Below are 288358 nucleotides of genomic sequence, written 5' to 3'. Positions count from 1 at the left end.
CAGCTGCTGAGCACTTTTGAAAACCTTGCCCTAACGGCCTGTACAACACAATGGGCCTTCCCAATATTGCTTGTGGCCTCTAGGCACTCGTGTAATACAAATATATTTAAAACACACACACACACACACACCCTACAAGAACCTCTACCACCCCCATCAAGGACCCACTGGCCTCCCAAACCCATATGGGAAAGGCAAGCGAGAGCCAGGAATGTCTTAGGTAGAGGTGCCCCTCCCCCATCTGACTAATACTAAGTAGAAACGTGATTGGGGGTAGTCTATATAGAAGGAAGGAAAACAAGATGACTAAATATAACAAGTGAACCAAAGGTTTCCCAGAAGAATCAAAGGGAGGGAGGGGAGCACACAGGCTTCTCTCTGCCCATGCTATTGATCCGTCTGTCAGCATTTCTAATGTGTGCTGCCCACTCATGATTTTAACTACAAATTTCATGACATTTGGTGCATTTCTTAAAGCCCCTGCTCCAGGAGTCATGTGAGAATCTCAACTTTTTTTTTTAAAGTACGTTTCTAGCCCACATGGTTGCAGAGAAAAGTTTGAGATTATGACCCAAAGTGCACCCTAAAGGTTAAAAAAAAAATCAGCTTAATAAATAGAACCTCAATTTTTTTTTTAATGTCATGATTTTTTGGCAGTCTGATTCATGATGTTTTAATACTTGGGGTTTTCATTATTGGCATCATCAAAGCAGGTACAGTATATGCAACATGGTCATTTTTCAGAACTATTTTCCTTTACTTATTTGGCTAAAATGAATACATTTACAGATGCAGAAGTGGATGGGATAGGAGGATATGAAAAACAAAAACACAGTTTTATACCATCTCTCATACTCAGATTGTAAACTCTTTGTGACAGGGACCGTCTTCTTCTTATGTGTGTGTGCACAGCACAATGGGGTGCTGAGCGGGGCATCTAGGCACGAATGTGGCAAGAATTGATAATGACTACAACACACACAAGGGAGTCCGACCACTTTAGAAATGTTAATTAAGTTTCACAACTCTCCTGTGAGGGACAGAGGTAAGTATGACTTTCCCTGTATTACAGATGGGGAAACTGAGGCACAGAGCAGTTCAATGACTTGGTCAAGGTGAAACAAGACAGGGATAGATTTTACTTCAGTGATTTAGAACACACCAGCATAACTTACATTATTTTTGTAGAGGGAAAAGCAGCGTCATGCTGCTAATGTTCATTTGGGAAAATATCTGCAAATGGTTCACCATGAGCATGAGTGAATGCATCATCATTCATATGGTAGTTCAGCTGAGTCTATGGCTGTGACTACACTGCTGGTTAGTGTCAGGTGTAAAAATTTTCAGGAAACACTGAAAAACAACATCAACAATTGCCAAGGCCACTGGGTTGGCTTTGAATGAAAGTCTTAAAGACAGAGTCATTCTGGAGGGGCAAATACATTTATGAGCATGACTTTCTAGTGAACTAGTTACGACAGAAGATGACTTGGGTGAAATGACTTTGCATCCTGGGACCAAAAATAGAATGCAGAAAAGAAGTGCTGCTGCTATAGATGCTGTCAAACTGTGGGATGCAACTCCACCGAGACAATAGCAGTTGTCACCCGTGAAGAAGTGCTGGCTATGATTGGGAAGACAAATGGTGCAGTTATCTGGCAGAGGACAGTATTGCTGACAGAAAAAAATGTCTCTACCGGATATTTTTTTAATTACCATTTTCATGAACAGGCCTTGGAATCAAAAGGGCATATTTTAAGAATCGAGGTCAGACTTTTTAAGCAGCACTATGAAGGTCTATTGTGGAACTATATTATGGGCCATATCCTCAGCTGGCAATTTATGTGAAGCAGCCCAGTCTACGCCGGCTGAGCATCTGGCCCATAATGTTCATCAATGAATAGTTTCCTCTTCAGTGCAGTGCTGTATGCATTAAATGTGATTGACTTTAAAAGCTGATGACTTTACCCAGAAAAGCAATATATTTTCTCACACCTATATTTCAACAAATGGTTTCACTGGATTCCTGAGTTACTGCACACCAGATTTCTGCCAGTAAGTAGAAATCATCTTTTGCTGTGATCTTGGCCCTGGGATGGAAGACTTTCAAAGAATCCCCAGATGCTACAAAAACAGGGGTGTTATTTATAGCTGGACAAGCAATGGGCTTTTCAGTTCACTGGCAATTAAAGTCATTTCAGACTGAACCTAAAATGGAATTTTTCAAAATATTTGGCAAATTGAAAAGCTGGAAAACCTTTTTAGTGAGGTCAAGTGAATCGTTTTGTTTGCCAAGACTTGAATTTTTGTTTCAATTTCAGGCATTTTAACAAAAGCTAAGGAGGACTAGATTCACAGAACCGAGGGGAAGGGCAGGAACTCCCTTATAACTTTTAGCCCAGTGGTTCGGATACTAACCTGGCAGGTGAGAGACAGATTCAATTCCCCACTCGGCGATTTGAACTAGCATCTCACACACAGCAGGCCAGTGCCATAGCCACGGGGCTATGGAATAGAATAGGATATGAGTTGCTCTCAATCTCTTCTGCTGAAGCTGTTCAAGTTTGCATAAATCATTAAATAGTCATTAGAAAAGGGACCTGAACTTGGGTCTCTCACATCCTAAGTGAGTGTCCTAGCTACAAGGTGAAGTCATTCTCACTCTTTCCCTAGCCCAGGGACCATTCACGGTCATTCATTCACAAATTTGCACAAATTTGCAAACAGTTTTGAGATGAAGGTTTGCCAAAATTGCATTTTTTGACAAAAAAAAACTACACAACACAAAATTTTTGCCCAACTCTAGTGTTAATGAACATGTGATATTCTTCCCTCTGAGTCAGCGATGAATCAACATCTCTCGGTAAAGGGACTGAAATTTGGACTTGTCCAAATTCTGGGATATTGTACATTCAGTCCTAAATCAATGTCAAGAATAACACTATTAGACTGAGCAACCAGTGACAGTTTTAAGGTCTGATGTTTGATGAAACATCAGCACTGGGGAAAGAACAGGCTTACTGCAAAATTGAACCACCAACCTTCCCCAATGGTACAAAGAATTCTTCCATAACTGTCAGACTGACTGAGACATATTAGACCTTAACAACGTGTCATTCTGATTATCACCATGATTTTCCTCACCTGCTTTTCAAATCTGACATGATTGTAGCAGCCACTGTTTTGAGAATTCCTAAACCTAGAAAATTAATGCCTTTATATTATGTGAAAACAAATGGAATGCCAGCTTTCAAGCAGTGTACAGGATTAATCTCCAGCTCCAGCAGTCAATGCTAAAAAAAAAAAAATCAGGTGGCTGCATGTATGAGTGATGCAAAGCTGCTTAGAGTTGACAGACCAGTACACAGGCTTTCAAAAACAGCCAACATTTCCAAGAACTGGTCTTGGATCAATGATCATAAAGAAAATAATCCCTGTGGTGCTAAAGGGCACTGGTGCTAGAGGTGTGGTTTTTAGAGACAGAAAACCAAGATCCTGACCACTTGTGGTCATTAAAGATCCCAGGAGAATTGTTGTAAAGGTAGCAGTGTCCAGCATCCTGGCTAAATTCTAATTTGAATAGCTCCCATCTCTTCTGCCTACCCAACCCCCCGCCCCCGCTTCGCTCTCTGTTCCAAATTTTATGTTGCATAGCTGTTTGTGCTTCTCAAGAGTGGCCACATAGCCTGTCTGTTCAATAGTGCACGAAAAGATCTTTATACAATTTGTTCAACTGTTAGGATCTTTTGGATCCTTAGGGAAGAAAGGTACTAAAAAACCCTATAAGATTATCATAGCAAGTTAAACTCTGGGTTTCAGTCTGTTAAGAAAACAGTGCAATTTGTGAAAAGCAACAGAGTCCTTATAGACGAATAGATGTATTAGATCCTCAGCTGGCATAAATTGTCAGAGTTCCATGATCATTGACTTCAGTGATGTTATAACAATTTACACTAGATGAGGATCTGTCCCGCATTATATCTAGTGTAAACACACAAGCTCTTTTTTAAAAAAAGGTAATGCTTTCTATATGTATCATAATGAAGCAATAATGAGCAAAAACAATTGGTTTTGTGCTTGGTAATTCATCTCTACAGTTGCAGAAATTTACAAAGAACTCTATTACACGTTGCTGTAGTCTCACACTACAGTTCTACATTTTCCCACTCCTATTCTTCATTCTCTTCCTTTAAATCTAGTGTCTTTGGGCCAGTTTCTACTGTGCAATGTTTCCATGCTCCATTGACTCCAATAGAGCTTTGCCAAGTTATACAAGCAGAAAATTTAACCCTTCGTAAAGACATAAAAGAGTTGCTGGTAATTGTTTAGTAATTAAGTCTACATCCTAATGAATCATATTTGCATGACAAAATGCTATACCGTTCATTTGCTCTATCCTTGCCGTTTTATAAAACTTCTATGTCAATCTATAAAACCCTTCTACAACAGTATTACTAGAGTGCGAAAACCAACAACGATAATGAATTACCAAGAACACCACATTTCTAACGGAAATTCAGGCCTTCACCAACAATGATGCAATTATTTATGTGAACAAAGACAAAACGCATTAGAAAGCCAGTCCTGAGGAACTGGTCAGATATGTAGTGAATTATCACTGGGTCACCTAGAGCTGGGGTACACGTCTTTTGGTCAGCTGCCCTAATTGCCTATGAGATGTTCCCATTGATGTACCCTCAGTTCCCATTAGAGTAAATGGAAAGCAAAAGTGCTCTGTATCACCCCCAGGAGACAGCACTTCACAGGAGTGGGCCCTAAGTCCTGGAGTACTCATCAGTTAGCACATGCTCCCTGCCATTCAGCTGTACATATTCTAACACACACTGGTAGCATAGGCTGATCTTTCAATATGGGGTCTGGAGCAGCCCTCGCTCCATGGTAGTTGATAATGTTCACAATACTGGCAAGCAGTCACCAGCAATGCACTGGGCCCTAATACAGGGATTCAACAGTAGGGTAAAGTATGGGGAGCCTGAGTATTGGTTACAAAAGCCTAGGTTACCGAGAGAGAGAGAGAGAGAGAGTGTGTAGGACTAAAGAATACAGTGAAAACCTTTGAGTGGGCAGACTCCATTCTGAATGCTTAGTAGGGAGAAAAGTAATAAAATTGATGCTAGAGATGTATTTGCTGTTTTAATTAAATCAAGTTCTGAGAGAGCTCTCTGTAAAAAATTAGCTCTACAGGTGTCTACCACATAACTAGCTGAATTGACATAAGCTGAATTGAAATAAGTGCATAAATCCAATTTGTAAATAGCACTTCATACCATAGGCAATAGAAGTCTAATTTTTCTTGTAGAATAATTCAGCTAATAAGTGTGCTGAAAATATTATACAATTGAAGATAAATCCCAAGCTGCCCTTTCTGACTGACTGCCTTCTGCGTGGAATATCCCTACAGAGACACGTTCCAGCCACACCCAGCTCCCAGAAAATATAGTCTGGGCTGTAACTCAGTAGCAAGATAACTCTTGGACTCTGCAAGGGCATAGGTGCAAAGCAGCAATTTAAAACTTTTGAAACAAGAATGACCTTACATCTTTAATAATACATTTTAATCTTGCTGCAAATGTAAGACTACAAAATGATTTGTAATTTATCAATCTTTTGAGGTAACTGTGTTTACCCACAGCTATGTAAAGTATTACCCTGAACTGCGGGATTTTAGAGATGAGGTAGTTAAGTCCCTATTACAGTACACGAACTTTCAAAAAAAAAAAAAAAAAAAAAAAAAGTGTGAACATTGATATGTTTTCACATCAATTCCCCCATTACTGAGAATAAAGGAAGATGACAAAATAAAACATACATTCCCCCCAAAAAGGTCTGTGACGGACTACATCAGCACATGGCAGACACTAGTAACAGTTACTACAAGTATCAGAGGGGTAGCCATGTTTGTTGCTTTTTACAGATCCAGACTAAGGCTACGGCTTCACTACAGGGAGGGGTCGATTTAAGATACGCAAATTCAGCTACACGAATAGCGTAGCTGAATTCGACGTATCGCAGCCGACTTACCCCGCTGTAAGGACGGTGGCAAAATCGACCTCCGCGGCTTCCTGTCGACGGCTCTTACTCCCACCTTCGCTGGTGGAGTAAGAGCGTCGATTCGGGGATCGACTGTCGCGTCCAGATGGGACGCGATAAATCGATCCCCGAGAGGTCGATTTCTACCCGCCGATTCAGGCGGGTAGTGTAGACCTAGCCTAAGAGTCCTGTGGCACCTTATAGACTAACAGATGTATTGGAGCATAAATTTTCGTGGGTGAATACGCACTTCGAAGGTTATTCACTTTGTGGGTATTCACCCATGAAAGCTTATGCTCCAATACATCTGTTAGTCTATAAGGTGCCACAGGACTCTTTGTTGCTAGTTACTACAAGTGAATTTTAATAGCAAGAAAGAGACTGGCAGAGCATGAGGCTCAAATGGGCCATAACTACATTCAGGTTTTTTTCTCTACTCTCCAGATGTGTCCTCACCTCCTAGTGATGATATTCAGGTTGTGTGGATCTCTCATTAAGATAAATTCCAATTCCTCAAAAATTGTCATTTGGTCCAATAACTGTAACAGGATCACTAAGTAGCAGTATCATGAGATGACTAATCTTTCACAAAAAGATTCTAAAGACTCCTGCACAGTCATCTAGGTAAGTTTTATCTAATCAAGAAAAAAAAAAAAAAAGTGTGGCCACTGAAGTGGTCAGAGTTGAACTTCATAGGATTGCTCTCAGGTTTAATTAACTATACAAATTGCTTTGAGTTCCTTAGGTGAGATGTGCTAGAACAGTTTAAAATATTATTTATTGATAATCTTAGTAGAGGAAAATTATAGGGTATTTTTTAAAACATCTTGGTATGTCAGTAAAAACAGCCCTTTCCTGGGATTTATGGCACTTACTAAAACAATTTCTAATTTATAACACCCACCCACAAACCTGGAGATGTTCCCAAAGGGGAAACCAAGAAATGGTGTAAAGTTCCTGGCCAGAGCATTATAAACATATGAAGTAATGTAGTTGGTTGAAAAATGGAATTTGTCCCATGGGAAATGCCAACATTTGGAAATCTGGTTTTGTTCCAAATTGGAATAAAAAGTCAATGTCAGAATTTTTGCAAAACAAAATATTTCATTTTGATAAAGATCAAAACATCTGATTTTGACTTTCGCTTCAACTTTTATGTAGAATATTCAACTATGGTATGCTATGGTAAAATAGTTGAAATTATAACATTGACAAAAACATTTTTATAAGGTCAAAACCAAACAAAATGTTTCAGTGATGTCCTGTTGAAATCTTTGACAAAAAATACATACATATATACACACACAAACACACACACACACTCTGTTGGGAAAAAAATTGACCAGCTCTATTAAGCAGCAATGTAAAAAGTTCAAGTCACTGTATTTTTTGGAAGAGATCTTTAACTGGTTTAAATTGGCATATCTCCATTGACTTCAGGTAAGGGATCTATTCCTTTCTTCCTATCCACACACACCCAATATGCATTTATTGGCAAAAAGTTAGAACATCATTTCAGCAGCTTTCCCTCATAAGAGCATAAGAACAGCCATACTTGGCCAGACAAAAGGTCCATCTTGCCCAGTATCCTGTCTTTCGATAGTGGCCAATGCCAGGTGCCCCAGAGGGAATGAACAGAACAGTAACCATCAAGTGATCCATCCCATCGCCCATTCCCAGCTTCTGGCAAACAAAGGCTAGGAACACTATCCCTGTCCATCCTGGCTAACAGCCATTGATGGACCTATCCTTCATGAACTTATCTAGTTCTTTTTTGAACCCTGTTATAGTCTTGGCCTTCACAACATCCTCTGGCAAGGAGTTCCACAGGTTGATTGTGCGTTGTGTGAAAAAAAAATACTTCCTTTTTTTTGTTTTAAATCTGCTGCCTATTAATTTCATTTGGTGACCCCTAGTTCTTGTGTTATGCAAAGGAGTAAATAACACTTCCTTATTTACTTTCTCCACACCAGTCATGATTTTACCTCTTCCCATTCTGAAAACTGACCATTTATTCCTACTCTTTGTTTCCTATCTTTTAACCAGTTAACAGTCCATAAGACAGAGGCGGGCAAACTTTTTGGCCTGAGGGCCGCATCGGGTTTCGTAAATTGTATGGAGGGCCGGTGAGGGGAGGGGGTTGTGGCCCAGCCCCCACCTCCTATCTGCCGCCCCAACCCTCCCTGTTCCCTGTCCCCTAATTGCCCTCGGACCTCTGCCGCCCATCCAACGCCTCCTCTCATTCCTGACGGCCCCATCCAACCACCCCTTCTCCCTGTCCTCTGATGCCCCTGGAACCCCTGCCCCTGACTGTCCCCTGACGCCCCATCCAACTCCCCCTCCTTCCTGACTGCCCCCCAAGACCCCTGCCCCCATTCAACCCCATTTCCCCCACCACTATCCACACCCCCGTCCCCTGACCACCACCCCGAACTCCCCTGCTCTCTATCCAACCCCCCCTGCTCCCTGCCCCCTTACTATGCTGCCTGGCGCACCGGTGGCTGACAGCGCTACAGCTGCACCGCCCGGCTGGAGCCGGGCCACGCTGCTGCCGCCACCACCACGCAGCACAGAGCACCGGGTAAGGCCGCGCTCTGCAGCTGCGCTGCCCCAGGAGCTCATAGCCCTGCCACCCAGAGCATTGCGCCAGCGGTGGGGCGAGCTGAGGCTGCAGGGGAGGGGGGACAGCAGGGGAGGGGCTGGGGGCTAGCCTCCCGGGCCAGGAGCTCGGGGGCCAGGCAGGACAGTCCCACGGGCTGGATGTGGCCCGCGGGCTGTAGTTTGCCCTCCCCTGCCATAAGAGGACCTTCACTTTTATCCCATGACAGCTTACTTTGCTTAAGAGCCTTTTGGTGAGGGACCTTGTCAAAGGCTTTCTGAAAATCTAAATACACTATATCCACTGGATCCACCTTGTCCACATGCTTGTTGACCCTCTCAAAGAATTCTAAGTAGATTGGTTAGACAATTTCCCTTTACAAAAAAACATGTTGACTCTTCCCCAACAAATTATGTTCACCTATGTGTCTGACAATTTTGTTCTTTACTATCATTTCAACCAGTTTGCCCGGTACTGAAGTCAGGCTTACCTGCCTGTAATTTCCGGGATCACCTCTGAAGCCCTTTTTAAGAATTGGTATCACATTAGCTATCCTCCAGTCATTTGGTACAGAAACGGATTTAAATGATAGGTTACAGACTACAGTTAGTAGTTCTGCAATTTCACATTTGAGTTCCTTCAGAACTCTTGGGTGAATATCATCTGGTCCTGGTGACTTATTACTCTTTAGTTTATCAATTTATTCCAAAACTTCCTCTAAATACACCTCAATCAGGGACAGTTCCTCAGATTTGTCACCTTTTATTGGCAAAAAGTTAGGACATCATTTCAGCAGCTTTCCCTCAAATATGGATTTAAAAGTGATAAAATATTTGTGTAATCAAAATAAGGCAGATGCTTACTGTAGGATTTTCTCTCTCTATTCCCATGAGTTACTATATAAAAAAAAAAGTCTAATGACTTCATGCAATTGCCCACGTACGCACAACATTTATCAGCAACATTTTCATTACTTGAATTTCAATCTAATCAATAAAAACACAGATGGTTCTTAAAAGCAGCATCTTCGCTACGATGCTGTCCTATCCATCTTCATCATGTGCTCTGCAGACACTTAACAGCACTATTCTTTCTGTGCCAACTTAATAGGAGCTGGATTGCTTTCTAGTGCAATGCTGAGCATTTTTAAATATACGTTGTCACTTTATTAACAGCAGGGCTATTGTGTAGGAGGTTTTTTTTAACACTTACATGGTCATTATCACTAGTGGTAAGTGTATCTAAAGCTATTAGTGACTTTTATAGGTCAATTCATTCGAAGCATCTATTAGAGTCTGTAATAGTCCGGTGAGGGGGGGGGGGTCGTGCCCTCTCAGGGGCCGTCGGGAGCCGGGCCGCCTCACTACACGGCCCCAAATCAGTCCTCGGGTTCGGGAGGTCTGGGGGTTCCGCCCCTCAGGCAGGGGCTAAACAAACGGCAGCCTGCCGCTGCCAGGAGCTCCAGTCCTCTGTCAGGGCTGGGCAGCAAACCAGTCCTAAGCTCCGGTTCTTGCAGCCGGAGCTGGGCACTAACAATGTCAGGAAGCCCAGGCCCTTAGTCAGGGCGGGGCAACAAACAATAGTCCAGGGGGCTCAGGTCCTTGCAGCGGGAGCTGAGCACTAACAAAGTCAGAGAGCCCAGGCCCTTAGTCAGGGCGGGGCAACAAACAATAGTTCAGGGGGCTCAGGTCCTTGCAGCAGGAGCTGAGCACTAACAACAGTTCAAAGACTCAGGCCCTTAGGGAGGGGCTGAGCACACAAGTAATAGTTCAGAGCTCAGGCCCTGTGGCGGGGGGTGAGCACACAAGTAGTGGCAGCCCAGGCCCCAGATCAGGGCGGGGCAGCAAACACCAGTCTCTCAGAGGCCCAGGCCCTTAACCAGGGGCTGGGTCAGTTTGTGGCAGCCCAGGCCCTAGGTCAGGGCCGGGCAGCAAGCGATCAGTCTCTCAGAGGCCCAGGTTAGGGAGGAGGAGAGACTGCCACCCGGCGTGGGGTGGCAGGGGGGAACACAGGCCCACCCACTCCACTGTGTTCCAGCCCGGGGCCCTATCCGTAGCAGTCCGTCTGCCACGGGGGTCAGTGGGGATCCTGACCCCAAGACATAGGCTCGGGGTCTGCTATCCCCGGGCCACTTCCCATCTCCTCCTCCATAGGTACCTGCTCATCGCTGGGCTCGGCAGCGGGGTCCCACACCATAGGCTCCTCGGTTTGTTGAGGGCTGTCTAGGTCGGGCCGCTCCTCCGGTCTCGGGTCCGGCTGATGCTCGGGCCGCTCCTCGGGGTACCGCGCTCGGGGCAGGCTCGGCCAGTCCACCTCGGGGTACCGGGCTCGAGGGAGGCTCGGGTAGCCCACGTCAGGATACCTGGCTCTGGGGAGGCTCGGGTAGCCCACGTCAGGATACCTGGCTCTGGGGAGGCTCGGTCCATCAGCGTCAGGGTTCCTGGCTCTGGGGAGGCTCGGTCTGGCAGGAGCCCGAGCAGGAGCGTCTGTCCTCTCCGGCCGCTCGGCCCCAACTGAGTGCTGGGGCTTGGCTTTTATACTTCCGGTCCCGCCCCTTGACTTCCGGGGGGCGGGAACAGGTGGGGGTGGCTCCGCCCACTTGGGTGGCTGTTCTGGTTCCTCTCTCTCAGGGGCACTCGGGAGCCAGGCCACCTCACTAGAGTCTATGAATATGTAGTGGAAACCCAATGGCTGGCTCAGGCTGCTAACACTGAATTATTATTAAATCTCATTATAAGCCTTGAAGTACAATGGTTCTAATGGACTGAGCCAGCAAGGGAAGGAAAGTTCTGCACTCTGCGATAGCTCTTTCCACTGCAGGCTGAATTTAGTGCGATACAGGCAAGATGTAGAAGGGGGTGCCTCTCAAGTGTCTTAGGCTGTATGAGTGCTGCATAGGACCTGTGTGCAGGGTTTTTAAATGAGGCTCCCAGGCCCCCTATAGCAGTAAGCCAGTGAGGGGGATCCTCAGGACCCAGTCATGGCAGCAAATTCATACAAGCAGAGAGCGTCTACTGTTTAGCAGGTTACACACAATGTGTTTTTGCCGTTACAGGTAGCATATGGTTCCATGCATGTTGACATTACAAATCTTAGCCAGAAAACAATATGAACTTTGTAGAACATTTGAAATATAAATGTACACAACATGAATCCTGAAATTTATAAGGGCTCTTTCTTCTAACAATCTAATAGCTAATATGAGTGATCAGAAGTATTCCTGTTGTACCTCAGACAAGTTCAGAAACATTCCAGTTTTAGTCATAGGTTTCACACATCCCAAACTGCCCACACAGAGGCTTTTTAAAGATGTCTCTGCATGCTTGTATTTGTACCACCAGCCATTTTTGAGAGGTAGAGAGGCCCCTCAGCGCCCACTTTGATAACACCAAGCACGTCAGCTAGAAAATGCACTTTAAGAAATATAAGTGACATACGATGCAAACTGGGCTCTTTTCCCAGCTCTGACACAGACTCACTGTACCTCCTTGGGCAAGTCAGTGTTTCTGTGCCTCGCTCCTCCCCACATGTCAAATGGGGGCTGAAGATACTCACCCGGCTTTGTGAAGCACTGCAAGGTTCTTGGATGGAAAGTGATATCTAAGTGCCAAGTTGTTGGTTTTTAATATGCAACTTGCCTAGCATGACAGTTCTGTGATCCACACACTTTGGGGGCTCTATTTCAAACAAATACTGTGCTGTTCTGAGGATGGATGGTAGTGCCTTGAGGCCTCAGAACACTGTAGCCTGGTGACTGGGAGCAAAGCAGAACAAATACAAATGAAACAGTTGGTCTTCTGATTACCCTTACAAAACCAAAGAAAATTAATCTGATAAACTGACACCCAAACAGTCACACACCATATATATGCTAATGGATCAGCATTATATATATATATAATATTAGAGAGAGAGAAAGAGAGAGATTGCTGATCCATCTGTACAACGTGCTACATGCCAGCTGCTTTAATAAAGATGAGATGGGAATTGGAGAATCTTTAGCTACAAGATCAATTTTCTTTTTCTTAACACATTCTCTCACTCTCTGAAGTATTCCTTTCACTTCAGCAACATTCCTTTAGCTCCTCATTCTTTTCATTTTTTCTTAAACAACTCTAGCTATAAAACATCAGATTAGTAAGTGGTGAAAGTGACTGAAAACTATGCACTGACACCAACCCTCTTCATTAGCATCCAATTTAGCATCAGACTGATAGATTGCATCAGGAGATCTGTACTGGAGTCAGTCAAGTGTGGGTAGTAAAAAGGTCTTAATTTGACATCAACAATCAAATCGCTGGCATGTTGCTTGTCATATCAGCAACAAAACAGCCAAATTGCTATTAGCTGTTAAAGAAAAGAAAGGATTCTACACCCATTAGATGCAAAAGGCAGAGAAATAGACATTGAATTTTACTTCGTCTTTTAGCAATACTGTAATCCAGAAAGCAGAGGGAGAGAGAGAAAATTCTCAAGAATATTCAGTGCTTCTAGTAATGTTTAATGCATGAAAAAATATTTCAACAAAATCCCCGAATCCCAGAGCCAGGGATAAAGGGAAATTTAATTGTTAAACTTATTAGTGAAAGTGTGTTAGTCTCCCCCACACACACACACACCAGTTTGATCCACTGAGGATTTTAGTAACAGAACAGACTTCTAGCAGGTATCCTTATGGAGAGGACCAGATTCTATCTGCCTTCCTTTTCCTTCAGCTGGATGCACAGTATAAATCATTGGACATGTTGCAAACAAATTTTTCTATATCTTCTTGTCAGTCATGAAGAAGTCTTTCCACATACAATTGCACCATTAAGCTGCATGCGTCTGACGAAGTGGGTATTCACCCACGAAAGCTTATGCTCCAATACGTCTGTTAGTCTATAAGGTGCTACAGGACTCTCTGTTGCTTTTTACAGATCCAGACTAACACAGCTACCCCTCTGATATTAAGCTGCATGTTAGTCTATCAAGCATAGCATAGATACAGCCTGAGTCATTATGGGCTATATCTGGATCTGGTGTAAGAGGCTACCCCACCATTGACTTCAAGTGAGTTGCACATGCTTACACCAGCTCTGAATTTGGGTTTTTGTCCTTGGAGCCCAAAGGGAAATAGTGTGCTACAGTTTCTCGCTTGGTTGTGAAAAGTAACACAGGGCCAGATTTGTAAAGGTATTTAGGCACCTAACTCGAATCCGATGTGGCACCTACGTGCCTAGTATGATTTTCAAAAGCACCTATCAGCATCTTTAGCTGCCTAAATACCTTTATAAATCTGAACCAAATTCCACTGGAACTTCAAAATTGGAAGGGCATGTGCTTATCCTTCCCCACAATCCCCAATTCCCTTTAATGGCACAGCAATGTGCTGTTATATGGGAACTGCAGAGTTTGGGTGCTCAGGAGAGCTGAAAATTGCAGTGAAATTCAATAAATTTAGCCTCTCTTCCTGTTCATGTTATTCTAAAACAGCCTTAGACTTTTACAAATACATTTGCTATTCAAAAGCTTTTGAAAATGGCAAACATTTCAGCCTATGGACTGGTTCGTGAACTATTCACCATGATGCTTATACTGAGTCATCTCTATGCATCATTCACAATTCGTGCTGTATGGCTGCTCGCCTAAGTCACTAGGCATTATTTCTGCTCCCAAATCCACACAGAGCTTTCAAAATGGCTTAGCGAGCACTTCTGGTGTGAATACCCTTCAAAATAATTATTTGCACATATATCTGCCTGTGAATATATTTTTGCACAAGTGAGGGCCACACACACACTTCCTGCAAACCTTCTTACAAACAAAATCTCCCCTGGCACAAATATTCACAAAAAGTGAATGGAAGTTCTGAGGCAAAAGCATAAGGGGGTCATAAACAAACAGGACTCGGTAATACATTTTTGTAATATTTGCCCAGTTCTAGTGGCAAGATCCATTCTCTGTCCATCAGGACAGCATGGAACTAGAGTGGTGCACAGGAATCATGGTCAATCCCAGAAGCAGGGACTGGAAATGCGTCTAGCAAATCTCTTGTCTGTAGGTGACCCATGAAAGACATCAATACGCTCATCTAGAAGATTGGATTACTCTGCCTCTGCCTGTGTCATTAGGGGGAAAGCAGAGGAAAATTTCAGTCAAAGCAAAGTGTATTTCCAAATCCAATAGCTCATTGCACCTTCACACTTCTTGGAATAATAATGCATTGTTGCAGCTATTAACACTATTTATAACTATGACAAGCATTTTAGATGTTAAAAGTCAACTGGATGGTCAGAGAGAAAATGGGCAGAGATGAATGCAGTAAAACTAATTCTTCACAAACTGTTTTTTCCCCTTTACCATTTTTGGTGGATTTGTTCGTTTAAATTCTTTTAGATGTAAAATAATCAACGTGATAAGACTCTCTGTTATTCCTCATTTTTCCTTTTCAACTACCTGTCCACAAATGATTCCTCTCCCCCCTCCCCAGCGCCTTTTTTGGGGGGGGGAACATTTCATTCTGTCTTAACCAATGATAATAAAAAAGAATTACATTTCATTGTGCTCCAGGAACACAGAGAAGAAACTCATTAAAGATTAAATTCTGTTTGCAATCCATCAAACTGCGTTTTACACAATGTTGGATTAAGATTATAGATATTTGGGATAGGTATCACTAATTAATTTACAAAATGCCACTTTTTCATTTTCTTTCAAAAGCAGTTAGTCGGTCCCAATTCAGTTCCTACGGGAAGAGATTGCAGACAAAGCCAATGGTAGGGTCTGATCCAGTACTTAAGAGACCCCAAGTTCAATTTTCTGCTGCAACACAGACTTCCTGTGTTACTGTGGGCAGGTCACAAAGCCCGTCTACACGAACAGTGAGTTCGTGGCAAGATGGGGTTTGAATCTACTCCAGACTGGCCTGAAGCAGACCAAACTGTTTGTGTGGACTCTGCTGAGGCACGTTAGCAGTTCATTATTGCATTTTGATCTAGTCCCATTTCAAAGAGGACTAGATCAAAGTGAATTAAACAGCTAATGTTCCTCAGAAGAGTCCATGTGGACAGTTATTCCTTGGCAGATTCACCCCTCTGCTTGCCATCAACTAATTATTCATGTAGACAAGCCCTTAGTCTCTCTCTACCTCAGTTCCCCATCTGTAAAATGGGGATAACAACACTGCCCTATCACACACGTGTGTTGGGAGGATAAATACAGTAAAGATTACGATTTGCTCAGATACTACAATATTGGGTGTCACAGAAGTACATAAGAGAAGATAGAGGTTTACATCATAAAAGTCACCACAACCACCATCTTTGTTGGCATCCTCAGCACTGAATCCTGTCACAGCACCACCTACCTTCTCTGGCTTTCACTAGCCACTGCCGCAATTTCCTCCTGTTTGGCCCTCCAATAGCTTCAACATAGGCTTTTGTGGGACAAGTAACACCCCTCCATGGGGTCTGGATTTATTAACAAAGTTCCAAAGGAAACAAGAACTCCCACCCAGCCTTCCTAGCTGGCTCTCAACCTTTCATGCTCTTAGTCCTATTATCTGCTTAGACTTCCCTCTCTCTCTCCAGCCTTCCTAGCTGGCTCCTGCTCCCTGCAGGCTTGCAATCCCCAGGCTCTCTGCCTGGGAACTAGGGACAGCCCCCCCATGTAGAGCAGCTCATTCAGCTCTCCTGCCCCTTTGAGTTTTTTGCTCTCTACCAAGCAGCAACTCCCAGGGCTTCCTACGTGGAGTCTGCCCTGTCCCCTTTGACTCTCCACCAGCTTCTATTTTATCTATACCCCAGAACAACTGATTTTAGCCACTTAACTTACCTGCTGTGTGATATTCTTCATTTTCTCCACCTGGGGAGGTGAGCTAAGTGGGACACGGCTGAAGGTGGACCCACCTCCCTTGAAATTGCCAGTCCTCACCCTGGGAGGATGTCAAAGAACGAATGGATATGGAAACTGAACCAGATTCTCACCCCTTCAAAAAGAAAATATATGGCACATTGTGTGAAAGTTTGCATTGCTGCTACCCCTGCTAACCTTGCTGTTTTGGAAAGCAAGATTCCAGTCTACAGTATAGTATCAGAGGGGTAGCCGTGTTAGTCTGGATCTGTAAAAAGCAACAGAGAGTCCTGTGGCACCTTATAGACTAACAGATGTATTGGAGCATAAGCTTTCGTGGGTGAATACCCACTTCGTCAGATGCATGACATGCATCTGACGAAGTGGGTATTCACCCACGAAAGCTTATGCTCCAATACATGTTAGTCTTAAAGGTGCCACAGGACTCTCTGTTGCAGTCTACAGTATAGTTTTTATTGCAGTAGGACATACAGGGACCAGCTAAGATCAGATCTCCCTTGTGCCGAACTGTCTGTGTCTGAACAGCTGGCAAACAGACATGCAAAAATGGTGGGAGAAAGGAAGTAACAACATCCTCATTTTACAGATGGGAAAAGTGAGGCACAGAGAGATAGGGTATTTGCCCAAATTCCTCCAGGCAATCTGTGGCACAGTTGGGAACTGAACCCAGAGTTACCGAGGGCCTTAATTGCAAGACTATCTTTCACCAGCACTAAATCCACCCCCAATAAATAAATAAAAATCAAAGAAAAGCAGCTGTTCAGCTGCTGATAAAAACAAACAAACCTCACACTCCACTGTGAACAAGCTGATGAGGCTGCAGCACAATCAGAAGCAGGGTGGACAGTGAGAAGGGGGGTATCAATCTTAATGTTTCAATAGCCCTTGAAGAACTTGAGGGGGGAAAGTGTTTTCTTTCCACTTAATGAATCTCTCCCCAAAAGACTAGCTTTACCCAGTAGCCAAAGTAATAGCCTAAAATCCAGGGCCGGCTCCAGGCACCAGCCTGGCAAGGAGGTGCTTGGGGCGGCCGCTCCGGAGAAGGGCGGCATGTCCAGCTATTCGGCGGCAATTCGGCGGATGGTCCCTCACTCCCGCTAGGAGCGAAGGACCTCCCGCCGAATTGCCGCCGCAGATTGCGATCGCGGCTTTTTTTTTTTTTTTTTGGCTGCTTGGGGCGGCCAAAACCCGGGAGCCGGCCCTGCTAAAATCCCTAAAGGAACTGGAAGGGGGAGTCTGGGTCTGGCCAACAGGGAAAGGTTTAGCTTCAACAATAACACAAAAGCCTCCACCTGATGTAGTGGAACTACAGAAGCCCTGTGTAATCATTATAAAACAGAAGAGAAGGTTTGCCAAAAAACCAACCTTTGGTTTAAAAAAAAAAAATTAACTAGAAAGCCAATATTCACAATCTGTTTAAGACTCTCTTATTTTCTGATGAGATTAGAGTCCACCAAGTAGTTTAAAGCAGCAAAAATCCCAGCCATGATGACTTAAAAAAAAAACAAAAAACCACCAACTTCTTTTATGTTTCAACAGAATTATTATAACAAGCAGCTGAGGACAGCAGGATTTTCAGATAAAAGGCTTACCATCCTAGAATCAAAAAACACAATGAAGTATATAGTCTCTCTTTATTTGCATCTGAAAGGTACAGTATATTACACAAGAGACCATCTCACATGTATTTACATGCTACTGTTTACGACTGCTATTGAGAGCAGCCCAACCAATGAGTGTATTCTCAAATACCCCCAAATTTCTAACCTGCCTGCGTAAACCAAGGATGAGGTGGGTGAGGAAGAACAACCCATTTTTACATCACTGGCATTGATTGGCTAATACTTTGACATGTTTTCCAAATATATTTCTTTAAGAGAAGAAGGCTTCTAAAAGTTACTAACAGCCATTGGTTTAAAAGTAGGGCAGTTATGCAGAATACTCCCTTCTTCCCAGAGGTCTCCAAATTTCATTGGTTGAAATTAATGGCACTCCACTACGGATAGATGTGGGGGTCTCTGATTCTATAGAATAAAGGGCAGGTGGAAGAGATGGAAAGAAGGAGTATAAATAAAATCAAGAAGCATTATTTCCATCAAAATAGAGGTAAGAAGTGAAGGTGATGAACATGATAACAAGGGGCCCTTTAGATCAACTAGTCCAGCTTCATGCCAGTATAGGACTCTTCCCTATTATGTATTTACTAGTTTTCTGTCTAGACTAGTTTCACAGGTGATGGTGTTTCCACCACTTCCATTGGCAGCCTATTCCACACCCAAAAACATCTCACTGTCAGAATAGGTTTTCCTGATATTAAATATTTGATTTTTTTTCTACATTTTTAGAACCATCTGCAAATGTGGAGGTAGTTCCCCAACTCTATTTCTATATCCTTTGTGACTCTGTAAAAAATTATCTACCTGCTCTTCAGCTTTGATGCATTTTATAAACGGTCTGTAATCCATTGATTTAGTTCCCACTGATTATAATTTTCCCACTATGCTTCAAGTTAACCACAGTTTAGATGGAAATATTTCATGGTAGAAAGATAGCTATGAATGGGTCACAAACAGAGGAGGGTTTTAAAGTTCCCTGGCACTAATATATTGTGAACTATTACACATATAGGCTCAGATTTTCAAAGGGGTCACGAGGATTAAGGCACCCATTAAGGTACTGCAATTGAAAGTCAATGGGATTTGGGTGCCTAGCCTTTGAAAATTCCAGGCATACTACATACGATCACTATCTAGCAGTGACACTCCAAGCACGATATAGCCACATTTGCAGATGATAATAAAAATTTTCTTTCTCCTCCAGTTTTAGTATCTATGTAGAGCAACAGGTGTATAGATCTGGTTGGAGGTTGCTTCCTTACACAGCATGGAAAAAGAAAGTATTCAGCTTGGTTCTTCTCTGCAATACAGCTGATGTGACTAGATGTGAAAGTGAAGACAGCATCTAACAAATAGTGAGCCTGGCCTAATTAGGTTTGTAATGAGTAGCTGCTCTATACCAAAAGAGGCCTTTCTTCAGAAAGGACTTTGAATTTTTAACAGAATACATTTTGAAAGAATGACAGAACCTCTGGAAAGGATCTGATAGAAGCGATAAGAAAATGCAAAGTGTTCAAACATGTATTTCATGGCATTGTGTCTGCCATCTGCTTTTCTACTGCTAACTTTTAATGAATACAGTCAGGAGTAGAAAACTGCCAAATTGGAGGAACAAGGAAATGCAAAAATTAATCAACGTTAAGGGCAAAAAAAAGCCCTCAGAGAGGAACAAAATGCCAGGATACCTTGTAGGAGGTGGATGGGAACATTTACAGAGAAGTGAAGGTGAATGCAATACAGATAGAGCTAAAGCAAAGAACAGAACGAAGGCTGCACTGCGCACAATGAGGGATAATAAGATGTTATTTCAAGTATAGAAGATGAAAGAGGTCAACTGAAAGAGTCAGTAAGGGCTCAGAGATAAAGGCAATTCAGTGACAGCAGAGGCAGAGATAACAGAAAATGTAAATGAATTTCTTGCTTCAGTGGTCACATGGGAGGAGGGGATTGATGCCACGAAACAGAAGGATTTTTTTTTATTTTTTATTTTTTTAAAGAAAGGCTTGACGGAAATAGGATAAGCCAGAACCGGTAACAAAGTCAGAATTACTGAAGACATCAGGGCTATTCAAACTTCAGCACAAATTCGTAGAGGCTGGGATGGAGGTATTTATATCTGGGGAATAATCTGAGAACTCAAAATATATACTATGTGTGATGGGCTGGGTCACAGAGACCCCCTTAGGACTGTCACCTGATGTGCACAGACTACCTCTGAGCCCATTTTCTCTGCCAGTTTGGGACTCCAGAACCTTGCTTTATTGAGGCAGACATGCAAGCCTGCAGCAACACAGACCCAGGGTCTGAACTACACCCCCAAAGCTGGAGACTTAACTGAAAATAGCTTAAGAAGTGCTCCTGTCTCCAGCACCCAGACACCCAGCTCCCAATGGGATCCAAACCCCAAATAAATCTGTTTTACTCTGTATAAAGCTTATACGGGGCAAATTCATAAATTGTCCACCCTCTATAACACTGATAGAGAGATATGCACAGCTGTTTGCTCCCCCCAGGTATTAATCACTTACTCTGGGTTAATTAATAAACAAAAGTGATTTTATTAAGTATAAAAAGTAGGATTTGAGTAATAACAGACAGAACAAGGTAAGTTACTGTGGTGTTTAGATGCTGCTTGTAATTATTAGAACTGGGAGCACTGGCTATTGGGAGTCTGAAAGGACAGGAAACAGGAAGGAGGGGGAGGAGTTGAGGAGGCTGGGAGAGTTACAGAGTGTGCAGCTACAGCTTGGAGAAGAGACTTGCACTGTCAATAAAGTTCTGTTGAAGTTGTTAATACTTTGCCTGGTGGATACAACATTTTGGCGACGAGGATGGATCTTCTGCCTCTGAACCCACCTGCACCATTTCTGCAAAGCCCAGGTGAGCCTCCAATTGCTTTTACTGCCTGGATCTGTATGTTTGAGACTTATCTGCTTGCAATCAGTGCTACAGAGATTTCTAAAGTAAGAAAGCGTGCTCTGCTAATCCACTGCCTTGAAGCAGAAGGGCAGTGTATATTTTACACTTTTCCCCTTGCAGATGATAAATATGAGACTGCACTCACTGCATTAAAGAACTTTTTTGTGCCAAAAGTGAATGTAGTAGCTAATCGCTACAGATTTCGCCAGCGTGAGCAGAAACCAGGGGAGACTATAAAGCAGTATATATGGCTTCCCTGAGGAGTCTGATTGTAACTTGTGACTTTGGGAATATGGCAGATGAGATGATTAGATACCAGCTCATTGAGAAAACAACAATGCTTCATGTAAGAGAACGCTTACTTCTAGAACCACAACTTACACTAGAAAAAGCAATAACCATTGCTACTCAGATTGAGTCAGCTACAGCTGAAGCCAAAATAATGAGCCAGGGTACAAGAGGCCCAGTCCAGGCTGTGACTCCTTTGCAGAAAAGTTCACTATCACTGCAGACAAACAATTGCAAAAGGAAAACTAATGAAAAGCCACTGAATCAGCAAATGCAAAATACGGTAAAAGTATGCTTTCGCTGTGCATCCCCACAACATCTTGCAAGCTACACAGGATGTCCAGCAGAAGTAGCTCAGTGCAATCATTGCAAAAAGATTGGGCATTTTGCTAAAGTATGTCGCAGTAGCCAGTTCAATCAACAGGTGCATGCAGTTACAATACCAGATGTTACTGTGCTGAGTGTGGACAAAATCACTACTGCACATATTCCAGAACAGATAAAGTGCACTGTAAATGTTTCTGCCATACCCTCAGGCAAATCACACTCTATTCAGCTAATGTTGGACACTGGCTCAGCAATATCTATACTACCTGATTCCATCTATTTGCATTACTTTAAAGATGTGCCTCTTACTGAACCCAAAGTTCACTTGGTGTGCTATTTGAAAAACCATATTCCAGTACATGGCTGCCTGCCAGCAATAGTTACTTTTGGTGATCGCTGTATAACTGCGTAGTTCTACATTGTCCACAAAGGCACTGCTATCCTTGGCAGAGATTTATTAGCTGCCTTAAATCTCAGGGTAGTTAATGGACGAATTGATCTTCCTCAGCAAAGCACTCTTGCGGTACACACAGCAGTTTCAGCTGGGACCCAACTCCAGGTTGAGGAGAAACTCGGCTGTGCTTATGGGTTTCTGCATAAAGTTAAAATGCGGAATAATGTGTTGCCTGTATGACAGAAATTATGGCGCTTACCATTTTCAGTCAGGGAAGCTGTTTCAGAGGAACTTAGAAAACTTGTTCAAAAGGACATTATTGAAGAGATTAACTCCTCGGAATGGGTTTCACCTATAGTAGTGACGCAGAAGAAGGGTGGAGACATTCGCCTTTGTGTGGACTTAAGGGAGCCAAATAAAGCTATTGTGATTGACAGCCATCCTCTTCCTCACATAGAGGAAGTATTTGCAGAACTCCGTGGAGCAAAGATGTTTTCTACTCTTGATTTGCAGAGCGCATACCACCAGGTTATGTTGCATGAAGATAGCAGAGACCTCACAGCATTTATTACACGAGGGACTATTTCGTTTTAAACTTGTTCCATACGGTCTCGCATCAGCCCCAAGTGCCTTTCAAAAAATGATGTCATTGATTCTGAAGAATCAACATGGAGTTCAGTGCTATTTGGATGATATTATTGTGTTTGGAAATACTACTGAGGAGCATGACAATAACCTGCAGTCTGTACTAAACTGCATCAGCAAAGCAGGCCTGAAGCTCAATAGGTCCAAATGCAAATTTAGACAAACTGAACTCTCCTTTCTGGGGCATGCAATTTCACAGGCTGGACTAAAACCTGATCCAGATCATATCCTGGCAATTGCAAATGCTCCTCCTCCAACAGATTTGCAAACCTTACGTTCCTTCTTGGGTCTTACCTCCTGGTATGCAAAATTCATTCCCAATTATGCTTCTGTCATTGAACCGTTACGAGAATTACTACGGAGAAGTTCAACCTTAGTGTGGACAACGGATGCACAAGTTAGTTTCGAAAGGGTGAAAGACTTGATTGTACATAATCCAGTACTTGCATTATTCAGTCCCGCATTGCCCACAATTGTAACTACTGATGCTTCTGATTATGGACTTGGGGCTGTCCTCACACAACTTCATGAGGACAACACTGAGAGGACTGTTGCATTTGCTTCAAGGATACTAAGTAATGCTGAGAGAAAATATTCTACAGTTGAAAAAGAAGCACTTGCTTGTGTCTGGGCTACTGAAAAATGGAGAACTTACCTGTGGGGCTGCACGTTCAAGTTGCGCACAGACCACAGCCCTTTGACGACGTTGCTCACCACAAAAGGACTGGGAAGAGCAGGATATCGTATTGCTAGATGGTCTGCAAGACTACTCGCTTTCAATTATGAACTGGAATATAAGCCTGGAAATGAAAATGTGGTAGCGGATTGCCTTTCTCGCCTGCCGTTGCCTTCACCAGATGGTCCACCAGAGGATGAGGATGTAGTAGTTGCGCTTATTACAAGCGCTCTTACTGCAGTTACAAGAGAACAATTTCAAGCTGCTTGTTCAGCGTGTCCAATTCAACAAAAACTACGGGAATTTCTGACAAAGAGATGGTCCAGTAACCCTAAAAACCTTGACCCAGTTTTGCTGCCTTATTTTAGAGTTCGGGATGAACTTTCTTTGCTCGATGGCTGTGTGCTACGAGGTACACACCGGCTACTTGTGCCAGAAGAATTACAGTCAAAACTCATACACCTGGCACATGATACTCATCAAGGAATTGTCAGAACCAAACAACGACTATGGGATCTGTATTGGTGGCCAGGGATGGACTCTCAAACTGAAGCACTCATAAAATCCTGTGTCACTTGCCAAATGCATGATAAGACAGCAGTGACATGTAACCCTCTATTACAGCCTGTTCCTCTTCCTGAATCTGCATGGGAAAAAGTGGCGATTGACATTGTAGGACCCTTTGACACTGCTCCAATTGACTGTCGTTATGCCATCACTTTAATAGACTATTTCAGCAAATGGCCTGAGGTAGGGTTTACATCGCAAATTTCTTCTGCTACAGTAACTAAGTTTCTCTCTTCAGTTTTTAGCCGGGAAGGTAACCCCAAAGAACTGGTTTCAGATAATGGTAGTCAATTTACTTCCCTGGAGTTTGAAACTTTTCTAGCAGAGAGGAACATTTTACACAGGAGGTCATCCCTATATTACTCTCAAGCCAATGGAGAAATCGAACGGTTTAACAGAAGTTTGACAGAGAGTTTGCAAACAGCTAAACTGGAAGGGCGATTGTGGATACCCTTCACTACTGATTTCTTGCAAGCATGCCGGGCTACACGACATGCCACAACGCAAAGATCACCCGCAGAGTTACTTCATGGGAAACAGATGACTACTAAACTGAACATTGCTGGATTGTTAAAGGCACGACCTGATGCCCCAAACAAGGATGATGTGAGAAAGACAGTTGAACAGAACCAAGCAAAGTCTAAGGCTTTCACAGACAAACGGCGGGGTGCTAAGGAACCAAAGTTTGAGTGTGGTTCCTTTGTTAGAATACGAAAACCTGGAATCTTACGCAAAGGGGACCATAAATTCACAGCTCCTCCTAAAATCATAGAGAAGAAGGGACCTTACACCTATCGACTTTCTGATGGGCGGGTATGGAATGCTTCTTATCTTTCACCTGCCTATGCACCAAGAGGAGATTATGCCAATACCCAGTCTGCATTGGATGACTTCACTGTAGAACCAACACAACAAGACATTGCACTGGAACCGGGGCTTGAGAGATGGCCTGTCAGACTCAGATGACCACCTGCCTGGACTAAAGACTATGTTATGTAGTATCTACAGTGTTTTCAGTGTAATATTCCTGCCAACAGTACAGTGTCTTGTTTCATATTTGTTCCTGGGGTTAGAACAATAATGTTTATTTTAATTTGGAAAGTTTCTTAAGAGAGGAGGGAATGTGGTGTTTAGATGCTGCTTGTAATTATTAGAACTGGGAGCACTGGCTGTTGGGAGTCTGAAAGGACAGGAAACAGGAAGGACGGGGGAGGAGTTGAGGAGGCTGGGAGAGTCACAGAGTGTGCAGCTACAGCTTGGAGAAGAGACTTGCACTGTAAATAAAGTTCTGTTGAAGTTGTTAATACTTTGCCTAGTGGATACAACAGTTACTAAGTAAACTAAATCAAAATAGGCACAGCTAACTTAATACACTAAGGATCTAGTTACAAATACTAACTTCTCACCCTAGATGTTATCTCAGGTACAATCCTTTTCAGACCAATGTTGTAGTTTATGGCCTGGGTCCAGCAATCACTCACACCCCTGCAGTTACAGTCCTTTGTTCCAGTTTCTTTCAGGCATCTCTTTGGGGTGGAGAGGCCATCTCTTGAGCCAGCTGAAGACAAAATGGAGGGGCTTCCAGGGCCTTTTATATTCTCTCTTGTGGGCAGAATCCCCTTTGTTGCTGTGATTTTGCACGGAAGAACAAGATGGAGTCTGTAGCCACCTGAGCAAGTCACATCTCCATGAATGATTCAGCTTTTTGCAGGCCGACGCCATGGTTTACATGTTAGTTTGAATGTTCCCAGGAAAGCTCAGTTGTGAACTGGCGTCTCCCAAAGTCCATTGTTAGTTAAGTACTCCCAATTTACTTGAATAGCCCCTTCACAATATATTGGCCAAACCTCCCTTATGTGTTTCCTACAGCAAACACTTCAAATACAAGTATAGAGCCAATGCTCATAACTTCAGATATAAAAATGATACATGCATACGAATAGGATGAATATATTTAGTAGATTATAACCTTTACAAAGATATGTCACATGGCATATTTAGCATAAACCATATTCCAGTTGTGTTATATTTACACTTATAAGCATATTTCCATAAACATATAGAGTGCAAGTCACACTATGTATATAATAAAGTCATAAAGAACAGACAGAAGGATCCAGGGACTACTAAGGAAATACAGATCGGAAAGGCTGACTCCATCAGAAAGGAAAATATTGATTAGAGAGACTAGATATACCTGACTGGAACACGTCAAATCAAAATCACGTCACAATAAAGCTGATAGAATTTCTGAGGCAACAATACAGAGAGTAACCAAGAGAATTTGAGATGTGTAGTTTAATACATAGTGCACTGGACTAGAAACCAGGAAATCTGGGTTCTCTTCCCAGTTTGGCCCCTGACCTGCTATGTGACCTTAGGCAAGTCACTTCACCTTGCTGAAGACTCCAACTTCCCTCCCACCCTTTGGCTTGTTTTATCTATTTAGACTGTAACCTCCTTGGGACAGGAAGTGTCACACACAGTAGTGTCTAGCATCCTATTGGAATACCAATAATAATTACCTAATTTACCTCTATGTTAAGAAAGACCTCAATAGGGTATCACACACAAATGATAAAATGCAAAAGGTCAGCAGGAATGAAATAGGGATTTGGTGGCCAATTAAATGTCCTAGAGGAATAAACTGAATAGCATTAGGGGAAACACTTCTGTATGAAAAAAGGTAACAAGAAGAGTGTGACTATAAACATTACTACATCTAATAGAGAGGTCATTTCATGTATCAATGACCATGAAGAAAAAACATGCAATAAGGGACAAAGGCTGTAGATCCTACAAAAGGACATACTGTGTCTAATATATCTCACTGTCTGTACAGCAATCAGCACTGCATAATAGAAGAGGGAAATCAAATTCAGAATAGCATGGGCAGACTAGGAGCCCTGACAGATGTTGGCTTTGTAATGTAGAGGCTAATGTGTATGTGTATTAACTACTCTCTGCTGGATGGAATGTCAGGCCTGCTTGAGTGTGTGCAATACCTAGAGCAAAGCAAATAATGTGGAGCATGTAATTTACTCATAATTGATTTAAACCTTTCTGTTTCTGAACTGTCCCATAAGACATTATAAGTTTGCTTTAATTTATGTGTTATTCAAAATTAATTCACGGATTACTTCTTGTTCAGGAGATTTTGCATGAGCAGTTCATAGTGAGTATTCTAGGTGTATTGGTTAGTTTTGATTGGACACAAAGATAACACAGTATGTTTGTCTTCCCTAACTGGATGTGCATGGCCGTTAGAACCATATTTCCAGTGTAAATACTAGTCACATTTAGGGAATTCAATATTCACTGTCTGCAAATATTTTCCAATATTTGTTAAAAAATTGCTGTTTTTGTTACCATTCCTGCCAGTAATCTTGTTCACTGGATATTCAAGGAAAGGAGGACACAAAATGCATGCAAACATGGCAAAACAAATTCATTTTAAATCATGTGATTGTAAACAGATTATTTTCAGTTGAGGCAGCTGGGGGGGGGAGAAAGAAGGGGGGAAACCCCAAACATTTTGTCAACATTTTACTCAGTTTTTCATTCTGCAATATTATCAGATTTTGAAAACTTTAAACCAGCTCTGGCTTGCAGTATTTGTCCACCTCTAACTTTAACTTAGTAGATTATTCTTTAGTTCAAATAGCAGAAGCATCAGCTTTTGAAGCAGAAGTATGATTGATAAGTCTATCAAATCAGATACTTAAAAACAAATCAAGAGAAGGATCAGTGTGGGACAAAATTCAGACTCTTTTTGGAACAATACTTAGAAGCACCAAAAAAAAAAAAAAAAAGCAAACAAAATATTAGAATATAAAGAGAGAGGTATTGAACACAGAGTAAAATTACTATCAAATGGAGATGGCACTCACAAATTTTGATTTGATCATGGCAGTATATCTGCTGCATGTGATGTGTACATCACAAGCAAAATAATGGTGCTAATTCTGCATGATCTATGGTGCAAACAGGTGGAATGCTACCTATTAGAGCTGATAGCAAATTGTCCATCAAAACTATTTTAATCAGGAAATTGGATTTTCAACTAAACAAAATTTTAAGCAAAAAGTACATGCTTTCTGCCAAAAAAACCCTCAATATTTCAAATTGAAAAAAGCTGAACATCTGAAAACTGAATAAGTTTTTGGTTTTAGATTGCAAACTGGATTATTTCAGCAAACAACTTAAATATTTTGATTCTGAAATACTGCCACAGTGCCTCATGCAATTATAGATTGGGAGCATGAGGCATCCATTCTCCTCTATGTGCTGGGCTCCCCACTTGGACTTCATCTTCCATTATGCACCATGTGACTGCCACGATGTACCACCTCTCCTCACCAAGAGGGGAGAATGTGCTGTATTAAGGGAGAGGTAATCTGACCATGGAGCTTGGCCTACAGAGGAGAGTGGGTGCATGAGGCACCCAGGCTTCATCTCCCATAAGACAATGCAGCAGCATGTCTTATTTAGAGTATTTTGGTTTTGGGCAGAATTACTTCTGTTTTCTATTATTTGCCAGAAACTTAACGTTTTTCACCAGGAAAGGGGAGGGGAACAAAAACAAAACCCTTTTTTGGATCAACTCTGCACCTGGTCTTCTCAATTGGAGGCTGAACTGCACTTGGGTGCACTCTAGCCTAGTTTAAACCCACAGATCCATGTGGTCAAGACTCTCACCCTTCAGTGTGCCCCCTCGTGGCCAAGCCCTTGATAACAATAGCCTCACCTCAGTTTCCCTTTTTGTCCCAGTTCAGAAGCATGGCCTGTGGGGCTTGGAATCTCTTTACAGCTCCAGCCCTTTGGATGAGTCATTTGAGTCTGTGCCCTTTCGGAGTAGTAAGGGGGTCCCACCCCAAGGTGCTAAGAGCCCTGTGATGGCCTCCAGTAGCTAGTCACAGGGCCCAAACTCTCCTTCTCCCATCTTCACCAGGGAAGGAACAAAAGTAAGTCAAAACAGGGACAAAAATAAAGTCCAATGTGTTTTTGTGCAAGGTCAGAAAAATGCTAGGACCACCACCCCAAATCTGGGCTTCAGCAGTCTCTTCCCCACTTTGGGATGGGTGCTGGTAGGGGGACCCAGCCCCACCTGGTTCCCAGCCCCAGTGCCCTCTGATTGGCAGTCAAGGACTGGGTGATTAAGTCTCCTGTTGCCCACTCCGGGCTGCTTCCTACCTGTGTCCTTTGCAGGCATCTGCTGTATAGTAGCCTTCCCTGAACCCTTCTACCAAGAAATTGTCTGTCTCTCTCTCTCTCTCAGGAGCTTTTCTCAGTCCAATGCTATAGAGCTCTTTTACAATGGTTCTCAGCTTCTCCAGTAGCCAGCCTGCTCTGCCTGCCTTGCAGCTTTTTATCCCAGCTGTTGCTAACCAGCCATTCAGCCACAGGTGAGGGAGTGATTCCCCTCTTCATTAACATCTTAGTGTTTGCTAGCCATGTCTGGTCTATTGGCTATTTGAACTTGTGTCAAATAGGGGAAGCAGGAGACATGAACTGAAACAAGGGTCAGACCTTAAAGGAATTTAAGCAGAATTGCTTTCTACATAGATCAGTTGACCTACTGTGTAGATTTCAGAGTGGCAGTCATGTTAGTCTATATCAGCAAAAAGAATGAGGAGTACTTGTGGCACCTTAGAAACTAACAAATTTATTTGGGCATAAGCTTTTAGCCCACGAAAGCTTATGCCCAAATAAATTTGTTAGTCTCTAAGGTGCCACAAGTACTCCTCATTTTTTTCCCTACTGTGTAGAACAGTTTGCTGCAGTGGAAGCAGCTAGTTTAAGTTTTGAAAGGCAGTTAGGTAAATATAGAGGGTAGGGCAAACAATACGCAACTGCTGAACTAATACTCAAGGGATTAATGGATATTTGGCTCTCTTCTGTCTTTATTCATTACTATGATTTTAGATCTGGCCTCTATGGTTCAGAGATTCTGGGGCATTAGTCTCATTATTTTTCTATTTCTACTTTAGTTGCAATCAGTTTTAAAAGCATAGTCAGATATTAAATCCTTCAGGGGAAGCCTCTGTACTAAACAAGCTATTCCAATATTGAAATGAGGGAGTACTGAAAGGCAAATTTTAGGTAACAGCATGTAGAAGAATTAATAATGATGGACTAAGCTCTGTGTTTCTAGTGATTGTACATCACCTTCAACATGCTGTCTGTTAAAAAGGCATTAGGTTGAAGCCTTCAAGGTCTTGCACATATCACTTTCCTTTCTGAGAAAACAATTTGCTTTCCATGCTGACAGCATGAGAATTCTATATTATTGCTCCCTTTAACGTGATCATAATGCATTATTGTTCAACATATGACATTATTGATTTATTATTATTAGGTATTGTACTACTGTAGCACCCAGAAATCCCCATCAAGGTCTGGGCCTCGCTTTGGCACAAAGATAGTCTCTGCCCTGAAGAATCTACAGTCTAACTAGACAAAAAAGGAGGAGGAAGAATCTTATTTTACAGAAGATAAATCGGGACACTGACCAATTCAGTGTCAGGCCTACAGCCGGTTGAAACTTTCTATGTTTTCAACAAAATCTTTCTCTGAAGATTCTGTTTTCTACTAGAGGTTGCCCAATATCACACAGAAAGTCACTGGAGGAGACAGAAATTGAACCCATTTTCCTAAATGCCCATCTAATGCCTTAACCTCAAGATCATTTTCTCTATCTGCTCTTACTCACAGAAGTAAACACTGCAAGATTGGGCCCATACATTGCAATAACCTCTGCATATGATGCTATGTTATGAGAAATAAATAATATATAAAAAATAATAACTGATCAGATTTCTCAAAAGTCTGACTTTATATTTCTTTTCCTGCAGCTTAGATAACATTCAACACTCTTCAAATTTACTAATTCACTCGGGCTCATACCAATGTATAATATTTATTATTACATACATTTAGCTGTTGAAAGCTTAATCTTTTGATCCTGAATTCAGTAAAGCATTTAAGTATGTTCTTAAATCCATCCCTATGCAGCAAAGCCTTTAGAAGTGCATGATTCACCTTGTGCTTGCATCCCATTGAAGTCATTGATACCTGAAAATGTGTCTAAAGTTAAGCACATGCTTAAATGATTTTCTTAACGGGGCTAGCTAGCTGAATCAGCGTCTTTGATGTTAAATGAATTCTTAACCAAAATTTTACTTCATATTATAGGTGGCACAGGTGATGACACCTTTACTTACAGTTGCCCAACTCTTTCCATTATAAGATCCATTTACTTATAAATTTGCCAAACTGTAAGCATTTGGACTGAAATTACCCATGCTGGGTGTTTGCCTCAGGCAAAATGTTTTTGGAAAATGTTAGCCAAAACAGTTCAACCATTTCTCAGAATGCTTCAAAGGGAAAGGATGTTGTTTTGCCCATGTTAAAAAATTCCTCACAATCATGTTGTTGAGAAGGTCTAGAGCCTCCATGCTCTGGAGCAGGGACTTGAAAATTGGTGGGGGTCAGCTTGGAATCAGGGATGGAGATGGGCCTTTTGCCACCCTGGTGGGAAATCTGGCCAAGTTATAAGCCTCTGAAAATCTCAGTTTGTACATGCTCAGCAAAGACTTGTTAGGGTTTCACTGCTAAATTCTTCAAAGATTCTGTCTACACTCAGCATGCGCCATTCTGGGACTGCAGGGCTGTGAGTCGCACTTTCCCAGCAACTGCTGCTTCTGACAGCCAGGGGCTGCTGTGGTGCCGGTCACTGGAGCTGACAGCAGCAAGACCATCTCTTATGTGCTCTCGATGCTCCTGCTGCTGGGGGCCCAGGCAGCATGGAGGAGGAAAGAGGCAGCAGCCTGGCTGGAATGTAGGAGTGAGTAGTCAAGCCTGGAGGGGTGCTGACTGGGGAGACTGGGTGGGAAAACGGGGATGCAGAACTTAAAGGGCACTTGGGGAGACTGGGATGAGGAGGCGAGGGGTGGGTGAGCTGGCTGAGGGGAGGAGAGTGGGACATGGCGCTGAAGGGGGTGGAAGGGAAAACGGGGATTTGGATGAGGAGCCAGTGGGGTCTTGGACATGTAATCAAGATGCAGGGATTGGGATGAGAAGATTGTGGAGGGAGTAGACCAGGACACGGACAGGCTGAAGGGGCTGGGCACAGAAGGTAGAGAACACTACCCTCACTACCAGGATTCCTGAGTCTTAACATCCCTCTGCTCTCAGCAAATATCTGTAAACCCCCTGGCAGTGTACGCCTCATCCTCCTGTACTAGCTGGCCCACTCACTAGCTGGGTGACTACCTACCTTTGCTTTCATTTCCTCTCTTAGCTCAAGTTGCAGCCAATTGTTCTGTGGATCTAAAGGTTCCAGTTCTGCTGGATGGAGAAGCCATGTGTAGGAGGGCAGAGGAAGAATCCTGGACAGAGGAAGGACCCTGGACTTCTTAGAGGACTTTGTCCTATGCCCAAAGAATTGTCCAGAGTTGGGAGAAAACTGAGGCAGGGAAAGTGCATAGAATTGTGTTATTATTTTGTCTAAATCTGTGCATTTCTCATGCTAAATGAATAGTAAATTGCATTTTAGAAACCCATGCAAGGTCTGGGTATCTATTTGTCTTCACTATCGCATACACCTGCAGAGGTAAACAGTAAAGCAGAAGGCCCACACATTCAGTGAGATGCTAGGGAACGTGCAAGAGCTGCTGAGGAGGCTTGAGGGGGACAGCACTAGTTTTAGGGCCTAGGCAATTGGATCACGACATCCCCATTGCCAAGAGGGATGTCAGACACGAGGTCCCAAACCCAGGGACAGTGCCTAAGCTCTGCCCCGTCCCAGCAAGCTAAGGGCACGCAAGATGCAGCATTTGGATGCCCTCACAGAAGTCAGGAGAGCTCAACTAGATCTATTACAACTGACTCAGGTTCTCAGGTATTCTGAGCACTCAGAGGCTTTTGCGCACTTCATTGCTTATATAAAAGGGTAAGATTTTGTCGGTTATTTTTAGTAAAAGTCACGGACAGTTCGGAGGCAATAAACAGAAATTCACGGCAGCCTGTGACCTGTCTGTGATTTTTACTGAAAATAAAAGGGGAGCGGAGGGGGTGACAGCTGGCGCCCCACCGCGGAGGGTCGGGGGGACTGACAGCCAGAGCCTCACTGCCCATGGAACGGGGCACAGCTCCGGCTTCAGCTCCAGCCAAAGCCCCACCCCCGGCCAAAGCAGCGGGGGGCAGGGTGCACAGCCCCCACAGCCAGAAGGGCATGTAGCCCTGGCTTTAACCGCAGCCCCAGCGTCACACAGCCCCAACTCCAGCCCAGGTCGAAGGGCTGGGGGTGGGGTCCACACAGCTCCTGCCCTGACTACAGCCATGGGGGTGGGGGTCGCACAGCCCCAGCCCAAGCTATGGGCAGGAGGAATGCACAACCCCCACCCTGGCCAAAGCTACAAGCTACCTGCCCCAGCCGAAGCCACTGGGCGGGGGAGGGGGCGCACTGCTCCAGCCCCAGCCCCTCGGGGGGAGGAGGGGAAGAAGGACAAATCCGTTTCTTCCCTGACCTCCATGACTAAATCGTATCCTTACTTATAATTAGCCTCGCTCTCAAGAGATTTATTCTTTCTATAGCACCTATATATCCAATAATATCAACTGCTTGCTTGACCACCCACTGTGGTAATTACAGGGCTAGATTATTGTGCTAATCAGTCACCCAGACAATTAATCCCAATTAGCTATTTACCTGATTTCTTCATTCCTAAACCTCCTGTTTCCAGGGAGCCCTGAACCCCTCTCACATTCGTAGCTGTCCAACACCCCATTTCCCAGCCAGCTAACACATATGCTCCTTGATTCCACAGAGATTTTACTTTCAGGTCTCCAAAGAGAGGACTATAAAATGTGTGATTTTTGAACCAATTTGAAGCAAATGAAGATGGGAGGGGCTACTGGGGCTTCCACTGACTGCACTAGGTATGATTTGATCTTTTTCCTGGCCACTATTGGAGCCTGCCCATGGGTTAGCTTCTCCAACTGAGCTGCCAATACGGCCCATAATTACAAAGAAAGGTAACAGCAGAGGAGCTTGCAGAGCCCCATTGACAGCATCAGGAATTAAAAGTACAAAGGACAAACAGAAGTAGGTGGAAAGGGATGCAATTTGCAGGTGACTTGATCGAGGAAATGACAGGTACCTGGCCTTCTTGTTTCCAAATTTTGTATTAGATTTTTGTATATAGGTGCCCTCAATCCCAATGTTAGTTTCTTATTTTCATGATATAGTGAGTGAACAAAACAACACAACCTTTCCCTGAGAGAGGGTCTTGGGCAAGAAGACTTCATAGGTCTTTTCTGTCTCTCTCCAACTAGATCAGACAGACAGTCATGGATGGAACAGATCTAGTGTTAGCTAGTGGTGGTCTACGATAACTGCGCATGGTCTGAGCTGGTGTCGCTGAATAGCATGCGTGTGACCTGCAGGCTTTGGGCCATATTTACAATCTGACCATTTTCAAAAAAACCTCACTCTCTCCTTTATATATATAAATAAAATTTAGCTTAATAATCCAAGTTTTCCAAACTGTGCCTTTAAAAACAAAATCTGTTTGAACCTTATTTATTTGCACTTTTCTTGTCCTCGCGGGCAGAAGTAACAGTTTCAGGAGATAACACTTCAAAGACACAATAGATGACTAAAAGAGGCAATGATGACAGGGTGGTATTAAAAAAGTCAATATTCATTGTCCTCTTTTTTATAGAGAAACCACCCGTTTCAAACTTCTTTGCTTGAAAATATGCATCGTCACACTCTGCATGGTGTAGTAAATTACCACCAAAAGAATACAGACAGCTTCCACAATCAAAATGCCATGGTCACCTCAATTCCCTCTGTAACTTCTAAGGCACCATAAATGAGAGCTCAAGTATAGCAAAGATTCAGTTTAGGTTCATATCTATAAAAAAAATTAACACTAAAAGAATATTAGTGAATTCATGCATTGTATACAGCAAGTATCTCTTTAGAGCCATAGGCCATCCAGAGGCTACATACTAATTCTAGGCTGCAGGGGATTCAGTTCTCAATGTTTCAGGGAAAGCTATCAGGCTGTCAATTTGTTTTAAAAATGGAGCAGGTTTTGGACTAGCCACTGTGAACAACACAGAAATTGTAGAGGTAAACAACGCATAGATCATTGCATAGATGATTTTGTCTACTCAAAGACAAATTGCAACCTGGCACAGGAAAGACAAGGGATGGTATGCAGATAGCCTGACACCCCAGACATGCCCTCTGGAGATGCACATTAATTGGGCTGAGATTGCTAAACTCGAAGGGCTGGATTATGGACCCCTTATTCACAATGGCAATCAGTAACTCATACAAATAGTTCCATTGAGGAACATCAATATTGAAGTCAATCAGTCATTTTAAGGTGGAAGCAGAGAGGTTCACTGATTTGAATTCACTGAAGAATCTGAGAATTTAGCTGCCAAACTCTAACAAGCATGTGTGACCTGCAATTTTTCAGAGGCTTACAACTTGGTGAAATGTGGGTGGTTTTACAGAGAAACAGCAAAAGGCACCAAGGCAATTCCCCAGCCAAAGGTCAAGTCCCAGTTCCAAAACATGGAAGTGCTAGATCTTCTCAACTAAACAATTGTTAAAAAAAAAAAATTAAACATGGAATAAACAGTATTTTCCCTAACGTCATTTTCAGAAATGCTTGACATGTTTTTGCTGAAACTTTCAAAAACAAGCTCCGCATGAGGCACATACCTGGCATCAGAAATTTCAGCCCAAATGGTTGCAGTGTGGCAAAGTTATAAGCAACTGAAAACAGTCTTATAATGGCAAACTTAAATATAGGCAGAGCTACCAACTCTTAAATTTACATAGTTTAGAATAAAAGAAACAGACTGTGCAAAAAACTATGGTAGTGCAGGATTGATGATGGGAGAATGTAAGGACCCTTTCATTTCTAGGCCTCATTTATTTAAATTGTGCCCAGGTCAGGTGTGACACCAGCCTGTTCATCGGTCTTTGTGACGTTAGGAAGAGGACTGACACCTTCAGCTAACAGTCAAGTTGCCACCACCATAATTTGGAAGTCTCATCAGAGAGGTCAAAGATTGAATGGGGGGAGACGGGGGGTGAAGGATGAACTTGAGTAAGACACCAGCACAGAAGTGAAGCAATGTGGGGAACAGGGAAAGCTTGCACAACCTACTACCTGTGCTGTCCCTGTTCTGTGGGGAAATAGAAAAGTTCAATTTCCACAGCTGTCAATATAGCATTTCTCACCAGCAAGACATACATACATATATGTGGAGGGTTTTTTTTGTTTTTTTTTTAAAGGACATCTTAAACAGATTCCATTGGTAAGTATGTTTTACTGCATTAATACAAGACATTTTAACAGAGCAACACACATGCATTAGTCACAAAATAGTATCCTACAGCTGCACCCACTCTTAAGGACATCAGCAAAAGGCTCTGCACTTCTAACACACACGCTTTCTGTACAATGCACTTATGAGAACTAAGGACTTGTTTCTGCAAGAGGCTGACAGGCAGCAGTTCTGAAGTGAATAAGAGGTGAGGGGTCAACACACCTCACAGCATTGAGCCCTATCTTATTAGCTGCATATTGGTTCTTCTCTTATCTGGTCCTAACATTTTAAGGCCTAGCAAAGTCCTTATTGTACACATACTGTATAAAAGTATTAACTGCCCTCTGTACCAAATTCCAATATATCCGACTATAACTAGTACCACTGTATTTTAAGTTATATGACATGTAATACTATTGATTTTTAAAACAAATTGACGCATATGGTCAATGTTTACAGATGTTTCACTATCTCTAGCATGCAAAAAAAAAGGAAGATTTATTTGCAATTTTGAAATAACACTTTTAGGACCAATGTACACTGGGTCCACTCCTTCAAATAGTTGCAGTGTTTGCACTGCAAGAAATAAATAAAAGGGTATTCAGTTTTAAAAGGGTCTGCCAAATGACCCTGAAAGAAATTACTTACTCTGAGAAAACTAAAATATCATAAGACTTCTTCCTAGATGTCAAATGAGACTGAGGGCTTTTTTCATGAAAAAAGAGTAGCCTTCAGTCAGCAGGTTCAGCTATACAATAGTTTTAACCATGCGGGTTGGTTTAGTGCTATAGTTACAAACAGCATGTATCAGTTCATGCAGTCAGAAAACTAAGCTGGGACATCAGATTCATATATCTGATATCCCAGCTTAGTTTTCTGTCTGCGTGAACTGATACATGATGTTTGTAACTATAGCACATTTATATATATATAAAACCATGTTCCTCAGAATGCTTATTTATTGCACCAGGTAGGAGGGGAAAGTGTTTTTCTCCCTGCTTGTGAAACAGTCCCCGTTTTCCCTCAAGGAGACATTCAGTAGCTGTGTTTTTAAAAAGTTTGTGTAAGGAGAGATTCACTCCTTTTTCTCTCTACTGTCAGATTATTAAAGTCTCATTAAACTACTTGTCTCCGTCTTTTACCTCATTCCCCCATCCCTGTTAGCTCCAACCCATACACCTCTCAGCATCAGCCTTCAGCTTTAAATTATATAGGAGGTCTGATCCTGAGCAGATCAGAGCCCCTTTGAAGAGCTCTGAATGCCTTCATCTCCCACGCAAATCACTCCACAAGTCTATCCCAAACTCATGGTAAATCCTGCCTGCCATCTTCTCATAATTTTACCTTAGGATGGTCCAGCCATCCAAGCACCCCTCCATCTGAGATGCCATGAGTGTATGCAATAGGAAGCCCATCTAGAAGGCTTATCATATATCTGAGACATTTCACTTTTTTCTAATCTTAAACTGTAATGTTTGTAGAGTGTTTTGAGGTCTAATTCAGCAAAGGCTTAAACTGGTGCAACTCAATTTGAATCAGCCTGAGCAGGTTGCTCAGGCAGTTAATAAAATCTCACCAACCAATTTACCTTACGGTTTGGTTCCATAAAGTGCTTTATAAACGCTAACTATTATTTATTACTGGAAAGCACTAATATATACTCTCTTACCTCTCCCTAGTAGGCAGAACCACAGCTTCAAGTGCTCATTGGCTGCACAGTGCATGTAGAAACCTCTCTAAGCAGGAAGACATCACATACAGATCTGCAACCTTGTGAACCCACTAAAAGCGGGGAAGAAAGGAATCATGTGATAAAAGTCTTTTCTGAGCTGGCTGTCAATTAAATTTACATGGGCATTTCAGAGAGACAATTTCATGAAACAAAATTCCTGCAGGATTGTGGGAGTACTCAGAGCACAGCAACTGCACCCTTGACATAATTTAGAAAAACATATGCTACGATTTAGGAATCGGTTTTCTCCTGGTAATATTTTGACACTCATATGATATGAAGGATTTAAAACTACAGTATTTGTGTTTGGCTGCTTCATCCTGTGCATTGGCTGAATGTATGCTGCATTACTTTGGATACATTAATTAGTGCTAATTAGTGTGAGGTGAAAGTGCTGTTTGCATGAAAGAAATGGTGCAAGTTGGAATCTGCTTATGTGAGTGATTTTTAAATACATCCAGATTACAATGTCACTATGCAGTAAGTAAATGTGGTGTACAAGGACACTGATCCTGAGACCTATTATTAACCTCCTTCAGTCTGAAATATTGAGTCAGATTTGCCAGTGTTAAATGTCAATGCAAAAATGCATCTGATATAGAAGCAAAGCTCCCTGCTGCTAAGCATCAAGAGTTTAAAAGAAGCAGTTAATCCTTCAAGTGTTACTCTACTCTGAACAGTGACCCTTCGAAAATGGCACTGTAAGGTTCCATTTTTATTCTCTTACAGTGCCATCCAGATCAAAATGTGTTCGTTTTGCCAACAGAAACATGTCCTCTTCTAATGGCCATCCCTGCAGATTCAACCTGGAACCTGAAATTCAACCTAAGCTCTTTCCTTCTTGTGCATCACCACTTAAAATAGAGGTTCTATAGACTGAATTATATCTTCTTATTCACCTGTGCAATCACCATTCAAAATCTGCATATAGTGAACCCCAGTTAAATCAGTGCAATCTTCTTCATTGGGATTGCACAGCTGGTAAAACTGAGCTCCTGCCAGTCCTTGTGGTCACGTGACCCTTACTTATTGCAGCCAGTATTAGGCATGGTACTAGAGGCGGCACTACTTAGGGAGTTGCTTCAGTTAATTCCTCCAGGCTGTTTTCTCCCTCGCTGCCTTAAGGGGTCAGAAGGTTGTAACCCATTCAAGGACTTATTGCAGGGTCTTTACCTCAACACAAGTCAAGCCTTATATGGCCTCATTAAAAACAAGACTGATTATGAAGAGAAAAACCAGAATAAAACAAAATAAACAGTCTCCATAATATATCTATCATGTATTACAGGGCCAGATCCAATTGCCACTGTAGTCTTATAGAAATACCCCCCCACACTGATTTCAATGGGAGCTTGCTCAGAGCCACAATCAGCAAAAGTTAATTCATATAATTATAGCAAAGAAATCTCAAGTATACACCTTTCTCCACTCTGACCCATTTGGCTTCTCAGGTGTCCTCCCTCTTTCTTCAGCAGTTTGTGTTCTCTCAGTTATAGATCCTTTGGATCTGACAGGTGTTAGCCTGCCCCTTACAATACCATTCATCTCCCACATGGGAATTTACACAGGAGTCCTGTCTATGGAGGTTATTGCCATTTCTATTGCCAATTTGGATTTATTTCTTGCTTTGGACAAACCATCTTGTTTCTCTTTTTTTCTACACAATTTTGAAAGTTATTGTAAAGGCAGATCAACACAATCCACAGCTCTCTAGCAGGATGTTAGCAAATGACCTGATGAAAAATTAAACAAGTCTGCCAGTCATCATAGGAAATGTTGCTGCCGGGAATTAAAAACAATAAGCCATGGCATATGCTTGCCTATGCTCATGTCCCTCATACGGCAGCTCATCAATTTTGTAATTTTAAAGACTAAATAACTATGGTAGTGCCTGGACTAGAAAAATAGGTCATGTTTAAATATCCACCTATGGATTTTATCATCCAGATAAACCTCCCCAATACCAAATGCTATCTGCTCTTTATTCTTAATCAATAATCATGATTTTGCTTGTTAATACTTTTGGCTGGAAGTGACAACCTAAAGCTTGGTCAGTCTCCTTTTAAAGATGATATAATTCTTAGAATTAATTCTACCCTATATCAAATACGAATTATGTACACATTCAAAGTAATCTGGCACACAACTCGCTCCCTCTTACCAGCTTGGCTCTACAGGGCTCACAGGAATAAAAAGTTGCAAGAATTTATTTTTGCCACTACCAAACAGATGTAGATCTGAAAACACCAAGGGTGTAGATTAGTTAAGTAGGAATGTGCCTTTTTTTTAAAAAAAAAAATGAATTTTTCAACTGATGCCAGTTTAAACTTGAAGACACAGCAGAAACTAAATTGGATAACAATTTAATTTTGTCTCTCTTGGTTTTCAGCCAGCTGTTGCCTATTTTGAGATTAATACGCAATATGTTAATGGATAGCTGTAAATGCAGAGGAGGGGAAACCCAAAAGGAAACAAATTAGCAACTTGTCCAGTAAAACATGCTTCACTGGATTACAAGGAGTTTGCCAGTTGTTATTTTTAATTAATTTTCTGCAGATAATTTAAAGATGTGGCACCCTTCATTCCTGAATTTCTGAGAACATAAAAAGAATTCTACATTTTCAGCCATCATCCCAAACCTATTTATCATGTTGTAACAACACCAGTAGCATATTCTGTGGCCATTTAGGTCACGTCTAGATTGGGGATATAGAGACTCGGTTTAAAACATGTAAGCTAATGCATTGAAACTAACATGGTATCAAACAAGACAAGACAAGGCATATTTAAAAATGTTTTACATTGTTGTGATCCTTCTAGCTAATGCATTTTAAACTGTGATTTGGCCTGTATAGACTAGGTGCAAAATCCTGTTTAGAATCATGTTACAATGTGTTAGCTAACACAATTTAAAACATGATCTCTTTTCCTAGTCCAGGCATGACCCTAGTTATTTAGTTTTAAAATTACAAATTGACCGAACTGCCATACGAGGGCATGGGTGTAGGAAGGCATATGCCATGGCTTATTGTTTTAAATTCCTGGCAGCAACATTTCCTGTGGCGACAGGCAAACTTGTTTAATTTTTCATCAGGTCATTTGCTAACATCCTGCTAGAGAACTGTCTCTATACCAAGAATATCAGTGTTAAAATGGGACAAATTTATCCCTAGTGCAACCCATTGGCTTCAACAGAGTTAACAGCGGGGATTAATTTGGACCAGGCAGGGCTCTGAAAAATGAGCATTAGCACACAGTCATGAGTAGTTCCTCCCAGGTAAATTGTGTACAATCTGAAATTCCTAAATTAGCTTTTTAATGGTGTTTCACATAATTGTGTTTCTAGTTTTTTTTTCCATTGCAAGAATAGCCTTCAAAATGTAAGCTATCACACGGCTGCCTTTTTAAAATAGCCTTGTAGAAAAACCTGCCTCTAATGAATAGCAGTAGCAAGGCTTTTTGAGTTAGCCCCCCAAAAACATGAGAGTTATGTAATTAATAAGTGTTGGGTTCTTTTATTGGCCTTCTAGTTTCTGAGCCTTTACAGTTTACTTTTTCATGCTTTTCTTCACCACAATGAGGGCTAGGAACTTTCTACTTTTAAATGAGAACTGAGATTATCATGTAAACACATGGCTCCAGAAGCTGAGCATCTAAGAGAAATAGAGCTGGGAGAAAATTTTGGCTGAATAGTTTATTCATTGAAAGAGCCATTTCAGTCAACCTGAAAGTATTCACGAATTTGATCCCATTAGTTTTGGCTGGGAAGAAGTTTTTTGGCTGGGATGTAGGAAACTCATGTTTGAATCCCCACTCTGGAGCAAGGACTTAAACTCAAATTGTCTGTTTATTAGGTATGGGGGCCTAGCCACCAGGCTATAGGCTGGTCTTCCCTCAGGTGCTTCTGCTGAAGTTGTTCCATGTTGTAAACAGAGAGAGAGAGAGAGAGAGCGCATAACTCTATAGCATGCTGATTAAGTTCCTCACCTGCCTGATAGGAGATGTGGATTGAAATCTTCTCTCTGCCTGATTCAAAGGAGTGATTTTAATCCACATCTCCTACCCCGCAGATGAAAGCCTCAGTCACCAGCCTAACAAATTGTTCTCATTCTCCTTGGCCAAATGAATATTTATATAGTTATAAAAAGTGGAACAGCTTCAGCAGGAGAGATGCAGGCTCAGAGCAGTAGTGCCAATAGCCTGGGGGTTAGAGCACTCACTTGGCAGAGGGGACACCTGGGTTCTAGCTCCTCCTCCAATGAATAGTTAAGTAATTATGAAAAGAAGTAGCACAACTTCAGTAAAAGCTATTGAGAGCAACCCACCTCAGAGGCAGAAGATCTGAGCTCAAGTCTCTGCTCCAGAGTGGGGTCCCCTACATCCCAGGCAAGTGCCCTAACCACTGGGCTAAAGGCTCCAAGAGGATGGATGGATACACATGATTTTCTGGAATGGACTAGGCTTTTCCAATTTGCTCAAAAAATTCCAAACATTTTCAGAAACAAAGTTTTTTTTTTTTCTTTCTGATTTTTCAATTTTCTGGCCAAACTGAACAATCAACTATTTGCCCAGCTGTAAAGAGAAACACAAAATACTGTGAGACTCATGATAAAAATCATGAAAGTTGTTTCTTCTTCTTAGCCTATGAGCAACATGCCTCGGGTGGCACGTGACCAGGATTCATCACCACATTTGGTCTGCTGGTCGGATCATTAGCTTCCCTAGCCAGGGCCGAGTACTGACAGGGAGTGAAACATTAACTCTGATCCGTGCCCTTCTGCCCCCCGCCCCCAAGAGTTGTTAACCCAAAGAGGGATCAAACAGAACAGCAAAGCAGTGAGGCGGAGCTCCTTGGAAGTACAAGGACTAAAGAAACAAACTGATTTCAAATGGAAGATATCAAAAAATGTTTGTGCTAAAATTGTTTCCTTTAAACTAGTTACCGGAGTACAATGCATTGGCATTCAAAGAAAATAGTATAGCTAAGGAAAGGCTACAGAAAGCTAAAGTATAACTTGTTTCATATTTTGGGTATAAAAAAATAGTATAATGCCAACTTTATTATATGTTTAAAAACTAATAATTATTAAGGGCCAGATGTTGCCACTCTTACGTTGAGTAGCATTTTACTCCAATGAATAGTATCGCCGGTTTTAATGGGACTACACAAGGAGTAAGGTACTACTCAACTTGATTAATGGTAGTAGAATCTGGCTCTTAATAATTTTCCAGTTACTAAATGCAGACATACTACTTGTGTTAGGATTAGAAACATACCTAGCAAAGAAATTAGTGGAAAAGATGTTTGCTATAAATAACACCATCATGGCAAGAGGGAGAAGGAGAGAGCAGACATACAGAGAGAACACTGGAGGCAATTATCAGAAATGTTCCAAGATCAAAGATGCTTGCTAGGAAAAGACCATATTCTGATGGACAAAGCAGTAACCCTGATGATTAAGGCTACGTTTCAGTCACAGGTATTTTTAGTAAAAGTCATGGACAGGTCACGGGCAGTTAAAAAATATTCACGGCCTGTGACCTGTCCATGACTTGTACTATATACCCCTCACTAAATCTTGGGTGCTCTGGGTGGGGGGGTGGCGAGTGGCCCAGAACCCCACTGCTGATGGGGGCGGGGGACAGGCCAGGACCTCCCCTGCTCTTGGGGGAGTGAGGGGGTGGCGGCCCGAGACCCCCACTGCTGCTGGGGGGGCACCCCGAAACTGCCCCAGCAGCGGCCGGTGCATCTGGCCCAGGGACTGCCCAAGCTGCTCGGGCAGCCTCCGGGCCAGCTGCACCAGCCGCTGCAGAAGTCATGGAAGTCCCAGAAAGTCCCAGAATCCACGACTTCCATGACCTCCATGACAGACTCGCAGCCTTACTGATGATCCATTCACCAAGAAAAAAACCATTTGACTTAAGCAATGAAGCGATGAAACTGATAATAAGTTAAAGCTGAGAATAGGTGGAACAACTTACAAAGAGACTTAATAGTTCTGTGGCTCTAACTGAAAAGCCAAACAAAGCATGGATATGCATTAATCACTATAATTTAAATAAAGCCATAGACGGTGAACATTATCTGATGGAAACTGCTGAAGAAGTGGCATCTGAGCTCTCCGAAGCAAAATCATTCTCAGTATTACAAGTAGGACATGCATTTTAGCAAATAAACTTAGATGAGTCAATTTCTAACTTATTTTTAATACACCATTTGGACATTATAAATGTAAATGAATGTTGGCATTATAAGATGATAGCAGCAGATGAAAGTAAAAATTATTTATAGTAGAACCTTGCTCATTTGCACTTCACTAATCTTCATGCCCTATAATTCAAATACACAAAAACAGATGTCTCTCCCCATGTCACAGCAAAGACTGAATAGCAGAGTGTGGTAGAGTGTTCTCATTTCATTAATTCTATTCTATTTGATATAGGTTCTTATATTGTCCTCAACACTGTTGTACCTAAGGGTATGTCTACACTGGCAGAGTTAGATCGCTGGCAATTACATCGCCACTCAGAGAGTGCTGAAGGGAAACTGCTGTTGTGTGTTCCCACTGTTAGCTGACTGTGCAATAGCGTGTTCACACTTGCAGCACTTGCATCGGTATTCGGAACGGTGCACTCTGAACAGCTATCCCACAGAGCATCTCTTCCTCTTCTGCCGCTAAGAGTTGTGGGAAGGCAGAGGGGATTGTGGGGCATCCTGGGGCCTGTCCCAAAGCCCTGTGATGCATTGCTTTGCATCCCAGCAATCCCTGTGCTTCTGTCTGCATTTGGCGCCCATCTTTCAACGGTTTGTGTACTGCGCATCCTGCCTTTTTGGTCTGCAGGAATGGATCCCACACTGCTAACCAATATGCTGCTCGCTCTCACTATCACGTCAGGAGTGGCAATGGAGTTATTTCTTAAACTACAAAGGCAAGAGGAGTGCGACATTGATTGCTTGTGGCATTCACGGAGGTGCTGACCACAGTGGAATGTCGCTTTTGGGCTTGGGAAACAAGCACTGAGTGGTGGGATCACATCGTCATGCACGTCTGGGATGATGAGCAGTGGCTGCAAAACTTTTGGATGAGGAAAGCCACATTCATGGGACTCGTGATGAGCTCGCCCCAGCCTTGCAGCACAAGGAAACGAGAATGAGAGCTGCCCTGCTATTGGAGAAGCTCGGCAGGGGGCGGGGGTTTGGGCGGCCCGGCGAGGCACTGTGGGGGGGGTTCAGCGGCCCGGCACTCCGGGGGTTTGGGCGGCACGGCACTGGGAGGGGGGCAGGGGTTTGGGCGGCCCGGCACAGTGCTCCGGGGGTTTGGGAGGCCCGGCGAGGCGCTCGGGGGGGGCGGGGGTTTGGGCGGCCCGGCGAGGCGCTCGGGGCAGGCATTTCGGCAGCGAGGCACTGGGGAGGGGTTCGGCGGCCCAGCGCGGGGGGGGGGGGCAGGGGTTTGAGCGGCGTGGCGCTCGGGGGGGGCGGGGGTTTGAGTGGCGCTCGGGGGGAGGTTGGGCGGCCTGGCGCAGCGCTGGGGGGGGTGTTACGGCGGGGCAGCGCTCTTCTTTTTTGCCTGGGGCGGCAAAAAAGTTAGAGCTGGCCATACTTGTGGTAGGCGTTCCACAGCTCCTTCACTTTGACCCTGCACTGCAGTGTCCCCCGGTCATGGCCCCTTTCTATCATGCATTGTGAAATCTGTCTGTAGATATCGTAATTCCTACGGCTAGAGTGTAGCTGGGACTGGACAGTCTCCTCTCCCCAAATGCCGATGAGCTCCAGCAACTCGGCATTGCTCCAAGCAGGGGATCGCCTGGTGCATGGAGCAGGCCTGGTCACCTGGAAAGATGTGCTGAGACCACTGCACGCGTCACTGAGCAGACAGGAAGGGGACTTCCAAAATTCCCAAGGAATGTAAGGGGTGGGGCTCATGGCTGGTCACCTGAGGGCAGGGCAGTAGAGTTCAAACCGATGACCAGCGAGGTGAGAACAGGCATTCTGGGACACCTCCCAGAGGCCAATCGCAGTTCTGTAATCTACCATGGTGTCTTCACTGGCACCGCGGAGCTGTAGCCCCGGCGCAGAAAGCTGTACACCTCTCATTGGGGTGGGTTTTTTGCAACTGCGCAATTTCTGTGCACTAAGTGGCTTGGCAGTGTGTACACCTCGGGAGTTACAGCACAGAAAGTTGCTTTACTGCGCAGAAACTAGCCAGTGTAGACAAAGCCTAAGCACTTTCCAGTAGTGCATTAAGCCATGTGACTAACATCTGCCACATATATTACCACATGTGACAGATTTTACTAAGACTTCTGTGTTCTCACAAAATATCCAAATATTTACTAGAATGCAATAGAAGTAGTCCTATAAATAATTAAAATTCAACTGATCAAGTAGAAGAACGAAGTGTTGCATTATCCTTGTGGGGTTTTAAATGATGACTATTCTCTTATTTACTAATTTGCAAAATTCAGTAAGACAGGTCAAGTCATTAATGTCAACTGCTTATTTTTAAAATCTCTCTAATGCATAGCTGGTAGGAACCTCTCTTTTGAAATGTATTTTCAATGAAAATTGTCTTTAGCCAACAAATTTTGGGGGGTAGGGTTAAATGAAAAACTGAAATATTTCAGTTAGTGAGGTGCGATTTTGCAGAAAAACCAAAATGTTTTGTCCAACCGACTCGCTGCAGAAAACCAAACACTTTTTGAAAATACTCTGTGTTTTGATTAAATCCCTCCAAAAATAGTAAACAAATGTCAACAAAAATGAAAAAAAAAATTGTTGAACTTTTTCAACACAAAAAAACATTTCCCAACCAGCTCTAATTCTGGGTTATATGATACATCAAAAAGTGCCTATACAGATCAACAGAGGCCTTTAAACATACAATCACATTCATTCTGATACCAACAAGAGTGAAATCCAACCGATTTCACACCACCAGAAAATTACCAGCTGGTATGAAAAAAACAAAATACCAACTTCACCTACAAAGACCAGCTCTCAGTGCACCCCTGCCTCCCAAAAGCCTGGGGGAAGAGATGGACTCTGCAGCATCCCCTAAGGGCAACAAATTTAAGTTATTTTGGACCAAGGGAGAGGAGAAATACATTTCCCCTGTGGAATGCTCTAGCACTAACATCTCTCTTAAATTGAGAGGGCTCCAAAGCAAGCACTTCTGCAGACCATACCTGTGGTAGGAAGGCATGGGGGAAAAGGTAGCTTTTCAAGTAGGGCAGTCCCAAGTCATTTAGGATTTTTTAGGTAGAGCTGGAGAAACTGTCATAACTTTTTTGGGGGGGGAGGGGAAGGTCCACAAAATGCTGATTTGTTGAAACCAAAGCTTTTTAGAGGGAAGGGTCATTTATGATAAATTTCTCAACTAAAAAAAAAAAATTGAGAAAAAAGATTTGAAATAGTTGAAATTAAATATTTTGACATTTCCAAAACAAACAATTCTGGTTTTCCAGTTGAAACTATTCTGTTTAAAAATTCAAGCTAATTATAGTAAAAAATATATAAAATTAAAAATTGTCAACATCAAAATGAAACATTTTGAAATTATACAAACAAAAAGTTTTGATTGAACTGAACTGATTTTTTTTTCAAATTTTTAGTTTGCAAAATTTTTGGTGATTTTTTATCTTTTTTTTTTTTTGGTGGGGGGGGGGGAGGGGGAAGAGTCCTGATTCAGGATAGGAAAAAATTTTGAAATCTCAAAAATGTTTGGGAATCAGGAAAATGATTTCCTGTCCAGCTCTATTTATAGGTTAAAATTTACCTTTTGAAGTCTTGAGACTTAGCTGACACTACAGTGGAGGTAAAAGAAATCATTCTTTGCTTCCTGTGGCATAAGAATGCAACATATCTTTGTCTCTGCCAGTTTCAGCACAGAATTCCAATTCCAGTTTTTAGCCATCCTTCCTCCTGTTTCAACTGAAGATGGTCATTCAGAAGGCAATGGATAAAGCCAGGGAAGAGGGCATGTAGGGGTAACTATTAAAAGGACAAAAGACCCCAATAAATGTGTATCAAAGCATAGTTAGCATGATTTGCAAGAGAAAGAATATTCTCCCTCTGAGCCCCACAGCAACACTCCGTTCCAATTAACTTTTGAGGATGGACCATCTGAACAAGAGAGGTGTGCCCCAACTTCAAATCTCATAAGTCCATGACATGGGTAAAATTTCCTATTGTCCAACCTACCAAAAACTAGCTCAACAATGTAGCCAAGCTGTACAAGCTGAGCCAGAAACCATGTAGGATAGTAACGTGGTATCCATGAGCTGCCCAAAAGCATGGTCATTGACACTACACTGTCAGCGACATGGTTATTACAGTCACTGAGCACTCTTTGCCTTGGTGTTGCCAAGGCCACCACACACTGAGGAACCTCAACAACCCATGCCGTCTTTGTGTAAGGCCCCATGGAACTAGAACCCAGGTGCCTGGGACAGCTGATGTTCCCACATTGCCACCAGGAGGCCATGCAGAACCACATCCAAGAAGCACCGTGATTAGACGCCACAGGAAGAACCACCTGAAGGGTTCAGAGCAACAGCGTCCTGTAACCCTCTGATTGGCCAAGTGCACTATTTAAACCTGGAGGGTGCCCCCAAGATATTGTCTGAGCAACCACACAGACTTCTGGTTTGCTGTGACTCCAGACGTCATCTTTCTCCAGTCTCCAACCCTGGCCTGACTCTTGTCTAATGATCATGGCATAGTGATTACTCTGATCCCTGTTCACTGACTACTACCTTGACGTATAGACAGCAGCCCAGCTGTGACCACTAGACCACACCACCTACTCCCCTGTCCCTTACACTGTGCGGAGAAGTGGGTGATCTGTACACCAGCACTAGTTCCATATTTAATTCCATCCCAGGACACAGGTACAAGGATACACTGTATTGAGTATTGACCGCCTCTGTTTCAGGTTGGATGAATAGCACAGACATTCCTCCTCCTCTACAATTCCACTTAGGTTCATGTTGTATTCAATGCCCTACCAAAACCAATAAGGTAAAAATACTCCCTGAAGCATCATCCAGCCAACTGTTAGGAATGCAAAGTCAGGACCCTTATGCTTTATTAAATAACGATTGCTGATAATTTGCTAATCACCAGTCTTGTATTACATAGCATGAACCAATGACTGGGATCCTTATCCACTGATAGCTCTTTAAAGGTTATGGGGTAACAATGCAAAACCAATGGATCCCATACTAAACCTCTTCATTTTAGTTTACACCAAACTTTTTCCTATTTTGCTCAATACTACTGGAATTGAGAGTCTCAAATTCTCACAGCCAAATCCCCTTCCGGTGTCCGTATACCCAGCATGCAATAGCATTGCCCCACCTTCTTGGCCACATTAACCACTCCCACTAAAAATATAACAAAAACTAAAACAGAAGGGCAGTTCTCCCTCTCCCTCAAACCCCCTGTCATAACTATAAAGGGAAGGGTAACAGCCCTCCTGTGTACAATACTATAAAATCCCTCCTGGCCAAAGACTCCAAAATCCTTTTACCTGTAAAGGGTTAAGAAGCTCAGGTAACCTGTTTGACACCTGACCCAAAGGACCAATAAGGGGACAAGATACTTTCAAATATCTTGGTGGGGGGTGAGGCTTTTGTTTGTGCTCTTTGTTTTGGGGGAGTTCACTCTTGGGACTAAGAGGGACCAGACATCAATCCATGCTCTCCAAATCTTTCTGAACAAGTCTCTCAGATTTCAAACTTGTAAGTACAGCCAGGCAAGGCGTGTTAGTTTTATCTTTGTTTTCTCAACTTGTAAATGTACCTTTTGCTAGGGTGTTTACCTCTGTTTGCTGTAACTTTGAACCTAAGGCTAGAGGGGATTCCTCTGGGCTCTTTAAGTTTGATTACCCTGTAAAGTTATTTTCCATCCTGATTTTACAGAGATGATTTTTACCTTTTTCTTTAATTAAAAGCCTTCTTTTTAAGAACCTGATTGATTTTTCCTTGTTTTTAGATCCAAGGGGGTTGGATCTGGATCCACCCGGAGTTGGTGGGAGAAAGGAGGGGGGATGGTTAATTTCTCCTTGTTTTAAGATCCAAGGGGTTGGATCTGTGTTCACCAGGGAGTTGGTGGAAGAGTCTCTCAAGGCTACCCAGGGAAGGGAGTTAGCCCATTTGGGAGTGGTGGCAGCGGACCAGATCTAAGCTGGTAGTTAAGCTTAGAAGTTTTCATGCAGGCCCCCACATCTGTACTCTAAAGTTCAGAGTGGGGAAGGAGCCTTGACACCCCCATTCACACAATTGAGTTTCTCACCCCAAAGCAGAGCAGGAAGAAACCACTGAACAACCACCCAACCAACTTTTTCCACTTCCTGGCCTCTGAGTTTGGGAATCTGAGCATGACCCATATTTCACCCTCATCTCACCCGCAGACAAACGGTAAAAAGATTGCACACACAGAGGGCTTTGCCAGAGACCTCCAGCACATCCTACCTAGTACAAGGGGGTTCTGGTCCATAACTAGGGCTCCTTCGCACCACAGTAATAGAAATTATACAGAATAATAATGTACCACAAAGTACTCACCCCCTTCCTTCAAGTATCAGTCTTTCATTCCCATACATAAGGTAGGTGTCAAACCCAGTTATGCCACTCAGGTTGGAAAGGTGAGTCCAACCCAAATAAAAGTGTAAGAAAAACCCAGTCTTAATTTTGCCCAATCCCAGGAGAGTCTCCCCTTTATAGAAAAGGGAGCTGGGAGAGGAGTTGGAGACGATGGGTTGAATCCACACTGTACACAAAGCTAGAGGGGGGCAAGCCACACCATAATACTACTACGTAGCTCCTATATAGCACTTTTCATCTGTAGATCTCAAAGCGCTTTATGAAGACAGGTAAGGTTCATCTCCATTTTACAAATGGGGAAACTGAGGCACGGGAGCAGTGAAATGACATGCCCAGGGTCACACAGCAGCCCAGTGGTAGAGCTGACAATAGAACCCAAGTCTCCTGAATCCCAGGCCTGTGCTCTACCCCCTAGACCATATTGCCCGGAGTGTTTCCTGGCCATGGCTCCAGATAGTGATGGTACTGTTGTTGCTGGTGCCAAAAGGTCCTTTATAAAGGGGCTAACCCGTCCCCCAGATGCAGTCAAGATTGAACGGGGGGAGGCCAAGTAAGAGCTCTGGGGCCAGGGCCGGCTCTAACTTTTTTGCCGCCCCAGGCAAAAAAGAAGAGTGCCGCCCCGCCGTAACACACCCCCCCCAGCGCCGCGCCGCCGACCCCCCCCCCGCAGCGCCGCGCCGCCCAAACCCCCGCCCCCTCAGCGCCGCATCAGGCCGCCGAACCCCCACAGCGCCACGCCGCGCCGGGCTGCCGAAACTCCCGTCCCCTCCCCCCGAGCGCCGCGCCTCGCCGGGCCGGCCAAGCGCTGCGCCTCCCCCCCCAAGCGCCTCGCCGGGCCGGCCAAACCCCCGGAGCGCCGGGCTGCGACGCCGAATCCCCCGCTCCCCCCAGCGCTGAAACACCCCCCGCGCTGCCCAGCCGAAACAAACAAAGTAAACCAATCCTCGAGCGCTGCTCCGCCGAACAAAAAAAAAAAAAAAAAACCACCGCGAGCACCCCCCGCCACCCCAACATTGGTCGCCCCTTCTAAGGTGCCGCCCCAAGCACGTGTTTGGTCAGCTGGTGCCTGGAGCCAGCCCTGTCTGGGGCAGTGGCAGCTCTTTAAAAACCAGCTCCAGCTGGTGGTTCTAGGGGGTCCTTCAGCCTAAAGTTGTCAAGGTTCTATCTATCCATAGTTTTTTCACAGCTTTGAAAATGTTACACCAGCTATTCCTTTCAAGCCATTTGTACAAAAAAATTGAGCTTGGAATAGAGCAGGCCTGCACAACATACGGCCCGCAGGCCGCATGCGGCCCGCGGGGGCTCACTGTGCGGCCCGCGGGGGCTCACTCTCAAGCCTGGGAGGAAGGGGGAGCAGCGGCGCGCGAATCAGCTGTTTCGCGCGCCGCGGCCGCTCGGGGTCTCCCCGTCCCTCCCAGGCTCTCAAACCCGGGAGGGAGGGAGAGATCCCGAGCGGCCGCGGCGCGCGAAACAGCTGTTTCGCGCGCCGCTACTCCCCCTCCCTCAGAGCCTGGGAGGGAGGGGGAGAAGCTGCGCCCGCGCCGCGGCCACTCGGAGTCTCCCCCTCCCTCCCAGGCTCTCAAACCCGGGATGGGGGGAGAGATCCCGAGCGGCCGCGGCGTGCGAAACCGGCCCCCCTGCCCCAAGCGGGACACGGGCAGGGAGCCCTCGCGCGCCGCCGCGCCTCCCCCCCCGCCCCAAGCGGGACACGGGCAGGGAGCCCTCGCGCGCCGCCGCGCCTCCCCCCCCGCCCCAAGCGGGACACGGGCAGGGAGCCCTCGCGCGCCGCCGCGCCTCCCCTCCTCGCCCCAAGCGGGACACGGGCAGGGAGCCCTCGCGCGCTGCCGCCCCCCCCCCCCCAAGCGGGACACGGGGATGGAGCCCTCGTGCACTGCCGCGCCTCCACCTCCCGCCCCAAGCGGGACACAGAGCCCGCGCACGGCGCCGCACCCCCCAGGCCTCAAGCAGGACACGGAGCCCTCGCGCGCCGCTGCCCCTCCCCACTGCCCCAAGCGGGACACGGGCACGGTGCCCTCGCCCCCCCCCCCCCAGCAGGGACATGGGGCTCAGCCACCGCCCCCGTCCTGAGCGCTTTCCCCCCCCCCCCGGGACCCCTGCCCCATCCACCCCCTTCCCTGTCCCCTGACTGCCCTCCGCCGCCCCATCCAACTCCTCTCCTGATTCCCTATCCAACCACCCCTTCTCCCTGTCCCCTGACCACCCTTGGAACCCCTGCCCCTGACTGCCTCCCACCGCCCCATCCAACCTCTGCTCCTTCCTGACTGCCCCCCGGGAGCCTTGCCCCCATTCAATCCCCCTGTTCCCTGCCATCTGACCGCCCCGACCCCTATCCGCCCCCCCCCACCCCCCTGAACTCCCCTGCCCTCTATCCAACACCCCCTCCCTGCTCCCTTACCGCGCTGCCTGGAGGTGGCTGGCGGCGCTACAGCACGCCGCTCGGCTGGAGCCGGGCCACACCGCCACCGTGCAGTGCCTGGAGCACCGGGTCAGGCTGAGCTTGCAGCCCCCCTGCTTCCCGCAAATCAGCTGTTTGCGCAGGAAGCCTGGGAGGGCTGAGAAGCAAGCGGCGGCTTCGCGCTCAGGCCCAGGGAGGCGGAGCAGAGGTGAGCTGGGGCGGGGAGCGGTTCCCCTCCACGCCCCTCCCCCCGGGTTACCTGCTGTGGCGCGGGTGGCTCCCCCCACCCCAGCTCACCTCCGCTCCGTCTCCGCCTCCCTGGGCTTGAGCGCGAAGCCACCGCTTGCTTCTCTGCCCTCCCAGGCTTCCCGCGCGAACAGCTGATTCGCGGGAAGCGGGGGGGGGGGGGATGGGGAGAAGCGGGGCAGAGTGTTCAGAGGCGGAGGCGGAGCGGAGGTGAGCTGGGGCCGGGGAGCGGGGCGGAGAGCTGAAGCACCCATGGGGTCGGCTCCTAAGGCGCCACTTTTGGATAATCTGCTCCGGGGGAGCAGCCGCTCCCTCTGCTCCCCCCCAGCTACGGTCCTGGTCACTTCAACTTACCGGTTGTTAAATTTAGAAGCCCTTTTAGAACCGGTTGTCCCGCGCAGGACAACTGGTTCTAAAAGGGCTTCTAAATTTAACAACTGGTTCCCGCGAACCGGTGCGAACCGGCTCCCGCTCACCACTGGAGACTCCCCTTGCCGCTCTCACCCTAGGAGACAGAGACCTCCCAGCAGGGCTGGTGAGTGCGGCCAGGGAAGGGGGAAGGGTGTGGTGGAGTGAGTGTCTGGGAGATGTGCGGGTGGTGCTGGGCTTTGAGGGTGTGGAGGGCGCTGGGCAGTGGGGGAGGTTTGTGTGTTTTGGGGTGCTAGGCAGTGGGGGCCTGTTGGGGGGTGCTGGGCAGTGAGGGAGATCTGTGTGTGTCAGGGCACTGGGGGGTCTGTGTGGGGCATTGTTTAGTTGTGGTGGTGGGGCTGTGGGGAAGGGCACTGGGAGGGAGGGAGGAGAAATCTGTGTGTATTGGGAAACTAGCGAGTGGGGGGAACCCGCGGGGCCGGGAGGTTTCGGCCCTCAGCTGTTTTCTTTGGAGTAATATGGCCCTCGCCGCTTTACGAGTTGTGCAGGCCTGGAATAGAGAGTTGAGCTGCAGCATTATTACTACTGAGAATTTATAAATACTTAATTTCACAAGACAACATATTCCGAAAACATTCTAAGGCTAGCCCTCATTGAGGCATGATACAGAGCATCAAGTTGAAAATTTGCCTTTTGCTGCTGAAGTGATTTCCCTGGACTATGATTAAGTAAATGCAAACTTGTTGGAAATGTTCTTATAATATCGGATGGAAATGTTTGAAAATTCAATATGCAAAGTTTTGCTTTTGTTGTATATGTTCTTATCTAAATATACACAAAAAGGAGAAATAAAAATGCTGAAGATTATTATTTTTATTCAGTATTTGTTGAGCACCTATGACGCCATTCAATATTGTCTAGAGTGTTGGGAAAAAACGCTGTTCGGATATGCACAAATTATGGGCTGGGAAGATCAGTGAGATGCAAGAGCACAGTCCTATTGTAAATAATTTGCACTGTTACCCCCAGGGCCGCAAAGAAATTTACAAACATTAAGTAAAGTAAGCCTCTCAAAACCAGTGTGAAGAAGGTGTTCGTACATTCATTTCACAGAAGGGCAAACTGAGATAAATGAGGGGCTGAGACTTTTACAGCAATTTAGCAACAAATCTAGGAACAACTCAGACCTTGGTCTGATCTAATGTCTGATGAAGTCAATGGAAGGACCCTATTAACTTCAGTGGGCTTTGGACCAGGTTTTACATTACATCTTCTTAACAGAATGGGGCAAATATTCCGAGGAGAGAGAATTGAATATATGGTCAGATTCCTAAATGAATTGGCTTTGTCTGTATTTGGGCTCTTTTTATGTTCCCTGTCTGTGAATACTTTAGTCTAGGAATGTTTGTGGAAACAGTGAATTTTAAACAAATGTTGGAAGATGTGATTAAAGGGTTCAGCCATTTTGAGGCCTGCTCTCTCTCTCTCTCTTTCACGATGCTTCAAAAGGGTAATATTTATAGCAACTCACTCCAAACTCGGGCTTTCAGAAAACATAGACTCTAATTTGATCATTAAATATTCAATCGCAGAATTGCATTAAAGTGAAACACTTTCTCTCCTTTTAACACTCCTACACTATTTCATTTTCTTAAACATTTCCCATGTTTGTCCAGCATAACTTCAAAATAGCTTTCTAGAGCTGTATTTTACATCATTAGCACTTCTCAACTGGTAGGCAGGTGGTGGTAGCACATGGGGAAATTAATTTCTTTCCAGCTGGATATTTCACACAGCGTCATCTCAGCATACAGAGCCTATTTACCTATCAGCTTGTGTACTAAGGGGTCTGTTCTCTCCTCATTACTCACCTGCATCACTCTCCTGAGCAACAGTGGGCATTACACATGAATATCAGTAAAGTAACTTACAGCTCCATCAGACCTACATGGCAATAAGCTACAGAGGACTTTCCCTATCTGCTAATTCTAGCTATTCTTGTTGGCTGTAATTTAGAATTCTCATCTATCCTTCATTATCAGGATATTCTCAAGGTACAAATTTGATATCTTCTTGTTGCTTCAAAATGTCACTGAACTAAGTTGGAATGAAAATGAGGCAACCAAATGGCCCAAGTTTAATAAGTCAAGTTGGAGGGAATTCAGAGAAGAGCAACAAAAAATGATGAAGGGCCTGGAGGGACTGATTTATGAGGAAAGATTAAAAGAGCTACATATGTTAAGCTTATGTGGTAGCTGTGCACAAGAAGTATCTAAGCATCAAGGAGGGAAATTGCTTATGGTATTTGTCCAATGGGACTATAACTTGGGGTAATGGGATGAAATTGAGCAAAGGAAAATTTGCCTAAATATCGGGTTTAAAATGTATTTGATAGCAGAATACCCTTCCCAAGGGATGCTGCAGAAGTCAAGCTGCTTGAGACATTTAGAACGAGGTGCTACAAAGGGAAAAATTTTGTGCAAAACTATCATCAAATCAGCCTTTTAAATAGGCCAACGTGAGAAGTGACAAGCAGTGGAAAAAACTACAATTTGTGTAAGTTGGTCAAAAAATGAAGGGTGGGTGTAAGTGGTAAGTGAAATTAAGTAGTGCAAGTACACTGAGAGGGCAGAAGCTGAGGTAAACAAATATATAGCATTTAAGTCACTTCCGTATGTGCAGGTTACTCATATGAGTGATGGATATAATACTACTTACTTCCTCACAGGGGAACTGTGAAGCTCAGTTAATTCATGTTTGTAAAGTACTTTGGGATCCTCACAGGACATGTTTTGTCATTTATAATATTTGTATTTGAGAACTACTGAACAAGTATGGATGAAAATATAGAGCTGGGCACTGGTTAGCCATGCTAAGGAATCCTCTGGTTTCAAATATTCCCTGTTCATAGACTGGGTACCAAGAACAAGAATCAAAAAAGGAGGTAAATGAGCACACTTGAAACAGAAGAGGAAAATGTATACGCAGACAAGCAGCTCATTAAAGCAAAATGCCACAGGGCTTTGCAGCTGTCAATTTCCATCATGTGGGCAGAAGGATAACATATATTATGACTGTGTTGAAGGTTAGGTCTTGGAGTGAAGGTAGGTGCCTTGCTTACCACATACATCATTCCTGGGTGACCTCTGTCCTGTGGTCTGATCTTGGGCTATGAGGTATAACATTGTGGCTATACTTCTTAGCAACTCCATGCCTTTCAGGGGCAGCGGGGGTGCATGCACACACACAGGTAATAGAGTTCAAACCAAAAGGAAAATAGCCCCAAGGCCCAGGAGGAGCCAGGTCCCCTTCCTCACACAAAGCAGGGGAGGCAGTCTTTCAGGCTCTGCAGGAAGTCTTGCTTCCCACCCTTCTTTCTGCTTGGTTGAAGGCCAAGAGTTAGTCTTGGGTCTTTCAACAAAAGAAACAAAACTGGTCCATCTTCCTTCCGAAAAGGGCTCAGGCTGGCAGTACTCTTTAGCAGTTTATCAGGTGGGCTCTAGTTCTGCTTGTTTCAGAATGCCATGGCTCCTGGGCTGAGTGCCTCCCCCACCCCCAGGCCGGACAAACTGCACAGGTGTGGTGGGTTGGGGCTAATTGTGACCACAGAAGTTCCTTAAACCCGTCTTGACTGATGGGAGTGTTATGTGTCTCACCCTAGGCTGTATTAAGTTTCCATGGGGAACTCTGCATTGGGTGCAGGGAGGATAATGTGCACCATCCTTGGACTTGCAGAAAGCTCTGTGCTGGGTCCAGAAAGAGGAAAGATGATGCCATGCAGGTGGGAGATACCTCCCCACTTTCCAGGTGAGAGAGGAGTGAAGGTCTAGTAGGGATGGGCTGCACCGGTTCAGCAGCCCCTCAGGAATTTAAGTATGCCCACAGCATCTTTTTTTTTAAAAAACAAGCAGAACTGGTTATGTTATTTTCTGGTGGGGATCGCTTACCCTCCCTTGCTCTTTATTTTCTTCAAATTAATGAGCCACTTGCAATCTCAAGTGGATTTGCAGTGTGATTATCAGTTCAGGACCCAGTTTCAATTTGAATTTTCTGCTGCACTTTAAGGCACTAAACTAAGCAAACATGGGAGAAGCTAATGCAAATAAACAGGGATATCAGAAGTCAGCCTACACTTCCTTGGACTGCACTATCACCTTGTTTACATAAAGCTATCACTCTAGTCCATGTCAACCACCATCCTCAGCCTAAGTTGAGCAGCTGCCAATTTTTGTTATGGCATTTTTGTCCGGTGTGGACTGCCCTGATTAATTATTCCCTGCACCAGCCTCTTGCTTTGAAACAACAAGTGGGCCAGTACTCCAATTTTAACATTTTTCTATGAGGTTCATGATTTTCTGGTAGTTCACTTGTATCCCTTGCTAATAAAAGCAAATTCCCTCAAGCTATTCTGCACCTTAAAGTTAGGCTTTAATAAAAATAAATAAAAAATAAAAGTATTGCAAGTAAGAATTATCATTTTCAGACAAAGATTATTTACCTTGTAATACAGCAGGTCTTAAGCAGATCTCATACACTTCCCTGGCTGCTATATACACACAGATTCAATGTTTCTGACACTGCCGGCTTGATACAGCTGTCACACTGGTGTAAATCAAGAGTAACTCCACTGAAAGCCATAGAGTTACAATAATGTAAAACCGGTGCAATAGAGATCAGGAGGTGGCTCTGAGTTTCAGGATAAGATCAGTCTCACATGGGGATCAGGTAGTAAGAGAGTCATTAGTAGGAGAGAGAGTGTGGAGCTACCCTCCATCCCGTGCAGGTGAAGATGAAGAACTAGCTACAGTATATCCCTTTGTCAATCAGGAGTATAGAGTCTTCTAGAAAATAAATAGAAATCAAATACTGCTGCTGTATTTGATTTCCTTATCATGGATGAGGGCACAGCACCAATGCCCCAGCCATACCCAGTCTCCATCTTCAAAATGGCCCTTTGGGGATCCTGGCACCAGTGGAGGAGGGGATACCTCACCATGCCAAGCAGATTCTCTATACTGTGCAGTTGCTGCAAATGTGTCTCTCGTGTATGCATCACCCTCCCACCACCACCCCCCACACACATACCACCTAAGAACTTGCAGCAGGTTCAAGCTCGTGGGCGGCAGGTGTAAGAGGCTAGGGGAGGCTAAGACTCCCCAAACAGGATGCGCACACCTCCTTCTTGGAGGCGTGCTGGCCCGCCGCCTTGGGAACTCCACCGCCAAAAGGGCGTCTGGGCCATAGCCCCGCCCACACTCTGGCGCGAGGCCCCCCTCCCACTCATCCTCTTCCCCCATGGCCCCACCCACACTGCTCCTCTTCCACCCTTGCTCCACCTCTTCCTCCCAAGGATCCTCTGCCCACCACTCGGGGTGGAGAGATGCGAGCAGCGGGCGGGGGTGGCTTGGGGGAGGGGACAAAGATAGGGTTACCATTCGTCTGGATTTTCCCAGACATGTCCGGCTTTTTGGATTAAAAATAGCATCCAGGGGGAATTTGTAAATAGCTACAAATGTCTGGGATTTCCCCCCATGCAGAGCGCGGCAGGGCTGCAGGAAATTCAGCCACTCACATGGGATTCCGGCAGCTAGAGCCCTTCCCCCATAGCTTCAGATCAGCTGCCGGAGTCCAGCCTGGCCAATGTAGAGCTACTCCCCTCGCCTCCCTCCCTGCATTCTCAGATCAGCGGCCGGGCCGTTCGCATCCGGCCTTGGCAGCTCCTCCTCCTCCTCCCCCCCTTCTCCTCCTCCCCTGCTGCCCAGCGCCCCGCTCCGGCAGCACTGTGCGGGGGCAGGGACCGGGTTGTGTGTTGCGCTGGGGAGCACAGCCATGTGTCGGGCATGCTGTTCTGAGAGGCAGGGTAAGGGGGCCAGGGGGCTGGAGAAGGGGCAGGGGGTTTCTGGAGGGGGCAGTCAAGGGACAGAGAGTAGGGGGGATTGGATGAGTCAGGGGTTCTGGGGGGGGCTGTCGGGGCAGGGATGTGGAGAGGGGTCAAGGCAGGCAGGGAGCAGAGGGGGTTGGATGGGTCGGGAGTTCTGGGGGTCCTGTTGGGGGCGGGGAGCGGTTGCATAGGGCATGGGAGTCCCGGGGGTCTGTCTGGGGGCAGGGGTGTGAATATGGGGTGGGGGTGTGGATAAGGGTCGGGGCAGTCAGGGGACAGGTAGGGTTCTAGGGGGGCAGTTAGGGTGGGGGGTTCTCAGGAGGGGGAAGTCAGGGGACAAGAAGCAGGGAGGCTTAGATAGGGGGTGGAGTCCTAGGGGGCAGCTAGTGGCAGGGGTCCCAGGAGGGGGCAGTCAGGGGACAAGGAGCGGGGGGAGTTGGGGGTTCTGAGGGGGGCATTCAGGGGGTGGGAAGTGGGAAGGAGTGGGACTCCCGCCCCCCCCCCCCCCGTGTCCTCTTTTTTGATTTTGGAAATATGGTAACCCTAGACAAAGAGGCAAGAGCGGCAGGCAGGGGGGCCTCGGAGGAGGGGGTGAAGAGGCGCAAGCAGTGGGTGGGCGGGGCCAGGCCAGGGGTGGAGTCGGGACAGAGCGTGGACAGGGCCTCAGGAGGAGGACGACGAGCAGGGGTGGGCCTCAGGCAGACCAGGGGGCAAGGCCATGGTCCAGGCGCCGGTGCCCCAACACACACTTCTAGGGAGCTTCCAGAGCTCATGCCCAGCCTCCCCAAAGACAGGAGTCACATGTCACCCATGCTTAAGCTCCAGTTTCCTCAATGGCAAATGAGGACACAATACAGCCCATGTCTACCCAATTTACCTGCCACTTATTTTCCTAGAATCCTTCAATTCCTGAGTACCACAAGTTCTTCCCAATGCCAAACCATGAATACTTTTTAATCTTCTTTGAACATTAGGGCTTACTTCATTCAGTGGTGTATACAGCCACTACCTCAGTTTACACACACACCTCCGTGCCACAGTTTCCTTATATAGGTAGGTAGTTATAGTTCATCCTTTCAGCCAAACGAATCAGAAGTCCTTCCCTCTGGGACAACGAAAGTCCAATACAAACAAAGAATTCATACAAGCCAAATCCTCCAGTTCTTATTCTCTGAGGTACCATGCTACAGTGCAATGATCCACCAGATTGGACTGGTCAGTTCACAAATACAAATCCAAACAAAGCTCTTCCTTCAATCTTCTCTAGAAGGTCTACCCATCTTCACTCCGCCCAGCTCCTTTCACAGCCCTTACCAGAAATCACGGGTGTTCTTGTCTTTCTCACCAGAGTCACCAGCAGCCCTTCCTCTCCCAGATCTGATCAGAGGAGAGGCCTAAAAACATCTACTTGCTCCCTGAAGGTCTCTCACTTCACATTAGAGCTGATCAGAAATCCCACATAAAAATTTCCTTTCAACATTTTTACCCCAAATTTGGGGGTTTTCTGAGAGTTTTTTCCCCAACAAAATGAAAAATTTTGTTTATTTTTTACTTAAAATGACATTTTGTTTTTTGGAAACACTTTTCACACTGTTTTCCATCTGGAAAAATTTAGAAAACAATAAGAAAGTGAGTGAAAATAGGTATATTTCCCCCAGCTGGCCTTTAAAGAGCCAGGACCTCTTTGTGACACACCTCTGTATACAAATATTGTTTCCACTTTTGTAATAATTTGTGGCCCCTTTATTTATTTGTGATGACAGTTTAATTTGTTATGTTCAACTAAGTTGGTTAAGCCTTTCAGTTTTTGTAGCTGAAACGTTACTGACTTAGAGGGCATTTTTGTGCAATTTGAGGGAAAAGTAACACAGAGTGGACTGAAAACATGACTTGCAAGAACTGTTTAACATGCAATCAGAATCACCGGATGGATAGTCTCTTTATCGCTAATCCAAAACAAAACTGTTCTTCAGTACCATCTAGAGCCAATGAGAGAGGCATTTTAGGTCCACACATCCAGAGTTTTCAAATTACTAAGTGACATAGCAACTTCCTTTTTTTCCTGATACATACACTTCTACTCCAAACCCCCAGCAAAGCATTCATTTTATAATTCAGAAACCTCAGATCAATCTCAAGAATGATACTTTGGCACAATTATGAGATATTCTCCACTAGGGAACTATCTATGGACCATCTGCAGATACAGATGTGTTGGCTCCTTTATGTGTAAACAACCTTGATAATAAAAATTCTACTGATTAATGGTCTTGAGGCCAGCCACTCTGAAATCTACTGTATAGAAACCACATACAGGTCTGTCGCATCTTACGCGCATTTAATATGCGCGATTTCAACTTTACGCGGTCGGCAAAAACAAAAACAAAGAGAGAAAAACAATAGTTTTAATATTATACCTGTAGTGCGGGCGATTTCGCCCGCCATTGAACTCAATGGGGTTTTGACTATACGTGGTTTTCGCTTTACGCGCTAACCGCAGAACGGAACCCCCGCGTAAGATGAGACAGACCTGTAATCCTTTTAACGGGGGGGGGGGGGAGAGAGAGAGAGCTTTCATAAGTGAGCAAATCTGGAGGAAAAAAACAGAATATTTATGCATATACTTAACCACTATCTTTCCATATTCTTTTTGTCATATACTTAGCCAGTATTTTTCCATATTCTTTTTGTCACTGTTGAAGTGTGTATGAAGTGTCTCTCTCTCTCTAAGAGTCTTCAGCATTTCCTCATGGTTGATTCTGCAGTGAAGCCAGAATCATGTGTTTATTCATTCATCTGTCTCTCTCAGGGTTTTTATTCTGCTACCAATCACTATAGTACCTGAGCACCCTTCATATAAAGTCAATAGCAAAGATCTTAGTGGACTTCCTGGAGTCTTTGGCACTTCTCCGTTTTCAGGACTTTATTTTGTTAAGGTTGATCAGTTTCAAGATTTATTTTTTTTTGTCGGTTGATTGGTATTTTTGGGGGGTGTCAATATTGTGAATGTCATTCCTGTGATGAAAGGGATTTTCTGAAGAAGACAGGAGTGGGATATCACATTTCCGTCAAGCATTCTCACTTATTTGCAAAGATTGAAGAGGCCAGGAGAAGTGACAGGCTGGGAAGTACTCGCAAGGCATGCTCTAAGGGCCTAGTTTAATTTCCATTGATATCAATGGAAAGACTCCCATTGACTTCAAGTCCCTAGAGGCATAATGCTTTCGCAATAATTAGCTAACATGGGAAGATCCATTTTTAAAGAAATGTATACATTTTATTGTTTGTTTCAAAAGAGCTATTGAAAAGAGTGTCCCACTCCCCCAGGCTCCGGGTGCCTCTGACAATCTTTAAATAGAGAAAAGAACTGGAGTACTTGTGGCACCTCAGAGACTAACAAATTTATTTGGGCATGAGCTTTTGTGGGCTATAACCCACTTCATCAGATTCATGGAGTGGAAAATACAGTAGGAAGATATAGATATAGATATATAGATATATAGATAGATATATATATACACACACACACACACAGAGAACATGAAAAGATGGGGGTTGCCATACCAACTCTAATGAGACAAATCAATTAAGGTGGGCTATTATCAGTAGGAGGAAAAAAAACTTTTGTAGTGATAATCAGGATGGCCCATTTCAAACAGCTGACAAGAAGGTGTGAGTAACAGTAGGGGGAAAAATTAGCCTGGGGAAATAGTTTTTAGTTTGTGTAATGACCCATCCACTCCCAGTCTTTATTCAAGCCTAATTTAATGGTGTCCAGTTTGCAAATTAATTCCAGCTCTGCAGTTTCTCATTGTAGTCTGTTTTTGACATTTTTTTGTTGAAGAAATGCGACTTTTAGGTCTGTAATTGAGTGTCCAGGGAGGTTGAAGTGTGAAACCTTTAAATAGAGAACAACCCCATTACGTTAACACACCCTCTCAATAACTCTTTGGATAACACGAAGATTAAACCCTTTCCAACAGACCCCCTCATAAATCCCACAAATCTCCCTCCTCCCTCGAAGCCAAGGTGGAAGAGCTGGGTGTTCTCTATTGGTCAGAAAACGCAAATTATTTTGGACCATCACGGGAGCAAATTCCAAAGGCTGGGAATGGGCCCTATATGAAGACACCCTGCCAGTAGTCCCCTCTTTTATATTAATGGGACTCCAGTTCTAGTATCTCTGCTGACCACAACCATGGCAGCATGGAAGCGGATGAGAGAAACTTTTTAGGGTATGTCTACACTTCAAGCTGAAGGTGTAATTTCCAGCATGGGTAGACATACCCACACTAGCACTGAACAAACTAGCGCATTAAAAACAGTGTGGCAGAGTGAGCAGCAGGAGGAGTTAGCCTCCCAAGTACATACCTAGCCTTTCTGATGGGAATTTGCTCCAAAATATGGCACAACTGGAAGTGTAGACATATCCTTATACACGAAGGTCCTAGGGCATTTAGGGCTAGTACCAATATTTTAAATTCTACCAATTAGCCCACAAGCAGCCATTACAGAGCACCGTGCTTATGGAGAGACCCTTTGCTTAACACACGGGCTGGCCCATTCTGCACTAACTTCCATTTCCAGATTAATTTTAGACATAACTCCCAGATAAAGTATGTTACATTCCTCCATGGTGACGGATGACAGTCTCAAGATCTGCATCCTGGATGATATACTATGAAAGTATCTCTTTAAGGGAACAGGGCAGCAGCAGCCCAAGAGGTGTGAATGGCTCAGGCCCACATTAAGAGCCTGAGACTGCATACTTTGTCTAGCACAGATATCACTACCACTCAATTGGTGCCATCACATTCTTTTATGTAGTGTAGGTTGAGGAGTGTCACTTTATTTTCAAGCCAGAAAATCCCAGGCAGTTTTTTCCTCACCTTTTGCAGGTCACTTCTTATCCCCACTCCGCCATCTGTAGCACTCTGTGGTGTCCTGTGTTACTGGAAACTTTGAATTACTACGCTGAGACTCGGTACCAAAGTAAAACCTAGCAGTTGTCCATTTCATTGAATATATCAAGCTGGGCTGTTAGCTTACAAAGAACTAACTAAACACTCTTTAGTATGTGTCATGGTTTAAGAATTATTTTTATGTTACTTTGCTCCCCAAAGCCAGAGCTATGACTTGGCATTCTATTTCACAGTCTAAGGCTTAATTTCTCAATAACTACACACCATGTTAACCTCCTGCCCTTTATCTAGGTGTTCAGAGAAAAACGGCCAATTACAAAACCATATTTTCTTTTAACCCTTTTCTCAAGTGACTGAAATGTTAACTGTGCAATGATTAAAATGTTCTTAGATTATTTATAAAGCCTTCTGTATTATCAAGTCAATTTCTCAACCAAACACTGGTAGAACAAAGAGAAAGGGAGCGGGGGAGGAAAAAGAAGAGGCACTCCATTCTATTGTCTGTTGACATATTCAAGATAAATGTTGTCAGCTTCAGACTAAAGTTATGTACCAGTGGACCCTTTCCTTGGGCAAACAGAGTCCCTATCTCAGGCACTTATATGACCCCATATTACTATAGTATCTGAGCACCTCACAATGTTTAGTGTATTTATCCTCACAATTCACCTCTAAGGAAGTGCTATTATCCACATTTTACAAATGGGGACACTGAGGCACAGAGAATCTAAGTGACTTATCCAAGGTCATACAGGACGTCTGTAGCAGAGCAGGGCCTTGACTTCAGGTCTCCATAGTGCCCTAACCACTAGGCCATCATTCCTTTTGATTTTTTGGTCCATCTGAGGTCAAGTTACAAGCCTGGAAGGGTTGTGAGGGCCAGTGGGCAGACAGAGCTTCCTCTTCTCTTCAAGTGGAAGGAACCAGCTGAGACAGCACTGGATGAATAGGCAAAGACCAGATTCAGGTAAAACCAAATAAAATCCAAGACTAGTATCTGCGATTTAGAAGAGATACACAACTTGGAGCAAAAAATGAAGAAAAGCAAAGAAAAAGGCACTGCCAACATCATTTTTTGAGGGTATGTAATTTTTCAACAGCACTCCAGATTGTTTTTTTTACAAAGGTACTAAAATCAATTAAAATAATATTTGACGCATAATGAACCTGGAAATTTCTCTTAGGAATAACTAGGAATAATTTGCTGCTGCTGCTATTTTCCTAGACCCATATCTGATATTTTTCTTATATACTTAGGCAATCCTAAAAAAGTTTTAGTTTTATAGTCACTATCATTTCAAAGATTTCTTCTGTTTTTTTTCCAGATGATACCAATTCCAGTGGTATTCCCTATTTTAAGTGTAGAGAATATATCTCAAAACACTGGAATCTTTGAAAACAGAACAAAATTGGGAAGTGTGCTCAATGTACCTTTAAAAAAAATCCTAATAATATCTTGACTATATCAATCAGCTTGTTTAGACTTGATAATGTTTCCACCTTATGAATCCACCCAGGTTCAGAACATTTATCTCAGCAGGCTGCAGAACTTTCCATTTGTCTTTATTACATGAAGCTGGATCATTCTAATTTCTTGTTTACAGGCAACTTAGGTCATTTCTGTATGCAGTTTGATTGAATCCAGTGATGGGAATGCTCATTAGTATTAGCATATCCAGCAGAGCTGAGGCCCTGCTGCTAAGTTTTGTAAAGTTCTTATCAAGGGGCTTTCTCTTTGAGTTCATCTCTAATAGACAAGCAATAGAAGCATACATCAGTGTAACTTCCTGCAGGACTTTGAAAAGTTATCCATGGTTTGTCCAATACCGCCTTAGGAAATTGGGGGACTGAACGGTACAGACTGATGATAATAGGCTATGAAGAAGTGGCAGCAAAGAACTTATAACACAAAGTTACTTAAGACATAAAAGGCATTTAGATAGCTTCTACTTTCCAAACTGACATGACTGAAAAGAAGCCTGGTCTCAGACGACAAAATGCACAATTAGCCTGTGGAACTCACTACCACTAAATGAGGCTATGATCTCAGCAGAAGTTTTAAAAATAGACATTTATATGGATAACAAGAATATCCAGAGTTAAAATAATATATTAAAAATGAACAAGAGTTCTGAAAGCTACATAGCAACCCTCAAGCTTCAGGGCACAAGCCAACCTGTAATTGTTGGGGGTTAGGAGGGAATTTTCTCTGGGGGCAGTTATCCCATAAATGCCTGCTGTAGGGTTTCTTGCACCATCCTCTAAATTATCTAGTATTAAGCCACTGTTGGCAGCAGGGTACAAGACTGTAGAAACCACTGGTCGGATACGATATGAAAAGTCCTATGACTGTCTGACTGAATAGCCTAGGGGATATCAAGAGATCAGGCCCTGTGCATTAAAGCAGTTTAACCTACTTTAACAGGCTTTTCAGCAAGCATAAGGATATGCATGTGAGCCCTGCAGAGAGCACCTCTAGCTATTTAAAGTACTTATATAGCCCAGATTATCTCAGAATCTAAGCACCCATAAAATATATGGCAGAAACCGGCTATTTATAAATAAGGCTATTTGTCGCACCCCAGCAGCTGTGTCCAAAAAACTAAACCTGTGGTAGCCAGAAAGAGAGCAGGTACTCTAAGCTAGGGAGGGATGGTTCTAAACGAGTGTCCTTATAGCGCTCAGTGTTCATTGGCTTGAGTGGGGGGAGATCAGATAAACTGTAAACATGCAAATTTCTTTGAAAAAATATTGTTTCAACTGAGCTTGTAAACTTTTATTTTAACTTTGGGAAACAGTTTACATATTCCTCTGGTGTAGGAAGATGTCACAACATGCTGGGATGAGTGTGACATTTTCTATACAAGCAGACCCAACACAGATTAATCACACTCCTCCATAAACAAACATTCCTGCTTAGAAACAAATCTGTTTACATGGCGAAACCTGCGATGGGACTAGAATTTGGATCTCCAGGTGCTCAGGCTAGTTGTTCCTGCAACGAGCTGTAGCAGCCTCAATAGTCCAGACAGCTAAGGCTCTGGGGGGCAGGGACCATTTTTTGTTCAGTGTTTATACAGCGCCTAGAGAGCAATGGGGTCCTGGCCCCTGACTGGGGTTTCTAGGCACTACTGCCATACAAGTGATAATACACTGGATCAGGAACCTCTGCCACAGCACCATGTTTAGATTTTATTTCATTATGCTTCCAGATCAAGAAAGGTTTCGAATATGGCTTGCTTACCCGGTACAGAAAGGACAAAACTTTGTTCGAACTGCATTTCAATATGTGCTCTAGCCTAACCCCTTCGCCTTGTGCTACCTTTAACAAAAAAAACAAGCCTTCTGAATGCACCTGTAATTTCTGTTTTTCAACAGGTGTCTCAAAATGGCAGTGGGGTGCGGTGGATAAGATTGGAGTTTGTCGTTTTAGAGACCTGAGTTCGGTGATGGAAGTGACTTTGCATAAGCTCTCTGCTAACTTACATTAAAAATGGAGGATGGTAGAGGGAAGTTTTCGGCAGCTCTTTCCTGACCGTCTTCTAGCTTGAGGTTCATGGCCTCAGTCAAAAATAAGGGTGGTAAATTGCATGGAAATGTAGACAGCAATGAGAAGAGTTAAGATGTGAAGTCCTAGTCCCCTCTTTCCCAGCTCAAGTAACTTCCCCCTAGGCTATAGAGTTGGGGGAGGGGGTCAGTCAATCACTCTCCATTTTCTTTCCTAATGGTGTTTGCATCACTGCAGATTTGTCATCAAATTTTTTAACTAACATTATTCTCACTCTATCAATTCATTTTTCATCAGCCCACAATGAAAATTCAAGTCATGCTCAAAGTTTGTATTCTGTGTTTTGGTTTTTGTCATTTCAATGAGATTTTTACAAAATAAAGGTTTAAAGTTCCTATTAATCTGAAAACTTCTGACACAACTTTAACCAGGGAGTCGACTCAAGCTTTGCTAATAATGGCTTTTTTGGTTTGCCAGCAAGTCCAAAAAAATTGTAAACAATTTTTTACTTTGGGTTGAACCAAAAACAATTTTTTAAATTTAGATTTTTTTAAAATATTTTTTGGCAAATGGAAAAGTCAAAAAAAGTCAAGTCTAAACCTTCAGGCACTTTGACAGAAGTAAAGAATGACTAGAGGAGGAGAAGGCCCTTCCTTATCATCTTTAGCCCCATGGTTACAGTCCTAGGAAACCAGTGTTCAGTTCCCCCCTGCTCTTTATGTGAGAAGGAATTTGAACATGGGTTACTGTAGTGAGGTGGACTGACCCTCCCCAAACACAGAGGAAGAGGGTGGCTCCACACCCTCGTGGGTGGAGCCCTACCTCCTACCTCTGCCCCCAGAAACCAAGGGGTGGGGCCAGAAGTATAAAGGTGGGACCCGGAAGCTCAGTAGGGGCCCAGCTACTGGATGGGACAGACGCGTCCCCTGAGCACTCATGCTGGGAGGTGGCAGCAGGCCCGCAGAGTGCAGACGACTGGCTCAGACCACGTGGACCCTGGACTGACCTGACCCCGGGGGAAGCAGACGAGTGGCCCGGACCACCCGGACTCCTGGACGACCTGACCCCACAGGAAGCAGACAACTGGCCCGGACCACCCGGACGACCCGACCCCGCAGGAGACAGACGACTGGCCCGGATCACCGGCTGGCCCAACCCCGGCAGAGCTTCTGCTGGCAACTGTGGCCCCCGCCGATAACCTTACCTCACTGGACCAGCAGGTACCCTTGAGTGGGGAGAGTGCAAGTGGCCATGGGGTAGTAGACCGCTGTCTGGCTGCAACGCTGGCAGAGGGTGAGTCAGCGTGTTGCGGCTTGGATACCCGCTGACGTGGTGGCAGACCCCTCCGCCACCCTTAGGGCCCTGGGCCGGGACGCAGTTGAGTGGGAGGGCCTGCATCCCCCCTGTCACCCAAGTGGTGGGTGGCAGTCTCCCCCTCCCTCAGGCTAGCTGAAGGAAAGCCTGAGTTAACTGACTTTGTTTGCAGCCCCACCTGAGTGCAGGTTGGAACTGAGAGACTTTATTTCACACCCTGCTCTGAACCAGAGCCTAGGCTGATTGACTATTTGCAGCGCCACCTGAGTGAAGGCTTGAGGAGGTACTAGGGCTGCAGGGAGGCAGTGAGGGCAAGAAAAGGCAGCAGGTCCAACCCCCTTGCCAGTGATGAGTGGCCATTTCAGACTGCAGTTTGCCCCTGAGAGAAGGGGCTCGATGACGACTGGCAGTAGCCACTGAGGCAAGGTGGGTATAGGGGGGTTGGGGTTCCCCTGGGAGGGGAGACCCAGAGTGTGGGGACAAGCACCCCAAGGTAAGGGGCACTGTGGTCTGGGAGGGATGCAGCCGGGGCCTGAACTGGTGGAGATAAAGGGACTGCAGAGGGGCAGGTAAGGGCAGGGGAGAAACCGGCCAGAGGAGGGCATTCCTGAGGTGGAAGAGCTAATTCCCAGACTGATCAGCAGGAGGCGCTGTGGTGGTGAGTGCCCCGCCTGGCTACAGTCACCTACATTGCAAGAGAGTTGGTTAGCTACCGGACTAGGGAATATTCTGGCGTGGGGCTCTCTCAGTCTCTCCTGTTGAAGCTTTTCCACTTTTTATATATAAATACATAGTCACTGCAGCAGGGTCTTGAACTTAGGGCATTCACCTAGGATTAGGGAGACCAACTACCAGGCTCACTCTCTTTCCCCAGTGCCTCCATAAGAGTCACTTAACAGATAATGTGACAGTAGATGGTGCTCAAGAGTATTAGCACACTTCCTAGGTTATGTAAGATCAATACAACTTGTTGCGCACAGCAACTCGCTTCTTGCTATTGTAGATCTTTACAGAAAGCTCTTAAAAAGCTAAACATGCCAGCATAGACATGGCTAAAGACTTAATTGCACTTACCTAGCTATCCTTCAAGAATCAAAATTGCTATTGTGACAGAGAATTAATATACATGACCCAACTTTTAATACATTTAAAAGCTCAGTTTTCTCATATGCAATATTGGAAACAAAGCATGGTTTTACAAACTTTTGAAATATGACACACTAGGCGTAAGAGGTTTCCAGTATACTTTAAAAAAAAAAAATGTCTGGCAAGTAAATTAATCCCAAACATACAAAAATGTCTTTTCTACTCACAATACCACAAGTCTTCTCCAAAGGGGGTACACACATATACACCCAACAGGTGGCCAAATCATTTAACATGAATCAACTTCCAACATCTAATCTCTCTTTTAGTTTAAGGAGCTTTCAGTAAAGCCAATGACAAAAATTTCACTGGCTGCCCACTTCTGCTGAAATGTATAATAAGCTTAAGCAACATGCTGCACTCTAGATTCAATTGTCTGCCAAGAGTGAACAAACTTTTCTAGACAATCTGTTATTTTACTGACTGCAGTCAGTAAAGCCTGTTGCACCATCTGCTCTGTGGAAAGTACAAGGTATGTGTTTTACATGGGTTCTCAATGAGAGATGGGCCACAGTCAAAATTCCTGCTGTGGGGATCTGCTGAAAGGAGTTTCAACAGCAATTTCCGACCTTCTAGCTTCATGGCAAAGCATCCTAGACAAAGCCCTTCCATAACAACGTTTTTCTTTTCTATACCCTTGAAAGCAATCTGTTACAACACACCCGGTCGGCAATCTTATCAGAACCTGAAGGACTAAGGGAGCATCGAGCCAGAACTGCTTTCTTACCATTCCAACTAGTCCATTACTGGGGCTATTCCTGTAGGTAAATAAATAGTTGGATTCTCCAATACTGGTTTGAGGTACATTCATTTTCTATGGCATCAGGAAGGGAGTTTACACTGCCATTACCTGAGCTGTAAGTGTCCTGGTAGCAAAGTGGGGGCTTCAGTCTCAAGGGGTGTTCAGCCAGCTACATTCACCACCATTAAAGTAACATGAAGTCCATCATAAAAGCTGACAAATACAGAGAAAAAATGTTTGAGACCAGAGGTATTAATTACATTGAATCATGAGGTAAAACCAAAATGGAATCTATTCGCTTTCTCATGTGATCCACAAGCACCCCATCCCATCCCCACCATATGTCATATGAAAGACATGACTTAGATCTACTATGTTGGGGCATGGACAGATAAAATTCTATTTTGATAACCCTGACATTAGCCTGGGCTAATGCATAATGGTTTGGGCAACAGGTAGTCCTTTGAGACATCCAAAACCAGGAATACATTTGCATCCATTGGAGTGCAATGGCACACAAGTCATGTTGAAGACACAGAATAGGGCTCATGTAAATTTTCTATCAAAACAGGTTTTTGATGGAAGGTAAGGTTTGTAACTAAACAAAGTTTTCACAAAAAGTGGCCACAGAAAATTTTTATTTTTTGTCAAAGAAATGAATACCCAGAACCGGAAATATTTTTTTTTCCTGAAATGCCACTGCAGTGCCTCACAGGAGTTGCGGTTCAGTTGCTTCATGCTCCCATTCTTCTCTATGGATCAGGCTCCTATGCCAGACTTCATCTCCCATAATGCACTGCAGCCATATGACTTTCCATGATGTACCCCTCACCAAGAGGGAGACCATGGTGCATCATGGGAGATGTAGTGTGACCAGGAATCCCAGCCTATAGAGCCAAAGGAGAGCATGAAGCATGGGTACCCATAAGGCACTCTTTTATTTTTAATTTTTCACCAAAAATTCCAAATTTTCCATTGAGAAAAAAATCATTTTCTGGCCTACTCTACCAATACTTACCTTGTTTTATATAATTTCAGAGGCTATGGGTCTTTTCCACCTGGGTGGGTGAGATTTCATAGATTTAAATTTGAGAAAAGCACCCTAGAAACGTCTCTGGATGAAATCCTTAAAGCCTTCCATTTTGCTTAGGTTGCTGAAGTTGAGGGGCTCAGGACACACTTGTTTTAATAGGGTGAGAGAAAACCCAAGTTTGGGAGCCTGGAGTCACTGGGCTGTGGACAAAAACAATCAATGGGAAAAAAGGTGTTCTGATGTTTTTTAAACCAAAGTTCAAAAGGGGGGAAAAAGGAGATTTTTATTTTCAATTTCAGATTCAACAACCTGCTGGCTGAAAAAGACCTCCCTGGGTTTTAACCTTCAGTGATGCTCCTGAATTATGATTCACTTTAATCCCCAATCTAGTCTCTCTCTCTCTCTCTCTTTTGTGTTCCCCCTGGAAATTTGAGCTTCTATGTGAGATCCACCAGCCTCTGCATCAATAGAGGGGATGATGTAGCATGGCCTTTCTTCTGCTTTGTTTTCTGCAGCCTCCCTACTAATATCACCAGTTATTTCTAATTCCGAAATAAATTCCTTGAAAAATAAAGCATGCAAAAACTCAGAACAGCTGTTAGACCTTAGAGCAATGAAGTTGTACCTTTCTTCTGAATTCAGGGGGAGGGGAAACTTTGATTAACTGATGTCTAAGGTTTAAAACCTAGTTGCTAACAAGGTGGTGGCAGGTAACTCTGGGGACAAACCATCTCTTCAAGAATTAGAAAAGGAGAAAAAAAAATACTTACCTCCGGAAGGAAAAGAGGTGTTCGCCTTCAGCAGTCAAACATATAATGGTCATTTTAGGACTACAGCTGCTTGTTGCTCCCAAATTTAAAGGGCCAGCTACCTGGAAAGCATGCTGGGAGAGGTTCCTATTGCAGTTTGGCCCCACACTGGGGAGTTCAAAAGTGATTAAGGAATCCCATAGGAAGTAGCTCTTAGGAAAGATGATTGAATTCCTGTCTTGTAGAGGGCCAGGAATCCCGATCTTATGAGTTTTACAGAGCCTGCTGTATTCAAATTAGTTATGTCTTTTGATTCTATAACAAATCTAGATGCTTTTGGACATCCACTGTATCCTGTGCTTTAAGCTTACAATCAGTGCATCACAGTAACTCCACCCTTCCATCGGCCCTTCTTTCCACAGGCCTCCTGCCAGCCAGCGCCCGGATTAAAGAGTTTTGGGGCCCTATGCACAATGGAAATTGGGCCTCTGCACACCTTCCTTGCCCCTGGGGAGACAGTAAGGTCCTGCCCCACAGGGTGGGGGCCCCTGAGGTGTTGGAAAGTGAGCCTGCCTGGCTGCAATCACCCACAGGCTCCTGTCCCATGGGTCTGGTCTGGTTCCCTGCTTCAGCCTGTGGGCTTTGCCACACGAGGCAGAGGGAGCCCTCCTCTGCCCCTCACCTCCTATGATGCCCCGCCCCTTTCCTGGCCCACGATGGGGCCTTGTGCAAGTGCACTGAGTGCACATTGAGTAACCGGGCCTGCTGCCAACATTCCTGTCCTCAGAGATTCTCTTCTCAGTGCTGCTCTTCTCTTCCACTGTCTGCTAGACAGTATATCTGCTTGAGAGACAGTACAACCTAAACGAATAAGGATGGGAGCGAGGCTTAGGACCCTGTCAGTACTGCTCAAGTCTTCACTGGTGGCTCACTGTGTAGCTACTTACAAGTCACTTCTCTGCCTCAGTGTACCCATCTTTAAAATGAGGGCAATATAACAAGCTGATAACACCCTGCATGGGGTGAATCGTTTAGCATTCACCCTACTAGCAGCATCTTGGACCACCTGTTGAATATTTAATAGAACAGTGCAATATTTTTTCTGTCTTCTAAAATTATTTGATACACTCAGAGCCATTGGCTCCTTAGAAATACTTGCCAGTCTTCAACCCATCAGAATTCAATTTATATGCCTACTTATATGGTGTAATGAAAACAGAATAGATTAGAATTCTAGTAGCACACCCAGTTCTCCCTTTGGGGAATGCTTAATTTCTAGGATTTAAAAATTACAGGACAGTTTCATTTGTATATTTAATTATATGGCAAGGCAACTGAATGCCCCAATATGGACATGTCATGGTATACTTAAAATGTCATGATAGATTTGCCAGTTAATACAGAACAAGCAGGCTTGTTTTTCTTTTATTGACTGATAATCATAAGAGAAAAAAGGGAACAAGTCTGTCACTGGTTGTGCCAGGCACAAATAACATCTTAGAATAATAATAAATAATTCTTCTTTCCACAGTTCCATGCTGACGGAGTATGTGCTTTAGCACTGTCACTCTGTATTTACTAATCAACCCATGACAAATCTATGACTGTGTCCCATACATAAGTAGTGCACTTGTACATATTTCTATAGGAAATTATGGAGTGGGTGGCTGTCTGATGGATTACTATGCTTTACAAATCAGACATAGGTTTTTTATAATCAGACACATGCTTATCAAAGTATTCCAAGACATCATGCACATTATGAATTGGCTCAAAGTGTGAAAGACACATTAAAATATTCACTTTCAGCCTCTATTTTAAAGTTACTGATTCAAGCACATTAGTTGTCATCCTTTTGAAAACATACAGCAAAAATAAAAAGATTACTCGTTACAAAAGGGCTTACGAGAACTTGAGGTGAAAAGGAGAGCGTAGTCCACCCACCTATTCAGGAGCTAGATAGTTATCTGGCATAAATCGATCCATTGTCCTCAAAAGAGCTGTATTTATTTACACCAGCTGAGGATCAGACCACAAGATTTTAAATGCTATGAGATGAAATCTAAATATTTGCCTTCCCTCCACCCCCACCTTCCATTCCATTCCATTATTTATTGGAACTTCCCTTTTATGAAAAGAGTGCAAAATGTTCCAAAATCAGGACCATCTCCAATTTTCAAGACAGGTAGCATTCTTCATTCATTTCAGAATAACACATTTGAAGAGCTTTTATGTGATCAGCTGCGGGAATTGCACTCTTGATCTGGTGATGGAGGGGGCATGGTTAATGGACAGACATGTTTTGGAGAAAGGAAAAGGGAAAATTTGAAGGTGTGGTTTCTGGAGGAAGGAATTGTGAGCCAGCACTTATGGGTCATATTCTTGGTCTCTGCACTAACTTGCTAACCTTTCTGTGCCTCATTTTTTCCATCTGTAAAATAGGGATGTTAAAAGTAGGAAAGGGTCTGCAAAAAGTAGGAAAGGGTCATTTGTGTGATACAGACTACTGCCTAGCTAGGAACTGGACTGAGATCACCAACTCATTTCACATAGGCCACTAAAAATACATCATCTAGTAATGACTTCCAGTCACTAGCAACATGGGCTGGATTCTAACCAATTACCTAATGGCAAAAGGCTGTACCTATATCATAGTACCAGTCCCCAGAGTCATTAAATCCCTCTGTGATGGACATTCTGTTTCTTTATCCTCAGTAATCTATCTGTGTTCTAATCTTCATGTAATGTTCTGATAAAAGTACCAGTGAATAAAGAACACAAACTTTTAAGGTCTTCCCCCATCAGATGTTTGGAGCCCATCAGGAGAATAAAACAAGATACCTACAGAGATTCATACATGAGATAACCCTAAGAATGTATGTCAGATATAAATCTTTTGGAATAGCTGATTTAATTAACTATTGAAGCAGGATGCTCTTTTCTGGTAACTTGTTGGCGCCAGACATTGGATTTTCCTTTGTAAAATGTATCTTGATAATTATTGTCAATGCAAATGGGATTATGATGTTCATGGCAGTTTGTGGAACTCTCTCCTTTAGTAGTTTTGCATAATTATAACTTTTCAAAGCCAGAACGTGAAGATTTATCAATATTGCCATCTAAGGATCTCTTTTAGACTGCACAATCAAGAACTAGACACAACAAATTCTTAAATGTCAGCACTGAAATTTGGAGTGCCGTGGTTTCCCATATTAATACACAGACTGAGGGATCTGGTCAGGGATCAAATGTCAGAGTGACTGACTACAGGAAATTAAATTGGTTAAAAGGGATGCCAAAATAAAATCACAACAACTCACTTTTTCCCATCTTAGAAATCTTTACACATCGTACAAATATACATGAAATACAAATTTAAAATAACTTTAAGGTCAAAAGAAGCTGAAGAAAGCCTCAAAGGGCCTAGGACTTAAACACAAGGGTGGCAATTAAAGGAGAGGAGTGTGGCTTTTGCAGCCACAGCTACATTAGGGTGGGGATTGCGGGGGTGCACTGCCTTAGTGGCAGCTGCTGGAGGTGTCGTATAGTATAGGTATCCTGTATAGTCCCAATACAGGTTGTGTGCCCCACGGGAGCAAACTCAGAAGTGGCAGCTACAAAAAGGTTTCAGTATAAACTCCCGTCACAGTGCTGGACTCTGAGGCCTGGTCTACACTGAGTTTAATATCGAATTTAGCAGCGTTAAATCAAATTAACCCTGCACGCGTCCACACAACGAAGCCATTTATTTCGAAATAAAGGGCTCTTAAAATCGATTTCTGTACTCCTCCCCGACGAGGGGAGTAGCGCCAAAATCGATATTGCTATTTTGAATTAGGGTTAGTGTGGCCGCAATTCAACGGTATTGACCTCCGGGAGCTATCCCACAGTGCACCATTGTGACCGCTCTGGACAGCAATCTGAACTCGGATGCACTGGCCAGGTAGACAGGAAAAGCCCCGCGAACTTTTGAATTTTATTTCCTGTTTGCCCAGCGTGGAGAGCACAGGTGACCACAGAGAGCTCATCAGCACAGGTAACCATGCAATCCGAGAATCGAAAAAGAGCACCAGCATGGTCCGTACGGGAGGTACTGGCTCTGATCGCTACATGGGGAGAGGATTCAGTGCTAGCAGAACTACGTTCTAAAAGACGAAATGCCAAAACTTTTGAAAAAATCTCCAAGGGCATGATGGAGAGAGGCCACAATAGGGACTCAGATCAGTGCTGCGTGAAAGTTAAGGAGCTCAGACAAGCCTATCAAAAAACAAAGGAGGCAAACGGTCGCTCTGGGTCAGAGCCGCAGACATGCCGTTTCTACGCTGAGCTGTATGCAATTCTGGGGGGGCCGCCACCACTACCCCACCTCTGACCGTGGATTCTGAGGTGGGGGTAATCTCAGCCACACCTGAGGATTCTGCGGACGGGGAAGAGGAGGAAGAGGAGGACAAGGACGAGCTTGCGGAGAGCACACAGCACTCGGTTCTCCCCAACAGCCAGGATCTTTTTCTCAGCCTGAGTGAAGTACCCTCCCAACCCTCCCAAGGCAGTATCCAAGACCATGACCCCATGGAAGGAACCTCAGGTGAGTTTACCTTTTAAAATATAAAACATGGTTTAAAATCAAGCGTTTTTTAAAGATTAATTTGCCCTGAGGACTTGGGATGCATTCACGGCCAGTACAGCTACTGGAAAAGTCTGTTAAAGTGTCTGGGGGTGGAGCGGAAATCCTCCAGGGACATCTCCATGAAGCTCTCCTGGAGGTACTCCAAAAGCCTTTCCACAAGGTTTCTGGGCAGTGCAGCCTTATTCCGTCCTCCATGATAGGACACTTGACCACGCCATGCTAGTAGCAAATAATCTGGTATCATTGCATGACAAAGCCTGGCAGCGTATGGTCCCGGTGTTTGCTGGCATTCAAGCAACATCCGTTCTTTATCTCGCTGTGTAATCCTCAGGAGAGTTATATCGCTCATGGTAACCTGGTTGAAATACGGGAATTTAATTAAGGGGACAGAGGTGGCCCTTCCTACTGGGCTGTTTGCCTGTGGCTGAAAAGAAATCCTTCTCTGTAGTTAGCCAAGCGGGGGGGGGTGAGGTAATTGGCGCTGAGCTTTTCGCGTTTGGCTAGCAGGGATCTTCCCTGATACCAGCCACGTGATGGAGGGAGGGGTAAAGTGATCATCCCAGATAATTGATGGCAGGGTGGGTTAGTTTCGTTTCTGCAGGGATCTTCCCTGATACCAGCCATGCGGTGGGGGGAGGGATAAAGCGATCATCCCAGAGAATTGGATGGGGAGGGGGGGTGTTAGTTTGTTTTCTGCTGCTGCAGGTTAACAGGAAAACCGCAGCACTCAACGGGCTTTGCTTGGTATGTGGGAAAGGAGGGTGCAGAAGCCGAAAGACAATGGCTTACCATGGCCGCATGCAAGCCGAATTCTGTTGCCCGGACCTGCGTCTGTGATCTCTAACACCAAAGCCACAGGCACTCAATATTAAGATGCAAAATGCGACCTTGCAGTGAAATCACATGTGCTATGTAATGTGAATAGTGTTGTTCACCGTGAAAGAGTATAAGCATTGTTCTGTAAAATGTATCTTTTTAAAAACTTCTCTCCTTTTTTCCCTCCCTCCAGCAGCTGCAAATTTTTCAAGCCTCCCTCCTCCGTCCCGAAGGCTATCTCAGATAAGGCGGCGGAAAAAGAGGATGCGAGACGAGATGTTCTCGGAAATCATGGAATCCACCCGCAATGAAAGAGCTCATTTGAATGAGTGGAAGGACACAGTCTCAAAGTACAGGAAAGATGCCAGTGAATGTGAGGTCATGAGGGACACTCGAGATGAGAGGTGGCAGGCTGCAACACTGGGGCTGCTGCGTGATCAAACGGACATGCTCCGGTGTCTGGTGGAGCTTCAGGAACAGCAGCAGGATCACAGAGTGCCGCTGCAGCCGCTGTATAACCTCCTTCCCCCCTCACCATGTTCCATAGCCTCCTCACCCAGACGTGTAAGAACGCAGGGGGAGGCTCCGTGCACCCTCCCATTCCACCCCAGTGGACAGCCCAACCAAAAGGCTATCATTATACTGAATTTTTTTTAGTGGCCTTTTCCTTCCCTCCTATCCTCCTCCCAAACCCCACCCGGGCTACCTTGTCAGTTCTCTCCCTATGTTTATAATCAATTAATAAAGAATACATGATTTTTAAACAATAGTGACTTTATTTCCTTTGAAAGCAAGCTGTGATCGAAGGGGGAGGGTGGTTTGCTTACAGGGAATGAGTCAATCAAGGGGGCGGGTTTTCAACAAACAGAACTTTCACACCGTAGCCTGGCCAGTCATGAAACTGGTTTTCAAAGCTTCTCTGATGTGCAGCGCTTCCTGGTGTGATCTTCTAATCGCCCTGGTGTCTGGCTGCGCATAATCAGCAGCCAGGCGATTTGCCTCAGCCTCCCACCCCGCCATAAATGTCTCCCCCTTACCCTCCCAGAGATTGTGGAGCACACAGAAAGCAGCAATAACAATGGGGATATTGGTTTGGCTGAGGTCTGAGCGAGTCACTAACGTGCGCCAGTGACCTTTTAAATGTCCAAATGCACATTCTACCACCATTCTGCACTTGCTCAGCCTGTAGTTGAACAGCTCCTGACTGCTGTCCAGGCTGCCTGTGTATGGCTTCATGAGCCATGGCATTAAGGGGTAGGCTGGGTCCCCAAGGATAACTATAGGCATTTCAACATCCCCAACGGTTATTTTCTGGTCTGGGAAGTAAGTCCCTTGCTGCAGTCGTTTAAACAGAGTAGCGTTCCTGAAGACGCGAGCGTCATGAACCCTTCCTGGCCAGCCCAAGTTGATGTTGGTGAAACGTCCCTTGTGATCCACCAGTGCTTGCAGCACCATTGAAAAGTACCCCTTGCGGTTTATGTACTGGGTACCCTGGTGCTCCGGTGTCAAGATAGGGATATGGGTTCCATCTATCGCCCCACCACAGTTAGGGAATCCCATTGCAGCAAAGCCATCCACTATGACCTGCACATTTCCCAGAGTCACTACCTTTCGTAGCAGCAGCTCAGTGATTGCTTTGGCTACTTGCATCACAGCAGCCCCCACAGTAGATTTGCCCACTCCAAATTGATTCCCGACTGACCGGTAGCTGTCTGGCGTTGCAAGCTTCCACAGGGCTATCGCCACTCGCTTCTCAACTGTGAGGGCTGCTCTCATCTCAGTATTCTGGCGCTTCAGAGCAGGGGAAAGCAAGTCACAAAGTTCCATGAAAGTGCCCTTACGCATGCGAAAGTTTCGCAGCCACTGGGAATCGTCCCACACCTGCAACACTATGTGGTCCCACCAGTCTGTGCTTGTTTCCCGGGCCCAGAATCGGCGTTCCACGGCTATAACTTGTCCCATTAACAGCATGATCTCCAAAGCGCCAGGGCCCGCGGTTTGATAGAATTCCATGTCCATGTCCTCATCATTCTCGTCGCCGCGCTGCCATAGCCTACTCCTCGTCGCCTGGTTTTGCAGGTTCTGGTTCAGCATAAACTGCACGATAACGCGCAAGGTGTTTACAATGTTCATGACTGCTGTCTTGAGCTGAGCGGGCTCCATGCTTGCCGCGATATGGTGTCTGCAGTGTTCACCCAGGAAAAAGGCGCGAAACGGTGGTCTGCCGTTGCTTTCCCGGAGGGAGGGGGAGGATGTACCCAGAACCACCCGCGATAATGTTTTTGGCCCCATCAGGCTTTGGGATCTCAACCCAGAATTCCAATGGGCGGAGGAGACTGCGGGAACTATGGGATAGCTATGGGATAGGTACCCACAGTGCAATGCTCCGGAAATCGACGCTAGCCCCGGTACATGGACGCACACTGCCGAATTAATGTGTTTAGTGTGGCCGCATACATTCGACTTTATACAATCTGTTGCCAAAAATCGAATTCTGTAAATTTGGATTAATCCCGTAGTGTAGACATACCCTGAGTGTTACAAGGATAGAATGAGCCACACCCCAACCCACCCTCCCGTGCACCCTTGTAAGGGGGAAGGTGGAGTCATGTTAGCCTCTCCCCTTGCACTTAGGTAGTGCAGAGACTAGTATTCAGGATGGCCATGTGTAGGTGCACAAGAGTTGCAGGGAGAAGAGGGGTGCAGTAGGCCACAATCTTGTGCTAGATTAAAGGGCAAATAAGGGGGCTCTTTCATGGTTTTGTAGGAGGTGCCGAGGACCGGGGGAAATCCACAATACTGTACAGTGGAAGGCCTGCATAGGGTTCTCAATCCCTTCAATGTAAATGTATTTTAAGAGGCAAGCAAGCAAGCAGATTTTTTCAAACATTTCACGTCTTGCCAAGTTTCATATCACTAGCCACTTTTAAAAATTATTATCCTCATCATCCTGCCTGAAAATGTAGTACAGAAGTTATTAGACTATGGGCTTCAAGCCCCCTTGGAATCTATCCATGGACTCCAACTCCATCATGGTGCTGCAGCCACCTCAGTGCAAGTACAGGTGCGAAGTTCTAAAAATGACTTCCAGCTCCCTCTCTGATAAAAGGGCAAGGGGTTGAAGCCAGGGGCTGGGGTAAGCACATTGACTAGTCTTTACAGCTTTTGGGGGCCTTGACCTCCTGAGGTCCCTTCCAACTCTGATATTCTATGATTCTATGAAGCAAGGGGTGGATTCTGTTTCTGTGGCAAAATTCACAGCCAGGGAACAGCAGAAAACACTGGTCCCTGAATACGCACACACACTTATATTATAGATAGCGCAAGTTATATAACTATAAAACTTTGCATGCATACACACTTTTCAAAGCATATTAATGCAACAAGTGTCATATAGGGTGTGTGCATGTGCAAAGTGGCAAACATACAGCTAGGGACTGAAAATTAAACCCAGAATACGGTAGCAAGAAAATCTAGTTCTTGGTTTCACTCTTCATGTTTCTTTGGTCTTGTATTTGGAATACAAGCAGTACAAAACCTGCAATGTAGTCTTCATATCTCTGTTCACGATATCTGTGGATACACAAGAAAGAAAGAAGCCTGCTGGGAAACATTAGAAATCCTTGAGATAGAGAGACTGCAAATGTCAAAGCATTGAAGGTAATCTTTCAATTTCTCCAAATTACAATCTAACTAAAGCAAGAACCAAAACAGGAAATGTAAAGCTATCAGATTTTCTTGATTTCTTAAATGACTTAGGAGAAGAAAAAGGGTCCTTTACCACTTTACCACATTGGAATAAGGATCAGTAACATACAATAAGAAACAATTCTTCACTGACAGACAGCAGAGCAGATAATTTAATAAGACTCGATAACTGTATTTTTTGTGATTCTATTATAATGTGACTAGTAGCAGACATTGCCTTAACTCTTCATTTCCTGGCTTTGTAGTGTTTGCATTTTGTTCTGTGGCGTGTATTGCCTGCTTTTTGAAGGTTGCAGTTTTCAGCTGCTAACTGCCATATTCTGAAAGTACATGAGGTACTGCTAAGCTACCTCAGCTCATGTTTGAAAAAGGTTTTTGCTAGTTAATACATCAATGTGTATGCAAACTACTACTGCTTCCAAACGATGAGAGACGGGCTTGCTGCTCCTCTTAAAGTAATGTAAATGTATGGCTTTGTACGGAACATAGACCTGCAGTAGAACCAGTAGGCCAGATCTTCAGCTGGTGTAAACAGTGTAGTTCCATTAAGCACCAACACTCATCAGCTGAGGATCTTTCCTACGTAGCTGTACATAAATGATACACAGATGTTGGAGTTTATATTTCCCACACTAATGAACTGTAGACATTATTTGAGGCAATCCTCCACATTTAGAGAAATGGATGTCCAATGCTTTTAACCTGCTCACAGAAAAGGTACACCCAGAGGCTTTCACAGATTTGGTTTTCCCAGTTTAACTAGAACGGTTCACTGAAATCCAAGTTCCATATATAGGGCATGAAGGCTCCAATTTTTCTCTGCATTCTCACAAATCACTCGCATTGACATTAATGACAGCTACCCATGAGTAGAGCTGGTTGGAAAAAAACATCCAAAACAAAATGTTAATGAAAAAAATAACCAAAAATTTTAATAATTCCCACACCTTCCATTTTTTGATCGGCTCTACCCAACAATGTAGGTACAGATAGATGACCTCTCCATATGCTGATATATACACATACCCCAATCTTGTTCATGAGTGGACTACCCAACTGGGAAAAGATGCCATTGTTAACACTGGAACAGCTTTCTGGGGAACATGGTAAAATGCCCATCACTTAACATCTTTAAATAAAGACTTGAGGTCTCTCTAAAATATATGCTCTAGTTCAACCAAACGTTATTGGGCTTGATTCAGGAATGATTGGGTGAAATTGAATGGTCTATGTGGTTTAGGAGCTTGGACTAGATGTCTTCTGTCTCTAAAAATCTACTAATCCATTCACATCCTGATTTTGGCAACGAGGTCAACACACTTACTCCTATGTGGTAATTTCAGCAACTACTGATGTATCTTACATCATGTAATTCTTGGTTTAAATGGTGTTAACTTACCAAACAGTGGGTATTGTAACAACAGCACTTCTTTTTCTTTAGTGGAGACTAGATTGTTAAAATATGAGATATATACAGGAGATGTGTAGCAAAGGAAATGTTATGAAATATGCGGTTGTCCTGTTGGAGGAGATTCTCTAGCTGATTATCTCAGCTTTTCATGAGCCAGAGCAAGAATCATTCTCTTCCAGAACAATTACTATGTTATGACTCACCTTCAGCATTGACAGGAAAATCTAGAAGACCTCCATCTGTCAGCAAAGCCACTGCAAGGTTAACATTGTGAAGCTGTTGATCAGAAGAGATTAATGAAACAGAAAGTGAACTCTGGCCAAATATAGATAGTGCATGCTTTATTCCTTTGGTAGTTGAAATGGGAGTTAGCATTGCTGCACCAACATTTTTTTCATACTCTCTTTAGTTCTAGTGGAAAGCTTATAATCACTTCTATCAATTACCAAATCAGAAAAATAGAAACCAAATTTCCTTTAAAAATTATATGAGAAGGGACGCAGAAAGATCAATTCATTTAAAATTTTTCTGAAAATCTTGCATTAATGAGAGCCCCCAAAATTAAAAGTTTGATAAAACATAGGGAAATTTTTAACATAAAATGAAATTTGCAGAAAGTATTCTATTTTTCATTTAAAATCCTAAAGGTTTGAATTTTTCTGAGCAGCTGTAAATGTGAACATTAGGGTAATGTTTTAACATACAAAGGTCTACATGCATACTAAATATTATTGATGATATCATCATGGATATCACACTTGAGATATTAAGGATCAAGTATTTTTCAATTCTTTTGTACTTCCTTTCTTGGCTGACTGCTTCTTCCCATCAGGAAAACAGCATTGCAAATGCATGAATTCATTCATAAGTGACTTTACAAAATGACAACAAAGCTGTTGATTTTTATTTATTTCCAGTTAAAATCCAGATCCCATTCCCCTCTCGATTTTAACATACTAAAGGCAAGTTGTCTATTTAGGTTCTGTCACAAGACTATTCCTTTAATGAAGTAAGAACCAAAAAAAAAAAAAAAAATTGCTTCCTTAGCCATTCTACTTGCTACTGATCAGTTTTTCCTTCAGGAGGTACTGTGTACAGTGCAGGCATGCTTTTTTACCTCCCCATGTTACACTTACGTCCTACCATGCATAAGCTGAGCAAGAGCTGTATTTTATTCTGAACTAAAGTGATACCTTTATGTTCCACCTGGTTTTGTGATTTACAGACAACAATGACCAAGAGTTTGAAAGTAGGTTTAGATTCTTCTTCAAACCCATGGCAGACAAGGAAAATGCGAGGATTATATAGAGCTACAAACTGTTTACCCTGGGATTAATAAATAAAATGATTGTTTAATGAAGTCACCGAGTGAGGCGGGTCAGATGTTCCCCACAGCAAGTTCATGAGACTTCCACATAAAGGTAGAATGCTGATCTTTTATATAAATCTTAAGACACAGTACTGACATTTACTACTCATAGGCAAACTGATTTGGATAAAGGGAGTATATTCATCTTTCTGCACTTCTAGATGGAACCAGAACCACTGGAATACTGTTCAGTATTTCCAGCCTGATAGGAAGTTGGAAATATGAGAAGTCTTGGATAAAAATCTACGCTAGTGGTTATAGACTCTTCTGCCCTATGCCACTAGCTTGTCTTTGTCCCCATCTCTTCCTCTCTATCATCTGACATGTCCTCTTTCCTGCCTGAACACAGAAGGGAGTTCATGTGCATGAAGTGCAAGCTGGTGGCTGTGCTGGAAGAAAAGATTCTTGGATTGGAGGGGCAAGTAGAGATACTACTGAGAATCAGAGAAGCTGAGGAGGTCCTAAACAGCCCAGGTTCAAGGAAGAAGGGAGCTGGCCACCAAGGAATCAAAAAGAGAGGAAGTCAGAGAGGAAGCCTGGCAGTTTGTAACCACCAGAGGCAGAAGGTCATGGTGAAACTTCCTTGCAAAGAGGTCTCCAACTGTCCAAGGTAGATAGATTATTCTTGTTGGAGATTCATACTCAGAAGAATCAAAAGAACGTTCTACAAGGGACAGGCAGACAACAGGACAGTGTGATGATTTCCTAAAGCCAAGAAATGAGACACCACTATAAGACTGAATCGGCTTCTGAAGTTGACTATTGGTGATGATGCCTTTTGGAACAAATGACGCTGCATTGTGGGATATTTTGCAGATAGTAGATGACTTCGGGGAACTTGGGAGTGTTCTGAAGAAGAAGAAGAAGAAGAATGTCCAACTGATCTCTGAGATCCTTCCTGTCCCATGAGTGAAAGAAGACAAACGGCAGAAGATTCTGGAAGTGAATTGCTGGCTAGGTAAGTGCTATAGGGTTTTGTGGAATATTGATCCACTTTCTATGAGGAGTGGGGATTATATAGTTTGCATGTCCTCCAACTCAGTAGTAGGGGAACCAATCACTTCAGGGATAGGCTGGCTAGAGTAATCAGGAGGGAGCTAAACTAATAGGGTAAAAAGAAGAAAGATATGAGCACTCAGCACAAAATTGAGATGTTGAAAACAAAATTAATCAAGGACACAAAGAGAAGAAATTATTGAATTGCCTATACACTAATGTTAGGAGCCTGAATAATAAAGAAGAGGAATTGGAATTGTACATTTATGAGCATAAATTTGATCTAGTTAGCATTACTGAAACATGGTGAGATGATTCTCACATTTGGAATATTAAAATCAATGGTTATAACCTATTTAGGAAGGATCAAGTAGGGAAAAGGGGAGGGAGAGTGGCACTGTTTGTCAACAGTGGCATTACCTGTTTCCGAATCACTGATAACTTAGGAGAAAATTATCTTCAATGCTTACGGAGTAATGTCCTAACAGATAAAACACACAGATGGAATAACAGTTGGTGTCTGCTATAGACCACCAAATCAGTGTTAGGAACAGGATAACCACCTCCTTTGCACTTATCTATAACGTGTAGGAAAATAAGCTGCATGATCATGAGGGACTTCAATCTGCGTGACATATGCTGGAGATCTCATGCTGCCAGTACTAAAACATCCCTGGAATTTCTAAACATTATAGATGACAATTTCCTAAAAAAAAAAAAGTGTTGCAGCCTACATAGGAAAATTCTTTATTAGACCTTCTCCTAACAGATAAAGAGGAACTGATCACAGAACTAAAAATTAGTGGTAGCTTAGGTACAAGCGATCATATACAGCTGGTTCTTTAATGGGGCCAATTTCACAAAGCTGAAAACAATTATGAGCCAAATCAGCTAGAAGGAAAAATTTAATCAGAAAAATGTGAATGATAATTGGGAATCATTTAAGAAAATCTTACTAGATTCCCCAGAAGCCACAATCAAGGGACAATCCTGTGCTGGTTAAAACAATGGCTTGGTTTAGAAGGGGCGGGGGGAGGAGGGGGAGAGAGAGAGTGTAAGTAAAAACAAATGGAATAATGGGGAATCTGATAGTAATGAATATAAATCAGAAGTTGGGAATTGTAGAAAAATGATAACAGAAGCAAAGGGACACAGGAAAAAATATGGCCAGCAGAGTTAAGGACAATTAGAAGGGTTTTTTAAAATATATTAGAAACAAAAGAATCCTGACAATAGCATTGGTCCATTGCTAGATGGAACTGGTAGAATTATCAATAACAATGTAGAAAAGGCAGAAGTGGTCAATAAATATTTCTAGTCTGTATTTGAGGGGGAAAACAGATGATATAGTCTCTTCATATGGTGAAGATAACACTCTTTCCATTCCACTAATTTCTCTGGAGGATGTTAAACAGAAGCTACTAAAGTTAGACATTTTAAATCAGCAGGTCCAAATAACTTCCATCCAAGGATTTTAAAAGAGCTGGCTGAGTAGCTCGCTGGACCATTAATGTTGATTTTCAATAAGTCTTGGAGCACTGGGGAAGTTTTCAAAAAACTGGAAGAAAGCTAATGTTGTGCCAATTTTTAAAAAGGGTAAACAGAATGACCCTGGTAATTATAGGCCTGTCAGCCTGACATGGATCTCAGTCAATATAATGGAGCAGCTGATATAGGACTCAATTAATAAAGAATTAAAGGAGGGTAAAGTAAGTAATGCAAATCAACATGGGTTTATGGAAAATAGATTAAATCAAACTAACTTGATATCTTTTTTAGCTGAGGTTACAAGTTGGGTTGTTAAAGGTAATGAGGTTGACATAAGCCTTGGCTACACTTGCGAGTTGCAGTGCTGTAAAGCCGCCCCCAGCGCTGTAACTCACTCCCCGTCCACACTGGCAAGGCATTTGCAGTGCTGTATCTCCGTGGTTGCAGCGCTGCATGTACTCCACCTCTCCGAGAGGAATAGCAAGTGCAGTGCTGCCGCTGCAGCGCTGCAGCGCCAGTGTGGCCGCCCAATGCGCTGTGAATGGCCTCCAGAATTATTTGGCAGTATCCCACAATGCCTGTTCTAGCCACTCTGGTCATCAGTTCAAACTCTACTGCCCTGGCCTCAGGTAATCAACCTCCACTCCGAGCACCACCATGGACACTTCAGAGCCAGTGTGGGAGGGGGGAGAGGAGAAGGAGGAAAACGGGAGTGATGGTGGTGGACCTGATGGAGACACCCCGGAATCCCTGGAGCCATGCAGCCAGGAGCTCTTCTCGAGCCAGGAGGAAGGTAGCCAGTCGCAGCGGTCGGTACTTGGTGGAGGACAAACGGAAGAGCAGGTTCCCGGTAAGCAGTTTTTTTTTTCGGGAAGGAATTTTTTCGGTGCGGGCTCTTTGGGAGAGGAGGGTTAGGCATGCATGCCTAGATGCGGAATGGTGCATTGATGTGGTTTATCACATCGCGGTAATCGGCCTCGGTAATCTCCTGGAATGTCTCATCCAGAACATGTGCAATGCGCTTGCGCAGGTTTATCGGGAGAGCCGCCATGGTCCTTGTCCCAGCCAGGCTAACGTGTCCGCGCCACTGTGCTGCGAGGGGCGGGAGGACCATTGCTGCACACAGGCAAGCTGCATATGGGCCAGGGCAGAAGCTGCATTGCAGTAGAAGACCCTCCCTTGCTTCCCAGGTCACCCTCAGCAGCGAGATATCATCCAGGACGAACTCCTGTGGAAAATGTTGGGACAGTGTTCAGTGTAGGTGCCCCCTGAAGCTGTTGGCTCTCCCCAAGGCACAGAAACCCAGAGGACAGTGCAGCCCTGAAACAATCAGTCCCCCTTACTCACCATTGTGAGGCTCCCGTGAGATATGTGTGCTCTGTTTCGGACGGGAAAATTATGCTATTGTGTAGACCCTGTGTGTTTTCTACTCCTTAAGTGCGGGGGGAATCATTACTCTGTCTGGTATGAACAATGCTGCCTCTGTTAAATGTTGCATTTTGCCTATACAGCTGCATCAACCTTGAGACCTCAGCCGTCCCTCTTATCGCCTGCTCAGAGACTGCAAAGACTCAGGAAGAGACCACGAAAAAGCAAAGGAGACATGCTGCAAGAAGTGATGCGGCAATCTATTAAAGAGAATGAGAAAGCACAGGACTGGAGGGAGAGAGAAAGCAGGATCTGCCAGGAAAACGCAGCGCAACGGCGGCAAAGCACCGCGCACCGGCAGCAAAGCACTGATAGGCTCATAAGCATCCTGGAGCGCCAAGCAGATGCTATCCAGGAGCTGGTAGCCATGCACAAAGAGGAGCAGTACCGCAAACGCAAATGCCACCCCCCCCTACAGCCCTTGTCCCAAAACTCTTTCCGTTGTGCCCCACTGTCACCTCCAACCCACTTTCCCCAACTTCCGTGTTCTTCACGCCACCCGCTGCCTCCAACACCAGTATCTTCACCACCCAGCCCTGAAAACCACGACCCTTACCCTCTGCACTCAACCCCCATCACCATGCAGTATAGCTATCCTGAAGTGCAGCACTCACTGCACAGCACACCAGACAGGACATACGCGAATCTGTGATTGTACTGTTCCCCACTCCACCCCCTTGTTTCTTTTCAATAAATAAATTTTTTTTCTTTTCAATAAATGGATTCTTTGGCTTTGAAAACATTCTTTATTATTGCATAAAGTAAAAAACTCCTTAGCCCAGGAACTAAACAGGCACTGCAAATCTGCTTGTCTGCTAAGCAGACACTGATTCCTAAAGATTGAAACTACTGCACTTCACTCCCGTGCCGGGCACCAGATATCACTGCTGGTTTTCAGCCTCAAATTGCTCCCTCAAGGCATCCCTAATTCTTGCAGCCCCGCACTGGGCCCCTGTAATAGCCCTGCTCTCTGGCTGTGCAAATTCAGCCTCCAGGTGTTGAACCTCGGAGGTCCATGCCTGAGTGAAGCTTTCACCCTTCCCTTCACAAATATTATGGAGGGCACAGCACGCGGATATAACCGCGGGGATGCTGTTTTCGGCCAAGTCCAGCTTCCCATACAGAGATCGCCAGCGGCCCTTTAAACGGCCAAAGGCACACTCCACAGTCATTCGGCACCGGCTCAGCCTGTAGTTGAACCGTTCCTTGCTGCTGTCAAGTCTCGCTGTGTAGGGTTTCATGAGCCACGGCATTAACGGGTAAGCGGGATCTCCAAGGATCACAATGGGCATTTCAACTTCCCCTACCGTGATCTTCCGCTCTGGGAAAAAAGTCCCGGCCTGCATCTTCCTGAACAGCCAAGTGTTCCGAAAGATGCGTGCGTCATGCACCTTTCCGGGCCAGCCTGTGTTAATGTCAATGAAATGCCCACGGTGATCCACAAGCGCCTGGAGAACCATAGAGAAATACTCCTTCCGATTAACGTACTCGGATCCTAGGTGGGGTGGTGCCAGAATAGGAATGTGCGTCCCATCTATCGCCCCTCCACAGTTAGGGAACCCCATTTGTGCAAAGCCATCCACTATTTCCTCCACGTTACCCAGAGTCACGGTTCTTCTGAGTAGGATGCGATTAATGGCCTTGCAAACTTGCATCAACACGATTCCAACGGTCAACTTTCCCACTCCAAACTGGTTTGCGACCGACCGATAGCTGTCTGGAGTTGCCAGCTTCCAGATTGCAATAGCCACCCGCTTCTCCACTGGCAGGGCAGCTCTCAATCTTGTGTCCTTGCGCCGCAGGGTGGGGGCGCGCTCCTCACACAGTCCCATGAAAGTGCCTTTTCTCATCCGAAAGTTCTGCAGCCACTGCTCGTCATCCCAGACTTCCATGACGATGTGATCCCACCACTCAGTGCTTGTTTCCCGAGCCCAAAAGCGGCGTTCCACGGTGCTGAGCATGTCCGTGAATGCCACAAGCAATTTTGTGTCGTACGCGTTACGCGTCTCGATAGCATCGTCGGACTCCTCACCCTCACTCTCACTGTCACTTTGGATCTTAAGGAATAGTTCGACAGCCAAACGTGACGTGCTGGCGAGACTCGTCAGCATACGCCTCAGCAGTTCGGACTCCATTTCCCGCAGACAGATCGCGCTGCACAGAAACCGTTGAAAGATGGCACCAAAGGTGGACGGAAACAAAGGGATTTCTGGGATGCGAAGCGATGCAATGCATCACGGGGCATTGGGACAGGACCCAGAATCCCCCGCACCCACGCCCCCTTCCCACAACCCACGGCGCCAGAATGGGAAAAGGTGCTCTGTGGGATAGCTGCCCATAATGCACCGCTCCCAACAGCGCTGCAATTGCCGCAAATGTGGCCACGACAGTGCGCTGGGCAGCTGTCAGTGTGGACAGAGTGCAGCGCTTTCCCTACTCAGCTGCACGAAGTCAGGTTTAACTCACAGCGCTGTACATCTGCAAGTGTAGCCCAGGCCATAGTATACTTAGACTTCTGTAAGGCATTTGACTTGGTATTGCATGACATTTTGATTAAAAAACTAGAATGATATAAAATTAACATAGCACACATTAAATGGATTAAAAACTGGCTAACCAATAGACCAGACCCCTAAAAAATGTTGAATGGAGGTGCAGACCCCTTTGGAAATCTTAGACCTAGTCTGCAGAATCCCAGGGGTCCGTGGACCACAGATTGAAAACCATTGTTCTAAAAGATATACTCTAGGAATTATTTTGGGGAAGTTCTACGGCCTGCGTTATACAGGAGGTCAGACTAGATGATCAAAATGGTCCTTTCTGGCCTTGGAATCTACAAACCGCCCCTCATCCCAATTCCTGCTCCCTTTTCCCCTCCTCCTCTGCTCCTGCTCATCCTCTGGTCCCTGAATCCCTCCCCTTCTTCATCCCTCTGCATTCCCACTAGAGTGACCAGATGTCCCAATATTAGGGGCTTTGGCTTATATACACAGCTATACCCCCCACCCCCTGAATTTTTTTTTTCACATTTACTATCTGGTCACCCTAATTCCCACTGTGGCTTCTTCCTCCTTTTCCTCCACACTACCTAGGCCCAGAAACTGAGAACATTGAGAGAACAAGATAGTCTCCCTGCTCTCAGTTCCAGTGCCCAAGCCCATAATGCCCCCAACTACTGGAGAAGCAATTGAAGGGAAAGTCTTGTGCAGCCTTGCAGCTCAGGGCTTGGAGCATGCTTGGTTGCTTTGAGGGGATGGTACATATGCAGTCCTGTCACACAGAGGAGCAGCGAGAGGATGGAGCACGCTCAGTGCAGACAATCTTCAGGGAATTTAGCTGCCAAACTCAAACAACTCTCTATTGACCACGTGCCAACTGAAAGGCTTATAATTTGGCCAAATGTGGGCAGTTTTTCACAGAGATGGCAAAAATCCCCACAAAAATCACCTCCTGCTTCAAAGAATGGAGGAGCTAGAACTTCTCAACAAATGGGTTGTGAAAATGTTTTTAGCAAAACAACAAAGTTCCCCCTAACCTCGTTCTCAGAAATAGGTGAACTGTTTTAGCTGGGGGGGAAATTTCAGCCTGAGGCAGGTACCTTGCCTGGAAAAGTATAGCCCAAATAGTTGAAGTTTAGCAAAGTTATGATCAACTGAGAACAAGGTCTTATAATGGTATTTATGGGAAGTATCAAGGCAACCTTAACTATAGGTGGCCCTTCCAGTTCCACCTATAATAAAGGAAAGGGGGGAAGGAATAGTGCCATCCTCTGACATCAAAGGGAGGGCGGTGAAGCAAGAGATCAGAGAGTGCACCACCCACTGATGCCACAGGATGAGCAGGAGGTAAGTGATAACTCCATCCACTGATGCCCTGCTGAGGAGATCTCTAAAGGTAAAGGATAGTTCCATCCTATGTTGAGCAGGGTTCTGCCACCACCACATTTGGTTTCTTTTGAGTTTACGTACATTCTAGATATATCCTAATATCGATTTTCCTTTATTTTTCAGTGTTTTTCCCCCTCACTAGCATCCACTCCAATTCCCTCTGCCCAAGATACACAGACTGTATCTACTGGCTTTGAACTATCAGCTTTCAACTTGAGTGAAAGACGATACACAATAATGATCCTGACGGTATGGCTGGTTGTCACCGCTTTCATAACAGGAATGTCATGTTTTAAATCTCAGAGGAGTTCTGCAGTGAAGGTTACATTGTCATGTTCTACTGTACCAATTAATGTCTAAAATGTGGGGGAGTTAGAGTACACAAGGGATTTGGGGGAAGTGTTTTAAATTGAAATAAAGTCTCTGAGCTACAGTAGTTAGATTTTTATATCACTCAGGATATAAGACAGGAAAAAAACTAAGTAAACAATGCTTTGACCGAAAGTAGTACCTGGGGTTAACTTTGCTAAAATGAAAGTTCTTGAGATACAATCACAGCGGAGTGCTTCACACCCCCAATGGATTCCTCTCTGAGGGCAGTGTCCAATGGTTAGAGGCTAGGACTGGGAGTCAGTAGTTCTGAATTCTAATACCAACTCTGGCACTGTCTTACTCTGCAATTTACCTCTGAAAAATGGAGATATCTACGTTCCTCACAAGAAAGTCGTTTAGACGTCATTAACTAATAGGGCTGGTCAAAAGAATAGGAATTCTTTTCTACAAAACTTTTTGAACAAACCAAAAACATGTTTGTTTTGTTCAAACTTCTTCATGGGTTTTACTGATTTTTTTTTCTTCTAGAGTGATTTGAAAATAAAATGTTTTGTTTCCAATTTAATGGAATCAGAGCAAAAAAAAATAGTGGAGAAAGAAAAGGGGGAGGGCGACTGAAGATGGAACACTTTCATTTTGATTCAATTCAAATTTATTTTTTTCCCCAAATCTAATTAGCAGAGTTTTAAAACAGGGTCAGTATTTGACAGGCTGTGTGCACGAGGGCTCTCAGCTTTGCTAACAGAGGGTCAGGTGAATTGATGCTAGCAATAGGAGGAAACTTTTAGAAAAGTGACCTTGCCTACATGGGGCCTTAGCGATGGTTCCATCAAGTTAGGGTTGAGGTACATTTGTGGGACAATGTGAGGGAATCTTTGTGGCCCCTACCCTTGCTGTGTCACCTGTGTGGCTAAATGGAAGAAGCTGTTGGTCTAATATTGCATTCACATTCCAACCCATGCAACACAGAGATGTTTATTTAAAGCACTTGGAATTCAGTGCATTTGTCTGGTTAACAAATGCAAATAATGATCGCTTTCATTTTGTAGGATCATGGTAGATTTCAGTACAGACTTTGGGGCGGGGACTTTTTTTTTTTTAAATTAGATTATAACATGCTTAGAGCACTCTTGTGTGTTGTCTAAAACTGCTATCCTGCAAATGCTTGTTCAGGCGATTAACTTTACACATTGAAATCGCAGAGACTACTAACAATGGGGCTAATCATGTGCAGAAAGTACATGGAAGGTGTTTGCAGGACCAGGGCTTAAGTAAATAAATAACCACCTACCATTTCCGTAGCACAATTTGGGTTCAGGAAGAACTCCCTTAAATTCAGGAAATACCCCCCAAGTTGTCCAATTAACAAAAGCAAGATAACTCCATCTGCAAACTATAAGAAGAATCACCTGAGTATTATTTATTAAATTGGCTTTTACCAAAGCCAGGAAAAAAAAGATTCAAAGAGTTTTACTCAAAGAGATAAATGTTGTTCTATGGAAAGAAGAATTGAGAATATACAGTATAAATTATACAATCTAGTGACTTATTTCCTTAACCCCAATTTATACACAGAATGTCATTTCTATCTATCTAAGGCTCATAAATTCCTATTACTGTAGTAGGAATGTACCACTGTGTGGAGGATAGCAATACAAATGAGCTTTTTGAAATGTCCCATGTTTGAACAGATTTCAAACAAAAATAAATATGCATCACTACATAAAAGGAAATTCCATCTAGGATTCCTGATAGCAATCCCTTCAAAAGCTCCATTCTCGGTAATTAATACTCCAGTCCCCAGCCATACAATGCAAGCCACTGGAATTATTATTGCGTCAAAGGTTTTAATGGTTGCAGTGAAGTGCCAGTTGTAGTCTAGATTTTCCCCACCCTTTCATATGCATGCCAAGAAGGAAAAGAGCACAAGGAACTTCCCCATCCCAATCTGTTTCCACTTGGTTCACCCTACTCAGAGGCATGGGAGAATCACAATCCCCGCACTCTCACAAGCACAAGGACTGTTTCCCTCCCACTCATGTGCCCCAAGAGGTGCCAGTTGCACCAAAGGGAGGTGGGAGGAGACAGAGCTATAGTTCCACACCTCCTCACTGGAGTGAGCAGGCTGCACCCATCCTCACAGATGGTGCAGTGTGAACTCTTCCCTGGGCTCTGTGAGGGATGTGTCTGATGAGGTGAAACCCTTTTGGAACTCCTCCAGTGGTGGTGGCTCCACATTGTCCCCAGAGCAGGGCTGTGCCTCTGGAACAATCATGCCCTATAAATAAGGCTACGATTTTGTCACAGAGGTCGCGGAACTCACAGGATCCGTGACTTCCAAAGACCTCCGTGACTTCAGCCCTGGTGGCTGGGAGCTGCAGGGTCTTGCCACCTCCCACAGCAGCAGGGAGCTGTGATGTACCCTCACACCCTGAGGCAGCAGACCCCCAAGCTCCCAGCTGCCGTGGGCAGGGGGATCCCCGCAGTTCCCTGCCAACCGGGGCAGAGCAGGGGGACCCCCTCAGCTCCCCACGGCGGTAGCAGCAGGGGGATCCCCACAGCTCCCCGCCGCTGTGGCTCGGAGCCCCCACAGGTGGTGGGGTCCCCGGAACTCCCAGCCACTCCGCAGTTGCCCAGCTCCTTCCCATTTTATCATGGATATTTTTAGTAAGAGTCACAGACAGGTCACAGCTTCTGTGAACTTTTCTTTATTGCCCGTGACCTGTCTGTGACTTTTACTAAAAATACCCATGAAAAAATCTTAGCCTTACCTATAAATTATGGCCTAGATTTTCAGAAGTGTCTAGTAATTTGGGTGCCCACCTTCAGGCACTTTAAACGGGGCTGATTTTCAGAGGGCTGGAGATCAGCACTTTGTGAAAACCAGGCCTCTCGACCATGTCTTAAGTTAGGCACTCAAAAATCACTAGTCACTTTGACAATTTAGGCCTATTTTTTAAAGATGCTGAGCAACCACATTTCCAACTTAAGTCAATGGAAGCTGTAGGGCAGTGGTTCTCAAAGCCGGTCCGCCGCTTGTTCAGGGAAAGCCCATGGCGGGCCGGGCTGGTTTGTTTACCTGCCACGTCCGCAGGTTCAGCCGACTGCAGCTCCCACTGGCCGCAGTTTGCCGCTCCAGGCCAATGGGGGCTGTGGGAAGTGGCACGGGCCAAGGGATGTGCTGGCAGCCCTTCCCGCAGCCCCCATTGGCCTGGAGCAGCGAACCGTGGCCAGTGGGTGCCGCAATCAGCTGAACCTGCGGACGTGGCAGGTAAACAAACCGGCCCGGCCCGCCAGGGGCTTTCTCTGAACAAGCGGCAGACCAGCTTTGAGAACCACTGCTGTAGGGGTTCAAGAGCCTCTGAAAATCAGGACCTATATGACAACAACCTTGGGATGATGTTCCATACAAACCCGTTATTTTCAATTACTTATCATATTGGCATTAAAAATCCTCCCAAATTGACACTTGATATGCCTGAACTCAGGCTATGAACGAATGTGTATATTTGCCAAGTTTAAAAGAGAAATATAGGAATTTTGGAGGTGACAGACATTAACATAACCGACAGACATTTTAAAATACAGCTCAGAGAGTGCTACCTGAGAGTCAGCATCATTCACATTTAATCCTAATTTTCCAACATGCTTGTTGACAAATTGCAAAAGCACCTAAAGAATGGGAGGGGGGAAAATGGAATTTTTAGAGAATTCATTAATAACATCTTATAATGCAAATGTCAATGTCTGTTTAACATTTAAAAGTTACCTTTTTCACAGCATCCAGTTTGTCCGGTGCATGTGTGAATAATTCATCAAAGGCGTCAGCTTCTATGGCAAAATATTCAATAAATGTTAATTAGGATTACCTGGAGTAACTACTAGACTGGTGGTTAAAATAAATTGAACTGGGAGGGGGGATCCCTCCCTGTATAAGCCCAGGAGAAGTCGAGTTGTGGGAGAGTACTGCTCCCCAATATTCTCTTCTCCACTTCATATAAGAGAGAAGAGGGAGCTGTGCTTCCCCTGACTTTAACTCCTGTGTCAGACAAAATAGTTTTGTTTTTTTTAATCAGCTTCCCTAATTTTCACAGGCATGGGTTCTCTTAGTTTGTGCTGCCATTAGCATGAGCCCTAGGCAAGCTGAAGTTCCATGGGTCCTATAGTTCATCTCTTTTCATTTGCGCACCATAACCCTGAACATCTGCAATAAAAATCAGTAGAAAATAAGGGGCATATATTACCATTCTTCAGTACCTGAAATTCCCATTGATATCAGTGGGAGTTTTGCACAAAAACTGAGGGTGGAGAATGGCCATACATTCTGTGATAGAAATATTTGCCCATAATTCTAAATCCATAGATTTGAAGGTCAGAAGGGACCATTAGAGTCTGACGTCCTGCATAACACATACCATAAAACCTCACACAGTAATTTCGAGTAGCATTACACATTAGAATTAGGGCTGGAAATTGGAAAGAAATTTGGACATTTTCAGTGAAAAATGGAAATGAAATTTTTGTGAATTCCCACCCCTATTTTCTGACCTGCTCTAATGAGAATTGTGTACATCTCCTCACAGTAACCCGTGAACAAAATTGCTTTTGCCTGAGATGAACAAAGTTCTCCAACCTGATTAAAATCAAGGGCATTATGCCAGCGTAATTAAGAAGAGACTTTGGCTTCTATGGTGTGGGATGTGAATTGAGCTTTGTTTAGGAGAGAGACTACTCATCAAAATTAGCAGCTATACTACATAAAAAGGCTCCAGTGTTGAGAGCACGCCACTGGGTCTCATTCTCCCTATTCAATTGTTGGTTCAGTATTGTTAGGAAACAAAGAATAACAAATCAATAGCAGGAATGTGTGTAAATCCTACAGCATTGTCACAAACTAGAGAGCCGCCTTCTGGAGCTAAACTTTCTGTTTTTCTTCCTTTCTTTAAGCAAGATATATTTTTTAAAAATAGATAAAGACTGAAGAGTGAATTAAGGTTTCTTCCTTTAACAGATTAATCTGCATGTTTTCTGCATTGTCTCAGTTTATAAATGAAGACCACTTAATAGAATAGCTGATAAAAAATAAATACATGTTCAATTAAATACTTTGTCTCTGCACTAGCTGTAACTGATCATATGAATTGCACAGAAGAGAATTAAAGCAGCCCCATTTATTCATTGAGGGTGAAATTTGCCCCTTTGCAGATAGCAAGGCTCCAACAGGCCTTGTAAGTCCTCAAAATGGAGCATAAGTGGAATATAAGCCTTTTGCTGGCCCTCTTCACCCAGGTGAATTTCACAATGAAATGTTTTACTTCCCTCAGTAGTTCTGATGGTGCATTCTGCTTTGGATTAACCTGGTTGTTAAGGTCTGTTATCAAGTGATAATAAAGTTTCAAAACATTATTTTGCAAACTAAAGAAAACAGACCTGAATGCAACTGCCAGCAAGTCAGAAGCCCAATTCTGCAGCTATTACACACATGAATAGTTCAACTGAAGTAAATGGGATTCATCTCACGTCACCCCTCCATCATTTTGCCTCCCTCGATTTTACTTCTCATTGCCAGTATGCCTTTAGGTTCTCCTGTGGGGTGATCAATTGGAACCGTGAGGGGCCCAGTTCTGATCTCCTCCCAGTATTATACCATTGTAACTCCACTGACTCTCATGGGGTTAGCCCTGATTTATCATGATGTCAGTGAGATCAGAATTGGATACATACAACTTTTGAAAACAGTATGCAGTAAAGAAACACTGAATTTGGCCTTCAAAGTACTTACTTGACTGGCCTTCTAAATTCTCTCTAAAGATTCAACAACAACAACAACAACAAAAAGAGAATTAGCAAAAACATACAGCAGAACTAATCCAATTTCTAAGCAAAGCATATCTGTGCCATAAGGATCCCTATGAAGTAGGAGACAGAGTACAGAACCTCACTAGTTATTTGCCAGAAGTAGCTTTCCAACAGACAGTTTTATAGTGCACTGTATTTATGTGTTCTTGGAAGAATATAATATTTAATTAGCACACAGACTAATGCACATTTATTTTATAAGCACAGTCTTCCAACGAGCTGCTCATAATACTAGAATTTTAAGTTGTGTTAACATATAAAATATAATAGTTGATGATGGAACTGTAGCAAGGAAAAACTGTTTCCAGTTCATGGCGCAACCTCCATATTTTCATTGTGTCCCATTGCTGAGCTCATGTAATAATTAGAGAATCTCACAAACTGAGCAAGATCAGATTGTTCTTTCTTTAGCACCAAAATAAGGAAAAATTGCTGAACTCTGGTAATGTATTAATACAATAGCTATAAATTAGTAATATGTAAACTGGTTTTGTTTTTATACAATTGAACTTTTAACCTCAGATATATAAACCTAACATGCTTGGTTTACTAATTATGTCATTTATCAGGTCTTGCAAAGACCAATGAAAACCAGTAACGGCTCTGCAAGATGAGTAAACGCCTTTACTTCATGCAATAATTCTGTGGCAGTAGCGTTTACTAAGCCCTGAAAAAGCTTAAATTACAGAACAGATTGTAACTAAACGGCAACCAGACATGATGTATAACTGTACTTTTTGGTAATAGCAATTTAAAAAAAAAATTCTGATCAGGTCACTGTGTTGGTGTGACATATTGTTAATACGTCAGTATGAACTTATGACTTTCAGTTTGATTTTTATGAACTCTTTGTATGATTACATGCTTATTGATTCTTTCACTGTATGCTGTCATGTTAAAATTACATCTTCCCTCTTTTGCAAAGGGTCTGACACCTAAGGGGTTGACTCTCAATAAGGACAATCAATAGTTTAATAACCATGCCCTAGGAGGACAGTGGAGACTACTGGCCAGAGATTACTGACTTACTAATAGCTCTTATCCATGGTAACAAATATAGAGAATGTTGAAGGCCACAGCTAGAGTTAGTTGAACACGGATTCGTTGAAATCAAAATGTTTTGATGAAAATTTTGTCAGGAAGGTTTCTAAAGTCCAGGATGGAGTTTTATGAGTGAGTGAGACACACCAACCCACCTCAGAATAGCCAATACCCTAGGGCCACCTAGGATGTGGGTGACCCAGGTTCAAATCCCTGCTCCAAACCAGTGACTTAACCAGGGTGAGTGCCCTAACCTCTGGACTATTGGCTATTATTGGGGTGGTGTATCTTTTTTCTGCCTCTCTTGTATTCATTCATAAAATATTTTGAAAAGTTGCACTTTTGATCTGGTGCAGAACGAAAACAAATTTTGAAATCTGGAAATTTTTCATAAAATGAAATTGTTGCTTTCCAACCACCCCTAGCTACAGCCCATAGAGGACTAGAGGCTGGAATAACCCCAGGGGAAGGCCAGGAAGAGACAAGGTGTAAGAAACGGCTGCTAAAAGGAGACTTACTTTAGCAAGGGGGGCCAGAACCAGAAGACAAGACTGAACAGAGAAGGGTGTCAGAGGATCCTGGACTCCCTGAAGGACATTGATTAATACCGAAAGAGCTCTCAGGAAGGATGAGGAAATTGAGGGAAGGTCTTGTGTTCAGGCATTTGCTGTTTTAGATCTGAATATCTCTTGTGCTTTGTCTATGAGTAAAGTGTGTCTGGTTTAGAAGTTCCTTTGCAGAATGTGTGTGTGTTCCCTTGTTTTAAGTCTCACAATGTCCCAGAAAAGGGAAACTGTAAACCAGGGTATCAACGTGGGTGGAATTCTGGGAAGCACATGCTTAACTTATTGGAAAAACCAGGGTAGCTAGACCATGGGATCCCACATCCCAGCAGGGGTACTAGATAAGGGGTCTGTACCCCAGGAATGTGCCAGAGAATGAACCCAGGAGGCTTAAAAACATGTGGGAACCAAAGGTTGAATCCAGTACAGCAGCCTGGTGTCTGGCCACAAACAAAAATTTAACCAGGGCTGTAACATTTGGTTGCTTGGGATATTTTTTTAAATAGCCACAGCCACACAATTATTTTAATAAATGAAGTGATCATTTCAATCCTCCTTTGTTATACAATGTATAAAAAAATGTTTCTTCTCTTACCTGTTCTCTGTGATATATTCCACTGCATTTTCTGTCCTTAATCCTGTTAAGGTACGCTGTTAAAAGGAAAGCCGATATAGAATAATGATGTTTAACTGCAAGGGCTATACAAAGAAATCTGTAGTAGTAAAGGCAACTTTTATTAACAGTTTGCTGCTATAAACTTTAAGTTTAAAATATTCACAAGTGCTTAAGTGACTTAGGAACCTAAGCACAACTGTCAAAAATGACTTTAGTGACATTGGCGTCTTGTATGGTCAAGATCTAGATCTTCCTGTCAGAGGCTATCCATACAATAAAGCATTTAAAATCCAGACTCTCCTAGATTTAAATGTGTAGAGAGCAAGCCCAAGGCATATGCATCACTTAAGTCCCATGTGCAGTTCTCCAAATAGGGATTAAGCGAGCTTTAAGGGGGATATAGGCCTCGTGCTGTGTTCTATATGCAAGTGAACTTCACCCACAGTTAGAAAACTGACTCAGTGTTCCCAACTTTCACAATTATATCACAAGTTGTGGGATATGTGATGTTTTTCTTAAAGCCCCAGATCCTAGTTTCATGTAACTATGTGAAAATCTGTTTTCACTTCATTACCTAAATAAATAAAATTCTAAAAGGTAAGTTCCTAGCCCTCATAGGCGTGGAGAAAAGCTTGAAAATGTGACCCAAGTGCACCCTAAAGTCACAAAAATCAGAAAGTAAATAAAAACCCCAAATTTTAAAAGAAAATCTCATGATTTTTAGGCCAATCTCAGGATTTTGGGACAAATGAATTTTGAATAGTTGGGGTTATAATCAGTTACAATTTTCCATCCACCAAGAGCAACTCTGCTTTCAGTCTGAATGCCTTTTATTTTACATTAAGTGGAAACAGCAAAAGCATATCAGGAAAGTCTCCATGACAAAGCATTGTGTTTGTAGCCTCTGTAGAATGCTACCTCTGAACTGAACACAAAATGGCTGGTTACTCCTGCAAACAACAGATTTCTAGAAATTAAAAGGTGAATTACACAGAAAACAAAAGCATAACAGTTATACAGTGATATACACCACACTTTTCTTCCACTGTATTTTTTAGTTTCTTGTGAGATCTCTGTAACCCCATGGCAGCAAAGGAAAGAGCCATAATTACCTCAATGATTATTACTTCCACACTAATATTTGAAGGGATAGGCAGATCAGGTTGGAAGTGCTTTGCTATTGCAATCAGAAGATATAATGTGCTCAGTAAGTCCTTCTGGAAGATGGCTGTTTCATGTAAAGAAAGCAAATTATAAGTAATGTGCAAACTCATTACAGCCTAATAGCAATACTTTGCATTCCCATTGTGCCTTCCTGAGAAAGTTCTAGTGCTTTACAACCAAAACATGAAATATGCCTCCAAATACGCTTGTGAGGAAGGGCAGATTAGTCCCATTTTATAGCTGTGGGAATGAGGCACAGAAAGATTAAAGAGACCTGTTCAGGGTCAAATAGGAAGTCTGTAGTTAGACACAGGAGAACTGGGTTCAGTTCCTGGCTATATTTCAGTGCCTTAACCCCAAGATCATCCTTCCTTTAGCAGCATCTTCTTAGCCCACTAAAACCCCAGAACAATATATTTTTATGAGGTAATTTTCTTGCATTTTACTTCTGCACATACAATCAATATTCCATTTCAGCTGGCTCTCTTCTAGTTGTAAACACTGGGCCACAGCTTCCAGAATAACGGCAAGTTTACGTTTCTGTTTTTTTTCCGTCAGTGCAATCTTCTCAACATCCAGCCTGAGAGATCCTAGTTTTTCTGAGATGGAGCATAGTTAAAACAAAACAAAGCAAGATGGATGTGTTTTAACAGCACTGTAGAGACAATACAAAATCATAGCAGAAATACCAAAAAAGTCTTGATATAAGTGATCAGTATAATTTAATAAATTATATAATGCAGACCCGAAGCCCGCAATTGGATGTGCACAGGTACTCCCTTGGGTTCATGCAGAATCTCAATGACATCAATAAGGCTCCGCACATGGTTCTGATTGCAGGATTGGGGCCACGGGCTACAGGTTAATTTTTAGCCACAAGTGCTCTACACCCTGGGTTTTACCAGTGGGAACTGCAGGAATCCACTGAGTGAATTTGCCCTGTAGATTGGTATGTGTGCTAAGCACATAGCAGTTCATATAAAAAGAAAAATCTTAGTTTATAGTTGTGACACCACAGCCCCAAAGTATAAAAGAAAACCAATCCTATTCACGAGCCTGGTGGCATCACTATGATTTACGAGATTTGATCAGAAGATTAGGAGGTGAGGGCCAATCCAGTTGCAGTCAAAGCAGAATGGAGAAGAGGGTAAAGACCGCAGTAATTAGAGGGATGGTGGGAATGGTAGACCATAACTTTAGGCTGGGCATTGATTCAAGAGGCCAAACCTTCAACTAGTGTAAAATTGATGTTGCTCCATTGAAGTGAACATAGCCACTTTGATTTACAGCAGCTGAAGTTCTGGCCTGAGGTCTCAGACTATGGCTTTTAAAAAATATACATATTTATAATTGTAGAGGTGATTCCAGCTGGTGTTTATGGTAATATCATAAATCATATTCACTGTCATGGTTTATGATGTCATTGGCACCTCTTGGAGGTGTTATAACCTCAGACTTCAAAGTTAACCTTTTTACTCTCTATATAAACAACGGAATAAAAAGACTTTCCAAAGGGTGGCAGGGAAGTGTCAAGCACTTGTTCAGGATTGCAATTACCACATATGGTTCACAGTGCAGTGCTCATCTCTATTTGAGTGCAAGAGGCATTAATAATTAGTAAGATACCAGCAAGCAAAGCTGTTCTTACAATTTAATGTGTTAGGTTTTTATTTTATCTGTGAGCTTCTGCACTGAAGAGCATGCGAGATTTATTAGGGAGCAGAGCTCAAAGAAGCAACTTACCCAAGAGATGATGAAGTATCAGCCCATCAAACAGGTCTTCTTCCAGGCTTTTTACTACTATGTGTTCCTGTTTCAGGGTTGTGTTAATCCAATCTATCAAGAGCTGCAGGAAAAAAATCAAACAGTCAACAATGATATCATAGAATCATAGAATATCAGGGTTGGAAGGGACCTCAGGAGGTCATCTAGTCCAACCCCCTGCTCAAAGCAGGACCAATTCCCAACTAAATCATCCCAGCCAGGGCTTTGTCAAGCCGGGCCTTAAAAACCTCCAAGGAAGGAGATTCCACCACCTCCCTAGGTAACACATTCCAGTGCTTCACCACCCTCCTAGTGAAATAGTGTTTCCTAATATCCAACCTAGACCTCCCCCACTGCAACTTGAGACCATTGCTCCTTGTTCTGTCATCTGCCACCACTGAGAACAGCCGAGCTCCATCCTCTTTGGAACCCCCCTTCAGGTAGTTGAAAGCAGCTATCAAATCCCCCCTCATTCTTCTCTTCTGGAGACTAAACAATCCCAGTTCCCTCAGCCTCTCCTCATAAGTCATGTGCTCCAGACCCCTAATCATTTTTGTTGCCCTCCGCTGGACTCTTTCCAATTTTTCCACATCCTTCTTGTAGTGTGGGGCCCAAAACTGGACACAGTACTCCAGATGAGGCCTCACCAATGTCGAATAAAGGGGAACGATCACGTTCCTCGATCTGCTGGCAGATATATCTTTTGTTGGAACAGAAAGTGGGAAAATAAATGGTAATACTTTACCATCACAAGAGTGCACCTTCCTCCTTTGTCTTTTGTTTTGTTTTCATCCTCCATTGAGTCTCTCCTTGTCTTTATTTTAGTCTTCTCTCTCTCTCAACACCATGCTCCTATTTTCTCTTTCCAACTCTCTTCTCTCTCCCCCTTTTCATTTTCTCTGCTCCTCCCCCACATCCGCTTTATTTTCAATTCATCTCACTAAGTGGCATATACACAGTATGAAATGTAACACCTCTTTGTGTGGTAAAAGGAGGTGCTCAGATTATTTGTGTCCCCTCTGCTGTGGTTGATAGAATGTGTTTCAGCACTTCAAAATATTAAAGGCCTAACGGGTAGAATTAATTCTGTGCAGAAAGCCAGTGAAACCCCCAGGTGAATGTGTGTTACGGGTCCTCTTCTGTGCCTGATCCGCAGAGAATATTAGTCTGTTACAGCCCAGCTACAGAGATTTGGCTCTAGCTCAAGCTATGACAGCTCATGCTTTAATTCTGAAGGCCCTCAGGTCTATGGTCATGTCTGTCCCAATTAAACCTTACTTGGAGGGCTTAATTGGTGTATCAGTTTTGTGCTGCTTCTCTGTGCAGGGGTGTATGGAATCCTGAATAAGACTATTTTCCCCTCATTAGACTGTTCTGCAGGCTGAAACATTCCAGTCCATATTGTTATTCTGAAGACATGCTTCTCAAAGAAAAATATATAAAAGAAAACTTAAAAACCTATGTTTGAAAATTCACAAGACATTAAAAAACCTCTCTGCTCTATATTGATGAGCTCTCAAAGTGTGTGTAATGCACATTCAAAGCCAAGAGATAGCAGGATTCCACTCAGTGAACTGTGGTTATCTTCACCTAATGCCTAGAGTTCAAGTTCTGACGATCCATTGGATTAGCGTAGTTTGAACTGGCAAGCTGAGGGCAGTGACATAAGCTGATGAACTGCACTGCTGAAAATAGAGTCACAAGCTTCCTGGTTCACCTGTTTTATCTTTTAACAGCCATCTCCCTAGCCTACAGCTTAGGCAACATTGCCTTACCTCTAGCTACCAGGGTCTCCCCAGGCAGCAATACAAAGAAATGTATCTGAAAACCCAGGAGAAAAGAACAGGTAGGGAAAGCAAAAAAGAATAATTGAAGCAGAAGTTTGCTACTAACTTCTTCTTGCTTTAAGCACTTCACATTTTACCTGTAGTTTAATATTCTTGGCAACTGAGGTGGCCCATCTCGCAGCTTATATTTCCTTGCCCCCAAAGCCACCCTGATGAGAACACCCAATTGAATCAGGAAACTAATTTAATATTTTCCACAAGTGAGTTTCTTTGCTTCTCTAAGGCAGCCCTTGAAGAGACCCTCCAAGTCTCCCATTATAATCGCCTCCTTAAAGTCTCTGTGTCAGAGCTATGAACTCTCCAGACAAGGAAGACAATGCCTGCCACTCCCTGATATGCCAGAAGGCATTACTGATGGTGAGCAACATAAAGCATTCTCTCTCTTCCCCTGGCCAGTGAGGAAACAGGTTAGTCAGTCAAACCCAGGTTGCACGCGCTGTAACCATGAACGGGGTCAACAGCAGAGCTCACAGGAATCTTCACAAAAACAGACTAAAGAAATCCTTTATTTTGGCAATTTGTGAAGAATGAATTCAGTGTCTTTAGTGATTCCTTCTTGCTATACCACCTCTCAAATTCTCTCGTTTATTAAAATATGGTAATGGTAAAAACCTGTTGCAAAAATTAAACCCTTCATGAACTGATTGAGAGCTCATTAGGTTTTAGGGAACATATAATATAGAAACACACAAACGTACGTTTAGGGCCTTGTGAATATGAGCTATACATACACACCAACACTCAAAATACCTGTCACAGTTTTAATATCTCTGTAACTGTGAAAGGTACTGGTGTGCCGCCCAACGAGATCTGCCATTTTACTGATCCTTCCAAACAGCAAGTTCAGTGTGATGATATCCAGGAGGCTATCACATGAGAAAAGCATCTTGAATTAGGTTTGAATATATAACAAAGAAGGGGATTTTCAAAGTCTCTGTGAAGTAAGTGCTGCTGTTTAAAAACTGGGTTCATTTTACTCAATTACATTAACTAGAACCTAGTGGAATTTACTGTACAATTTTGAAAGCTTTTGTTATGAATGTGAATGGTGACTTGCATGACCAGTGTCCTCTACAGTGATCTTCATTGCTCCCTTCGAGATGGCTTGTACTGATGGTACTGGCCACTGGTGGAGAAAGGATACTAGACTACACAGACCACTGCTCTGAGCAGTGTGGCAATTCCTATATTCCTATCACACGGTCAGGGCAGCAAACCCAAGTTGCTTTAAGGGTTAGCCTTTACTAGTAGCAAATGTTAACATTTTATTTATTTTTTGTTTGTTAGAATCCTCTTTGATATTACACTGTCGTTTTCTTTATGATGAAACTCTTGGATATTTTGGGCTCAGAAGTTATCAAGCTGGACACTTTGGACATGGACTAGGAGAAAAAAAACCCTCTCAAATGCTAGAACCCCTTCACACAACACAGCAAAAGTCTTGCTTTGTCTGAGTTAAGCATCTGAGATTTGATTCTGCCAAGTGCTAAGCTCTTGGTCACAGATCCAGCAAAGCACCTTTATGCCTGTGCGTAGTCCAATTGATGTCATTGGGATTACTAACCTGCTTACGTTTTTTGCTGGTCTGGGGCTAGAGTGCTCAGTACCTTACATGATGGAGCCTGATTACACAACATTTAAAAACAAGGGTCTACGTGTAAATAATAATTTAGTAAAAGAAATGATACCATTTGTAGTTCTTCCAATTTGGGGTTATTGTAGGACGTAGGATTTATGAATTTCCTCTTTTCTCCTATAAACAGAAGTGAACAATATCCATTACAAGTCTCTGATGTGACTAATGCAAGTTTTCTATAACAACTGCCCTCAGTTCAATATCGCCCCATTTTGCTAATTGCAGCATGAAAAAGTGTACTCATTTGTAATTTTATAGATTTCCTATGAGGGAGAAAATGGCATATCAGATCATTACAATTGCCTATTAGAAATTATCTTTCCAGGGAATTCAAATTGATAAGACCAAAGGGACACTTTCTAAAAATAAACAAAAACACAGTTTGGTTTGGTTCTTTTGTGTGAAACGTAAACCTCATTTAGAGGATTAGCTGGAACTTGCATTCAATCTTCATAACCCGCCTATGGAGAGTTGGAGACTAAATTCCATGCAATAGGGTTACTTACTTACACTTGATTGAACCTGGAAATAATGCTGTAAAACAAGTGAGATTCATTTGTGCTGAGAACTTCCATTTTTTTGGTTCTTTGGGTCCCTCCTCTCCCTTTCTTCATTGCTGGTTTATAAAACACATACCTTGAAAAACGTCATTCTTAAGTGGTGAATGATGAAGCGCACCGGGCTGTGCAAAAGCAGTGAAAAAGTCTGGTTCCATTGTATTATTTTTTGCTCCTAGAAAATTGAAAAAAAAAAAATTTCAAAATGTGCTAGAGCCAAAATGAGTACTAATGAGGGAATATGCACCAAATGAAATTATTTCTTTCAGCAATTTTTGAAGTGTTTGTGGGTGACCTACTTTTAAACATGCAGCAACATATATTTAAGCAACATTAAAATTAAAATGAAGTTAATCCGTTTTTTCCTGGAGACGAAAAGCACTACAGTATTAAAAAAATGTTTTAACTCCAGTCAGTTCTGCTTAATCTGAATTAGATCATCAAAGTCCTATTTCAGTTCAGATGATAAATGCTTCAGCAGGAGACATCGGGGTGCAAATTATAAAAATGGTCAGCACTTAACTGTTTGAGATGAATAAACCAAGAATATAGCTGATCTAGAAGACTGTATGTATTTTAGAAGGAAGTTCAAAAAAGCTCAGGCTTTGACATTTCCCTTCCCAACCACTGCTGTCCTGAAATAAAATGGGAATGACAACACACAAAGGAGAACAGACCATAGTATCTTGTCAACATATAGAAGACTATGGAAGGGATTTTCAAAACTGGATAGGAACAGTGGGAGAGGGTAGCAGATGCCAAAGTGGGGGTGAATTGGATAGAAGCAAAGAGGGACAAAAACAGGTTAGGGGCACAGAGGCAGAAGGGTCTATAACCACTAGAGAACATTCCCCTACATCAGGGGTGGCCAACCTGTGGCTCCGGAGCCACATGCAGCTCTTCAGAAGTTAATATGCGGCTCCTTGTATAGGCACCAACTCCGGGGCTGGAGCTACAGGCGCCAACTTTCCAATATGCCCGGGGGTGCTCACTGCTCAACCCCTGGCTCTGCCACAAGCCCTGCTCCCACTCCACCCCTCCCTGAACCCTCCCCTGAGCCTGCCATGCCCTCACTCCTCCCTCTCCCCTCCCTTCCCCCTGGAGCCTCCTGCACGCCAAAAAACAGCTGATCGTGAGGTGCGGGGAGGGAGGGGGAGACACTGATTGGTGGGGCTGCCGGTGGGCGGGAGGCGCTGGGAGTGGGGGCGGGGAGCTGATGGGGGGCTGCTGACGTATTACTGTGGCTCTTTGGCAATGTCCATTGGTAAATTCTGGCTCCTTCTCCGGCTCAGGTTGGCCACCCCTGCCCTACATCACCTGGAATTGTATCTTTCAAAAATTTAAACATATCAGGGAGAGCAGAATAAGTTTGTACACACAACCTTAATCCTAGAATTTCTTAACATTAGAATGCTTGACTTTGCAACCTTAACATTCTTTTAATGTAGGATTTTTTATATGTAATATAAAAGGCTGAGAAAGCTAGGCTTGCTGAGTCAGGAATGGTAAAGAGCTAAAGGAGACTAATATTTTGAAGAGCATAGTTAAAAACTGAGCAGTCTCTATTTACTTTGTCCTATAATATAAGAACAAGAGTTTAACTTATTACACTAATGGTAAGTAAATTTAAATTCACTACAGCAGGAAATCACGTCATATACTGTAACTGGATTTTAAGGGGTTGGATAATAACATTTGTAATTGTAGTATGCAAGCTAAAAATAGGGATATTAAAATCTTATACATCAGTGTACAAAATGATCATCTGCAGGGGTCAGAAAGGACTACAACTTGCATCACCACCAGACATGTATAATTATTATTGCTCATTATTTGTATTGCAATAGACTGCGATTTGGGCTACATCATGCTAGACTCTGTACATACACAGAGTAAGAGTCAGTTTCTGCCCCTTACAATCTAAATAGACAAAGGGCAGGAAGGGAAACAGCATTGTATAGCTAATCAGGTGCATTCTGGAAGTGAGGGCCACAGTTCACCTTCCTTGGAAGCATCAAATCTTAGCTATTTCTGGAGGCAGAATATCACATAACATGGATAAATAATCTGTCCAGTATTATTAATGCTATGTTCCTATGGCCTAATGGATAGAGCACTGCATAGGGACTCAGCACTGCCATGGACCTGCTGGGTGACCTTGAGCAAGTCACTACCCTTCCTGTGCCTCAGTTTTCCCATCTGTAAAATGGGGATAATGATACTGACCTCCTTTGTAAAGCATTTTGAGACCTATGGATGAACAGTGCTGTATAAGAGCTAGGTATTATTACGAAGAGGAAACACATTTCCCCTCTTATTAAAAAAAGTTCCAAGTCTCAAAAATATAGGGGAAGAAGTACATTTAAAGGAAAGTGGGGCACCCTTTGTTAAACATTCACATTGTGAGAACAGGAAAGCAGAATAATCAATAGGTGAGAGATCCACTGCAAATAGTATTGCACATCTGACATGGAAGACCTCTGAGATCTCTTGCTTTGATAGCTTAAAACTCCAAACCCCTTAGAATCTCTCTCACATTTTTATCAGGGCTCCATTATAAGGAAAGTGAATGTTGCACAACACAATAGACACAAAATGCACAAAACTGCTGGAGAGAATGTATTTCATCACTATGGTTGCAAAACCAAATGCCAGCTCTGGAAATGGAGTTGGCAAGAATGAAATAATTATAAGAAATGGAGCCTTCTACTGCCTACATAAGAGTAACAACTGAACTATTTGAGGAATGCTGGACCAAGGGAAATGAAAAATATAATTAATATAGTGGAAGATTTTCATATGCACTAGTGGAAATTAGATACCTAACTTGAAAGTCAATGGGGGTTAGGTGTCCAACTGCCACTTTTCCCTTTAAAAATCTTTCTCACAACTCTTAGACGTGTGTACACTTCCTGTAATTCATACCCTATATTGCCTCAGTGGTGCTGTTCCCCCTACCTTTTATATCGGTCACTCTTCCTTTAATACTTATGGTTGAAAATAACTTGGACGGTCAACAATTCTGCTTCTCTCTAATAAAAAGTTAATAACTAAAAACACACATGGGATATTGGGGAGGCCCCCAAAATCAGACACCACTTTTGAGACCTTGGCATCTCAGTTTCCCCATCTGTGACTTGAAGAGAGTAACACCTACCGCTGAGTGGTTGTGTGGGGATTCATTTGATAAGGACTAGAGAGAGGTTTCCTCTCAGCCCATAGTAAGGAGCATCAGGTAACTGTGCCAGTCCAGACTCGGACTAGAGCCTGAATAGTGACTCAGTAACAGTCACCATTCGATTTCTACTTCCCCAGCCTTGTTCCTGTGAGGGAAGTAACCTGCTCTAATCTGATACCAGGTGTCAGTTACTCCCCGCTCTGCACTAGCTCAGCAATGCTGACTGTCAACTACAGTCAAGGCTCTGCCCTTGCCTGTCCATCTGCACAGGAAGGCGGAAAGTGGAGGGGCCCAATGGAGGTTGCTCTCCCTGCTGAGTTGGGACCCACCATATTGACTAAACCACCCAGAGGAGTGATGATGTGCCCGACACCCCTTTACTCCACTGCATGAGCATGTAGGGTGAGCCACAATTGTGCCCTAATTATTCGTGAAGCACTTTAAGGCTATAAAGGGACTACACTCAGTAGGTATGACATTGTAATATTAAATCAATAGATTGACGGTGGCCATCTTGGCCGATACAGTCTGTACACTGAGAAATCTCCTGTTACTTCCAGGGAGAATATTGATGTGGGGTTGTTTCAAGCCCTTATTTTACAATAAAAGTAGGTTGTTGTGCAGTGTCAGGCAAGTGACCCAGCACTGCATGTCTAGCCCAGTGGAAACCTAGATTCTAGATCAGAATTTGCTGCAACCTTCTCCCTCACAGACTCTTCACCTCAGCTTCACCCCACATCTGCCCTTCTTACCTTCATCTTCACCCCTGCCCCGTCTCCCTCGCCTCCTTCACGACAGTGTCCCCTCCTTCTTCACTTTTCTTTCCATTTAGCATACTTCCTTCCTCCTAAACCCACAAAAAGGGGTGCGGGGGGAGAACACAGCACTAAGATGACATTTGCCATTTTCATACTGTTCACTCTGCTTGTGTGTTCTACCCTCTTCCCCTCCCTGCGTCTGCCTTGTCTTTTAGATTGTAAGCTTTTAAAGTCAGGGACTATCTGCTACTCTGTACAGTGCCTATTTTTGCCACTCTCTCACTTCCCAAGCCAACCTGGGTTCAGAATGCTGGGGGGCCTGGCTCCTGGGAACGTTGGCTCCTCTCATGTATTAAGGAGCTGTTTTGGCAAGCTGAAAAACCTTGGGGATCTCGCACACATTTATGATTTACGCTGGCAAGATGCTGAGCACCTACTGCTACAGGAGTTGGAGATCTCAGCATGTCACAGGAAGTACTTAGAACCACGCCAGAACAGGCCTTAAATTAAAAATTGGTGGCAGCGTACATAAATATACCCTTAGGGCTCAATCCAATGACCTGCCTAGCAGCTGAGGACGGAGGGCCTCAGCATTTCATAGGATCATTAGTTATTATCATTAAGGTGGATTCTGGATCAGGCTCCAAGTTACACTCTAGGGCAGGTGTGGCCAAACTGCGGCTCGCAAGCCACATGTGGCTCTTTGATGATTAAAGTGCAGCTCGCAAAGCCGACCACTCCCCCCATTCGGCTTCTGTCCCGTGGAGAGGTGCTGGGGTTAGGGGCTTCTGTCTAACAGCTAGGGCGGGTTTCAGGGCTTCTGCCCCATGGGAGGTGCCTGCCGTGGGGCAGAATTCCCTAGCCCTCCCAGTCCCACCCCGCTGCAGGGCAGGAACCCCGGCAGGCACGCCCCACAGGGCTTAAACCCTGAGCCCCAGCAGGCACTCCCCCCTCTCGAATTTCTGAAGATTATAGTATGTGGCCCAGCGTGTCAGTAAGTTTGGCCATCCCTGGTCTAGTGAAATGCTCAAAAACTTGATACAGTAAGTTTCAGTTCCAAACAACCCCCCAGGATGTCTGTAGACATCCCAGAAAACTGCCTGCTAAAGGTTTACATATTGCACTAATATCATGGGGGAACGTGAATGGGTTTGGAATCCTTTTTCTATTTCAGTTCCTTAAATGCGCTGGGAGAAGTATTAAGATTGGAGTTGGTCATGCAGGCCTGCCGCAATGGGGCTCTGCAGACTCTCTTTTCTATTTTTCTTTTTACTTCTTTTGCTATCAGGCTATTTTCTCTGGCCTTGCATCCATGCATGCATGCATTTACTGGTACATGGAGAACAATACTTGTTTTAGTCCAGTTGCTAGAATACTGATTGCAACAATATTGTGTACTGGAATTTTAAAATTATATTGGCCTTACTCTTGACTCTTCTTGCAAAATGGCATCATTTGGTTCTGAGTTCTCAGTTATTGAGACAATATCCTAAATTTTCTTAGATCTTGAGAAAGGCAGAAGCTATTTATTTTTCTGCGTTCTGCTAGGGGTAGTCAATACGTTTTCAGGTATGTCAAGCGTTGCTAGAATATTATAAGCTGCAATGCAACAGTTCCTTAATTGCTGAAAATAGCAGATAAGATTGTTCTGATGGCAAAATAATAATTTTGTATTAATAGTTCAAATCACCTAACTTTTTGTCTACTATCCCTTCACAATCTTGTTCCCCAAATTTCATTGAGCTATTACATATGTTTTACTGCTCATAATGCTACCATAATTATAATCTACCATAGAATATACATGAAACACTTACTTTTGCAGATGAGGACACCAAGAAGTTTGAATTGATTTATTTCCTGTTGGAAAAAGCCAAAAGCGGTATTCCAAATAAGCTCAAAATTAGTACCAGAGAAAAGGCTTTCTAGTCTGAAAAAATAAAAACTGCATGTGTCAGGATTCAATCAATCCACCTAATTTTACACTGCTGCCATTAGAACACCACAATGAGAAAAGTAGGCAAGAAACAAAAAGAAAGACTAGTTCTTTGCACTCAGTTTAGAACAGTCCCTTACTTCCTCATTTTGCACTGTGGTTTTCAAGAGAAAAGGTTGGCTTGTTAGCAACAGGAAAGAGATGACGTTATGCCATGTTTAGCCAATATAATCAATTTGCATATGAACATTTTGCATAAAAGAACTGACACCATGTTGCCTTTAATAATTCTCTAAGTGTTCCTCAAGGGGTCTAACCAAGGCAAGGTCATGGGAAAGGAGTATGAAACCTATCATAGGATAAAGTTTTGGGCAGCTTTGTGTTGAAATTGCTGCCTTCCATTCAAAGCAGCTTGAAGATTATCAAGAGGCAAGTTACACACAGTTCTTATGTTACATTTTAAAAATGAAACCACGATTCTGTTCAGAGCCCTAATGTCAGCACGTATGGTCTCTGCTAGCGTCTAGAACTACTGCAGTAAACGTGCATCTAAACCAGGGGTTCTCGCAACAAATTTTGGTGGCCTAAGAGTGCAGCCACCAACTCTTGCTGGTGGCCGCATTGACACTTTTTTCCTAAAATTATTTATTTTTTCTAAAGTTAATAAAGTAATATGCACATATATACATCCACATCTTTGTAATTTATTTATGGAGGGGTTTTTTTTGCAAACTCAATAATAAAAATAATGCACAATTATCCCTATTCTTTACTGGACCTAACAGAATAGAAACACAAATAAGGTGCTTTGCGCGTTCTTGCCTTTTTATTATTGTTTCTTTTGCTTTTTTGGTAAAAGTTGTTGTCTGTACAACAATAGTCCAAATAATAATGAAAAACATATCTGGACGGCTTGGGTCTGGGGAGGGGTGGGCTTCGGCCAGCCCGGGGCTCCTCTGGCTGAGGAGGGGGGGATGCTCGGGGCTTCTCCGGGCTAGGGGCTTGTGGCTCCAGCCGCAGGGGGTCTCAGGGCTCCAGCTGCTGGGGGGTGGGGGAGGGTGCGGGCGGAAGGGGTGTAGTCAGGGGCTAGCCTCCCCAAAGGGGGGAATCCACCTGCTGGCCATGCGCCCGCCGCTCACCTCCTCACCCCACCCTGCCCACCGCTTGCTTCCTACATCCCTCCTCAGTCCCCCACCCGCCACTCGCCTCCTCTGACCCCTCGCCCACATCTGCCCCTCGCCTCCTCACTCCCCTGCCAGACACCCCCCTGCCTGCCGCGAGAACCCCCTAGTATTTTACTGACAGGGAAATTTGTGGTCATACTGCACATAACATTGCATCTCTCTCTTAAGAAGTATACAGTAGCACCTACCATTCAGGTGATTAAATACTTTTCTTTCTGAAGACAGAAAAGGCAAAACTGCTCTTCAGATTTAGATTTTCCCCTAGTCTAATTAACATTTTAAAATATTGTAATGGTCTTACCAATGGGGAAAGCCTACTAGGTCGTATCCATCCAGTTACTAATGCATGATAATTCCCTGAAGTAAATTCAAGTGGTTAGTCCAATTTGCATCATAAGCAGTAAGGCTTCCCCCACTTCCCTTGGGAGATTATTTCACAGCCTAATGCGGCTCACTCTGATATCATATACCACCATATTTAGGCTAAATTTTCCCTTTTTAAAAAATTTCACATTCTTACTCCAAGTTATAGCCCCCAAGCACTACTCAATTCCTCTCCTTCTTCACCATACATCCCCATCAGATAAAGGTAGATGATTGCCATACCCTTCCCACATATACTCATTCATTATTCAACCACACTAACTGGGGTTTGTTGTCTAAAGCCTTCCCATCATTAACTGATGCATTCACAGTCATTTTTGCTGTTCTCCAATTCCCCCCAATCTCTTTCTACTGATAAGATGCCCCGATCTAAGTACAATAGTCTAAGTGGCATGTAATGGTGTGTCCACCCCACACAAGTCCTGAGCTGGTTAACATGGATCAGAAGGAGTCAATTAACCTTAGATTCTGCACCTGGAGGGGGCCAAGGGCTTGATAGGGCCTAATGGCAGATGAAGCAGAGCTGGGAGGCGGGGATTGGGATAGCATTATAAAGCCAGGAAGTAAGCACAGGAAAGAGTTTCAGACAGTAGATCTGCAGTTGCTGCCTAGACTGAAAAGGTGTTGGCCAGGGACAAGGAAGAGCTCCAGGGGGCAAGTAAGCCATGGTGTCCTGCCCTGGACTAGGGAGTCTTACAAGAGGCCTAGGAGGTGAAGCGGCCATGGGGAGTGGAGGAAGCTCTGGGGGTAAACCCAGAGAAAGGCAAGGAGATGGAGAGGTGGGTAGGAAGGAGTCAAGAACTGCAACAGCAGTCACAGGGTCCCTGGGCTGGAACCTAGAGTAGCAGGCAGGCCTGGGTTCCACTACCAGCCACTGGCAAAGTGGCACAGAGCTGGAGTTGGAATAGAAGACTGCCTGAGAGGACATATGGACAGCTTGTCTGGTGGGATGTTATTGCCCTGGAAAGGTGGGGGAAAGACTATATAGTGACTGGCCAAAGGACTGAATCATCCAAGAGGAAGCACTCCAAGTCATGGAGGTGGGCGGGGGGATGGAGAGAAAGCAACTGATGGCAGGAGCCACCGCATAGGGCAAAAGCTAATTCCCAGAGCCAGGCAGAGAGAGGCACACCTGCAGTGAGTGGACCCCTTCATATGCTGTTCTACCAGTTTCAGAGACAGACTGCTCTGTTTTCTAAGGCCTATGCAGACCAATATCTCGTTGGCCTCTTGGTCTTCATTAAATGCATTCTTCATTCATGTCCTTCCTTTTATTAGAACTTCATCCATTAAGCAGGCCAAATAAGAGCAAGAAAGCTATGTAATCATCATTTGTTTATTAGAATAAATACAGTTATCACAAACCATGCATTAAGTTCCACAACACTCCTGCTGTGATTTTAGAAAACATAGGATTGCATTGTAATTTGCTTACAGTACACTACTTTTACATTCTCACTAAGCCAGTCTTGTCCATGGTATGACAAGTGCAGTATCTCATCTGCAAGGTTGTTTTTTTGTGTGGTGGTTTTTTTTTGATTTTTTTTAGTAACAGAAATCCAGAGTGAACATTGTTAAAAAATAGTAGAAAAGATTCTTAAAATACATTAATACACAAAGCATTGGGTTTCTATTAGTGGGGAAAATAAAGTTGTGTAAGTTTTTACATTGATGTAAACACTGTTTTTGTTGCTTTGCAGTCTTGTGAAATGTTAGGACATAGCTGACCATAGCTCAGGCCTCTTCTGAGCCGTAGAGCAAGTTGAACGACAACTGGCTGGAACTGAATCCGCAGTTCTGATGGTGAATCTACAAGGCACATTACATAGGCTGTATAGGCAGCCAATCTCATTAACCATATGTAAATGTGGAAGTTTGAATGTTGGGCATGCAGTGTTCACAAACTATGCAACAAGCCTCAGAATTCCCTGGCCTTTTCTACACAACTCTACACTAAGAGGCAGAATTCAAAATTTCCAATCACACGAACAAAATATTAGCCATCCTGTTCTTTAGCACGGATGGAGGGAGACCTATATTTTTAAGCTTTAAACCCACAACATATTAGCCCATTACAACCCACACATTAGGAATGAAATAAACAATATTAGTTGGTGGGGAGCTATATCAAGATGATTGTGTTTTAAAACTGATTGCTTTTGGGGAAGCCCTTCTTAAGTTAAAAGCATCCTGTTGGCAATTTGCCCATGGCATACAAACTAAAGGTCCCAGATCTGCAGTCCCCTGCTCACAGGAGTACTCATATAAGGACTATCAAATAGCCCAGTGGTTAGAGCACTCGCATGGGATGTGCAAAACCAACTTCAGTTCAAATCACTACTCTGCCTGACTTGGAGTGGGGACTCGAACTCAGGTCTCCCAACTCCTAGGTGTAGCCCTAACTGCTGGCTTATGGGGTTTTCTGGGGTGGGGCTCTGACTCTCTCCTATTGAAGCTCTTCCACTTCATATCCAATATTTGAGTTTAAGTAGGAGTTTAGGGATCTAGAGGACTAGTCAGCAGCTGAGCAGGGGAGTTGAGGAGCTAAATTTTGGACTTAGGTGCCCAGTTACGCACCTAAATTCCTTTGTGAATCTAGTCCTTACAATCTAACTCACTAGTTCTTCAGTCACCATAGCATCTTCCATGGTAGATGCAAGCTGAATTTCTAACAGAAACAAGCAGAAACCTCCTCCCACTTTTTTGTTTTTGTTTTTTTGGACACTAGCCCCCTTAGGCCACTTTTATACCTCATAAAGAAACAAAAAATAAGTGTTTTTCTCCTTTTGCAAGTCACTGTTAAAGTGTCAAGCTGAGACAAAAATGTTAATGAAGAGAAGACTCTTCTGTACAATTACACCACAGTTCACATAGCACAGTAAGGGGACACGCGTTTCCTCTTGGTCTTTAACGCTGAAGGGTAAGTTCAGTCCTGGTGTAAGCAGATGCATTTCATTTGTAGTCAATGAGAGATGAGTCTCTGCTTACAACAGGACTGAACTTGGCCCAGATAATGCAGTAACACTGTCTTCCTTGATAGGCCGCTCTGTTAAATGCTTTACATAAAACCTGGCAGCCCATAAAATGTGACTAATGTGATAAATAGAAAGCAATAATATAGTGGTTTTGAATCTCTCCTCCACATTCTGAGGGAAGGAATGCTATAAAATACATAGCCTACAAATAACTTACTTTGGTAGTATAATACTATTTCTTTTAATAGCCCTGGCCATAACCTGCTCACACAAACCACATCCTAGCCTTGCCTTCTTTGTTCATTTAACTATCTATCGCATCATTAGACACGCAGATATGTCTGCACAATCAGGTGAAATCCATCTACTGCTGTAAAGGTGTCTTGTGACAAGGTAGATACATTCAAAGGGTCTAGTCTTTTCTCAAGCAAACTCCCACTGACTTCAATGGGAGTTTTGCCTAAGGATTATACCACTGAGTCCAGAGTTCATAGCAGTAGCAAAGTATCACTGGGGATGATGGGATGAAGTCAACTCATCACAGCATCACTGAAAGGAAACTTATGTTATTTTCAGCCCTGGGATCCCACCTCTAAACTGTTGCAAATTCAGTGCAGTCCAGTGTGTTCGATACTGGTGTACATTATATGGCGTAGTCCAGAATAACCCAGGAAGCAGAGGCAAAATCTTATTGAAAAATGACCTTGCTCCATTTAATTTTCAAAACAAAAACTGTAGTTCTGTTTACAGACTTTGGGCTCTGTAATGCTGTAACTGCCATTGACTTCAATGAGAGCAGGAGCAGGCGCTTTAGCTTTTCCACATGAATGTAAAGGTCAACCTTGCACCTCTAAGCAATCAAACGGTTATTCCCCCTGCTCATTCCACAAAGGGTTAGAAAGAATGCATAAATCCAGCCCGTCCATCCTTGACCAGCTCCTGACCGAGCTGATCCGGACTGCACATTTCAAGTGTGGCTACAGCTCCCTCCTCAGCACAAAAGGAGGGAGAGAAAAGCAGCTATGACCGGATTAGGCAATAATTCCATTTCTAGGCTAATTGTGTGTAAACATCAAGTGGAAATAATACTGGGTAGTATGAGGTTAACACGAAAGATAGAAAAAGCCCTCATGGTACAGTTTCAGGTGGTGTCCTTGGAAACAAATACAGAAACACACACAAACCTTATTCAATGGAAACTGTGCAGTTTCTAAATACATTACAATGCAGGGGTCTGCTTTTGTATTTATAACATTCAAGCCTAGCGTATCTTCCACCACCAATGGTAACCAAGTAGTTTACAAAAGAAAGTATATATAGGCATTGCCCCATCAAGAAGGGTTCAAGTTTTTCCTGTTTATCAAAGTAACTAGTAGTAGATTTCTTTATCAACATAACAAGAAAGCTTGTTGACCTTAGCAAACAGACCCGCCAGGATCTCAGAGCAAAGATGTAAAAATGATATTTCAAAAGGGAGCTAACATAAAATACACAAAGTATTTTCAGTGGGCATGTCATGCAAAGAGTTACATGGAGATAATGTGAACAGAAGAAGGAATGCCATCATGCAGCATGGAATATAGTGTAAGGCACAAAGGGAACATAGAGGGTGTTTTGTTTTTCCTTTTTTTTTTTTTCCTAAGAAGGTTGTGAGGATTAACATCTCAGCAGCTTCCAGGATCACTCAACATTCTTGTACTTTGTGAACAGGTTGTACAAAACCCTGAGGGTAGACTTCAGATCCAAGTTAACAACATCTGTGGAAGAAAAGGAGAGATTCTTAGGTTGCTTTAGTGCTACCTCCCAGTTTCCTATTAATGGAAGAAAGTGTCTTCTGATCTGCGAACTCAAAAGAATAAAAAATAAAATAAAATTTAAAAAAAACCAGGTCCAGTTCCCTTGGATAGCATCATATGATAGACTTCAAGAAACTTTAGCCATTTCTTTAATCACTGATATTTTTAAACTTCTCTCTGGAGGGAGGGGAAAAAAAAGAAGAACCCCTATCCCTCCCTGATCTACAATTGATCATAGACTGATGGGTTCTTCTGTCTCAGACCGGATATCTCACAAATAACTGGAAAATACTCCATGTTAGATACCATGTCACAGCTTTAACAATTTCTAGTGAGCTTCTACCAGGGACACTGCTAACCAGGGGTCCAGAGTGGGGATTTAAGTCCAAATTGTATATTTCATGTGAGGTTCTGGACCCACCATATCTAGAACCTCTGCGATGACTTGCTATGCAGTGAGCAGGACTTAAACTCCTGCTTTGTGTGCCAAACCTTCCTGCGTCCCCTCTCACTGTGCTGGAGCGTGGGTACATTTTCATCAGAGCAAGGAAGGGAAGAGTGCATGAACAGTTACAGTCCACCAGAATGACAGGCCGTCTTCCACCCTCCCCATTCTTCCCCTTTGCAAACTTCAAGCTTATTGCTCATGGGCTTGGTATTCCCCCACCTCAGATGCACAACAGAGAGAGCTTCTCTCTTTGCTCTTCCTGTCCTGTTGCTACGATAACATAGAGGAAGTGCCGCAGAGAAGTACATTCCAAAGGCTGCCAGGGGAAAGTACAGCACAGAGTGCCCTTGCAAGACTGAAGAGAGGATCTCCCAACGTCGGCAGTGCAGGAGAGGGGAAAAGCAGCAGGTAAAGATGTCGGAAAGGGAGAGGATAGGAGGGAAAAGTAGGGGGAACAGGAAGAGGGGAATAATTGAGGAGACACAGTGAGGGTGGAAGAAGAGGAAGGAAGAGAGGTAAAAACAAAAACAAAAAATCCCACAAACCCCATTCTCAAAAAAGCAACATGTGAGAGAAGAACAATAAGGAGCAAAGAAGAGAGAAAAAACACAGTTCTTTGAGCTGGGGAAACCAATCTGAAGTACAATAAAACATCCACAGCCTGCTTGGAAAAATCATTTCCATGACACTCTCTCACACCTGTTTCACTCTTGGATGTGTGCATAAGCAGCAGGAGCAGGGGAACTCCTAAGAAAGATCTTGCTTGCATGAAAATGACCACAGAAAGAAAAGTCCTAGTTTTAGCAGAATTATTTCTGTATATCCAAGTTTTCCAGAAGGCGTAGGAAGCTGTATAATACCACAGCACCCCCAGCAGCAAAACACTCCCAAATGGCCTGGGAATGTGTTAGTACATTCTGTGCAACAGATCGAGTTGCCTCAGAGACAGATTTAAAAGGGAATTTAGCCCTAAGGAGCAAAGTTTCTTACCAGCCACATCCTCCACAATCAGCAAGCCAAGGGGAATCTTTGGTGTGGGCCAGGGAAACCTACAGGCAGATTCAACCTAATGGTGTTGGCAGCCAACTTGAAGTTCCAATACCAAATGTATAGTTCTGGTAGTGCAGAGCACCCTTAAAGCTGGCCTATGAGGCTAGCTGAGGATACTGTGGCATAGGGCCTGCATAGCCAACTTTACACCATCCAGCCAACACATAGAGTATTCCAAAGGAGGGAAGGGTGGCCAGAAAGCACTGCGCTCCACCAATCCTCCTTGAGCCCACTGCAGGCAGCTAGAAATTAGAGCAGCTCTGAGGCTGCTCTGATCTCTGCCTGAGACCAAAAGGCATTGGGGGAGCATGAAGGTGACATAAAGCCCCCTTCTTCTGCTGCACTAAGCACAGCTCTGTTAGAGCCAAGGATCAAGGACTACATCTCAAGGTGCCCAGTACTGAGATTCATTGTCTCTGTTCTTTGTTATAGTACCGGGTCTGCAAGTTAAGTGAACAGTGCAGTTTAATTGCAATCATCACTTTACAGGTATGATAAAATGGGATTTTTTTTTTATTTTTTTTTAAGGTGACAGGTGGTCCTCTGCCTTCAGGGATTCTTAGGGTATCTGCACCATCTCCCATTACTCCACTGGTTTACTTCTTCCCTTCCCTCCTATTCTCAAGGTCCTGCATCCTAGAGACCTCCCTTGAAGACTGTGTGGGTCTCCTTTCTGAGCCACTGTCACCACTTCTACCTCAGCTGGTGGGAGGCGATGGGGAGGGAATTATGACGTGTTGCTCACTCCTCCTGCTGCAAAGGAATAAACCCAAGTCTTTTACTTGCTAATGTAATGTAATGATTCATAGAATTTAAGGTCAGAAGGGTCTATAATCTTCTAGTCTGACCTCCTTCATAACACAGGCCAGAGAACTTTACCATGTAATTCCTGCATTGAATTTAATAACTTGTGCCAGAATAGAACATATCTTTTAGAAATACATCAACTTTTAATTTAATGAGTTCAAGTGATGGAGAATTTGTTCTATTAGTTAATTACTCTCACTTATAAAATGTATGCCTTATTTCCAGTTTAATTTTTCTTTCCAAGGAACTTCTAGCCATCGGAGCTTGTTAAACCTTTGTCTGCTAGATTAAAAAGTAATGTGATATCAGATATAGCCTCACTGCATGCGTAATTATAGGTCATGAGATGAGAAGCACTGACAAGAAGGACACCAGACATGCCCCCCAAAAAGCATGATCTCAATCTTCCGCTCCTTGTAAGAGGAAGTTTGTGTGGCCAAAGCCCAGCCAGTGCTAACTGACAGAATGCCGACAAAAGGTGCCAATAAATCATAAAAATAGCCTAAAATAGAGTTTAAATGAATAATACCTCTACAGCCTATCAAAATCCCTTAGGAAAATAATAAAGCAGCCCACTAAAATTCACTGTACTTTAATGACTTAGGGCAAAATTTTGCCTTCAGATGTGTCTATTATATTTAATGGATGTAACGAAGGCCAGAATTTGGCCTGTAATTTGGGCAGTGTTGTATACACCACACAAGATGACTTATGATATTTTATTGGGGTGGGAGTGAGTGGAGCAGGATATACTAAAATATTAAATTGAACACTAGACCTGTCTCTGGCGAGTACCGCAGAAAGCACTTACACTGCAAAGTGGGGTGCTTTCCGGTCTATTCAGGCACAAAGTGACACCAGTACAGCAGGGCATACACAGCGAATCCCACACATAAAACATTCTGAGGAGCGTGAGAAACTGCACCACTGCAAATTGTTATTCAAAGGGACACTAATGTTTGCAAGTGCCAGGATTCCACAGCAAGATGAAATGAAATTACTGGCAACAAACACAGCCTCCGATGCTACTTTCCCTTCCACAGAAATCCCAGCTCTGGGCACCCTCACTCAACCCAGTGTAGCAAATGTGAACCGGGAGATAAGTAGACCAAGACGACTGCCATATTAACTAACCTTGCCCTCCTACTTTTATTAATAAATTTAATCTCTAAAGGGTACAATAATGAGCTGATTTAAAGCCTATGTCGACACCAAAATCTGTCCCAGTTCTCACTATGACATCCACTGCTGTACACTGAATCAGAGGGCAAACCACATGGAGTCTGGAGCAAGGACTAAAGTAACACTGTTTTGAATGGCTTTCCTGCAGTAATGATCAGTAATGGTCAGGCTAAGCTACCTGTCACTTCTGGGGTAGTCATAATGAAAATGAAGATTGCTCGATTGACAGTCAAGATGACATAATTCCTCTCGTTAGCCAAATAGCAAACAGTGCAGAGGTAGTGCAAGCTTCTTGACACTGCTCCATTAATTAGCTTTGGTACTCAGAGGTACAACCTTTAAAAAGTCAAAAGCATAATTCAGTCTTCATACTCGTTCAGTACTTAGCCCTGCACCATAGGAGCAAATGGGAGTTTTTGTCACTGATTTCCATAGGAACAAAATTAGCCCCTCAGTTATTTGTCTCTGTGATCAGGCTGCTAGCAAATTAGTGCTAATTTTTTATGTAAACTTTCCACTAGGAAAAGAACTGAGAGCGCCAACTGATCTAACATAGGCTACTGAACAGCTATCATATAGCACTATCATTTACTAAAATCATGGGCCTGACTTGAACCTGTTAATAGTTGAGTCTACTCCTGTTATGATGCATATTAAGGGAGATAACGCAGATATGCATAAGGAGTCTTTTGGATAAAAGGGAGTCAGATAAACAAAGTTTTACCATGTGTGCATATATAATACATACAGCCACAACATTATTTCCTGATGTAACCCTGTTGACTTTAATGGAGTCGTCACACTAGAGATGTAATTGCCACTATGTCTGTATAAATAGTTTATGCCTCTATAGTGTATATATTACCTTCAGGACGAGCCTTTGGTTTCTTGAGCCCTCCATCTTGCATCAACTCAAAAGCGAAGGAAACATTATGGACCTGCAAAGAAGCAATTTAAATAAATTCCCAAATTCTAACAAATCAATAAAAAAGCAGTTACTTTCTTCTCCCTTCTCTTGACATCAGTAATAATGATCCTGGGATTTATTTTGTTGGTTTTAAAATCAACAACATTTGTTGATCTGAATCCCAGGTGTTTTCCTCCCAGGAGTAAAGGCAGCAGAAATCAAATCTACTGAGGGACTCATTTAAGAAGAAAGTTTCCAAATTTAAAGAGTCAAAAATTTAATATGAGTACAGTCTGAATTAGGAAACCCCATGAAAGCTTGGCAGAACAATCAAGTCTCTGTGTTGGAGACTGGTGTGCTACAGAGATCAATAAATCATACAAATGTAGGGCAGGAAGGGACGTGGAGAAGTCAAGATGTCACAGCCTTTCTATGAGGGCAGAAACATCTGCATTTCTGGTGAGCTCTTCCTGTCTGTACACTCAAGGTAAGTTATAGTGTTTCAGACTCCAAGGAACAGATCATCTGCCATCAATGCAGTAAGGAACTTACCAGTAGTTACTCAACAGAAAGCAGGTGACAATTAGAGAGAGAGAGATTAGAAGTAAGGTCAGGATTAACATTTTCAAATGATTTTCACTAGATCATTACAAACCAATTACCATTACCAAGCAGCAACAGTAATCCACAAAAAGTACTCTTAGAATTAAGGCGAAGTCAGAGAACAGAACAGGGAGACACACAGGAAAGAAAATATGAAGAGGATCAATTAGGGCTAGTCTACACTGGCAATGCTAAAGCGCAGCCACAGCAGTGCTTTAATGTGCCTTGTGTGGTTGCAGCACAGTGCTGGGAGAGAGCTCTCCCAGCGCTCTAAAAAAACCCACCTCCATGAGGGACGTGGCTCCCAGCGCCGGTGCACTGTCTACACTGGCGCTTTACAGCGCTGAAACTTGCTGCGCTCAGGGGGGTGTTTTTTCACACCCCTGAGCCAGAAAGTTGCAGTGCTGTAAATTGCCAGTGTAGACAAGCCCTTAGAAGAGAAACCTGTTGGGGAGAGAATGTTAGTCTGAAAGGATTTAACGTGAGCAATCAGCTTTTCTTCTGGATGCCTATTGAAGTTTAAGAAATTCTTCCTCTCTGCATGTGGAAAGGTAATTTGAATAAAGATATCTTTGTATTTTTGTCCCCGTGACTGACTGACTCTGGAGATATGTGGCATGAGGGGGGGAGATTTAATTAAAACTACTCATCTCAGTGAGTGAGGGAGTTATGCATACAAAACCCCTTTGCATTAGGATGAGAAAAAGCTCCCTTTGTTGGGTTAATTGATGAGAATTGTAATCTTTCCTCCTACTCCTGTTTTTCCTTGATTTATTTAGGCAAAACCAATTTCAGAGGTAGAAAGAGATGCACAGTTCACAAATAAAAGCTAACTAATCCCTCCCCCATGCTCACAGACACACTTTCTTCTTCTGTGTCTGGTTCAAAACAATATCTAATAACTTTAGTTCAGCATGAATCTCATGCAGCTAGACATAAACGAGCAACAACACAATCACAGCTGAGTAGCTATAGCACTATAGATAGGCATTGTACAATTTTATACTCAAAAAAATTCAACCCATAAGAGAGAGAGAAAGAAAGAAAGTCTGAAGAAAAAGCTAAGTAGTATCCATGGAGGGTTTTTTTAATGAAGTAATAAAATATTCATCTTTCCCAACCTGCTCTATAAACACAGTCCACGCAGAATATGAAGTCCATCATCACCCACTCCCTTGGCATTTCTTTATTAGGAAAAGAAAACTCTAAGATAACAAAGATCTACTCAGATCTTATCCTCAGGCTCGGTTACTCCTAGGCATTTCTCTCATAGGATTTCTCAGACCACATCCTGGATTCTCTTCTCTCCAGGAAGCCACTCCTACCTCCCATACATCCACATCTGGCAACTAATCACCTGCCTTGGGAAGTGAGCAATTTTGCTGTTTCTCAGCGGGATCAACACTGGTTAACAGGGCAGGGAGTTTCAGCAAACTCTTCAGCCAGTTACAATACTTTCCTAATTTGGTACAATATAGTTTTTGCCCCACAGTACAGTATGATCCCTTCTGATGAGGATGAGCTATATCCATCAAAGGTGAGTTGGGCAGTGAAGACCAAGTCCTTTAAGGTTTTGGGCTCCTCCTGGTAGACGTTGGGTCTCAACCACCTCCACTAAAGTCAGCAGGAATTGAAGGTGCTCAGCATTTTGCAGGATCGTGCCCTTAAAGAATACTAAGTTCCTGCAACTTTACTAACATGTCAATCCCTGATGCAGCCAGCTTCACTCCTATTCATAACCCCGGAATGCACTATGCGCTCAGACTAGAGCTACCACAGAACCCCACCAGAACAAGGAGCCAGCCTTGCAGGGGACAGATACATTGTTTGTATTCCAGAAGCATCTAAGGGCTGCAACCAGGGCAGAGCCCCACTGTGCTTGGCACTGAACTCACTGAGAGATTACTTAGCATCAGTGGTGCAAGTAGAAATCATTTCTTGCTGGTACACTGCACTCATGGGAAGGACACAAAGGGGGGGCATGTGACCTCCCCATGTGACTCCTCCCCGCTCCGTCCTCAGCCTGGGGCCCCCACGCTCTCCCCATCCCCTCCCCATGATCCACATCCATTCCACATTACATGGGGGGTGGGAGGGGGGCTGCTGTACAGACCCCAGGCAGGAGAACTCAGGAGACACAGCTGCTTGGAGGAGCTGCTGGTGTGGGGCTGCCTGGCAGCCCCATGTTCTGCTCCTTTCACCGCTGAAGTTTCCAGGAGATCAAGGCTCTCTGGAACCGCAGCAGTGAAAGGAGCAGAAGAACGTGGGGCAGAAGCAGCTGCTGTATCCCACCCCCACAAGCCCTGTCCTCCGGCAGGGCTGCTCAGGGCTCTCCCGGGAACCGCAGCAGGGAAAGGAGCAGCATGTGGGCTGCTGTTCCACCCCCAACCCCATCTCCCCCAGCCCTGTCCTCCGGCACGGCTGCTGTACAGACCCCAGGCAGGAGGACTTAGGAGATGCAGCTACATGGAAGGGCTGGGGGTGGAGCAGGCTCCTCCTGTGTCTTTCCGGTACACCATACCAGCTATATATATAATTACTGGTATGGTGTACCAGACCGTACCACCGTACTTGTACCACTGCATAGCATGGAGGAGGATTACATAGCATGGAAGCTAACAGTAAACCAGGATATCTACATTTTTCAAATGGTACACTCCAGGGCTCCCTGCTGCCCCTCTCCCAGACAGCTACCCCGTACAGGCACGCCCTGCAGTTCCTCCTACTTGTAGCAGGTCTTGAGGCTGTCGCTCAGCAAGTCCTGTGGGCAGAGCAGAGGGAAAATGAGCTGCTGGAAGTGGGACGAGGGCGGGCAAGCCCTGGTGTAGGAGCCAGCCCCCCAGCAGCAGTGAGGAGGAGCAGAGCTGGCTGCCCCTCTGCCACTCAGGTTTGGCCCTGCCACCCCTCCACCATGATGGGGGAATGGCGGGGCCAAACCTCAGCGGCGCTGCGGCCCCCCGTGCATCAGGTCGCAATGCCCCTCACTCAATTTCAGCCCTGCAGCACCCCCATCGTGAGGGAGGGCCCATGGGGCCCAACCCGAGTGGGCAGTCGGCAGCCAGCACTGGCCCTCCTCTCCATGGCTGTTGGGAAGGCCCAACACAGATGACCTGTCGCCCCTCCCAATGGCACGCAACATTCACAACCTGCTTATCGTTCTAGGCACCACTGGTCTACGCCGCCCAATGGAACAACCTCCCTGCAACAGCCTGGCAAATCCTTACCCTCTCCTCATAGCTCACTTCGTCTGCAATGCCCATCCACAATAACCCACTTTAGCTCAGACGCCATCATTCATATCTTACCAAATAGAAAGTAATAGACCGCTACCTCGATATAACGCGACCTCATATAACATGAATTTGGATACAACGCGGTAAAGCAGTGCTCCGGGGGACGGGGCTGTGCACTCCGGTGGATCAAAGCAAGTTCAATATAACGCGGTTTCACCTATAACACGGTAAGATTTTTTGGCTCCCGAGGACAGCGTTATATCGAGGTAGAGGTGTATATGAAAATGCTTAGCTAGAGTTTTCCTCTGGGTCTCCCAGTGTGCTGTCTATGCACCTAGAGTATAAACCCTTTGGGGCAGGAACAATGGCCCCCCCAATTCTGAAGTGACTTGTGCACAAGCAGATCCCTGAGCCGGTATAGATTCCTATTGACTTCAGTGGGGCTTTGTGTTGCATGCTGCCTACGGGACGCTCATTGGCGGATCAGAGCCTACGTCTGACTGTGTGTCTGGTACAGAGTCAATCCCACTATCGGTGCTCAGCAAACGAGTTCTAATCCCAGTACTCTCAGAGACCGGCTGTGTAGCCTTGGCCAAGTCACCACTGCTCTGCCTCAGTTCCTCGTGTACACAAGAGGTAATATTACTTATTTCCCTATTTTACAGGGAAGTGACAAAAATTAGGAAAGATAAAGATGGCTTTGTGGTGAAGGCACTGGACTGAGACTCAGGACATCTGGGTTCAATTCCTGGCACTGTGGTACTGACTGCCTGTGCTAGCTTGGGCAAGTCACTTAGTCTCTTTGTGTCTCAGTTTCCCACTTGTAAAATGGGGACAAGACTTCCTGTCTCCCACCTTTTGCATTTCTTGGATTGTAAGCAGCTCAGGGCAGGGATTGTCTCTTATTGTGACTATATACAATGCCTAGCAAAATGGGGCCCTGGTCTCAGAGTGGCCTCTAAGCATTGCTGTAATAATAATTAAATAAGTAATTCAATTGGAACATGTAAAAGTTCTATGTAAGTGCAAACTATTTATTATTTTATACCCTTTGGGTTTATAATCATCATCTGACCACAACTGTGCTGGACATCGCAGGATCTAGCTTTTCTTCTCTTAACTATGTTTATAGGTATTCATGTGCTGAATGCCTCTCTTAGCCTAGCTGCTGGAGTCATTCAGGAAGTACTGGTAAAGTCACTGGGATTTACACCTTTGTTTCACGGTCAACCTTTAAAGTACAGATTCTAGTAACTGCCAAATGTGACAACAAATGCCTCTTTGCTACAGCCTTTGAAAGAAAGGATATGCTATACTCTGGCTTAATTGGGCATGAAGAGAATTCAGCCAATGGATGGGAAATTGCATGTGTGATATGGTAGTGAGAGGAGCACAAACTGGAATTTCTACTCACCTTCTGATCAAAACTTTCAGGCGTTAAATAAAAGTTGTGGAGTGGAACAAAATAGTCTTCAAGCAGACCCATGAGCAATACCAAATAGACGCCATCTGCAAACTGAGGAGAGATACTGGTGAAATTCCCAGATGGCAGGCAGGAGGCATTTGGTTTCATGCAAGGCTTTGCAACAATGAGAAAAATCAGCCCTAAGTGGCTAGACAGGTTGCTGCAGAGGGCCACAGGGATGTCTCCCCACATCTGAGAGCACTGTTTTCACACACACACCCCCCACTATGAATAACTACGTGCTACATTGACAATGGGAAACTATATCTTTAAAACACGACCCAGAAGACGACCACACAATTCTTTTGCATGCCTTTTCCTTGTTTTACACCATACGTAGGTTCACGTGACTTGGGATGAGGTGCTCCAACCCAAGAGGAGAGCCACACCAAGCCTATGAAGAGAACCACCAGTAGAGTATCACTGCTCTAAACCGATACAGTTCCTTTTAAATGGTGGTAGGTACTGTATATTTCAAACAGAATTCCCTATATTGGTTCCAATATGACCTGTATGACATCCCCTGGATTTTTTATCAGAGATAAGGTGGCACATGCAAAGAGTTCTCTGGGGCAGGGGCTGTCTTTGTTCTGTGTTTGTACAACATCCAGAACCATGGGGTCCTGGCCCATGACTAGGGCTCTTATGCTCTACAGTAATACAAATAATAAAGCAGTGCAACAATCCACAGAGACCTACACTTCCGAAACCAGACCCACATAAATGTGGCATGGGATAAGGCACTACCACTTTAGCAGAAGCAGAACCTCCTGTTAGCTGTCAGTAGACTTAAGGGGGAGATTTTCAAAGGCACAAATGGCAGGCAAATTGGAAATGAATAGGACTTAGGGTCTTTGTTGCCATTTGTTCCTTTGAAAAATCTTCATCTACATCTGCTTTGTAGGCCAGCCACTAGAGGACGAAGTTATCTCAAACACTTGACCGGGTCTCATTCCATCTAGTTAGGGACAGTCGTACAGATAACCCAGCCAGCACGTTAATGTACTACTGCACTATCTGACCAAGGTAAGCAATAGTTCAGTGATCAAAATTCTGTGTGATCTAGTAACTTGTCAGACATGATAGTCTCTCAACCTACTTTCCAAAGCATAAAAATCCTTGTTAATTCTGACCACTTTGCACTGCAGTTTAGCAATTGCTTCCACAGTAAGTGCAATGGTGGAGTTCCAAGATTCTGATTAATTCCTAAAATAGAAGGGTATCTCATATAACCAATATTTTCATATAACCTTCCCTGGCCCATTTTCTTGTACTTTTTACATTCTTTATACATTTCAGCCCTGGTGAATGGTGCTGGACTGACAGCCCTTGGAGATCAAAGACCTGTACCCATAAATCAGATACCGCACTGACAGCAATCATACAAAACTCTTGGGGCAAGAGGGTTGATCAAATCTCCATAGCCAATTAATCACGGGTGTCTCAGCAGAGAACTCAAGAGTATTTTTGTGATACAGATAGTCAGGCCCCAGAACTGGACTGAAACCTCCTATTCACTAAGGCCCCAGAACATCAATCAGTGGATGATCAATTTAATCCATATCAGCCTAGGCCAGATTCAGACCAATTACCTAAATGAAATGCTCAGTAGTCCATAACCAATTCCCTAGGCTACCCAGTGCCCACACTTACTCTCCTGGGCAAACAGCAAAGAATAAGTTAACCACTTAGTCCCATTTTAAAGCAGTCTTTATCTTTAATGAACTCTCTTCCATTACACAGTGTAATTGTTTCTATTACAGCAGTTAGAGCTATGCAAGCTTCTGATATACTTGCAGCTGAGTGAAAGCAACACGCCCCTGTGTCTCCAGAACTCACACTGGATTGGGTTATAGTGTTTTGAAGGATATCCAATATGTAATCTGAGTTAAACACAGACAGACCTATGCCACAACAATTACTGAATCAACTGAGGATTTATCCTGGTTCAGATCAACAGCCTGAATTCACACAATTGGGAAAGACATGTCGTGACCTGCTCTCATCCATAATGTAATTAATACAGCTAGTGCTTTGCAAATGTTTTCTTTGTGTGTGTTAGAAACATTGGTCTGAAACTCAGCCATATATTACAGTCAATAACACAAACAAATATTAAATATTCTAAAACTTCCCTGGTTATCTGAAGCCAGGCGAGGTTACAAATGACCAGCAGTATCTGCTATAAGTCATGTGTGCAATAAGTGGGCAAGAGAAGCAGCCAGAGGCAAACATTACTGCAAATTACAATCACCTACAAAATAAGGAGAACACATATGAGTATCCCTCTAACGGAACTACTCACATGTATAAAGATAAGCACATGCAAAAGAGTTTGCACAACTGGGGCCTAAATTAGTCATTTATACCTTGAGATTTATTTTCTTGTATAAAGCTCCTACCTGTGTTTCTAATTCTGTCACTTCCAAATTCAGCTTATTTAGGTGTTTGTTCACAAAGGTGATCAGAGACTGTAAAGGAAGATGACAAGGATTAATGAGTTTAGAAACAAGAACCGATGCCCATATGGTAGGGTTAATACAGCATTAGACTAAAAAGATTGGTAAACAATTGTCACAATACCCTCTTTGCCAGTGCACAAAAATTAAAAAATATAAGAATTAAAGTGATATAGCCGTGTAAATTACTATCTCCATTGCAATAGTATTATGGCAGGAGTCACCTCTTACAAGTTATTTTTCTTAGCATGCAAGCACATTTTTAGTCCTGGAGGAAATGCTATGGTGGCTTTGGTTCAGTTGTTGGTTCTTTGGGGGAGCCATGGTAAGCAGCAGGAGTGTGCGCTGCCTGCCTTAATTCTCTGAACAGAGCCAATTCTTGCACCAGAATTGTTCTGTGGGAACTGGGCATTGGTACTGGGCTGAGATTCTTGAATGAAGGGATGGTCTGTGTGCTGTTTGTGGCCCCTTTGTTCCAGAACTGGGGTGCGTGTGTATATAAATAAACAAGTTACAACAAGAATATACCCAGGCTCTGTAGGTCTGATTTCCATCCCAATAGGAACCTGGCCTGCGAGGCCCTAGACATCTGCTACCATTCAGTAGAGGGACAACAACAGCGTGAATATATACTAAGGTATTTATTCCAACAACCTAGCCATCTGCTTAAAATATTTTTAGAGGGGATGTGGAGTCAGATTTTAAAGTTTATATTAAATGGACAGCATTCACTTAACATTCAATCAACTTTTTAAAAATGCTTTAGCAGCAGTTTCAGAATGGAAAAATAAAAACTTGTCCATGCTACAAGCCTAAACATGTTAGTTTAAATGTATCCTGGAAAATACCTCTTCTGTCCTGGTCCATGACTAGGGCTCCTAGGTGCTTTAGTAATTAGGGCTGTCAAGCGATTAAAAAAATTAATCACGATTAATCGAGCTGTTAAACAACAATAGAATACCATTTGTTTTAAATATTTTTGGATGTTTACTACATTTTCAAATATATTAATTTCAATTACAACACAGAATACAAAGTGTACAGTGCTCACTTTATATTTATTTTCAATTACAAATATTTGCACTGTAAAAAACAAAAAAAAATTATTTTTCAATTCACCTCATAAGTACTGTAGTGCAATCTCTTTATCATGAAAACTGAACTTACAAATGTAGAATTATGTACAAAAAAAACTGCATTCAGAAAGAAAACAATGTAAGACTTTAGAGCCTACAAGTCCACTCAGTACTACTTCTTGGTCAGCCAATCACTCAAACAAGGTTGGTTACAATTTGCAGGAGATAACGCTGCCCGCTTCTTGTTTACAATGTCACCTGAAAGTGAGAACAGGCGTTTGCATGGCACTGTTATAGCTGGCGTTGCAAGATATTTACATGCCAGATGCACTAAAGATTCATATGTCCCTTCATGCTTCAATCATCATTCCAGAGGACATGTGTCCATGCTGCTGATGGGTTCCCCTTGATAATGATCCAAAGCAGTGCAGACCGACACATGTTCATTTTTATTATCTGAGACAGATGCCACAAGCAGTAGGTTGATTTTCTTTTTTGGTGATTCGGGTTCTGTAGTTTCCGCATCAGAATGTTGCTCTTTTAAGACTTCTAAAAGCATGCGCCACACGTTGTGCCTCTCAGATTCTGGATGGCTCTTCAGATTGTTAAACCTTGGGTTGAGTACGGTAGCTATTTTTAAAAATCTCACATCAGTATCTTCTTTGCATTTTGTCAAATCTGGTGTGAAAGTGTACTTAAAACGAACATGTGCTGAGTCATCATCTGAGACTACTATAACATGAAATATATGCAGAATGCAGGTAAAACAGAGCAGGAGACATACAATTCTCCCCCAAGAAGTACAGTCACAAATTTAATTGATGCATTATTTTTTTAACGAGCATCATCAGCATGGAAGCATGTCCTCTGGAATGGTGGCTGAATCATGAAGCAGCATTTCTGGCACGTAAATACCTTGCAAAGCCAGCTACAAAAGTGCCATGTGAACGCCTGTTCTCACTTTCAGGTGACATCGTAAATAAGAAGCAGGCAGCAGTATCTGCCGTCAATGTAAACAAATTTGTTTGTCTTAGCAATTGGCAGAATAAGAAGTAGGACTGAGTGGACTTGTAGGCTCTCAAGTTTTACACTGTTTTGTTTTTGAGTGCAGTTATGTAACCAAAAAAAATCTGCATTTGTAAGTTACACTTTCATGATAAAGAGATTGCACTTCAGTACTTGTATGAGGTGAACTGAAAAATACTATTTCTTTTGTTTATCATTTTTACAGTGCATACATTTGCAATCAAAAATAATAATATAAAGTGAGCACTGTGCACATTGTATTCTGTGTTGTAATTGAAATCAATATTGAAAATGTAGAAAAACATTCAAAAATATTTAATAAATTTCAATTGGTATTCTATTGTTATAAGGGAGATTAATCGCAATTCATTTTTTTAATCACGATTCATTTTTTTGAGTTAATCGCATGAGTTAACTGCGATTAATTGACAGCCCTACTAGTAATACAAATAACAACAACAATCAGATAATGCAAAGAAGCAAATTTCAGTTCCAATCTCTATGTAAAATAGTTACTCAGTTTTATGCTCAACAATTTAATATTGGTATTTGCACACCCTAATGGAATAATGCAAAGTCTTTGTCTGTTCCCTTCCAGATGGATATATTAACAAAAGCTGGCACAGATTAATGGCTATTCTTCCTTTTCCCTCTGCCCCCAAAAAGAAGGTGTTGAAGGTGGAACAGACAGTGGCCTGTGATCTGTATCAGGAGAACAGACCCACGGGACTGTTCCAGTTGTCGTAAGTGAGCATCCCTTTGGACGTGTTAATGAAAGTGAAATTTAAGAGTGAAAGTTAAACACGTGTGTGTGTGTGTGTGTGTGTGTGTGTGTGTGTGTGTGTGTGTATTACAACTTCTTGCAGCCATAATTGGTGAATCACAACCTATATATCTACCCCTCTGACAGCCATAGTACACTAGTGAGATTCTCCAGCTGTGGAAGGGCACCCCTCGTACAAAGCAATTGCTCAGATCAGACACTGGGTGCTTCTTTTGGATATTAATACCTGGAGTTTCTCTCAAAGTGCTGTATGGAAGAGTGCTGACATAAACACCAAGAATGACCCAAAACCCACTTGAAATTATGGGAGTCTTAACTGATTCTAAGGCTGATCTAAAGGCAGAGGAGGCCTGGAATTACTTCAAGTCAAAGTTGCAGAAACTATCAGAAGCCTGCATCCCAAGAAAGGGGGGAAAAGTCATAGGCAGGAGGTGTAGACCAAGCTGGATGAGCAAGCATCTCGGAGAGATGATTAAGAAAAAGCAGAAAGCCTACAAGGAGTGGAAGATGGGAAGGATTAGCAAGGAAAGCTACCTTATTGAGGTCAGAACATGTAGGGATAAAGTGAGAAAAGCTAAAAGCCATGTAGAGTTGGACCTTGCAAAGGGAATTAAAACCAATAGTAAAAGGTTCTATAATCATATAAATAAGAAGAAAACAAAGAAAGAAGTGGGACCGCTAAACACTGAGGATGGAGTGGAGGTTAAGGATAATCTAGGCATGGCCCAATATACTTTGCCTCAGTCTTTAATGAGGCTAATGTGGAGCTTAGGGATAATGGTAGGATGACAAATGGGAATGAGGATATGGAGGTAGATATTACCACATCCGAGGTAGAAGCCAAACTCGAACAGTTTAATGGGACTAAATGGGGGGGCCCAGATAATCTTCATCCAAGAATATTAAAGGAACTGACACATGAAATTGCAAGCCCATTAGCAAGAATTTTTAATGAATCTGTAAACTCAGGGGTTGTACCGTATGACTGGAAAATAACTAACATAGTTCCTATTTTTAAGAAAGGGGAAAAAAGTGATACGGGTAACTATAGGCCTGTTAGTTTGACATCTGTAGTATGCAAGGTCTTGGAAAAAATTTTGAAGGAGAAAGTAGTTAAGGACATTGAGGTTAGTGGTAATTGGGACAAAATACAACATGGTTTTACAAAAGGTAGATCGTGCCAAACCAACTTGATCTCCTTCTTTGAGAAGGTAACAGATTTTTTAGACAAAGGAAACGCAGTGGATCTAATTTACCTAGATTTCAGTAAGGCATTTGATATGGTTCCACATCAGGAATTATTAGCTAAATTGGAAAAGATGGGGATCAATATGAAAATTGAAAGGTGGATAAGGAACTGGTTAAAGGGGAGACTACAACGGGTCATACTGAAAGGTGAACTGTCAGGCTGGAAGGAGGTTACTAGTGGAGTTCCTCAGGGATCAGTTTGGGGACCAATCTTGCTTAATCTTTTTATTACTGACCTTGGCACAAAAAGTGGGAATGTGCTAATAAAGTTTGCAGATGACACAAAGCTGGGAGGTATTGCTAATACTGAGAAGGACCGGGATATCATGCAGGAAGATCTGGATGACCTTGTAAACTGGAGTAATAGTAATAGGATGAAATTTAATAGTGAAAAGTGCAAGGTCATGCATTTAGGGATTAATAACAAGAATTTTTGTTATAAATTGGGGACGCATCAGTTGGAAGTAACAGAGGAGGAGAAGGACCTCGGAGTATTGGTTGATCACAGGATGACTATGAGCCACCAATGTGATATGACCGTTAAAAAAGCTAATGAGGTCTTGGGATGCATCAGGCGAGGTATTTCCAGTAAAGATAAGGAGGTGTTAGTACCATTATACAAGGCACTGGTGAGACCTCATCTGGAATATTGTGTGCAGGTCTGGTCTCCCATGTTTAAGAAGGATGAATTCAAACTGGAACAGGTACAGAGAAGGGCTACTAGGATGATCCGAGGAATGGAAAACCTGTCTTATGAAAGGAGACTCAAAGAGCTTGGCTTGTTTAGCCTAACCAAAAGAAGGCTGAGGGGAGATATGATTGCTCTTTATAAATATATCAGAGGGATAAATATCAGGGAGGGAGAGGAATTATTTAAGCTCAGTACCAATGTGGACACAAGAACAAATGGATATAAACTGGACATTAGGAAATTTAGACTTGAAATTAGACGAAGATTTCTAACCATTAGAGGAGTGAAGTTCTGGAACAGCCTTCCAAGGGGAGTAGTGGGGGCAAAAGACATATCTGGCTTCAAGACTAAGCTTGATAAGTTTATAGAGGGGATGGTATGATGGGATAGCCTAAATGTTGGCAATTAATTGATCTTTGATTATTAGTGGTAAATATGCTCAATGGCCTGTGATGGGATGTTAGATGGGGTGGGATCTGAGTTACTACAGAGAATTCTTTCCTGGTGAGTCTTGCCCACATGCTCAGGGTTTAGCTGATCGCCGTATTTGGGGTCGGGAAGGAATTTTCCTCCAGGGCAGATTGGCAGAGGCCCTGGAGGTTTTTCGCCTTCCTCTGCAGCATGGGGTACGGGTCACTTGCTGGAGGATTCTCTGCACCTTGAGGTCTCTAAACCACGATTTGAGGACTTTGATAACTCAGACATAGGTTAGGGATTTGTTACAGGAGTGGGTGGGTGAGATTCTGTGGCCTGCGTTGTGCAGGTCAGACTAGATGATCATAATGGTCCCTTCTGACCTTAAAGTCTATGAGTCTATGATTCCAATAAGCACTGGGCCAAGCCACAAAGCTTCAAGATAAGCACTTCAGTTGTAACTTTGGAGTGAAATTTGTATGATTCTGATGGGCATATTTTTTCCACTGATACCACAAATATTTTCTACAGGTTTCCAGACTTCTAGGACCCCTTTCTGCTTAAAAATCCACTACTGACCACAGTAGGAAACAAAATTTTAAAATATTTTACCTTTTTCACTACGCTGAGTTTATCTGGTGCGTGGTCAAAGAGGGTGTCAAAGGCATCTCGTTCTGATTCATAAACAGACGAAAGCAATGTTAGATAAATCAATTCTGCTGTAACAGTCATATGTGGAAGCAAGTTATGCATGTTAATTTTCTTTGTTCCCTGTCTTAGGAAACACACAATAGAGATTCAAACAAAAATCAGTCAGCCAATATAGATGTCTAAAGGCCAGAGCAAACTGCATTGGGAACCTTGGGAGTAGTTGAAAATGGTGTCTTAAATCGGGGGTTCCCTACTGCATTTCACATTCAGGACAGAAAACAGACACATGAAAACAAAAAACATCAGTTACAAACAGAAAGAAAAGTTGCCCTATGGCCTATTTTTCTATATATCAAATGGTCAATGAATATCACTTGATGTTTGTGTTTTTCAGGATTTGTATATGCCCGTTGCTGAGTGATACAGCAATCAGGCCCAGATTAAAGCTAGGTACTTACTCGCAAGCTTAACTTTAAGCATGCTAGGAGTACCATTGACTTCAATGAAGCTACTCACATGCTTGAAGTTAGTCACGCAAGTAAGTGCCTTGCTGAATTAAGGCCTGAACGCAGACCTGATCTCCCCCCATCCTCCACCCCAGTATTCAATGTAAAGAATAAGCATTTAGCACTTCCATAGCGCTTTACACTTTCAAAGGTCTGCACAAACACTAATTAATCTTATCTAAATTGATTTAAACTAATTAAATATGAGTGCATTACTTCTGTTGGAATTGTAATGGCAAATCCACTGCATTTGATGAAGGTTGTATTCATGCTGAAATCAACTAAAGTCATTTTCCTTCTGTATGAAGGGAGACTGTGCATTCTCCAGCGGCTCCAGATCCACAGGCCCCAAAGAGGTTGCCCAACTCTTTTTTTTTTTTTTTGGTCTTGGTCCCACACAATGCTTAATTTGTAATAAAAGAGGTGTCAGGGCTCCAGCAATTTTTTTACATTCATAACTGATGCAGCAAGCCCAGAGGTGCCGGGGCTCTGAACTGCCAAGCCCAGAGGTGCCAGGGCTCTGAACTGCCAAGCCCAGAGGTGCCGGGGATCAGCCTTGGCACACGCTGGCACAAATTAAGCACTGGTGCCACATCACTTTCTCAAATCACTTTAGACACAATCTATGCTCTGGATTCGTATCATGCTATGGTGGTTTCAGCCTTTAGCTCATTATTGGAGCGGACAGAAATTTCCCAAATGTTGAGGTTTTGGATGAAATTTTCCATTGCAAACTGGATTTTCAGTATTAAAAAAAAAACTGAAAATTTTCAAACAAAAATATTTAATTGAAAAACATTCAGTGTTTTGTTCAGCTATGGACTTGGCTGAAATTTTTTGATTGTTGAAAAATTTCAACAAAATTTTGACATTTTGAAGATCCAGTAAAATAATTTCCATGTTTGTTTGTTTAAAAACAGATCTACTTATTATCCAAGTTCATCACTCTCTACCTAGGGTATTTATATGCCCACTCCCCCCCCCAATCACCATAGTATCTCAGCATCTCAGAATCTTTAATGTATTTAACTTCACAACACTCCTATGAGAGAGGGGAGTGCTACTATTCTCATTTCACAGAAGGGAAATAGAGGCACAGTGAAGCTGCGTGACTTGCCCAAGGTCGCAGAGTTTGTGGCGGAGGAGGGATTTAAATCTAGGCCTCCTAAGTCCTTCATGGACCACATGCCTTGAAGATTATTTCTCATTATTTTAAATAACAATGAGATGATGCACCTAGTCCCAAACAAACAGTGTGAGAGACGCTATGAAGAAAGAAAAACAAGGCTCTCACAGAGGCAATACCAAAATGCTTGCTTTTCATTCTAAAGACACGGAACTACTGCACAATATGGCACATGCTGTAGCAGAATCTGCACCACAGGAGAACAGGGTAAGGAGGGAAACAAAAGGGAAGCTATTCCATGCTACCATATAGGAATGAGAAATGGGGTTGGTTGGCTATTGGAGGCAGCTACCTAGTACACAGATAAAGCTTTCTCAGAGCTTATCTCTGCAGCTTTCCCACATTCTATAGCCTGCTGGTTAGGGCACTAGCCTAGAATGTGGGAGACCCAGATTCAAGTACCTGCTCTGCCTGATTGAGAGTAATCTAGCATGGAAAACTCTGTTCTCAACCAGGGACTTGAATCTGGGTCTCCCAGATTAGTGCCTAATCACCTGCTCTTCCCCACGCCTTTCTGAAGCAAAAATCAATCTGAAAATAGACATTTTGGATGTGGAACAAAACCAAATTTCAAAATCTTGAAAGCTGCTGTAAAACGGAATTGTTGTCCTCCTATCAGCTCTACTTATACCTACTACTCCTGAGGGCATTCTGTGCCAAAAAATTAAAAATTCTGCTCACAATATTTTAAAATTCTGGATATTCCGTTTGTCAAATAAATGTGGAGGCTCCAGCATGGCATTGGGGAGCACAGGCCACTGGCTGCACAGAGGTGGGAGATCACTATGCAGCTCCTCCCCAGGACACGGACTCAACAATGAGGCTGCACCCAACCCTGACACAGCACAAGGACTGGGCCTGCCCCAGAAACACCCCAGGGGCCTGCCCCTTTAGACCAGGTGCGAGCAGACAGGCTCAGCAAGGCAGGATCCAAATGTGGAAGGGCTTAGTGTGGGTGGATCAGGTTCTGAGTGGGGCAATCTGGGTGCGGGTGGCTCAGTGGGAGATCTGGGTGCGGGGGGATCTGGATGCACAGGGGCTTGTTGGGGGGTTCTGGGTGCAACAGTAATGGGACTTTTCAGGACTGTACAGGTGAAGGTGGTTGGGTCTCAACAGGGGGGCAGTCTGGGTGTGTGGGGGAAATAGAGCTCGGCAGGGGAGTCTGGGTGTGGGGGCTCAGTGGGGGAGTCCAGATGCTGGGGGAGTGGGGCTCATCGGGGGGGTTCTGGGTGCAGGGGGAGGTGAGGTGAGGCGGGAGGGTCTGGGTATGAGGGGGTCTGGATGCATGGGGGTTGGGCAGATGGGGGAGCAGCTCCCTGTACAGTGATCCCTCCCCCTGCAGCTGAGGAACAATGGGTGCAGGAAGCATGGGGGGGGGGGGGGAAAGGGAGTTCGCAGAGCTTCCTGCAGCTGGGGGAGGGTCTGACCCGGCTCCGGATGCCGTGCAGGGGAAGAGGAAGTCCCATCCTCCCCAGCCCAGCCAGGACTAGCAGCTGAGCCCGGCGCAGAGTAGGAGCCACTCAGTTCCAGGAGGGTGACGTGTAAGGTGGACTCAGTGGGCATCCATCTGCCCTGTACAGTGTGCTTGCATAGATTCACTCCCCAGTGAGTATCACGGCAGGTTGAGGTTGAAGAAAAGGGACCCGAGCACAGACATTGTCAGGGCATGTCTACCACAGCAGTGAGTCCTTGACCCGGGTTGACATGGACAGGAGTTTTTGTATGCTGTGCTTGTGAGGAAGATATACTGTATGGAACCAGCCCTGAAGACACCGCATGTTCAGCCTTGTGTGTTTGACCACAAATGTAGCGGCAGCCACAGGTCCCAGAAGTTGGAGGCATGTATGTGCTGGGATTTGGGGGCATGCTCGGGTGGTTGAAAGTAGTTGTGTTATCGCTGTGAACCTGTGAGGCAGGAAAAACGCTCTTGCCCACTTGGCATCAAATAGAGCACCAATGAATTCCAGCGTTTGCACTGGGGTTAGTGTGGACTTTTTGAAATTAATAAGGAGGCCCAGTTTTGTAAAGAGGGTCATTGTAGCGTGGACTGCTAGGAGCGCTTCGCTCTCAGATGGCACTTTGAGGAGGCAGTCATCTAGATACGGGGAAATGGTGATGCCTTTTTTGCAGAGGATGGCCATGACCACTGCGAGTAGTTTGGAAAAAAGTCACGAGCTGTGGATAGTCCGAAGGGTAGAACCCTATACCGGTAGTGACCATGGCTGACGATGAATTGTAGGAAACGTCTGTGAGCAGGGTGTACTGCAATATGAAAGTACGCGTCCTGTAGGTCGAAGGCCAAGAACCAATCCCCCTGTTCCAGTGCTGGGATGAAGGTGGATAGGGTGACCATCTTGAAATGTTGTAATTTGACAAACTTGTTGAGATTGAGAAGGTCTAGGATGGAGCGCCAACCACCAGACTTCTTTTGTACCAGGAAGTTGGGAGAGTAGAAACCGCATCCTCTGTCTTATGGAGGGACCAGTTCTATGGCTCCCAGTTGAAGATGTCATCTCATCTCCCACGCCAGAATGGGCTTGTGAGAGGGGTCCCTGAAGGGGGAGGGGAGTTGGCAGGATGGTATAGCTAGGAAAGGATGGAGTAACCTTCCTTTATTATTTCCAGGACCCATCTGTCCAAGGTAATGAGCATCCAAGATGGTAAAAATTGAGCTAGGCGGTTGCCAAACTGTTGGTGTGTAGATGGCGGTACAGATAGTAGGGGCAACTGGAGCAGGCAGGAGGTTCTCTGGACCTCAACAACACCTTCAAATTTCCTGCTTATTAGAGGGTGTTTGGGACAATGTCCCCCATGCAGGCGATTGTCTGCACCCGTTGGTTGTCAAACTGCGGCTGTGGGTAGTATGGCTGAGGGCGAGATTGGGGAGGGAGCTGATATTTTCCCGATCTTTGTTCTGGCTGTGGCGTGTATATATCGAGGGATTTTAGAGTGGCTCGGGATCTTTCAATGAGTGTAAGCAGTTCGTGCGCTCAGAAAATAGTTTTTGTCCCTCGAATGGGAGATCCTTGACTGTATTTTGCACCTCCTTAGAAAATTCTGAAAGGTGCAACCATGATGCACGTCGCATTACTACCGCAGTAGCAATGGATTGGGCAGCTGTATCAGCTGAGTCCAGGGAGGCCTGCAGGGTCGTGCGGGCTATTAAGTGAGGGGCAGGAATTGTTCCCTTTTTTCCTCTGGCAGATCCTGGCAAAGTTCCTCCAGCTTAGAATAAATTTTATAATGACATTTGGCCATAAGGCCTTGTAGTTGGAAATTCGAAATTGGAGGGTAGCAGATTAATAGGACTTTCTGCCCAAGAGATCTAAATGTTTCCAGTCTCGGTCAGGATGACCGGATCGGGATTTGCATTGATGGCCCTTCTCCTGCACCGCATTCACCACGAGAGAATTCAGGGCAGGATGTGAAAATAAAAACTCCACATTTTTTGCAGGTACATAATATTTCCTATCTGCCCATTTGCAGGTAGCGGGGATAGAGGTTGGAGTCTGCTAAAGAAGGTTTGCAGGTTCAAGTAGTGCACCATTAATAGGTAGGGCAATTTTTGTTGTTGAGAAGGTATAGAGAATGTCAATTGGTTCATGTTGTTGTTCCTTGACCTCCTCAAGTGGGATGTTTAGGGAGTCAGCCACTCTACGAAACAGCTCCTGAAAGTGACGAAAATCATCCACCGCTATGGGAGGTGGTGGCATGACGGCTTCATCAGGTGAAGATGAAGAAAATGGGAGGACCAGAGGTACCGCCTCATCCTGCTCTCCTTCCAGTTCCTCCTCCAGTGGTGGCATTGTGGAGAATGTGGTTCTGGAGGTAAAGAGATCGTTAAGGAGGGGATGGATGGAGGTCAGCATGTTTGCAGCGGTGGGGGATTACTGAATTGTGCCCAGGGGTCTCAATATGGCCAATTAGGGGGAAAGGGAATATATGGTTGCATCCATGGAGGCCCCTGAAAAGGCTGGGTGCCCTGAATTGCGGCAGGGTAAGGCTGATAAGTTGATGTCAATTGCCCTGATGTTGATGGGACGAGAGTCTTGATTATCACCCACGTCCTCCTCGACATCAGGAGATGCTATCCTTGTGGGAGAGCGCGAAGAGTGTGTCACTTAAGAAGTGGGTGAGACTTGGGACACCTCCTGTCTGAGGAGTGGAGAATCTGGAGTGTCAGATATAGTGAGGCTTGACAGCTGTATGAACTCCTGAGGGTGATCTCTGGTCAGTGCCTGTGTTGAGCATGGTGCTGAGGTGTGATATGGAAAAGAGTCAGCAGATGGCGCCAGAGAGCTTTTTGGAGCCATAAGCTTTATTATGGGGGTTCTCAAACTGGGGGTCGGGAGGTTATTACATGGGGGCTCGCGAGCTGTCAGCCTCTACCCCAAACCCCACTTTGCCTCCAACATTTATAATGGTGTTGAATATATTAAAAAGTGTTTTGAATTTATAAGGGGGGGGTTGCATTCAGAGACTTGCGATGTGAAAGGTATCAGGGGGTAGCCGTGTTAGTCTGTATCTACAAAAACAACAAGGAGTCTGGTGGCACCTTAAAGACTAACGGATTTATTTGGGCATAAGCTTTCGTGGGTAAAAACCTCACTTCTTCAGATGCATAGAGTGAAAGTTTCAGATGCAGGCATTATATACTGACACATGGAGAGCAGGGAGTTACTTCGCAAGTGGAGAACCAGTGTTGACAGGGCCAATTCAATCAGGGTGGATGTAGTCCATTCCCAATAATAGATGAGGAGGTGTCAATTCCAGGAGAGGAAAAGCTGCTTCTGTAATGAGCCAGCCACTCCCAGTCCCTATTCAAGCCCAGATTAATGGTGTTAAATTTGCAAATGAATTTTAGTTCTGCTGTTTCTCTTTGAAGTCTGTTTCTGAAGTTTTTTTGTTCAATGATAGTGACTTTTAAATCTGTAATAGAATGACCAGGGAGATTGAAGTGTTCACTTACTGGCTTTTGTATGTTACCATTCCTGATGTCCGATTTGTGTCCATTTATTCTTTTGCAGAGGGACTGTCCGGTTTGGCCAATGTACATGGCAGAGGGGCATTGCTGGCACATGATGGCATATATAACATTAATGGATGTGCAGGTGAATGAGCCCTTGATGGTGTGGCTGATGTGGTTGGGTCCTCTGATGGTGTCGCCAGAGTAGATATGGGGACAGAGTAGGCAACGAGGTTTGCTACAGGGATTGGTTCCTGGGTTGGTGTTTCTGTGGTGTGGTGTGTAGTTGCTGGTGAGTATTTGCTTCAGGTTGGGGGGTTGTCTGTAAGCGAGGACTGGCCTGCCTCCCAAGGTCTGTGAGAGTGAGGGATCATTTTCCAGGATAGGTTGTAGATCGTGGATAATGCGCTGGAGTGGTTTTAGCTGGGGGCTGTATGTGATGGCCAGTGGTGTTCTGTTATTGTCCTTGTTGGGCCTGTCCTGTAGTAGGTGATTTCTGGGTACCCGTCTTGCTCTGTCAATCTGTTTCCTCACTTCCCCAGGTGGGTATTGTAGTTTTACGAATGCTTGATAAAGATCTTGTAGGTGTTTGTCTCTGTCTGAGGGGTTGGAGCAAATTCGGTTGTATCTTAGGGCTTGGCTGTAGACAATGGATTGTGTGATGTGTCTTGGATGGAAGCTGGAGGCACGTAGGTACGTATAGCGGTCAGTAGGTTTCCGGTATAGGGTGGTGTTTATGTGACCATCACTTATTTGCACTGTAGTGTCCAGGAAGTGGATCTCTTGTGTGGACTGGTCCAGGCTGAGGTTGATGGTGGGGTGGAAATTGTTGAAGTCCAGGTGGAATTCTTCAAGGGCCTCCTTTCAGTGGATCCATATGATGAAGATGTCATCAATGTAGCGCAAGTAGAGGAGGGGCACTAGGGGACGAGAGCTGAGGAAGCGTTGTTCTAAGTCAGCCATAAAAATGTTGGCATACTGTGGGGCCATGCGGGTACCCATAGCAGTGCCGCTGACTTGAAGGTATAATTTGTCCCCAAATCTGAAGTGGTTGTGGGTGAGGACAAAGTCACAAAGCTCAGCCACCAGGCGTGCTGTGGCCTCATCAGGGATACTGTTCCTGACAGCTTGTAGTCCATCCTCATGTGGAATATTGGTGTAAAGTGCTTCTACATCCATGGTGGCCAGGATGGTGTTTTCAGGAAGAACACCAATGCATTGTAGTTTCCTCAGGAAGTCGGTGGTGTCTCGAAGATAGCTGGGAGTGCTGGTAGCGTAGGGTCTGAGGAGATAGTCCAAATAGCCAGATAATCCCGCTGTAAGAGTGCCAATGCCTGAGCTGATGGGGCGTCCAGGGTTTCCGGGTTTATGGATCTTGGGTAGCAGATAGAATACCCCTGGTCGGGGTTCTGGGGGTGTATCCATGTAGATTTGTTCCCGTACTGTAGCTGGGAATTTCTTGAGCAGATGGTGTAGTTTCTTTTGGTATTCCTCAGTGGGATCAGAGGATAGTGGCCTGTAGAATGTGGTCTTGAAGAGTTGCCTGGCAGCCTCCTGTTCATAATCCGACCTGTTCATTATGACAACAGCACCTCCTTTGTCAGCCCCTTTGATGATAATGTCAGAGTTGTTTCTGAGGCTGTGGATGGCATTGCGTTCTGTACGGCTGAGGTTATGGGACAAGTGATGTTGTTTGTCCACAATTTCAGCCTGTGCACGTCTGCGGAAGCACTCTATGTAGAGGTCCAGTCTGTCATTTCGACCGTCAGGAGGAGTCCATGCAGAGTTCTTCTTCTTGTAGTGTTGGTAGGAGGGTTCCTGTGGGTCAGTGCACTGTTCAGTGGTGCGTTGAAAATATTCCTTGAGTCGGAGACAACGAAAGTAGGCTTCCAGATCACCGCAGAACTGTATTGTGTTCGTGGGGATGGTGGGACAGAAAGAGAGTCCCCGAGATAGGACAGACTCTTCTGCTGGGCTAAGTGTGTGGTTGGAAAGATTGACAATGTTGTTAGATGAGTTGAGGGTACCACTGTTGTAGCCCCCTGTGGCAGGTAGGAGTTTAGATAGCTTACTGTCCTTTTTCCTCTGTAGAGAAGTGAAGTGTGCATTGTAAATGGCTTGTCTCATTTTTGTAAAGTCCAGCCACGTGGAAGTTTGTGTGGAAGGTTGGTATTGTATGAGAGTCTCCAGTTCTGAGAGCTCATTCTTGATCTTCTCCTGTCTGCTGTACAGGATGCTGATCAGGTGGTTCCTCAGTTTCTTTGACAGTGTGTGGCACAGTCTCTCACCATAGTCAGTGTAGTATGTTGATTGCAATGGATTTTTTACCTTCAGTCCATTTGGTATGATGTCCATCTGTTTGCAGATGTGAAAGGGGTCACCAGTACAAAAGTTTGAGAATCACTGCTTTAGTAGGAGTTTGCAACCCTGCCAGAGTCTCTCTCAGAGCCGAGAGCTTCGGTGCCGTGCGCAGCGTCAGAGCCAAGCGCTTCCCTGGAGCTAGCTGTTTTGCCGGTGCCAATGGTGGTGCCAACAGCGTCATCGACACCAGAAACGGACCCAGAGCCGCGGTGGAGGTAAAGGGCTCTCTTCAGTCGCCCACAACCGGAGGTGGCGCTGATAGCTGATATTTCGTCCTGGCCCGGTCATTAGACTTACTCTCAGGGGCTGAGGTATGTCTACACTGCCGTGGTAAGTCGACCTATGCTATGCAACTCCAGCTACGTGAATAACATGGCTGGAGTTGACATACCTTAGGTCGAGTTACCGGGGGGGTGGGGGGCGGGCGGGGTCTACACCATGGGGGGTCGACAGGAGAAATTCTCCCATCAACTTACCTTACTCTTCTCGTCTACTGTCGATTTGGTGGGTCTTCACTAGACCTGCTAAATCGACTGCCTGTGGATCAATCTCAGAGCATCGATCCCAGCTGTAGTGTAGATGTAGCGTAGGAGCAGCTTTGTGCCTCTTGTCAGAAGCCGTTAGCACCACGGATCTAGCCGGGGATGGCATTCCTGCGGTTTCCACCTCAGGAGCTGAGGGAGGGACCACTCTCTTCTTAGTATCAGCCCAGTCAGAGGATGATCTTCCCTTACTCGTGGGAGGGGAGTGAGGGTCGGCAGACAACCTTACTCATCGTGAGGGTCTCTCCAGTGAGGAGTAAGAACCAGGGTTCGACGCTGGTTGCAGGAATTTTTCCACGAGGGATAGTTTGAGTTTAAGGTCCCTCTTTCCTTACTCTTGGCTTTAAGCCCAGACAGTGGGAACACTTCTGGGAAACATGTCCCTCTTCCAGGCAATGGATATACTGTGCGTGGCCGTCCATTATAAAGAAAGTGGCCCCACTTAAACCTAGAGGAGCCAGGCTTAAGGACGAGGGAGTAGCATCCCTGGCAGGAATTAGGGAAAACAAAAAACTAATTACATGTTTTAATTTTTTTTAAGGATGAAGGAGAAGAAAAGAAAATGAAGGAGCTAACTAACTATGAGAGGGAAAAACAGGTAAGAGACTATCTAAATTACGAAGTAGGCTCTGCTAACTGTTCTGTTCCAGACCACAGGCAGTAGAGAAGGAACCGTGGGCGGTCAGACTGCACAGCGCGGGGGAGGAGAGGTGCGCATCTGCGGTCTGATGGGCACTGCTATCGAAGATCTCCGACTCCAGACGCAAAGGCGCTGCCGCACCTACAATGGAGCACCCACGGGGACATCACTCGAAGTAGTAGTTCTGGTTCTTTTGGTAGCTGTTCCTTGTGCTCCATTCCCCACTCCTCCCTGGCGCTTCAGGCAGGACTCCCTACAGCCAGTAACAGAGCTGTCCCAGCCACGTGCTCCTGCCCTGTGCAATTGCCTGCTCCACTGTCCTGGGCTACCCGAGACACACTTATAAGAAACACAGAGATGCTTTGTCAATGTGTTTGATAGGGCAACTTCCAAAGGTTAATGTGTTACTTACCAAATCTTCCCATCATCATCCTGCAAGTGAGAAAATGAGAAAACATACATTTAGTTCATGAATCCCTTCAACGAAAAGACCCTGGGCTTAATGGACCTGATCCTGTGCGGTGCTAAGGACCCTCAACCCCCACTGAGGTACAAGTCTCAGCACCCAACAGAATCAGACCCAACATGCTGGAGGAAGAGAATGGGCCAAATTTATCCTGGGTGTAACTCCACTGATGTCAGTGGAGTTACACCGAGATCAATGAGGCCCAATGATGCAAAAAGTGTAATTATTACTTTTCCAAGTCTAAGGGTGAATGAATCAATATATCAATTTATATTATTATATACCAAATCCGTGTATACATTTAGATAATAGATTACATTACACAGTTCAGAATAAGCATTGCCATGGTTAGATATATCACAGTTTTATTTATATATATATATATATATATATCTTATATATGGTTTGCATATTTGTGTCATGGAAATAACAGGCACATACTACACATGAATCAAGTCCTCAGCTGGTGCAGTCAATGGAGCTATGTAGATTTACATAAGCTTAGAATCTGGCCCATCTATATGTATAGAAGAGTTTTGTGGGAGTTCTGTACAGGGTTTAGTTTTGTTGGCTGTTTTGGGGTTAGGTTTCGGGGGGGGGGGCGGTTGTATTTCTAACTTGTATCAGAGCACTTAGGATTTTAGATAGGTGTCTTATTTATTTAGATCTACACCATATAAAAATACACACTTAATTTTACACACACACACACACACACACACACACACACTAGCACCTTTCCCCCTAAAACAAAACACTTTACAAACTACATCCAGCACCACTGAACCGCAGCCACCTCTGAGAAAGAGGACTGCCAAGCACACTGCACAAGCTGGAGGAAGGAGAGTAATTTGGCCAAAGACACCATGGCAAACCTCCATTCCCCTTAAAAGGGCCATAAGAGCTTTAATGTCTACACAGAAAAGCTGTGCCCTCATTTCTGAAGGTTTCATCCAAAAGGACCCCCACGGAGCAAACCACCTGGTAGTCCACTTAGCTACAAAATGATAAAAGGTTGAGACATCCCTACAGGGAGCCTAGACACTGATGATGTAAGCCCCTTGTTAACACTGCCTTTATGCCCCATGATGGAGAGTCTGAGCTTTCCTTTTTAGCCAAAGTGCATTTCTATCCCTTTTCCTTTGGGAGAACTGTAAAAACAGAAAGCGATGTAGATCAGCTGCAAAGATGAAAAGGACTATGCTGCTGGGCTCCCACTGTGCAGCACGAGGATGGGGAAAACTTACAGATCCTTCCCACACTCAATTTTTGTGTGAAAGCAGTTAGTTAATTTTGAGGAGGTGTCCCAAGGAAGCATCTTGCTGATCCTCCCCAAATTCTCTATACTGCTCCTTTAACAGTGTGGTGCAATAAGGATGGACAAAAATGGATTATACAGAGGGGGTAAAGGAGACAGCAAAAAATTGTTGCGCAAAGATCATCAATGACGTATTAGGGTAAAGCTAAAATCATTTGTTAAGGAGAAATATTTTTCCTTTGCAATGTATTTCCAGCAATAAAGTGGCTTCTGCATGAAAAAAGTTGTGCATTAAGGGTTTCACAGAGTCAGTTAATCTGTTAAACAGAAGTTTTATGCTCTTTCATTTTGAGTAATGATACACCATACATACCCCCTACGCTCCGCTCCTCCCCACCCCCACCCCCCACACACACTCCCACTCCCACTCCCCTCTATCAGATGGATAAGGATTTTCTGCTTACTCTGTCGTGGTTGTGAGCTCCTCTGTAACGTGAGCCGTCTGGAGAAGGCCTTCCCGTTTCTGGAAACCAAGATATAAAAGTCAGAAAGTGGAACTGTAATGGAGGAGGAGTTCATAAGAGTTCTGCAGCATTCCTCTCTCATTAGCATCCCAAAGGAGTGCACACATTTTATCTAGCTTTTAAAAATAAGTTTCTGTAGAGATGGGGCAAGGCAATTGACACAGGGGGTTACGATTTAGCACAGTGGCATTTATCAGACTGACAGCCAAATGAATGCTTAGGAGGCATACATCTGCAGCCTATAAATTCACTAGCAAGTCTCCTCAGGCGACAGGAGTCTAAATTCTGCCTGGATCACAAATTAGAGAGAGAGAGTTTGTCAATCCCATCCGAGGTCCCCAGTGGATATTTGTTCATGACACAAACATCAACGAATGGTTTAAATGAATTGGCAGACCCCAGAGCAGTCTGGGGCTGGGATAACAAGGGTTGTTACCAGAGGTCAGGGTTGAGGAGCACTGGCAGAGCTATCAGTGTGTGAGGGAAGCTTGCCCAGCACAGGAATCTAAATGTGGTTGAGTTAGTCTCTCTCTTTCAGGAGTAACAAATTCACTGAGGAATTGGGGGGGGGGGGAAGACTGGTTATTTTATAATGGAAGTTATTTCCCTTTTACTGGACTTTTCAGGATGATTTTCTGCATGACTATGATCTGCTCTGCCCTACAGAGAGCTAGTGCGTGGTGAGACCCAGTTACAAAACAGGTTTCCCCAGACTCTGTTCAAACATGGCCTTTATGCTGTAGACGAGACCAAGCTGTGCTTTAAGCATGTCCCTGTGCCATGTTGGAGCCTTGGGGACACACTTCATTGCTGTAATTGGGTCCTCCCGTATGGCAGTTTTCTAACTCAATGCAGAGCCAGTTTTTTACTTACTTACATTCATAACTTGCCCTTCCACTGACTACATAGGTACCCTACAAAATTAAGGGATACATCATTTCCCCTCTGAAGGAAGAGAATTTTTTTCCTCTTCTTTCTCTCACAGCTTTAGATGCTGTCTTAAAGAGCTCAGATCCCAGCAGCTGACTTCCAAGCAAGTCTTGTCAAATTGACTTATGACTTGGGTAACTTGGACTGCTGCTTCAGGACTAGCTCTAGTTCTGGTATCCAAGGCAGGCAGGAAGGAAACCCTCCTATTCCTTCCCATGCCCTCTCATTCATTCTTGACAGTTGAACCACAAACATCAACAAGAAATGGTTGTTAACGAGAACAGCACCGAAAAGAGGCACCCCACTCTGAAGCATTTCGTTTAACCCAAGAACCATTGCAGGAATTCCTTCCTGTCACCCTGTCTTCACAAAACAAGAACAGTTTTGCTGTTTCTAGGGAACCAGCGAGCATGGCCTGGAGCAATGTTGGAAGCAGCTGTTATCTCCTGACATTTTGCTGTCATGTCTCCTCTCCGGGGCCTGGCCCTGTACTGTACTGAGGGCATCTGTCCCACTGTGTCTTAAGAACACACCAAATCCATCTCATGAATACATCTGATTCTGCATCCATCAGGTGGCCAAAGGATTACTGCCTGGGTGGTCTAATAATATAAGATGGGATGACCATGACCACAGGGATGGACAAATAAGGAAGTCTGAGTGAGTGCCAACACCGAGTGCTAAGCAACTGCTGCCTTGTTTCCAACCCATCGTTCCTCTGCTCTGCTTCCGAGATGGGCTTCTGCAGCCTCCAGCCACCTTACAGCCCAGAGGCAGGAAGCAATAGCTGTGAGTGAATGAATTCAGAAAGTAAAGCTGGTGACTAATGGGTCTTAAATGTTAACAAGGAAGAACAGAAGTGAATCCTGCTCCTGGGTTGGCTGGAAACAGTCACTGGAGGAAAAAGTGCTGATTTTTAGGAGCTGAGCATGCTGGTCCTACAGCAGTCTTGGCACCTAGTCCCATGGACCTGGCCAGCCCAGGCACAAGTGATCAAGGTTTGGTCCTGCCCCTTTACACTGCAATCACGGAACAGACTTATTTTTCCATGAACACCACATACCTTCCTCACCTCTGGCCTCTGACTTGGGACTCCAGCTGTTGGAGGATTATCTCAGATATACCCCCCAAAAACCTTTTAGTAGCACTGAGGCCAGATGTGCTGCACATTTGTGACATTAAGTGGACTAGGAGAGAGATGGACTCCATCTAGGTAAGCCTTGAATATAATCCCACAGAAACTATGCATAGTGGATTTAAGCACTGTCGTTATGATGATTTATGAATAAGTCTTTCTATAGTCTCCTGATTTAAAATATTTCTCTATTATAAAAAATTAACTGATGTGAATTTATCTTTCAAATGAAAGTTAAAACTCAGGAAGGGGAAGTCAGCTGGGAGCAAAGCCTCAGGATTTTCAGTTCTCTGCTTTAGGCAGGTACATCAAGGGTTTCCTCTTTTTGAGGGGGAGAGTGCTGAACAACTCATATATTAAAGCTGTTCAGCAGGTGCAACCTTAGCCCAGCTAACTCAGTATCCGAGGCAGCTACTTCTAGAGTCGTACAAAACAACAAGTTAACTTGAGCTCAAGACTTCATGAGTAACTGTAAAAGTCAGATTGTCATGCTAAAAACAGTTTATATTTCATAAGCAAATCATTTAAAAAAGAAACAAAATAATACCACTGGTCAATTTCAAGAGGCAATTAATACTGATTTTGCAACAACCCACCCTGAAGTTGGACACACTGCCATCTTGTGGAGTCTGTCATAATACAGTTATTAAGTAGCAAGTGTATGGTTATGCTGTACTAATCTCTCTGTTATGTGAAATATATTTCTTGCTATGGGTGGTACAGAGATTATAGTTCTTCCTGCAAAGAGAGAGAAAGCAGAAAGACCTCTTTTAAACATAAACTTGCATTCTGCATATACTGTGCAGCGTGCACTCAAAAGACTACGAGGTATAAACCCAGATCAAATTGCACAGTTTTTCCAGATCCTACATGTCCCCACCTTTAACTGAATAATTGAATCCAGACAGCACGGGAAAGCATTAGCCTTTCTCCTCAAATCCAAATCAATGTTTTAAAGAAATGGTAGAAAGGGCATTACATCTTTCAGGACCTACATAGACTACTTCCTCTCACCTGCAGCATGATGCTATGATAAATTTGTTTTATTTTATTGAGTAGGCTCATAGAAACCAGAGAAGGAAAAGACCTGCTAGATCACTGAGTGGCTACCAGGTTATGTGTTAATAATACTTAACACTATTGTAGCGTTTTCACCCATAGATCAAAGTGCTTCATCAATGTGGATATATTATCCCCATCTAAAAGCTGGGGACATTGAGAAATAAGGAAGGTAAGGCAGGAATTTCAGAGGCACTGACCTCAGTTGTAGCTGTGAGTGCTCAGCATCTCAGGAAACAAATAATGAGGCCCAAAGTCACATAGCAAAAGCCAGGAACAGAACCCAGTTTCCTGAATCCTAGTCCCATGCTTTATACATTTGACCACGCTCTCTCCCTAGGGAAGCTACTGCAGGTTTACCTTGCAGACTTCTGAACCAGCAGTGTAAATGCCGGGAATTCTATTCTAATCCACCCCACTCACACATTTAGCCTTAAACAAGGCAAAGCACTTCTATAAGGGATCCCACATCCCTAAGACACCAGGCACCAATGACTACACTTACCCAGAGAAGTCCAAACCCTATGGCTGGAATTATTTAGCTATTGTAAAAAAATTTATTAAATAAAAAACTGAAAAAAAGAACACACCATTGAAGAAAACAGCAAATATAGCAATAAAGAAAAGAAAAAAGAAAAGAAGCTAACTTACAGCAGAATTTAAAAAAAAAAAATGGAAATACATAGGATTTTTTAAAAAGTAGAAGCTGGCAGGTTATTAAATTAATAACACCATGGAAACAGGCAGAGGTTAAAAAAGTAATAATTAAATGAAACTGAATCATCAAGTTGTGAATTAACCCTGTCTATGTAACCTCATCATCTTATCACTGCTACCCTCACCATTCCTGCATTTCTCCCTCCTATTGTTTGTTAGGACTTTTCTATATTGGAAATGGTGAGCCAGTTTAAGTGAGACCTTGTCTACACCACAAATGCTTTCCCAGTATAGCTCTATTGGCAGAGCCTCCTAATGAAGACGCAGCTTATGCTGACACAAGGCATTTTTCTGCCAGCACAGCAACACCACCTCCCCAAAGGACATGAGCGATGTTGACAGAAGCCCTCTTCTGTCAGCATAGCTGTGTCTACATCGGGGGTTGTGCCAGCATAGCCATGTTGGCTAGGAGGTGTGGTTTTTTCACACCTCTGACCGATATTGCTATTCTGACAAAAAAAATCTGTCAAGGAGACCTGGCCTAAATCAATTTAAATCTGATTTAGTTAATCCATGCAAAATTCCAAAGTGGACATACTTAGGCCAGGTTTAAACTACAAAGTTCTTTTAGCACACCTAAGTTGGTTGGGGTGTGGAAAAAAAAAATCCTCTAGCCACTTATATCTATGCCAGCTAATCCCCCAGTGTAGATGCAGCTATATCAACAAAAGAGGGCTTCTGTTGACATAGCTAGTATGGTTTGGGGAGGTGGTATTACTATGGCTAGGTCTACACTACCCGCCTGAATCGGCGGGTAGAAATCGATCTCTCGGGGATCGAATTATCGCGTCTCATTGGGACGCGACAATCGATCCCTGAATCGACGCTCTTACTCCACCAGCGGAGGTGGGAGTAAGCGCCGTCGACGGGAAGCCGCGGAGGTCGATTTTGCCACTGTCCTCACAACGGGGTAAGTCGGCTGCGATACGTTGAATTCAGCTACGCTATTCGCGTAGCTGAATTTGCGTATCTTAAATCGACCCCCCCCCCCCCCGTAGTGAAGACCTGCCCTGAGCCAACAGAAAAATTCCTTTGTTGCTGTAAGACGTGTCTACACTAGGGGGCTCTGCTGGTACCGCTATACCGGCAAAGCATTTGTAGTGTAGAAAAGGCCTCAAACAAATAAGGCTTATGTTGGTAAATTACCAAACTAAGCTAAGCCAATTTTAAGCAAGGGTTAAACCAGTTTAACTGAGTCTACATTAGGAGTTTGCACAAGCTGAACTAAATCAAGGTAAGACTTTTCTAAGGGGTAAGAATGTCAAAAGTGCCTAAGTGATTTAGGAGTCTAAGTCCCACTGACTGTCACTTCTCACATCTTTTCTTAAATGAGGGCCAAATTCTGCAGATGCTTACATACTCCAATCACTTTCCATGATGTTGAGTGATCCCCTTGAATGCACATAAAAGTGTTTGTAGGATCAGGGGCGGGGCCATCTATTATCCTATTTCTACAGCATTTTGTCTAATGGGGCCCTGATCGTGACTGGAGCCTCTAGGCAATACAATGCTAACAATAATACATATTATTAATAATATGTATTATTTAAAATGTTATCAATGCTGATACACGCTTTAAAAACCGACATATGTTATTGAACTGGTATATATTTCCTTAAGACTGAATCACGTACAAGTTCAACTACAAATATTTTGCAACTTATTCGAAACTCTTAAAATACAGGATAGTATACTGTATTTTAAAATACTACAGGATAGTAGCATCAGGATAGTAAATGTAAAGAAATTTCTCAGTGATTTGACATACATAGATAGTGCGCACATGTACATACACACATCCTCTTGTCCCTCCGAGGTAGGTCTACACTGTAGCTGGGAGTGTGCAGACACATGCTAGCTCGACTCAAACTAGGATTGTACTCAGGAGACTAGCCTGAGCCACCACCAATGTTGCAATATCCATGCTGCTGAGCAGGGGTGAAAGTGAGCTGGTACGGGCCAGTACTCCGTACCGGTAAGAACCCGCACTGGCCCAGACCCAGCCCACACTGCAGCAGCGCTTTAATGCTTTAATGTGGCTGCGCCCCCCAGTTGGCAGGGCCGCCAACGGGGGGGGCAGGGGGGAGAGCAGCAACGTTAAAGCGCTGCTGCAGCAAAGGACCCTGCAGCGCTTTAATGTCCCTGCCCCTTTTGCCTCCCCTTGCCGCTGACGGCCGGGGGGGGAGGGGGGGGGTGTGCAAAGGGAGTAGCTGCCCTGTGGCCAGCGATTTAAAAGGGCCTGGGGCTCCGGACACCGCTGCCACTACTGCAGCAGCGGCGTCCGGAGCTCCGGCCCTTTAAATCAACACAGGAGCCCCGGGCAGCGCCCCTTCCACCCGAGGGCCCTCCCCCGTACTGGTAAGTGTCCTCAGTTACTTTCACCCCTGCTGCTGAGCAGAGCTAGCATGATCTATCTACCTGGGCTGGGAGGCATGCTCCCAGCTGCAATGAAGACATACCTTAAGCATTCCAGCTGGCAGCCTGAAAAACGTCAGTGTTTAAATTAAACCAAACTGTATGTCTTATCTGTCATTGTCTAATTTCATCTTACGAGAATGATCCATGGTTGCAGAGCAGAGGCCTGGGACTCAGTTCCACTACACCATGTATTATCTCATTCCTGAAATGAATCCCACTACAGCAGGGGTGACCTCACACTGCTACTGCCAAATCTACGGTCAATGCTGGCAGCCGGGCATACATTACAACCGCATGGACCATCACACTGAACATTTAAAGCAGGACATGAGAAAGCAGCCAGCCAGAAGGCTTGGATTGGTCGGACAATAGTTGTTCAGGAAACCTGGGTTCAGGTCCCATTTTGAGGCTTTTGCAGCTTCATCGGCCAGAGAGAACCACGTGGCCTGGGAAGAGTGAATGAGTTATGATGGAAATTGAGACAAAAAACAAGAGTGAGAATGCCCTGCAAGTGGCAAAATGCTCTTTGTGGACCAAGAGAAATGGGCAAAAAAGCCAGGACCAGGCAGCAAAGACAGAAAGGATTGTTGCAATGTCTAGAGCAGGAGATTAGAAGTCAGGGTTCCTTGGGTCTAACCCCATCTCCCTAATCGAGCAGAGCAAACAGGAACGGAGCTGTGAACTACCATGCTCAAGGTCAAAATGCAGAACCAAAGGAACCAGAATATCACAACCGACATGATGAACTGGCCCCTGGGAAACACAACGGGCTTCCAAAAAAGATTCTAAACCTCTCCCCAGATCCTGGTGTTGTTTCTGTTTGAATGGTTCCCTCTTCAATGAGCAGGAGGTAACAATGATTTACCTTTAGTAAAAAGCCAACAAATGGAGCTCTCTGACATGCAAATTCCATTATACACTATTAATTTTTTTGTATGACATTAGCAACTGGAGGCCCTGACCATTATTAGGGATATATTGTTCTAGGTATCTTGTGAACACATCATAAAAGATTGTAAGATTCATAGATTCCAAGGCCAGAAGGGAACATTGTGATTATCCACTCCGGCCTCCTGAATACCACAGGGGAGGGATTAGCTAAATAACGAAGACAAAGATGGTGGGGGAGGGGTTGCATCATATAAGCAGAGTAATCAGGGTGATGGATGGCAGCCATGATGACACAACTATACTTAGGAGTTCATACTTACCCTTACAACTACCACTTGCACAGAAACGTGCTCAGGAAGACGGATGGGAGCCCGGAAATGCATAGCCAAAGCTACCAGAAGGTGGAGAATGGAAATTAGATTCTTGCCATGGATTGCTGAAGTAAAAAACACAAGTCGAAAACAGATTTTAAATAACCAGCCTTTTGAGGGGTGGCAAAAAAGGTTGAAAAACTGTATTGGTTAGCAAGGCAACACTTTAGTCCTGTCACATAATGATCTCAAAACAATTTTACAAACATTAAGAATTCAATTAATCTGTGTCCGCTGGATAAATATTATCCCCACTTTACAGATATGGTAACAGAGGGGAACCGATTGTCTAAAGACACAAAACAAGTCAAAAGTAGAGCCAAGTATTGAAACCAGACCAGTGTCCAGATCATCCCTCTCCTCAGGGAAGAGTAAAGGACCTGAGGGAGCATATTACATGTACTAACCGCGTACAGTAGTAGTTTAGGTGTACGCATAGCCTCAGAACTACAGCTGACTGTATCAACAAAGTAGTGCATATTCATAAAAGTCTCCACAGAAGTACAGAATTGCATTGGCTATTAAAGTGAATTAGCACATCTCCTCGAGCAAGTTCAGATATGCTCAATTGTATCAAATCAGACCTATACTTGAAAATGCCCACCCTGAATACATCTGTAGCAAAATTACACAGGCTATGGTGTACCTGCTTATAAGACACATTAAGATGGTTCACTCCCTGGGTGGAAACACATCATAAATTCTTTTGTAGATAAAGCACTTTAAAGGGATGTTCTTTCTGCTTACTCCATCAGAAATAGTGTCTCTAAACAGGTTTCAGAGTGGTAGCCGTGTTAGTCTGTATCAGCAAAAACAATGAGGAGTCCTTGTTGCTTTACCAAGTGGGGGGTCAGTGCTAATAAGCCAATTCAATTAAGGTTGAAGTGGGCTAGTCTCAACAGTTGACAAGAAGGGAAGAAAAAACACTTTTGTAGTGCTAATGAGTTCAGTGTAATCAAGGTGTCCCATTTCAAACAGTTGATAAGAAGGTGCGAGTATCAGCAGGGGGGAAATTAGTTTTTGTAGTTTTTGCATCTTTTCATATGCTGTGTATTTATACCTCTCTACTGTATTTTCCATTCCATGCATCTGATGAAGTGGGGTTTAGCCCACGAAAGCTTATGCCCAAATAAATTTGTTAGTCTCTAAGGTGCCACAAGGACTCCTTGTTGTTTTTGTCTCTAAACAGGACATCCTAGAATGAATGAATGGGTCCAAGCTCTCAAGTCTGTATCTTGAGAGGCTAACAAGTTTCTCAGATCTATAGAGATTCAGCAAAACAATGTTTTAATGATAATATATGCTTAAAGAAATGACACACTTCAAGAAGTCCATTTATGACATATCCCTCCTCATCTGAAGGAGTTCGAACCAGAACCATAGAGGTAGGAGGATATATGGTATAACCCCAACCTTTTCATGCTATGTATACGGCCTACACATATACATTACTATTAGTAGTCTGTAAAAACACTGCATCACAAAATATGTGATCAAGTTATTGGTTACAAGGATGGATGCTGCATTTCTGAAATGGGCAGCAGAAAATAATTTCCTCTGCATCCATGAACATGACACAGTCTCACTTCAAAGCAGACTTTTTTGCACATGGCACTTACAGTCGACATTCCACTTGATTGTCCACCCATGGGGTCGGAGTAAATCATGGACAGCTTCCAGAACTGTCTGCAGCTTTTGTTTCTGACCAATTTCAGACTGTGTCACTTCTGCCACATTCAGTTTACGGTCAGCCAGCTTTTCTGCATACAAACAAACAAGCAAAGGAGGACTTGTTAGACAAGCATAGGGAAGAGCACAAGACTCCTGGGTTCTAATCCCTAGATCTGTCAGCTTGGACAAGTAACCCACCTGTGAAATGGGAATATTTACCTTCCAAACTTCACAGTGATGTTTTCCAGTAACTTCAGTGTTTGGTAAGACACAGAGATCCTTGGTTGGTAGTATTTTTGAAGTGTTACATAATTTTCACAAGGGTAGAACAAAAATTTAGCCATTGTACCTTCCTTTTTCCTCCCCTATAGTTAAATGAGTTCAACACAATAAGGCCTTGTCTGCACAAGAAAGTTGCACCACTTTGACTAAAGGTCTGATTATTTTAAACTGGTGCAAACGCCGTGTGGACACTCTTATTTTGGTTGAAACCTGAGTTATTTCAGTTTAGCTGAAGTCAATTAAGAGTCGGTTTAAGCTAAATCTAAGGCTATGGCTACACTCGAGAGCTTACAGCAGTTCAGCTGTACCGATGCAGCTGCACCATTGTGAGCTCTCTAATGTAGCTGCACTAAGCCAATGGGAGAGAGCTCTCCATTGACTTAATTAATCCACTTGCAACGAGCAGCAGTAGCTATGTCAGTGGGAGAAGCTCCGCCGACATAGCACTGTCCTCACCGGCACTTAGGTCGGTGTAACTTGTGTCGCTCGGGGGGTGGCTTATTCTCACCCCTGAGCGACATACGTTATACCAACATAATTGATAGTGTAGACATAACCTAAGTAGGCCAACTCTTAAACCAAAGTAAGCATTTACACAGTGGTTTATACTGGTTTAACTAAGTTGGTTTAAAAATAGATTTATATTAAACTGGTATAACTTTCTCACATAGACAAGGCCTAACTTGATTGGTTGGTTGGTTGGTTGGTTTGTTTTTATGTGGGGTTTTATTTAATTTATTTATTTATTTTATTTATTTATTTATTTTACAGTGGACAAGGCACAGCAAGTTTTGGTAAAAATCACAGGTATTCCTAAAATTTGGGATTCCTCAATAGTTCATCTGAACTAGTCCCCCAGAACTACACACTAGTGTTTCTCCTTTCCCCTAAACCCTCTCCCTGTCAAGCCAATGAACTTGGAGTTGAGCTGCCTCTATCTACTCTTCCTCAAACTGGTGGGGGCGAGGCAAGGAGACCAAGTTGTCCTCCGATAAGCTGTACAGCAAAAGGTACCTCCTCTTCTCTTCCTCAGGCCCGGGGAAGAATGGCCAGCTCACTACGCTCTTGGGGGTGGAAGCCCAGAGCCTTTACTTCACTTGATACCCAGCTAGAACATGTTTTTTTTTGGGGGGGGGGGAGCCCTACATCCAATAGAAGTGAAATTTTTGTCATACACCTCATTGTTATTGATCACCTTTTAGTGCACAAGTTAGGGATCGGGTGTATTGACAGCCCAGCAAATAGGGATTTTGCTAATCTTTCATGCTGACACTATGTATATCATGGCATCCCAGTGGCACTACTTATCATCTTGATCAAATTCTGCAAAGGAGGCACAGCCTTTAAATAAGTCTGTCACCCATTGGCTAATCTGCCACTCTGGGTGGCTTCAGAATTCTCCAGATGACAAGTTCCTGATTTTCACCAGTCATACGTCCTCTAAGGAATCTGAATTCCGTTATTAAATCTCAGAGCAGCTTTCACATGAATGGAACAATAACAATCAAGCAGTGCACGGGGGTGAAGGAACCTACTTTATGAGCCTCTTGTGCATGCAAAAGGGTGAAATGAAGGGTCAACTTTGCTCACATATTGTGAGACCCCAAGCAAAAGAAGCCCTTCCAGCACCATATACTTCATTGCCTCTTGCTGCGTCACTAGTACAAGAAGACATTTAGCCTCAACAATGCAATGGCTATGGCCAAAGCAGTCAAGAAGCCTTGACTAGAGCACGAGATGGAGCCCAGTTGTAATGACCGTGGTTCTCCTGTGAAGAAGAGGCAGGCCTGCATTGCAGAAGATGGGGGAAAAGGCAACCCGGCAAGGATCCTGCAAACTCGTACATGCATAATTTTACTCACAAGACTTCCCACTGAGTTCAGCAAAGCTATGCACATGCATAAAGTTAAGCACATGTCTAAGCGCTTGTCTACACGTACAGTGCTGCAGCAGTGCAGCCGCACTGCTGTCGCACTTCAGGGAAGAGCTTCTCCCATCGGCATAGTTAATCCACCTCTGAGAGAGGCGGTAGCTTCTCCCATCGACATAGCGCTGTCTACGCCGGGGATTAGGTCGGTACCACTACATCGCCCGAAAGTGTGGATTTTTCACGCCCCTGAGCGACAGTTATACCGATGTAAGTTCGTAATGTAGACCTGGCCTAAGTGTCTGCAGAGTTGTGCCACTGTGCCCTCAATAGAAGGTCACTGATTTGTATAAACTCTCCCTATGATGAACACCCACCTCAGATTATTTAGTACACCGCCACTTGCTGAAGCCACAACGTGTGTAAGGGAAAGCAGAGACCATATTTCTGCCCTTTTATTATCCCTTGCAGCTAGTTGGGAGCCACACACCAGGAATTCCCATAAGCAGAGAATTCCCAGTTTCTCACCGTTGACCGGCGCCAGCTCCCCAGCATGCTGAAACTGACTCCTAGAGAATGGGCAGCACACCACAATTATTCTGAAGTGCTGCCCAAGCAGCACACTTTGTAGGAAGGAGCACCTCAATTAAAAATGGCTGGCTGGGGCACCCAACATGGAGGGAGCCCTGCCAAAACTTTTGATTTATACTGACATGTCTGAATACTTGTTATTCTAAATTGCTGTGGCTGAGGGCCATTGGCTAGGAAGGAATTCTATAGAAACAATATAGTCTATTGAATGCAACCACCGATCCCTAGCCATTCGCGTTTGTGCCAACACTTTCAGCTAAGGGGTATCCCCACCTTCAGTCATAGCCTCACCAGCCAGTGTTTAAAGCTCCTCCATTTTAAGTCAGGCATTCTGCTTCTTGGTGCTCCAGAAAAGTTGATTACAGAAAGCTATCTTTAATAGAAGCAATGGAGTCTGGTCAATTAGGAAACAAAAAAAATTATAACTATTTTATATTAATCTTTGCAGACAATGTTCCTCACCAAAAAAAAAAAAAAAAAAAAGTGTCCATATATGACACGCTGGGAAAAGGATGTGGATAGACAAATTACTCCAGAGGAATAGGGTTTGATGTGGAAAAGAGAACCAGCAACCTCAGTCTGTAGCACTAAAAAAAGAAAAATTCTTTAAAATACTGTTTCAATGGCCTCAACCATACAAACACTTAGGCCAAGTCAAAAAATAGAGAGAGATTGAATCGGGGGAAATGTTGGAGAAACTGTGGCGAAAAAGGAGATTTCATGCATATATGGTGGACATGTCCAGTCATTAGAGAATATTGGGATGCAATTTGTAACCAAATATCACAAATGGTTGGATATTTATTTCCAAATGGATCCTTTGGTAATCCTCCTAGGGCTTCTTAGGGGAAATGGTCACACAAACATTGGTGCTGGAACTAGGGGTGCTGGGGTGCTGCCACACCCCCTGGCTTGAAGTGGTTTCCATCATGTACAGGGTTTACAGTTTGGTTCTATGGCTCTCAGCACCCCCACTATACAAATTGTTCCAGCACCCCTGAAAGGAAATGAAGAATTAATCTCTCATCTGCTAGTAGCTGCTTGGCTATTGGTAGCCTCTCATTGGAAAAAAGAAAAATAGACCAACCATTGAGGAATGGTTCCAAAAAAAAAAAAAATTATATATGGAGGTTGTGGTTATGGAAAAACTGACACACCGATTACGTATCCAGCAAAATAGACAGAGGACAGAGAGACACTTAGATATTGGGTTACTTTTTATTTAGTACTCAAAGTTCACCTGCAAAAAGAAAAAAAGCCCCTAGCACAACTATCCAATTTTTATTTTTTTTAATATTAACATTTGAGAGAGATACCTGGTCTGTTAACTACATGTGCATAGAGATTTCACTCCATCTCATAAAGTCACTAGAAACATAGGTATTGTAATGATGGTCACTCTGTAATATGGTAACGCCCTGTTAGATAGAAAGAGCTGGTGACTATATTCCTGGATAATATCTCTTTACACAAAAGCTAATTGTTGTAATGTTTGTTTTGTTTCTGACATTTACAAGGCAAGGATCTGTAAACTTGTTAAAACTTCCAAAATAAATCGTTTAAAATTTATTTTAAAAGCTCTCCTCCCATTTTATTGAGCGCCCTCAAGCTGTGTTTTGAGGAGTTTTCATTGCACAATAAAGCCATTATTGTTAATCAATGTTTAAAAGATTTTGTGACCATTTACTGGAACACTGTGGGGCTCTTTCTAAGTGGCACATGGGGGAAATTCAGCAAGCAGCATCCATAAAGGCTAATTAAATTAGCATAATTGAAACCCCTCACTCCAGCCCCTCCAGATCACTGACAATGGTCCATGGGTAGTCGCTCTCAATCTGCGGGTCACGAGAATTAAGGAAACTATGAGCCTGTTTCTCTAGCACGTCTCCGATCTTCTACTACTTGAAGCTCTAAGGCTTTGTCTACACTATCACTTAATCTACTGATTGACTGAAGATCCTCTCTCCCCCAAACCCAAGACACGTGTAAGGGCACAGAGTGTGTACCCCACTCATGCCACATTGTACAAAGTTAATTTTTGAAAAAGCATCCACTCTGACCTGAAAGATGAACCATTATAATTGATTAAATGGATTGCTCTCAGCCCAAAGACTTTCAAAAGCGGACACACTAGATCCAACATTAGGCCAGTTTCACTTTGATTGACCAAGATTAGCACGTCTCCTTACCCCCCATTTCATCTATCTGGGATGTTCTCCTGGGTGAGCGGAGTTTAGACATCAGCATGAATCACCCATTCCGGGGAGCAGGATTCTCGTTTATTCCAATCCCTTACCTGGTCACATGAACAGAACAGATGGGCAGAAAGATAGGACAGGCTGATGCTGTGCCTGATGGCTAAAGTGGATGGGCTGAATATTTAACTTTACCAAAGCTGCAGACAGCTAGTCTGTGGGGGGCAACTAGCCATCAAACCAGAGGGGCTGACTTCTTTGCAAAGACCCCCCTTCTGTAGCTTCAACTCACCCAAAAGCTTCTGCAGCACTTGCCCATCATAAAGGTCCTCTTCAAGCTGCTTAACAATGATTCTCTCTTCCACCAGGACATCGTTAATCCAGTCAATTAGAACCTGGGAGAATGGAGATGGGAGGCAAGTGTCTAATCACTGAAGCGTGTTACTTGTATCACAAGCAGCAATCAAAGTAAAGACCAGAAACAGGTAACCCCTGCATGAATAATCATCTTGTATATTTACTTCCAAACAATAGAGAGATCAGGTGGCGAAGAGACGCTTCAACTTTTTTGGAGTCCAGATCTTGCAAGAGTTCTCTCCCTCTCTAGGGCCAGTCAGTAATAGGTGATGAAAATATACAGCTCACTGTCATCTATTATTCCATTCAGGTCCTTTTGCTCCCAAAACACAGGCTTCTACCACTTGAGCTAACTCTCTGTTATAGGCAATTAATACAGTATTGGTCTTTAAAAAGATCTCTAAGCCAGTCACTAGAGGGCAACAGTCACAAAGACCTGAGCACAGCAGAGCAGCAGTACATATACACACTAAACAGTATTTCACAGCTGTTAGGTCATTGGCCAGAAAGGGACGGGTGTTTTACAAAGACAATATGCTCTAGCTCCTACTATGGGCTAAACAGACTCCCTGAAGAATAATCCCAGTCCTTTATCAACCCAAGCAATAAATGGATGAGAAGTCAGGTGACCAGATATCAAGTGTGAAAAATCAGGACACTTTTGGGGGAGAGGGCAGGGGGCAATAGTTGCATATATAAGACAGAGCCCCTAATACTGGAACGTCTGGTGACCTGAATGAGACTTTACATAGTGCACCCGCAGCACAATACAGACAGACAGAGTAGTGTGGAATCAAAATTCTAGCCCACTGAGCCAGTCCGACAGTCACTCTGTACTGTGCCTGACAGGTCCCATATGCTAAATTAGCTTAACTATAAAATCTTGCATGTGGTAACTGAAGCAGGAAGGAACATAAAGAATCTTTTAAAAAGGGAATAATATTAAATTTGTCAGGCCTCAGACATACTCCCCTTAAAAGTAACAGGCAAAACAGTGTCATGCCTTTGTTTAGTTGGCACTAGCATGGGGAAAATGTAGTTCATCACTTGTTTTACTCCAGTTTACTATGTTAAGCTCTATATATAAAAGTACATTTTGCTGAAGTAATGTAATTTTTGTAATAAGAGACCTTGCTTTCTGCTATTAAATTTTTGCTTATAAGTGGAGAGGCAGTATTGCCAACCTCAAGTCTTCAAAAACCATGAGGCAAGGCCCCCAAAAATCATGAGAATGGCTTAAAAATCATAAGGTTTTAAATGTTATATATATGAAATTGTGGATTCCATTGATTTGCTTTCTGATTAGAATCCCCATTTCCACCTTTTCTCCTCAGCCATGAGCATTTGGATCTTACTTTGTTTTTCTATATGAAAGCTGAGATTTTTATATAATCCTGTGATGACGGGAGCTGGGACTTAAAAAAACAAATATTGCGAGATGTGTGACAAAAATCACAAGAGTCAGCAACACTGGGAGAAACAGGCATGTGGGGTGTGCTGATTACAAGGTGTATTTGGCTAATTTATACAAGTTAGTGAGATTCAGCTGTATTAAGCTACCTCACAGCAGCAGAGACAGACACTTAGGACTTTTCTACATGGGGCCAGCAAAGTGCGCCAGAGGGATGTAATTGGTAAAGCACACTAATGTGCTGCACTCTAATTGCCCCATGTAGACACTGCTGGCACGCTCTAAAACAGGGGTGGGCAAACTTTTTGGCCCGAGAGCCACATCGGGGAATAGAAAGTGTATGGCGGGCCATGAATGCTCACAAAATTGGGGTTGGGGTGTCGGAGGGGGTGTGGGCTCTGGGGTGGGGCTGGGGATGAGGAGTTTGGGGTATAGGCAGGTGCTCTGGGCTGGGACGGAGGGGTTCGGACGGCAGGAGGGGGATCAGGGCTGGGGAAGGGGTGCGGGAAGGGGTACAGGTTCTGGCTGGGGTTGCGGGCTCTGGGGTGGGGCTAGGGATGAGAGGTTTGGGGTGCAGGAGAGTGGTCCGGTCTGGGATTAAAGGGTTTGGAGAGCAGGAGGGGGATCAGGGCTGGGGCAGGGGGTTGGGGCGTGGGGAGAGGCTCAGGGGGTGCAGGCTCCAAGTGGCGCTTACTTCAAGCGGCTCCCGGAAGCAGCGGCATGTCCCTTCTCCAGCTCCTACGTGGAGGTACAGCCGGGCGGCTCTGCACGCTGCCCCATCCGCAAGCACTGCCCCTGCAGCTCCCATTGGAGCGCGTAGGAGCTGGAGGGGGGCCATGCCACGGCTTCCGGAAGCTGCTGGTGTGGCCCTGACCCTGCGCCCTGGCTTGAGCGGGGCCGAGCCGCTTGGTGCGGCTCGTGGGCCTGTTTAAAATGGCCCACGGGCCGTAGTTTGCCCACCCCTGCTCTAAAAGGTACCTAGCTCGTATTAACACAAAATAGGTACCTTTTAGGGTGTGCCAGCAGGACCTACATGGGCCTGTTAAAGTGCAGCACATTAGAATGCTTTAAAAAAAAACAAAAAAAAAACACCCTTCTAGGGCGCTTTGCCAGTGCCATGTAGACAAGCTCTTAATATTCATAAATCGCTTTGAGATCCTTATACACGTGCACCTCTAACATGATTCTTAAATGTCTCCATGATACTGTAGAAATGAAGAAGAGCTACAGGGCTAAAAAAAAAAAAAAAAGCACAATTTTTCACAAGTTTCAGCTGGACAACATAGCAAGCCCTTGACTCAGGGTGAACTGAGATAGGTTTGTGGGTATGAACATCACATCTGCCCTTTGCTTTAAGCTGCCTGGAAGGAAAAGAAACTTGGTAATAAAAAGAATGCTCTACAAGTCTTTTTTTTTTTTTTTTTTAATTAAAAATGTTTTGAACAGATTTCCATGAGGCAATAGCAGCAGCTCTTTAATGCTGTGCAAGATATAAGCACACAACTAAAGAGACTCATGTGTAATGTATTTTTCAATGCGGGGGGGCAAGAGGGTGATAGAGTTTAAAGGCATCTGATGACTAAGTGCTCTGCAATAGTTTAGACATTGCTCCTCTGTGTGTTCATAAAGAAGCTACATGTATCTGCTTCGTCATTCACTCCAGCCAAGCCAACATCACTTCCTTAATATATACAATAAAGTACCCATCCTCTCCTTCTTTGGGCACCGCATGTCGTAGCCCTTCAGTGATCTCTTCTCAGGCCGTGTCTTGATAGGGGCACCAACCCCTCCGTTCTTCTCCTCGACATTTAGACTGAGATTTTCGAAAGAGCCTAAGGGAGTTAGGCACTCACATCCTCTCATATTTCAACGCGAACTAGGTGCCCTACTCCCTTACACTCCTGTGACAATCCCAGCCATTGTCAGCTGGCCAAAGATTACACCCAGTCAGGGCAGAGTAAGTGGGGGTGTAACCTGCGTAGAACAGTTTGGAAGGCATTACTCAATAGGGCAGAGCACATGACCAGAGCAGCCCTTGCAGATTAGGTCAGGGAACTCCAGCCTACTAACTTATAGCCCCCTTCTGGGGGCAGCAGGGCAGTACAGACTCATTGGTAAGGGGGAGAATGAGGTTACAGTATTTTTTTAGGGTAGGAAGAGACCATTACAGTGAAAGGAAGAAAAGAAGGAAATGGGGGTTGGGGTGGGAGAGAAAGACAGGCCTCCTTTAGCATTACAGACTGTTCACTAACTCCAGTAAAAAGCAACTCCCAATTAAGTAGACACATTCTTGTCTCAGATGGTAAAATAGAGATATTACAGCCTCTTCCTGAACTACACCACCTCGATAACTGTTGGACAGCAATAGAAAACGTTTAGCAAGAAAGAAGCTATAAAGAAATACACGATTAGCATCATTCCTTTAAAAAAAAATCTGGCCCTCTTCTTTTAAGTGCATTGAAGTGGTTAGAGTTTCAAACGTGCAAAGGTTCTCAGCCCGCAGCAGCTTCCATTGAGAACAATGGCAGTTTTTGGGTGTTAAGCTCTTGAAAATCTGGCACAAAAGATTGTGACTGAAATTACTTCATCACCTTTCTAGTATCTCTCAATCTCTTCTCTGTCACTATTGTGAGAGAGAGACCATGGGTAAACAGATTTGAAAAGGATCCATGTGAATTAGGAGCCTCAAGCACCATTTTCAAAATAGGAACCTAAATCCCATTGACTTTCCAAGTCACTTAAGTACTTTGGAAAATGTTACCCTATGTAAGGAGTTAAAGTTACAGCACTCCCAGTTTAAATTTAGAATAAAAAAGACCTCTTGGCAAAAGCACATAAAGGAGAGAGAAATAAAACAAGGACTAGTTGTCAGGTTTCTAAAAAAATTAATACAATGGCTACATTTGAAAAGGGGGGGGAAAGCAAAAAATGTTAAAAACTCATTTAATATGCAGCCCACAATACCAGCCCTCCTAGAGAAAATGAATTTGTAATTAAAAAATAATCCATCCAAACCTTTTTGAAAAAGCCCTCAGAGACTGACAAGAGCTGCAGTTTTCAAAAACCAGAGTTAGCCAGACCGCCTCTTGATTTCCTGATTGCAAAAGCTTGTGTCTTGCTGAGGAAACCTGAAAAAATGCTCTCTGCATTGGATCTTTTTAACTCTTTCAAGGGGAGAAACAGAGTCATTTGGTTTTATTTAAAATGTACAACAGAAACAGATTTTTTTCCCACAGAGGCTTAACTCTTCATGTCTTCCAAGTCTCCCATTTACACAAAGACAGAGGCACAATCTAGCCAATTATCTGCAATAACTGACTGTTTAAGCCGCTCAATATAGGTTCAGACACAGCAAAGCACTTAAGCATGTACTTAACTGAGCATGTGATTAGTCCCACTGGAATCAGTGGGAGTATTTGTGTGCTCAAAGTTATGTGCATGCGTAAATGTTTTGCTGGATCAGGGTCTTAAATTCCTAAAAGTGGAATTTCTCTTAATTGTTCTATAGTATTTGGCTAGTAGCAGTTCTAAAACTGCAGTAAAATCAACTCCTCTCCCCACCATCACCTCACCTGCTGCCTCATACAGACATTGACATATAAAAACAATCCCCAACTGTATCAGATCCCCAGGCACATATATGCATAATAAATTGCATAAACATGCCAGTGGTGCTTTAAATTTTGACACATATATTTATTAAACCACTTTTAGGACAAACTCTTATGTCGGATTTAATGAGCCATGTTTTATTATCAAGTGCTGGGCTGAAAATTGAAATTGCCACCAGGCAGAACCCAGAAATAAAATGGTGTGAATATCCTACAAGGAAAAAAAAAAAAACTGGTCTGTCTGGCTGACTCGTATTATACACAGGTAAGCTCATTTTTTGCATCAAACTTCACCAGTCCCATAAAGTGCTTTATTAGAAAGGCTGCCTGCCCCAGAACACATTGAAACTTGTTCAGAGCAAACTTGCAGAGTTCAAGGACAAAGAGCCCTAGGTCACCGCCGTTGCAAGTAAAGAACACAAAATAAAAACAAAACGAGTCCATAAGAGCATCTGGCACAATGGGAAAGCAGGAATCTGAGCAACCAAACAGAGCAAAGAAAGCCAACTCCAAGCAAAAAGTCATTAAAACAAGAGTTGGAAGAGCCTTCGCCAAGAGAATGTGAAAGCATGCAAAAAACAAGATAGCTTAGCTCACTTCGTGGTTGAGTGTGGAAACTGCTGGTGTAAGTCATTCAGGTCTACAAGCCTTTTGGCTAAACCTTCAGTGCGGGCTGTTTCTGGACAAACAGATTTTTTTATTTTTAAGACTGAACATCTAGCTTTTTTTTTTTTTTTTTTTTTTTTTAACAAAACTTGCCCCGGTTAGTCACATGGTAGGCCTTTGTGAAAACTCGCAAACCCATGCTCAAAGCTCACAGCTCAATGGTTTCATTTTAAGTTTTGTCTTCATCATATCTGATTGACACAAACTATGCATTTAATCTTGAAGGAGTGAAAACTAACTGAAAATGTTTGTTGAGATCAGGGATTGACCAAGTAGCATTGCTTGGAGCACGATTCCGTTTAGGAGACTGTTCAAGGGCCAAAACATCAGTTGATTTTACAAGGTTTCTGTCCAGGGGTGAAAGTAAGGTAAAGGACTTACCGGTACGCCGGAGTCCTGAGCGGGGCATGGCCTCAACCGGAAGAGGCGGGGCCATTCAAGATTTAAAGGCCCTGGGGCTCCGGCTGTGGCTGGGAGCCCCAAGGCCTTTAAATCACCCCGGAGCTACCAGCTACAGAGAGGCAGCTGGGAGCCCCGGGACGAATTAAAGGGCCCGGGGCTCCGGCCGCTGCAGAGCTCCGGGCCCTTTAAATCCCTGCCCAAGCCCGGCTGCCGGAACTCTGGCGGAGATTTAAAGGGCCCGGGGCTCTCCGCAGCGACTGGAGCCCTGGGCCCTTTAAATCACCGCCGCGGAAGCCGGTCCAGTTCGGCATGGCATACTGGCTCTTGCCGGTACACCGGACCGGACTGGCTTACTTTCACCTCTGTTTCTGTCAAAAATAGCTTGCAAGATTTGGCTGTCGAATCTGAACCTGAAAGGGATAGGTTTCAGGTTTAAATTTGACAACAACAAAATACTGCAAGCTCTCTTTGCAAGATTTTGATCCTAAATGGCAGAAACCTTGTAAGATCAGCTGATTGTAACTAGGGTGACCAGATGTCCTGATTTTATAGGGACAGTCCTGATATTTGGGGCTTTGTCTTATATAGGCACCTATCACCCCCCAATCTTTGTCCTGATTTTTCACACTTGCTATCTGGTCACCCTAATTGTGACAGATGTGAGACCTGGGAAGTGTAAGGAGTTCAAACTCCTTCAAATATGCCAGACAGGCATGGATTTTTGAGACAATAACTGAGGAATCCCCAAGGCGTGATTAATGCAAATTACGCAACCCTGGTTGCGCAAAAAACAGCCTTTTGAAGCTACACCCTGAGAGGGCCATTGACTGATTGACCAATGACCTGTTCCTGGAGACTGGAGATCAAAGGCACAAGAGCTGTATAAAGAAACAGCTGAACTGACCGGTCAGTATCAGTCGGTGTCTGGTTCCCGATTTAAAAACTGACATGAACTTGTAACCAAGGGGGCAAAGCCAGTTGTGGGGTTTGAAAGACTGACGCCTGCCAGAGCCTTATGTTGGGGTTGGGGGTAACCTCTGGTAAGCATTTAGCATGCGTGTAGATTCTTTTATTGTTTTTATAGATATTCTCTGTAATGCTTTTGCCCTAAGAATAAATGCAGCTTTGTGAAGGCTGGTTGGTAAACCGGTGTACACTGTTGTAGTCTCTGGAGAAAAAGTTAATGACAGGTTCTATACCCTGCTCAGATCTGTTGGGAAACCCACAGGAAGGTGCAGAGGGACTGCAAGCCTAAACTCCGCTGTCTAAAGGGAGAAAGGCCAGTTCTCCGCCCCAAGAGAGGTGAGTGCTGGGAAGTCTGAACCTTAAGTGGATGCCATCAAGGAGGGAGATCAAAGGTGCAGTTAATCCTGAAACTGTGACATGGACTTTGCAAGATTTCCCTCAGCTAGAATGGGGGAAATCCTAAGAGAATAGGTGTTTACATGAGATTTTGGATAAAGTTTTCAAAAGTGCTAATTGATTTAGGAGCCTAAATCCCATTGACTTTCAATGAGATGTAGGCTTCTAAGTCCGTGAAGAATTGTAATACTAAATAGAGAAATGCCTAAATCCTTTTAAAATCTGGGTCTTAGACACTTTTGGAAATTACACTCTTTGGCTGTATCTGGACCAGAACCAAAAACTAGGCCCCTTCCAACCAACAACAGTACACAGATATGAGAGTTCAAGGGGATTCAAATCTGCATTACTCTCAAGATCACAATATTTGAAGTTATTCAGTAGAACTGAAATAGCTTACAAATATCCCTGAGTACTCATTAGAATTATTTAAATGGATTGGTTTCAACTATGTTCACATCACTTAGGTGTTTACTCTAACAATTTAATGGTAGGAATGTTCACCAAAACAGAGAATCTTAAAGCAATGATTCGGGATATTAACGGGAAACAAATTTTAAATATGTAAACAAGAACATTCATACAGGAAACCTGATAATAAAGGCTTGTCTATAAGGGCATAAACTGAAGTGCACACCAAAGTGATGTGTTGTAACTGCCCCATGTGGACACTTCTGGTGCAAACTAAAAGGTACCTAGTTTGCATTAATTTATCTCCACCTGGGGCATTTACAATGCAGCACTTTGGTGTGCGCTGCAGTTCACATCCTGATAATCCAAACTGCAGGGTCATGTAGACAAGCCCTAAGAATTATGACATGCTTATCTAATCAGAGAAGAGCCACATACCAAGCAACCCAAGCGAACAATCAAAAGTAACCATCAAATCTGAATTCCAAATACTCACATAAAATTGTTTGCAAATAAGCCACAGACCAAGAACAAATGAGTTTGAGAAAAGTTTAAGAAGGTCACCCACAGCCAGGGCCGGCTCTAGGTTTTTTGCCGTCTCAAGCAAAAAAAATTTTGGCTGCCCCTCACCCCACCCCTGGGCTCTCATCTCCCCCCCGTGCCCTCTTCCACCCGCATCCCCTGCCGCCCCAGCGCTGGGCTCTCCACCACACCCCAACCCACCCGCACCCCCTGCCGCCCCAGCCCTGGGCTCCCCCCCACCAGTGCTGACTCCGCCCACTCCCCCCTCGCCTCCAGCCGGTCCGGCGCTGGCGGGATTGGGGTAAGCAGCGAGGATCCCGGGCCGTGCCTCAGCCCAGGGTCCCTCCAGCCACGGCTCCCGCCTCCAGGACTGGCCGGGACCCAAGAGGGCAGAGCCGGGGGACCGCCCCAGCAGGGAGCTGAGGAGCCGGGGCAGGGTAGCCCCAGAGGGAGCAGAGCCCCGGAGAGCGGGATGCGGGCCCCACACGGCAGCGCCCCGCCCTCTATGGCCCCGCTGCTGCTGCTGCTTTTGGCCTCCCTGCCGCAGTCCCTGGGCGGCTCGGGCCGCTTCGCCCAGCCCTGGCTGCGGCGCTGGGGGGCGGCCACCCTGCGGCACCTGCAGGCGGCTCCGTGTGCCCCGCGGGGCGGCCCCCAGCCTGAGTGTCCCCCGCTCGGAACCTGCCCGGCCCAGCCACAAGGTGCGGGCACTGCTCCCCCACGGCGCGAACCACAGTGGCCCCAGAGCGCCCCCCGTCTACAACGCGCTGCTGCTGCCAGGGCCGGCTCTAAGCTTTTGCCGCTGGAAGCAAAAAAAAAAAAAAAAGGCCGGAATGCTGCCCCTGAAAATGAGCCGGCCCTGCCCACAGCAAAAAAGTCAAAAAATTCCTGGATAAGCTATTTACTATGAATTATTGTCTCAGTTCTTATGTTTTGATCTGAGCTTCCAGCTTTGGGCTATCTAGTAAATTTCATACAACTCTAATCAGAACCTACTGTTCTACCAAAACCAGAACTGTAATTTGCTACACACAGCTGCGAATGAAGTGGAAAACAAGGATTGATGGCCACTGATGGGATTTATTTGATTATCTAGTTGTTCTTTGCAGCTGGACTTCCTACTGACCCATTGTGCCAGACTATTTTTAAAATATATAATTATACTAAACATCACTTTTTTCTTTTTTAAGCCCACCTCTAGCTTGTGCTCATTTTCAGTTCTGTAAGAGCATTCAAAGCATCTATTATCACGTCCTCCACACAGCAGCCATTCAGTATAAGAGATTTACTATGCTTGCTGGGATGAAAAGTTATTTTCCCTTTTGTTCTTTCTGCATTACAGTGGGATTCTACAGTCTGTCTCCCCCAGAGCTAGGACAGTTATGTTTTAATCACTTCCAAATGCACACAAAAGCCTGCGGTGCTTAATCCACTTCGGATACAACTCTTATTGCAGCAGGGAAGAAGAGATTAAACAATCTTTTTCTGTGGAGCCAAAAGGTATTAAACAATATGTCACCGTTAGATTCCCTGGTTCATTTTCCCAGGGGCTTCCCTGCCCTGACTCTGCTTTTCACAACACTGATTTGTGAGTGTGTATGTGAGTGGAGTGGGAACAATTAAGAAGGGGGATTAAATACTGTAGATGTATCCACTTTTTAGAGAGGAGAAAGAAATCATGAAAAGGTTTAGAATCAAAATTAAAGCTATCAAAGTAACTATTCAGTTTTCCCCTCTTTATTTAATGGTGATCTTAGACGATAAGCTCTGTGGAGCACAGACTGTCTTGTTCTGGGTTTGTACAGCACCTAGCACAATGGGGTCCTGGTCCCCAATTAGGGTTCTTAGGTGCTACCGCAACTCAGATAATAAACAACAATAGTAATAGACAGCTTAATGACCCATTAAAAGAATACAGAGCAAAGAGAAGATCAACCGGTCACACTTTCACTAGGTCATTCAGGTACAATCACAGCATAATTCAATCCCCTCTCTGCCTCACAGTCTCACACCAAGTTAGCCGTCAAATTCCTTTCCAACTATGCCATTGTACAAACTCCTGCTTTAAATTATGCTTGTGAATGGTTAACGAATATTGACATTTATATATGGCTCTCCTCTCTGGGGTGGCCCCACAAGAAGAAACACAAGGCTCTTTTGGGATGGTCCAGAGGAGACAGCCCCTAGGGGCTTCCAGGACATAGGGATCAGTTCTCCATTGCCCTGAATGTTGTACAATCATGTGCACCTGTACAAAGTGGGAGTAAAACATTACCAGTCTGATTTGTAAGTGACTGTGCTGAGTCATTCATTGCAGGAATGGTGAACCAGGCCCCAATCCTGCAATGAAATCCATGCGTAGAGACCCTGGTGCCTATGAGGAGCACATTACAGGATCAAGGCTCAAGTCTTCATCCCCGCTCTAATCAGATTTTGAGGGGAGGAGAACCTTGCTAATTTGTATTAATGACTCAAAAGATTCATACCTGACCATAGCATAAGGGCTCCAAGTCTCACTAAATTCAATAGCAAAGCTCCCATTGATTTCAACAGGATCAGGAACAGATCTTGTACTGAACTAACAAGATTTTAAATCAAGTCGACTACATTCCAGAGTGTGCTTGGTTCACTTATTCTGACCACACTGGTTCAGTTTTGATTCTTCATAGGCCAGCCATGAACACCCCGTAGTACAGTTTGGAAAAGTGGCACGAGACCACTAGGGGTTTTGCAAGCACTGTTGGGTTTGAGGATTAACATAGTGAGATTCTACTGGGTTTTAGCCCACAACATATTCAAGGGGAATAATATCATGTGTACTTGCACACAGCTCCTCTCTAAAGCTGGATTTGCAACTGGACAGAAGCTGGCTTTATGTTCCTAAAGCAATGCCCTGCCATTGCAGTGCTGATAATACAACGATGGGTGTGTTTGTTGTAAGTACATACATAGGCTGCGGTGGTATTTCTTTGAAGCATGCATTCACTCCAGTGATGTACCAAGTAAAGATACCCTGACAAGAATGTATCAAAGCACACGTCCTTTCCTCCTTCATGGGATTACATAATCCAGATTTTTCTGACACATCTAAGCATTACTGCACTGTGGTTTCTACCCAAAGCAATACAAATCAAAAGCCTCGCACACAGAGAGGCAAGTACAGGAAATGTAGTAAGACAGTAGTATGAGCATGAAAGCTTCTGGGAAGAAAGGATGCATTAGGGCAGGGGTTCTCAACCTTTTTCTTTCTGAGACCGCCACCAACATGCTATAAAAACTTCACTGCCCACCTGTACCACAATAACTGGTTTTCTGCATATAAATGCCATGGCGGCGTTAGGGGGTAGCAAGCAGGGCAATTGCCTGGGTCCCCACGCCACTGGGGCCCTGGCGAAGCTACATTGCTCAGGCTTCAGCTTCAGCCCTGGGTGGTGGGACTCAGACCCCCAGGCTTCAGCCCAAGCTTCGGCTTTCTCCCCTTGGAGCCAGCAAGTCTAACACTGGCCCTGCTTCGCGGCCCCCCTGAAACCTGCTCGCAGCACCCCCGGATCCCTGGTTGAGAACCACTTCATTAGGGTACAAACCTGCCAACACTTCTCTCTCTGCTCCATCCTTCACTCGGTTAACTTCAACACCCTAACCCTTAAACTGGCCCTTCTAAATGCTACGCACTCTGGGTTAGACTCCTCCACCTCACACAGAGCATGAGTAAATGAGCATTGTGTGGGGAACTGGGGCTGGAGTGGGATGGAGTCGACAACTGTTATAGGACAGGCTGTGGGGCAATACTACAGATCCTGAGCTGGAATAACAGCTGCTGCCTCTCCACACACACAGTGCAGATGCTCCCAGCTACTGGATACATGACAATCACAGATCCAGTCCCTCCCCTAGCACACAGGTAGATCAGAAGCTTCTGTTCTCCCTGTCTCATAACACAAAAGCAAAGGGACATTCAATGAAATTGAAAAGAGGAAAATTCAAGACCAGCAAAAGAAAATAATTTTCACACAACACGCAATTATACTGTGGCCAAGAACTTAGTAAGAATTCAAAAGGGGATTGGATATTTATATGGATACCAAGAGTATCCAGAGTGAGCAGAATAAACAACAAAATATAGTGGAAGGGATGTTAAACCTCAAGCTTTAGGGCTTAACCGTAAGCCAATCTCTAGCTTTAAGAGACCAGAATGAGACACCTAATGTGGGGGGTAGATTATGCCACATCTGCCTACTGTGGGGTTCTTACATCTTCCTCTGAAGCATCTGGCTCTAGTCATCATAGAGAACAGCATGCTGGACTAGATGGACCTCAGGTCTGCTCATTATGGCAATGCCTATATTCCTATACTCTCAATGTTCCTCTCCACTTGGACCTAGCCTGGAGCCCACGCCCCCAGGGTGCAAATATGAAGACCACCCTGCACAACCATTTCACCTGCCCCCTTCCTGGAACAGGGGCACTGCTGGGGCTCCAGAACACAGAGCATGGGCCCTCCTCCACCAGAGCAGAATTTCACACACAGCGAAAAAGCCTATTCCTCCCCTACTGATCATTTCATCCATCTGCGCTCCTTTCCTGTAACCCAAACTCACACCTACCAAAACTGTTTCCCCTGCTATCACAGTGACAGGGAGCCCGGTCTCTCACGTCATGAGGAATGGCATTGTGATCATTGCTAGATTCAAGCTGAACTCTGCCTCACTTCAGTATTTAAAGGGATGCAACTGTAGCCTTCATCTCCCTTCCCTAAGCATCCTCAGGCTCTCAGATGTCTGCTAACCTCTTCTCATATCTTCTTTGCTGTTGGCCTTACTTCCTAGCACTTGTATGTGACCTCAATATCCAGGACAGTTCATGAATTATTATCCCTTTACATAGATGAATTCTCAGTAACAAATCTCTGGTTTGTAAAGGATTACATATAGCAATCTAAAGATTTTTTCATGAAAGAAAAAACAAGACAAGTATTTACTTCCTACCTTGATTAGTTCTTTGAACTTGGAGTCTTCTTTGGAGTTGGGATCGATCATGGTACGTTCCTCATTTTCCTCTGGCCATTGAGAAGGGAAATGTCTAGTTAGAGCCATGACATGAACACACTGTCGAGGATATTTCAGGAGCTATTATTTATAAAGCTGGCTAGAAGTTGATTAAGAAATGGCAAAGTCTAGTCATCATACTAGTGAGGGAACATCCAGTGATCAAAGCATGGGGAATTCTTTAGAGATACACTAAAGGATTACACAGTACTAACTTCCCTAAAATAAGATTCAACTGGCCTTCATCAGGTCACGCAGCATAGTGTGTGTCAGGCTGTATCATCTAGTCTCCTGTATCATGTAGGCTCCTTGGGGCAGGGCTATGTCTTTCTCCAGACAGACCAGAGCACATTAGTGGCACCCAGCTAACAATGATGATCATTTTATCCTTTCATTGGTTATTTAATTTTCCTTTTAAGCTACGTCATCAGACTGCAACATCCTAAAGAACCCAGTAAGATCACTGCATTATGCTCCCTGTAACAGGAGTGACATGGGATTATGGGTCATCCTCCTTGTGATGGTGCTCTCCATATGATGTTATGAAAATATGCTAATGAGTGTGAATAAAATGTAACTGGAATATGCTTCATGCAAAAGGTCTCTTGTAAGGTATCATTACAAAGCTTATAATCTACTGAGTGTGTTCATCCTATTTGTATAAATGTATCATTCTTGTATCTGAAACTAGAAATATGAAATATAACTCTGAGGTCCTATTGTAATTATGCAAAGTGTGGGCCATTAATGGTGGCTTGGAATCTTGATGGCTCCCATTAACCAGGACGATTGGTTGTAAATGGCTCTGTTTACTTGTAAGTCTTCCTGTATACCTGTGTGCTGGCAAGTGGGTAATGAAGTCTTACAGTGACATGTGATCATGTCACCTGAACGGGAATCCATCTTTAACCTAGTGCTTTTCCATTTAGAAGGAGGGGTGGGAACCCAAAGAGGGACAAAGGATTCCCACCTTGTGCAGAAGATACATAAGGGAGTGGAACAGAATAAAGGGGATGGCAGCCATGAGAAATCCCCTATCTACCACCTGAGCTGGAACAAGGACTGTACCAGGGGAAAGGATTGGGCCCAGACTAGGAGGGCATCCAGTCTGTGATAGAAGCTTATTGAAACATCTCTGAGGGTGAGATTTTATCTGTATTCAGTTTTCTTACTGTATTAGGCTTAGACTTGTGTGTTTTATTTTATTTTGCTTGGTAATTCACTTTGTTCTGTCTGTTATTGCTTGGAACCACTTAAATCCTACTTCTTATATTTAATAAAATCACTTTTTACCTATTAATTAACCCAGAGTCAGTATTAATACCTGGGGGGGGCAAAGAGCGGTGCATCTCTCTCTATCAGTGTTATAGAGGGTGAACAATTTATGAGTTTACCCTATATAAGCTTTATACAGGGTAAAACGGATTTATTTGGGGTTTGGACCCCATTGGGAGCTGGTTATCTGAGTGTTGGAGACAGGAACACTTCTTAAGCTGTTTTCAGTTAAGCCTGCAGCTTGTGGGGAACATGGTTCAGACTTGGATCTGTGTTTGCAGCAGGCAAGCATGTCTGTCTCAAACAAGGTAAGGTACTGAAGTCCCAAGCTGCCAGGGAAAACGGGCTCAGAGGTAGTCTAGGCACATCAGGTGGCAGTCCCAAGGGGGTTTCTATGACCCAACCCATCACACTCCTTTCTCCTGCTCCCTGCCTTTTCAAATCCCACTGTAAAATTTGCTAGCTAGCAAGGACTGCGCTTACTCTGCTGCAACTGCACATAATGCTGAGTCAACGCCAGCAGCAATACCAAGAGTGAAACTGACAAGGATTTAGGTCAAATTCAGTTGTGCCTGGAGGAAAGTGCCCAGAGCAAGTCTAGCAGAGGTGCAATCTGCTCCATTGCTGTGGAGCTGAAGAGTGGAAAGAGGAGAAATATTTTCTCCTTCTATCTCCAAGGAGCAGCCAGACCAACACAATTTGGGAGGGAGGGGAGAAGGAGAAGGGAAAAGACACAGAAAGGAGTGGGAAATGGAACAGGGACACAGAACAGGAAGTGGAGTGGGATGAGTGGAAGAGAACAAGGAGGACATACAAATGGGAAGTGGAGTGGGGTGGGACAGTTAGAAGGCATCGAGGAGGTAGCTGGGTGCATCAGAACTGGGGACCCAGCTTAGTTCCTCAGTGTTAGCAGCAGCTAGGAGTACTGTAGCTAAAGCCCTTGGCAAGGAAGTGTAGGGAGTGTCTTTCTACACAGTTTCTTGGGCCAACTGAAAGAACCATGCCAACAGGCTCTGAGGGAAGACCTATCTAGCTCTTCTCAGCTTGAGGATGGTCTCCATAACACATGGGTGAAGGGAGGGAAGGAGAAGAGGGGAGACAGATAAAACAAGGAAGAGGAAAGAGAAGGGGGGGGGTGAAAGACAAAAAATCCAAAGGAAGGGAGAAGACAAAGGAACAGAAGAGGGAGAGGGAGGAGTAAAGATTAATTTTAGAAGGATGATTGCATTTGAGGTTTTGTCCACTGAGCCAACACTTTGTTGGACTGGTAACAAATACACTCAAACAAAGGCTCCCCCTATGTTTTTCCCCACCACAGTTGAATGCATCTGTAGGTGCACACAGCATTCTACCCTAGACGCAAATATTAAGGAGCAATGTTGTTACAACCTGTTAAATTCTGGTGCTCAATTTCAACTAGCAAACTCAGCCTTCCCCACCTTTCCTCATTGTAATCTCCTTTGTTGCTGAAATGACAGTTGTGATTTAGTTTAGAACAGCTCCTGTAAGTGGAAATGAAAGCACAGCTGCTACACAGCAATAGGAATGCAGCATCACAGCCTTGTTACATGATCCACTGCGCTGCAGCTAAAACAGAACTGGAGGGTTTAACTTTAGCAGTGCACATAGACATACAGGATGAAATCCAGGCCCGTTGGAAGTCAATGGCAACATTTCCATTGACTTCCATGGGCCAGAATTACACCCATAGCATACACTTGCCTAAGATTTATGAGGCAGAAGCCTTTGATACATGATACACATGCTTCACATCTGACTGTACCGTTTAAGAAGCCAGGCCCGCTTGAGTAGGTCTACTCTGTCGCTGGAGCAAGCCTGCCTGCCCAGGCAGACTGACTGACGCTAGCTCCGCTCAAGCTAACACGCTAAAAACAGCAGCGTGGACACTGTGGCCCAGGCAACAGCTCTACCCGACCCCCCGCATTGCCACCTGACCTGGACTACTCAGCCATTTTTAGCACTCTAGCTTGAGTCCCTCTGTGAGGGCAGGGAGGCTCTTTGCAGTGTGGACTTATCCTTTGTGTTGCCTTGATGTACACGTGAATGGAAGATGGACAGAGATGCCAACACATTGTGGTACTACGTAGTCCACCACACAAACAATATCATGGTCACAAAAAGGAGTTTTGATGGCCACAGTGCCACGGACAGAGAGCCCTCTGACCTGCACCGCTGTTCAGGCACCAGAACACGACGACCCGCTGTCCCAGTATTACAGTTACGTTGCTGTTAGTGATGAAGCTCTGCACTCACACTGGGTGGATATGACAGACTGTACAATTGAGTGGGGTTTCCCTAGACCTGCCCAGACATTTGGGCTCAGTTCTTTGCAGGGTCCACAATCTATTAAAAAACACCTAAACTGAACGTTAAAAAGGTTTGCCAAATTTTCCACAAACCTAGGAAGAGCTTCTGATTCTGTAAGGTTTCCAGTTTCTTTTGGTTCTTTACTTCCTCCTGTCTACTGGGATGAGTCAAGCAGGCTAACGCTGAGGAAGTTACACCCAGCACACGCCCAGCCCATGAGGTTGCGAGCTGGAACTTTCAAAAGAGGACTCACCCATGTTTGTGCAACACCCACCTTTCCTGTGCGGGGCCCTAATCTCTCTCAGTCTCTCTCACCCACCTTTAACAGAAGAGGGGATTAGAGAAGCTCTTTTTGTGTCTTTTTATATAAAGGCCTCATGATGTATTGTTATTTGCTTGAGGGTCTTACCTATATCAAAACAGGACAGAATTAGACCAAGGCTCCAGCTAATCCAGTATCCCATCTCTGAAAAGAGTCAATACCAGATGCAGCAGAGGAAGGCGTTAGGTCCCCCGCCCTTATTCAATTATGGAATAATCTCTACAGAAGTTAGTTTTCTTCCCCATTCTGGTCAGTCAGTGCCTGGCTTATGCCCAGAAGAATGCAGATTTGTCTCTCTGGTTTCCTTTGCCTATTTAATGTACCCATGGGTTTTCCTATTATCCATATAAACAGTTACTCCTTTTTGCAACTGCTCAGAATTATTTGACTCAGTGACATCCTGTGCCAATGAGTTCCACAGGTTAAAATATATATTGTTGGGGGTGGGGGACATTTCCTTTTATCATTTTAAACTTGTTGCTTTTTAATTTCAATGTGTGCCCCCTTGCTCTCATAATATCAGAAAGGATAAATAAAAGCTCTCAATTTACCTCCTCTATCACATTACTTATTTTACATACCTCTAGCATAGCCCCTCTTATTTGTCTCTTCTATGAACTAAACATTTATCTTCTTTTCAATCTCTCCCACCCTCTGTTCATTCTCCAGACCCATATTTAGTCCCCTACTATTTCTTCTATATCATCATTTTTGAGATGGGATGGCCAGAACCCAATACAGCATTCAAGGCTGGAATGTATTATCCATTTATTTAATACGTACTTTGAGAAAAAGGATGGTCTAGTGGTTAGGCCCAGAGACCAGGAGCTGCGACACCCATGTTCAATTCCCAGTTCTCACACTCTGTGTGAGTTTGGGCAAGTAACTTAGGCTATGTCTACACTATGGACCTTACAGCAGCACAGCTGTACTGCTCCAGCTGCACCACTGTAAGGTCTTCCATGCAGCTGCTCTCTGCCAGCAGGAAAGAATTCTTCCGCGGGCATAATTAAACCACCCTCCAACAGGTGGTAGCTACATGGCACTGTCCACACCAGCACTTCTGTCAGTGAAACTTATGTTGGTCAGGAGTGTGTTTTTTTCACACCCCAACTGACAAACGTTTTACCAACAAAAGTGCTAGTATAGACATACCCTTGCATGTCTCAGTTCCCCATTAGTACAATGGGAATAATAGGAATTCCCTACCTCACAGGGGTGAGGTGAGGATAAATACATAGTCTTAGTCTCTCTGTGCCTCAGTTCCCCATTTGTACAATAGGATAACAGAACTTGCCTACCTCACACGGGTGTTGTGAGGATAAATACATTAAAGATTGTGAGGTGCTCAGATATTACGGTGATGGGGCCAGGTAAGTATAACAAGATATATATTCAGAATTATATTCAGTCTAATTATTTAAACATCCTAGCATTTATTTGCTTTTTGAACCACTGCTACACTATAAGCCAGGGATTGGCAACCTCTGGCATGCAACCCATCAGGGAAATCCACTGGCGGGCCAGGACGGTTTGTTTACCTGCAGCGTGCGCAGGTTCGGCCGATCGCAGTTCCCACTGGCCACGGTTCACCATTCCAGGCCAATGGGGGCTGCAGGAAGCGGTGGCCAGCACATCCTTCGACCCACGCCACTTCCTGCAGCCCCCATTGGCCTGGAACGGTGAACCGCGGCCAGTGGGAGCTGCGATCGGCCGAACCTGCAGACGCTGCAGGTTAACAAACCGTCCTGGCCCGCCAGCGGATTTCCCTGACGGGCCGCGTGCCAAAGGTTGCCAATCTCTGGCTTATTGTTGATAGTTAATTTAGAACCCAGCACGATATGTGAGTATTTTAATTTATTCTTTCTGGAGTGCAAAACCTTGCATTGGTCAACAATGAATTTCATCTGCCATCATGCTGCCCAGTCATCTAGCTTAACTGGGTCCCTCTGGATTTCCTCAGAGTCTACTCTAATCGTAACTACCTTAAATATGCTATCTGTTCGTTTTTCCATCTCACTGCTCACCTCCTTTTTCAGATCATTAATGGAATATACTAAAAACATCAGACCTTGTAGAGAACCTTGGCACACCCTACCATGAAAACTTTTGGTATGTTGAAAACTGACCATTTGTTCCTACTCTGTTTTCTGTCTCTTGACCAGTTTCTGAACCACAACAGTACTTTTCATCTCATCCCAAGACTACTTAGGTCAGGTCTACACTACCACATAAGTCCACCTAACTTACATCGCTCAGGGGCATGAAAAAGACACCCCCCTGGGCAACGCAAGTTACAGAGACCTAAGCGCTGTCCACACCAGTGCTATGTCGGTGGGAGATGCTCTCCTGCAGACATAACTTCTGCTTCACACAGAGGTGGAATAATTATGCCAACAGGAGAGTGCTCTGCCATCGGCGTAGAGCGTCTTCACCAGATGTACTGGTGCACAGCAGCATTGGTGCAGCTGCGCTGATGTAGTGCTTCTAGTGTAGACCTGCCCTTAGTTTCCTTAATTCCTTAATATGTGGCATTTTGCCAAAGACTTTTCGAAAGTTCAAATAAAATTATATTTATGGATTCCTCTTTTACCCACTGTTTCACTGACATTCTCAAGTTCTAGTAGATTGGCATCCTTTACAAATGCTATGCTTGTCTGTCTTATCATATGTTCATCTAGGTGTTTTATCATTCTATTTTTTAATTACTGTTGCTTACAGTTTCGCTGGTACTGAAATAAGGCTCAATGGTCTGTAATTCCTAGGATCACCACTAGCACCTTTGTTAAAGTTCGGTGCAGTATTTGTTACTACACCAGGAGCCTGGAAGGTGCGTAAGTGAAATTAATCAAAGGCCTAATATTTATATGAGCACTTCAGCCAATTCATTCTTTCAGAAGTCTTGGAACACCTCCCCTGCTGGCTTGTTGCTCTTTAATGTAGTTGTTTGTTCCAAGGCCTACTCTTTTGCTATGTCAATCTCTGACAGTGTCTCATCCTCATTACCTGAAAAGACTAGTTCCAGGGTAGGTATTTCCTAAATATCCTCTGTGATATGGAATGATGCAAAGAAATCAGTTAGTTTCTCTGCAATGCCCTTGTCTTCCTGATAGTCCAATTCTCTTGCTAGCTTCCTGGCTCTAACATACTTGAGTAGTGGGCATACTGCTGTTCAAATTTCCTCTCAGCCCTTCTAATTTTTATCCTACATTTTACATACTATAGTTCATGCTCATTTCTATTGGCTTCAATAAACTTCAATTTTCAATACCTACGCACATACTGATCTCCATTAACACACACTTGCTTATGCCTGTGGCATTAATACTGTACCTAATAGGGTATCTTCAGGGTGGATATCAATGGTGGCCGGAGACATTGGCGCGTTGATAGCATTTTTGCCCTCTTCCTGCAGGTCGCTCACTGAAGAGAAGAAAAGAAAAAGAGAAAAAAAAAAACTTTTGTAAACGCAGAATTTTGTACTTTTTACACATTTTTCAGCTACAGGGGAAGAATACATCCGGCAGGCCCATTTCAAAGCGAGTTTACAGCTTATGGAAATAAGAACCACAGCTGCTGTGGAAAAGAATCAGAGAGTCAAAACATTTTGCCGTTTCATATTAAACAGCTGGTTAGCCTGGTGATTTAGCGGAGGTTATTTTTCAGGAGTCTTGAGCTTGCAGTAAAGATGAACTCAGAATTTCCATGTCCCACACCGGGAAGCGTTTAGAGCTCTGTGGGCGCTCTCTCAGTCTGGAGTAAAGATGGTTCCTTTTGTGCACCTCATGGGGCTGCACATGAGACAGAAAGGGGAACTAAACACTAGTTGACTGGACTTCTATGACAATAAGCACAATCTTTTCCGCCTGCAAGGATCACTATGTGCCACTGTAATTAACAAAAAGCCTGAAAGAGCCCAAGGAAGACTTGAGAAACAGTCAAAGGGGTGTTAGTGAAACACTGGCATTGACATTATAAAGAGGCATAGTATGGACTAGGGCAGTGGTTCTCAAACTTTTGTACTGGTGACCCCTTTCACACAGCAAGACTCTGAGTGCAACCCCCCTAATAAATTAAAAACACTTTTTTATATATTTAACACCATTATAAATGCTGGAGGCAAAGCGGGGCTTGGGATGGAGGCTGACAGCTCGCGACCCCCCAGGTAATAACCTCGTGACCTCCTGAGGGGTCCCGACCCCCAGTTTGAGAACCCCTGGGCTAGGGGATCAAGCATAAGACTGGAATCTTTGAACTCGAGCTCTAAACCCAAAGCTGTCACTGACCTCTCTGTAGGATCTTGGACAAGTCGCTCAACTAGTCTGTGTCTCCTTTCAGCCATCTGTAAAATGGATCTATAGAACAAGATTCCAGGATTGTCACTCTGTATGTCCCTCTGAAGCTTAAAATGTCTGTTGAATCAGGGTGAAGTGATGGAAACAGCTATAAGCATGGCTGAGGCCCAGAATACCACTGGGTTCAATTATGCCGGCATTCACGGTCTGTTACCATCCAGTTTTTAAGTTCTCAGCCATTCTGACTTTATGAATTACACCCATGTGACAGTAAGGCATGTATCTCTGATAGTCCAAGAGTCCTACACCACTGCGATATCAGCAGTAACTCAACCAATCACCACCCTTTCTTTACAGCAAATTTTCATTCAACAACAAATTTCATTGGTTGTATGAGGGAGTCTGAAGAGATGGTGGATTACTTGGCGCAGCTGTCACAGTTCCTCAAAACCACCCACACAACATCACAACCAGCACATACAATAACCCAAACATACATAACCCTAATGGCAACACCACCACCCCCATCCCATTCACAACTCACACAAATCAACACGTCTCCCAGCACAATCCTCCTACAAACAAATCAACACAACTGACACGCATCATAATCCCAAACATCTCTCTGAAGCCTAGAATGTCTGTTGAGTCAGTATGAACTGATGGAAATGGCTACAGCCATGGCTGAGAGCCCTTTTTGTTTAGCATATCACCAGGTTCAATCAGCATTGGGATGTTCAGCTATTTACAGCTTTTTTTAGTTTTTTTTAAAAACACACAACTTTACAAATTACACTGCTGCAGCAGCATGGCCTTTCAGCTACTAATATTAACATACCTGACTCTCACCAGTGTTGGATGGAATAACAGTGTTTGTGCACAGCTAGAAAAAGAGCAAAAGTATTGTATGTGCTGTTAGTACCATCACACGCTATTAACGGATATGCACCTTAAAGCACTATGGATAACAAAAATCAAGCACTTATTTTAAGTTGAAGGAACAGATGGGTTTGACATAAGACAAAAGCACTGTTCAAGGAAACTATGTAGGCTATTGTAACCCACAGCAGCTCAGTGCGGTGCTCTGCTGATCTCTAGTAGTGGCTGGGTCACATATAGAGATTGATGAGCCTGCTACAGCCTTGGCTAACAGAGCTGGATTATTTTAGCTCAAGAAGAAGAGGTTCATGCTTCTAGATCCAGAGGCACCATGTTCAATCTCTGCTGACAACAACCCACTTCGGGGCCTGGTGCTACACTGTACTTAGGGATGGATAAAGTCCAGGAAAAATAAAAACCCAAGATGAATCTTCACCCTCCAGGTTGAAGCTTGGATAACTTACTTTTGCTGCTGCTGTCATTTTCAGTTTCACATCCTTCTGCACTGCATGGCCATGGTGAGGAGTGAAAGTGGAAATGCCAAAATATCATGAGAAAGCAGCTCTTGCAGTATTTCAGACCCATCTGAAGGCAGCAGTAGAATTAAGGTAGAATCCGTAGGATCTGGTCTCCCTGGGCTATCACACTTTGAAGGAAGATCAATAACTCAGGAGTGGAAAGAAAATTATCAAGAACAGTGGGAGTCATCAAGGGACTATGGGATAAGGGAGAAACAGGACCTATGTAAGGGGGGAAATCTCAAAATTATGGTGGATCCTGGTCCTATTTAGCCTTAATCTGCTTTTACCATGAAGTGCTAGAAATCTCCTGTTCTCATGAGATTAACAGACCAAGAAAAAGTTAGGCTACATTAGGGTGGGTAGATAAGCTGCCACATTTATGGATGCTTCTCCCAACCTTTTTAGGTTTGCCTATTGTAACCCACACACCTCCTGGATGTGGTGTTCTGTCCCATCTAGTGGCACTGAGACCACTTAGAGAGCGAGATTAATGAGTCTGCTCTACAGCCTTAACTAACAGCCATATGGCTTTTAGCTCATGAATATATCTCCAGAGGTCCCAGGTTCGATCCCGCCTGCCGACAACCGGGGTCTGGCAGCGTTACGCTATCACCAGCTTCACATAGTATTGGCCACTGAGGAAGGGTGTGGTGGGCAGGGATTCAAAGACTTAGGTTCCAAGGCACAGTAAAAGCAGAACTTTAAGTTTGCAGATAACCAGTCCTTCTCCGACCTACCAAAAAAGTGCAACGTCACTCCAGGAGTGACAAGAATGTTTTCATTGTCTGTGCAGGAGACTACACGGGAAGCCCAAGTCCTTGAGGCCCTTTTGGGGCAAAAGCAAGGATTTCCATATAAACAGGGAAATAACCACAAGCTCAACAGAGCAGTCCTTTCCTGGTGAAAAAGGCAATCTAAACCACACCGGTCTCCCATCAGGCAGTTCTTTTAAAAATAGATCCCTACTCCCCTTTCCTGTAGTGAGATCAACCCATATACTCTAGCCATTTGTATATATATTACACATTTTATAAAGTCCCATGTCACCATGTAGGAGCTGGATTTTATAATGTACTATGAGAATTAATGTATGATTTGATTTCATCTTGTCAGCCACCCTTTTTGAATAGCAGAAAGGAATGACAGACCAGAACAATCCTTATGACTAATTATGGTCATCCTTTTGTTTTAGAATAAGTTATAGAGCTACTATGGTTTCCTATATGTATTACAAATTAGGAAGTAAGAGACAGGATTCTCTATTGTGTCTATGTTAAGTAGATTAGAGGAACATTGCAGGCCTGGGTCTCAATGTAAATTGTCTTGGTTATTGATTGTAAAACTTAGCAAGGTTTAATTTGCAATGCCCTTTTGCTCAATATAAAATACTACTGTTTGTATTCTCAATCTGTTTGTGTGAATGAGGAATGTATGCATTAGAAAAAGATAAGGTGTGAAGGCCATTGTTATAGTCAGAGTCAAGGAAGAAGGAGTGAAGAAACTTAAAGGACATCAAAGAATCATCAACACGCATCCATAATGAAGGGCAGATTGAAGACCCTGAGGTAAAGGCTGGCACCCCTAAAGACAATTGATTAAATCGGAACAAAGGACAGGATGACCCTCTCCGAGGTGTATTGGAATGTTTACACCAATTAAGAAGTAACCAGTCACAAAGTGACACAGCAAAATCCATAGGCTTCAACAGAGAAGAAAACCTATAAGAACAGGGTGCTTTGCCATAGGACTTTGGGTTCGTCTTGCCACACTCCAGGAGCATCGGATCGCAACCGATAGAACCCCGCTCCCATCACTGCAGGACAGAGAGAGAGAGAGAGAGAGAGTGTGTGTGTGTGTGTGTGTGTAAAAAGCATATGCTAACTGTGGTATTCTCAATAAACGCTGTGTGTATTTACCTTCCTCTATAATGACAGGTTTCAGAGTAGCAGCCGTGTTAGTCTGTGTCTGTAAAAACGAACAGGAGTACTTGTGGCACCTTAGAGACTAACAAATGTATTAGAGCATAAGCTTTCGTGGGCTACAACCCACTTCTTCGGATGCATATCTCCTCTATAAAGATCCCGTGTGCTTTGTATGAGCATAACAACCACTCTCCACCTCCCCCCCATACAGAAAGAGGTTAACAGAAAATTAGAATGCTTGGGACACACGTGCGATAATCTCCGCGCAACATTTCACTGGCAGCCAAAGAGAAGGCACTTAAAACCATTTATCACTTTTCCTAATGAGGATTCCAAGAGGTGAACTAGTTTCTGCTTTCTGGCAGGCTATCAAGTAAGTATAAATTCCCTGAATGCCACATGTTGTCCTTATGTCCCCAGAAGCAGCAAATGCCAGATTCATATATTTTGAGCCCCTATGGATTAAGATCCACATTAAAGTGACCTGCTAGAGTTAATATGCAACAAGAGTGTGTCCTGCCAGTAATAAGGTACAGCTCACTTTTGGTATCATATACTTCTTGCAAAAGGACAGGAGCAAAACTGCATTCTCTACTATATATGGAATATGTTGTATATACTGTAGCTTTTTACCTAAACATATCTAATTAAAAAAAGACACTAAGGACTTCTGGATTTTATTCATTTTTTTGAAATTCCTCTAAACAAAAAATCAGAGAACTAAAAAGTCACATGCTAAGTTGAGTGTCTTTTCATAGCATGGCATCCTCTCTGTGTGTCCACTTAGGGCTCCATCCTGCAAACCCTTATTCCCTCAAGTAGTCCTTACATTGAGAAGTCAATGGAAATACACATGCAAGTAGGAATAATCACAAATAAGGTTTTGCAGATCTGGAACATGGAGATTTTCAAAGTTTCCCTAGACACCCAAATCCCATTCAATCAAGTTGCCTTTGAAAATCCCAGCCTCAATTACTAACTCTTCATGGCAGAAGTTTTATCTTCATTATTAGTAGAATTTACATCATTACTGTAACACCCAAAATCTCCGGGCAGGACCAGGGCCTCCCTGCACTGGGGAAAGATAGATGATGAGACAGTCATTGCCCTGGAGAGCATATTTATTTTAAAGTACCTGGCACCCACTGTGCGCTAAATAAATACACAAGATGCTTTCAGAAAATTACATTTAAACAAGATTTCTTTTAAATAGGCTTGGAAGGATTTGATTTTTTTAATCAGTAAATGTCAGCAGTCGTCGTCTTACACATACACACACACCCAACTGAGAAAAAGTATTTCCATCACTAATCATCAAAATTTGCAGAACAGCAAAGTCAGAAAAACGCTATTTGAGAACTTATTAGGGTTTGATTTAAGGACATTTACTTTATATGTTTTTGACATCTGATGTTGTATCGGGTTATAAAGCTTAACATTTTGAATCACGTCTGCTGCCATTCAAGCATTATTGTCTGACCTCCCCCCATAATTTCCCACAACTCTGACAATTTAAATTGAAAAAAATGCTTAAAAATAATCATCGCTATTATCCATCAAAATTGTCCAAAAAAATCAAATTCTGCCAAGCTTACTTTTAAAATGCAGCTAAGTTGCTTTATTCCCCCAGGAGTTTGATTCAAAAAGGAAGCTCTCTGATCAAAGTAGATAAGGAAGGAGATATTTTTAAAATGCAAAAATTACATTTTGAAATCAAAACAAAGTAAAGTATTTTTACAAATAAAATCCCCTCCTTTCCACAACACCACTTCTATGGCTAAGGGCTCAAAAACAGATAAAGAAAAAGTTAAAGGTGGAAATAAATACAGTCATGCATTATGCACCCAGCGCCCATCTCACACACAGTTGAAGAAACAGGTTTGCTCTTAAAAGCCAATTTGCTGGGCTGAATACCACAAGGGCAAAAGGTTCTGTCCTATTTCTGTAGCAAGTGCCTAGTCAGAACAAAGTGCTGCCATTTCAATAAAGCAAATTCTAAAAGACAGTCCCGCAGACAGAGCCTCACTTACAGAAAGCCAGAAGCTCACAGCAAGAACTCTGCTCCACACAGGTAGCTTACAAACCTTAGAGTTTTGTGCATGACAAATCCTTTCGCGTACCTCCTTTTTTGCGTTTTTTACAAAGCAGCCCTGCCATTTTGGCTCCCTACAATATGCGATGGTCCGGAGCGTACCTCTGCAGTGCAGTATGGGCAGTGAAAATGTTAAAGGAAGAGTGGCAACTGGACAGGGACTGACATGCCTGGCCAGTCAAACTTGGGTTAATTTGGTCATGGTGACTTGGGAGGAGAGAGCAAGACAGCAGCAGTTATGCGGAGGGGAGAGTAGGGGGAGAAAAAATACTTTGCTTGGTAGCATGAAATTCAAGAAGGATGAACTCCCAGCATGGAATTCGCAACATAGCTCACGTTCTGTAAGAGAGACAAAAGAAGCCATAAGTCCATCGCGGTCAGCTCGGGGCAACAGCTGACACACGATTTTTAAAGGTAGCACTTAGCCCACAAGAAGTCCCCGGTGACAGTCATCTTTGCCCATTGCCAGGGCACAGTCACATTCCCCCACCTTCAAGCAATCACTGAAGTGCAGAGAGGAATGAGAGGTTCAAAAGGCACTGATCAATTATGTAGATAGTCAGAGAGACCTAATAGCAGGTCTTATTTCATCATCTTCCATTCCCCTGTGTGGCTACGTTTGCTTTGAGGTTTAAGCTTCAAGTTTATCATAATATTCCACATGCCAGAGTTTATGAAAATAAGAAACTGTCCCATGAAAGCAAATAAAAATGAAGCTGCAAAGTTCAGATCAGGATTATTCACAATTCTAGTGCACATGCCTGTGTGAATATGCATTTGCTGGGGTACTCTCAACATGGTGAACTCTGAAGCGTATTCATAGGGTTTTTTGGTAACAATTTTGCGTCACCGCTTTCCCCTCCACACCAATATTCTGTTAGTCAGATACAGCAATGAAGCAAGAGGGGGGAAATAACATACAACACACATACAAAAGAGACCAAGACAACTCACAAACACAGAATGGAGATAGCAACAAAAACAAATTATTCAAGATTGAGCAATGTATCCATTTCTGGGAAGAACCCAATAGATGTTTTAATAAAGGCCCACAAAAGTTATGCAAAAAAATTCAGTTTAGCTGAGACAAGTTTCACGAGTCTCCAGATAACAGAGGCCATCTGAAAAGGGCTTGCCAGGGTAGCTACTGTATACCAATAGAGCTATACCAGCAAACCCCCCTTGTGGAAAAGCACCTTATACTGGCAAAAAAGGGGTTGCCTTTTAACCAGTATAGCTTATACCAGCTCCTCAAATGGGATAAGCTCTATTGGCAAAAGGACTTTTTTGGCAGTAAAACTGCATCTACACTACACTAGGATTTTTGCTGGCATAGCGAAGTGATTTTTCCCCCCCACACTCCTACCAGACACAGCTATGCCGGTAAAACATTCTAGTGTAAACCAGCCCTCAGCCAGAAGGGGGGAAAGCTAACTTGATTCTTCTGAGTCATGAGGATTGGTCTCACTCCTGAGTCACATCTGGTCTGTAGTAATGTGAGGGACTCTGCTAAACAGTTATAGCCCCAGAGTCAAATTTTCAAAAGCCTGTGACTTAGAAGCCTGTTGATTAGGACTGAGAATTTTTACTGATATAATTATACTGACATAAGCCCTGGTACAGACTGATATAATTGTGCTTCCCAAACTGGAGTAAGCTATACTGGTCTAACTGCATCCACACTGGAGGGATGGGGAGGGGGCGGTTGGTGCTTTAACTATATTAGTTAATGTAGCAAAACTTTCTAGTGGAGACAATCCCCAAGCCCTATTTACAAAAGTGATTTAGGAGCCTACATTCCACTGACAGTCAATGAGACCTAGGTACCTAAAAATTCTACCCTAAGTCTCATTGAAAGTCAATGGGGGTGTAGACTCCTAAATGCCTATCTCATTTTGAAAACAGGACATAGGCACTTTTGAAAAATGTACTTCCATTTTTGCAATCAGATCCATGTAGGCAGACATAAGAACATGAGAATGGCCATACTGGGTCAGACCAAAGGTCCATCCAGCCCAGTATCCTGTCTTCCGACAGTGGCCAATGCCAGGTTCCCCAGAAGGAGTGAACCTAACAGGCAATGATCAAGTGATCTCTCTCCTGCCATCCATCTCCACCCTCTGACAAACAGAGGCTAGGGACACCATTCTTTACCCATCCTGACTAATAGCCATTAATGGACTTAACCTCCATGAATTTATCTAGTTCTCTTTCAAATCCTGTTATAGTCCTAGCCTTCACAACCTCCTCAGGCAAGGAGTTCTTGTTGACTGTGCGCGGTGTGAAGCACAAGTTAACTGTGCGCGGTGTGAAGAAGAACTTCCTTTTATTTGTTTTAAACCTGCTGCCCATTAATTTCATTTGGTGGCCCCTAGTTCTTATATTATGGGAACAAGTAAATAACTTTTCCTTATTCACTTTCTCCACACCACTCATGATTTTATATACCTCTATCATATCCCCCCTTAGTCTCCTCTTTTCCAAGCTGAAAAGTCCTAGCTTGTTTAATCTCTAGACGCAATAAATCGATCCCTGAACGTGCTCCCCGTCGACTCCGGAACTCCACCAGAGCGACAGGCGGTAGCGGAGTCGACGGGGGAGCCGCGGCCGTCGATCCCGCGCTGTGAGGACCCGAGGTAAATCGATCTAAGATACTTCGACTTCAGCTACGTTATTCTCATAGCTGAAGTTGCGTATCTTAGATCGATCCCGCCCCCAGTGTAGACCAGCCCTTAATTTGGCAGTGTTTATGCTCCTTTCTATTTACCTCACTAGGATTTGACTTCCACTTTTTAAAAGATGCCTTTTTATCTGTCACTCCTTCTATTACATGGTTGTTAAGCCACGGTGGCTCTTTTTTAGTTCTTTTAATGTGTTTTTTAATTTGGGGTATACATTTAAGTTGGGCCTCTATTATGGTGTCTTTGAAAAGTGTCCATGCAGCTTGCAGGGATTTCACTATACTCACTGTACCTTTTAATTTCTGTTTAACTAACCTCCTCATTTTTGCATAGTTCCCCTTTCTGAAATTAAATGCCACAGTGCTGGGCTGCTGAGGTGTTCTTCCAACCACAGGAATGTTATATGTTATTATATTATGGTCACTATTTCCAAGCGGTCCTGTTATAGTTACCTCTTAGACCAGATGCTGCGCTCCACTCAGGACTAAATCGAGAATTGCCTCTCCCCTTGTGGGTTCCTGTACCAGCTGCTCCAAGAAGCAGTCATTTAAAGTATCGAGAAATTTTGTCTCTGCATTTCGTCCAGACCTACTGGGGTTCCCCAGGGGCAACCCTCCAGGATTGGCCTGGAGTCTCCTGGAATCGACATCCATCTCCCGGTGACTATTGAAAGCAATCCAGGAGATTTTAATAGGATATTTTAAGAAAATGGCATTACGTCATGTTGGGGGGGGGGGGGGAAATCTCCCGGAATAACTTCAGTCAGAGTTGGCAACCCTAATGGGGTCCCATCTGTGTGGATCCAGTTGCAGGATCAGGGCTTATGCTTGTTCCAGTGTCTGGCCATCAGTTGGCCAAAACACACACACACACACGCACGCACACACTTCTTTGAGAGTGGGAAAAACATATTCCAGTATTGCCAACCCCCAAACATAAAAAAATCATGACCTAGGCCCCCCAAAATAATGAGATTTTAATAAATTCAGAGTTCATTGCCTTCTAATGTCTGTGTCTTTTTGCTGCACTCTAGTCATGTTTTCAGGCTTTTCTCTGCAACCAGAGGACAACAAGTTTTTTTGTAAAATAATGAAATAAATAATTAGTAAAAGAAATGAAAGATGAGAGTCTCCTGTAATCCCCTGAAGAACAATGTGAGTGGGGTAAGGCCATGAGGCTTGCGATAAATCACCTGAGTTGACAACAATTAGATACCCCAAATTGTTTAGCTCTAAGGTCCCTATTCTAGCCCAATACCCAGTAATATAACGAGTTAGGTGCTCAATACAACACAGCAAAAAAAAAAAAAGGTGGGGGGGGGGGAATCAAAGGTAGCAGAAAAGCAGCAGTGAGAAGTCCTCAACCTCAGTTATGTGTTTTAGGACTCACCGAGACCTATACCTGTTCCAGTCTGAACTTACAGTGGCTTTAAAGATCAGTGCCCTGGAGTGGACTACACTCTCATGCTGCTGTCATGGGCATTCAGACAGCAGCAAGACTCTCCCCTCCTTTCTTTGGCATGCATGAGATAGTTGTACCTTTTCCTTATCTCTTCTCAGGCACCAAGAATCATGAGATAAGGAAAATTAAACAGCACAGGCTGGGATTTAAAAAGGGAAATAGGAGACACCTACATTAACCTCCCAGGAAACGCGTCCTGTGAGATTTCCATGGAAAATGCAGAGGCGGTCATTCAAAACCCAGGACATCATCCCTGTAAATCCAACAGTGGTCTACAGAATCCCCTTTACTTGTGCATTGCCTCTACAGAGCCCAATCCTCCCTTCTGCAACTGACACGGACTTGTGCCTTACCTCTCCAATACTTCCACTGAAATCAGAGTGAGGTACAACTATCTCAATGCAAATAAGAGTGGCAGAATTTAGCCCTTACATTTTAATCTTTTCACAGCAGGGACCTCACTTCTATCATTGCCTCAGGCATGCACTTACAGTGGCACTACTGAATTTAGTAAATAACAATAAAGAATTGTCAAGGGACCAGTGGGTTTGTCAGACCCATGGAAGCTGCCCTAAATCATCCAGGTAACAGAGCATTCTCTGGCCTATGGGATTCCCACAGTGGCACAGGGCCATAAGCCACCCCGGTCTCAATCTCAGTGAAGGGGCCATGGCTAGGGCATCCATAGGCCCTAACAACCCTCATATGCCATAACAGGCCCTGGTGATCATTGACAGCCAACACTATTTAGTTGTGCTGACTGACCTGGCCTTATCAACTTAAACCAATATACTGCCTGGACTGTATATCCACATGCCATGCTGTACAGTTTACACCCACAATAGTAAGTTGTGCTGTTAAAGGCACTTCAGTTCCAAATAGCTGGCTGCTTCGGTGCATGGGAATGCACACAACTGCCCAGAATGAAAGTGATCAGTAGCAAGAAAGTGAAAGCCCCAATGAGATTTTCAAGCATTTCTCAAGAGGCATGAAAGTGAACTTTAAACTCAGCTTGCACCCAGTAAAACAAAAACAAACAAACAAAAAGGAATTCCAATTAGGCAAATTCCACTACCCATGAAGGTAGGAACAATTTGATTTCAACACGAGGTACTTGCTTATCTGCGTCCTCAATAACGTCAGCATCATTAACACTGTGTTAGTGTTTTAGGATACAGTGCAGGCCACCTTTAACTCACCACCATTAATGTTCTTGTTATAAAGGGCAACCACTAACTCTCAGCTGAAAATTTCCATCAAAACAGTCTTTCAGTGGAAAATTATGTTTGACAAAACAAAATTTTCCACAAGAAAAGTGTCTGCTTTCCATGGAATATTTCAATTTTTCACCAAAATATTTTGACCCTGACAAAATCTTTTGGTTTTTGAGTTTTCAGCAAAAACTCGGAAAATTTCCATAGAAAATTTTAAGAAAAATCTTTTTTTTTCTATTATTGTTGAAAACTGACATAGAAAAAAAAATAATTCAGACTAGCTGTATTCAGGATGTAAATTCAGTACGATTGTGATGTGACAGAGCCCCAAAGGGTACATCTACACTACAATAAAACATCTGTGGCTGACCCATGTTAGCTGACTCAGACTGAGGGGCTATAAAACTGCATCGTAGACGTTTGGGTTTGGGCTGGAGAACGAGCTCTGGGCCCACCCGAGAGCCCAGTCATGATGGGAGATGGAAGAACCATACACTGTTTGGGGCCTTCGTATGCTTTTCCTTTGCAATGTAGTTAAGCGGCTGTTTCTTTTCTATAGTTGAAATGCCCACTGACAAACTGAGTCAAAGAAACAGGAACTTAGCACAGATGAATGAAGTCTCAAAATTGATTTCTATTTTTAGCCCATAAACAAATGTCTCCATACCCTCAAATAAAAGCATGTGTCCAGCTCTTTTCCCTGACAGAATCTGCGTTTAAGGATTCAGCAGTTATGAATCCTTTTAATATACCAAAAAGATATTAAACTTGTTACCTGAACTAAGCAGAATGGGACCAGGACAACTGGGAAGATATTGCTGAAATGAACACTGATCTGGTCCTTATGTAGCTATGGGACTTAATGAGGATCAACATGTGGATAAAAATTAGAGAAAGAAAATACAGGGGCTCAAATTCTGTTACAGGCTCTACTGGGCTGTTGATCACTATTTTTTTGCTTTGTTTTGTGTGTGTCAGCCGTCATTTCGACTATAGAAAAGAAACCGCCACTTACCTACATTGCAAAAGAAAAGCATACATAGGTCCCTAACAGTGAATGGTTCTTACCTAACTCAAGAAGGGAGAGAAACAAGAGTCCCCCTCATTTAGATAAAGTCGTCACAGGTCAATAATCCCAGCTCCTTCATTTATAATATACACCTCTACCCCGATATAACGCGACCCGATATAACATGAATTTGGATATAACGCGGTAAAGCAGCGCTCCGGGGAGCAGGCGGGGCTGCGCACTCCAGTGGATTAAAGCAAGTTCGATATAACGCGGTTTCACCTATAACGCGGTACGATTTTTTGGCTCCCGAGGACAGCGTTATATCGAGGTAGAGGTGTATTTAACTCTCCCCGTACATCATGGCAGTTTGCCTGGGATGCTTTGTTACTGTCACAATTAAATCGCCTGCATGGCAGCTGACCTTTTTTGTTCTTCTGCACTTTGGAACAGAAAGTTATTCAACTCAAGCTTGACAAGGGAACAAGAGAACATGGGTCAGGAATGTCCTACTAACATCCCGTATTAATTGTTCTGCGATGTAGGAACCTTCCTCCTATGTTTCCTGCTTCTTATCTCCACCTCTTCCCCAGTTTTGAATGCATGCCACCTAGAGAAGAGGTGATTATTTAAGGACGACTGATAACTAGCCATCTTCTCCACTAGCTTATTCACTGCTACCTAGTAAGTGGGAAACTCTCCCAAGCAAATGAAGGCCATCCATTTCTAGAATTTGAACATTTTTAAAGGAGAAAAATGTGTTTGTACAGCACCTAGCACAATGGGGTGAGGGTCCATGAGTGGAACTCCTAGGCACTACCACAATACAAATAATAAAGCTTCTATCCTTCAAGACGTGAACTGAATGGATCCAATGAAGTATCATCTTCCTGAGCTTGCAAATGGATTGCTTCAGTCCATGAGTTTGCAGGCAGACAAACAGAGGGTGGGCTGAAGTGATGCCTAGAATTTGTGCTGGCTCCCAGCACAGGGGTGAATTTCACCCTGAAAGAACACTGACAGCAATTAGTAAAATAAATTTCTGTTTGGAGGTGAGGACATTTATTCCCTCCACCCTTGCTCAGTTAAAGTTCTGCCATAAAAAGCAGAAGGGATTTTCCACTCATTAAACAAGGGTGCGTTGGTGGTGGAATGGAGGTGGTGGTAGGTCTTTGTTGTTTCCCACTGCCTCCTGCATGAATAACAGGAACCTTGCATTTGAGAGAGGGAGGTAGAGTCTGAAAGTTGCCTGTTAAAATATTAAGGAAAGAGAAAGTCTAATGTGCAGAGGAAAGCTATGTGGGGAGACCTACTGAAGTAAATCTGTCATCCTTTAGTATCCCTGCACTGGCCTTGGGCAACATCAATACTCCCTTTGGAGATGCTTGTTCTTCACTCGCCCCCCCCCCCCCCCCCGCCTTGCTATATAGTTAATAAAGAAGTTATTTTAAATTTAGTACAGCAAATTCTATATTAAGCATTGCATATTACTATGTAGTCCACAATACACCTCTACCCAGATATAACGTGACCCGATATAACACGAATCCGGATATAACGCAGTAAAGCAGTGCTCCGGGGGCAATTTAAGGAAAGCAACTCTTTTTGGTGCAGAAAAGTGACTCCGCAGGAAAAGCACACTGAAGATAACAGATGCTGCAAACCACAAATATAAGTTCTCTCTGAACTGTTACTAAAGCTGTGCACTCCGGTGGATCAAAGCAAGTTCGATATAACGCGGTTTCCACCTATAACGCGGTAAGATTTTTTGGCTCCCGAGGACAGCGTTATATCGGGGTAGAGGTGTACTACTTTGACTTCTACGCCAAATAAAAGTTCAAAGACATTTATCAGAATGAATTAATCTTCACAGACATTTGTATTACTGTATTATTATCTATATTTTTAAAAAGATAATAGACACAGACAGTCTGAGGGCGAAGTTTGGGAACCCAAGTTAGGCACCTAAATAAGGGGCTCGTTTTCAGATGTGCTGACACCCCCAATTCCCATTGAGCAATGAGTGCTGAGCACCTCTAAAGTCAGGCCACTGACTTGAGCACCCAAGTTTCTAAATTTTGGACAAAGTGACTAGCGAAGGACAAATCAGCCAGTTAACCAGCAGTGCCAGGAACGTAACTGAAGAGTTGTAAAACATTCATTTTAATCTCTCCCACCACACAGCACCGCCCCCCTCTCCCCAAAAAACCAACAACAATTACTTGCTAACTTCTGTACACGTTAAATCTGGCCCAAATAAGGACTCAATGCTGCAAACACTACCACCTGTTACCATTAGCAATTCCCACTGAAGTTAATGTGATTCCACACGGTAGTAAACATTATGATGAGCAGTATTTGCAGAAACAGACTCGAGAATAAACATTTCCCCAGCCTTCTCAGTTGGATACGGATCATCAGGAATAGTTTTACGTGCTTCAGCTTATTGCTTTTCTTCTCTTATTTGTTCTAATTGATATAAAGTGTTATGCAGAATTTTATATTAAGCATACATATGTGTAAACATTTGCACACGTCAAATGTTTTTTGCTTAATATGTCAAGAGAAATCAAAGGCAACAGGACTCACTGATGAAGGCAATGACAGCAGATAAACACGGGTAGTAGCAAGAAAATGGCACTCTCCAATTCAGCCTGCGATATGGAAGTCAAGAAAGAAGCCGTGTGCTATATATGAACTCCCATCTACAGCTATGACTTGCAATTTAAGGAAAGCAACTCTTTTTGGTGCAGAAAAGTGACTCTGCAGGAAAAGTACACTGAAGATAACAGATGCTGCAAACCACAAATATAAGTTCTCTCTGAACTGTTACTAACGGCTCTAGATGCACAAACATCAGCTAAAAAGGAAAGGTAGTCCTGCTTTGGGGTTTTGCTAAAAAACAAACAAACAAACCTTGCAATTCAGATATTTAACTCAACTAGTTTTAGGGTTTTATAGTAAATACTGGGTCTGAACCCAGCACAATGTAAATAGGGTCCAGCCTAGGGATGGGCAGACTATTTCACAAGGTTGGAAACCACACCCAGAAACTCAGCTAAAGCTTTCAAAGTGTTTACCACCTCTTCCTGTCCCGAAGCAGCGAAACAGCAGCAGCCAGAGTCTACCACTCGTAGCCATGCTGGATAGTGCCTTCACTCTGTGAATACATTCAGTGATTTCAGCAGAGCTACTTCCAGGATAGGATATTACTCCACGTGAGCAACTATGGTAGAATCTGACCTTTTAAGGAGTTTTTCTAATGGTTTCCAGTTCTGCCATATTCAGGAAATTATTATTTGTATTGCAAGAGCCTCTAGGGGTCCCACCAAGATCAGGGCCCCATTATGCTGGCTGCTAGACAAACACAGAGTAAGAACAACAAGGAGTCCGGTGGCACCTTAAAGACTAACAGATTTATTTGGGCATAAGCTTTCGTGGGTACAAACCCACTTCTTCAGATGCATGGAGTGAAAATTACAGATGCAGGCGTTATTATACTGACACATGAAGAGAAGGGCGTTACCTCACAAGTGGAGGGCCATGTCAAGAGAAGGGGAATTACCTCACAAGTGGAGGGCCCTGGTTCTCCACTTGTGAGGTAACGCCCTTCTCTTCATGTGTCAGTATAATAATGCCTGCATCTGTAATTTTCACTCCATGCATCTGAAGAAGTGGGTTTTTTATCCACAAAAGCTTATGCCCAAATAAATCTGTTAGTCTTTAAGGGCCACCGGACTCCTTGTTGTTTTTGCGGATACAGACTAACACAGCTACCCCCTGATACTTGACAGAGTAAGAAATAGTTCATGCCCCCAAAGAGTTTACAAACCAAGTAGTCAAATCAGACAGAAGGTGGGAGATAGAAAGTACTTGTATTCCCATTTTATAGACGGGAACTGAAGCACAGAGAGACTCAGTGACCTGCCCAAGATCACATGGAAATTTTGTAGCACAGCCCAAACTGGACTCAGGTCTTTGAGTCCTAATCCAGTCCAGCATTCTAACCACATGACTATTCTTGGAATTTCAGGAGAAGACTCAACCTTGAGAAATATCAGCCCAAGTACCAACCAAAAGAGGCTCAGAGTTTTGTGAAAGGATCCAAATGTTTGGATTATAGATTTGGGTGAGCATCCAAGAGTTCAAATATTTCACTGAACAGAAGGTGCAGAGTTTTGGAGATTAGGCTAGAAATTCCTCATGGTCTGTCAGTCTAGCCTGTTGCATTCCCTTTTTATTCTAAGGACACATCAGTGGCATCAGGCACCAGCCTACCTTATAGTCTGCATAAGGCAAGACATTATTTTGTGCCATGAGGTGCAGCAGCAGCACGGTCTTGGCGGGCAGATGTTCAGTGGGCTTGGGCACCTTGAAGAGGAAGTGAGCTCTTCAAATCCAACCGTTGGCCAATCTAAAAAATTTTTTAAAGCTACACAGCCTGACCCTGACTCAGGCTGGTGGGGAGAAGTGGGCAGAACAGCTGCCCAAAGAGATAGACGCCTTCCTTCTCACTAAGGCGGTGGCCTCAAAGCCAGGAAAGAGAAGCGGCTTTGCTATTATTTCCTGTTTCTAATGTAGTAGTGTGCAAGCACTCCAAACAGGAACCGTGGCCCCATTGCTCTAGGCACCGTGCAAAAATCCCACACAAAGGCAACCCCTACCCCAGAAAGTTCACACAGTATAAGAACAGCCCCCTTGAACCACACTTGCATAGATCCAGCAGCCAAGAATCATCACATAGGGGCTTCTGTAGGTTAGCATGGGAATCTTTCCTTCTCCACATCCTGCTCAGGCCATTCAGAAGACAGAAGCCTGATTACTTGGGCTCTGTTCTCCAGTGAGAACTCCTCCTTCGTCCCAATGTCAATTTACAGAGTCATGTTACTACCCACGCTGTGACATGCCAAAATGCCCAGCATTCTTGGAACAACAGTGTCGCTTGTGCAGTCCTGTCCATTACAAAAGTGAAATTTCCCCATCAGGACAGATTTTTGTTATCTATATTTTCACTTTCTTGAGAAAACTCTGCACTGTACCATGCTGCCTCCCCATGGCTGGATTTGCTCTCAAGCAAAATCCCCTAGTGCAATGAAACTCCTTTCACTGTGACCTAGGAAGTCCCATATTCTTTCCAGGCCCTTCAGTAAATTCCAATTCTGATTAGAGTGAAGTTAAATGGCTTCAGTATGACAGGGCTCCAGGATGGGGTGTGAACAGCCTTACCAGTGAGTCAACAGTGGCATAGATCCCTAAGGGGTTGGACTCAGCATAGATTAAAGATATAGTGCCAGCCACTCCTTTCCTGCACAACATCCTAGTGAGGTAGTGTCACTGTAGCAGATCTCTGGAGCATGAGCAGGAAAGGAGGCAAATGGTGATCCCAACTAGATCGCAGGTGAATGAAGACCAGAGGAGAGTGAATTAGGAGAGGCACATTAAGGGAAAGTTCACAATCAGATGCTGGGAACCCTTCCAAAACTCCACCACCCCTGAAGAAAAGAAGATTCAATCCTGTGTGTGTGCCAGAGCTATGTATTATATCCATACCACTATGCCAGACGAAGACTACGGTATGCAAGTGCCATTCTATTTTAAACTGGAAAAGACAGCAATCTTTGCATCTATTTAATAATATGTCTTCAAACACTTGCCAAGCAGGCTAAGTGGGAAGATGTGTTTTGAGGATCACACATTGTTTTTATTTAAAGATAGTGAGAAACAGACAACATGCTCTATAAAGAGACTGTAATAGTTCTCCAGCTCATCCAACTCCCACGTTTCACGACACCAGGAGTTTATTTCCCCTCCCCAAAGAACTGGTGTACAGCTCTCTCTCTCAGCTAATTAAAAGTTTTCACTGCCAACATATGGCAGCTACACTGAAAAAGACATCGTTTCTTTTCAGTGTATATTTGTATTACAGTTCAATCATTTTAAAGAAGAAATACTAAATGAGGAACTGGAAGTCATTAAAGCCTGTTTTATGATCGCTTGAAAATACATTTATTGGGTGTTGAAAAGTGTTTTTATAATAATAATAACGAGCTCTTACAGAGATCTCCAAGTGTTTTACAGAAAAGGCAAGTATCATTATCCTCTTTTTCAATTCTGAGAAACAGTCACTGAGCGATCACAGACTTGCTCAAGGTCACCCTGCCAGCCAACAGCAGGGCCAGAAATAAAACCCTGTCCAGGTCCATATCACCTCGGCTACACTGCCTTCTCCCCTCTCCCTCCACCTTACCCCACTCCTCCAATACATACATAAATAAAAAATAAATCTTCTGCCAACCAAATCCTTAAGGCAAGACTGAACTGGAATCATGTTGCACACCATGTTTTTCAATTAATCTACATGCAGCACAGAATCCATGACTTCCAGCTGCAGAAACACAGGTTTCTTCGTGGTTAAGATGGAGTCCCAGTGTTGTCTACATGGTGACTTATTGCACGGTAAGCCACTGTGTGAATGTGTAGTGCACCAACTTGCTGTGCAGACATTGTTACAGCACAGTGGAAGTCCTAGTGTACGGCTTAGCATACTACTTCAAAGTGCAGTATGTTAAGCCACTCTCTCAGACTTTTGCTGTAGCGGTGTCCACACTGTGAGTTACTACACAGCAAGCTGGTGTAATGTAGATTCACAGTAACTCCTCATGTAGACAAGCCCCAAGTCAAGAAATACATACGTGGGCAGGCTGGACACATTCCATCCAGTAGTGTGTACACACATGTGCATGCACACACACAGGGATTATCCATCTCAGAGGTGATGACTAAAGAAGGTAACAAAAATAGCACATAAAGCAAGAGGTATTCCATATCTACCACACATGTGGCCAGGAAAACATCATAAACTCTATGTAACTCCATCTATTGCATCAACTGACCTAATACAGCCCCTGTGGGAATCAGTAACCTCCAGCAGTAACAACTAATGTATTTACCATATTTCAAAGACAAAACCCACCTAAAGTAACAACACATCCCTCCCAACAGTCACCATCCTCTGCTGGAAACCATGTGATGGGGCGGAGTATTACTGCCACAAGTTGTCACCGATCACCACATTACTCAGAGTCATGGAGGCCTCATGCGACAATAAAAACTGGATAGAGAATATACTTGGGGAGGAGAAAAGTGTCAGGTGGTAATGCTCCATTAGAGTGTAAGGCATCAATAGAATCAACACAATGATCGCTGACTAGACATAGCCTGTTGCGTCAATCAGGTCCCAACAGGCACAGATTTAGGTTGACTACCAGGTCAGGTTTTTCTGTTTTAGATACAGCAAGCTGACTTTTAAGTCACTGGCTTCTGCAGTAAATTATAAATAACTGCATCCAGTTAGCCCGAGATGTCAGAGAACAAAATCTGCTGAAGTCATGACTGCTTTGATGACTTGAGGTCAGTGCAGGGGAAAGCCTGCGGGTAACCAGCTTTTCTCTTCCCTACTTCCTGCTGTCACTAAGTCTTCTAAAAAAAACCGTAACGGGTTTGAGGGATGCCTCTTTGCTTGCTGATGTGCTGAGGAAGATGAACCACTGAAACAGGTTCATGGTAAGGTTGAAAATATGAAATGGTGGTGCACAACCGTGAGGTTAACAGGGGAAGCATAAAGCAGCTCCAGTTACAGGCTCTACTAGCTGTAATGATGGTCAAAAGTCACAAAGAGACACTGCTATATGAAAGCAGTGGGTCCTTCTTATGGTATATGCCAGTGTCAGTTTACTGTGTTCTTAGCTTTTCTGATGTCCCTAACAAGTAGTCATCAAGGGTTCTCTATGTCCCATGTATCCTCACATAATACCCCACACTTCCAAATTCATAAACACAGGCTGAGATTTTCATCCACGTGCAAGAGATTTGGAAACCTAATCACCTTTAGAATAACTGGGAATTGGATATCCAAATCCCCCTAGGCAACTTTGAAAATCTCAGTCAGATACTTTTACTCACTCCCCACGCCCTCAAGTTTGAAACTCTGGACCTCTGTGTCCACGGTATTGACCACATGCATACCTGGTACTTCCTGTATCAGGAAACCTCTCTGCACCGTGGATAAAGTTATCACGTAGGCTGAGCAGCAAGCCTGAAGCTGCTAAAACACTAAACCCTACAGCAAGCAGAGTCTGCCTCACCTAGCTCTTGTACCCTTACCTAGAAACTGTCCTGATAGATTTTGGCAATGGAAGGAGTTCACCAGCTGAGCCCCCATTCTTTTGAAATAAAGGCATGATCCAAAGCCCAATGAAGTAATTTGAAAGTCTCCCATTGACTTCAGTGGGCTTTGGATCAAGTCTTAAAAGCAGAACGTTTTGGACCACAGACAGAACATTCTCTTGGGTGAAGAATGATGGAGGCAATTGCGGTTTGCTGCAGAGAGTGAAAAGATGACAGGATAAACATCAATCATATGCCAATGTTTGGCCTAGGCGGCTACTTTTAAAATATGCCAAAGAGATTTAATTCTACAATACTCCTTGTGTATATAAAACTCAGAACTGTATTGAATAAGCCCTCTGTACTCCCACAGTACTGAGCTGTGAATAACTTGAATAAAATTTACATTAATAAAGAGCCCTGAAATGGTACAATCCATAAAAAGTACTGAAGTAGTCATGATTTCACGCATTGCAGATATAGTCCAGCCTAAACCACCACAAGTCAACCACCACAAAGGAACTGAGCAATCTATAAAATGCCTTTTCCCCTCCAACAATATTTTTAAAAACAGTTGTGAAAACTTATTTTCTGTAAATTAAGTATTTTGATAACTATTTTGCTAATGTTTTTGAAAAAAATTTTAGTGAAAACTTAAAAAAAAAAAACTATTTCAAAACACTTTGAAATGAAAACAACTTCAGTATTTCAATATTTTTTTTTAACATTTTTTGTTTTTCAACCTGTCTAATAAAGATGCAGAGCTATTCTGCTGACTCTTGCTGCTGCCAGATCAGGTGAAAGTTTTTAGCTACAACCCAAGATATCATATAAAAAAATCCACCATTTCTCTCAGCGGTATTGTCCACACTTAAAAGCTTTTGCTAGTATAGCTTAGACAAGTTCCCTGAATGAAATAAACTATACTGGCAAAAAAATTCTTTTGCTGGTATAACTGCATCTACAACATTGCTAGGGTTGCCAGGTGTCTGGTTTTCAACCGGAACACCCAGTTGAAAAGGGATCCTAGCAGCTCCAGTCAGCACCACTGACCAGTCCATTAAAAGTCCGGTTGGCGCAGGGCTGGCATGCTCCCTACCTGGCTCCCCGAGGCTCCCCGGAAGCAGCAATGTGTTCCTCAGCTCCTAGGCGGAGTCACGGTCAGGGTGGCTCCACGCACTGCCCCCCATCCCGAGGACCAGCTCCACAGCTCCCATTGGCCAGGAACCACAGCCAATGGGAGCTGTGAGGGCGGTGTCTCCAAGTGAGGGCAGTGCGCAAAGCCGCCTGGCCGCACCTCCACCTAGGAGCTGCTCCTTCCGTGGACTCGGGAGCCACCCGAGGTAAGCACCTCCCGGAGCCCACACCGCCTCCCATGCCCAAACCCTCTGCCCCAACCCTGAGCCGCCTCCCACATCCAAAATCCCTCCTGGAGCCCACACCCCAAAGCCCCTCCCACGCCTCAACCCCCTGCCCCAGCTCGGAACCCCCTCCCACATTCCAAACCCTTTGGCCCCAGCCCAGAGCCCCATCTTGTACCTCAAGCCCCTCATCCCCAGCCCCATCCCAGAGCCTACACCCCCAACCGGAGCCCTCACCCCCTCCCGCACCCCACCCACCTGGCCCAGCCCGGTGAAAATGAGCGAGTGAGTGAGGGTGGGGGAATGGAGTAAGCGGGGGACAGGGCTGCTGGGCGGGGCGGGACCTCGGGTAAGGGTGTTAGGGTTTGTGCGATTAGAAAGTTGGCAACCCTAAACATTGCCAGCATAGCTACATCATTTAAAAAAAGCAACAACAACAAAAATACACTCCTAACTAACTGACACTGCTATGCCAGCAAAACTTTTAAGTATAGACCTGGCCCAATGCAGAGGGAACTGGTGGCAGGGGCAGAGGGGCCCTGCAGGGGAGAATCCTATGAACAGCCAAGCTCAGAAGCAAATTCATGTTTGTTGTTATTTACGGAAACACTAGGAAGGGAAATAAGTTGGACTCAGTCCAGTGTGTATCCAGCAAGGCAGGACTGTCACCTGCCTCCATATAGGTACATGTTAGAATTATACTTTTAAAATGATACAACATAAAACATGTAAATTCCGCTTCTAAAAACAATCAGTTCTGCTTAACCAGCTTTCATTCCACCACTGATCTACCTATTTAACTTTACATAGACATGAGCAGCAGTGATGGTGCATAAATAGATCATAACAGCTAACCAAGTGCAGACCAAAGATTCTGTGCTGTCTCTCTCGCTCTCTTTTTGTTAATATATCACCCTTTCATATGCAGATCAACTAGAAATCAGTGTTTCCAACTCTGACACTGAAAGCTGCGTGCCGCTCTTCCATCAACTCAGAATACCTCGCTGGGCATACATGAATAATAAACTACACTTGGCTCTTACAGTGCTTTTCATCCACAGATCTCATGAGAGGAGTTTACAAGAAGTGAACTAAGTATCATTCTCCCTGCTTTACACAGAAGGAAAACAAAGCACAGAGAGGTGAAGTGCTGTCACAAGGCAGGTCAGTGCCAGAGCCGGGGACAGAACTCAGGTTTCAAGGTTCCCAGTCTAGTGCTCTATCCACTAAGACCCATTGCCACCACCAATGCTTTTCTTAAGTAGCTATTGGAACTGGAAGTATCCTGCACAAATGATGGGTTATCTAATACACAACATTGGTGAAATATGGCATTTAATACCTAGAATGTTTTCCACTTTATTATTAATTTGCTCTTTATTTAGGAATACCAGTGCTGCAGACCCATTGGTTGAAATGATGTAAGAATTGTCTGTTCTGTTCTTCCACTTAAAGTTGCATTTCATGGCTATGGCATTTAAATTGTATTGCAGCTGTGAAATATGATCCTCCAAACTGGCCCTGAGGTTTGCGATCATTTGTCAGAAATGTCACTGCAGAGCCTTGTGGCAAGAGTTTTTACTCATTATTTCCACATGGCACACAATGGTGGCCAAGAGGGGAAGAACTTAGAAACAGGAGGAGAGGAGCAAACATCCGGCCAGGCAGGAAACAAAAGGGACATAGAGTGCCTTGTTAACAAGATAAGGAGGATACAAGAAGAGCTACGGTATTAGTTGTTTCCTGCTATGGAACGTGGCTCTATGGAAAACGGATGGGAGGGACTCCCACAGTCAACAAGACAGAGGAGCCAGTTCACAGACACAGAAAGGCAGAGCATCATGAGGAAGAGGCTCAGAATCACTGTTGTAGCTAGAGAAGGGCTCAATCCTGCAGCTCTTACTCGTAAAAATAGCACCTCCTTATCCAAGCAGTCCTCTTACCTTCAATGGGGCTACTTGCATGAACAAGGATTGCGGGATCAGGGCCCTACTTATTTTTCCCCCCTTACACTGATGAATCCGTTGCCACCTACATTTAAACACAAGCTTCCAAATTACACCCAATATGATCCCTTCACATCGTGAGTGACGTTAAACAGCAAGATCTAACACTGGTCTCTGGTAACCGTCTAAATACACAGAACACCCCATGCCAAGACACCATACGCAGTGCTTAGTGAAACCCTGTCTCAAGCGCCACCTCCAGGATTTGCAAGAAACAGGTTAACTCAAGAGGTTTCCGGTTGGGCAAGAAATACCACAACAGTGCCCAGCCTCTTGCAGTTATTTGGCACTCTGTAACCTGGTCATAAAATGAAGAAGACACACATCAGACTAATAGCTACAGCCAAGGCAGCAGCCATGCAGGATTCCATGCACCATCCCAGTACATGCCTCAACCCTGATGCCTAACGTCTCCAGGGCTGAGCTATCAGCTTGGCCTTGGCCCTACTTTGGACATAGCTGCACCAGTGCAAACCTCTGGCATAGACAGTCAACACCACTATAAGTTACCCCTGCTTGAAATCTGGAGACCAGCAATGGCTGTAGCCAGGGCAAATCCCCAGAGGAGACAAGACTGCCACCAAGAATGCCAATTGTGATGAAATGTGAAGTACTGGCCTGCTACGTTTTGGCAAGGAAGGAAGTTCACCAGCTGAACTTTACTCCTTTAAACGACTCCTTTAAATGATCGGTTGAGGTCCAGGCCCAGGTTTTGGGGAAGCAAACACCAGCCAGAGCACAATTTAAGCATCTGAACTATCTGAAGCATATGAATTCTTGCTGAAAGGGATTTTCCTGCTGGTTACTCAGGTCAGGTCTACACTACAGACCTATAGTGGTATACAGGGCCAGCTCCAGGCACCAGCTCAGCAAGCAGGTGCTTGGGGCGGCCAAGGGGAAGGGTCGGCACGTTGGGCTCTTCGGCAGCAATTTGGCGGCGGGTCCCTCGGTCCGTCTTGGAGGGAAGGACCTGCGGCCAAATTGCCACCGAGGAATGAAGCGGCGGTAGAGCTGCCACCAATCGCGACTTTTTTTCCCCCCCGCCGCTTGGGGCAACAAAAACCCTAGAGCCGGCCCTGCTGGTATAACTAAGTCACCCAGGGGTGTGAAAAATCCAGACCCCTGAGCGACACAGTCATACTGACCTGACTCCCCGGGCAAACAGCGCTATGTTGACAGAAGATCTTCTCCCATTGGCATAAGAGCATCTTCACTTAAACACTACAGTCGATGCGGCTGCACCAATGCAGCACTTTAAGCGTAGATCTTCCCTCAGAAATCATTCTCTCAATCAGCATTACGCTCTGCAAGGTTCAGGGGAAGAACGTTAGGGTTTTTGTTTTGTTTTAAATAGTGGATTATTTCATGCCATGAGAAGCAAAATGGTGCTCATTCTGTAACAGAACATGTTGTTAAATAGAGAGATCTGGTTGTTATATTACTGTATAGTTTCTCCAACAAAAGATAGCTGTTGGAATTATGATTGTATTGTCTCTGATATTTACATAGCAAAGATCTGTTAATTCCTAAATAAATAAAGAGTTTAAAAAGATAGTGGATCATTTAGTGTAAGTTTGTAGACTCAATCACCAGCCATGGAAAGATAACCAGCCACACACAGATCAGTTCATAGCCCTTACCTAGGGACTCTATTTATTGTTCAACACAACAAAAGAAATGCTGAGTGACACAGCAAAACAACAGTCCTATTCTCAAACCAGATTGTGGGGGTCCCTGGCAGTTTAGGCTATGTCTACACTGCAATTACAAACCTGCAGGTGTCAGCTGACTCCGGCTCATGGGGCTCGGGCTAAGGGACTGTTTAATTGTTGTGTAGACATTCGGGCTCAGTCTAGAGCCCGGGCTCTGGGACCCTGCGAGGGGAGAGGATCCCAGAGCTCAGTCTCCAGGCCAAGCCTGAATGTCTACACCACAACTGAACAGCCCAAATCAGCTGACAGGGGCCAGCCACGGGTGTTTAATTGCAGTGTAGACATACCTTTAGCGGTCAGCACCTCCACCAAGCCAATACTCTCATCACCTCCCAGGCTTCAGCTGCATTTCCAGGAGAGTCTTCTCCCTGCCCTCTCATGAGCTGCAGCTTTCAGCTGCATCCCCTCGCTGGTAATCATTAGGCCCAATCACCTGACACTGCCAAGCGGGTTGGATGATTCCCAGCACCTGCCTGCCAGGCTCCTCTTCCAGCACAGGGCTGGCTGATCTCTGGCCTCCTGGGCCCTTTAAGGGGCAGACCACCCTATTACATTTGCGTTGAGGGATTTAGATGGGGGACCAGTAACATGTTATGACTGAGTCAGTTTCTCCTGTTGCGGTGAGAAGCCAGCAAAGTAAGAGATCACTAAGATGAGAATCTCTCGGTGGGGTACCTCTGGCCAGCCAGGCTGTGTGGCACAGGTGATGGTAGGATTAGAAATATGGAGTTAGCCCGTGGTGTCAGAGGCCAGGAAGTGTCAACGTTGAGTGCAGTCTTCTCTCTTTTAGAGAGCGAGCATCTTAAAATTGAGAGAGGGCGGATGAAAGGGTTTGTACCCTGGGACATGAGGGGGGGGGGGAGAGCGGGTCTTGAATTCTTCTCTGCTAATTACACAACAACCAGATTGGCAGTGTCCTCGGGATGCAGCGAGCATGGCAGTGAGTGATGATGTTGCTGTCCCTCTCCATTTTGTCACAGTGGCAGGGTGACTAAAGTCGGGGGGGGGGAAGACACAGTGATTGCAGTGATGAGGGGGATTCTTGTTTTGAGAGGGATGGCCTTGTAGGATGCAAGAGATGTGAGCAGTGTGAAGTAGTGAATAGGTGGTAGGCTAGGAAAGGTTTTTTGGTTTAACCTCTTTTGCAGCCTGCCTTGGGGGTCACTATTTGGATACCTGCGTCCCTTCGATGGCCACCGTCAAGTGGCCAAGAGGGTGGATCAACACTGCCATTGGCTGGGAATATTGAGACCCACTACAGTTGCTGGGGTCTGGATTCCTTGATCCTGTGGTAGTTGCCCAGAGGGAGAGACAAGGTAATAATAAGTTTGTATGGAGTCTGTGTAAGCACAAGATGTTTAATTTCTGTTCTGTAGGTGTCACCTCCTCAAGAGATGGAGTTGCTGGGAGATAAGGATCCCGGCCTTCCGTTCATGATGATTAACACATGGCTGATGGGAAATAAAACATCAGCCTTCTAGGATTTAATAAAAGCTAACACCTCTGACTTTGTAGTACCAAAGTCAGGTTGGAAGACACTACTGGACCAGTCTTGACACAGTTGTCATCAGCTGGGTATTCATTAGGTCATAAACCAAGAAGTGCGTTGGGGGGGAAATCAACAGGACGGTGGTGTGACTGTGCTGACTGCATCTAGCCTGAAGAGTAAGAGATCTCCCTCTCCAAAACTGGATCTGACAGAGTGTGTCCAGCTAGCATGCGACTCCCAGGATAGGATTAAGATGGGACTAGTTTTAGTATATCGCTCGACTTGGCAGGGCAGCGGAGCTTTTCATGAGCTGACTAAATTCCTCACCTCAGTGGCACTGGAAACAGAGATTGTTCTCGGCAACCTCAATCTGCATGTTGATGATGGATCTTCTGAGGCAACTCAGGATTTCCTGGCCATTATAATGACCATAGGCCTATCCCAGATCGTTACTTGCTCAACTCACACAGCTGGTTACAAATTGGACCAGTTTTTTGGTTTGGGATTGGAGGTTAGACAATTGGACCTTAAACCTGTGTCCAACCATTACCTCCTACACTTTGAAGTTGGGGCTCTCTGTCCTGCCAGGACAAGGAACCTGTTTTGATTGTTCAGCCTCTAAGATTAATGGAATCCCAAAAGTTCCAGAGAGCTCTGAGGGGAAACCTTGTTCCTCCAAAAAGGAATCCCTTGATGGTTTGCTCTTTTGTCCTTCACCACTGGTGAGGTGGCCCCGAAGTGCCGTCTTCACCAGCTCTATTCTCACCTCACCCTTGTTTACGGGACAAGTGATGCGAGAAGTCAGCTTTTTGCCACCTGCGTCTGGTCATTTTGTTCAGATGTGGACTTTGAACAGCTATCCATTCTTTTGTCACCTCAGGATTAGATGACTGCAATGTGCCCCCTATGTGGGCTACACATTAATCAACACTCCATCTGAAGACCAACGGGCAGCCAGTTTAGATCCCAGAGCACTGGTTAATGACCTATAAAGTGCTAAATGCCTGGGACTGGCCTATCCGAGGGACCGCCTCTCTCCCTGTGCCATACTGTCACAGCTGCTGGCAGCAGGAGTGCTAGAGCTGGATCCCCCTTGTTATAAAAGAGAGAGGACAGCTAGCAGGGTGTTCTCTCCGAGGGCTGTGGGTCTGTGGAATGCCCCATACACACACTTTTGGTCCAGAATAGCCTGAATTTGGTACCCTTCAAGGTAGGCTGCAAAAGCCATCTGTTTGAGAGGGTTTGCGGAGAGGGCTGAGGGTATGCTCACACAATGACAAAAGGAGAGAAAAGGAGTTTTTGTAGGTGGCTGGCTGAGTTCCTGTTGAAATTATTACTTTAACGCTCCTGGGATTTCAATGTATTATTAATGAGGTGTTAAGGTGCCTAAAGCCTCGGCTAGGCATCTTTTCAAATAATTTAATCTACATTAAATAAACAAACTCTAGCTAACCGCAGAGCAGCAGCAGGAATTAAGCTCAGCACAGAACATCAGTGCATTGGGAGTTAAAGGAGTGTAATTTTTTGGTACACCCTGTCTCCCGTTCAGGCATTGTAGGATCAAATTAATATAGATTTGGTGGCTACAGAGCTCCCACCATAACAGCTGTGAGGCAATCTTGATCAAATTTGGCTATGAAGTTCTGCTTCCATCCATTCTTCCATGTAGAAGCAGTCCAATGGAGCAATCCTAGCCTGAAAATCCTTGACAGAACTTTGATGTGGAGGGATTGGATGGACAGCGGAATGACTGTGTCGCAGCTAATTGACAATGATAACTTTAAACCATTTGTAGATCTTTGGCAACAATTTGACTTGCCCTGCTCCAGATCATGGACATATCTCCAGTTAAAGCATTTACTTATGAATGTATTTGGACCAGATGCATTGGGAACTCCAGAAATTCTATGGTTTTGGAGGAAACTTCCCAGATTTACTCGGCCAACAGTATCTTTTATGATTTCCTGGTCCAAAAAACTCTGCCAAAGACTTTATGCAAAGCTTGTCTCTCTCACTAACAGAATTTGGGCCAATAGAAAAAATATTGCCTCACCCATCTTGCCTCTGCTAAAAATTGATAGTTTCAGAGATGCTTGGAATAGAGATTTGTATACACAACTATCTCTGACCCAATGGAATACAATTGTATCTAATGTTAAAAAACCAACTACAGACCCCAAGACTACAGTTTATTCACCAAAAGACACTTTTTCTAATATACTATTCCCAATACAGGATATTGGTAATGGGCCTCATTAATGCTGACCACTGCTGGATAACTCCATTCATATGTTTTGGGAGTGCCCCTGTATCAAGAATTTCTGGTACGAGGTGGGTCAAAGGACCAATTTGATATTGGATGCTAAGTTGAGCTCTCCCCCCTTAAGTTTCATTCTTGGATATGTTCCTGGTGCCTGGAGATTCCCTGGATAGGGGGTGGGTCCAATGTGCAGTTTTGATCACTAAAAAAATTAATCCGGCAAAAATGGAAAAGTCGATCCCAACCAAATACTGATGCCTGGCTTAGGTATGTCACTTTCCCTCCCCTCCCTTTATCCTAACCCTCTTTATTTACTTTGTATATGATGACAAATCTAGTATTTTGGTATATTTGTTGTATTTGGAAAAACAAACAATTAATTAAACAGAGTAAATTTTTGCAGCATATCTACTCAGCTACACTTTCCGGAGTCTATATGACAGATACTGTAAAAAAACCAAGACACACTTTTACAAACCATATTCCACATAATCTATTCAAATAAAAAAAGATGAAGTTAGTTTTCTAGTGGGTCCAATCTGGCCATCCTCTTGATTGCAATGGCACTACTTCACAGGGTAAGGTAGCACCTAGCATGTTGAAAGATGGTGATGTGGAAGCAATGACATGAGGCCTTGTGGACCTGATTCGGAACACTTTATTCCATACTCACACAACTAGTCCCATTGATTTCAAAGAGATTGAGGAACTCTCGCCCCGTTGTTCACTTTGTTGATAAGCTCATTTATTTCCCAGGATTTCCCCCCTCCCCGGAAATGAGAATGGAGAGGATAGTGGGAAAGTCTTTGCCTGGATGAGTCATAGGGTACTTTAGACTTGGAGATGGATTTCAGTTTGTGTGGAGACCTATGCATCAAAATGAGCTACCCAGAGCAGTAAAGTGGCTATAGGGTGCATTAGTCAGTGGATACACAGCTGTTTATCCTGCTGATCCGCCTGTACGTGAACATAGTGGCAAAGCAATATCCATTTCTATTTCTACCTAATTGACAGAGCACTATTGATCCAGGCTATATCTTCTCTTTCATTGGTCCTGCACTGTCAGCAGGGGGAAACCAGCAGCTGTCAACTGTGCACCAAGCCACTGGCTGCTCAGTCTCCCTGCTACATTGGAGCCCAGATCTCAAGGACCTTACCTTAACCTCCACTGGGTATGTCATTGTTGGTATCCATCAAAACTGTAACATTATTTAGATGCAGTTACATTAATTGTATCTTCTGCAGCACTTGCAACCCTCTCCCCACCTTTCCCTGATTACATGCTAAATCATAAATTGCGCTTTTTCTGTAACAAGTTCCTTCACCCTATACACTTTCATTTGGAAATAGCACTTAGCAATTAAGGCTGATGTATTTCTCTCACCCACTCCCCATACAGGCATTATATATAGCTACAAATAGTCAGACACCTGCTGCTCAAATCTTTCCCACAATCTCTGGCTAGGGAAAAAAGCTTCGCAAGAACAAAAGAAGTGAAGATTGCAATGAAACACTCTCCTTCTTTATTTCCACATAGGAATGTCACTCCAATTTGACTGACAGGTGTTGGGGGAAGTTAAAAGCTGAAGACAACAGCTTTATCTTGCACCGCATCTTTTATATGATCTGAGTGAAGCTAAAGGCCCATCTAGCCTGCAAATTCAACTGCACTGGGGAACTTGGTTACACCACGTTCCTGATGTCGTTAAACCATGTTTTGGTTTTACATACAGATGGGTCCAAAACAAGTTCCTGAATCATGTTACTAGTTTCTATTTCAGCATGGGACTGAACCACATTCCTGTATAATATTATACACCAAGACCAAACTGCGTCATGGCACTACCATGTTACATGGAGGTTTGTCAGTACAGTACTTCCTACAGTGTAGATTTCATACAGATAAAGGAAAAGGAGAAAAGTAGATTCTGACTGAAGTAGGGAGCTGCACAAAGGGAGCAAGGGTATGTGACATTATTTTTAAAGTCAGGAACACCTAATGAGCGAGAGAGAGAAGATTATATATTTATTTATTTATTTGCTCTACAGCCTTAGCTAACAGCCAGCTGGCTTGAAGCTCATGCACTAAGCTCCAGAGGTCCCAGGATCGATCCCGCCCGCTGATGACCGGGGTCTGTCAGCGTTACATATGCAGACCCAGATTTTGAGACCTGCGACCAGAGGCGTAGCGAGCGCCCTCCGTACCCTCCGACCGGAGGGGGCCCCGCAAGGAAGGGGGCCCCTAAAAGTGGCAAAATAAATACCGCATTCCAGTTTCTGCATTGTAAGGGGCCACGCCCGGACATATGTTCGGAGGGGGCCACGTTCGGAGGGGGCCACGTTCTTTGTTGCTACGGCCCTGCCTGCGACAGTGTGGGAGGGGGCATTAATAAGGAATATTTTATTTTGCTGCTGCCAAGAGTTCTTTAAGCAACAGCCTCTTGGCAAAAAGAACAGGAGTACTTGTGGCACCTTAGAGACTAACAAATTTATTAGAGCATAAGCTTTCGTGGGCTACAACCCACTTCTTCGGATGAAGTGGGTTGTAGCCCACGAAAGCTTATGCTCTAATAAATGTGTTAGTCTCTAAGGTGCCACAAGTACTCCTGTTCTTTTTGCGGATACAGACTAACACAGGGCTGCTACTCTGAAGCCTCTTGGCAGTGAGTAGTCTTAGAGAGAGACTATTGGGCCCTCTGCTGGCCTGCTCTGGGAAAACATCCACCAACTATTGCCCCCACAGCCTTTTCCTTCAATAAACAACTATGAGATTGGGGAGCAATTTCCCACATTCCCAACCATAGAGGAAAGAGATTGACCACATACTTCTCATTTCAAGGGATGACACTCATTTTAGTCTCAAAGTTCCCTCTATTCCATGCCCTCTCACATTATTAATGAAAATTTAGACCAGAACTATCTAGAAACAAAGTACTGCCAGTGTAGATGACCTCTCAAGGTCCCTCCCAGTCTTACATTTCCACGAGTCTGTGAATTCTGGCAACGTTATCTTGAGTCTCACAATTTGTGTGTGTAAATCCATAGTTCCTGGAGGTGTATCACTAGGGGAGAATCCCAGCTTTATTTTTATTTTTATTTTTAAAAAGGCAGTTTCTAGCCCTGATGTTTGCAGCGCAAAGCTTGAAAATGTGCACCCAAAAGCCTCAAAACAAGGAGGCAAAGAAAAAGGACCCAACACTTAAAAAAAAAAAAATCCCATGATTTTTAAGCTAATCTCATGAATTGTTTAGATGCAATTCATGATTTTTAAATGCTTGGAGTCTACAATACTGGCATCATTAAACTAAGGTTACAGAGAAGGCTCTTTATATTAAAGAAATGAAACCCACCATTTATTTTAAGTTTCCTGTATGTGCATTTTGGGGGGCTTTCGTTTTGGATCCTTGTCACATACTGCATTTGGGCCTTGGCAGGTTGAAAGGAACAATTGGCTGATGTAGGGAAGAAGGCAGAAGAAGCTAAAGGAATGGAAGCCACTTCCCCTTATGGTGAATAACCTCCAAGCCCTCAAAGTCATAATGCTGGCCCTGCCAGAACATAAGCATGCAATAAACAAATTGTTGGTAACTACATAGGTCTGTGGAAAATTTTTGTTTTTCATTTCCATTCATCCCATTTAAAGGAAAGAGTCACAAATTTGGATTTCCTTCCCATCAAGAAAAGTAACACAACTCAAGCAGTTTCCCCTCTCAAGACAAAAGACAAAAATTAAAATAAGAATTCTATAGCCAGTGGGAGCTGTGGCCACAACAGGAGTTGGCAAAATAATAGGCAAGCTCAGCAAAACACGTGTTTGGCCTCATATAAAAGTGACTGCGGCAGCAGATGTCCTGAAAAATACAATCCTACAATGTGGAAATTGTTTGTTTAAAAGTGATGCTGGCAACCTATTTAGGCTCAAAGAGTCACCTTCAAAAACCAAAAACTTAGTTGTATATTTGAAAGTTTGGGGTCCCTCCCAAGAAATCAATTCCTCCATCCCCTTCTTTTGAAATTGACTTATATCAGGGGACGTTGTGACTATATTTCTTCTGTACCTCAGAAATAGAATAGTGGGACAAAATCTGAGACACTCTGGATTTAAAAAGTATACTAATCAAAGGAAATGGCTTTTCTTCTCCCGGGTTGCGGTTTGCTGTGGCCTAGCAACATTTCCTTTGATCCAAGTTTGGATGCCAAACATTTATATTTTTAAAAAAAACAACTAAAGTTAATTGCTGTTCATAGAATAATTAAGTGTAATTAAAATGTACACAATTTCAATAGTTAACTGAAAGGAGTTTCAAATTAAGTGATTTATCCCCTTCTCCCTCACCTCCAATCTTAATCTAGACCAGAGCCAAGAATGTCTCTGATTAGCAAGAAGGTCAAAATTAAATTCAAACATAAGGAAATGACACTCAGATTTCCTGCTACCAGATATCAGTTGTTTGTGAGTAAGGATGATGATTATGAGGGATACTTCCTGTATAGGACTAGACATGCATTCAGAGTCAAAGAATCAAAGGAAAATTTAAGTTTAGTTTATAAAGAATTAAAACTAGTTCTACAAAATCTAATTGCAGTATCTTCTTGTTTGCATCATTTTAACTATACTGATACAGTTAAAGCAGTATCACCACCCAGAGGGCTTGTCCACAGTTAAAATGTGACAGCAGCACAGCTGTAGCACTTCAGAATGGACACTACCTATTCTGACGGGAGGGGTTCTCCTGTTATCACCTCCCGGAGAGGCAGTAGCTAGGGCAAGGGAAGAATTCTTCTGTCAACCTAGCACTGTCTGCAAGGGGACTTAAGGTGACCTAGCTATATTGTTCAGAGGATGTGATTTTTCACACCTTTGACTGATGTAGTTAAAGGAACTTAATTTTCTAGTTTAGGCCAGGCCTTAGGCCTTGACTACACTGGCGGTGTACAGCGCTGCAACTTGCTGCGCTCAGGGGTGTGAAAAAACACCCCCCTGAGCGCAGCGAGTATAGCGCTGTAAAGCGCCAGTGTAATCAGAGCCTGCAGCGCTGCACGCTTGCTCGCAGCACTGCAAGCTATTCCCCTCGGAGAGGTGGAGTACATACAGCGCTGCGAGAGCTCTCCCTCGCAGCGCTGGCAGCACGACTACACTTGCGCAGCAGCGCTGTGAAGTCCCGAGTGTAGCCAAGGCCTTAGTGTGGATGAAATTTATACCAGCAAAACTCTGCTTTAGCTGGCATAGCTTATTCCAGGCCCTCCTCACCCCCAAGGGAAATAAACTATACTGGTAAAAGTAGTTGTTTGAGCATTGGCCTGCTAAACCCAGGGTTGTGAGTTCAATCCTTGAGGGGGCCACTTAGGGATCTGGGGCAAAATCAGTACTTGGACCTGCTAGTGAAGGCAGGGGACTGGACTCAATGACCTTTTGGGGTCCCTTCCAGTTCTATGAGATAGGTATAGGTGTATATAAGTAGTGACCAATATAGCTATGCCAGCAAAACTTTATAGTGTAGACATGGCTTGGCTCCAGTACAACTGTGTCCACAGTAGGGCTACATTTACACTTAAGGCATAGTTGCAACACTGCAGTTGTGTCATGGTAGCACTTCACCGTAGACACTCACTACAGCAAGGGAAGGGATTCTGTCACACCCCTAGCCAAAATAGTTACACCTGTAGCAAAACAGAACGTAGACCAGCCCTGAAAAACAACTGGCTGGATTTAAAGGGTCTCTTGCCCTGTTTGCAACCTAAACACCACAGCATTCTGCTGGAGCAGTGGCTCTCAGGCTTTTTGCCATGATGAGCTCATTTTCCAACAGAAAAAAGTTTCAGGCTTATCACTCCTAACTGCGAGCCCATGTGCAAGAGCATGGGAGCTGGGAAGTAAAACTAGACAGAAAAAAAGTGAAAGTGGCTCACCCTGCTTAAGCCAACAAGGAGTAAATAAAGGAAGAGCTTGTAGTAAGTAGTAAATGGGATGTTTCCAATATTCAGCAAGCTGGAGCTCCAGGGGTTTATAATGTTATACCAGTGCATTGCTCTGCAGCCTCTGACGTTAGTACTGGCTAAACAAGGACCGGTCTTTAATGAGCGGTGCCCTCGCAACCAAGCTAGGCTGGACCCGCTCCCCCAAACCTCTCTGTGCTGCCCGGACGCCTGCCCCCCAACAGCGAGCGCTACCAGCGGCCAGGCTTCCTTTGCTGAGCACGGTCTCCACAGCCCACCCCTGAGGGCCAGGCCCTGGCACACCCGCCCCTCGCCCCAGCAGGGCACCAAACCAGCCGAGGCTCAGCTGCCTGCGGGCTCTCGCTTCAGTCCCCCCCCCCCTTTCTCTGCCCCCCACTCATTCGCCCTCAAGCCCATGGAAATAACAAAGGGGGGGGAGGGTTATTCCATAGCTTCCCCCCCCCCCTTTCCCTGGCCAGCGGCTAGGGGGAGCCAGCAGCAGCTGCTGCTAGTCACGTTGCTCTGATTCACTCCCCCCCGGCAGACTCACCCTCCTTCGCTTTCTTCTTCCTCGCCAGGGTCCCGCCTAGCTTGCCCAGGAAAGACTCGTCCTTCTTCATCCTGTGGGGCCGCAGGGTGGGCGAGCGGAGGGGAGCAGAGGACATTGGGCTTGTCCCGAGGGATGGGCCGCGAGGCGGTAGCGGGCTGGGAAGCTTGTTCTTGTCTGGCTGGGCTGGGAGAGCCACGGGGCAGGAGCGGCGGGGGAAGCAGCGCAGAGCAGGGGAGGGCCGGGCGGCGTGTGTGTGTGTGAGCCCCACACACCGGGAAAGGGGCGGGCTGGGAGCTGCAGGGATCGGCCGCTTTCCAGCCTGTCACAGCGCCCTGCCCTGGCGTGGAAGTCCAGGGAAGCCCCCTCAGGGGCGGCCCGCCCAGCACGGCAGTCAGCGGGCTCCCTCCCGCCAGCGCCGCCACCCCTACCCTGCTGGGGAGCAGCCCGGCTGCTTGTGGGGCAAGACCGAGAGCCCTGGAGAAATGAAATCCTGCCGGGTGAAACACACCCGGGTGTGGAGTGTGGTTAAACCGCGCCTGTGTCAGCACCACACACACAATGATTGTAGGTTTGGGGTTGTGGTATGGGGCTGACACACACAAAAATCCCACCCGTGCGCTGAACACCCCCCCCCCCCAAAAATCCTGTAAAGTGCAATCAAAGATCCCGGTGTCGTGCCACTGCTTGGTCTGCCTGGGTTTCCTTAGCACGCTTTATTAGCCGGATGAGAAGAACAGGGCTCCGAGATGGGGCTGGTACATATTGCTAACGTGTGTATGTTGTTATTGCGTGTGTAAGAAAGACATGAGCTCTTAGAGGACACCTCTGAGATCTAGGCACCACACACACACTGAGGAGCCAGACCCTGCCCTGAAGAGCTGACAATGGAAACAGACAGGACGGCGGGGGGGACAGGCATAGAGGGGTGAAGTCATTTGCCCAAAGTCGGTGGCAGAATTGGGAATACAGCCTAGGGGCAACACCTCAGCTGGTGGCAATGATCACAGCTCTGTTGCAATCAAAGGAGCTATGCCAGCTTCCACTAGCTGAGGATTTGCCCTAAGATCTCCTATTCCCCAGTCCAGTGCCCCATCCATTAGACCTCTCAAACAGTATATATGTTACTGTCTCCTTTCCCACACTGCCTGAGTCTCTTATCACCTTAGGCAGCAATCCTGCAATGAGCTCCATGAGGGCAGAAGCTTGTGCCTACTGGGACCACATTGATTTCAGAGGGACTCCCCATGGACACAGATGTGCAGAGTTCATTATAGGATGGAGGTCATTGACTCTGGAATACATGCCTTGTGTATTAGTGCAGCACCTAGCACAGGAGACTAAAGTAACTCATGATCCTGCTGAAAGACTTACTTATTACTTATCAGTTTATAGCCCCCATTAGTGTGAATAGGTGCTTCACAGAACACACATAAATACAGATCCCAAAGAGGTAACAAATCTTAGGCTCTAGTCCTGCCAAGTCTTATGCACATGTTTAATAATTCCATTGAGTTCAATGGAACTGCTCAGGTGCTTAGCATTTAGCACATGCCTTAGGCTCCAATGCTGCACGCTGTTCCAGGGGAGCATGTCACGGTCTATACCAGGGTGGGCAAACTACGGCCCGCGGGCCGAATACGGCCTGCGAGCCATTTTAAGCCGGCCCGCAAGCTCCCGCTGGGGAGCACAGTCTGGGGCTTTCCCCACTCTGGTGCTCCAGCCGGGGCGCAGGGTCGGGGGCCGCACCGCGTGGCTCCTGGAAGCCGCAGCATGGCCCCACTCCGGCTCCTATGCGCTCCAATGGCCCTCTCCAGTGCTTCAATGGGAGCTGCAGGGGCGGTGCCTTCAGACAGGGCAGCGTACAGAGCTGCCTGGCCACGCCTCCGCATTAGAGCCAGAGAAGGGACATGCTGCTGTTTCTGGGAGCCACTTGAAGTAAGAGCCACTGGGAGTCTGCATCTGTGAGCCTCTCCCCCTGCCCCAGCCCTGATCCCCCTCCTGCCCTCCAAACCCCTCGATCCCAGCCCAGAGCAAACTTGCACCCCAAACCTCTCATCTCCAGCCCCACCCCAGAGCCCGCACCCCCAGCCAGAGCCTGCACCCCTTCCCGCACCCCCTCCCACCCTCTGAACCCCTCGGTCCCAGCCCAGAGCACCCTCCTACACCCCAAACTGCCCAGCCCCACCCCAGAGACCGCACCCCCCAGCTGGAGCCCTCACCCCCCCCCGCACCGCACTCCCCCACTGCAGCCGGAGCCCCCTCCCAAACCCCAAACTCATTTCTGGCCCCACCCCAGAGCCCTCACCCCCTCCTGCACCACAACCCCAAGTTTGTGAGCATCCATGGCCCACCATACAATTTCTATTTCCAGATGTGGCCCTCGGGCCAAAAAGTTTGCCCACCTTGGTCTTATACTTTTACAAGACTATGATAAATTTTGTACAAAGTATGCTTTTTGAGGGATCATTTGAAAAGTCATAATCTGCTGAATATTATTATCTTGTTATATGTGTAGCGACACTATATGAGAAGTTATAAGATTCTACTGTATGACTGTTAGTGAAATATGTTGTAATTTTGGTAGCACCCATAAACCAGTTTTTCAAAGACAAAGACATACTAGCACCCAGATAGGTGTTAAAGAGCCATCACCTACTTAAGCAGCCATCCTCCAGCAGGGGACAAGGTGTGAACAAGAAATTTACATTTAATCACAAGGAGATTCAAACCTCATGTCCAGATGCTCAGCAAGGATGATTCTAGCACAAGAAATTGAATTATAAAGAGGAAGGAAAACACTTGACTTCACTTCACTTCTCTTCCTCCCATCTCTCTGCTCATGACATCAACAACTCTCAAAGAACTGAACTCAGGGGGGAGTGGTCCGAGACTGAAAGGAAATGCAGCCTGTGAAATTTACTGCAGCATAAGGTGAGGAAGGTCTTTGCTTTTAAGTTCAGTTACCTTGTGTATTAATTTTATTTTCTTTTGTAACCAATCCTGACTTTTATGCATCAGCACTTGCAATCACTTAAAATCTATCTTTCTGTAGTTAATAAACTTATCTTATTGTTTTATCTTAACTAGTGTGTTTGGATTAAAATGTGTGACAAACTCCGTTTGGGATAACAAAGCTAGTGCATATATCATTTTCCTTTGGTGAAATGATAGACTTTCTATGAGTTTGCATTGTTCAGTAGTGTACTGGACTGTACATTTCTGGAGGAACAAGGTTGGGACTAAGAATTTGCAGCTGTTGCCTTGTATGTAATTCACAAGTGACTGGTGGTCAGAGTGCTCATGTATTTATCTGGGAGTGAATTTGCATGCTGAAGGCTGTATGAGCAGGCCAGGAGTGGATGTTCGGACAGCACAGCAGTGTAAAAGGCACCCCAGGCTAGAGAATTAAGGGGACACAGCTGTTCAACCATCCAGATTGTACCCTGGTTAATGTCACAGAGCAGACACTTCCCCCCACAGGGAGCCTCACAGAAGTCAATGGGGCTCTGCACAGGGATCCACCCATGCAGAACAATTGAAAGATTGGGACCTTAATGATGAAATAGACAGAGAAGTGAGAAACTGAGAGGATGGGGAGGGAAGAGGAGGAGAAGTTTCTGAGATATGACTGGGTGGTGACTCATGAGGCAGACATAACACTTGGTGGTTTACATATGTTTTCAAATGTGAACACTTGCATTTCTTTTTAGGTGATGCAGCAGAAGTGAGTTTTTTAGGAGCAATCTGAACCCTGAGAGGGTGGAGGGAACTAACAGATTTTGGAAGGGCCTTCCAACAGGACAGGGCAGCATGGAAGAATGCCTGAAGGCATATGTCAGAGCAAGAGACAAAAGGGATGTCGAGGCTGTCACTGACTAAATGGAAGTGGAGGGGAAATACAAAATAGAGATCAGATCAGATGTATGCAGAGTGTGTGTGAAAGTAAGGACAAGCAGTATGAACTCTTTGCATATGGAGAAATAGAGAACAAGGTGCAGTTTGTTTCTGTTTTAAACTTTGTACAAGTAATGGAAGTTAGAGGAGGGGATTATGCTAATTGGGGGTAATCTGGCTCAGTATTTTGTGTCTCTATAGCAACTTTCACTGAAGTAACTCAGAGCAGTTTATAAATATAAAGGGACGTTGTTGTTAATTTTAACAATCCCACTTCTCTCTGAAAATTAGAGCTGTCAAATTATTTAAAAAAATAATTGTGATTAATTGCGCAATTAAAAAAATTAAGCGTGATTAATTGGGCGATTAATCGCACTGTTAAACAATAATAGGATACCATTTATTTAAATATTTTTGGATGCTTTCAAAATTTTAAAATGTATTGATTTCAATTTCAACACAGAATACAAAGTGTACAGTGCTCATTTTATATTTATTTTTATGACAAATATTTGCACTGTAAAAAACAAAAGAAATAGTATTTTTCAATTCACCTAATATAAGTACTGTAGTGCAATCTCTTTATCATGAAAGTTGAACTTACAAACATAGAATTATGTTTTGTTTTTGAATGCAGGTTTTTTTGTACAATGTAAAACTTTAGAGCCTACAAATCCACTCAGTCCTACTTCTTGTTCAGCCAGTCGCTCAGACAAACTAGTTTGTTTACATTTTCAGGAGATAATGCTGTCCTCTTCTTGTTTACAATGTCACCTGAAAGTGAGAACAGGCATTTGCATGGCACTGTTGTAGCTGGTATCACAAGATATTTATGTGCCAGACATAGATGCCGACTCCGTGGGTGCTCCGGGGCTGGAGCACCCATGGTGAAAAATTGGTGGGTGCTCTGCACCCACCGGCAGCTCCCAAACCCACCCACCCCAGCTCACCTCCACCTCCGCTCTGCCTCCACCTCCTCCCCTGAGCGCGCCGCTGCGTCCTGCTTCTCCCCCATCCCTGCCAGCACTTGTGCCGTGAAACAGCTGTTTTGCACGGCAAGCGCTGGGAGGGAGGGGGGAAGAGGAGGAATGCAGTGCACTCAGGGAAGAGGCGGGGCCGGGGCGGGGATTTGGGGACGGGTCCAATAGGGGCTGGGAAGGGGCGGAGTCAGGGCAGGGCCGGGGGGCCTTGAGCACCCACCAGCGCCAAGGAAAGTTGTCGCCTGTGGTGCCAGATGCGCTAAAGATTCATATGTCCCTTCATGCTTCAACCACCATTACAGAGAACATGCATCCATGCTGATGATAGGTTCTGCTTGATAACAATCCAAAGCAGTGCAGATTGATACATGTTCATTTTCATCATCTGAGTCAGATGCCACCAGCAGAAGGTTGATTTTCTTTTTTGGTGGTTCGGGTTCTGTAGTTTCCACATCAGAGTGTTGCTCTTTTAAGACATCTAAAAGCATACTCCATACCTCGTCCCTTTCAGATTTTGGAAGGTACTTCAGATTCTTAAACCTTGGTTCAAGTACTGTAGCTATCTTTAGAAATCTCACATTGGTACCTTCTTTGCGTTTTGTCAGATCTGCAGTGAAAGTGTTCTTAAAACAAACAACATGTGCATCATCCAAGACTGCTATAACATGTAATACATGGCAGAATGTGAATAAAACATAGCAGGAGACATACAATTCTCTCTCAAGATGTTCAGTCACTAATTTAATTAACACTTTTTTTTTAACAAGCATCATCAGCATGGAAGCATGTCCTCTGGAATGGTGGCCAAAGCATGAAGGGGCATACGAAGGTTTAGTATATTTGGCACGTAAATACTTTGCAATGCTGGCTACAAAAGTGCCCTGCGGATGCTTGTTCTCACTTTCAGGTGACATTGTAAATAAGAAGCGGGCAGCAGTATTTTCTCTATCCTGCCTCCCTGGTGAGCCAGGAAACTATTATTCCCATTTTACAGATGAGGAAACTGAGGCATAGAGGAAGTAAGGTCCAGATTCCCAAAGGTACTTAGGCGCCTAGCACCCATTTAAATCACTGGGGGTTAAGCGCCTAAATACCTTTGTGGAGCTGGACCTAAATGATTTGCCCATGGTGCCACAGTGAGAATGTAACCAGTACTCAGAACTCCCACTTCCAAGTTCTAACCACTAAACTATCCTCCCTCAAGTACCCCATAACCTAGAACTCTGTTTCTTCAAGGATCACTGCTGTACTATAATACACAAGGTTTTAAAAAATATTAAGCCTTTAGCACATGGACATGTTATGTCTTCTGAAATCTGCAGGATTTTCTGGAGCTCCTCATGCTTGCTGTGCTACTTTTCAGTATTCACTGTAATCCTAAACACAAAACAAAGTAGTTTGTGCTCTCAGGGTATGTCTTTAACGTGGCTGTGTAGTCGCGGCACCAGTGCTGGAAGAGAGCTCTCCTAGTACTGTAAAAAAACCTCCTCCATGAGGGGAGTAGCAGATGCACTGTCTACACTGCCACTTTACAGCGCTTAAAACTTGCAGCGCTCAGGGGGGTGTTTTTTTACACCCCTGAGCGAGAAAGTTGCAGTGCTGTAAAGTGGCAGTGTAGACAAAGCCTTAGACACCCCATTGTGCCTATTTTAATCAAACATCCCTCCCTCAAGCCCTGAAGGTATTTGATCTGTGGCCCTCACTATGGATTGATCCAGTAGCATGTTTGTTTATGAAGATTCTTTTGAGGGTTTTTTTGTTTGTTTTGGGGTTTTTAAGCCTTGATACTTCTCCATAGGAGGAATAAATAATCTCTGCCTCTTGAAACAACAGTGTGGCCCAGTGCAGCAGCTTTTAGAGTTTCTGAGGCAGAGGATATGGAAACGATGTGTGATACGAATCATACCACTTCACTATGAGTGAAATTGCCCCCTATACGAGTGGTTTTCAAACTTTTTGTATTGGTGACCCCTTTTACACAGCAAACCTCTGAGTGTGACCTCCTATTATAAATTAAAAATGGGGGGGGGATATTTAATTTAATGGAGGCTCAGAGCTGTCAGCCCCATGGAGCTGACAGCTCGCCACCCCCATGTAACCACCTTGTGACCTCCCCTGAGGGGTCACGACCCCCAGTTTGAGAACCTCTGCCCTATACAAAGGATCCATGCAAGGCCTATGCATCACTTAAGTCCCACCTAAACACTCAAAATAGGACTTAAGTGATGTAAGGTCTCATGCTGGCTTTCTGCCCAGGGCTGAATTTTACTTAGTGTGATCTGTTAAGGGAATCTTGCATAAAGTGCACTGAAACCATTAAGCCTTCCATTTTGCTCACACACATATGTACTCTGACTTAACTAAATGTTACATTTTTCTGATTAATGTTTCTCTTCTTTGAGCGGTAACCGAGATGCATATCTTGCTGCCTGGGTTTGCATATTGCATTAATAAAAACACATATCTTGGTGAAACATTCCTGTGTTTCATAGATTTCAGTATGTGCATGGCTGTCTCTTACAACTGGGTTAGATTCTTAATAAGCTTTACTACTCAAAGCGTATTTTAGCAGAAGTATTTCCATAATATGGGGGTGGAACTTCATAATTCTGTGATTTAGCTATTGTACTAGGAAGATTTAAACACTTTATAGATGTACTTTGGTAGCCAAGCTGCACTACTAAATGGAATATATATCCTATGAGGCTTTTTTGTTTTTTATGTGCAATGCAAATACTTACAAGCAATCACAAGGCCTATATACCTCTTAAATTGGGACCCAAGTGATGTATGGGCTGTCTACACAGAGATGACTTTCACCTTTAGAGAGTATACTGGTCATGCTTCAGTATTTTTCTATCCTAAATAAAGTTAACTCTCATACTACTGTAATATTTTTTGAGGGGGGAAGGAGACTTGCAAGAAGAGGCAAATATGGTGGTAGTTTTTAATATAATTTAGGGAGGTCTAGAGAAAGCATTTTACTGCCTACCTTGTTCACACAATTTTAGGTCTGCATACAGCTTTGGGGAAAACATGCAATTAGTAAAGGAACTAATTTCATCTTATTTGCATGGAGTAAATGAGGCAGCTTTCCAAACTGATGTTTTCAATCTTTGAATACATTGAAATAAGGTAACTGAATCCAGAAAATATATACTAGAAACTGCTAAACAAACAAATGTTGTTCAGCAGCGTGACTGGCAGAGTGCATATTTCATTTGCTAAAGTTTCCACTGAAGTGTTAAAATATGCATCATTTTTAGCAACATGGAAAACTAAGTACTGCAGCATCCCATTCAACCACTGAAATAAATGGGCGTGCAACTAGTAGAGTAGATTATATGGTTGAATCAGTAAAGTACTAAAGTATGACTCAGTAAAGCTCATGAGTCCATGCAGTCCAGAGAGCATATAAACCTTCACTGACTTAAATATGCCAGCAAATCAGAAAAATACAACACATGAGATGTAAAATACTGTATGCAAACATCTTCAAATCTAGGTGTGTTTTTTTGGGGGGAAGGATAATATTTAAAAATAGAACTGGTAAAATTTAGGGAATAAGCAAAAATGGACAGAATAGCTGCTGCATATACAAAAGAAGGAGAGATCGGATTATTAGGCACCAGGACAGGGAAGGTGTGATAGAGTGGTAGGCATCAACACCTGAGCTAGCACTCTGATCACTTCAACACCAATTAACTCTCCTGGGGTGGACCTGATTTGCCTATCTAGTGGATTAGAATTGGCTGGGGAAGGCTAAAGTGCTAATTATGTCATTAATTCAGAGGGTAGAAGAAGGCACAGGAAGAAAGTGCTAAGGAGAGGCAAGCTAGTAGAACGAGAACCAAGAAGTTTCTCTGGGTGGAAAAATCACTGCCCTTCCCTTGGTAGAAGATGGAGGTAAAACTGATGTTGTCAACCATGTGTATGGATAAATGAGCTGGTGGAAAAAGTAATGAAATAAATTGCATGGTGGGGCTTAACAATGAAAGGTGTCTGAATACTCTTTGGAGACAAAGGAGAAGACAGGAGTGTGACCTGGCCCTGTCAGACGGGGCATAAGCCTCTCAGAGAGAAAATATTCTAGAATATTGGAGATCTTCATTCTAAGTCAGATCCCAATGGATCTGAGCAAATAATCCACTTTTCTACATTGGGGATGAATAACTTAAGTCTGTATAATTCTACTAGTTGTTAGTCCTTAAAAACATTATTTAGTTCACGTCCAGTTTTCCTGACAGATGGCTTTTTTGAGCCATGATGCGGAAGGCCTAGGAGCTTGAACCAGAGTACAAGGTGCCTCTAAGGAAAGGATGCAAGAGCACCAGGAAGGCAAACTGCATTAGTCTTCTAATCACTTTCCAGACTGAATGATACACCAGTATTATCTATCCTAGAAAAATCACATCTCCAATGTTGCCTTGCATACCGGCCATGCAATTCCTTTGACTGAGTATTCATTAGGAAATCTGCCAGAGCGTGTATGAAGAGCTCTGTGGAGCCTGAAAGCTTGTCTCTTTCATCAAAAGAAGTTGGTCCAATATATATAGTATGTCCTATTAGGAATACAGGATTATATTTGGAACTTGGTGCAGGACCTGCCTTTGATTTCAGCATATGTTAAGTAAAGGATGTACCTTTAACAATGCGGAATCATTTGAATGTTGCCCAAGTTCTTTCCCCATGGTTTTTCCATTTGCCTCTATTTTAAGTTGCATGCAAAGTTTTGTACTTAGTTCAATATTTTAAAGTATGTGAAGCGGTCATTATAATTGAGTGTCAATGGAATGGTGTTTGAAATTATATTCCAATTGATTTATTTTATTAATTCTATGGTAAAACTGAAAAATTGCTGCTATTCTCATTAACAGTGTGCTGTGACACTTTTTTTTGTTTTTATGTCTGATTGTGTAAGCAAGCACTTTTTAAGTGAGGTGGAACTTGGGGGTACGCAAGACAAATCAGACTCCTGAAAGGGGTACAGTTGTCTGGAAAGGTTGAGAGCCACTGCAGTTGACAATATTACAGTTACAATACTTTTTTTCTGTTATACCAAGTGAGTGACAGGTTTTATTGAGTTAGGACTGTGCTAGTTAACTGACTTGCTTCAGAATAGTTTAAAGGACAGATGGTGTATTTTACTGAATTGAAGACTAGCTTATGCAAAGTAGTAAAGATTATTTTATTTGTATATATGCCAAATTCACTGGCTGCAGGCTGACTTCCCTACACACACACACACACACACACACACGACATTGTTTAACTTACACTAATCTGACTGGCACAGTATCCATTCAGTACAATAGGGCCGTTCCCAGCATTGGTGAAACATTGCTGTAAGCACAGCGGTAGCTAATAGGGTTCTAGCATGAACCACTCCGGACAGTGTTGTAAAACTGTTCTAGATTTGGCTGCACAGTTTTAAGAAAAAAGACTCCTCATGCTGCTAAAACCCTACTAGCAATAGCTACCCACACAGTGGTAACCTGTGTGAAGAGCAGGCTTGTAGAGCAGGTTTAAAATCATACACATTCTGAATCTTACCCATTTTAGGCAGTTAGTCCTGCACGTTGTCCTCTATGAAACTCAGGGTACTGAAGGTATGAAGCGACTGCTGGTCATTTTAAGTGTTTATTTTGGGATGACAATACTGACCTCCTTTGTAAGGCACATTGGGCTAGATTCACAAAGGGACTTGAGTAGTGATGCTGAGAATCGTGGCGCCTAGCTTTTAGGGGCCTAGACAATCACAGGAACAACACGGTGCTCCTGAATTAGGTGCCTGTATGACAAGGGCAGTGATAGGTGCCTTAGAATGCGATCCACAAAGCCAGCATGCTAGTTGGGGAGCTGCCTACGGTAGCCAATGGGAGATGTTGACCAGAGGGGTGTGTCCTAAGCCCTGCCCCTCTCACCAAGTTTAGCACCTAACTTGGGGTTGTTGACGTCACCAGGCATCACCATCACCCCAGGTAACTCAGGAGGGTGGAAAATCACAAGTGTCAATGAAGCCTTCCTGCACTAGGCCTGAACCAAACTCCTTCCATGTTTAAACTCTAATCGACCTCAAAAGCCAGGTGCAAGTGGAATGTATAAGCAACCTGCTATCAGTGGTAACCCCCCTTACCGGTAGCAAGCGGTAATAATGAGGCCTGCATGTTTCTGGCTGAAGAGAAAAAGGACAAGATAACGGTTTAAAGAAGTTACTAACAAGCTAGGCTTATAGCTGCCAAGAATGACTTAACTGCTTAAATGTAATTGCTATTTGCTTAGTAATTGTTACCAGGGACGGGAGGGGTAGAGAGAGAGGAATGGGGGGGAGGAAAGGAGGGGTAGCGGGGGAAGGGAGGGGATGAGGCTTGACTGCAAAAGGTATAAAGGAAGAAAGTTTTTTTTCTGTTAGTGTGCTGGATTTGAGACGTGCCTGTCTCCTAGCACCGCTTTGAGATCTCAAATAAACTTTGTTTGCTTCTCCACCTGGTGTGTTTATTGGCGCGAAGCACACCGGGCCACGAACCTTCGCTGTTGCTTTGCCTCGGGCATTCTGTGCCTGCAACAGTTTTGGCGTCCCTGGGTGGGCTCGAGGCTGAAATTTAGCCTTGCCCGGATCCCTCCTGGAGGCCGACGGACTACGGCGACGACCGACGCCCAGAGCTCACCGGTGACTTCATCGGGGGCCTCAGCGGAGACGTGGTTTGGTCGACCCTGGAGGGCACAACGGTGCAACGCGCTTGAGTAGTGGAGAAGCAGCTGTGGCCGCGGGCGACGGTGGGGAACCGGTCCTGTGGATAAGGTAGGAACAGTCCAGTGGGGACTTTATCTGTCTTGACCTGGGGACGCCCAGTGTCTACCTGTTTTGACTTGGGGACGCCCAGAGTCTCCCTAATATGGGGCAGGGACAGAGTACGGCAGGCAGGGCAAGGTGTACACCCTTGGAATGCATTCTGGTGAACTGGAAAGTGTTTGGATCGGATCCGTTGATTAAAAGTAAACTGAAAAGATTCTGTACAGTAGACTGGCCTCAATATCAGCTAGAGGACCAGGAAAGGTGGCCACCGGAGGGATCACTTAATTATAATACGATCCTTCAATTGCTTTTGTTTTGTCAGCGTACGGGTAAATGGAATGAACATATGTATGTACAGTTGTTTATGTTGTTAAGAGATAGGTCAGATCTTTTGCAAAGGTGTAATTTGACTCCGACAGGTTCAGTAGTAACTACTGTTAGTCCCCAGAACCCTCCTCCGGTTGTGATGGCAGAGTCGGTGTCCCCTTCGGCTCCAACACCCCCACCATATAAAGACAGGGTCCTCCTCCTGCAATATGTGGATGACTTGTTGATTGCTGCTGTGGGTCTAATCCCTTGTCTTAAAGCCACTGTAAGCCTCCTGAACTTTGTTGGACTCGGAGGATATCGAGTAGCACAGAGTAAGGCTCAGATTGCTCTCCCAGAAGTACGGTATTTAGGATTTTACATCAGGCAGGGGGAACGTCAGCTTTCAAGTGAAAGAAAGGAAGCTATCTGTCAAATTCCTATTCCAAGCAATCGTAAACAACTCAGGGCGTTTCTGGGCATGGCAGGCTTCTGTAGAATATGGATCCCAGAGTTTGGACTGTGGGCTAAACCCTTGTATGAATGCGTTAAGGGAGCGGATCATGACCCCTTTCACTGGTCCCCAGAAGCGGACAGGGCATTTAAAATCTTAAAAAGGAAACTAATGGAAGCTCCAGCTCTAGGCCTGCCGGACCTAGCTAAGCCATTCCAACTGTATGTGCATGAACGGAGAGGGGTGGCCCTGGGAGTGCTTACCCAGCTATTAGGTGCCTGGAAGCGTCCTGTGGCATACTTTTCTAAACAACTGGATCAAGTTTCAAAGGGATGGCCAGCCTGTTTGAGGGCGGTCACAGCAACTGCACTAGTGCTTGGGGAAGCTGAGAAATTGACACTGGGGGGAATTGTGCAAGTGTATACTCCCCATATGGTTCAAGCCCTGCTGGATACTAAGGGTGGTCTCTGGTTTACACAGGCACGGGTTGCTCGGTATCAAGCAAAACTGTTAGAAAATCCTGAAGTTACCCTACAGACCTGTCCCTCCCTTAACCCAGCTACCCTGTTACCGGAGACAGAGGAGCAGGAACATGACTGTCTGGAAATCATAGATGTCCAATACTCCAGCCGCCCAGACTTAAAAGATCAACCCCTCCCTAATGCTGATGATGAGTGGTATACTGACGGCAGCAGTACAGTTGTAGACGGACAGAGGAGGGCAGGCTATGCTATTGTATCTCTCCATGAGACTGTGGAAGCAGAGGGTTTGCCTGCTGGGACATCAGCTCAACTGGCTGAATTGGTAGCCTTAACCCGTGCACTTGAACTGTCAAAAGGAAAAAGAGTTAACATTTTTACTGATTCCAGATATGCCTTTGGAATATTACACGCCCATGCCGGTTTGTGGAAGGAAAGAGGAATGTTAACAGCCCAAGGTTCTCCGGTTAAACATGGGCCTCAAATTCTCCGGCTTTTAGAAGCGGTACAGCTCCCCTCAGAAGTAGCAGTGACACACTGCAAGGCTCATCAAAGAGAAGATCAAGATGTGGCTAAGGGTAATGCCCGGGCGGACAGAGAGGCTAAGCGAGCTGCTACCCTGGAACCACAGGAAGCTGAAGATGCCCATATGCATGCCCTCATCCCATCAGTGGGGGAGCTCCCAACCCCTCAGTATTCTCACGAAGAGAGGAACCTAGCCAACACACTTGGGCTCCGGGAAAAGGAGGGATGGCTCCACTCCACGGAAGGAAAAATCCTCCTACCAAGAAATCTAATACGGCCAGTACTACAGAAACTACATCAGTCTACCCACGCAGGAAGAGAGGCTCTTTCCCAGCTTATGAATAAATACTTTCTAACCTCTGGACTTAGGCCTCTGGCCTCCCAGGTGCAGGCTGAATGTCTAGTCTGCCAAAAGAACAACCCTCGACCAGGAGTGTCAGTGCCACCAGCCACTCTGGAACCTACCCCAGGCCCAGGACTAGTTTGGCAAATAGATTTTACTGAGTTCCCCCGGACCCAAGGATTCAGATACCTTCTCGTCTTAGTGGATCGATTCAGCGGATGGCCTGAAGCCTTCCCATGTCGTAACAACACTGCCAAAACGGTGGCTCTTAAATTTGTCAAGGAAATCATTCCTCGGTTTGGACTCCCCCCAGTGGATGGAATCTGATAATGGAACACACTTCACATCCCAAGTTGTTCAGAAGATATCGGATGCCCTGCAAATCCCCTGGAAGCTCCACACTCCATGGCGACCGCAGGCCAGTGGGGTAGTGGAACGCACAAATCAGACACTTAAGCGGGACCTCTCAAAGGTCTGCCAAGAGGCTTCCCTTAAGTGGCCTGATGCTCTACCCCTTGTTTTGCTCCGCATTCGCGCTCTCCCAAAGGGCAGGTTAGGGCTCAGTCCCTTCGAGATTATGTTTGGAAGGGCATGGCCTATGAACGGTACACCGGTTCTGGCAGGGGAGTGGGAGGTAGGCTGTGGTTTCTTATCTCAGTACATGTGCTCTCTGTCTGCTGTTCTTTGTTCTCTCCACAGGTACACCAAAGATTTGCAGCCTCTCCCGCTGGATGCCCCGATCCGCTCCTTGCAGCCAGGTGACTCCGTACTCGTTCGGACCTGGAAGGACGAGCCTCTCCAAGAGAAGTGGAAGGGACCCCACACCGTCCTGCTGGTCTCCCATACAGCAGCAAAGGTCGAAGGACACAAGAACTGGATTCATCACTCTCGCCTGAAAGCAGTGCCTGCTCCTGAATGGTAGACCGTCCAGCCTGCAGAGAAGACTGCCAGCGACGACCTGGGACTTAAGCTGTTATTCAAAAGACAATAAGGCCTGCCGGGAATGCCCTGTGATCTCTTTGGACAGTCACAGCGCACTCCCCGCGAGAACTCTGAGCGTTGGATGTGTTTGTTTTCACAGGGCCGGCCTAACCTGGTGGCCTGGTCCCTTTTGCTTTTAGTCTGCCTGCTATTGGTAATTGTTATTTTGTGGGTATTTGGGGAATTGTAATTGTCAGGCCCTAGGGTCACCTGCTCAGCATGAGTTCAGGTCCAGGGTCTGCCACAGTGGTACTCTTTGCCATAGGGACACTCCTCTCGTTACCTCCCGTTTCCCCCCGACCACATGCGGGATGGAAAGGAATCCCTACTAACTTGGAAACAAACACATATGAGTCCTTGAAGGACTTGCTTTGCCCAAGAGTTCAACCTCTCTAACTGCTGGGTATGCTCCCAAGTCCCGCACCACGCAGCAGGGTTACCCTGGAGGGCCGTTCCCCAAAATTGGTCAGATATCTGTTGGGGATGGTTCAGTAGGGGAAAAAAATACCTCGGGTACCCCCTTGTCGCAAAACTGTACCATTAAATCCCAGTATGCATTAAGGGACGACCCTTGGGAGCCGCGGGCCAACTCAACGCAGATCCCTTCCCCTATCAGGCTGCGGTCAGTGGCCCCCGGGTTGGTGTGCTATCGACAGTTTAAGTCCAGCAATCACACCTGGTCCGCTGGGAATAGCACCTGTCAGTATTATGTATCCCCTGACAGTGATGCTTCTGTCCCTGTCTATGTTAATGGCAAATCCGACTCTACCGCCCGGCTAGCAACGTTTAATGACAAAGAAACAAATAGGTGGCGCCGCGGTTATAATGGCTTGGTAGGAAATGGCCACTCCTTTTATATTTGCGGAATTTCTGCCTATAAGTGGCTACCGCATCGGTGGTATGGAAGCTGCTATGTAGGCTATCTTGCCCCTCCCCTTCGTGTTCTCCCTAAATTGCCCCCTGGCCGCCCCAGGCAGCGTAGATCTTTGTATGCCACCCCAGCGCCCATCACAGAAGGAGACAGGTTGGGTATGATCCTCCTCCCATCCTATGGGGTAGGACGGCTAACCCAATTTTATCGCAGGCTCTCTGTGTTTCTCACCAAGTTCGCCAATGAAACCTTGGCCATAGAGAAAAGCCTTAACTCAGAGCTTTACCAGCTCCGGTTGCTGTCCCTGCAAAATAGACAGGCCTTAGATTATGTTTTAGCCTCCCAGGGCAGGGTGTGTGCCCTTATTGGAAGTGAATGTTGTACTTATGTTCCGGAAAACTCACAGGACATTAACAAGCACGTCCTGTCAGCCGAACAGGCTTTTGAGCAGTGGAAGGCCCAGGAAAGGGAACCCACAGGTTTCGATTCCCTTTGGAGTTGGCTGCCCAACCTAGGAGGATTGGGAAATAGCCTTGTGCGTCTCCTCCTCATGGGTGTGGTACTGTGCTTGGTCACCCTCCTCCTGATTGCTTGTTTTAAGATGCTCCTCCGTAAGCTTTGTGCCCCCCGTTCCCCAGAAGTCCCGGCATACCCTCTCATTGAGAACCCCAGCTTCATAGCACTCAATCATATCTTGTCCACAGAATATGAGAAAACTCAGCCAAAAGCTTGTTGAGTATTCTCAAAGGAGGGAGTTGTTGACGTCACCAGGCATCACCATCACCCCAGGTAACTCAGGAGGGTGGAAAATCACAAGTGTCAATGAAGCCTTCCTGCACTAGGCCTGAACCAAACTCCTTCCATGTTTAAACTCTAATCGACCTCAAAAGCCAGGTGCAAGTGGAATGTATAAGCAACCTGCTATCAGTGGTAACCCCCCTTACCGGTAGCAAGCGGTAATAATGAGGCCTGCATGTTTCTGGCTGAAGGGAAAAAGGACAAGATAACGGTTTAAAGAAGTTACTAACAAGCTAGGCTTATAGCTGCCAAGAATGACTTAACTGCTTAAATGTAATTGCTATTTGCTTAGTAATTGTTACCAGGGACGGGAGGGGTAGAGAGAGAGGAATGGGGGGGAGGAAAGGAGGGGTAGCGGGGGAAGGGAGGGGATGAGGCTTGACTGCAAAAGGTATAAAGGAAGAAAGTTTTTTTTCTGTTAGTGTGCTGGATTTGAGACGTGCCTGTCTCCTAGCACCGCTTTGAGATCTCAAATAAACTTTGTTTGCTTCTCCACCTGGTGTGTTTATTGGCGCGAAGCACACCGGGCCACGAACCTTCGCTGTTGCTTTGCCTCGGGCATTCTGTGCCTGCAACAGGGTTGCAGGGAGGTTCCCTGACCACTGGATGATTTACTGTTTTGGGGGCCTGTCATAAACAGATAGTTATGGGTTAATGCCTCTTTTACCTGTAAAGGGTTAAGAAGTTCACCTAGCCTAGCTGACACCTGACCAGAGTAACCAATGGGGGGACAAAATGTTTCAAAAGGAAGGAGGGAAGTTCCCTTTGTCTGGGTCACTTTCAGTTTTGACCGGAGTGGGAAAGCTCCAGAAATCAGCCTCTTATCAAGTAGTGAGTACTAGTGAAGGGAATAAATAGGTTTATGTTTATTTTCTTTGTAACTTGTCTTGGGCATTAGGGAATAATCAAATTGGGTAATTTTTGTGTAACTAAGTTTGTGCCCAGGGGAACATCCTGTGTTTTGAATCTGTTGTCTGTGAGATCAGCTTGTATGCTATCTCCCAGAGGGTTTTTTTACCTTTCTTGTCTTTAAAAGTCTTATTTTTAAGAACCTGATTGATTTTTTCCCCTTGTGTTAAGATCCAAGGGGATTGGATCTGGACTCACCAGGAATTGGTGGGGGAAAGGAGGGGGGATGGTTAAATTCTCCTTGTGTTTAAGATCCAAGGTTTTGGATCAGTGTTCACCAGGAAATTGGTGAAGAAGTCTCTCAAGGCTACTCAGGGAAGGGAGTTAGTACTTGGGAGTGGTGGCAGCAAAACCAGATCTAAGCTGGTAATTCAGTTTAGGGGTTCACATGCAGGTCCCCATATCTGTACTCTAAAGTCCAGAGTGGGGGTGAAACCTATGACAGGGCCCATTCCCAATTAATACTTAATTATCCAATTGAAATGGAACTTCAGCTGGAGAGACTGAGGGAGCCCCACATTGGAATATAACATAGCTCAGTGATTAGAGCACTCTCCTGAGAGGTAGCAGATCTCTTTTGAATCCCTTCTAATCAGGCAGGGGTGGGGCTTGAACCCATGGTCTCCCACATCCCAGCTGAGTGCTCTAACCACTGGGAAAACAGTTATAAGGGAGGCTGTCCTCCCTCCGCCAAACTGTTTTGTGTGGAGTTAAGAGGCCTCTGAGCATGCTTAGTGGATCAAGCCCTGCACATGACTTATGCAGAGAAGTGCCTATCTTCTCCTGGTTAGTGAATTTCTCTAAGGAAGTGGTTCTCAACCATTTCCGGCTCAGGCCCCACTTGTAAATGTTTATGGCCTGTCGTGACCTAGTAAATAATCTAGGGGTGGAGGCCCTGAGGTGGCTTTGGTTGGATCTGAACAAGGAGAGGGGCAGAGTTCTGCCTAGCACTCCCCACACAGTGGCAGCTCCCATGCTGTGGGGCTGGCTCTCCACTCCAGGCATTGCAGCCTTTGGGGTTGTGGCATTGCTCAGGTTTGTCCCTCCCCGGGGTCAAATTTGTGAGAGTGGAGTTGTGACTTGGCTCATGGGTTGCAGTGCCATTCACCCACATTTGGGCTACCTGGACCCCCATTATCATGACAGCTTGGCTTTAAACTTGAATGGTGCTGGTACCCCAGAGGTTGCAGTGCCTGGCGTGGAAAGGAAAGGAAAGGCAAGCCCAGCCAGCCCCATGGGACAGGAGCCACAAGGAGCTGCTACACAACCCTTCAAAACATTCTGGTAACCCAGTTTTGGGTCCTGACCCACAGGTTGAAAAACCCTGCTATAGGGCTTAAGTAGGAGATAGGCCTCCCTACACAGTGTGAAGCAGAAGTGCATATGCTCAAAGGCAGAAACATAAGCACTTAAGGAAATTTTACTGCACAAATTTAGGGTTAGGCAGAAGCTGAGCAGGAGTCTTGCAGATCGCAATAGGACCTAAACACAGGATTTTTATGCCAATGGACCTTTGTGAATCCCACCCTTGAGATTGGTGGATGGAAAGCATTATAAGCGCTTGGTATTACTATTTTCCTTCATTACTATTGAGATGGAGCCCAAGTGTGACTTCCTTATTCAGAATGGCAAGCAATTGTTTGCATGAGGAGTTTCATTGAAGTCAATGGAACTGGTTGGGTGAGCAACGACATGTGAGCCAAAGTGGCATAATCTAACACGTAGTCCGCGTTTGTACTCTGCCAGGTTTATTACACCTAAGACCGTTTTGATTCTATAAGCTCATGGTGGGTGCTGTCGTAACATCCCCTTCATCAAACATTGCCCATCCCATGGGCATTCTCTCATCAATGTTTCAGAACAAATTATTGCTGATAGTTCATTTGTCAGGCATTGTCTCACACATACACCTCTACCTCGATATAACGCTGTCCTCGGGAGCCAAAAAATCTTACCACGTTATATTGAACTTGCTTTGATCCACTGGAGTGGGCAGCCCCGCCCCCCGGAGCACTGCTTTACTCCGTTTATATCCGAATTAGTGTTATATCGGGTCACGTTATATCGAGGTAGCAGTGTAGTAATAAGTGCCATAGTATTAGCCTCGGCCCCTCTATGTACTTCCATTGACATTAAGCAGAGGCCTGGATAATGCTTAAAATGTAGTGGCTTTTATTAAAACTCATTTGCCCCAGCAATGTTCTCCTGTTTAGAAGCATCTAATTTTAAAATGTGGGGATTTTTTAAAACTGCAAAGCAATTACCTTTATTAATAATGTCATAGTAAACCTGTTTCCAAGCTGTGAAATAAATTTTTTTATAGAAGAATCAATCACCCTGCCAGTTTATTCTTTTGTCAGATATTGTGCTATGATCCTGCCAGCTGTCACAAGTGTAAAAGCAGGGGAGTAGCTTTTCACTTGGACGGAACAGTTTAAAGAGAGAGCTCACTGCTAGAGGAAGCAGGGGTGGTGGTTCATAAGGTGATACTATTCCTCCTGCATTACCGCTGACCACCCATACTACTGCCCTTCCATGATGTGAGGGGACAACGCAGCTGAGGAAACCAACTTTCAGATAATATATGCAACATGGATCCTGATCACCTACAGCTAATAATGAGCCCAAGGGATTTTCCCAAAAAATAAGTATCTTGGTCCAATTGAAAGTTGAATAATTAAATATTGTTTTTCAATTCCTGTCGTAAATTGTTGGGTAGGGTTAAAAAGTAAAAGCATCTCAACCTACCTCCAGCTGAAGAGATGTATAAATCACCAGTTTAAGGGCTACAAAAATGCTTCCTCATTGTTCAGTGAGTGAGCATTAACCCTTCCATTGTTTTCTGACCACTGAGCAAACCCTTTCAGAGACCCTTCTGTTTCCAATGGAGACTGACCAGAAGAAGTAATTTGCTTCATGGTTGTGGGAGCACAGTCAGCGTTTGGGGAATCTCTGGTGCGAGGTCAGCACAACAGCACTTTAGCAAGAGTACCAGGAATGACCAGGCATATCAGCAAATAGGCAAAAAACTAGCAGCACTGCAAATTTACTGGACCAGTCACCAGTGCAGGGAGCAGATTAAGCAGCTGAAGACAGAGTACCAGAAAACCAGGGACCAGAACTGTACCTTGGGCAACTTGCAGACATCATAGCCATTTTGTGAGGAGTTTGACTGGATGCTGGGTACTGCACCGAGCACAAATCCAATGGCAGTGCACGCTGATCTGGTCAGCCAGGATGGCGCTCTGCTGGCTCCAGAATCCAGCATAAAGACTGATGGAGCCAGCAGCTGGTGCTGAGACAGGCCAGCAAAAAACCAAAACAGTTAGTTACCTACCTTTTCATAACTGTTGTTCTTTGAGATGTGTTGCTCATGTCCTTTCCATTCTAGGTGTGTGCACGCCCACATGCGCAGTCAGAGATTTTTGCCTTAGTGGTCAGGGCCGGCATCAGCGAAGGAAGCAGGTGCCTGGGGCGGCCAAGAGAAAGGGGCAGCACTCCGTCTGTTATTGGGGCAGGACATTCGGGTCTTTGGCGGCACTTCAGCGGCAGCTCAAGAGCCGCGCTTTAGTCTTTGGTGGCAATTCGGCGGTGGGTCCTTCACTCTGTCTCTTCCTCTTCAGCAGCACTTCTGCGACAGCTCAATCAGGCTTTTCTCCTTCGCTGCTTGGGGTGGCAAAAAAGCTGGAGACAGCCCTGTTAGTGGTAGCCGTAGGGTCGGCTGTGGCGCCCTCTGGAGTGCCACACTCATGCCGCGGTATATCAGGTGCTGCCGGCCCCACACCCTCTCAGTTCCTGCTTGTCGACAACTCCGACAGAGGGGCAGGAGGGTGGGTAATGAAATGGACATGAGCAACACACCTTGAAGAACAGTTACGAAAAGGTAGGTAACCGTTCTTCTTCGAGTGCTTGCTCATGTCGATTCCATTCTAGGTAACTCAAGCAATATCCTCGGAGGTGGGCTCAGAGTTCAGTCTTGCAGCATTGCTCTGCCAAAGGCAGCGTCATCTCATTATGCGCTTGCTGGGTAAGCGCGTAATGAGATGCGAACGTGTGGATGGATGACCAGGTGGTAGCCAGACAGATTTCTTGGATCAGCACCTGCATCAGGAAGGCCGCCTATGACATCTGTGCCCTAGTTGAGTGAGCTGTCATGATCGCCAGCGAGGGCATCTTTGCCAGCTCATAACAGTAGCAGATGCAGGCAGTGATCCAAGATGAGATTCTCTGGGCACACACTGGGCAACCCTTCATCCTGTCTGCCACAGCAACCAACAGTGTTGACTTACAGAAAGGCTTGGTTCTATCTATGTAGAAGGCCAGCGCTTGCCTGACATCCAGCTTGCGTTTCTCATCCATCGCATGAGGCTTTGGACCAAAGACTGTAAGTATATGTCTTGACCAGAAAAGCCAGGTGTGGACGCAGCTGGACCTTGTCCTTATAGAAGACCATATAAGGTAGCGCCGAAGTGAGCACCCTGATCTGACACCCTACAGGCCGAAGTTATAGTGACCAAGGAGGAGACCTTCCAACTACTTAACACTACTATAGGCAAACTATGTACAAAGGCCCTTCCGACTGACCACCACAGGCGGTAAGAATGAACTGAGGGGCGTAGGGCCAGTGGTGCCTGATATGAGCGTGGCACTCCAGAAGACGCCACAGCTGGCCCGACAGGTACCACTAAGACACAAATCTCTGACGACCACACACATGGGCGCATGCACACCTAGAATAGAATCTACATGAGCAAACACTCAAAGAAGAATGGCTGTTACTGAAACCAGTCCCAGAGACGGCATTGCTGCAGGAGCAGCAGCTGCACATCCTGGGTCTATACTCAAAGAAGCTTTTTGATGCCCTCCACCAGAGAACAGCCCACTATGGAGCCTGCAGAAGACAGGGAACAGACAGAAGCCACTCCAAGGCCTGTAAAGTTTCTCTATTTTAATGTTTATTAATAGGGGAATGGGAGATTAATGAGAGATTAATAAAACTGGGACTTTTCAGCTTGGAAAGGAGACAAAGGAAAGGAGGCAGGGATATGATAGGTGTCTAAAATCATGACTGGTGTGGAGAAAGTAAATAAGGAAGTGTTATTTACTCCTTCTCATAGTACAAGAACTAGGGGTCACCAAATGAAATTAATAGGCAGCAGGTTTAAAACAAACAAAATAAGTATTTCTTCATACAGTGCACAATCAACCTGTGGAACTCTTTGCCAGAAGATGTTAAGGCCAAGACTATAACAGGGTTCAAAAAAGAACCTATCCTCCATGAATTTATTTATCAATGGCAAGGATGGTGTCCCTGGCCTCTGTTTGCCAGAAGCTGGGAATGAGCACCAGGGGATGGATCACTTGATGATTCCCTGTTCTCTTCATTCCCTCTGAAGCACCTGGCATTGACCACTGTCGGAAGACAGGATACTGGGCTGACGGATCTTTGATCTAACCCAGTATAGTCACTCTTATATTCTTCTGTTCTATGAACCAAATGCAAAATGTATCCACTAATAGCAGATTGTACGCCAGTGCCTTTGCTCACCCCCACCTCCTATCTCCAGCACATGCAGTTCAAATTGGCAATCAGGAAACTTTAACAGTAAAAACTGAAACCAAATTTTTACTTGAAAGGTGCAGATTTTTGCTAGGGCATTCCTGTTTGTTCAAAATAACCTTACATTGCCACTGTTGTAAGTACACTGCTCTGTGACCACACAATGGTCTAACAAACTATCTGAAAGCAATGAAGTGGGGGAGGGGCAAGGAGAGGTGGAACTGTGTTCCATTTACAAATTGAGTAAGTTTTAGTTAAATACAGTCCACAGATGAGTCATTTGCCCCAAAATAAGACTGGTTTGAATTTTTCCCAGAAACATGCTGGGGGGAGAGATGGTGTTAGGAGGATGGTCGTGGAGTTCTGCTTGTTTGCAAGCAGTCAAAACCCATCTCCAACAGGATTTCAATCTGTCAAATGCACATTCAACAACCATTCTGCCCCTGCTGAGTGTAATTAAACTGTCGTCTTTTGCCGGGACCTCTGATATCAGGGTATGGCTTCATAAGCGAAGACAAGAGGTACGCAGGATCCCCCAGAGTAACAGTGGGGATAGTAACTGTTTGTGACGATGCCATTTGGTGGGAACGGTGTCCCAAGCCTGTCCATGAATATAGATGCCTGATCAATTAAAAAAAATCATGAACTTTTCCAGTGTGACCCACATTGACATTCATAGAATGACCTCTGTAGTTCACAAGGACCTGCATAATTTTGCAATTTATGTACCCCTCTCCCTCGATATAACGCTGTCCTCGGGAGCCAAAAAATCTTACCGCGTTATAGGTGAAACCGCGTTATATCGAACTTGCTTTGATCCACCGGAGTGCACAGCCCCGCCCCCCCGTAGCACTGCTTTACTGTGTTATATCCGAATTTGTGTTATATCGAGGTAGCGGTGTATTTGTGCTTGAGGAGGGCAAACTTTGGGCATGAGTCCCATCAAAATTTGGAAAATTGCCTTAAAGCCAGCAATTACCTCAGGCATACCTTTTATGAACACCACTTTGGGGTAAACTACATGCCTGACTGCCTCAGAAACCTTTGCTGCCACTTTACCCACAATTGACTTTCCACCACCAAACTGGCTGGCAACCATAGACCCCAACTTCCCCGCTGCCCGGTGGGTGCTTGACCCCCCCCCCCACCTTCCACCCTGTTCCCCCAAGACCCCACCCCTGCCCTGCCTCTTCTCTGCCTCCACCCCTGAGCATACCACATACCTGCTCCTCCCCCTCCCTCCCAGAAAGTCCTAAGTGTCACTAAACAGCAATTAGGCAGTGGGGGGGGGGGAGTGCTGAGGGGGAGGAGCAGGGATGTGACATGTTCGGGGAAGGGTGAGAAGGGGGGAAGCATAGCTGCCAGTGGGTGCGGAGCACCCACTAATTTTTCCCTGTGGGTGCTCCAGCCCTGCAGCACCCTTGGAGTCTGCACCTATGCTGGCAATGGACCTGTAGCAATCTGGGGTGGCCATCTTCCAGATATTTATAGCAACCTGCTTCTGGACTAGCATAGCTGCCCTCATGTGTGTCTTTATGCTGAAGGGTTGGGGCAAGCTGCTCACAAAGTTCCAGAAATGTAGTTTTCTTTAGCAAAAGTTCTGGACCAACTGCAGATCACCTCAGGTCTGCATGACAATGTGGTCTGACCACTCTGCTCCAGAAATGCCAGTCTAAGTCAGGGGGCATCAGCAGCTGTCCTGAGTGTCATGAGCAGAATCGGCCAGTTTGACTCTGCCCTATGTCTGTCTCCCCCCCCCGCCCCTCCATCATAACTCTATCAGGTGCCTTCAGTGGATCAGAAAATGCAGCTGAAATGTCCACCAGTGTCTTATGGAAGCTCCGCCCATTTCTGACACAGGGGTGGAAGTGTAGCTCTTCAAAAGGCGCCTCCCTCATGTTGCTCACTTCAGCTGCTGTGGAGCACTCAGATCAAAATGACTGCTCCGCAGGATGGGTTGGGGGTGGTTCAAACTTGCAGTAGTGTGCAGGGTGGCTAGTCAAGTTTTCTCACAGTACACCACAGCCAAAGAGCTAGAGTGGCCACATTTTGGGAGGGCGATAAGGAGTCTGGGATATGGTTGACTCTGGTCTGTGTGCTGCAGTGTGCAGTTCCGGGTTCAAATCTGGGTTAGAAAATTATTAACCTATGGTTGACAATCAGTGTAGACGCTCAAGCCCTGGGTTCTCTAACACAGGGTCAGATGACTCAAGTCCCATTAATTCTCAACTTGTATTGCAGTGTAGACATAGCCACAGAGGCCACAGCAATAAGTTTCAATTGGAGGTATGTCAACTACAACCATGCTAGCCTGGAGCCATCCCTGGCAGTAACAATGTTTGATTTATATGATTGCTTCAGGGAAATACTTCTACACGTATCACATCAACTCTTATAAAGGCAATATATGCCAAAAAACAACTGTCTTTCATTATCCCTCAACAGTTCAATATCAGATCAGATTTCTGGAAATTAAGGTTGTGATTAACTGTAATTTCTTAGTGTGAAAACTGAAGCAATTTTTATAGATGTTTAAGATTCAATTCAGGCACGTCACCTTGCCTTTTAAAATGACTGATGGTTGTGGCCTTGGTATTCTCTAGCCCTGGAAAGTACAAGATTTTAATTGACCTGTTTTTCCATCTGGCAACAAGCCTCATGTGTATATAAGGAGCTTTTCATATCTCTGGAGAGAGTGATAAAGCTAGTAGAAATTCATCTAATTTAGAAGCTTGAACAACTTGGACAAATTATACTTCTAGCTGCCATGAAACAATGCTTATGTTACCCTTTATTATGTAAACATTCCCACTCCTACTAAAAAGGAGTTATGTCAAAATGCATAAACAACAGTACAGGGAAACACTCATTTGTTGAGCCCCTTAATGTAATAAGACTTGACTTAGTAAAAAAGCTGTCCCTCATAACTGCTTTGTTAAATATTAATTTGTGGTCAATTTTAATTTCAAGAACTAAATTGCATTTGCTTTTCAATACACTAATGATTCAATCAGATAAAGGTTCTTAAACTATCCTTTTACTGACAATCTATGCACTCCATTTCAAGTTCGCTATCCTGTTGATGCAGTGTTTTAAAACAGAGAGATGTTTGGGAAAGCAAATCAATACCATTATTAAGTGGGTTAACACTATGAGTAGAGCAGCAACTTTCACCAACACCAAAACAACCGGGGGTGAAATCTTGGCCTCATTAAAGTCAATGGGAGTTTTGCCATTAAGTTCAGTAGGACCAAGATTTCACTCCTGGGCTTTATAGCTTTAGCCACTAAAGTCACAGTATTTTGCAAGTGTGGTAAACCTGAGTCTTCAGCAGTACAAAGCGAGTCAAGAGAACGTGTTCATGCCCAATGATCAAGCAGTCCCTTGACTATTTTCTAGTCTAGGATCAGTACTGGACAATGGCTCAAAAGGACTTAGAAACCAGGAAAACCAACTGAACAAAGTAAGATAGTTAAGCTGTATTAATTGGCATGCAAGACTCTACTTCTCCAGGACGAGTCATTTTATTACTTATTTTTAATTTCTACAACGACTAACAAAGAGTAGATTTTGATGCAAGGCAAGCAAATTTTATGCCTGTGCTGGTACATTTCAATGACAATTTAACAGGGCAAGTGACTTACACTAGCATCTTATAAAAATGCTTTTAAAACTCAAAAATATGCTTAGCCATTATAGCAGAGTGCAATTTAAAAGTGAAATGGATATTAAAAAAAAGTCAAAACTGGCTTTTGATATACAACCAAGTAATATGATAGAGGTATCAGATCTCAAATATAGACGTTAACGATTTTTTTTTTTTTTTTTTTGCTACTGCTACAGAAAGTATTAAAGTACAAAATGCAGCTTTTAAACCTGGCACTGCAAGACTTGTCTACAGTACAATATGACAACGTATTCTAACTGCCTGCTTCACTGAGAGTCTGACGAATCAGCTGTTTCTGAATCAAGAATGTCTACTAATTATTCTTTGAATTTTACTATTCATTCAGGACAGTTGGGATCAAATTTTTGAAAAGGGCAGGCAAAGTTTTTAAGGTTCAATTTGCAGCTCATTCTACAACATTCAAAAACAGTATTTTTATCAGAGTACTTTCCTGCAGGTATAACCATTATGCTTGTTACACAGTACTTGATACTGGAATTTTTCACAGCATCCTCCCTATTCATCCAACTTGGCAAAATGTAAGTACAGACAAAGAATATCACACTGTATTAACATTTAAATGGGGTGTGTGTGTGTGTGTGTGTGTGTGTAGACAGATAGATGATAGGGCCATCCTAAACATCTGTTTGGCTTGCAATTGAAAGGGTTAGGGTTTTATGAAACAAGCAGACCACTGACCATTATAATGCTGTGGCGTTATCCCAGCACTGGTTTCCAATATACCTATTTTTTTCATTTAAAAGTATCAACAGCCTCAGTACAAGTTATAGTTTTAAAATCCCATGAAAGAGTACGCCTGCCTTTGATAAAAAGCAGAGGTACAGTGCACCTTTCCAGCATAATTCTTTAATGTAGTTTCCTGTGAAGTCTGAGAGGTTAATCACTCAAAGGCATATTTATACTTCAAGGGAAAAAAACCCTGGAATCACTGAGCCATATTTTATTCAAGTGCTCTCTCTTTTGACAGAAGCGTGAAGTGTTTCTGTAATATTACAGGAATCTTATTCCAGCTCCAAACTGGACACCATCACATATCCTGAAAGAAAAAGGTAACACATTTGTATTAGCATGATACATAAGGTATTTGTTTCTCTTTGGACAGTTCCCTCCTCCCCCCCCCCGATTTTCACTATTTTTAATCCTTGGAAAATTACAATTCAAATATATTTTGAGAAAAAAGCTATGCTAAAAATTTTCCATGCTTTTTGGCTTATTGGTAATGGAAGATTACAGGCCAAATTCTGCACTCACACCACCTCTAGCCCCAATGAAGTAACAGAATTTGGCACTATAAAACTAAGGATCCATCTTAACTATGTCAACAACTCAGAAAATAAAACCTGAGGTCAGCAAAAGTCTATTTGCAAAATCTGAAACTGTATTCCCACTGAAGCTTTCCGATGGTGTATTATACCATTCACTTGATAGATAAAATCATAGCTGGCTGCAAAATGCAATATAATCCCACCCTCCCATTATTAATGCTTAACTTTCTAAAAAGCTCTCTTTTCCAGGTGTGAAATTCCATGTTTGGTAACCTTTAAAATTTTTTGGATGGATAAGGAAAAAATCAGCTGTTTGAGTCTGTATTTCCTTATTGTAAAGAAATAGAACCAGCCACACTTTTATTCATACAATTTCAACAGTTGAACTCAAAGTACAGTGAACTTTGAAACCTGAGATATAAATGGTTCTAAATTTGAGAAGTACTTCTGAAACCAATGTGGAAAAAATTGGCTAAAAGAAAAGTGCTTCAGTGCTGAGAAATCTCTAAGGAATAAATAGATAAAGAACAAACAAAAGACTAAAATTCTCACTGAAGCAGATGAATAAGATTCTAGGTACTCTTAAAAATTAATCAGTATTCTAAAATAAACTATAAAAACACAAACCTGTCACTACTTTGTACTCCCATAGGGATACAGTAGTTAAGTTCTAATCTAGCAATGTTTCCAAGTCTGAGCACTATTCCAGCACCGTAAGACCATCGGATGAACTCAGCCAGCTTCCGGAGATGAGCTTTGGGACCTTCACCTGAGAAGTGAAAAACATTTGGAGACTGGGACTCAAACCACACCATCAAGATGTTCAAGGGTCAACTACATTTTCAGGGCCAGTATACCTAGCACTTTAGAACATCCACTACAAACAAAGAATCTAACCACGCTACATACAAATTGTCTACAACGCCCATGGATTCTCAGCATCTCAGATCCATCTCAGATTCAGGAATCCGTACTCTGTGTACTTCCTTTCTGGTGTTTAAGAGCCACTTTCGAATCTCCACGGTTATGGTACCCAGTATTAAAGAGAGCATTTAGCATCTTCAATAAGTTTCTACTAATTTTAAATCAGATTCCTATGCTGCTCAATTGTATACAAAATGCACCTTCACTGCATGAGTTGATTCACCTCTTCCTTCAAGCTACATAGGTAACAAATGTCACTATGATATTAGCTGCTCACCCACTATCTCCAGACTTTGGAAGAAAAGGAAGCTGAAGGAGTAAAGGGGGGTGTGCGCGCGCTGTGTGTGGGGTGGATCGAACTAGTTCTTGCACTTGTTATGGTACTACTACTTTTTAATTAATCTGAGCATAGAATTCTAGTTTGATTCTTCTGGTTGCCTGCAAACCCTCTTCAGAGTAGTCTGCCTGGGATAGTGGGCAGTACGGGTAAATCTACACTAGAAAGGTAAGTCGACCTATTACAGTCACTGCAGTCATTACTGCATTGGTGCGTGCCCACATTACCCTCCCTGGAGCGGTGGTGCACATCCTCACCAGGAGTGCTTCCACCAACTTAAGAGGTGCCATGTGGGGAGGGGAGAGTCCAGTCTCTCAGCTCGGATGGCAGCTTCCTGCTGGGCCCCTGGCTGCTCCACAGGCTCCCCGTGGGCTGCCAACCCCGCTCTGCTCCTAGTTCCTCTCCAGGAGCGGGGGGGAAGCCACCTGGGGCTTCTTGTGCCGGGGAACGGGATCCACCTGCCCCTGTTTCTCAGGCCCCTCCAATCCCTGCCGGGAGCTGGGCAGCCTTGTCAATTTCACAGCTCCTGCCCAGAAACTGACAAGGCAGCCAACAGCCATCTAAGCAAAGCAGTGTCTACACCGACACTATTGCCCTAACTACACTGACAGAAGCTCTACACCTCTCGTGGACATGGAGTTAATATGTCGGTGCAGTAGGGCACTTATATTGGCGGAATGAACGCTGTAGTGTAGACACTGACATAATATTAGGTTGACGTAAGCTGCCTTATGTCGACTTAACTGCAGAGTGTAGACCAGCCCTAAGCAAGCACACCAGAAGGTGAACAAAAATATATGGAAATACCACAATTAGACTTCCACCCACTGCTTCTGCAAATTGAAAAGTTCCTGGCCCACCAGGCTTTAAAACCAAGTGCTGTAGATAGAAGGTAACTTTAGTAAACTTCTACCTGACAATCTGTCAAATAGGCGGGCTACCAAAAGTTGCTTTTTATTGGCCCACTAAATTATTTGTTTACTCAAAGCTATTGATTTACAGCATATATCTAACAACTTTATTATGCTCCTTGGACTCGGAGCATCAGGTTGCAATGGTTTATAAGCATCTTGCTTCTTACCATAGTTAAGATTGCAGAGGTTTCCAGCATTGAGAAAGAAGTGTGTTCTAAAGAGGTCTCCAAATCCCCCACGACCTGGCCGAAAAGGGAGAGGTGTGTACAAGTGCAGGCCCCCAGCCCAATAGGCTTCTCCTCCAAGGTAATCACCTACACGAGGAAAACATTGCAAAAACAGCATTTACCATGGAATATACCAAAAGGAAACTTTTCTACATACGATACCGGAGGAACTTCCTAAATTGCTTTATATAGCTACAACCCACTTACCCGAGGTTTCCAACTCTCCCCATCCCCACCTCCAACAAGGATAAATTAACACTTAACTAACACTCTTTAATTCTCCTCAGTGCTCTCTTTTTTCTCTCTGCCTTTAGACTAGCTATTTGAAGCAGGGACCCGTTAGGTGTTCAGCATAGTCTACCTACTGTACACCTCTGAAACACGTATCCCCGTTTTAAAGAAAGGGAAATGATAGGATTGAGTGACTAACTTAGTCACATGAAGTCAGTAGTAGAGCAAGGATTAGAACTGAGGAAGCCCCTGGCTCCCAAATCCCCCTCTCAGCTTACACACTCTCTCCTATACAAAACCCCATTGTTTTATATATAAACTACATGAGCATATACTGTTCCAAATATAGATTCAGTATGATCACATTTTGTTTTTTAAAACTTAGAAGGTAGTTTGCAAAAAATCAAGGTGACTCACTGGAGACTGAAATCTAGGTCACTTCTGTAAACAAAGATCAGTAAATTCAGATGAGACTGAAGGTCAGAGACATTTTGTTAGCCCTGTCTCTTGCAATGATAGCTGAAAGAAGCAGGGCTACTGAAGCAGTATTAACTCTGCCTCACCCTCAACTAGTTTTAGTACTAGCCATACATACACAATATCTTAATACCCTTTGAAGGATATTGGGAAGTTTTAAATATTCCTTTAGAAATGAGAAAGCTTAGAGAAGAATGTGTAAGGAGTAAAGGTACAATAGCCTAATCAAGCCTACACGCAGAGTCAGTTTAGAAGAAATATAACTGAGGGCTACTGTCTTTGTTCCATGGTGAACTAGTAACATAATAGGAGATCAAAGACACCTAAAACTTCTCAGACCCTTGGGATTATACCCACCCGTTCTGAGAGAGAATGCCAGAGGCAGAGTTGTTTCCAGTTATTTGAAATCTTAAGTGTAACAAAGATACAAACCCTAGCCTTAAAAACGATTAATATTATTGTGTTGATATTAGATTGGGATTTAAGAGTCTCAGACCTTCGCTTTGGGGTCCAATGCTGTACATACTGAATCCACGCACACTCGTTGGTCCACCAAGGTAAAACCTAATGAACAAAAAGTCATTTTTAATCAAATAAATAATCCTTAGTAAAAAGTTAAATTGTAAAATATACACTTATCAATTCTTTGAAATTTATATTCAGAATTACAGGAAACCTTTTTACAAGTGAAATGCTTTAAAAAAGTTACAAGAGCTGTAAACAACTCAAATCAATAGGACAACATTTTTAGGCTTTCTTAAATTAAAAAATAAAAGCATTTTAAAATTATTTGGGGGGGGGGGAAAAATCTTTACTTCCCAAGACCAAAATACAGGAGTCTGCATTTCCTTTGCTATACCTGATGTCCCAATCAGTGTAAGAAATTCAGTTCCTTTACAGGGTTTGGGGCTGGTGGTACCCACCTCATTGGAAGAGAAATGCAGAATCCTGAACTCAGTTCTCAGTAAGTTCCAACTGTCTTAATATTTTCTACCTGTACCTATAACACAATATCTAAACACTGCTTAAAGTTAAAGCAGTTCACAGGAATATTATTTACAAATATCAAAGTCTAAATATTTACTGTTACAGATCTTTAACAAATGTTTGTATTTTAAAGCACAAGCTAGAATACACCACCATTACAAGATGGGCTTACCACTTGCTGGTATTTACCTTCTCTGCAATATTTCCTAAATTTACAGTGGGTAATTCTGCAAATAATATGGTAAATTTAACTACTGAAGGTGACACATATTTGCTATTTAATGGCAACCACTGCAAGTTTATATAACAACCTTTATTATGGAAATGATAAATATGAGGTATGCTTGAAATGTTAATGTGGTGCTCAAATTAAATGAGATCTTGCCCGGTTTAGTACCCATAACTAAAACTAAATAAATAAACCTCCCTACCCTTCTTAATGCAAAAGAAACAGCAACTATGGAATTTTCATAGCATATTGACTGAGTTTACAGAAAACAATGAAGAGAGAGTCAAACAGGACAATGAGAATTAAATGCATTACTTGCCTATCGGCAATACTGGAGGGCTTATCTCCAATAGGAACCAACATTCCACCCCAGAGAGTTGCTGAAAAAACCTTAGGAAAAAAGCAAATTTGTTTTTTAAAAATTGTGTATTATTCAGACACTGTATAACAGTGTTGGTCAAATTCTGCCATTCAAGACCCATGCAGAGCTCCCACTGGCTTTACTAGGAGGAACGCAAGATCAGAATATGCTTGTATGTAGTATCCAATCTCTAACACATGTATTTTCAGAAGAACTGTTGGCCACTGCTGCCCTCTTTCTAAAGTATGTAGTGTTACATTATCAAAAGAATTGTTAAAGTATCGTGCTATTTTTCAATTTGAAAGTCAAAAGTCTGGCTCCCACTCGCTCAGCAGTTTTCATATCCTGACTCTTTTATGCTTTTCCCCAAAATAAAATAAACCATCATTTTGACATCAGTTGCTCTCTGTGATTTCAACATTAGAACACACTTTATCCCTAGAGAACGCCTATTAAGAATGGAAGCTATAAGGCCCCTGTAATTTAAAAAAAAACCCTATCTACTAGCCTACATAGCATAACATATTGGGTAAATTTACTGGTAACCAAATCACAATAAACTGTACTAGTAGCCTGCACTGTGTGTACAAAATAGAAGGAAAATACTGTTGGGCAGCTCGGTGTCCCAAAAGACTATAAAAATCTATAGTCAGTCAACTAAAAAAAAAAAAAAGCTATAGTTTTACTGAAGATACACAGACTCTCAGTATACACAACCTAAACACAGAAGGCCAAATTCTTACACACACGCTCACAATGAAGAATCCTTTAACCATTTCTACAGTGGCACTACTTGCGAATTACTATTCTGAATGAGTATGGGTCACAGAATCTGGCCCAGAATTATTAATGGAGACAGCAATTCAGAGCCATGTGTGCACTGCTGTAATGCATTTTATGTTAAACCTACTCAAAAGTTTAACTTCCTGTAAGTCAATGGACTAGTTGAATGTATCAAGCAACAGCAACAAAGAAGCAGTGTTAAATCTCTACAACTTCTGTATGATTAAAGCATATCTTCCAGAAAGGCCTTCAGTTTTGATTTGAAGACATAAAGAAATAAAGACTCCACCATTTCCCTTGGTAGTTTCTCCCAGTGGCTGTTGACACCAAATTTTAAAAATCTATGCCTTATTTCTAATTTGAATTTGTCTGGTTTCCACTTCCAGCCACTGGTTCTTGTTGTCTTTCTCTGCTAGATTAAAGAGCCCTTTAGTACCTGGTATTTCATCCCCATAAAGTACTTATACTCTATAATCAAGTTACCGCTCAATCTTCTTTTTGATAAGCTAAACAAATTGAGCTCTTTATGTCTCTCATTCCAAGTTATTTTCTCCAGCCCTCTAATAATTCTTGTGGTTCTTTTCTGCACCTTCTCCAATTTTTCAACATGTTTTTTAAAATATGGACACCAGCACTGCATGGAGTATTCTAGTATGGATTTCACCAACACCATTTACAGAGGTAAAATCACCTCACTATTCCTATTCACTACTCTCCTGTTTACATAGCCAAAGATCACATTTGCCCTTTTTGCCGCAACATTGCACTGGGAGCATGTCCACTATGACCCATAAATCCTTTTCAGAGTTACTCCTTTTCAGGACATAGTCCCCCATTCTGCAAGTATGGACTGCATTCCTAGTTTCTAGATGTAGAACTTTGCAGTAGGCCATATTGAAATGCATTTTCTTTGAATTGTCCCAGTTTACCAAGCAATCCAGATTGCTCTGTATGATTGCATTGCTCCCATCATTATTTACCACTGAGTCAATCTGTGTGTCATCCATAAATTATACCAGCAGTGATTTCAAATTTACACTTCCAGATAATTGATGAAAGGGTTGAATACTGTCAGGCTTAGTACTGATCTCTAAGGAACACCCCTAGTAGAAACCCCCCTATTCAATTATGATTCCCCTTTGACAATGACAGTTTGAAATCTGTGAGCCAGCCAGTTTTGAATCCATTTAACAAGGGGTCTATTAATACTGTGTAACGTAAATTTTTTAATCATACTACATAAATGCTAATTTTTTAAACCAGAATATCATGTGATGCTAAGTCAAACATGTTACAAACAGTCTAAGTATATTACATCTATGCAGTTTTGCTGATAAAAGTAACTTGTCATCTCAACAAAGAATGAAATCAGGTTTGTCTGACAATACCTTTTTTCCATAAAGCCATGCTGACTGGCATTCATTATATTCTATCCTTTAATTCTTTATCAGTTAATTCCATGATCAGTTATTCCATTATTTTGCCTAGGACTGATTTAAGGTTAATTGGCCTATAGTTACCTGGGTCATCCTGCTTGCCTTTTTTTTTTTTAATATTGGCACAACATTAGCATTGTTCCCATCATCTGAAATGCCTCTGGTATTCACGATTTATTAAAAATTAACATCAGTGGTTCAGAGATCTGCTCAGCCAATTTTTTTAGGACTATTGGATGCAAGTTATCCAGGCCAGCTAGTTTAAAAATATTTATCCCTAGTAGATTAGTAATTAAAGACAATGTTAAATATAATGAATTGAAAAGTACTTCATTCTCATATGATACAAGTATATCATCCTCATTTTTTCCAAGTACAGAAAAAATATTTACTGAGCACTTCTGCCTTATCCTCACTATTATTAACAATTCTACCATCTCCATCTAGTAGTGAGCCTTCACCATTGCTAGGTTTCTTCTGTTCCTAATATACTTAAAACCTCTTCCTTTATTGTCCTGAGCCCTGCCACCCATTGGTGTGTTAAGCTTCCCTTATCTGTTTTCTGCAGTTCACAACTTCTAATGTATTCTAATTGTTCTCTATTTCCCCTTTTTTCCACATTGCCTTTTAATTTCTTATTTAATGGGAGATACAGGATTAAAAACTGAACATACTGCCTTGAAAGCCCCCAAACAGTATTATTTGCCTTCCACTGCCCATCTGTTTTCAGTCACACCTTGATACAGACAAGCAAGCTGATTATACAGCACTACTAAAGTAACTCCAATAGTGCTCTATCACAATCAAAACAGCATGTGATTTAATTGAACCTCCTAAAAATCATCATCTGATAGCACATTAATGGTTTCCTGAAAGTTTTTTTGGTTGAAACTTGTGTTATCTCAAAAAGTTCATCTTGCTTCCCCAAAGCGAGGGCCCCCTCTTGTACTGACTCATGTTTGAAGCATAGAAGATGCCTTTATTTGTTTTTCATGGTATATTATCTCCTTCCCACCCTAATGTGCCTGACCACAGAGATTTCTTTTAACCAAAGAGGGACCTCTTCCAAAACCAGAAACATTGCTCCACTTAAGACAACCAGTGGGTCAGTGGAGAACGATGTAATGAGCTGTCCTCTACTCACAGGCTGAGAGCGTACTGCCTTTCTGCTACCATTGCCCTCAGGTATTCAAGTGTTTAGTGTTTCACCTTAAAATTCTTCATTTCTATCATACGAGTGAAAGTATGAAAAAAAAGCTTTAGAGCAAAATATTGTGCTAAAGTTATTAAAAATAAGGGGCCATGGACAACTACATTCTAATTTATCCACTAAAGATACCACACAATGATAAATTCCAAGGTGTTAGATGTAAGAATAATCAGTGTATGCATGAAACTTCTGGTATCTATCCATCATTCCGGGACATCCGCAGTGGACCCAAGAGAACAGAACTAGAGATCCTAAAGAGAGGTTTTTAAATAGATAAATTCAAATGTATTCGTGTACTTAATGCTCTCCACAGGTTGGTATGTGGGGGCTTCAACATATAATGTTGTTAGCACAATTTTGAGGTTAGCTTTCCAGTTCACCATCAATAGTTTTATATAGAAGATAACAAAAACATGAAGATAATAATGGTTATATAACAGGTATATAATCGTGAATTCATAGTACTATTATAATCAAACAAAAAACAGTGTATAACTAAAATCTAGGCAGGCAAGACTGACAAGAAGATTTATAATCAAGGGAAGAAGAAGAAGTATGAGCTAAGGGGTCCAACCATCAATGAGAAAGCTAGTAACAGCAACCAGCCAGTATCAATGGACAGAAGATCCACATAATATAGATAAGTCAAACTGAATTCCTTTTAAGGGAAAACATTTCTCACACCTAATTGTTTGAGTTATCCCTTCTCTTCAAAAAGTCCACCTTCAAAATTTCTATGACAGATGCAGAAGTGTCACATAAAAAGAGGAGATTCATCCAATGAGAAAATAATATAATATATATTAATTCTAAGGCAAATCGAAGTATCGACACATTTTAGTTTTAGTCAGTAAAACCTTTTTGAAGGTATGATGAAAAAGGATCATGAGAAACATTCAAATCACTCCATAAGTTACGTTAGCAAGTGAACTGAAAGTGTTTAAATACTTACTGAATCCCATAAAAGCTGCTTATTCAGCTGAAGCTCAAAGTCCTCTTTTAGAAAGGCCACATCTCCACCTGAGTAGCCAGCTAGTTCCTGGAAAAAACAAACTTTTAAGACACCACAAACACGCATATTTTCGAGACCCCCCTCTTCCTAACATAATTTATCTAAGGCTGTATCATCAGCAGCAGTACTCTCTATGTAGGCAACAGCAGTTTCCACATTGGCATGGTTGGGCAACCGAATTCAACACCTGTGAAAAAGCACAACTGAGCCCTAGAGAAATGAAAGGTCAATCACACTTTCTTACCACAGATGTTAAATCTGACTAACCCTTTCTACACCACTTGTTGTCAACAAGAGCTTGGTGGAATGGGGCAACAGTGTTTGACACCTAATATCAAACAGATGAAGCTTTTTCCATGACATGGTAACATTTCGGTTAGTAAAATCTAACTGAAGGCTATAAAAAAGTCAAGTTGCATTATACTAAAATATGGGTAAGAGTATAGAATAGAAGCAGCAAAACAGGATATTTTGTTTTGAACATCTAACAAACAATTGGCAATAATCAATAGTTTAGTAATCTTGTTCACCGTGTGCACTTTATCACATATGTATCCTTGAAAGAATCCCCATTTCCCCCACTGTACACGCTCCACTTCTTTCCTTATTAAGGCCCCAAATCACAGCCACCATCTTTGCTTAAGAGGAATAAGCAGGAAGTTGTTCAGTCTTGCTCTTATTTGATCCAAGTTGCTGCTGTAGCACTTCCAGACTTTGCTGGAAGGGAGGATGACATTTCGAGCCACCGTATGATCGAATTGTTAACGCATACATCTGATACAGCTAATTGTTTTAAGATATCTGAAAGGCAAGTGGATAGTGGAAGCCATTTTCTAAACATGCATATATCCTGAAAGTTATTTTTATAAAAATAACTTAGTACAATGAACTTTAAAACTCATGAATAGCTCCATAGTCTAGCAACATTAGGATGCGATGATACAAAATGTTGTCTCAATGTCTATTTTCCCAGATACAGTTTTGGCATGTGATAGTATTTTTTAACCAAAGAATTTAATGCCAATAGGTGAAGACTGTTTTGCAAGGATATTGTTTATTTTCATATTTATATCTGCCTCTATAAAGAGAATTAGTATTTTAAAAATATGCACTGGTGCCAAAAAGTGAACACAACTATTTTGAATGGATTTTCTTATATTCAATTTATTCTTGCTTAAAAATATATAAACTCAGAAATGAGCAATATCAACCAGAAAAACAAACACCTGCTGCACACACTTATTACTGGAGTCAACACTACCTGATTAATTTTCAGCAAAGCACCTCGTCTAGGCAAGATTGAAGAGTTCCGAGAATCGATTACCATGGCGTGCTAAAAAGACACAGAGTTATTTAACTGGTACAAGACGCTAGATATATTTTAAGCAAAGGATGAGTTATTTGCCATCAGAAACTGGGCACATGCTGGGCGACAAGTAGCACTCTCAGGCTAAGGCTAAAACATCTACGTGGATTTGAGAGCCAAGAGAGGACCATGTGCCTATAGGATAACCCAATTCTGTCTTAACAGGCTGCATCAAAGATGCATCTGCGCTGTTGGCTGTGGTAGGCACCAGAAATGTAGTGGCTACAGTACCCCAGCAGAAATTACTTGGTCATATGGCAACCCTTTTCAAATCCACTCACGGTCCTGCATTTTGTGAGTTAAAATCAAAGACTGCAAATTGTTGCGGTGATACAATGCTTACAAGCAACACAGGAGCTCTGCCTCACTAGGCGGGGAGCGCTGTAGGACGAAGGGAGGAACCCTCTCTTCTACTGTGTTCAGCAGCTTTTCAGAAAAAGATGTGGGAAGAAGGGAAAGGAATCTCCCCCATGGAGCTCAGCAGGATGAGGAGGAGGGAGCCAACCTTCCCTCCAGCCATGCAAAAACCAGTGGTCACTGAGGATAAGTACTTTGTTTAGTGACCTGCTGGGCGATGTGTTGAGAGGAGTCACACTACGCAGTAGGTATATGAGCACCAAAACACACGGCCTGCAATGATTATTAATGTTTCAGGCATCAGCAGCAGAGAGTGCTCTTTAGGCAACATTCACAATTCCTATAGCATTCAAAAGCATGCATATACCATTTACGATATGAAAAATCCTTACCGAGAGAGAAGATTTAAGAGAGTGTCCACTTTCTTCTCGAACAGAAAAGGAGGCTGTTCTTGCAAGAGAGCCAAGCTCTCTCCAAACACCTTCCCATTTCAGTGTGTGATTGGTCTTCCATATGGGAAACTACAAATAAAGACATTTGAACAATACAGGAACACACGTGTTACAAGGTACAAATATAATATTTTCCTCACAAATTTTCATTTCTAATGCCTCATTTCTATGTGGAGGAGATGGAAAGGGTAAACATATCTAAGTTGCTGTACTGGATGTGGGAAAGTAAGTCATTCTTCCCCATCAGAGTAATGTAATTCTATAAGCCAAGAGAATTCATCTCTTTATGAATGGACAAATATTACTGAATCTTCTCCCAAATGAAACACATTTTGAATTATGCGGATCCAGTGCCGCAGGAAAGCAGGTAGACATCTCTCTGAGATGAGGACATCTTTAGCGCTAACAGTTTTGTAAGATGAAAAACTTAATTTGTTTTTGCTACAGGTGAAGTGAGATTCAATTCCAAGTAATACAATCTATCAAAAGGATTAAAAAGTATTGTTGTCATTGTTCATGTTAAGGCAAAATGATCACGGTCATATGTATTTTAGAAATCTACAGAAAAAAAATAAAAGCTATACAAATACGCCTTGAACTGAGTACATCTAAAGGATGTTTCAACTCCACAAGTTCTTGCAGCGAAACAGGCAAAGGGAGGTGCTATTGTGCTTACATTAAATTCTGTCGATATTCCCCTGTCAGTCTCACGAAGGGAGCTCCAAGGGAACTGTCCAGTTACTTTATACAGGTTAACTGAAAAGCTAAAATAAAAAAAGTACATGGTGATTTGAAGTCACAATTGTTAGCATGTGTAAAAGATTAAAACTAAAGATGCGTTTCGGGAACCATCTATGTGATGTTAACGTAACAGAGCAGTAGGTGGCCCTCGATATTGGCACAAATCGTAAAAGCAGATTTAAATGGTCAATCTGTACTATAAGAGATATTAACTGTTTTATTTACTTATCAAAAGTGAAAGACACTGAGTCATTTACTCTAGCTCTCAAGCCAACTCTTATTAGAAATTTCACATCCCCACCTTCCCTTAAGGCTTTGGCAGGCAGCTGTCTATAGCAAAGAAATCTGAGTTGAGTTAGAATTGTGGCTCAATTTATAATCTTATTTGTTAGAAACAAAACAAGCTATAGTAAAGAGTGACTAACATTCATTTAGAACAAGTTGTCCTTTCAAGTGAGAGGTCCTCCTGTTTGCAGGAGACTGGTGGAAGCTGTTGCACTGTTATAGACACATGAAATAGTACAGTGGCTTGTAAACTTTCCAAACTACTGTACCTCTTTCAGGATTCTGATTTGTCTTGCGTACCCCAAGTTTCACCTCACTTAAAAGCTACTTGCTTACAAAATCAGACATAAAATACAAAAAAGTGTCACAGCACACTATTTCAGAAAAATAGCTTATGTCCTCATTTTTACCATATAATTATAAAATAAATCAACTGGAATATAAATATTGTACTTACATTTCAGTGTATAGTATATAGAGCAGTACAAACAAGTCATTGTCTATATGAAATGTTAGTTTGTATGGACTTCACTAGTGTTTTTTATGTAGCCTACTGTAAAACTAGACAAATATCAAGATGAGTTGATACCCCCTGGAAGACCTCTGCGTACCCTCAAGGGTATGTGTACCCCTGGTTGAGAGCCACTGAAATAGAAAAGACAGTTACCTTTTCCGTAACTGGTGTTCTTCGAGATGTGTTGCTCATGTCTATTCCACAATAGACGTGCGTGCTCGCCACGTACACCGGTGCCGGAAGTTTTTCCCCTAGCAGTACCCGTAGGGGACACACCTAGCGACCTCTGGAGTGGCGCCTCTATGGCGCGGTATAAGGGGCGCTGTGCCCTCCCCCCACCCTCAGTTCCTTCTTGCCAGACTACTCTGAAAGAGGGGCAGGAGGGCAGGATGTGGAATAGACATGAGCAACACATCTCGAAGAACACCAGTTACGGAAAAGGTTACTGTCTTTTCTTCTTCGAGTGATTGCTCATGTGCATTCCACAACAGGTGATTCCAAGCTATATCTGTTGGAGGTGGGTAGGAGTTCACAGACTCTCGGGATGGAGCACAGCGCTGCCGAACTCAGCGTCTTCCCTGGTCTGGGAGACGATCGCATAATGCAAGGTGAACATGTGAACGGAAGACCATGTGGCAGCCCTGCAAATGTCCTCAATGGGGACATGGGCTAAAAAGGCAGCCTACGAGGCCTGCACCTTAGTCGAGTGTGCTCTCACAATTGACGGCAGGGGGATTCCCACCAAGTCGTAACAGGTACGGATGCACGAGGTGATCCAGTTGGAGAGTTGCTGAGTGGAGATCAGCTGACCCTCAAGTGTTCGGCCAAGGCGATGAACAGCTGCGAAGACATTCTGAACGGCTTAGGCCAGAGCCCGTCTCACATCCAGCGTGTGGAGGTAGCGCTCCTCACTGGACGCATGGAGCTTGGGGCAGAGGACCGGCAGGAAAATGTCCTGACCCATGTCATAGGCGGAGACCACCTTTGGGAGGAACAAAGAAGGTGGGTGGAGCTGAACCTTAGCCTTATGGAACACCATGTACGGGGGCTCGGAGGTCAGGGCCCTGAGTTCCAAGACCCGTCTAGCTGACGTGATCGCCACCAGGAAGGCTACCTTCCATGGGAGGTGCAACCAGGAGCATGTAGCTAGCAGCTCAAAGGGGGGGACCCATCAACCAAGTTCAGGTCCCACTGTGGGACTGGGGGCCTAACGTACGGGAAGAGACGATCCAGCTCCTTAAGGAATTGGCCAGTCATAGCATGGGAGAATACTATGTGCCCCTGCTCCGGCAGGTGAAAGGCCGATATGGCGGCCAAGTGCACCTTGATAGACAAGGACGCCAGGCCCTGGGCTCTAAGGTGAAGGAGGTAGTCTAAAATGAGCTGGATTGGGGCAGCCACGGGGGAAATGCCCCACTCAGCCGCCCACCGTGAAAACCGAGACCGCTTTGTCAAGTAGGCTCGACGCATGGAGGGTCGCCTGCTTTCCAAGAGGACACGCTGAAGCCCTTCCGAGGATGCCCTTTCCTCCCAGCCTAACCATTGAGCAGCCACACCGTGCTGCTAGGTTGGGGTGGAGGAGGCGGCCCTGGTCCTGGGAGAGCAGGTCCGGGCAGGAAGGCAACAGCCACGGTGGGGCAACTGCCAGGCTCGTGAGGGTCCCGTACCAATGTTGCCTGGGCCACGCTGAAGGACCCGGTCCCTTGTCCGTCTTTATCTTTTCCAATCAGCGGGAAGGCATCGAGAAGCTAGCCTGACCAGGATAGGAGGAAGGCATCGGAGAAAGCACCCATGCCCCTCCGCCCCTCCCAGAGCAGAACTGGGGACACCGTCGGTTCTACCAGGTCGTGAACAGGTCCGGCTGGGGAGTTCCCCACTCTTGGAAAAGTCTGAGCACCACCTCTTGGTGTAGAGACCACTCGTGCTGAAAGGAGAAGTCTCGGCTCAGGCGATTCGCCCGTGAGTTCCGGGCACCCGGTAGGTGGTAGGCCTGTAGGCAAATGTCGTGGGCTATACAGAAGTCCCACAGCCTGAGGGCTTCCTGGCAGAGGAGTAGGCCCTGCCTTGCCGGTTGATGTAAAACATCGAGAACCCTGACCACTCTGCCCTCCAGGTGGGAGTGGAAGGCTGCGCATGCCAGCCGAACCGCCCTGAGCTTCTTAACATTTATATGCAGGGCAAGATCCTGCGCAGACCACAGACCTTGGGTCTGAACATCCTGCACATGCACTCCCCACCCCAGATCCGATGCATCGGACACCAGCTCCACTGACGGGGGCCTGCTCCTGAACAGGACCCCGTGGAGCACGTTCCCCAGGGAGGACCACCATTGTAGGGAGGCGATCACCGGCTCGGGCACAGTGAGGACCTTGTCCATCCTGTCTCTGGCCTGGGAGAACACTGAGGCCGACCAGACCTGGAGGGGCCTCATCCTGAGTCTGGCGTGGTGAACCACATATGTGCACGCCAACATGTGACCCAGGAGCTGGAGACACGCTCTGGCTGTCGTCATGGGGAACCTTGTGACTGTGTTGACGTGCCCTTTCAGGGTCTCGAATCTGTCCGGTGGGAGGGAGGCCCTGGCTGATGTCATGTCCAGGACTGCCCCGATAGTCCTGGTACAGCACATAGAGTTTAACGTGGACTTGGTGTCGTTCACCAACAGGCCCAGGGTGGCGCACGTGGACAGCAGGAGTGCCAAGTGATCCCGCACCTGCGACCGGGAGCTGCCCTTGACCAGCCAGTTGTCCAGATAGGGGAAGATCTGGACCCCACGACGTCTGAGGTAGGCCGCCACCACAGACATGCACTTTGTGAATACCCTGGGAGCAGGGGACAGGCCAAACGGGAGGACCGTAAACTGGTAGTGCTCCTGCCCAACCGTGAAACGGAGGAAGCGCCTGTGTCCCTCGAATATATGAATGTGGAAGTATGCGTCCTGCAGATTGAGGGCGGCGTACCAGTCCCCGGGATCCAGGGAGGGGATGATGGAGGCCGGAGAGACCATGCGAAACTTGAGCTTTACCATGTACTGGTTCAGGCCTCACAGGTCCAGGATGGGCCTGCGCCCCCCTTTGGGATAAGGAAATAGCAGGAGTAGTACCTCTTACGTTTGAACTCCACTGGCACCACTTCCACCGCTCCTAAGCCAAGGAGCCCCCCCACCTCCGCTCTAGCAGGGCCTCGTGAGAGGGGTCCCCCATCGGGGACAGGGGAAGAGAATGGTTGGGCGGGGTAGAGGTAAACTGGAGGTTGTAGCCCTGTGAGACGGTGATCTCACTCTGGGAGAAAAGCACACAACCGTTGGAGAAGGGAAGCTTTATTGCGGGTGGATCCCTGGTGTGAACTGGCAGGTTGCCCCCGGACGTCCCATCAAAACTGAGATTTCCCTGCCTGTTTGCTCTTGGAGGACCCAGGCTGGGGGCAGACCGGGACTGCCTCTGCGTGCGTTTCTTATAGTCCTGTGACTTTTTATAAGGGGACTCGTATTTAAAGTGGGTGGCCTGGGTGGGAGCCTGCTGAGGCTTAAACTTGGGCCTAGCCGGAGCTGGGACATAGAGGCCAAGTGTCTTAAGAGTAGTGCGAGAATCTTTCAGGCTGTGCAACTTCACGTCCGTCTGTTCCGAAAACAGGAACATTGAACGGGAGGCCCTGCAAGGAGGTCTGCGCCTCACTGGACAGCCCAGAGAGCAGGAGCCACGACGCCCTTCTCATGGACTCCGCAGAGGCCATGGACCTTGCAGCCGTATCCGCAGCATCCGACGCTGCCTGCAGGGTTGCCCTGGCAGTCGCTGTACCCTCCTCCACCAGAGCTTTGAACTCCTTCTTGTCACGCTCCTGGAGGGAATCCTCCAATTTGAGTAGAGAGCCCCACAAATTGAACTCATACTGACCCAGGAAAGCCCAGTGGTTCGCCACCCTTAACTGGAAACTCGAGGACAATAAACCTCTTCCTCAAATAAGTCCAGCCTTCTTGAGTCTTTATTTTTCGGAGTAGGGGCTGGTTGGCCCTGCCTCTCCCTGTGGAGTGGGAGGGCCACTCTGCCCGGTACTGAGGCCTATAGGATGTTGAAGAAGGAGTCCGAGGGTTCCTCCACCTCCTCGGCCTGAAGGTTGAGGCTTGATGCCACCCTTTTCAATAGTTCCTGGTGGGCCTTAGAGTCCTCCTGCCGAACAGAAGGAGGGTGAGGATGCGGGCGCGGTACCCTGCGTACCCACTGGTACCGGAGGTCCCACCACTTGGTCGCCCTCTGGGCACAGAGACAAAGATGCACACCCCACCGACTCCTTTCTGGGAGGCTAGGAAAGGGAGGCCGACGGTCGTTCCGAGACTCCAGCCACCGAGCGAGCCCCCACTGGGGGCTGCGTCAGGGGCCACAGGGCCCATTGGTACCACGGTGCCGGCCAAGGAGCCCGGTGCCATTGAACCTGCTGTGGCACCGGCGGAGCAGGCTAGTCAGCCTGACTAGCCTGTCCCATCAACTGACTACTACGAAGGGAGGTCGGGCTGTCGTACGACCTGCCACTGTCCCTTGACCGGGAGGAACGGTGGCGTTGGGAACGGTGCTAACCACGAGACCGTGATCCCGACATGGAGGAAAGGTACCGCTGGTAGCAGCTGCTCCGCGATCGGCTCCGGCAGGCGGATCCACGATGGCAAGGTGCCAGCGATCGACGCCCAGGACTGCGGCAGCAGTGCCGCGGTGGGGTCCTGGAGCAAAACGAAGAACGGGAACGGCATCGACGCCCGTATTGTGATGGGCTACGGTAGCCTCTCTGAGACGAGGACCTCCGGTGCCATGTGTCTCAGTCTCGACAGGGCCCGCTCCCTTCGCAAGGTCTACGGTCCCTCGAAGTGGAGCGGTGCCTGGAACCCCTGTCACTCGGAACCCAGCCAGACAACCTCGTGGGGGTCAATGGGGACCGGCGTGGACTACGCATGGGACGGTCGCTAAGCGGCGAATGGCGTCGGGAACATTCCCTCGACCACGAACGGTACCGACCAGGCGGCAACTGCGGAGATCCAAGCGGTGGCTTGCCTCTGGACCAGGGTGCCAACGGTGGCGGTACCCCTGGTACTGACAGAGACATAACGTCCCGGGCCACTTGAAGGGCCTCTGGCGTGGAGGGCACCCGAACATCCAGGGAAGCCTGTGCCGAATGGGCCGGGCTACTCCGCTCAACCTCAGTTGGAGGCCTGGAGGCTGATGGGGACCGAGAACTGCCCAACGTGGGTCTAGTCTCTCCCCCGGTGCCTCGGTAGAGAAGACCTCTTCTTGGCATGCCCCACAGACAGGGAGTGGTGCCGACCGGTGGAAGGCACCGCAGGGTCGCCGCTCACCGGCACCGCAGTACCCGGTGCCGACTCGGAGCGGCGCACTAGAGTCGGGGTCAACGCTGATTCCGTCAGAATGGCTCGAAGCCGAATGTCCCTTTCTTTCTTGGCCCGAGGCTTGAAAGATCTGCCAATTTTGCAGCCATTGCTGAGATGGGATTCCCCCAGACAGCGTAAACAGTCCACGTGTGGGTCACTCACTGGCATCGGCTGCCTGCAAGTGTCGCACAACTTAAAGCCCAGGGCACGGGGCATGCCCTGACCCAGGCGCACTAAACTAAACTAACACTAATCTAAACTACTTCAACTACAGGTATAGTGAAACCCTGCTATAACGTGATGATTGGGGTCCAAAAAATTCGACTGCGATAAATGCGGGGTCGCGGTATAGCGGGGTTACAAAAAGTTTACCATTTAAAGCCGGTCAGTTTCAAGCCGGTCAATTTCTCTTGGGCAGAGAGCAGGGGAGATGTGCAAGGGACAGAGGAAGAGTGAGGAGCAGCTGGGGAGGAGAATGGCTCTTCCTGCCAAAAGGAGAAGCAGGGGTAAGGGGGAAGAGGCAGTGGGGAAGGCACGTTCCTTTTTTTTTTTTTTTTTTTTTGGTGCTTCGGCGGCGCTCTGGCCGGTGTGTTTTTTTTGTTTTGTTTTTTTGTTTTTTGCGCGCTTGGGGCGGCAGGAGCCACCTTATGATCGCGCTATATCCGAATTCGCATTATCGCAGGGCGCGTTATAGCGGGGTTTCCCTGTACTACTACTACGAACGAACAAGAGTTCAAGAGGAAAGCTGCAGACCAGCTGGAGCAGAGCAGTTCCGACGCACCTTCACTGGCGGCAAGAAGGAACTGAGGGTCGGGGGAGCACACAACGCCCCTTATACCGGGCCTTCGAGGCACCACTCCAGGGGTCGCTGGGGCACTCCCCTACGAATACTGCTAGGGGAAAAACTTCCGGAACCGGTGCACGTGGCGAGCACACACACCTATTGTGGAATACACATGAGCAATCACTCGAAGAAGGTGGTCAATTTTCACTGCTCAATGTATCAGAGTAAGTAAGAGTGTGAATTGCATTCTATTAGTTTTCCATGCAGGATAGTGAAAAATATACCCCTTGGAGATTTTACTAATGAAATCATATTTTGGATATATGTACTGGCAAACATTTCAAAACAAAACAAAACTGTAATGTTACCACCATTGTATTACTTATAAATTAATTTGCCATGTCTCTCACAGCTAATCACATCACAAGCATGGGAAGCAAAAGATTAAGATGTGAAGCTGGTAATTAAGCATTAGCCATAAAGAACTCAGCTTCAGATCCCAAATGGACTTCACAGTGCTGGTGTTAAGAAAAACATCTTTACACATGGAAATTTAAGACAATGGGCCCAATTCACCTTGGCATAAGCAAACACTACTTCATTAACTTCAAACAACTCATATCACTTTCACAAAGTGAACTTGGGCCATTGAAAAATAAAATGTGGGCACCCATTACACCATTTTTGTTATTTTTCAGAGAATAACCTCACTTTAAAATATTTCTGTCATTATGAAGAAATATTAGCGTATTCAGAAATGGTGTCTGTTTCCTACTTTCTTTCAAAGTTTCCAGGCTGTGGTTTGAAGAACGATAGGCCATATGAAGTTTCCTTTGTTCCATAGGAAAACTGGAAGGTCACCTTCTCAGCACGTCCAAAGAGATTAGGGAGTTTGAGCCCAAGAACCTAGGAGAAATGGAAAAAAAAAACAACATTTGCTACTATTGATTTTGCTAGAATAATTTTAAAAAATTGGCAAACAATTATATGTTGTAGAAAAATGTATTTATAGTACTAATAATGTCCGGGATTAGACATGGAAGCATTTTAAAAAGCCAATTTATTCATCACTATTTATGCTCTTCATATTTTTTTTGCATTTCTCACAGCACTGACAATGAAAATTAATTACCTCAATTTTACTTTTGTTTATAGCCAGTATCACTCTCTGGTTCTTAGTACTGTAATAGATGCTTTTCATTTTTGACTGTTTAAAAATATTTGGTTCAAAATTCCAATAAAAACATCACTATATTATTTGCTTTTATAACATGTAAATTGCATTTCTAATTTGAGTTGATAATGTCCTTTGTTCTGTTTAAAAAGTCCATACAGTTTACAGCCTATACAAACTGGCAATGTAGCAACATGAAAGATTTAAGGTATTTCTCATAATAAAATCATTTTAAAAGTTAAATTTTCATCACTAAAGCATTACACTAATGCCCTCCTCTGTCGCAAAGTTAGAGTACAATATTTTGCTACATTTCAAGTATTACAGTTAACTTCACCTGCCTCCTTGTATGCTAGCTGCATCCTTTTCATGATAGTGCCACTCCTTTGGCTGGGAAAATGAAGTAGGTCTTTCTCAGCCAGAGCTATCATCACTTATGTTTCACTGAGGTGTGCTTAGGAGGGTCTCCACCCCCCCCCCCCCCTTTTTTTTTTTTTTTTTTTTTAGGAGTACAAAGCTGCTGAAAGGCATGATCTAGAGATCCACAGATGTACCAGATCCAGCTTGCCTTGGTCTCACAGCTGTTGGGAAAGTGTGAAGATGAGAGCCACCACACTTTAGGGTTGCCAGGTGTCCAGTTTTCAACCGGAACGCATGGTCGAAAAGGGACACTGGCGGCTCCGGTCAGCACTGCAGGGCAAGAGTGTTCGGTTTTGTGCGATTAGAAAGTTGGCAACCCTACCAGACTTGCAGTTTATTTTTGTGATTAACATTACTATCTAGAGGATTTTCCAAGTAACTATAAAATACTAATATAAAACGATATCGGGACAAATTTCTAGTTCTATATATTTCAAACAAATTTAAGAGGAAAGAATCAACCTGAAATCTAGTTAATTCTTAAGAAGACTTAAGAGTGATTTTAGTTCCACAGCCAATTTGTGTGTTTACAAGTAGAGCCCTGCGCGGATATAAATGTATATCCACGGATGCAGATATAAATTGGTATCTGCGGAACTGCAGGGCTCTCCTGGGAACTGCAGCGGTGAAAGGAGCAAAACGTGGGGCCACCGCTCCCAAGAGTGAGTACCCTGGGCCAGCAGCTCCTCTGGTGCAGCTGTACCACTCCAGCCCCGCCCACTGTGACAGGCACCAGGCTCACTGGCAGCTGTCCCTGGTCGCGCTCATGTGTTCAAGCAGCACACACGCCCCCAGACAGGAGACGCAGACAGCTGCGTGGAAGGAATGGGGGCATGACTGGCGGTGGTACAGCTGTGTCAGAAGAGCTGCCGGCACAACGCGCTGGCTCCTGGGAGTGGCGGCCCCATGTTCTGTTCCTTTCACTGCTGCGGTTCTGCAGATACCGATTTATATCCGTGGATATCTGCATCCGTGGATAGAAATTTGTATCCGCGCAGGACTCTATTTACATGTCACATTTTCCTACTATTTAATATGTTCCTCTCCTCCACTGCTTTGTGTGAAATGCAAACAAACAGAAGGGAAGCGGACTATAAGAGGGAACATGGAGACAAGATGGGAAATAGAGTTTTGTCAAATACACTAGAACCGAAACAGATTTTTTCCTATCATTTCATTCAGTTATAACTATGTGACTTATAACACCAGTAGGTAAATTGTTTTCAGACAAGATTATAATTTAAGTTGATATGTATCTTTAATCATACTTAATAAAAGGTGAATGTAATGCAAATATGTTCTATAATATTTGAGGCCCTGAAAAGTCCTATAGATTTCAGCCCATAACAGTTGGGATTAGTCTTCAAAACTATAGGAATGAAATAAATGTGATTTGGTGGTTAAACACCTCATACTACTTCAAGAAAAGCCTAGTATGAACTGATCTGCCAGAGAACAAGTTACTCATATGCTTTTCAACATTAAGCACATAAAACATCTCAAACAACATTCAACACATTTGTGAATTTTATATTTACATTATATATTTGTGACTCATTTGTAAATTATAAAAAACAAATTATTGGGCTAGGGACACTGTGTATTAGGCCCAAATTCAAAACACAGCCACTTAAGCACATGTTTAAGTGTTTTCCTGGCTTAGGGCCTTAGCATCCTAGATGGACTTCTGAAAATCTAGCTACAGGCATAAATTACAAGTGAAAGTGAGTTATGATCTCAGCCTAGTACCCATTTGGGCACAACAAAAATACGCTCATTAGAGGAAAACCTGTCAGATGTGCCAAATACAATCATAGAATGAAAACAATGGGGATATCTGTAGGTCAGGATGAAGGTCTTTTGGCAAACCTATATTGTGGAAGTAAGTTTGTGAGGATCAGGTCTTCACATGAGCATGAAATTCATTCTCAGATTAAAAAAATTAAATAAATTACACCACAACAAATGAAATTTGCAACACTTAAAAACCAGCCATACCATACTGCCTTCATTATTGCCAACCATAGTGTTATAGCTTCCAGTTAGTCTTCTCAGTTCTGTTACTTCAAATGTTACATCTAAACCATTTGGAAGGGCATCATCTCCTAAATAAACACATACATTTATTAGTGAACACTGTACATTTAATACATTTCTTAAAAGTAATCAGTTCACTATTGCTTTATATCTGTATAAAAGGCAACTTAACTTTTGTAAAACATTCTTTTATAAATCAAAAATTGGTTGGCTCAAATCTTCATGAATGGCTAAATTATACAGAAAAATAATCTCACAAAATCAGAAGTCCTAATTAGAATCTGAGTATTTGCATATAGGAGTTTGATTCTGTCATACATTTGGCTTCTTCAGCATCAGTCCTTTAGTTATGAACTAGTTTAACATATGTTTGGTAACCTACCCTATGAAAATATAGATTTACACAGATTTTATTTTAGAAGGAGGTAGCGCTATCAAATAGTCACTGGAAATATAGTGTTCCCAATCTCCATGGGAAAGTACTATGCAATGGAAGCATTTTTTTCCTCTCTTAAAAAATAAAAATAATTTCTGGCCCAGTTGTCTTAACTGCTCTAAAATGTGATGGTAGAGAACATCTGCCTTTGCTCTAAGCAGTACGCCTTTATGGAACACAAACCTTTCATTTTCAGTAACAGAATATTTCCCAAATTAAAACAAACAGTCTCTTGACAACAGTAGGCCATTTCAACAGAAGCACTATTCTGATAAGAAGAGGAAATTCAGAGTCTTCCTACCAACACATATTGCAGCAAAAGCATGAAATGTACAACTGCATTACAATTCTCAGATAATTCATTATTTTTATTTCTACCACATCACTAAATGTACACTTTAAAAAAAAAAAAAAAAAAAAAAAAAAAGACAAATAACTGAGATTTTTCATACTTCTGAGAGATGCTAATACTGACTGACAGCACCAGGAAATGAATTCCTCTATTTAGTCACAGAACAGGTATAGCACACAAGTTTCTCCACTCTGCCTTGACTTTAGGTCTCAGTCCTGACCTGTAGAGGATACCACTAAGAGTGAAAGGGTAGTTCATTCTGTATGCCTATTTAATCTTTAGCCCCTGTTGAAACTACAAGATTTGTTTTAATTTAAAAGTAGTGTGAACTAGTAGTTAGAGCCAAGGATGGGAGTCAGAAGGCCAGACTGTCACAGACTTGCTGCAGAAACTACTTGATTTCTATGTGCCTCAGTTTCCTTCTCAGTTAAGTAAAATACCAACCTTTATAAAGCATTTTGAGATCCTGGGATGAGAAGTGGTAAGCATGTGTATGACGGGGCACACGCCCCACACTGACAAATTATGGATTAATAGGGAATCTGAGAGCCCAATTAGCCCATTCTTGGGCACCTGGGGGGCCACAAGTAATTAAGGATTAGACCCAATTAGGGAGAACCAAGCTGAGCAACAACTATCAAGGAAGGACTGCAGAGCCAACAGAAGAGGACTGAGACAGCAGAGCTGCAGTAGGGGGCTGATACCCCAGGACTGACCCTGAAGGGAGAGGGCAGCAGGGGTGATGGGGTTCCAGGCACCTGGCAGACAAGCTAAGTGACACCCTGAGAAAACGCCTTAAATACAGACTTGTAAAAGCTACACGGTCAGATGAAACTCCAAGGAGAGAGGACTAGAGGGTGCAGCTCCATAGCAGACACCTGCATGCAGGCAAAGGTAGGAAACAGCTCAGGAGATCAGGGAAGAATCATAAGAAACAGACCCTCACTTCTTATTACAAGGGCCCCGGGCTGGAACCAGAGAAGGTGAGCCTGGCATCTCCTATTACAACTTTGCAAGAGGGATGGTGTAAGTCTCTGGAAAGGGACAAGGACTACAGGCCTGCTATGTGACCATTAGGATTTTGGGTTTTCATTTGGACTTATTTTCTTTTGGTTACCCTGGAAGGGGACTGTACTGAAAGGTGACCTGGTTGGAGAGCTTGGACATGATGCTGACCGCAAGAGAACTAAAATGGTGATCAACTGTGGTTGCTAGAAGCGAGGGACCCTTTCAACATCCCAAACTAATTTCAGGGGTTGCTACCAATTGAGGGCAACCACTTACAATGTGAAAAAAACTATTATATGGACACTTGTCCATTAACAACATCACAACCATAGCATTTCACTTACGCCACCCAGCTATCTGACTGTATGAATCTAGTTATTAGAGCAATAACTAATAGCTCATTAGATGGTTATAATCCTAACCTTTCACCTCCAGTCCTACACTTTCATCCTACAATCTATCTAGTTTGGGCCAGAAGTTAGTTTAGTGACAATACTATTTCTTATATTGCATTTTCAAAATATATAGAAATACTCAGTATTCTTAAACAACTTTATTTTACCTTTAGTTCTTTCATATGGGATGAGAACACCCTGCATTAAAACACAAACCCTTCAACTAAAGGTTGAAAACTGAAGTCTGGCTTTAAAAGATTATACATAGACACAATTGTGTCATTGGATTTATCCTATTTGCTGTTAGTGTTGGGTGGGCAAATAGCTATAGCTTTCCTGAAGTTTCAGGCATATAACAATTTTGAAGGGGTAACAGAGGGAAGTTTCAAAGTTAACACCTCCTTTGTGATTGATGGTGGTAGTTCACACGTCTCTAGGATGAATACTAGACCCTGACTCTAACTATGGCCCTACCAAATTCACAGTCCATTTTGGTCAATTTCACAGTCATAGGATTTTAAAAAAATCGTAAATTTCATGATTTCAGATATTTAAATCTCAAATTTCACAGTGTTGTAACTGTAGGGGTCCTGATCCAAAAAGGAGTTTGGGGGGTGGGGGGGGGTGTCTCAAGTTTATTGTAGGGGGTGTTGCGATACTACTATCCTTATTTCTGCGCTGCTGCTGGTGGCAGCGTTGCTGTCGGAGCTGGGCAGCCAGAGAGCAGCAGCTGCTGGCTGGGAGACCAGATTTCACGATCCGTGACACGTTTTTAATGAATTTGGTAGGGCCCTATCTATAACCATGTACTTGCAAAACTCTTTTTGCAGAACTAGTGTGTATCCCATGCAGGTAGGCTATGTACACCCCATCTGTGCACCAAGGCTCTTAGCACCATGTGAGCTCCCAGCATGCTGCTATGTAACAGATTTGGAAATGTGGATCCAGATAGAAATGGATTAATTTAGCACATTACATGTGTGTGGCAGTGCAAGCTACTGCTTAAGTGTAACTTGGGGACAAATGTAGAAGAGAAAGATTCCTTCCTACCATAGAGGCAAGGATTCTGGCCTTCGGCAGTTCACATCTCTCTCATGTAAAGCTGTCTGCAATCTAAGGCAGGCACCTCTGCATCTCTCATATTTGGTAAGTGGTCTTATTTTTAAAGTTTCCAAGCCTTAGGGTAAACTAAGCCTAACTACTACAACATCGGATGGTAAGTGGGAGGCTCACCCATGGAAAGCTTCCTCCTCCCCACTGGCAAGTGTTTTTGTCAAACTGTTCCATAGTTTGAAACTGGATAAAACAATAGTGTCCTTCCAATTAGAAATGTCATTAGCATACAGACTTTCAAGGAGCTAGATGATGTATACAAATACAAAAAAGGCTAAATTATGGATTTATGATACCTTATCAGAACTATGAATGAAAGTTAGCTTTGAAAGAGGAAAGTAAAACATTGATTTCAAAGAGATGAACTTGTATGTACAGTTCTGTAGATCAGATACAAGCTATAAAACAGAAGATGTTGACACATGGTAATTTAAAGATTTTTTTTTCCCATGGTCATGTTAATACATTTGATCAATTCAAAATAAAAGTTGATATTAAAATGACATAATACAACTCTTTACTGGACATTTTGAAGTGATGTTAAGGAAAGTAACTGAAAACAATGCAAAACTGATACTGTATCAGACAAGTCAGTCAGACAGCATGCATATTTACAAAAAAAAAAAAATCTATGGTAAAAAAAATGTTACGGTTGCAAAATCAAGCACTCGACAGTTAAGAAATTGCCTGTGCAATCTTAATTCAGCACCCCCTTCTGCATATGAATTATGATACTGCCTTTAATTACATGATCACATACTATATTTTTCCAGAGAACCCCTGCCTTCTTCAATGAAAAAGTAGTTGCTCATTATTTCTTATTAGCACTCTCATTCAATGTGTGGACACAAACACACCAAAACCTGCACTAAATACAAAACTATTAATTTTCTCATAGGCATTTCTATGGTGGTCTCACTATATCAGAATACTTCAAGCATGAATATATTCATCTTCACAATCTGTCCATGACATTAAGTGGTACTAATATCTTCATTATCTGGAGAACTGCGGTACAGAGATAAAGGACAAAACTGTCAAGTGTTCACTAATTTTGGATGCCCTACTTGAGAAATCTAGGGCCTGATTTTTCAGAGTACAGCCCTTTATATGTTCAAATCACTGTTCCACCCATTTCAGCTGCAGTTGTGAACGCTGAACACTTTGGCAAATCTGGCCCCAGGTGTTTCACAATAGGCAGTCAGAAAATGAGGAACACATAATTAATGACCACCTGTGAAGATCCTGGTTTAAGTGAGTTGCCTGGCATTTTACAGGAACTCTGGGGCACAAGGAGGAATAGAATCCAATTCTTACCTTGACATGTATCAATCAGAACTTCCACCTGCCTAAAAATTCCTAGACGGAGCAACTTTTCACGAGCTTCATGTGATTTTCTCATTACCTATAGAATGAGAGAAGGAATTTGGATTGCACCTTACCAAGGAATCACTGGTACTATGGCTAAATAGCACAAGGAGATTCATACGTCATTCATAGATTTTGAAGGGCTTCTATATACATTACAACATAAATCGATTCAGGATCTACTTCAATACCCAGATGCAAGAAGATAAGTTAAACAGAGCATCCACCTCAATTTGCCGGTTTTGTTAACTTGCATCACCAGCTTTATAATACTGAAACATCCTTGCGTATCAATTTTCTTTAAAACATTTTTAAAAAAGGAAAAAACCCTTCTGAACCATATCAGAGTTGACAAACTAAGATCTTAATGTATCATTTGGATTCCTTATGTTTATCAACTGACTATACATTAACAAACTCAAAAGTGTAGATAAAAATCTTTCATGTGTTAATTATTGAATTGAGTACTTACAGAAGGAGCTAGATATAAAGAACAAATGAGGGCTTTTCTACAAAAGGAAACTGATCAGCAGGACTGCTATATACAATGTTGTAGCAGTGTCGGTCCCAGGATATTAGAGACACCAGGTGGGTGATGTAATATCTTTTATTGGACTAATTCTCTTGGTGACTGAGACAAGCTTTCGAGCTTACAGGACCTAAAGAAAAGCTCTGTGTACACTCGAAAGCTTGCCTCTTTCACCAACAGAAGCTGGTGCAAGAAAAGGAATTACCTCAGCAGAACTCTAGCAATATAACGGTGGGCAGCAGCAATGAAAGCTTCCCCACATTGTCCTGCCAACCTTATTCTAGACAGACGTCTACTCAAGAGTGAGAGAATATCCATACGGATTCAGACTTCAATCCCAGCTGACAATGCCACCGAAGTGCTAACTCTGATAGCTGATGTCTTTTCTTTTTAAAGAACTGAATACAACTACATAACATAAGTACATAATAAAGTGTGATTCCACTCTGAAAAAACATCATGGTGTTCTGTGTATGTCAGGGGTGGGCAAACTATGGCCCGCACACCAAATCCAGCCCGCCAGCAGTTTTAAGCTGGCCCCCGAGGTTCCACTGGGGAGCAGGCTCTGGGGTTTGCCCCGCTCCAGCTGGTGAGCAGGGTTGTGGGCTGCTCCACGCAGCTCCTGGAAGCAGCGGCATGGCCCCCTCCAGTGCTCCAATAGAGAAGGGACATGGCCGCTGCTTCCAGGAGCCACCTGAGGTAGCCTGCACCCCTGAGCCTCTCCCCACGCCCTAAACCCCTGCCCCAGCCCTGACCCCCCTCCCGCCCTCCAAACCCCTCAGTCCCAGCCCAGAGCACCCTCCAATACCCCAAACTCCTCATCCCCAGAGCCCACCCCCAGCCGGAACCCTCCCCCCACACCTCACCCCCCTGTTCCAGCCCAGAGCCCCCTCCTGCACCCTGAACTCCTCATTTCTGGTCCCACCCCAGAGCCCACACCCCCTCCTGCACCCCAACCCCAATTTTGTGAGCATTCATGGCCCACCATACAATTTCTATTCCCAGATGTAGCCCTTGGGCCAAAAAGTTTGCCCACCCCTGGTGTATGGTATCATCTCAATTTATAAGAAAACAAAATAATTTTTCAATCAGTTCTGCACACTTAACCTGATCTGAAAGTCAAACTGGGTTTTTCTTTCTTGGGAATCATCAGTGGTAGCAAAGACATTGCAGACTAGTAGCACAAGTGACAAGAAGCTGGGCTGATGGGATACTCCTAACTATCGCCTATTTTTTTTTTTTTTTTTTTTAAAAACTACTTTTGGCTTGTAGGTTTACTCATCTAATTAGTACCTGTAAGTGCTTGGTAAATTTTTCAAGTCTGGAGTGTTTTGCAGAGCAGATGCCACTCACTACAATACTTACATCAATGAGGTTTTTAGCCTTGAAAAGGTCACCAATTTCGTACATGATAATGTCATCTTTAGTCCTTCCAAGTCCATCAAAGTGTACATGTTGGACCACCACCTAAACATAAGATGACTATTAACACCACAAAATTAAAACCACCTAGACACAAATAATACTGTAGTCTGACTGAAGGTACAAGAATATAGGATTCACTTGCGAATTAGTATTAATTTATAATATCAGGGAGCAATACAATCATCAATCCTAGATTGTAGTTAATTATTTCCATTAACAAGAATTGTGTTGAAAAACAGGTTTCCTGACTCGAAATCAAGAACTAATTACAGGAAAAGACACTAAGAGTCCATAGCTACGAGGATTTTAGTCACAGATCTTTATGAACAAGTCAGTCATTGGCTAAAACCATATGATCTTGAACACAAGACCTAAACATATAGTTCTCTGTGTATTTCCTTCACCATTTACACATAAGCAGAGTTTAACTATACAGTCAAAAATAAGTCTCAAATACTTGAGTAAATATTAAACATTCCATCACCATCTGAACATTATAAACTAAAACACATAGCAAGGTCTACAATATTACAAAATACTAAATGATTTTTTTTTTAAACTCAAATTCTTGTTTGTCTATATAGCAAAGTACTGTAGCTAGTTTATCTAATGCACTATATTGATTAAATCTGCCTTATTTTCTCCAACCTTTTCAGTACACATAACTTTGGGACTTATTACTCAATGCCAAAAAAACCGAAACAAAAAAAACAAAAACAAAAACAACCTCCCAAATGATTAGATGCTCCTTTTTCTAATAAAATAGAAGATAGTTGCAACCTACTATCATTAACAACGTGACAATAATAAATTGGTGTGCACATGTAATGGAATTAAAACTTTTTTTTATTAAGGAAAGAGACTTCATTACCAAGCTTCCAGTGGGAGTGACTATGAACAAAGTCAAGAAAAGGAAACATCTTTAAAAATGAGAGCATTATGAGATATCTCTTCTTTGCCGTATTGTTAAACATATTAAATGCATTTAACAACATCTTTTGTAGGAAAAACAGGGCTGATAAAAAATGATTATCTGTTTATTTTAATTGGATTTTATTTAAATTGAACAGGTTTTTTTAAATAAACCTATTTAAAATAAAGTATGAAACTGACAAGCTACGTTAAGGCTAGCCTTGGCAGAATTCGATTTTTTTTAAATAATTTCAGTGGATAGTATCTTGTTTATTTTTAAGTTTTTTAAATATTTTTGTCAATTTAAATGCTTATGGTTGCAGGAAATTATGGAGGGCAAGAATTATTTAATGACAGTAGATGCTGAGATTCTAAAAAGTTAAAGTTTTATAACTGTTCAAACACAAATTGTCAACATCACATCGATATATACAAAGTAAATATCCTTAAATCAAACTCTATTAAGTTCCCAAGCAACATTTTTCTTACTATGCCTATCTGCACATTTATCATCACTGATGGAAATATTTCTTGTTGGTTTGTGTGTGTATATGGTGAAATCGATGTTCACCAACATTTACCAATAAAAATCTAACACCTCCAAACCTTGTTAACGCCTTAAATTAAAAAGTAGATTTGCTTGCTAAGTTTTAAAGAAAGACACTGAACTGCTGGATGTCACTGGCTAAGCACCTGGAATCAGAGTTTATTGATGTGCTGAATCAACTTTTGACTACAGTAGCCTCTACTGCATGTGGAGAGAATTTTTTTTTCATTTCAGTTTATTCAACTAGTTCAGTTGAACAACTAGTTCATTCAAAGATAAGAAACCAACTGGGAGCTGAAAAAGAAGGAAAGCTTGTTTTCCTCATCCAATCTATGAATAAAGCTAGGTGTGAGAGGATGAAATCTACTAGTACCAAAATCTTGAAGAACATGGTTGCCAGAAACAATTAGTTCAATTCACTAACTACAGATAATTAAGGCTATGATTTAGTCACAGAGATCACGGAAGTCACGGATTCCATGACTTCAGCCTGCAGGGGTCAGGAGCTGCAGGGTCCCCTGCTGCCCGCAGCAGGAGGGAACTGCAGGGTACCCCTGCCGCCTCTGGAGGCCCCCGGAGTTCCAAGGAACCCCTGAGTTCCTAGCTGAGGCAGCAGCCCTGAAGATGCAGACAGCGGGGGAACCACCAAGCTCCGGGCCACAGCTGGGGAACCCCCACAGGCAGCAGGGGAACCTGGAGCTGCAGACAGCGGGGGCACCCCGCAGCTCCTGGCCCCCGCGGGGGAATCCCTGAGCTCCAGGGGCACCCCGTAGCTCCTGGCCCCTGTGGGCGGACCCCCAGAGCTGCAGGTGGCAAGGGTACCCTGCAATCCCCCACTGCTCCCAGCCATGGGCGGTGGGGGACCCTGGGGCTCCAACACCCAATCCACAGTGGGGGCCCCCAGAGCTGCTGCACAGCTGCCTTGCTGTAGGCAGTGTGGGGACCAGAAGATCCCCATTTTGTCACAGATATTTTTAGTAAAAGTCACCGACAGGTCATGGCTTCTGTGAATTTTTCTTTATTGCCTGTGACCTGTCCGTGACTTTTACTGGAAATATCCATGACAAAATCTTAGCCTTACAGATAATATTTTGTTTAATATATCAGTTTTAAATGTAAAATATGTTTTGCTAAACTTTGATAAATTTCTTATGTAACAAGCACTTTTATTTAAAAAAAAAAAAATCTGTGCATTTAATTGAATTTCCATCTAAATAGAGCTTGACACAAACCCCAAGTAAAAAATTAACCATCTAGTAAATAAGAAATGCATAATTCAACATTTTAACATAATACAATATAAAAGTTAAGAATCTGAATAAATGTAAGTTAAGTTATATAATTGTTTAAATAAATGTGTACAGACAGTGCAGCCTCCTGGTTAGCAAAAAGCAGCACCAAATTCAGTATGAAAGCTATATTTAGTTGCAATTCAGCATGTTTTAATAGTTATCAACCAATAAGAATCAACTTTTTATTAGGAAAAGAACTAAAAAGTACAAATGCAAAACATGATTAAAATCTATTATTTAAATCACTTTAATCACTGTTTGCCTATTTAAATCACTGATTTAAATCAATCCAATGTAAGTACCGTATATATTCGTCCATAAGCCGAATTTTTTTTAGTAAAAAAGGGAAGCACCAGAGACGGGGGGGGTCGGCTCATGAGCGGGTATAGAGAGGGAGAGGTGGGACACAGCCCCTCCCCCCAACAGAGGGAGCAAGGAGAGGCAGCACAGCCAGCAGAGCCAGAAGGGAAGAGGCGGGGCCAGAGTCTCTCCCACTTCTGGCCACGCTGCTCTCCCCCCAGCCTCCGAAGCAGCTGCGGCTCCGGGGCTGGCAGGCTGCAGCTGTGCCGATCAGCCCCGTCCCCCAGAGCAGGCTGTGGCCGCGCCGCCCAGCCTGCCGGAGCACGCTGCAGCCGTGCCACCCGGCCCAGCCCGCTGGAACATGCTGAGGCCACGCCGACTGGTCTGGCCCGCCGGAGTAGGCTGCGGCCGCACCGCCCAGCCTGCCGGAGCAGCTCCAGCCAGGCCAGAGACATCCTCCCCTGGCCCTTCCCAGATAAGGTGGGAAGGGATAGGATGGGGAGAGTGTGGGGGACCTGGGCTAGGGGTGGGGTCATGTGGGGGGTGGTCACTCTCCTGACCCTCAGCTTCTCCCCCCGCCCCCAAAACATTTCCCCACCAGTTGCTGTCCCGGCCCGTCAGGGTAAGCAGTTGGCACGCCGGGACACTTTGTTTACTTAGGTTTACCTCCGTGCCTGCAGACGCTTGAGGTAAACAAACCATCTCAGCCCACCATGATGGCCCGGGAGCCAAAGTTTGCTGACCCCTGAATTACAGGGTCGGCTTATGAATAGGTCATAAAAAATTTCCATTTTTACTTATCCATCTTGGGGGGGGAGAGGGGGGGGGTGTCAGCTTATAAATGAACCGGCTTATGATCGAGTATATGCAGTAATAACAAAGGAAGCCAGACATTACTGGATTCATTCTCTTCTCTTATATCTCAAATACTGGTTTGGGATATTCCCTACAAATAAAAGATTTAAATAAAAACAAACAAACCACATTCACACCCATTGATTAGGAACTCACATCTTTGTTTTCAAGGACTTCCTGCTTGGCTTCAGGTTCAACTTCAACTAGTTCAGGTTCATCTCCTAAAGCACCAAAGTCAGACCCACTCACTGGAAGAGGCTCCAGACTCTGAATAAAATATATACACAAAATAATCTGTATTTTCTATTTAATAATTAAACATTTTGTACCACATCTAAGAGTTTTTTCTTGTGAGGAAAATTCTCAACATTCTGCCCATCATATTATAAGGAATGACAATACACCTCTACCTCGATATAACGCTGTCCTCGGGAGCCAAAATATCTTACCGCGTTCTAGGTGAAACCGCGTTATATTGAACTTGCTTTGATCCGCCGGAGTTCGCAGCCCTGCCCCCCCAGAGCACTGCTTTACCGCGTTATATCCGAATTCGTGTTATATCGGGTCACGTTATATCGGGGTAGAGGTGTACCATAAATAGAAGAGAGAAAATACTGGGCATCACATTTATGTATTTGTACAGTATATATTTGCTGAAAGATTTACTATAGATTGAATAATTTCCATGTTGAGAGTGTTTTCTTTAGTAAGATACGATATACAGTAAGTTATGTCTGCTTAGAAAGTACAGTATGTTTCTTTATCTCTACACAGTTTTGCAGGAGAACAAGTTCCCTTCCTTTGTAAAATTTCAAATATTTAACTTTTCTGATGTTATTTACCAGCCCTTCAAAAATACTTGTATAATTCAATTTTTACTAGGCATCTATGCTTCAGTCAGGTGTCTTATTTTTAAGGCATACTTTCACTATGTGAAGTGATAAGCAAAATTAAAGATATCAGAACATTTGGTTTAGGTGCCAAATGTCCAAAGAAACACAGGTTTTTCAGCATGTTACTTTGTTGTGTGGCTTAAATCTTTTTAGATTTACGAACACAAGGTTTTCTTCCTATCACCAGTCCTCCAAACATCATTCTAAGAACATGACTCATCAGTGTTGGAGTCTGCTTTTGAGATGAAAAGGTAAGTCAGTTCATTCAGTTTTCCAACTAAAAATGGGTTTGTTTGCTATAGCTTACAGCATTATGAAATAAGAACAATAAAAACTTCATAAAGTCATGGAGTACCCTCTTAAACTACTGCTGCTATCAGACTTCAGCAACAATCTCTATGGCAAGGTTACCAGCAGAGTATACACTGCATCCCTTCAGGGAGAAGCTATTCTTTTGCAACATAGGAAATGCCATACTGCACCAGACCCAAGGTCCAATTAGTTCAATATCCTGTCTCTAACAACAACCAGTACCAGTTGAGTCAGAGGGAGGTTTCAGAAGACTGCAGTAGGGAGATGTGGGATAATCTGCCCCCACCTTAGGTCTTATTCTGATCTCTACCAGAGATTTGCTTAAACCCTGAAGTATGAGGCTTAATACCCCCTTCAAAAATTGTATAATTAATTATGACAACTCTGGATATTCTTGATATCCATATAAATGTCCAATCATTTTTAGAATCTTACTAAGTTCTTGGTCTCAGTAACTTCCTGTAACAATAAATTCCAGTCTAATTACATATTGTGTGAAAAGACATGCGTTTATCAATTTAAAATTTACCATCTTTTCATTTCACTGATTATTACGTTGGGGTTCTGGAACCAGAACGAAAAATACAAGCTAAGGCAACATATGCTGAAATTATACTATTCTATGACTTATGCAATATGTAAGCCGACCGCTCTGTTTTTGTGCATATTAGGCATCTTGAATCTAGGTATGGTACCTTAACTCTGAGTTTCTTGACTTCGAATCATAGAACTGAAGGGGGCCTCGAGAGGTCATTGCACTCATGGCAGGACTAAGGCCTGGTCTACACTACCCGCCTGAATCGGCGGGTAGAAATCGACCTCTCGGGGATCGATTTATCGCGTCCCGTCAGGACGCGACAATCGATCCCCGAATCGACGCTCTTACTCCACCAGCGAAGGTGGGAGTAAGAGCCGTCGACGGGAAGCCGCGGAGGTCGATTTTGCCGCCGTCCTCACAGCGGGGTAAGTCGGCTGCGATACGTCGAATTCAGCTACGGTATTCGCGTAGCTGAATTTGCGTATCTTAAATCGACCCCCCCCTGTAGTGTAGATGTAGCCTAAGTATTATAGACCACCCCTGACAGGTGTTTGTCCTTGGAGATTTTTAAGAACAGGTTGGACAGAGATTCCACAACCTCCTAGGCAATTTATTCCAGTGCTTAACCACCCTGACAGTTAGGATGTTTTTCCTAATGTTAAACCTATGTGGAAGTAGAGAAAGAACTGACAGGGATTTGAAGGGGATTTTCTCCGACACCTAAACCTCTCTTGCTGCAATTTAAGCCCACTGCCTCTTGTCCAAACCTCAGAGGTTAAGAAGAACCATTTTTCTTCCTCCTCCTTGTAACAACCTTTTATGTACTTGAAAACTTATGTCCCCTCTCAGTCTTCTCTTTTCCAGACTAAACAAACCCAATTTTTTCAATCTTCCCTCATAGGTCATGTTTTCTAGACCTTTAATCATTTTTGTTGCTCTTCTCTGGACGTTCTCCAATTTGTCCACATCTTTCCTGAAATGTGGCGCCCAGAACAGGACACAATACTCCAGTTGAGTAGAGCGGAAGAATTACTTCTCATGTCTTGCTTACAACACTCCTGCTAATAGCTCCCAAAATAATGTTCACTTTTTTTTGTAACGGTGTCACACTGGTGACTCATATTTAGCTTATGGTCCACTATGACCCCCAGATTCCTTTCTGTAGTACTACTTCCTAGATAGTCATTTCCCATTTTGTAGGTGTGCAATTGATTGTTCCTTCCTAAATGGAGTACACCGCTACCTTGATATAATGTGACCTGATATAACATGAATTTGGATATAACGCGGTAAAGCAGTGCTCCGGGGGGGGGCAGGGCTGCGCACTCCGGTGGATCAAAGCAAGTTCAATATAACGCCATTTCACCTATAACGCGGTAAGATTTTTTGGCTCCCGAGGACAGTGTTATATCGAGGTAGAGGTGTACTTTGCATTAGTCCTCATTGAATTTCATCCTATTTACTTCAGACCATTTCTCCAGTTTGTCCAGATCATTTTGAATTTTAATCCTATTCTCCAAAGCACTTGCAACCCCTCCCAGCTTGGTATTGTCTGCAAACTTTACAAGTGTACTCTCTATGCCATTATCTAAAACATTATCTAAAACTTCCAAATGTTATTCAGAAAAGCCAAATATTTTAATGACTTTTATAGTTTTGGGGACACCAGTGCAAATATATGAAAGACTGCCGTGGGGGGGGGGGGAGAGAGGGGGAACCACTTAAAGCCGCAGCCCCCATCCCCATTCTTCTATGATCTCAGTCCTTTAGATTTATTATTATATGTCACCACTTCCCAGTTTCAGATTACAGAAAGACAGGTGGTCCTTTGAAAACAGCCAAAAGGTGTGCAACAGCAGACCCTAATCACAGGCACTTCAGAGAAGGAAGAAAGGACCTGGACAGAGAGTTAAACCCTTCCTGAGGAAATCAGTGTGGAGAGCAAAGCCAAACCCTGGGCGGGGGTGCCTATTCACCCTATCAGTCCCTCCCTCCTCCTGGCACAGCCAAATGTCAGCAGTTCTGCAAAAGGGCCTCCCTCCTGGTGCATCTGACACTCCCCGCCCCACAACCCCAGGGGCTTGCATCCCAGCTGCAGACCCGCACGGGGCATATGTGAAATATTTCAGGTTAACTCCCCTGCCACGCAGTTTGCCTCCCACCGGCAGCAGCATCGCCTAAGCTGACAAGGCCTACACCTAAGGTGGCAAATTTAAAATAGCAGCATTTTTGTAATCGCGGCATCAGTAACGCTGCAATTCTACCAATCATCGCGCGTATTGAAACCACCAATAACGGTGCGATGCCATTTTGTAAATATACTCACGAGAAACCTAAACTGCACTGGACCCCCGCTTAAACACGGGGTTTTAGATCCACGCGCGGTCCCACGCTATAAGCAAAATTGCTCTATACGGACACGCGTTCAAGTGAGGGTCCACTGTACTTGTAATTTTATTATAATAAAACTTGTAAATGTTCAATTATTTTAATGATATTTAGATTCATTTTAGTTCAAACGAATTTGTAAAAAAACTAAAACACGTTCATATGGGGCCTGGGGCGGCAAAGTCATTAAACCGCCACTGCCCACCCGGCAGTGACTCCACGCCCGGCAGGGGCCCCTGCTGCTGCTGCAGCCGGTCACTGACACGCGGGGAACGGAGAACCCTGCCGCCCCAGGCCCACGCTCACAGGGAACCGCCCCAGGCCCGTTGTTAGAGGCGGGGAAGGGGTTGGGAGGCCCCCGGGGACCAAGGCTCCCCCCCGCTGCTCCCGCGCTCAGAGGCCCCCGGCCAGGCCCGGCCCCGCTCCCGAAGGTCGCGCCAGCGGGCGCGGCTCCTCCTCTGCCCCGGGGCCCCGCGCGCCAGCGGGGCCGGCAGGGACCTCACCCGCGCGTGCACCGTCCCCATGGCCGCGCCGCCGCCGAGCGGGGAGAGCAGCGATCCCACAGCGAGGGCAACGCGCGGCGGTCAGCACCGGGCCCACAGCAAAAGCCGCGGCACGGAGGCGGCCATGACACCCCGGAGCCCCGCCCCCACCGGCTCTTATTGGCCAGCAGAGCTGAAAGGGGCGGAGCAGGCAGTGAAGATCCCGGATGGGGTGGGAGCTAGGAAGCCCCGCCCCACGAAGGGAGGGGGAGGAGGCAAGCGAGAGGGGAGGATCAGGATGGTCCAAGTGGCAGGCCCGGGTGGAGGGCTGTTCCCCCGCTTCCCAAAAGCCGCAGCTGCGGCAGGAGGCTAAGTTACTGTGGAAGTTGGTGGCCTGGGCTTGGCAGAATTTAAAACTGCTCAATTAAAACATGGCGCACCACCAGCAAGGCAGGGCAAGGGCTGCAGCGTGCAGAAAAGTTGAGGTGGCGGATAGAGCATTTCAAACGAGGGAGGCAGAAGATAACTTTCAGATTTCAGAGTAGCAGCTGTGTTAGTCTGTATCCG

The 288358-nt window shown here is 44.1% G+C and overlaps 3 protein-coding genes across 3 annotated transcripts; all 3 read right to left on the bottom strand.

Moving 5' to 3' along the window:
• Positions 1–81896: 81896 nt before the first annotated feature.
• PARVG (parvin gamma) lies at positions 81897–113899 on the bottom strand. The gene is made up of 13 exons (XM_065423575.1): positions 113824–113899; positions 108150–108245; positions 107566–107630; positions 104010–104112; positions 102725–102865; positions 102215–102330; positions 101082–101137; positions 98806–98828; positions 96793–96854; positions 96627–96695; positions 94315–94416; positions 83726–83798; positions 81897–81976 (listed from the first exon to the last, which is right to left on the bottom strand). Exons 2-13 carry the CDS (start codon positions 108226–108228, stop codon positions 81897–81899), a joined length of 969 nt encoding a protein of 322 aa, XP_065279647.1. The 5' UTR covers positions 108229–108245; positions 113824–113899.
• Positions 113900–120128: 6229 nt separating this feature from the next.
• Positions 120129–201339, bottom strand: PARVB (parvin beta). The gene is made up of 13 exons (XM_065423564.1): positions 201274–201339; positions 185944–186033; positions 178626–178696; positions 165194–165296; positions 159915–160055; positions 158245–158360; positions 150715–150773; positions 148939–148958; positions 138287–138348; positions 132379–132447; positions 129926–130027; positions 124634–124706; positions 120129–120242 (listed from the first exon to the last, which is right to left on the bottom strand). Coding segments are annotated over exons 1-13 (984 nt in total). The 5' UTR covers positions 201275–201339; the 3' UTR covers positions 120129–120165.
• A 48335-nt stretch (positions 201340–249674) lies between these two features.
• Positions 249675–287946, bottom strand: SAMM50 (SAMM50 sorting and assembly machinery component). The gene is made up of 15 exons (XM_065403292.1): positions 287813–287946; positions 283335–283445; positions 279213–279314; positions 277268–277355; positions 272608–272714; positions 269791–269921; positions 261994–262081; positions 261258–261386; positions 260404–260475; positions 259083–259169; positions 254660–254730; positions 253621–253688; positions 252357–252503; positions 250642–250783; positions 249675–249785 (listed from the first exon to the last, which is right to left on the bottom strand). Exons 1-15 carry the CDS (start codon positions 287831–287833, stop codon positions 249740–249742), a joined length of 1410 nt encoding a protein of 469 aa, XP_065259364.1. The 5' UTR covers positions 287834–287946; the 3' UTR covers positions 249675–249739.
• Positions 287947–288358: the final 412 nt, after the last annotated feature.

Source organism: Emys orbicularis, chromosome 1 (assembly GCF_028017835.1).
Source record: "Emys orbicularis isolate rEmyOrb1 chromosome 1, rEmyOrb1.hap1, whole genome shotgun sequence".
In the NCBI taxonomy this organism is placed as follows: Eukaryota; Metazoa; Chordata; order Testudines; family Emydidae; genus Emys; species Emys orbicularis.
This window is presented reverse-complemented; position numbering and strand designations above follow the sequence as displayed.

What these genes read in the sequence shown, in the direction of transcription:
- SAMM50 (XM_065403292.1), bottom strand. Translation starts at nt 287,833, where the DNA reads ATGGGGACGGTGCACGCGCGG. An exon ending in CCTGGAAACTTTGAAAGAAA is followed by an intron (nt 262,082 to 269,790) that starts GTAGGAAACAGA and finishes TTTTTATTTTAG; the next exon opens with CTTTTCAGTTAACCTGTATA. An exon ending in CCCTCCAGTATTGCCGATAG is followed by an intron (nt 253,689 to 254,659) that starts GCAAGTAATGCA and finishes TTTGTTCATTAG; the next exon opens with GTTTTACCTTGGTGGACCAA.
- PARVB (XM_065423564.1), bottom strand. An exon ending in AGTGCTGCAGAAGCTTTTGG is followed by an intron (nt 160,056 to 165,193) that starts GTGAGTTGAAGC and finishes GTTTGTATGCAG; the next exon opens with AAAAGCTGGCTGACCGTAAA. An exon ending in AATCAAGTGGAATGTCGACT is followed by an intron (nt 158,361 to 159,914) that starts GTAAGTGCCATG and finishes TTTTTACTTCAG; the next exon opens with CAATCCATGGCAAGAATCTA.
- PARVG (XM_065423575.1), bottom strand. Translation starts at nt 108,228, where the DNA reads ATGGAACCAGACTTTTTCACTGCTTTTGCACAGCCCGGTGCGCTTCAT. An exon ending in GATACTTCATCATCTCTTGG is followed by an intron (nt 102,866 to 104,009) that starts GTAAGTTGCTTC and finishes GCTCCATCTCAG; the next exon opens with AAAAACTAGGATCTCTCAGG. An exon ending in CAAATTGTGCTACGGAAATG is followed by an intron (nt 83,799 to 94,314) that starts GTAGGTGGTTAT and finishes TCTGATCAACAG; the next exon opens with CTTCACAATGTTAACCTTGC.